At 51.9% G+C, this 274,638-nt stretch overlaps 8 protein-coding genes and 3 long non-coding RNA genes across 32 annotated transcripts; 6 read left to right on the top strand and 5 right to left on the bottom strand.

The window, feature by feature from the left end:
- Positions 1-604: 604 nt before the first annotated feature.
- UBE2F (ubiquitin conjugating enzyme E2 F (putative)) lies at positions 605-55,292 on the top strand. 4 transcript variants are annotated; one of them, XM_047721520.1, is made up of 10 exons: positions 605-700; positions 5,579-5,712; positions 15,254-15,283; positions 18,951-19,016; positions 34,979-35,046; positions 41,457-41,527; positions 45,651-45,708; positions 48,381-48,413; positions 50,690-50,752; positions 54,617-55,292. In XM_047721520.1, the coding sequence occupies exons 2-10, from the start codon at positions 5,595-5,597 to the stop codon at positions 54,665-54,667; spliced, it is 558 nt and encodes a 185-aa protein (XP_047577476.1). In that variant the 5' UTR covers positions 605-700; positions 5,579-5,594; the 3' UTR covers positions 54,668-55,292. The 4 variants fall into 4 exon arrangements, with proteins under 4 accessions (XP_047577476.1, XP_047577475.1, XP_047577477.1 ...); XM_047721519.1 differs by lacking the exon at positions 605-700 and adding an exon at positions 972-1,128; XM_047721521.1 differs by lacking the exons at positions 605-700; positions 18,951-19,016 and adding an exon at positions 972-1,128.
- LOC125095274 (uncharacterized) lies at positions 55,291-61,081 on the bottom strand. The gene is made up of 4 exons (XR_007125835.1): positions 58,405-61,081; positions 57,021-58,373; positions 56,598-56,745; positions 55,291-56,049 (listed from the first exon to the last, which is right to left on the bottom strand). It is a non-coding gene; the product is annotated as an uncharacterized LOC125095274 (long non-coding RNA).
- Positions 61,082-64,639: 3,558 nt separating this feature from the next.
- SCLY (selenocysteine lyase) lies at positions 64,640-108,121 on the top strand. 5 transcript variants are annotated; one of them, XM_047722136.1, is made up of 13 exons: positions 64,784-64,806; positions 67,583-67,698; positions 71,641-71,738; positions 72,186-72,286; positions 76,878-77,058; positions 91,224-91,351; positions 92,018-92,182; positions 93,102-93,208; positions 101,736-101,772; positions 103,736-103,819; positions 104,331-104,433; positions 105,638-105,713; positions 107,017-108,121. In XM_047722136.1, exons 3-13 carry the CDS (start codon positions 71,690-71,692, stop codon positions 107,168-107,170), a joined length of 1,185 nt encoding a protein of 394 aa, XP_047578092.1. In that variant the 5' UTR covers positions 64,784-64,806; positions 67,583-67,698; positions 71,641-71,689; the 3' UTR covers positions 107,171-108,121. The 5 variants fall into 5 exon arrangements, with proteins under 5 accessions (XP_047578088.1, XP_047578091.1, XP_047578089.1 ...); XM_047722137.1 differs by having other exon boundaries at positions 72,190-72,286; XM_047722132.1 differs by lacking the exon at positions 71,641-71,738 and having other exon boundaries at positions 64,640-64,806.
- A 922-nt stretch (positions 108,122-109,043) lies between these two features.
- On the top strand, positions 109,044-137,174 carry ESPNL (espin like). 2 transcript variants are annotated; one of them, XM_047722419.1, is made up of 9 exons: positions 109,044-109,472; positions 110,542-110,732; positions 112,328-112,514; positions 114,728-114,910; positions 123,006-123,137; positions 129,393-129,504; positions 130,510-130,622; positions 131,336-131,530; positions 133,385-137,174. In XM_047722419.1, exons 1-9 carry the CDS (start codon positions 109,179-109,181, stop codon positions 134,972-134,974), a joined length of 2,997 nt encoding a protein of 998 aa, XP_047578375.1. In that variant the 5' UTR covers positions 109,044-109,178; the 3' UTR covers positions 134,975-137,174. The 2 variants fall into 2 exon arrangements, with proteins under 2 accessions (XP_047578375.1, XP_047578374.1); XM_047722418.1 differs by lacking the exons at positions 109,044-109,472; positions 110,542-110,732; positions 112,328-112,514; ... (2 more) ...; positions 129,393-129,504; positions 130,510-130,622 and having other exon boundaries at positions 131,183-135,014; positions 135,147-137,174.
- On the bottom strand, positions 124,459-141,421 carry LOC125095878 (uncharacterized). The gene is made up of 3 exons (XR_007125981.1): positions 140,674-141,421; positions 134,375-134,931; positions 124,459-128,663 (listed from the first exon to the last, which is right to left on the bottom strand). It is a non-coding gene; the product is annotated as an uncharacterized LOC125095878 (long non-coding RNA).
- Positions 141,422-141,511: 90 nt separating this feature from the next.
- KLHL30 (kelch like family member 30) lies at positions 141,512-153,333 on the top strand. 3 transcript variants are annotated; one of them, XM_047722677.1, is made up of 9 exons: positions 141,513-141,607; positions 142,858-143,099; positions 143,473-144,291; positions 145,545-145,680; positions 147,513-147,599; positions 148,149-148,304; positions 149,331-149,519; positions 150,027-150,172; positions 151,627-153,333. In XM_047722677.1, the coding sequence occupies exons 3-9, from the start codon at positions 143,518-143,520 to the stop codon at positions 151,876-151,878; spliced, it is 1,740 nt and encodes a 579-aa protein (XP_047578633.1). In that variant the 5' UTR covers positions 141,513-141,607; positions 142,858-143,099; positions 143,473-143,517; the 3' UTR covers positions 151,879-153,333. The 3 variants fall into 3 exon arrangements, with proteins under 3 accessions (XP_047578634.1, XP_047578633.1, XP_047578635.1); XM_047722678.1 differs by lacking the exon at positions 142,858-143,099 and having other exon boundaries at positions 141,512-141,607; XM_047722679.1 differs by lacking the exons at positions 141,513-141,607; positions 142,858-143,099 and adding an exon at positions 142,437-142,549.
- A 5,622-nt stretch (positions 153,334-158,955) lies between these two features.
- On the top strand, positions 158,956-168,282 carry ERFE (erythroferrone). The gene is made up of 8 exons (XM_047721528.1): positions 158,956-159,206; positions 161,483-161,605; positions 162,834-162,936; positions 164,068-164,309; positions 164,393-164,501; positions 164,585-164,675; positions 165,418-165,496; positions 166,608-168,282. The coding sequence occupies exons 1-8, from the start codon at positions 159,012-159,014 to the stop codon at positions 166,704-166,706; spliced, it is 1,041 nt and encodes a 346-aa protein (XP_047577484.1). The 5' UTR covers positions 158,956-159,011; the 3' UTR covers positions 166,707-168,282.
- Positions 168,283-169,704: 1,422 nt separating this feature from the next.
- On the bottom strand, positions 169,705-193,016 carry ILKAP (ILK associated serine/threonine phosphatase). Of its 4 annotated transcripts, XM_047721523.1 has the most exons (12): positions 192,861-193,016; positions 184,511-184,576; positions 183,982-184,038; positions 180,885-181,004; positions 179,452-179,578; positions 177,279-177,385; positions 176,824-176,917; positions 176,448-176,535; positions 175,025-175,146; positions 172,065-172,184; positions 170,210-170,291; positions 169,705-169,991 (listed from the first exon to the last, which is right to left on the bottom strand). In XM_047721523.1, the coding sequence occupies exons 1-12, from the start codon at positions 192,913-192,915 to the stop codon at positions 169,848-169,850; spliced, it is 1,182 nt and encodes a 393-aa protein (XP_047577479.1). In that variant the 5' UTR covers positions 192,916-193,016; the 3' UTR covers positions 169,705-169,847. The 4 variants fall into 4 exon arrangements, with proteins under 4 accessions (XP_047577479.1, XP_047577480.1, XP_047577482.1 ...); XM_047721524.1 differs by lacking the exon at positions 184,511-184,576 and having other exon boundaries at positions 192,861-193,012; XM_047721526.1 differs by lacking the exon at positions 192,861-193,016 and having other exon boundaries at positions 184,488-184,574.
- A 19,835-nt stretch (positions 193,017-212,851) lies between these two features.
- HES6 (hes family bHLH transcription factor 6) lies at positions 212,852-216,295 on the bottom strand. Of its 5 annotated transcripts, none has more exons than XM_047722787.1 (5): positions 216,223-216,295; positions 214,906-215,027; positions 214,282-214,368; positions 214,089-214,170; positions 212,852-213,866 (listed from the first exon to the last, which is right to left on the bottom strand). In XM_047722787.1, exons 2-5 carry the CDS (start codon positions 214,948-214,950, stop codon positions 213,439-213,441), a joined length of 642 nt encoding a protein of 213 aa, XP_047578743.1. In that variant the 5' UTR covers positions 214,951-215,027; positions 216,223-216,295; the 3' UTR covers positions 212,852-213,438. The 5 variants fall into 5 exon arrangements, with proteins under 5 accessions (XP_047578743.1, XP_047578742.1, XP_047578741.1 ...); XM_047722786.1 differs by lacking the exon at positions 216,223-216,295 and adding an exon at positions 215,688-215,864; XM_047722785.1 differs by lacking the exon at positions 216,223-216,295 and having other exon boundaries at positions 214,906-215,208.
- Positions 216,296-218,968: 2,673 nt separating this feature from the next.
- Positions 218,969-258,852, bottom strand: PER2 (period circadian regulator 2). Of its 4 annotated transcripts, none has more exons than XM_047721789.1 (23): positions 258,729-258,852; positions 248,264-248,493; positions 247,731-247,793; positions 246,390-246,541; positions 243,838-243,959; positions 242,815-243,016; positions 241,093-241,144; positions 240,061-240,203; positions 238,391-238,469; positions 236,218-236,324; positions 235,487-235,640; positions 235,123-235,231; positions 234,284-234,409; positions 233,863-233,944; positions 232,518-232,677; positions 232,297-232,421; positions 231,276-231,440; positions 230,215-230,454; positions 227,518-228,356; positions 225,219-225,405; positions 223,953-224,145; positions 222,902-223,052; positions 218,969-221,132 (listed from the first exon to the last, which is right to left on the bottom strand). In XM_047721789.1, exons 1-23 carry the CDS (start codon positions 258,732-258,734, stop codon positions 220,983-220,985), a joined length of 3,837 nt encoding a protein of 1,278 aa, XP_047577745.1. In that variant the 5' UTR covers positions 258,735-258,852; the 3' UTR covers positions 218,969-220,982. The 4 variants fall into 4 exon arrangements, with proteins under 4 accessions (XP_047577745.1, XP_047577747.1, XP_047577743.1 ...); XM_047721791.1 differs by lacking the exon at positions 258,729-258,852 and adding an exon at positions 258,114-258,267; XM_047721787.1 differs by lacking the exon at positions 258,729-258,852 and adding an exon at positions 250,579-250,597.
- A 6,442-nt stretch (positions 258,853-265,294) lies between these two features.
- Positions 265,295-268,540, top strand: LOC125095780 (uncharacterized). Of its 2 annotated transcripts, XR_007125950.1 has the most exons (4): positions 265,295-266,140; positions 266,709-266,896; positions 267,123-267,211; positions 268,273-268,540. It is a non-coding gene; the product is annotated as an uncharacterized LOC125095780 (long non-coding RNA). The 2 variants fall into 2 exon arrangements; XR_007125949.1 differs by lacking the exon at positions 267,123-267,211 and having other exon boundaries at positions 265,302-266,140.
- Positions 268,541-274,638: the final 6,098 nt, after the last annotated feature.

A 274,638-nucleotide genomic window follows, 5' to 3' on the forward strand; every position in this document is an offset into this window, starting at 1 on the left:
GCCTCTCTGAGCAAGCAGTGTCTAAGTTTAGGAAAACAAACGTTAGCCAGGCAAAGAAGGCAGGAAGTGTTCCAGAACAGAAGGAATACCATGGGTTGGTTCTTCACTGGTCTTCCTGACTCCTTGCCTGGCTCACCTCCCACGAGCTCAATGAGAGCCAGAAGCTTCTTTTAGAAAGAAAACTTAGTCACTCCACTGTTTAAAACCATTCAATGGGGCTTCTGGAAATAAAATTCTAACTCCTTGGCTCTTTCTTCCCGGTCCACGTGGTGAACCTCATCTTTTAGACGACCCATTCCTTCAGGAGCCCTCTTGTCTGACTCCTCCACCCCAGCGCCTATTTCAATCACAGGGGTACAATTGGACATGAGAATTTGTATTCAACAAGCTAGAAATAGATAAAGCAGGTATTTTACACACGTGTAGGAGGAGAAAGACAAGATCAGGAAAGGGTCCAGGCACTCCTGCAGGCTGCCCCGAAGCACACCTCGGGGTTGATGGGTGGCTGTTGCACACCTGACCGCCCCGCCCCTCACCCCTGACGCCTGGTCCTCCGCCCCCAGGGCACTGTGCCGCGCACAGAGCGGGCACCCCATCCACCGAGGCGGGCAGCTCAGGTCCAGCCGCTCCTGCATCGCAGGCTGCGCCCACCACCTCTGAGGGGCAGGTCCAGACGCCACACACCACGAAATGAATGGAGGTAAGAACGCTGCTCGGAGCCCCAGGCACCGGGGTGCGCAGACTCCAGAACTGAGGGGAGGACCCCGCCCCCGGTCGCTACTCGCCAATCAGCAGGGGCGGCGAGTTTCACGCCCGCCCCCCCCGACCGCGCCTTCTGCCAATGAGCGAGGCCCGGGAGGCCAGCTGCCGGGCCCAGCCCCGGCCGGCGCACGCCGCTGTTCGCGTGTCAGGCTCCAAATAAAGTTCGTCCGGGCTTTGAATTTTTTTTTTAAAGCGCCCGCTGCCTTCGCGGCCGCCGCAGGCGAGAGCCGCCGAGTCCCCGCCCCGCTACTTCCGGTCCCGCCGCCCGGAGCCGGTGCGGCTGTGAGGGGCTGTGTGTCGCCGCCGCCGGCCGGCCGGGCATGGTGTTGGGTGCCGGGCCCGCCTCGCCTGTCTCGGGGTGCCCAGGTGAGCAGCGCGCGGCCCCGCGGCGGGAGAGGGGCGGCCGCGGGCCTCCGGGCGGCACTGGTACCGCGGGCGGGCCGGAGGGCGGGCGGCGCCGGGGCCGCCTCAGGCCGCGCGCTTCTCACGGCCAGGCGCCGGCGGCGCGGGGCCGGACTGCCTGACTGGGAAAGGGCCGGGGCGCCGGCCGCCGCCGGGCTCGAGGGGCATCCCGCAGCCAGCGCCTGCTTGTGCCGGCGCCTACACGGCCTCGCTCGCGCCCGCCGTCGCGGGGGAGCCGCGGGCCGCATTGTCCAGAAGGAAACGGAGCCCAAGGTCACCAGCCCGCCGAGGCGGGGGGCAGCGGGACTCGGACGCGGGCCGTCCGACTCCTCCGCCCCGGGAGTCCGGCTAGGCCCGGAGAGCGGCGGGGGTGAGGAGGGGGACTCCCGGCTCGCCAACCCGCCGGGAGCTGCCCGGCGGCTGGGGGCGGCCTCGGCTCCTTCGGAGGATTTTACCCGCACGGGGGGCGGGGTGGGGGGAGGGTATCTTGGAATGATCTGAACAACAGGTCTTGGATTCTAGACCCGGTTCCGCTGGTGTGTAATCTTGGGTGTGGCCCTGCCCTTCCAGGGCTCAGTTTCCTCATTTGTCACATGAGGGGACGGGCCCTCCCCTGTCTGCAGTCCCTCAGGCCCTGGAGTGGACGCAGGATGGATTGGAGTGGCCCGAGAAGGTTTCTTGTAGGAGATACTGGACCCTGGATAGGAATCTGGTGTCCTGAGGAAGGAATAGGAGTACGCGGTGAAGGGAAGGAGGGCACTCCAGACCTGGATATCATCAGATTAAACAGAAGATTCCAGAAATGGGAAAGCTGATGTTGAGGAGCAGGGAGGAAGGCGGCTTGCAAAGGATTTCTGGCTGGGTGTGGGGATGAGGGTGGGTGGTGAGGGTCAGAAGGGTGGGAGAGACCTTCAGAGACAAATCATCACTGGGCTGGCTGGTGTGTGGCTTGAGGACCTCCGCCCAGATTTGCCTGCACTTCAGGTAGTAGATAGTGCAAGAGGGGGCATGTTTATTGATGAAAATAAAGGGTTGGGCTCCAAAGGTCGGTCTGCCAACCAAGGTGACTCTCCTGCCAGGTGGGAGGTTTCTGGGCCTTGGCATTCTGAAGGAGGAGGGTACAGTGTGGACATTTTTATGTCCTGATAAGGGCCTCTTTGGCTAGAGAAGTTGGTTGTCCCCTAGTGACCCATCTCTTACTCTTTAAGATTGGGACTTTTCCGCATCAGGAAGATTTGCAAATTTGGAGTTCCTCACTCAGGAGCTGACTGGCTCCTGGTATCATCCCTCCCTGCACAGGTGACCTGGCCCGATGTTGCCACTACAGGCAGGAATGCCAAGTAAATATGACTTGATGATGAGACCAGTAAATTGCATGCATGAATCTTTGAACAGCCCGAGTGCAAGTCCCACCCAGAGGAGGAACTAAATGGACTAAACCGGCCGACTGGGACTTGCGGGATAAAGAAACTGAGCATGCTGTTCTGTGCAGCTCATCTTGTCAGCAGAAATGCTGCCCTAACACTGTGTACTCCACAGTCAAGGGGCAGCTCTGGGGCCTTCTATGGGTGAAGCACTGCACGGAAGGAAAGGAGAATCCTGAAGCAACTGCAGGTGTTTGGCAAACTTCTTGACAGTTTGAATAAATCTCTTTGTTCAGATCTCTTTATAGAGAATTAATTTAACAGCTAAGGAAACATTTCCAAATTAGGCCTTAGGTTTATCCCTGCAGTGGCATGCAGTAGTAATACAGATGGTGGACAAATAGGTGGTCAGTATACACTTAGATCTTAGAATGCTGGGGGAGTGGCTTTAGTGTTCTCTTTGATAGACAACAACACATGAGTATCCTTGTCTTTTATACCTTTCAGTCAGTGCCCCGTCTATTTATTAAGGGCCACAAACTTGAAGATTGCAAGCCAGGAATCCAGCTCTTAGTGGAGTTGAGTATGAGGCATATTATGCCCACAGAGTAGGCTTCAGTGTGGAGTAGTAGGGGTAGAAAAGAATAAGCAGTGGGAAGCCTGGGTGGCTCAGTCAATTGAGCATCTGATCTGTGGCTTCAGCTCAGGTCTTTATCTCAGGGTCTGGGATCCAGCCCCAAGTTGGGCTCCTCACTCAACAGGGAGTCTGCTTGGGATTGTCTCTCCCTCTCAACACTCTACCCCAACCCCCCACCCCTGTGCGTGCACTCACTCCCCCCCCCCCAAAAAAAAGGCAGAGTTCTCAGACTGCAGTGACACAGAAGAGTGTCTTGGTGTGAGCCTTTGTAAACAAGTCTTGCCTTGGACCCTCCAAGTGGTTCCTTCAGGGCAGGCCCTCAGGGAGCTGGGTGGAGACCAGGCATGTGCCCTGGCACTTGCTTCTCCATGGGGCTCTTTGTTAGGACTTTCCTAGAGTTCTGCCTATGGAACTCTCTTTACTCATGCTGGGCTTTTTTATTTTTTGCCATATTTGTATTGCCAAGGTCAGCTAGAGGATAAAAACCAATTGGACCTTGTGAAGGATGCTTGTCTTGGTCCATCTTTAGGCAACCCTAACCAGGTGGCAGGACTGATGTGCTCAAGTCTGGGTGTGTGGTGGTAGACTTGGCTGGGGTGACAAACTCCCTATTGTGATCCCAGTCTGTTTAAGGGATTCCTGACAAGATTATTCCAGGTCGGGGCTGAGCAAAAGAACCTGGCTCTGGATGGTGCTTCTGTTTCTGGTAGGTATAGGCTGGAGCCCCTATGGCTGTTTGACTGTGCCCATCCCAAGCCCCACCCCCTCGTGAAGTACCAAACCAATACCTCCCTGCCCTGGGTAAAGCTGAGATGCGTGTTGGTTATGGTCCAGGCCGCTGTGTACGTTCATCTGGGGAGATGGCATGGTCAAGTGATAATGAAGAAACTAATGTTGGTTTGTTTTCACATTTGTGTCCACGTTGTTGAGGTATGATTGAAGTACATGAAACTGTACATATTCAAAGTATGCAGTTAGATCAGTTGATGTGTATCTCTATACCCTTAAAACCATCATCACACTCAAAATGTTTGCGAAAACATTTTGAAAATGTTTTTTTCTGATGTTTCACAGAAACTGATGTTTCTGTGGTTACTGCTTCTGGCAACTGAGTGGCCTCATCCAAGCCAGTTCCCGGGCTCCCATCGTCACAGGATCTATATCAGTTTAAAAAAAAAAAAAAAAAAGAGTGTGACTTGGGGGTTGAAGGGGGAAGTCCTTCCCAGATTTGAAATTTTAGGAGCTTGGAAGGCTAATGTGCAATAGAACCATCTTTTGAAGCATTTAGACCAATGATTCTAAAAGGGATTAGTTGAGTGTTTGTGTGTGGGTCATATACAATATAGAAGATCGTATTCAGTAGGTTTCTTTTTTATGGCATACATAATAGAAAATAAAATCTGAAAGTCTTTGGAGGAGGAAAGATACACAGAATAAGATGATATGAGAAGTAAAAAACCTGGGTGGAAAAAAAAAAAAAACCTGGGTGAAAAATGGTTAAAAATACCAGTGTGGGAAGCGTATTCTTATTTTAGCTTTCAGTATTTTGGCCTCAAACTAAAAGTTTTGTGTTTGGGTCAAGTTTCTAATTTGGAAGTTTTAGATCATTTTTCTTTTGAAAACAATCAGAATGGTATTGAAAGGAAATAATATGAAAGCAACAAAGGATATTATGGGAATATTGGGCTGGTGACCAGTTTTTGTGGTTTTTTTTGTCCTTTATTGTCCTTCACAGTGAGCTTTCAGTGAGTTTTAGGGGATGCCTGAAGCATAGATGGGTTCGAAGCAGCCACTGAAGAGAATTTAGTTTGGGGCATTAATTATGACTTAATACTGATCTTTATACTGTCTAAAAAATGTAAATAAGACACAACATAAATAAATGCAAAGATGCTTCTTAAGGTTCCAGCCATACCTTGGTTAGAGGAAGAAGAAAAAGAAAGCATTGCTTTGCTTCTTCCTTCCCAGGGCTGATGATCCCTTCAGTCTGCAGTGGGCCAGGCACAGGGCACACCACACACACAGGTGCATGGTCCCTGCAGCAGAGAGGGGCACACTTAGCTAGAGCACAGGGGTGGGCCAACATGGAACCCGTTGGTGGAGACTCTCCTAGACCACGAGCTCATGGGAGCTTTGTCACCACCGTGTCCCGGGGCTTGGTGCCCAATGAGTGTTAAATGCATGGCTCTCCCTTCTTAAAATTTTTGTGTACTTTAAAAAATTAGACTTACAGAGGATGGCATGGAGATTTCCCAAATTAATTATAAAGGAAAGCAGTCTTATGAATGCGCCTTATCTGCTGAATTTTTCTGTGACTTAATTATAGGAAAAAGTTAACCACCTATGGCCTTGTCTTCAATTTCCAGTCATTGTCTAGAGACGTGTCCATAACCCTGCCTTTGGTCTGTCTCAGGGTAAAGGCAGCAGTAATGCTGACGCTGGCAAGCAAACTGAAGCGGGAGGACGGTCTCAAAGGGTCCCGGACGTCAGCCACGGCCTCCGACTCCACTCGGAGAGTGTCTGTGAGAGACAGGCTGCTTGTTAAAGGTAATGTAATCCTTGTGAGCTGGTGTCTCTCCTGTAACAAAATGAACTCTGACTGGAGGCTGTTTGGAGATATGAAGCACCCATTTGCTGAGTGGGAATACCTATTTGAAAATATCTAAAAATATAATTGCCTATCACTTTCAAAGACTTTGCACTATGGGAATACTGAGGACAAGAAAATGTGGTACGTCTTACACACTTGGAATATGCTCTATAGAGGCTGCCAGAATGCCTGTGGGAGGACTCTGGTACTCTGGTCTCAGTGCTGTCAATGTCTGGCTGGTTGTGGGCTGGGAGTGGGGAGGGGAGGTGTATCTTCCTTTCTTGTGCTTGGTCCCAAGGAGTTCCAGACCCCCTCTCTTAATACCTCAGCACCAGTTTCTGGTCTGTAAAGGGAGGGAGTGGAATTCAGTAATCTCTAGGATCCTTCCGTACCTTATTTAAGTCATAGCCTGAAGAGAGCCTTGTGCAAAATTAGTTCCCTTCACAGAATTAATAACTGAGTGTCCTAGAGCTGTAGTCTTTGGAGAAGGGTTTTTATAGTGTGTGTGTGAATATGCATGCGTTTGGCATTTTTGCATTCATTCATTAATCAAACTTGTAACTGTAAAGTGCAAAGACAGTTTCCTGGGGTCATGAGGACTACAGAAGAAGAGGAAGACAGAGTTCCTGCCTTAAGGAGCTTAGAATTTGCAGCACTTTTTACTTTATGGCATGTGTCTGCATTTCTTAAGTGTAAAGGAGCTAGGAAGCAATGAGCTATACAGTTGGTTAGGACTGCCTGTTTTCATGTTGTATCAGGTAGACACCATGAGTTGGCTGGCATCTGTGTGTCCTGAAACAGACATAACGGCAGGAGAGCTGGTGTGGGTGGATGCACTGTTTGTCCTCGGGAACAAGGCACTGCTGAGCTTGGCAGGAGTGGCACTAGGAAGGCATCAGTTTTAGGGAGTCTTACGTGGTGCGCTCTTCCTTATTCTTTCTGCCCCTGAATTTGGCCTTGGCGCTGGTTTATCCAGCCTGATGGATGATTGGCTAATGATGGAGTAAGAATCATTTCTTAGGTTTTGACATTACCCACTATGTCAGACTGAATTCATAATTTGTGATGTCACTGCAGCGATCAAGAGGGTGGAACGTGAGCTACCGCTCCTCGCTTGGATGGTCCCAGATGCTGGCTCAAGGGTTCCATCTGCGGAGGAAGCCAGGATCCAAGCAAGCTGGGGAAGGGGTTTGATGTGATGTCACGGTCCTTAAATGGAGGGTGTTTAGTGCCCCGGAGCTACAGTGAGGAAGGCCCAGATAGTAGCTACGGAGGAGCAGGTGGAAGCAGCGAGTAGGCTGTCCTCTGTCTTCTTCACTATGTCCTTGTCGTGGTTAATAGCTTTTGTACACAGGGCACTTGGAACCAGGCCCTCCGTTGGACACTTTATAGGGCACTTCTTGTTTGACTTTTGCTCAGCCTTGCCAGGTGGGTGGTTCATTCTGGAGCTAAAGGACTGAGACTCAGAGAGGTTAAGAAATGTGCCCAGATTACAACTTTTTTGTAGCAGCACAGCCAAACCCACATTCTGGGGGTGGGGTAGGCTCTAAGGGAGCAGACTGAACAAGCAGAAACTGAATGAACAGAAGGGCACATACACTGAAGAGAGCATTCAAGGAGGTTCGAGGGCTTCTGCACATGTCCACCCTGCTCAGGGATTCACCTGGCAGCTCTCAAAGAGCTCTAGGGCCTCTTTCCTCAGGGGACTGTTGGACCAGGCTGGGCTGGCTGAGTGGTGAGCAGTTTGGGCATTTGGGGAGTGTGGGTAGAGAGCAAGGGTGGCCCTGGCCTGAGAGAGGGGGCTGTGAAGAGCAGATGTATAATGAAGGATGCTCTGATGGTCCCTGATTGCCCGATCTGCACCTAGAGCACTCCTTTGCTTGGCTGGATTTGGGGGATGTCTTCATTCTGGGGATTTCGGATGGCAGAAGTGGTGTGTGGAGTCCAGGAGTCCATGGCCTTGTGGGGCACTTGAGGGGTGATTATGGTGAAGTTCTTTCTAGGGAATGTCCCCTTTGGGAACTTGGAGAGAAGTTGGATGTCTGAGTTCAACAAGATTGCTATAGTCAGCATTGTCCTCCTGGTCTGTGGCTTTGGCTTATGTGGGAGTGTTACTCAGGACGATCATTAGTTTGTAGAAAAGTGTGTTAATACGTCTTGGGATTCAGCGCCATAGGCTGGATTCCTAGGATTGGGGAATTTGGTATCAGGATAGTTAAAAATGAGTATCCCTGGGACTGATACCCATGGAGGGAGGTGAAGGACTCAGGAAGAGGCAGAGCAAGAAATCAAGCTCTGGGGAAGGCCCCAGACAGCTTCTGCTTTGGGCAAGCATAGCCTTCAGAGCAGTCCCCAGTCAAGTGAGATGGTCAGGTTTTCCTGCTCTGCATGGATCAGTTGCCAGAGGGGCTGCCCTGAGAGGAGTGAGGAGCCTGGGGTGAGGGGGTCTGTGCAATCTACACAGTCCTGGAAGGACTGAGAGCTGAAGGCCATCTGCTGAGAGCCCTTTGGAGGTCTGAGGAGGCAGGGAGGGCTATGTATCCCATGGCCCCAAGGTACAGGATCTGGCTTGGTGCAGATGGCAATAGGGTTGAGCTGATAGATGGGGGAGATTGGAGGTTGGCAGAACAGTTGGTGCTAACGGTAAGGGCTGGTAGTGGCTGCAGAGCTGTAGCTCCTGTTCCTTTTCTTGCCTTTGGAAGGCTGGAATCCACTGTCCATGGAAAAACCGTAGCCTACCTTGGAGCAGCTGGCTGGGGGAGGCCTCTGCTTTGCCGGGACCTTGGTCACAACAGCTTTTCATTTGCACCCCTTAGGTAACTCAGGGACATCCTCCAGACTGGAACTGAAAGGATGCTTGTAGCAGCAGTCCCTGGAGGGTGTGGAATAATCGAGTCCCTCAGTCCTAGCCCAGAAAGCTCCTGTCTGCCCTGAATCCTAGGAGCTGGGGACACTGGAGAGTGTCAGATCTGTGCAGGTCTGGTCCTAACTGGGGAGCTATCACCGGTGTTTTTAGTCACAGGGCAGATCATGCTGAGTTCCTGGTGGACCTTTGTGGGGCCACTGAGTCCATAAAAGTTCTAAGTCTGACAGTGCACCCTACCTGCCAGAAAAGCCTAGCAGGGTCTTAGCTAACCCAGACTTGGCACTTTTTGTATAATGGGATTGTGTGTGTCTTCTTCGATTTCTTCGTTCAGCAGGCATTTGGATCCCTGCTGTGTGCCAGCCTATTGTTAGTGATCCCTAAAGACCCCAGAGGGCTCCAGGCACCCTGGCAGGAACCTTTCACCTCTATTGTCTTTGTTAAATGTGGAGACTTGGATTGAGCTGAGTTCAGGGTCAGTTCTGGAATTAGGGGAGTAAGAGGGAATGAATCTGTGTGTGCCTTTATCCATCCCAGTCCTCACATCTCAGGTGGTTCCTGGCATCTGGGGGTGTGGTATGTGGCCCTCCATGCTCCAGGCCTGGCTGCCCACCTACATGTGCTTCCCGGTGTCCAGGGTGCAGGTGCCTCCTTGAGTCAGCTGCTGTGTCCACATGAGCAGTCATGGGATGGGATAGGAAGGGCCCTATTCCGATGGAGTTCCTGGAAGAGTGGGGGAAAGAGAATCATTTATTGTTCTCCAGAGCTGCTTTCTCTGTGCCGGGCCCTGCCCAGGACTCAGAGGGTGGGCTCAGGGGCTTGCCATGCTGGCAGAATATTCAGAGCACTTAGCAGCACTATAGTATGTATTTTAAAAACCTGAAGAGTGGGGCACCTAGGTGGCTCAGTGGGTTAAAGCCTCTGCCTTCGGCTCAGGTCATGATCTCGGGGTCCTGGGATTGAGACCCACATTGGGCTCTCTGCTCAGTGGGGAGCCTGCTTCCCTCTCTCTGCCTGCCTACTTGTGATCTCTCTTTCTGTCAAATAAATAAATAAAATCTTAAAAAAAAAAAAACAAAACCCTGAAGGGTGCCTGGCTGGCTCAGTTGGTAGAACTCATGACTCTTGATCTCGGGGTTGTGAGTTTGAGCCCCATGTTGGGTGTAGAGCTTACTGAAACATAAAATCTTAAAAGATAGTAAAAATAAAAATAAAAAATAATAGCTGGAGCAGTGGCCCAGAGAAGAAGAATCCTGGTAAATGGAGCTAAGGCAGCTGGATCCAAGGTTAACCTTTAAAAAAGGCTTTGTTGAAGGGTTAACTACCAGTCAGATTGCCCAGGAAGCTTGGTGGCCCCACTTAGGGGTACCTTGTAGCCCAGCAGGGCAAGGAGGATTGCGGAAGACAGACGAGGTTTCAAGTTGACCTCGTCAGATCCTGTTGAAAGTAGGGGTGGCATGAGGCCTTGAGTTCCATTCACATTGGTACCCTGTCTCTGCTGTAGCAGCTGTGCTGGTTTTCAGGGTTACAGCCTTGCTCCCTCAGAGTGTGGAGGGCGCTGTGAGTGCTCTGGGCCTAGCCTGAGTAGGAGGGCTGATGTGAGGCTCCATGAGGTCCTCAGTCCTCGGCTCTGTGGAGGGGCTATTGCCCTAGTTCATGTGTCTCCCAGATAAGGGTACTGTGCATGGATGCTGAAACTGCAGAAGGGGTGCTTAATGTATGAAGACAGGCGGGAAGCTAAGAGAGAAAGTTCCAGTCAAAGAAGTCTGAGAGAGAGTGTTCAGGTGGAAGGAGGTAATCGAGTCTTCTGGAAAGTAGCTGCATCTCTCCCTGGGTGGAATGGCACAGCTGTCCTGTCCCACGGGGCTTGGAGCTGGCTCTTGCCAAGAGCCATCTGTGTCTCTGATTGGCCCTTTGTCTTAGCTCAGATTCCCATAGGCAAATACTATAGATTGGGCGGCTCCAGCAACACAGGTTTATTCTCATGGTCCTAAAGGCTGGGGACTCCAAGATCAGGACATCAGCAGATTTAGTTCCTGGTGAGGACCGCTTCCTGGCCGGCAAGCACCGGGGATCTCTTACAAGGGTACTTATCCCGTCGTGAAAGCCCATCCTCATGACTTCTTCTAATTGCTGACCACCTCCCAAAGGCCCCACCTCCTAATACCATCACATGGGGGCGGGGCAGGGGCAGGGCTTCAACATAGGAACTTTGAGGGAACACACTTCCAGAGCAGCTTTGGAATGCATTGGGCCAGCTACACAAGGGGAAAGGCTTCTCACATCTCAGGACAGGCACACCAGAAGCTTGGGCAGCTTGCTGGCAAGAGTATTTATTTGTTAAGTGTTTCCTGAGCACCCTGTGTGTGCCAAGCCCAGGGTCAAGTACCGGGGTTGTGGGGCTGGGTCAGACTATACAGCCCTTGCCATGAAGAACGCGATTTGAGGGGCAGCCAGTGGAGAAACAAGAGCACTGTGTTGTGAGGAGCCTGTGGCAGAAAACGGAGAAGATGTGCCGTGTGGGGGCCACTGTGGTCATTGGGTGGATTTTGTAATCTGATATCTAAGGGCAGTCGTGCTTCAAGTGGGCTCTGTGGTTTGCTCTTTAGTTAGAAAGGAAAAGAGTCTAATTTCTCAGAAGGAAGTTGTGCAGCCTCGGAATTGTGCAAGGTGCCCCCCAGAAAGGCTGGGCTGCTGAGGGGTAGAGGTGTTAGTATCTTAGAGCAGGCGAGACTTTAGCAGGTTAAAAATACCCGAACTTCTTGCTATTTTACAGGGAGGAGTTGTGTCCTGCAGTCAGTAAGGTCACACAGGGAAGGGCTGCTGCTTTGCAAAGAGGCCTCTCAGGCATGTGAAGCAATTCGCTTGTTTCTTTGGCCATATAGACTTCTTGTACCTAGATTCTAAGGCGATAGCTACTGATATTAATGAATTCTTATTTGCCATCATTTGAAGTGTAGAGAACCTATGTGTCATTTGTGACAATGCCATGAGGGTATGTGGCTCTTTGATCTTCTGCACTGGATTGAAGTGCTGAGTATCTTTACTGGAAGTCTTGTGCTCCCAAGATTGTATGTCTTGCCTGCTCTTGGACCCGAAGCCTGTGGAGGCCCTGACTGTGGTGGGGCTCTGCTAGCCCTTGTCCACTCCCCTTGACTAGCACTGTACCTGGAAATGCAAGCATAAGCTCATCTTTGGACTTGAATTCTAGACGACAAAGTGAAGTTATTAAATCCATCTATGTAAATAGCTGTGTGGGGATATTTTAACACGGCCAAATATCTTGTAGCAGTTTCTGAAACCTGGGGAGAGAAAGAACTTCAGAGGCCTAGGTCCCCCATCAGACTTCTGGTGGGATGGATCTGTGTAGGACGAGCAGTGTGAAAAGCTTAGCAGGTACTGAATTAAGGGGATGAATGCACAACTGCAGGTTTTACTAAAAATTACTGAATCGTACACTAAAAGTGGGTCTATTTTATAGAAAATGGTACCTTACCACATCTATTTTTTTTTTAATTTTTTTATTTATTTGACAGACAGAGATCACAAGTAGGCAGAGAGGCAGACAGAGAGAGAGGGGGAAGCAGCTCCCCGCTGAGCAGAGAGCCCGATGCAGGGCTCGATCCCAGGATGCTGTGATCATGACCTGAGCCGAAGGCAGAGGCTTTAACCCACTGAGCCACCCAGGTGCCCCACCACAGCTATTTTTTAAAGAGGGGGTGCAGCAAAAAACTCTGAACGTGAGTGATGTGCAGCTAGGGCAGAGATTCCGTGCACAACAGTCAGGCTTCCTGGGGACATAAGCCTCTTGCCCCCTGTCCCATCCCTTTGGTGCAGGGGTCTTTTCGGTTGCTTGGTTACCACCACACGCTTGGTCAGTGCTTTGCTGTCCTCTTATGTCCTGACCTCCCTCTTCCCCATCTTTTGGCAGCAGATGGTCTTCTCAAACATTCTGCTTCTGTTTTGTGGCCCCCTCCTCCTCAAATCCTCTGAGCATGTTTTCATTTCACTGGGTGTTCTTTAAAGCTGGACTCCCAGAGTTCTCCCAATTGTAGACGGGACAGACTTGCCAGGAAAGCCAGTTCTAACGTCAGTCTCTCAAAACAGGGGCCCCCAAGGACAGTTTTTTCTAAGTTCTTACCAGCAAGCTAAATAATGCTATAATAAAAGACACAAATGCATATAGTTGAAAAACATACAGTTTATATAGGGAACATTTATTTTAAAGTGATTAATGAATGAGTCATTTGATAAAATACGGGTTTTTTTTTGATAAAACTAATGCTTGTGTGAGCGGCTGGAGCAGAGCGTGGCTCTGGGCTGCATCAGAGCGCTAGCACTGTGGTCTCGGCCCCCCTTGGCCGCACGTGGTTGTCTTTAGTGAGTGCCCTGTCCTGCTCCAAGGAAGGGTGAGAACGCACGTGCCAGTCAGAAAGACAAAACTAAAGATCACTGTGGTCATTAGAAGAATAATAATCAGTTCATAGGATTCTTAATTATGTTTGGTTTTGTTAAGTGACTGTATTTTAAATGTACCACAACACAAAGCAGCCAAGAAAACAGGCTTCCCAGGCTTGCACATCATCACAAACTTGTTCCTTTGCCAGTCACGCAGCAAGAGGATAACTGTCACTCCTCTCCCGGTGCCCTGCTCCACTGAAGAGACCTGCTCTTTGTCTCTCCCAGGCAGGAGCATCGGGTAGAGCCCTGTAGCCCACACGGCACTGTTGCATTCCCCAGCTCCTCCCTCCTCTGCCCCACTGCACCTTTCTGAGCACCCATTCTAAATACCTGGAACCCAGAGCCAACACAGTTAGTGGGCCCCCTGTCTATACCCAGATTCTCAAATGGCTGCTATTAAAGGTCTGGGATCTCTCAAACCCTTGGCCCCGCAGTAGAGCTATCTGCCAGTCTTCCCACTAATGTGTTAAGTGTTCAGCTGTGCCACATGATGACACAGCTTCCCCTCTCCTGCCCACCGCTCCGTACTTGATGTGAAGGAATTGTCGTATCTACTGCTTGTATATTTTGTATATTTCGTATATATACTGCTTGTATATTTTGACCACCCATTTGCTTCTTAGTTTTTTGTAATCTGGTTTCCATCCTGTCACCTGCCTTCCTGCTGTTTGTAGTGCCCTCAGAAGTGTCTGATCCACATGGGATGGCCTTGACTGAGTCCTCATTTCCCTTGGATCAGTCTGTCCCGAGTCACTGTGTTCCCCCACGTATCTCCTATTTTTCCACCTTTTGTCATGAGGGACTCCCTTGCTTTTGTCTTCTACTCTGCCACACTTCATTCTTTTCACTAGTCTCCCCTCTCTCAGTCTCATGTCCGCGGGGACACCTCGGCCCTAGCCATGCACCCAGATTTCAGCTTCCTCCTCCCAGGACTTCCCAGCATGTCAGCCCTCTGCCATCTCTGACTCTCCTGCCCCTCACAGCTGGCAGATCCTTTTGTCCTCCATGCGCTCAGGCACCACAACCCTCCCTGCCTTTGCTAGGCCTTTGCTGTCTTGCAGAGTCCCCATCTCACAGGTCACTGGTCTCTGCTTTGCCCTTTCTAAAGTTGTCCTCTTGAGGAAAGTTTGGAAGCTTGTTCAGAAGTGTCCCTCTGCTCCCTACTGCTGCAGATTTAAGTTGAGAATCCTAAGCTGGGCACTGAGGGCCCTCTGAGATCCTGGCCCTGTTTTTCCTCCTTGTTTCCTGTTGCTCTCTTGCTTTGTACCCATTGCTCTGGCTGCATTGTGTGCCTTCTGGTTTCTGTGCTTGTCTGTGTTCTGTGCTTTTGCACATCACTAATTTAGCTTCGAGGAATGCATTCTTCCTCTTCTGCTGGCCTTCATACTATTTATTCTTTAAAGCCTGGCCCATAGACCTCCTTTTTCTAGTCTCCACAGCTGGGGGCAGTCTTTGTGCTCCCAGAACCCCAGAGCACATTCTGTTATGTCTGAGACACCACTGACTTGCCTGCCCACTTATTTCTGGGTGCCCCCAGACCTCAGCTCTTAATAGTCATAGTCGGGGCGGGAGGGTTGCAGCTTTGTCCTGGCCAAGGGGTGCGGGGCTTAAACACTGAATGAGTGATGACTCAAAGGGCCAAGGCTCTAAGCCCCCCTTCCTGGAGACGTAAGCAAGATGTTAACAGATAGCTGAATAACAGCACAGCCTGGCGCCCCGGCAGGAGGCAGAGTTTTCTCTCACTGGAGAAGTTCAAGCTCTCACCTGGGTGAGCCGCAGGGGAAGACAGGTCTGGAAGAACTGTAAGAGACACGAGGTATATATGTAAGTCACATTCCAAGGGCAGCAGTTCTGCTACGTGGGGGAAGAAGACTTTCAAAAATACTTTAGTGACCGGTTTATTTGTGGTTGATTTCTTTGTGAATTTTGAATGATTTTCGTTTATACTAAGTACATTTCAAGGGCCTGTGACTGTACTTCCTGGCATCCTACAAGTACCTTTGTGTCTTTGAAACAATTCAATGGCTTGATGTCTAAACATCAGACCCAGGGTAGGTGTTAGTTACTTTGGTCCCCTTCGTTCCTCAGCATTGGGGAAGAAGTTGCCAGTTTAGAGCTGGTGCTTTTATGTGGAGGCGTGACTGATATTAACAATAGTCTTTTTGTTTCCACAGAGGTTGCGGAGCTTGAAGCTAATTTACCGTGTAAGTATAGCATCCCACCCAGACAGTAAGTGCTGCAAAGTCATTGCATGGAGAAGCTTTTTTTTTTTTTTCATGTTTTAATAACCTTGCATAGCCCAAAGCCTGGTTTTCATGTGTGTTGGGAGTAAGTTTTAATTTTGTGCTGACAGGTAGCAGAATTTTGTTGAGGTTCAGGTGAGAGCGAGATATTTACCAGGAGAGGGGATGGGGTTGGGTTTCGTATTTCTTGCATAGTGTTCTGTCCTGTGTCCTCTTTGAGCGAAAAGATCTATAAATCAGTGACAGATGGTCCTGTTTTCATGAGTGTCAGTACCACCTTTTTGGTCCAGAAAGTGCTTGCCTGTAATGCATCTCCGTGCATGAGCTGGGGTGACTACACCCGTTATGTCACCAGGTGTCCTCACTTTGGTCCTTCCCCCTTGGACGCACAGACCCACTGTGCAGTTCTCACTCATGAGCAAGTTCGCTTACTGGGCAGTTAGCTTGTGTGAGGTGTCAGAGGGTTGCTTTTCTTTTCCTATTATTAATCCCTTGCCAAATTTTAGTAATACCATTAAAGCCTGAAAGTTTTGGCCATTTTAGTATTTTTTTAAAATTAGGACTTTTTATCATCATGTTTGGTTAAAAATAGTTCTGAGGCTGAGGATGTTTATCACTGTGAGTGAGATGTTTTATACGTGGGTCTCCTGGTCTGGATGAATGCTCTAGAGAGCTTGGTCTCTCCGGCGCACCTGACCCAGAGAAGAGAGGGCCCGTTCCTGCCACCAACTACAGTTAGACGGGTGGTAGTGGGTGTGACCTTAAGTGGTTATAAAATCATTTGTTAAGGGTACACATATTTTTTGGAAAATTATTTTTAATGTGTGCTATTTATGGGAATGGTGAGTTGTGATATTAAATAGGTTTCTTAGTGTGGGTCTCAGTCAAAATGTCTTAAATGTCTTAATGTCTTAAAAATCCCTGAATTGCTTGATCACAAAGTTTTCTTCTAGTCAGAACTGGAAGGAAGTGTTTTGGGGTTCTCATAAAGGGTTTATATGTACATATATATATATACACACATACATATATTTAATCAAGACCACAAAAACTTACTACTTACACACAGTTCATTTTGTCCTCAAATAGGAGTCTTACTGAAATTGTTGGTTTTTAACCCATAGAGAATATTTTTAACCTTCTCTGAAATTTTGGTTTAAAAACAGTTAAATTTTGGGGGGACACCTCGCTGGCTCAATCAGGGGAGCATACACTCTTGAGCACAAGATCATGAGTGCAAGCCCCATGTTAGGCAGGGAGCCTACTTTAAAAAAAAAAAAAAATTGCAAAACAAACTGTGTAATTGGTTTTCAAACCAGGATTTTAACTAAACACCTTAGGTTCGAAAGACATCTCCCTAGCATTTCTGGCTAAAGTATCTGATTAAAGAGACCACATGCTATCTGTTTCTTCTCACTTTGTCCCTGCCCTCTGTGCTATCAGAGTGGGAGAAGTCTAAATTAGTTTATACAAGGAAGCCATGCTTTCCAAAAGTACGCAACTCATTATTCTAAAGAGGAAACAAGAAGCCACCAAAGAAGAACTCTCTAGTATCTTATCTAGTATTAATAATATCTCTAAAACATTAACAAGAAAAACAAAATAACCTTGCTATGTAGCAGTGCTACTTAACAGTCATTCAGAACTTGTTTGGAGCTGTGTATATGCAAGTTCAGAGACGTTTCTCTGTTGGCAAAAAATACCTCTTTCAGATAGATGGAATTATAAGATGTTAGCCCATGACTGCAGACAGAGGAAAAGCTTTGAACTAAAACAAAACCGGTCTCTTAATTTTTTGTTGTTGTTGTTAAGACTTTTTTGAGCTTTAAAATGTTTGATTCTTTTCAGTACTCGTATTGATTGTTAATCTCCCTTGGTAACTTCTTTATTATTGGGGGGCCAATCTGTTCTAGAAGGATAGATTTCTATGTTTATCCTTCTCCTGAAATGGAGGAAAATGCCGGGTATGAAAACAAAGGAATGCTGCTGACTTCCACCAATCAGTGAGACATTCTCTAAGCCCTTGTCCTGCATTTCTGTTGCATGGATCTCACTGGAAAGACAGCATTTCTCATTTCAAGTCAAGATTAAGAGAAATGGGGGTGCCTGGGTGGCTAATTGGGTTAAGCCTCTGCCTGTGGCTCAGGTCATGATCTCAGGGACCTGGGATCGAGCCCCACATTGGGCTCTCTGCACAGCAGGGAGCCTGCTTCCCACCCACCCCCCACCTGCCTCTCTGCGTAGTCATGATCTCTGTCTGTTGAATAAATAAATAAAAATCTTAAAAAAAAAAAAAAGATTAAGAGAAATGAAACCCATATACTGTTCACATATGTGGTTCGGGCAAAAGTTTTGAACTTCATGGCTTCCGGCTTCATTATTTATTAAAATAAAAAATGTGACAATGTAATCTCTAAGACCCCTTCTCACTCTTCTAGATTAAGTTACCTTTTATTCTACAATGATTTTCTGAGGGATTAGCAAAAAAAAAAGAAAAGCCCTATTAACAGTTCTGTGTGGTTTTTATGCCTCACGCCTGGCATGTTCATGAAGTAATGAAATGAGGTGTGGTATAAGGAGAAGAGCCATAAACTCGTCTTTAATTTGGGAACAAAACTTCTGTTGATAACCTGTGTGATCCTGGGCTGGTCGCTGAACCTCTCTGGATCTTTGTGTTACTTCATGCTTAAGGACATTGAACTAGATGATCTCTAAGGGCCGTATCTAAGTCTAATTTGAATCGTCCTATTTTGATGAAATTTCATACCATTGTAAAACTAGACAAATATTTTCAGTGGTGGGACTTGTAAAGAATAAAGTCAGAAAGTGACCCAAGGAGTTTAGCATATTTCCTGAGTTTATAAAATAATAGACAATTTCTACATATATTCATCCCCAATTTAGTGGCTATTTATTCCTTGTATATTTACCATTCTTCGGTATCATTTGTTTGAAGGAAGCAGATTTAGCCAGTTGCTCTGTCTGTGCCACTAGCCCTTAGCTCTTTTCCCAGTGAGAATGCCTTGTCCTGATTCCCCAGTCCCCTTCGGATGTGGTGCATCGGACGTAGGGTGTTGTCCTCTGAGCAGAGCATTATTTCACCAGCAAAGCAAACTTAGCTACCAGTTGGTCTGTGAAGACATTTTTCCCCTCCTTTTTAATGCCATGGTAAACTCTAGGTGTGAGTTAACTTCATGGGCACCCTTCTTTTGAACTTCAGTTTACTATGGTGGGTATGAGTAAGGATGGTAGTGGGCGAACAGTCCAGGGTTCTTCTGGTTTTGCCGTGTTTAGTTTGCCTTACCCACATGTGTTCATCTCCTTGAGATGTGTTTTTCTCTTTTCAAAGTAAACTAGCATAATTCTTGAAGTTAATGGAAAGACCTCAATTTTTAGTGACTGTTTAAAAGTTGAAAGAAACCATCTCAATTTGGAATTGGCAAGTAAAAGACTATATGGCAAAATCACTGGTTTGCAGTTTTAGCGCAGTGGCACGAATATTTGTCAAACCAAGAGCAAGGCGGCGTCTACAAACTCCTTCAACTCCATGTGTGTGTTTCAAGGTCAGCCTCCGCATAAGGACTGCTGCCAGCTCTCAGACCTTCCTGATGTGCTGTTTCTTTTGCAGGTACATGTAAGGTGCATTTTCCTGATCCAAACAAGCTACATTGCTTTCAGCTAACTGTAACCCCAGGTAATATTCTTACATACTTAAGTGTTAAAGTGATTTTCAGACAGCAAAGCTGAAAGACTGCCCAAATCTAGAACCTTTGGCTTGATTTATCCTCTCACTTTTGAAAATGATGACAGTTACAACTATTCCACACGAAGACAAAATAAGTGCTTTGCAGTCAAGAAAGCTGAATACAGGGAATCTGTGGCATTCGGTGAATACTTGGAAATGAAGTATCGCTTTAATTACTGGAGTGAAGGGCCACAGAAGCTGTTAGTACAGTGAAGAGTGTGGGCTTTGAAATCATAACTGGGTTCTGATCCTGCTCTGCCATTTCATGGCAGTGTGGTCATGGTTCATTTGCCTCTTTGCACAGCCCACCCAGCTAGAAAGTGGGGACCAAATAGAACCTATCTCACGGGACACTTATGATGATTAAATAGATAATGGGTGTGAAGCATTTCAGTCCAGGGTCTGGCACAGGGAGGTAAGCAGATTACCAGCTGCCCTCATTAGGACTGGTAAGTCTCCAAGCTCCGGGTTCTCCGGGGCAGTAACCTGTCCCTCCTTGGTCGGACCAGGCAGCAAGATGGAGGACTTGGGTTTTTTCTTGCCGCCGTTCAGCTTTGAATGTTAGCAGAGTGTAGCCTGGCATGGACCACCGGTGTTTATGTTGGGCAGAGGGTGCTATGCTATGGGCAGCCGGTACTGCTGTGGGGTAGGTGGGGAAGGGTAGGTGGGGTAGGTTGTGGAGGAAATGGAGGGTGTTATTTTATTTGGGGGATGAAACGGGAATGAGCCACTGAGAATAATGAATCACTAGCTAATTAGAAAGTGCAAGAGAATACAGAATTTCAGTAGGCGATAATGAACCCACAAATAAGACCTGATGATTATCTCCCTGCAGGTAGGATGGATTATTTTCTGTGGAAGATGTTTTATAACAACAGGAGAAATCCCATTTTCAAAATGTGCTTGAAAACTTAAAAACTCATTTGGTCTGTGTAGTTAGGTTCTACAGACATATCCAGACATGTCCATAAACCCAATCTGGTACCATTTACACTAGGAAGGCACCAGGAGGGAGTTAATATCAGAGCACAGCTGGTAGAGGTGGGGCGTTGCACGAGCCTGACGTCGAGAGATAACCGTAGCTCAGGACTTGAAGCTAGGAAGTGATGAGAATTGTAACCATTCTTTGGCCACCTTCATAAAACATGGTGCATGTGCTGTTTTTAGCAAGGGATATTGAGCACTTTAATATTTCTTGGTAACTCAGGGTCACCATTCCGAACATCATTTACTATTACTGCTGAGTAATGCAGAGTATTTTCAGAAATTATTGTGGTGGTTGAGATTGGTTCTGTGTGTACTAAGTGGTCTTAGACTGTGTGTTTGTAGTAAACGTGTTTACTCCCCTCTGCGTTTCTAGGGCATTTTCAGTGGCTGGTAGAGATTCTGTTGCTCTGTTCCCTGCCCAGGTGTGGGCTCCGTGGTCCTTCCCGGCCACTCAGAAACCTTTTTTGAGTTTGCCGGGCTTGTTAACATCTTACATGGGTTTGTGTCAAGTCCAGCCTCTGAATAAGAGTTTCTCCTTTTGCTTTTGCTTTTTTTACAGAATTACATGGATGTTATGATTACTGAGATTATGACACCATCTTCTATGTTCTTATTGTTCTTGAAAGTGGACCACAGTTGCTGTTGTTTTGATATTCACTGTTCCATCAAATTAAAAAGTAACTTGTGTTTTGGTGTCTGTAACTATTTAGTACTTTAGCATTTATATTTGTAATTTGTAATATTTGTAGAATCGTGTACATCACGGACACAATTATCACACTGAGCTGTGTGCTCAGCCTGCACTTCCAATGCCGTGTGTATGCCCATTGTTTGTGGTGTTAGTGTGTTAGAAAGCTGCTGTGGTTCCTGCCCTTTGTTATTAAGAGAAACATGGCAGAGATCTGCCAACCCTAAAAACTTGCCAACCCTAAAAACTTGTCTTAAAACAGCTTTTTGGAATCCTACTCCTCTTAGAATTGGGAAGAAACTGTAGAGACCTGCCCGACTGATAGAAGTTTTAACCAGGTGTGAAGCGGAGGGTTTGGAAAGTGGCACACTAGCAGCCGCCAGTAGTGGGCACGCTCAGCATTAGGAAGTTCTAGATGTTTGGATGGTCAGAGTGAGAGATCTGTATCAGTAGTTGAAGCTCAAAACTCTTTTTCACATGGCTCCTGGCAAGTTAGTTCCTATTAATACTCGGTAACATTGTTATAGTTTTGTTTTCAGACTGTTTTTGTGCTTAGGAATAAATGTACTCTTCGGAGAAAAGATGGACATGTATTTTGGTGGTAGAGGAAAAGAAAAGAACTGAATTTAAGAGGGGAAAAAGTCTCCACATCACTTCACAAAGTAAGAAAAAATACTAGTAAGTGAAACGAATTGAGAAAAAGCAAACACTTAGAGACTTGCTGAGATACTCCTGGGAGTCTTGGTGAAGTTGGAAGGACCCTGTGAAAACCTGTTGCTTAGCTAACTTGGCGGGGGGTGGGGGGGGTCCCCTCAGCCTGCCCCACTGTGACTTGGAGCTTTTAGGCAGAGAGGAACAGGGACTTAAATAACAATATTTTTAATTTTAGTTTTTACTTTTTAAGTAGATTTTTACTGAGGTATAAGATAATAAACAATAAAATGTACTAATTTGGACTGTGTCTTAATTTGAAAAAGTGTGTACACCTATGTAACCACAACCCTAGTAAAGATATTTCCAACATTTCCAAAATTCCCTTCTGCCTCTGCAGGCAATTCCTTACCCCTGGCTACCCACCCAAAATTCCTTTCTGATTTGTTAGCATAAATGACTTTTGTCAGTTCTTGAATTTCATATGAATGGAATCTTATATATGTACTCTTTTCTCTGACCTCTCTCATATAAGTTGTTTTAAAATTCATATGTGTTGTATCAGTGGCTTCTTTTTATTTTATGAGTATGCCATAATTGCTCATTTTCCAATTCGTGGACATTTGAATTCTTTCCAGCTTTTTGCTATTAGGAATATAACTGCTATTAGCATTTTCATACCATCCTTTTTATACTCCTATATTCACTCGTTCATTCATTTTCTCTTTAATTCCACTTACAAGTGAAATTTCTGAGTCACAGGAAGATCTATGTTTAGCTTTTTAAGAACTTTCTGAAGGGGTTGTACTATACATTGACCAGCAATGTATGAGAAATTCCAGTTGTTCTACATATTTCTCAGTATTTGGATATGAATAGTATTTCGATGTGGTTTTAATTTGCATTTCTCCAATGCTGGGATTTTGACTGAGATGGTGTTGACTTTATAGATCAGTTCTGTGGGAAATGGCATCTTCACAGTGAGTCTTGCCATGCATTAGCACGTGAATGTCTCTACTTACTTAGAGTTTCCTTACTGTCTCTTAGCAGTGTTTTTGTACTTTCCAGTGTATAGGTCTTACAAATATAACACCAAGTATTTCTTGTTCTTTTTAAGCTGTTGTAAATGGTATTTTTTAAATTTCCATTTTACTTGTTACTAATTATATAAAAGTACAATTGATTGTTTAATATATTGATTACATGTCCTGTCATCTTGCTAGTAGTTTCTTTTTTTTTTTTTAAGATTTTATTTATTTATTTGACAGAGCGAGATCACAAGCGGGCAGAGAGGAAGGCAGAGAAAGAAGAAGCAGGCTCCCTGCTGAGCAGAGAGCCCGATGCGGGGCTCAGTCCCAGGACCCCGGGACCATGACCTGAGCCGAAAGCAGAGGCTTTTAACCCACTGAGCCACCCAGGTGCCCCTAAGTTCTGGTAGCTTCTTAACATATTCTTGGGATTTTTATATCTGTGATCCTTGCATCTGGGGGTGCCTGGGTGGCTTAGTCATTAGGTGTCTGCCTTTGGCTCGGGTTCTGGGATCAAGCCCCACATTAGGCTCCCTGCTTAGCGGGAGGCCTGCTTCTCTCCCACCCCCCCTGCTTGTTTTCCTTTTGTCGCTGTCTCTCTGCCAAATAAATAAAATCTTAAAAAAAAAAAAAAAAAGATCATTGCATCTGTAATAAAGACGTTTTTACTTCTTTCTTACCAGTATGTATGCCTTTAATTTCTTTTTCTTACTGCACTGGCTGTGACCTCCAGTATGGTGTTGAATAGGTGAGAGCACGTCTTTGCCTTGTTCCTAATCCTGGGGGAGAAGCGCTTATTACTAACTGAACATGATGTTATCTCTGGGTTTTTTTTTAAAATATGTCCTTTTCAGGTTGAAGAGTTACCTTTTTTATCTCATTTGCTGAGAGTTTGTATCATTTGTGTTCAGTTCTTTCTAATACTTTTTTCTGCACCAATTGATATGATCATATGATTTTTTTCTCCTTTATTTTATATGGTAAAATACATTTAAGTTATGAATGGTAAACCAACCTTATATTCCTGCCATAAGCCCCAGTTGGCCGTGATACATTATCCATTTTCTTTCTATTGCTGGATTAAATTTGTTAATATTTTGATATAGAATTTTATATCCATATTAATGAGGAATGTTGGTTTGTATTTTTCTTGTGATTATTTTGTCTGGTTTTGGCATCAGCAATGCTAGCTTGGTAGAATAAATGAAGTGTTTCCTCTTGTTTGCTGAGAGTTTGTTTAGGATTGGTATTATTTCTTCCTTAAATATCTGGTAGAATTCACCAGTTAAATAGTCTGGACCTAGAGTTTTCTTTCTGGAAAGTTTTTACTTTAAAATAGATACAGGGTTATTCATCTGTGTTTAAGTCAGCTTTGGTAATTTTTTTCTTCCAAGGAATTTGTCTGTTTCACCTAAATTGTAGAATTTATTGATATAGAAGTTGTCCAGAATATTCTCTTACTCCACTACTGTATATAAGATCTGTACTGATGTCCCCTTTTTCATTCCTGATATTGGTAATTTGGATCTTCTTTTTCTTGATCATGTTAGCTCGAGGTTTAGCCAGTTGATCTTTGCAAAGAATTCACTTTTGTTTTTCTCAGTTATTTGTGCATATCATTGATTTCTGTTCTTTATTATTTCATCCCTTATATTTTGGGTTTAATTTGCTTTTTTTTTTTCTACACCCACCCTTTTTTTTTAAAGATTTTGTTTATTAGAGACCACACAGGCATATGTGCGAGTAGGGGAGGGGCAGAAGGGGAAAGAATCTCAAACAGACTCTGTGCTGAGCACAGAGCCTGATGCAGGACTCGATCTCACCACCCTGAGATATGACCTGTGCTGAAATCAAGAGTCTGTCGCTTAACTTACTGAGCCACCCAGGCGCCCCCTTTTTTACTTTCTTAAGGTGGAAACATAGATCATTGATTTAAAAAAACTTTTCAACGCAATATTGGTTGAGGTGTAAGTTACATTTTTAATGCATAATGCTTTTGAGTTTCACCTGTGTTGTAGCATTAATCAGTATTTTGTATCTCTCTCTCTCTCTCTCTCTTTTTTTTTTTTTTTTTTGATGAACTGTATTCTATCCTATATGTATATACCAGTTTATCAGTTCACCGGTTGATAAACCTTTGTGTTGTTTCCACTTTGGAACCACTGTGTGTAAAGCTGCTATAAAAACCTTTGTGTGCAGGTCTTTGCCATTATGTCTTTGTTTCCCCGGGCAATGGAATTACTGGGTCAGGTGATAAGAGCAAGTTTAACTTCATAAGACACTGCTATCTAGTTTTCCAGAGTATAAGTACTGTTTTGCAGTCCTGCTAGCAGTGAATGAGAATTCCATTTACCTCGCGTTCTTGCCAACAACTGGTATTGTCATTCTTTTCAATTTTAGCCATTTTGGTGGATATATATCTCATTATGACCTTTATTTGCATTTCTCTAGTGACTAACAGTGCTGAACATCTTTTCCTGTGCTTGTTTGCTATTTGTGTATCTTCTTTGTTCAAGTGTCTGTTCAGATATTTTTCCCATTTAAATTAGGTTGCTTCTCCTGTTGTTACTGAATTGTAAGGTTTATGCAACTGGATATAACTTCTTTATTAAATAACATTCTTTTTAATAATGTTACGTATATAAAAATTCTGATTAGGGAATTCTGTAGCTGCATTGTAGATCTTGTGTATTTGTGTGTTCACCTAAATTGGTTTCTAAATGTGTTAGGTTATTTGTGTTTTTTTAATTTGAACATTTAATTTATAAAAACTCCCTAATTGGTACATGACAAAGTGTAGCATACATTAAGTCATAAAATTCTAATTGATTTATCTATTACCCCTATTAATTTGATTAATGCCCCTTTTTAGCTTTGTTTCAGAGTTTTGGACTTACAGAAACTTTCTAAATGTGAAATATAGTAAGATTCTAATTTCTGAACAAAGAAATAATGTTGATAAGCCTGAAATATGGGTTTCTTTTCACCCTTGAACATTTGGAACAACATTTAAATAATCGTGGAGATTTTAAAAGCTATTGAGTTGGAGCAGAATACTGAAGCAGGCCCTTTGCCTTGACCTACACTGCAGTCATTCATGGTTAGCACATCAAGTTTCAGACCCAGAAGGCATACTCTCCCTGGTTCTTTCTAGGTTGACTTTTAATTTTAAGATGTAGATAACCATCATGAAGGGATAATTTTGAAGAGAAACAGACTTTTTTCTGGTGAGGTCTTTTATTTCAGTTAAACCCTAGAAATATAGGTGGCAGTTCTTCTCTTTTTGTATGTAATAGAAGTGCAACGTGAGCTTTTAAGACTGTCTGTTACCTGCCTTTGCATTGGCTAACCTTTGTTGGGAAAACATCCACTGCTCTTTTCTTGGCTCATTCCAGACGCTACAGGTAAGCTTCTTGACACCATCCCACGTGTCTGATGCACACTGTTCTTGCGCCAATTTCTTCCCCTCACTTCTCATGTAACTCCAAGGCACATTCTTCCTTGGGACACTCAAGTTTCCTCCAGTGACAGAAAGATGAAATGTCTGACTTAATCTTTTTAAAGCTGTTCATTACCATGCCTAATGTATATTCTTACTGTCACCAGTAAACACCCGTGTAATGTGTATAAAGCTGTTTAAATGCTGAGCTTTCTGGCATATTGTAAAAATTGCCAGCACTCTTGATTTCTTGTCCCATCTGTTAGTCCCTTTTAAGTATCATGGGCTTTTTTTTTTTTTTTTTTAATCTTTTTCAGAAATCGTGTAGCAGAGATCTGATTGACAGTTCATGGGCTGGGGTGTTTTCTGCATTTTGACAAATGCAGTGTGTAACCACCAGGACAGTCTAGGTACAGGATGTTTCTGTCAGCTCAGAAAGGTTCCCTGGCCCCTAGCAGCCATCGTCCCCATCATTGTGCCTTTTCCAGAATGCCGTATAAATGGTGTGAAAGTATGTAGCTTTTGTATCTGGCTTCTTTCACTTAGCACAGGGCTCTCGAGATTCCGCCGTGTGTTGCCGTGTGTCGTCATTCCCATTGGCCATCACTGAATTTGAAGGTGGAGGAAGAAGAGCCTCTTGAAGCTGAAAACTGAAGGAAACAGAATTTCCCTGGAGCTCCCTGAAAGGAACGCAGCCTTGCCCACTCCCTGATTTTAGCCGCATGCCACCTATTTAGGACTTGTGACCAACAAAAGTTAGTAAATTCGTGTTGTTTAAGCCACCGAGTTTGTGGTGAAGTAATTCACCTACAGCAACCATATAAGCAAATACAGAGCACTGTGCTTTCTGTGCCCTAAGAGCTCTAAGAAATAAGACCTCCTCCTATTTTTTTAAAGTAGTTTTTTAGCTTTAGATATTACAGTTTGGTCTGTGATCCATTTTTAGTTCGTTTTCCGTATGGTGCTGGACAAGGGTCTTGTTTCTCCCCTTCTGTTGCTCTCTCCCTGAATGAAGGACATGCTTCCTTCTCTTTCCAGGAGAGTGTATGAAGAGTTAGTATCGGTTCTGTACTCATCATCGGTAGAATTCACCAGGGAGGCCCCCTAGCTCTGGAATGTTGTCTTTTATTTTTGTGGTAACATTTTAAGCATGAATACAGTTTCTTTAGTAGGTGGAGAGCTATTTTGGTTATTCATTCTCAAGTGAGCTTTGGTAATTTATGTCTTTCATGTCTTCCACATTTTCACATTTGTTGATGTAAGGTTGTTCTTAATATCTTGCCCTATAAAATTCTGTGGAGTCTGTGTGATAATCACACTTTAATTCCTATTGAAAATGTTTTCTTTTTTCTTGATCAGGTTAGCTAGAGGATTATTGGTTTTAGTCTCTGCAGAGAACCAGCTTTTGGTTGCTCTGATTTTCCCCTAACGTATTTTTTTTTTTCCTGCTCATATCTTTATTACCTTCCTTCGGCTTGTTTTCAGTTTAATTCTTTTTTTTTCCGGTTCTGAAGGTGGAAGCTTGGACAGATAACAAGATATTTCCATTTTCCCACCCCAGCCTTCATTTTCTAGTTTTCATGTCTCCTTTACGTATCTTGTAACCCAGCTTTAGACAGTCTGCTTTCTTTCTGTGTTTACCAACATACTGACTCCCAGTGACGTTCACTCCTTGTGGGAGGTCTGAGTTTCCGCCTGTTAACTTTCCTTCTGCCTGAAGAACACCCTTGGATTCGTCTGTAGCACAGCCTGCTGGTGACGGTTTCAGCATCACTTTCCTGCTGCCTTCTGAGTTAGTGCTGATTCTTTGTTCAACATTATGTGATGTGCCTTTTATTCTCTGGTTGCTTTTAAGAGTCTCTTTACCACATTTTTAGCAGTTTGACTGTTATGTGCTTTGATGTGATTGTTGACCTCACCTGGGCTTGTTGAGCTTGCTGGATCTGTGAGTTTGGTTTTCATGAAACTTAGAAATAATTTGATCAACATTTCTTTAAATATTTTTTCTGAAACCCCTTCTTGGGACTCTGGCATATATATTACCTCTGCATGGAAACTATACCTTCATTGGGTCACAAATTTTTAGCTTTGCTCACTTTTTTCTCTGCTTCATGGTGGGTAATTCTTATTTCTGCAGGGTCTGATTTACTATGGACCACATCCAGTGAAATTTTCATTTCAGATACTATTTTTTTTACCTGTTGATGTTTTATTTGCTTCTTTTTCATTGTTACTGTTTCTTTCCTTGTGTTATGCCCATGGTTTTCTCTAAATCTCAGCCTCTTTTCATGACAGCTGACTCAGTGTCTATCTGCAGCTCCTTGCTGGTTCCTAACCCCATGTCACCACCAAGCACCTGCCCACCTCCCTGGCTGGCTTCAGGCTGCACATCTGCCATAGCTGGCTCATGCCAGTCCTGTCTGCGACTCTGCTCCCAGTCCGCCTTCTAATGGATACTGTCTCTTTGTCTTCCCCTCCTCTGCCCTGCTCATCCTCAATCCCATTGAGACAGGCTGATTAGCAATGGCTGTGCCCCTCCTAGCCATGGGGCTGCAGCCAGTTACTTACTGCACATGCCCCACTTTCTTCTTTGAAGCAGTGTTGTTGTGCCCGTCCCACTGCACTGTGGTGACTGGGTCAGTGACTGTGTGGTCCATGCTCCCTGTGTCTGTGTGCTTAATATTGTAATGGTTGTCATCATGATTTCAGGTTGTACCTAACAGTGTATCCCCCAGGTTTCCCCTGAGTAATCCAAGCCACAGCAGCTTCTTCCCCTCTGCAGTGAGCCAGCTTCATGTGCATTGTGTCACACAGGTCAGCTCCACAGTTTCTTTGTGTATTTTTTCTTTTTAAGATTTTATTTTTATTGCGATGCCAGGGGGGCTCAGTCCCTTAAGCACCTGCCTTAGCTCAGGCCTCTGGGGTTGAGTCCCACGTCAGGCTCCCTGCTCAGCAAGGAGACTGTTTCTCCCTCTGTCTGCTGCTCCCCCTGACTGTGCTCTGTCTCTGTCTCTGTCTCTGTCTCTGTCTCTCTGACAAATACCTAACAAATCTTAAAAAAAAAAAAAAAAAGATATTATTTTTAATTATTTGAAAGAGAGAGAGTGCATGAGCAGGGGGAGGGGGATCAGCAGAGGGAAAGGGAGAGGCAGACTTCCCCACTGAACAGGGAGCCCAGTGTGGTGCTTGATCAGCCAGGACCCCGTCATGACCCGAACCAAAGGGAGACTCTTTTTTTTTTTTTTTAAAAGATTTTATTTGTTTATTTGATAGAGATCACAAGTAGGTGAAGAAGCAGGGAGAGAGAGTGAGAGGGAAGCAGACTCCCTGCTGAGCAGAGAGCCCTACTCGGGACTCGATCCCAGGACCCTGGAATCATGACCTGAGCCGAAGGCAGTGGCATAACCCGCTGAGCCACCCAGGTGCCCGCCAAAGGCAGACTCTTAACTAACTGAGCCCCCCCCCCCCCCGCCACCCTGGCGCCCCTTGTCTTTGTGCATTTTCATGTTGGGGTCTGCGCATTAGACTCCATCCCAAAGGTGAGCCAAAACTTGCCCAGGGCCAGTTTTTATGTGTCCCTCAAGCTGAGAATGACTTTTACATTTTTAAAGAGCTATGAAAAAACAAACAAGAGAAGATGCGTGACAGAGACTTATGGCCCGAATCCTAAGTGCTTGCTGTCTGCCTCTTTACAGAACAAGTCTGCTGGCCCCAGCCTGTAAGCTCATCTTGGCAGGGACGGTGCTGTGCTCTTCCTTTTAGGTTTAAAATGTGCATACAGTATAATTTACAGTGTGCTGTAAATACTGACATTTATAGATAAAAGTATTATATTGCTCTTTAAAATGTTTCCAGTAGAATCTAAATGGATACACCCACTATCGTGCATTTTTGGAGAAACATGAGCAAGCTCTACTGCAGTGATTGGAAAGTGGTCGATGCTGCCTTTTCTCCTGGCACTCTTTGTTTTATTCCACATGTCCTACAGAATTTTATCTCAGTGTAAACATTTTTCTACTAAGTATTTTGTCACCCTGTCCTGCTATTCTATAAAAATACAGATATTTATTTATACATACACATGTATATGTATATTTAAAAATTATTTTGAAAGTTTCTTTAAGACTCTTAGGCCTTAAGCATTTTCTTTTGAATGGTTTTTAGTCATTGTTTGCACCAGTCCTGGCTCCTGGTCTTCCTCTAATGGTGCCAGCTGCTCCTCCTGGCTCCTCTCCTCACCCTTCCAGGTGGGGGCCCTTCAGACTCTGTCCTGTCCTTGGACCTCCATAGTCCACTCATGAAATCTGAGTGCTTCTGTCTACTGACCAGCTCCCAAACGACCTCAATCAGCCCCAACCTCCCACATACTCCAGAATGATGTTTCTGCTGCCGATGGACACCTCCGCTTGAGTGTTGACATGAAACCTCAGATTCACATGTCTGACGTGGAACTTGGTGCAGGGTGCCCCTCATAGCCTTTTTATCTTCTGGTGGCAACCCTGCCCTTGGCATTGCAAGGTCAGAGAGCTCAGCTCTTCTGTGGCTCCTTGTTCCTCACCCCTCACCTAATCTGTCAGCAAACAGATTAGGTGTGTCTACCATCAGAGTATTCCCATTTCACTGCTTCCACCCTGGTCCTAACAGCTTATTGTCTCACCAGGGTCACGGTAGCAAATAGCCTCACAGGGCCTCCAGCCTGTCCCTCCTCTGCTCAGACCTCTCCCATGGCTCCCTGTCTCCCTCTGCATAAAAGCCAGCACTCTCACAGTGGCCTCTTGAGCCTCAGCTCCCCGCCCACCCGCAACCCCCCCGCCTGGAATGTTCTTCACCCCAGTGGCCTTCTTTCTTTAGGCCTTTGCGCTCTCTGACCGCCCTATTTAAAATCACAGCTCCTACTCCCTTAGCTCTTTCGCCTTCTATTATATGATTTCCTTATTTATTTTGTCTCTTCCACTAGAATGTAAGCTTTGTAAGGGCATGTCACCAGTGTCTGGCACATCATAAGCACTCATCAAATAATTGTTGAATGAATAATGACTTTAAATAATATGTTGCAAGCTTTGATGGTTATTAAACATAAAATAGCATTTCATGTATCTGGGAATGATGGAGTTATTAGCATGTTTCTCTGGTTTAGTTGATGTATTTGTGAATGAATGACTTTATGCTAGAAAAAAGGGTTCAGTATCGGTTTTCTTTGTTTTGTTTCTAGTAGATGTAGACACTGAGGACTGCTTGTTCAGACAGGCCTGGAAGGTGTTTTGTTATAGCTATGACATTCCGTCCTTGGAATTCAAAGTTAGAGGCCAAAAATATCATAAAAGATATTTTGTTGATCTTTTTGCTGATTACTGAGGAGGGTCCTTACATTTTGTTGAAAGCAGAGAATTGGAACCCACCTGACTTGGAGAAGGCTTTCCAAGCACAGTCGTCAGAGTCCCGTAGCATCACAGTTTCTGAGGCATTTACCAAAACCACTTTCCCAAGACCTGTCAACTGACCATTAGACCTGTCTTCACTTAGAAACATCTGTCATTTTACCTGAAATTCTCAGCAATAGTTGAGAATTTTGTGATACTGATTTTGTCATACCTTTATCAATATAAGAATGTATGCTTTATATTTTCTCAAAAGCTTGAAACTGCAGATTAGCTCATTCAGTTTATCAGAATTATCTCCAGTGCATAAATGGGCAGAACCAGTTCTAATCGTCAGCCCAGTCATCAGTCAGACTCACTCGCAGAAGAAGTCTTACCTTTACCTTTACTTTACTTAGTCTTACTAAGATGTACCATCAGCCACCTCTTTTCTGAGTTTAAATCCTAGCAGTTAGGTGAGGCATGGAGCCAGTCACCGGGGTGGAAGAAGATGCTGTGCCTGTGGCTTGTTGGCTCCCTGTTTGCTTGCTTCTCGTGAGGATAATGTGTTCTTTGATAGTAGTCTAGGGATTGAAGGTGCCAAGTGAAATTCTAATCATCCCTGCCATCAAACTCTACCATGTGTCTGAATTTAAGGCATTCCAGTATGAACTGGGATATTTTATTTATAACGCCCTATTTTGCCCTTAACAGTACTGGGTGTAGGATAAGTACAGCCCTGCCATGTGCCTCCATTCAAAGGGCTTTCCTGTGACCTTTGTCCTCTGGGACGTTTGGACCTTGAGGGCAGTACGTCCTGGTAAGAGAAGAGCTGAGACATTAGCCTTCTGCTCTAAGTGGGAGCAGCTGTGAGAAGGGAAAGGGAAGGGGAGGCCTGCAGGACTTCTGCCCTCTTGAGACTATCAGGCAGCGTCATTTTAGGAGAGAATGCACTTGGACGCTGACCATCTAGAAGTGGACTATCCTGAGACTTTACCCACCTATGCCTTGGATAGTCTTCTCCCAGGAATACCCCTCGCCTGGCTCAGAGATAGTGTATATGATTTTTGGAAGGCAGGAGGGAGTGGGTTGGGCTCCAGGATACAAGAGGAGGGAAAGAGGATTCCTGTCATTGTAACCCTGGGTGGCAGGGATAGGCCAGCCCAGTGAGAGCTGGATGCCAGGACTTTCCTACTGCATTTCATTGTTGTACCTGAAGGTCCAGTTATCTGAGAAGAAGGACATTTTCAGCCGCAGCAGCCATGGATAGTCCTGGCCGTAGTGGGCCGGTCCCAGACTTGGATGTGGTCCACACTGGGTTGCGGATGCTTTCAATGACCCCTCTGCCCGCTGGCTCCAGAGCCATGTAGCCCATTCTCAGCCTCCGCCCTGCAAAGTGCCAGCTTGGGAGCCAGACCCGGAAGGTGGATCTGCAGGAACTCTTCCCTGGGGCCTTTTGTCGAGAAAAATCACAGGAAACAAGAGATGCTCTTGAGTCTCCTCTCAGTCTGGTCTGTTCCTCAGCATAAGTGAGAGTATGGCATTTCTAGGCAAATTCATAACCAGAGTGGATTGGGAAAGCTACATACCTTAGAAGAGGAAAAACGAAGTACTGACTCAGGAGTTGATAATCTTTCCTGAAAGCGTAGTTCATGAAATAGAACAAAAATTAGAACTAACTGTCTGCTCTCGATTTTCAGTGCATTCGGAGATTATATAATTCTAATAATTACTAATCAAGAGCTTGACTAGGACAGAGGAATATGGTAAAACCAAAACCCCATCAGACCAAATAATACTTTCTTTGAAACTGGTAGATAGAGTTGAAACTATATAATCGTGGCACGGAAAGCCAGCTAGAGAAAAACCACAGTGGTATGGCAGGATGGGAGTGGCTGGGGCACAGCCTTGGGGAGCAAAAGAGAGGAGAGCAGATGGAGCTCTGCACCTGAAGCTGGGGTTCTGGTGTCATTTACAGAGCCCAGCGCTAGGCCACTCTGCAGTGACCGCTGTGCAACACGGAACCTCTGGTGAACAAGGGTGTCCTCTGATTATTTTATATCTGAGATGCCACTTGTTAGGAAAGTTCTTGTATCTGGAGGTAAAAATTTTCCCCAGAGTCTTTTCCAAAGACTTGGTAGTGTCAGTCACGAATCCAGGTACACTTGGAAACACTAGAAGTAGATGCATCAGGTCAGTGGGGAGGGTAGAACAATAAATGCTGTGTGATAGATTAGGCAGGCAAAGAGAAAAAACACACCACCTTGTTCTACATGAGTGGATGAGCTGATGGAACATGTGAAACCACAGGATCACTAAAAGAAAACAGAGATCAAGTGTTTCTGTGATCTTGGTTGGGAAAGATCTTTTTTAAGGGTAATACCAAAGACAGAAACCACAGAAAGAATAGCTTCTCAAAAGTGAAAACTAGTTGAACCACAAAACCAAAAGACAAGCAGCAGACTAAGAAACATTAAAACAAATATAAAAGGCAAAGGTTAATCTTCTTCAGAGCTTTTTTATATTGTAATTGAAACATGGGTACCTCAGTAATACAAGGCTACTTATGGAACATCAGTCATTCCATTCTTATGAAAAAAGGACTCAATATGAAATAAATTTCAGCCTCGCCACATTTCTTCAGATGAATGTAAAATGAAACAGTCTTTCTCTTCTGTCATACTGGCAAAGAATGAAAATGTTGGGGTCCAGGTAATGTTAGTTTTACCTGCTGGACAACATAAATATTGACGCATTCCCAAAAAACTTTTTAGTGATGATTTATTGGGAAACTAACAACTTCCTATTAAATGTTCGTTTTACATAAATAGCTGAGGGAAGCAATGAAATGTACTATTGCTGATTTGTTCACAGTGATAAATATTTGGGGGGAAGTTGAACTTTCATTTTAAAGATGGTATGAATTTTATCAAGTTGTGGAGCTCAGAGTAATTTGCCCCAGTGGGGCAGCGGGGAGGGGGCAGTTTTTTCAGGCTCGAGCACCTTCGTGGTGGAGCGCCCTCTTCTAGCAGCCACCCCAGCAGCATTTACAATGCACGCGCAGGCCCGGCTCACCCCGGGGTGGACCCTACAGGAGACTGGGAGGTGGCTGACACCATTGTGGGAGTTGAGACTGTATCCTGGGGTCTGACCCAGTGCTGCACTGATTCCAGACATCCCCCTGCATGCCCATTAGCCCCCTTCCAGAGGGTGTGCTCTGTTCAGAAACCTGCAGCCAGCCCTCAGCCAGCCAGCCCGGAAGTGTCGCCAGTGCACTCTCTCTCAGGCAGGGATTCTGTCCATATGCCTCGCTGCTTGTCCCCCAGCCCTGGGGTAACCTTGGAACTGACATTCTCATAGGGCGACCAGCAGCAAACAGACGACCCTGCAGCTCATACAGGATGGTTACCTGTCATGACGTGAGCCCATGGGTTCTGGAATGTAGAGTTGGGTGGACCGAGGTGAGAACAGGGTTCCTTGGATGGGTCCTGGGAGACTGAGGAAGAGGAACCAGTCCCCGGGGGAGGGGGGTGCCTGTGCCTCCTCTGAGGGGGCACAGCTAGTGGGTGACAGAGATCAGGGCACTGATTGGGGCTCGTCTTTAGAGCAGGGGCAGGATTTGGTGAAGTAACAAGGAACCCCGCAGTCCTGTTGTTTAACTCTTAATTCTCTGTATTTGCCATATCCTAACACGGTGTTTGCTTTTTGTTTCCTTTTTTTTAATTTAAAGGATTTTTTGTTTTGTTTTGTGTTTTCGATAGATGAGGGTTACTACCAGGGTGGAAAATTTCAGTTTGAAACTGAAGTTCCTGATGCATACAACATGGTGGTGAGTAGCCTGCGTCTGAGCTGTCCTTCCCCCTTGGCGTGGTCTGGTGGTCCTCAGGGGCCCCACCCCACTCCACCCCCAGCATTGGGTCCCTGACCCCCCACCCTCCCCTTCCCCAGTCCCAGAGCTGAGTACAAAACAGCTGATATTTCTGTGACTAATGTTGCTCATCAGCAGCATTCAGAGCCCTAGGAGAGAGATTCGTTTTTCGATTAGCACTTGTGAGTGCTGTGTCAGGCGGGGCACACCGGGGCCACAGCGCAGCCGAGACTGTCCTGAGACTGGCACCTTCACTGTGAGCTGCCTGTGTGGTTCACACCAGTCTTACTTGTTAAATTCTGGCACTGAAAAAGCATTTTATTTAAAACTGGAGTTTTGTTTATGGTATAATACCAAAATTCCCAGGGTGTAGGAAACATGTATTTTAGAATTTTGGAAAAGAGAAATGACTCATAGTTTTAAACCATAAGTAGTTTATGCCCAGAGCTATATTTTTTTTAAAGATTTTATTATTTATTTGACTGACAGAGATCACAAGTAGGCAGAGAAGCAGGCAGAGAGGGAGGAAGGGAAGCAGGTTCCCTGCTGAGCAGAGAGCCCGATGCAGAACTTGATCCCAGAACCCTGGGATCATGACCTGAGCCAAAGGCAGAGGCTTAACCCACTGAGCCACCCATGCGCCCCCAGAGCTATATGTTAATCTCTCAAAGACCCCACCTAGGTAATAATTACACCAAGTATTGTCACATTCTGTCCTTGCTCTTAAGGAACTTAACAATTAGGAAGGTGAGAAAAAGTGTAGAAAGTGACCATAAAATGATAAAAGCCATAAGTAGCAGATAACAGAGCTGGAGCAGAGCCAGGAAACACATGCATGGGAATTCTGAGAAGGAAAGGAGAGGATCACTTTGGCAAAGTTGTCTGGCCAGTTGAGTTTTTCAGGCAAAATAGGACTGGAGTTGTCCTGACTTGGGTTGACCTTTAACCCAGGGGAGGGTGGTCTGTGTGATGTCAAAATCTCTGGAGCCGTGTTAGGTACAGAAGTGAGAACGAGCAGCTGTGTGTGGTGGATTGACGAGGTCAACTTGAAGGAAGAATCGGGTTTGGGGAGAAGTGAGGACAAACGAGAATCTCAGTTTTGAGGATTTGGGGGCATTTTCACTTTGGCAGTGAGAAACCAGTGACAGTTCTGAACAGCTCCACAGTTGTGTGTGTGTGTGTGTGTGTGTGTGTATAGGTATATGTATATGTAAACATCCCCCTAATGTTTCCTAGACCTCTCCAGGTGTATCAAATAGGGAAAAAAAATTTGATGGTGAAATTATGTCTCTTGTTAATTTGAGCCTGTGGGTACGGGGGACCCCATGTGCCCTGTTAGTTTGCCAGCAGTGATTGTCCTACTACCTCACATGTGGGATTTAGGCCTCCTACCCCAGGCCCTGGCCCTACCACCGAGGTACAGTTCAGTGGCTGGCACACTTTTTTATTTGAAGCCAAACCTTTATCTAAGGAATTGGTCTTTACTAAGCTACTACATTAAAAGTTCTTTCTGAATGTAGTTTACGAGGATGGGAAAGAGTTGGCAATGCAAGAAGAAAAAAATTAATTTTTAATCAAAGACAGGAAAATGTGCATCTCAGGGTCTTTGTCCATCCATCTCCCTGCTGACTTCCTCTGTTTTCCTCATCACACACTGAGGAGTCTGGCTTGACAGGACACTGGACTCCCCCCAGGTGAGATGCAGTTGGAGAAGTTTGGTTGAAGTACAGATGTTTAGAATTCCAGAGGCTAGTGATGTTTTCTGGAAATAGCCAGGCATATGGCACCTAAATCTGGACCTTTTAGTTGTCTGGACATTTGTCATTTCTAAGGACTCCTTGTCGGGGGAATGCTAAAGGGTGGTATGTGACACTGTCTTTTCTTCAGAGAGGCACTGAGTGTTTGAGGAGGAGGATGGCGTGGGGAGGGGCTTAGCATGAGCTGGCGGACTTTTCAGACAAGGCCTGCCAGTCTAAGGATCACTGTTTCAGGAATATCAGGTTTCATTTAGTAGCTGAGCTTCTCAGTCCCAGTGTCATAAGAGAGCAGAGCATGAGAAGACACAAGAGAACCGATTTTTGTTGAGCTTTTATGTACCAGGTGCCCCCATTCACTTCCCCTGTGGGGCCCAGAGAGGTAGAGTTAAGGATATACCTCGTTAGCTTTGCCAGAATAAAAGGCTCCATTGCTAAAGCAGATTCTTGTCCAAGGCTGCCCAGCCACAGGATGTGTGCCCTTCCCACAAACCCAGTGGCCACTCGGTGTGAGAAAATGTTTGTCATCTTGTCCTGTCCCTATGTGGCCTCTTCAAGAAACAGAGATGTAGGATACGGAATACACAGGATAGAAAACCACTGAGCCTCAAGGACATGTCTCTTACATTAATTGGTGACTTATGATGGTTTTACATAATATTTAGTTTCTTTCTCCTTTGAGAAATTTCTGAATAATGGACTGGTTTGATATCATCAGGAATGAAACCCATGTTCTCTAGCCAAGGGCCCTGAGAGGCCAGCCCCTCAGGGTGGACCCAGACCCTGCCCTGCTTCCAGCAGGGCCTCTTCTGCTGTACACTCCCTCGGCCCCTGCATGTCCTCTCTGCCTCCATGTCCAGGCTCAGGCTACAGCCTTACCAACAGGCCGGCGACTGTCACTAGCTCAGGGCAGGGAGTGGGGGTGACACCATCCCCAGGAGACCCTGTGATGCAGTGCCCAACTGAGACAAGTATTTGGGATTACTTGTTTTGTAGTTAATCTTTGCTTATATCACTCCGTAGTGTCTCTGCCCACTAGAATGGGAGTGGCTTACGCTGTATCTCCAGGGCTCTGCGAGAGCACACGGTTCACATTTATCCAGCGGTTGGTGCTCTCTGCCCCTACAGACATACTGTGTGGAAGACGAAAGCAGCATCTGAGGATACACGGGTTACAGGCATTTGGGGCAGAGTTTGTGAGAGTAAATGTCAGGCACCTGTGTTTTATTTGGATGAGGACACAGCCAGTTTAAAAACCTGTGACACTTACAGCTTCTTCAGTTGAAGTCACTTATTAAGATTGTCATTCTGAAAAACTTCTAGTCAGTTAAACAGGTCATTATTTCAGAGTAAACTTTTAAAAGAAAGAAAATTCTATTTGGTTTCCCTACCCCCTAAATTCCCGCACACCCCAGCAGCTAAGTTCATAGTTTCCTTTGGTTCTTTGTCCTTTTGTCCCTGAACTTTATCTCACAGTCTCAAGCCCTCCTTGTGATCTCTCTATATTGGCTGAAAGTATTTAGTGACATGAAATAAGCTTTTAAAATGTGCAAGGTTCTTTGTCAGACACTAGCTTTTTAAGAAGCCTGGTCTCCTGGGAGACAGCACAGATGGTCATGAGCCAGTGTGGTGTCACAGTCCCCACCCACGTCCTACGGTGCCCCCGTGGCATGTCAATCATGGTTGGATCGTGGTCATTCTCGGAGACTATGCACTGAAGCAGGAAAAGGGGACACGACTTTTCATTCTTTGCCTCCAGTTTCCTCTAGAAGGGACACATGCTAAGTCCCACACACTTTTTTTTTTTTTTTTTTTTTGAGATTCTATTTGTTTATGAGAGAAAGAGAATGAGAGAGAGCAGGGGGAGGAGCAGAGGGAGAAGGGACAAGCAGACTCCATACTGAGTGTGGAGCCTGATGTGGGGCTTTGATCTCAGGACCCCGAGGTCACGACCTGAGCCGAAACCAAGAGTCTGACGCTCAGCCTACTGAGCCACCCAGGTGCCCCCCCATACGCATATTTGATAACATAACCAAATCAAGAGACATGGCCATGACCAGCCCCAGAGAGGGTAAGGGGGATCCAGAGATAGTGAAAGTGAACTAAACTTCCATTCTCCTCTTGTAGGTAATGTGTACTTTGTAGGAAATTAAGAAACCGTGGCCACAGGTGTTTCCTTACAAGATTTCTCAGCTAGAGTTTTATTTTTTTGTTAACACATAATGTGTTATTTGCTTCAGGGGTACAGGTCTGTGAGTCATCAGCCTTACACAATTCACAGCGCTCACCGTGGCACATGCTAAACCTAGTTTGCTTAGTTGTACTGTAAAGATTTTTCTGTTTTTCCCTTGTTTTTTATTGCTTTTATTCTGTAAAACTTCGGGGGTTTTTTGTGGGGAGAGAATTGTTTTGTTTTGCTTCACCACTGTATTAAAATCTGCTTTTTTTTTTTTTTTTTTTCACGAGTTTTTCCATGCCAGAGCCCAGGGTAACTCAGCTGCATTCTCTTCAGTGCTCTTATGGTTCTGTACCAGGTGTGTTCACTGGATCTAGAGTACAGCTCTTCAGTGGGGTTCTAGATATGTTTTTGCAGATGGCTAGCTGGTCTTGCCCTGAAGAATCCCTTTTCCCCGCTGGTCTGCAGTGCAGTGGCTGTCACATATTAAGCTCTCAGCCTGTGATGGGGCAGGTGGCAATGCCAAGTAGGAGGTGGAACTGGGTATTTCCTATTTGTCTGGCTTTAGGGATGGGGTCCGGTCTAGAAGATCTGTTGGGAAAGTGTGTGTCAGAATGTGGGTCCACAGTTCTGATCTGATCTCTTGTCTGGGGACCGCAGTTAGGAGGACCGCTGGCAGGGGAGGTGTCTGTGCTAACATTTAACTATGGACGATGTGAAGGGACAAGGAGCGGAGGGGCAAATACAGCCAGACACTTGGAGATTTAGTGAACAACACTAGGCAGGGTAACAGATATGTCATGGACTCTCTAGAAGGGAGGGAGATAGAGCCTGTAGGTTCCCTCCAATGCCAAGTTGGTGATTCAGTCTATCCAGTATGGAAACTGTATTATCACTTAGATTCATACAGCCCTACAATGCCGGCCTTCCCTCAGCCTGAAGGCCTTTCTGGAAGTGGCACGACGACTAGCATACTTTCTGTCAAATGCTCTCACATTTACTTGCAGGAAACCAAGTTAGAGCATATTAAATTGATTAAACTCACTCTGAATCTAAATCCTAACCTTGGACACCTACATTTACATACTTGGATTAATTATCTGGGGGAGTTTCTTGACGTCATGCTGTTTTAAAGTCAGTAGGAAAACTTACAGGAGTGCCGGAAAAGTATGTCTGTTTTGTACAAATAAGATGATGGAACAATTCAAGTACTAGAAGAAGTACCGAGAGTATTTGGGTGGTCAGTAACAAAGGCAAAAATCTGATTACAAAGACTTTACAAAAGAGTAGCATCCCAAATGCAAATTAATACCAAATGATAAACATGGAAAGCATGCCCCCCCCTCCGTGACAAAGGGCTGACACATAAATGTCTACAAGATGACGTGTCTGTGAGACTCGACCAGACGACACTTTGTGCTCTGACCAGCAGTCCCTCTACCTGGGCTTCCTCCCGGGCAGACCTTTCCTACAGACGTGAACAGAGATGAGCACAGTGATTTAGCACAGTCCGTGGTAGAGGTGGGAGGCAGCCTAAATGTCCAGTAATAGGAACTGGCTTGTGAAATGCTAGAACTAGTACCATGGAGGGCGAGAAAGCCCAATGCCATCTGAAATGGTGACAGAAAGGAATGTGAAAAGATAGAGAGCCCATGTCCCCCCTTCTGTAAAGAAAAATGAACGTGCACACACGCATCTCTGTGCGGCGCCTAGAAAAGAGGCTCACAGGTGTATACCGGGTGTTAGATTATTTCTGGGTGGCATTATCATACATAACAAAAGGAAAGACAGAGAGAGATCTTGCCTTTTGTTTTCATTATCTTTTTGTCTTACATGAGTATGGATTGCTTGTATCATAGAGTCACTTTAAAAGAACACCTTTATTCAAATATGCCTGGTCATCAGTGATGTCAATGTGCCTCATTCCCACGTGCTTGCTTTCGTTCTCTCTCCCTCCTATAAGCATAGAGCAGACTTAGACTTGGAGGTAGGATAATGTACATGGCAGTCGCATCTTCAGAAACACATGCGCAGGGACCCAGCTACCACCATGAGGAGCAGTAACTTCAGCCACAGCTCAGCAGCATAGTGCACAACATCGCATCTGCGGGCTCTCAGTGGGGATAGGGCCTGGAGTGCACCGCGGGCTCCTCTGCAGCCCTGGCAGAGAGGGTCAGAGGAGACCGAGGCCCCGCCACCAGCACCACGCACCTTCCAGCCCTGGGACTTGTAGAAGGGTCATGTTAGGGGTATGGGCAGAGTAGCACATGTGGTTGCAGTGTGAGAACACTAGTGCACTGGGGGGCAGGAGGCTAGAATTGAGTGCTGGTTGGGACCAGTCTAGCTGAGTGCCAAGTAAGCCGTGGAATGAGGGGCTAGATGGGTCTGTGGCAGCAGGCATGATTTGGAGAGCCTGTTATCTCTTTCTCTCTGTGTTGCAGCCTCCCAAAGTGAAATGCCTGACCAGGATCTGGCACCCCAACATCACAGAGACAGGCGAAATATGTCTAAGGTGGGTTTCTCTTCTTTCCCATCTTCTGTGTTTGTGAGCACTAGTGTGTGAGCATTGGGCTTTCTAACACATAGTCTCACTGAGAGGAAATTTTGAGGCTGGGCCCCGATTAGGGTTTCCCAAACCGTCCTCAGGTTTTGGGCTGCACTCCAGTGACTGGAAGATCTCCCATTCCCACCCTACCCCCCAGCCTGCCGCCACCTCCAGACCCACATCCTCCTGGGCCCTCCGGTGGCCAAGACCCCTGCTGGTGCTCCCCCTAGGGCTCCTTATCCTTTTCCCCTCCTGTTGTAATGAGACACTGCAATTTCCCCACATGGCTGATTTTAGCTAAGAAGGAAAAGTAGGATTTATAAAATCCGGGGATAGGGGATGTAGATGGCAAGTTTAAGACCTGGGTGTTTGTATTTAAGATGGCCTCTCCTTACCGAAATTGTCTTGAAGTGCGTAAAGCAGGAAAGCTCTCCCAGAGCTTCATGTCGGTTGTGGCCTCTGTGTTCCCCCCACCCCCACTGCAGTGGCAGATGATCAGGGATCTGCGACTCCTGCTTCTCGAGGCTGCTGGTCACTAATGTAGGGAACTGGGAAGGTGTGTGGTTTGTCATTCTTAAGTAAACTTAGCCCTTGGGCTTTATTTTCCTGTGTCTCGTCACTTTATCTAGTAAGACGGCAGTGGGGCTGTGAGGCTGTGGTGCCAGATGGCCTGGGCTGGAACCGGTGCCTCTGCCAGCAGCAGCCGCGCCAGCAGCGGGGGACTTGGGCAGGTTATATAACCTTCAGCCCCACGCAGAGTCGACATTCGCATTAGCGCCTTGTTCTACTTTCCTCCCGTGACGAAGTCGGTGCCCTGTCATGTCCATCCCCACCCCAGGAACACCAGCCCTACCTGCGATGGGGGGCTACACACTGCCCGTAGTGCCGGCAAAGCTGGACCCCTCTTTTTCCTCCTCTTTCTCCTCCCCCTCCTCTTTTTTCTTTTTTTAAGGGTTATGTATTTATTTGAGAGAGAACACGCAAGCTGGGAGAGGAGCAGAGGGAGAGCAACAAGCAACCTACCTGCCAGCGTCAAGCCCCACGTGGGGCTTGATCCCAGGACTGAGATCACGACCGGATCCAAAATCAAGAGTCAGATGCTAAACAGACTGTACCACCCAGGCGCCCCCCCTTCTCCTTCTTAAAAGCAGTTAGCACCCGGCTCCCCATGCAGCTTGTGTGCAGTGCCCCTGTTCTCCTGTCTGCCTCTTTTTCCATAGACAGTTACAAATGCACGTTCAAGAGGCCACCTTTTCCCCTTCTGTCCCTGAAGTATCACACTTACAAAATCTGACTCCTCCAGCTTCAGGCCATAGATGGCATCCTCTCCAGCCTCCTCCCGCGAGGCCATCGCTGGTGCTTGCTCTCCCGAGAGCCCACTACACACCACCTCCCTGTCACACCCTGCCTTCCACCAGAGTTAATACCAGAGCAGGAATTTCTCTTGTCACTTTTGCTCTCTCTGAGAAATCAGGTTGTTAGGGAAGTAGGAGGAGAACTCAGTGGGCAGTAGCCAGCAGCAAAGGCCAGAAACCTTAAAGGAAGATCACTGATAGATTTAGCCACATTAAAATTCAAAACACAAAACACAAAAGACCAGCTGGGTTACATCCTTCATGTGTAAAGGTCTTTGCCAATTAGGATAAAAAAGACAGACACAGCCACTGGGAAAAGCAAGCACCCGCTACAAGTAGCGACTCACAGGAGAGTTTTGGGTGGGTGGTAAGCACCTGAGGGGTGTTCGGTCTCAGCAATAGCCAGAGAGAGGCTTGTGGAAACAAGACGCCGCTCACCACTCCTCACATTGCCCTGGCAAAAGCAAATACCCGGACCAGGGGAGTGGGGAGCTGTGAGAGAAGAGAAAGGGGAAGAATGGGCTCTCTCTCATCACAGGAGATATACCTCTGTTGGTCCTTCAGCTTTAAGGTCTACATTTAACTTGTATTTACCCTTGGATTTGTCAGCTACACTTGTAGGGGTTTATTTGTGGGAAAGAATGTGTCAGATTAAAATGCAAAGACCTTGTCATTATTTATGGAAAAACTAGACAGTGTCCAGCAGGGGCTTAACGTAACACTGACTCGTGGCATCTCCTGAACAAAGAGAAAGACGAGCCTGGGCCAGCCCCTCCTGGTCCACAGTGACGCCCAGTGGCATCTACCTGGATTTCTCACTTAGCGGCTCTGACCAGTGCCTAGCGCTCTGTGGAGACTTGTCTAGTACACGGGCCAATTAGCTCTCTTTGTGAGGCTTGCCCTGCCACCAGGGGCCCTTGCCTGCTTTGGGCTCCGGGACAGATGTGTCTATGGGATTCGAGGGCCCTGAGCCAGGACCCTGGTGGTTGCACTTGAGACTTTTTCTCCTGGGCTCCGTGCTTCCAGGGTAGCCCCTGAGGCACTGTCTGATCCCCTGCCTGGTGCCCTCTCTGAGGGCCTGTTACCTGAGCTCCCGCAGGATTCCTGCCTGCTGAGGCTGGGCTGGAACTTGCACAGTGATGGTGTGTTCCCTCCACAGTGTCACTCTGCCCAGACCTGTGGCCTGTAGACTTGAGCACAGCCTGCCTGATTACGGGCATCTTATCTGCCCCTTACCTGCTATCGCCCTGGGTAGGCACAGCTGGCTTCCAGGTTCAGAGCCCTCCTGCTCTGGCTATGCTGTTGACAGAGGTCAGAGGATACTGCCTGCTCAGCCAGTGAAGCTGTCCCCCCCCACCCCACCATCAGCTAATGGTGGTCACGCCCAGACACAGTGGGGGCAGTTGGTATTCTTTGCTTTGTGGGGCTTGCCGGCTGCTGGGGAGACAAGCATTGAACGAGTGAGCCAGTAGATGGCTAAGGATTGTGACAAGGTATGTCAAAAGGACAAAGACAATCAGAACTGATTCCTGTCCCTGCCTCAGTGAGGAGACCTCTCACTGGGTCATATGGACCGCTAGACCTGGCACGTGGCTCCTGAACAGTTACTCAGAAGCTACAGAGCTTTCGTGGCAACAAGGCCTGCCCCTTGGCAGGGGGGGATGTCTGTAAGTAAGTGATAGTGGTCAACTTAAGATTTTATTTATTCTAACTGAACTTCACTGGCAATCAAGATTATAGCACAGTTATATTTTCTCCTGATTTTAGCTGACTTATGTGAACTTGAACGCACTCTGGTCCAGAATGTCTCTAAGGCACAGAGGGCCTGATACTGCCGTGTGAGCTTAGGAACGGTTCCACACACATTAAAGCAGCAGCAAGATACAGCTCGACAGTGCCAAACTAATTTTTTCCCAGAAGGAAACTGGGCAGTAAATTGTAGTTTTTCAAAATGTGGAATAATCATTTCTGTGAGAGTACATAATGTGCACATACAGCTGATGGAACAGTGATGGAAATGACCCTCGGGTCCAGCTTAGGAAACAGGACCTCACAGTACCTCCAAAACTCATGTGCACCTTCCCTGAACACGGTCCTCCCACCCACTGGGGAAGAACAACCAGAATTTTTTGCTAATCTACCTTTATCCTTCATTTTTCCCTTTTGAACTTTTTTAAAAAAACAAAAACAGAGCATTAGAACATGTGCTAGGAGCTGTCATTCTTGTTCACCCGCAGCTCTAGGGAAGCTGCCTGAGTTTGAAGGACTGTCCCCCAGGCCTCTGCCCTTGCTGCTTTGTGCCTTGTTTGCTTTCCTCCATTAGAGAGATGGCAGCACCACCCTCATGGGTCGTTGAGGCATTAGGTGAGGTTAGGATCGTGCTGAAACACATAAGAAGCTCTAAGCATCAGTTGTCATTTTCTGAATATCAAGTTGACAAGTGCTCTTTTACATTATTTTAAGCATCCTTACTTCCAGCTTAAAACTTCATGTGCATGCAGGATTAAAGACCTGGGTGTATGAGCAATAAACATGGCACAAGAGATTAGACTTGGGGGTAGAGGTGGCCTTGTACAGGGAGATGGGCACCGGAAGAGAGGTGGGGCCCTGGGAAAGCAGATGTCCTGAAGAGGAGACGCGGGCCCACGGCTTGGCAGCAGCGGCTTGACACACCTGCAGTCGTGCGACTGGAGGCTGACTGACCTGCTGACTGCTGTGATTTCTGTCTGTTTCAGTTTACTGAGAGAACATTCGATTGACGGCACTGGCTGGGCTCCCACAAGGACATTAAAGGTAGAGTGCAGTGCGCTTGAGCACAGCCCGGCCTGGAGGCCTCTCCCTCCAGGAACCAGTCTCATCCCTGTCCCATCCACCCAGATGGCCGGGCACACCCTGCTCCCACCTGCCCACCTGGGGCTGGTTGGCCGAGCCCTTGCCTTGGTCAGTTCTCTGCCCCCAGTTCGTCTCGGGACATTGGGGGGTTCAAGTTACCATCTCTCCCCTCTGCCCTTTACTGTGTGTGTTTCTGTTCTTCCCTTCTCTGTTCCCCAGTCTTGTGTGGTGCCTCACTCTCAGAGGAGACGAGAGCTGCCAGGGTGGGGCGAGGGGGAGGAGGGAAAGGGCAGGTGTGGCCTCCATCTGCTCTGAGTTCCCCTGAGCTAGCCTGGACAGATGGGTGGCAACCCAGAGGCCAGGAGTGCCCTGAGGGAGGACCCCACCCAGGGGAGGGTGATGGAGAGGGTCGCTGCTGGGCCTGAACAAGTGGCCCCAGCTGCTTCTGCGGTGTAGGCTCTGGTTGGTTCTGGGGATGCACTCTGTGGGTGCTCCATGAGGCCACCGACTGTGGCTTCAGCTTAGGGCTTCTCTGCCGTGGTATCTGTAGGAAACCTACAGTTTCCTCCTGTTGCCTGAGCTTCTCGTCAGAGGCAACCAGGGCTTCTGGCTGGTGTTCACTTTGTAGTGAACAGTGCCTGACTCTGGCCATGGTTTCTGCTGGCCAATGAAGCCATCCATGCAGTCATCATAACCTTGGCCCTTCTCGTGCCGGATCCATGCTGCCCAAAAGAGTGCCCTCCTGCTCCTGGGCTCAGAGGGCAACTGGGTTCCCAGCCTGTGCGTCTCTTTAGCCCGGGACTCAGCACGAAGGCATTGTCATCCACACCCGGCCTGTATTCCCTGGTGACTGTGTCCTCCTCCTCTGCGGCTGACAGTTGTGCCAGGTCAACCTGAAAGGGTTATGGGTGTCAGAGTAGCATGTTTTGGCACTCACAGACTGCTTGACACATCGCACGATGCCATCTTCCTCTCTGTCTCCCCCCTCCCCATCTCTATCTTTCAAGAGCAGCATTGTTGCGCATGTATTAACTTAGGCCCAGTCACGTATGGATTACGAAAGTCGTCCCAGCTAAAACTATTTGTAAGGCAAACTCTGCGCCAAACACACACAACATAAGCGTGGCTGGCACTTCAGATGCTGCATTGGTTACTGTCCTTTGGGCCCCCAGGGGAGCCTGATCAGAACTAGACAGGCCTGAGCCCTGCCCTGCACACAGGTGCTGGGCTTTCTCTCCCCAGCGTCCTTCATACTTTAACTCTGTAGGCCCTGCCTTTGAACAGAGCTGCTGCGGATACACTGACCTCATTCCGTATATGCCAGCTTCCTGGTTCACCACTTAGAGACCATCTTCATTCCCACCCCTGCTCCCAGGCAGCTCCACTGCTCTTAGAGGAGGACACTGAGGCCCGGAGAGGTATGCATGGGTCACAGTGGCCCACCAGTGACTGCCTCAGTCCTGGGCCAGGTCTCTTTCTGTCCATGACCACACCTCGTGGGTGACAGCTGCCAACTCTGGTGTGTAGGCAGTATTATTGTGTATTGCCAAGTAGGCGCTTTGGGGGAAGAACACAGGGAAGGAGTTTGGGGCCTGCCCTCAGAGGACACTGCACACTTCCTACAGGCCTGACTCTGGGTCCTCCCCAGGTGTGGTCTCTACTGCCACAGGGCCTGGCCTGTCTTCTCGCCGTACCCCGGACATGTCCTGCCTACTTGGGACTTAGCTTTGGCACAGGGGTCCCTCCACCTGGAAGGTGTTCCCTCCTGCCATTTTTCTACCCGGCAGGCCCCGCTTCCTCTGGGAAGTGTCTCCTTCCTGCTGGCTCCTCTGTGGGAACACATCTGTGGGAGTTCTGCTGACACGCCTGTCTGTCCAACCTCTCCACCAGACAGAGAATGTGTGCTCACCCCCCGTTCCAGCCCCAGGTTCAGCTCACCCCAAAAAGACACGGTTGGATGGCTGAGCCAAAGCAGAGGCGGCAATTAAAATTGCCAACTAGCAGAGTATCAGCTGGGGCTGAGAATTGGCCTGATTTAGAAGACAAGACTGAGCTGGTGACAGGGAAGGCTGAGAGGGAATTTGCAGTTGAATCACAGATGACAAGTCAGTCCAGAGAGAGCACATTGGTTTTCCACCTTATTTTAATGAGAATTTCTGACCTTTGAATGTTAGGAAGTGTTTATCACTTTTTTTTTTAAGGTAATTAGAGCAAAATGGTTAGAGGCCTGTGGGGCTGTGGGTAATTAGCTTATCTCTAGTCCCCAAGAGGGCACAAAAACAACAGATTTTGTTGTAAAGATGACTCTTCAGAAGTCCCACACTGTACTGGAAGGTGAGGAGGAGGAGGTGATGGAAGCGGGGGGTTCTCCTGAGCAGACACAGCTTGTGGGCTCCCTGGGCTGGGTCTCGAGGGTACTTTGATTCAGTAATTACTTCCTGTGACTGCCCCCTCCAGATTTCCCAAGTCTGTTGTCATATTGGAGAGAAGTTATTTTAAATTTCTGTCTTTAGGAAAAACAGCACACTAAAGATAAATTCTGACCTACCACAGTCTATATTTCTCGGTCAAGGGTTTGAAACACTAAGTGCACAGGAGCCTGAAACTTGTTTTCTTCTTTCTTCTCATTCCAGGATGTTGTTTGGGGATTAAACTCTTTGTTTACTGTAAGTATATTGACCAGAATCCCAAGTTTTTCTTGAGTCCTCTGACTACTGCTTTTAAACATCACAGTAAGGATAACCTGGAGAGATTAAAAACAGCACCGTGTAGACACTGAACTCCTTCTTTCTGTAGGATTTATAGGAGACAGAGGAACAGTGAGATGGGATTCAAGGGGGCTTTGGGGTGGCACCTGGGGAGGTCATCAGGGAGGGAAGGGCCGGGGCCACGGCCTCCTTCACGGGGGCGGCTCTTCCTCTGTGGGCGCTGGGCCCACCCCGCTCCATGTCTGCCTTCGCCATCAGCCCTCTTCCCTCCCAGGTGTCCTGGTTTGGGTGAAGAAGTGTGGTCACCTGACCTCTAGGCTTTTCACAAACCCAGAACCTTAGAACCATTGTCTCCTCAGTGATGAGCTGCTGAAGTTTGCTATCTGCAGAAAACAGCCCGTCACAGGCAGGGACTGGAGGGCAGGAGGGGGTCAGGGAGAAGCTAAAAGCTGCTCTTTGGATTTTTTTTAATATAGTATTATTCTTTTGAGTTATTGCTCTTTGATCATAAAAGAGCTTTAGAAGAAATGAGCCTCAGGGATCTGTCTGTGGGGTGGGGCGAGAAGCTGTGCTGCTTTTGATAAAACTTGACCCTCCATGAAAACGAGCCCACCCCGTCCAGCCCTCAGAACGGGCGGGTCATTGGAGGGGCAGCTTCCTGGCCCGGGGCAGCTTCCTGGCCCACGGCAGGTGTGCTGACACGACACCGGCATCTGGGGCCAGGCTGCTGTCCTAGGTCACAGAGCTCTTCTCTTACCAGCAGCAAAGTAAAAAGCAGCAGAGCCTCAAAATTAGACCCCCAGGGCCCTGCCTCCCTCTGCCTTCTCATCTGTTGTCCCAGGTGATCCCTGTAGCAGAAGCAGCAAGCCCAGCACTTCTGTCTTCTGCCCTCCCTTCACCCCCGGGGAAGGTAGTGCTATCATTCTGTTGTGGTCCTGGTTTGGCTTTTTCATGGATGTGCACAGTTTTACTTCTAGAGCCATGAAGGCTGCAGGAGGATTTAAAATCTTCCCAGCAGGTCACACTGCTTTTTCATTGATTGAGCCTTTAATCTGACGCAGTCCCTGTCTCTCCAGTGCTCCACATTCTAGAGGGCCAACCGAAATTGCTGATTAAGCCTGTAGTGGTTGTTCCAGCCAATATGTTCATCTTAGGTCAGATACATGGTAAGGAAGATGGAGAGTTTGGTGTGTCTGGTGGTTTTCATATGCCCTGGGCATCTCATCTATGTGCTTTATATTTTTCCCTGTTTCTAGGACTTGAAGTCTAATTGTTCAACTTTACAAGTGATCATAGAGACTTAAGAGTTTTCCTTGCTATATTTGTAACATATTGGTCATACCTCATATTTATTTCCAAATCAGAAATATAGCCCCCAAATTAAACATTTCTCCTGAGGGAGAAGTACAGTTGTCTTACAGACGACTCTGGAAAGCAGTGACTTCTCATAAGAACAAATCTCACTACCTTGGTTTTTAAGAAGGGGAGTAGGCAGTATAAAGATAAGACATGGCCTCCAATTTGAAATCCATGTTGTTTCTCATGGGGAGAGGGGAGTAGCCATTCCAGGGTTTTCTTCTTAAGATTTTTTTTTTTTTTAAGTACTTTCTATACCCAACATGGGGCTCAAACTCATAACCCCGAGATCAAGAGTCTCATGCTCCAAACCCTACCTCAGGGTTTTCTAACGTAGAAATGCCTGGGGACAGGGTCCTGGCACTATCGTGCCTTCAGGCTCCACACCCCATCTCTGTTGGGTATGAGTGTCATGCTGTGAAGGGGAATAAAAAGATAAAAGGAAGATCTGGTTAAGGTCAGTGTAGAAGCCACAAACTCAGAGAAGCAAAGATGTTTGTCACAAATTAAAAGAAGAGATGAATTTTGGAGGAAAAAATGGGACTTTTATTTGGAAATGCTCATAATGAGAGTGGTTCTTTACATCAAAAAGAGCCTTAGAACTTAATGTGATCACTATCCTTCATTTTCACCAAACTTTGGACAGTTGTATATAACCATCATGATCTTTCAGTCAGCGGTTCACCAATGTTCAGAAAGCACCTCGTAGACCATGGGCGTCCATCACAGGACCTGGGATCCATAATGGGATCGCTCTACTCTCCAGCTTCTCCTGTTTGCTGAGTAGACTTCTGTCATCTGGCTCAGAAAATGAAGACTTGTGACAGCAGAAAAACAGATTCTTTCCGTTGTTTACTTTGGGTTTCTCTCTTTTTAAGGATCTTTTGAATTTTGATGATCCACTGAATATTGAGGCTGCAGAACATCATTTGAGGGACAAGGTAAGCTAGTGGTAGTGATCGAGGTTGATGGATTTGCCAAAAAGATGATTAGCGGCTCTTGCTCAAATAAGTAGGAGGCTGAGAATGGTAGGTCCATGCCTGAAATTGAAAGCAGTTGATTGATAAGTAATGTGTTGTGATAAATGTGAGTAAAGTGCTTGACCCAAGGTCAGACAGAGGTCCATGCCTGAAATTGAAAGCAGTTGATTGATAAGTAATGTGTTGTGATAAATGTGAGTAAAGTGCTTGACCCAAGGTCAGACAGAAGTGTTCCTATTAGATGTGATTTCCTAGTAGAATTCAGTCTGAGGGATTTAAAACAGGCCACTGTTACTTCACTGGATTGACAGTATGGGGATACAGCGTTTACACTGTCGGGTCCTCTAGCGTGCCTATGCACTGCGGTGCCCAATGCGTTTCCGTCCAAAACAATGAGGTCCTGTTAATTATTACTAATCATCAGTTCCTTTTTTTTTTTAAACTTTTTTCTTCCAAATCAGTGCATAAACCCTTACCCATTCTAGGAGCTAATAGTCCATAAAGTGGCTCTACCATACATTTTTCAACCATTCTCTGAGTGGTGGGCACTCAGGTTTTCCCCCAACTACAGATGATAATGCAGTCAGTATCCCTCTTGTGCACATCCTTAGAAGTGCATGGACGAGGAGTTGGGAGCAGGAGTAGGAGTCTGGGAATGGCTGTGGGATCGGAACAAGGCTGTTTGAGGTTGTGCAGCTTCACTTGGGGCCAGGCTCTTTAGCCAGTAAGGCCTCAGCAGACAGTCCTGCAGGGCTAACCTGGTTTAGTCCTAGAGCCTCAAATTTTTCTGAATTTGAATTTTCTGAACCGGCTTCCCTGTGAATCCTTGCCACCCTAGAATCAGCCACCCGAGGCTGTTACCCAACACCTGCCTGGAGTCTAGAAAGTTCTAAATGCCATCAGCTTCGTTCTAAATACTGTGCTGAAGAGCAGGGGCCTCTGTCTCTGGGAGACCTGTGACGGGCCAGAGCAGGGGGCATTTTAAATGTGCCATGTGTGATGTTTGCTACTACGGAAGAGCGGGCACCGCCAGAGCCGCACTGCTGGGCACGTACCCTGGCAGGGGCTCACCAAACCAGCAGGCACAGCAGGGAAACCGTGAGCCGTGCAGGGTCAGTGGGTGCTTCTGCTCAGGCAGAGGAGGCTGGGAACAGCAGAGGCCTTCAGCAGGTGTGCCATGGCATCAGGCGGCCCTGGGCATGGGCGTCCCCTCCGGCCATTCTCATGGCCTCGCCCACCCACAGCAGTCAGTGCTGGCTTTCACTGCCTGGCAAAGCCTTGGTTTGTCCACTGCGATGACAAGCCCTTGCAGGTGTGCTCCTGCCCGCTACCCCCCCGCACCCCTGCACCTTTTCAGGTGGCTCCATTCACATTGGAGCTCTACCTGTCACTGTCCCTGACATGGACTTCCCAGCTGAGCACTGTCTTACAGGCCGAGTCAGGAAGAGAAATCGATAATCATGGGAACACTTACAGGGCCAGGTGGAGAAAGACCAGTTATAAATGGTCTATCATTTTATTTTCTTCAAAGGTTGCTTCCTGCTCTTTGTGTGAAATAAGGGGAAGACTTGTATTTATGAACTGTTAGCCCCAGTATGGTGGACCTAAAATCCTCCAGACAGTGATGCCTCCACATAAGTCCCCAGACCCCAGCCCCATCCTCATGCTGAGTCATGACGACAGCTATTGAACTTGCTGCTTTATTTTGTGCTCATTGTGCACCCCAAGTTGGATTGGTGGCCACTGAAGTGCCAGGGGAGGGGCTGATGCTCAGGATCAACTCATGAACGGACAGTCCCTGTCCCCACAGACCGGACATGCTAGCAGAGGCAGAGCATAGATGAGGAAACATAAGCATGTGGTGGATGGAGGCCTGGGGGCGGGGGACAGTGGTGGGTCTTGCTGTTTTATGTAGCGTGCTCAGAGAAGGCCTTTCTGACAAGATGTGAGTAGAGGTCAGATGTGAACCAAATGGGTATCAGGAAAGAGTATTCTGGAGAATGTTACAGTAGTGTAAGGGCCCTAAGGTAGGAATGTGCTAGGGGTGTTGAGGGAGGAGGACACAGACTGGCGTGACTAGAGCTGGGGGGCAGGACGGCGGTGATTTGACAGCAGCAGCTTCCTCGGGTGGCCCTCCCAAGCCCTATCCCACCCACATCCCAGAGAGCATTTATTCTCCTGACATCTCCACAGGGGAGGGACTCTTGTTATCCCTGATCTGCTGAGGAATCAGAGCCACCATGGAGGTAACAGACTTGCCAGGAAGGGGCAGAACCCAAGATGTGAATGCAGGCAGTCTGGCTTCAGAGTCTATAGTCTTCCTGTGGTCTCTGCTCTGTGGGCCCTCAGGCAGAGGAAGGAGAGGAAAGCAGCAAAGGCTGAGCACAGAGGGCTTCTGGAGGCCATGAGCTCTGGGCTTTGTCTGGGACCAGGAGAGAGCAGAGGGGATGAGACTGAGCACCTGAGGGCAGGACGGTGGGGGAGCAGTGCCTGTGCGGTAGCAGTGCCTGTGCGGTCTACACATCCCATGAGCTGTGACTGTGGCTCCCTAGCGGCTGACGGTGCTGTTGGCTTCTGGGTCCTGTGGGAATGGCCAAGTCAGGGCTCGTGGAGTCCTTTCCACAAGTGCAGGCTCAGCAGCTCTCCATTTCCTCACCTGAGATGGCAGACAAGCCACCAAACCATTTTCAGACCTTAAAACCAGCAACCCACCCTGACTTTGAAAGGGTCACCATGTGAATTAAGTGTGGCAGAAGAGGAGGCCTCCTCCTTGTTCTGCCCCCTTCTAGACACCACTCCAGGCAAGGACTGGCCACAAGAGGGTGCAGCCAGCACAGCGCCTACCAGGGGCTCTGTGGCCTGTGGCCTTATCTGTCATGTGATGCAACTGAAGCAGTGTGACCCCATGGCCATCCTACAACACCTAGTAGCCGTGTTGTGGGAGTAAGAGGGTTGAGTTCCACCTGTCAGATCACAGTGTCTTGAATACTGAAGGCATGTGTTCTGGGGTGGGCAAGCTCCAAGTCCCTCATGGCGCATGTGGCCCCAGGGGCCCCTTGGTCAGTCCTACAAGGCCAAGGAACTCTGGTCTTAACATTAGACCTGAGGGGCACACCTTGGGCACTTTCCTGCCCATACTGGCCTGGGGACACCAAGGGCCACACTGTCCTCTCCTCACCAGGGAATCAGGCCAGGCGCCCAGGTGGCCTCTGCTTGATGCCTGGCGGGGGGGGGGGGGGGGGGTTGCTCTTCTGGGCACAGTAGTCACTCCGATGGTGGGCTTCACTCACGCCATGAAAAGTGGGCACGTTTTAAATAGGCAACAGGGTCTGGGGGGTGGTTCTAGGAAGACAGATCTGGGCACGCGTCCTAGGAGAACAGCAACTCTGACTCATCTGCATTTGAGGTCAAGAGCCTTGTCTTGACCTACACTGCCACCTTGACCATACTCTGGCCCTCACTTTCCCCATTTGCAAAACAAAGGGTCTTAGACTGCCTTCCACTCAGAGCTTCTGTGTTTGGGTCCCCACCCACAGCCCTCCCAGCACAGTGGCCCCCATGGTGTGCACCCCGCCTCCTGTGCATAGCAGGCCCCTGGAGTCATAGGGAGAGGGCATCCTGCTCCTTGGGCTTCTGATTATCCTGCAGCCTTGGTGGCTGGGGGGCGGGAGGTGGGGTGGGGGTTGGAGGCCAAGTCCTTCCTGTGCTCTGGAGAGCTCACAGTGGCTTCTTGACTTGGGCGGGTCCCACTTGTTCTGTTCTCTGTTTCCCTCGCTAACTCGCTCTCCCTTCTTCCTTTTCTCTCTGATCCCTCTTGCTCCACAGGAGGACTTCCGGAATAAAGTGGAAGACTACATGAAGCGTTATGCCAGATGATAGGAGGAGGAGACGGTGGGGCTGTGGACTGTGTGTTGTAGGCTTGTCTCCAACCTCAACCAAGAGGGAGCTCCCCCTCCCCAGTCCTCGTGCTCCCCTCAGACCCACAGGGTCATCCACATCCTGTGACCATGCTGTCCCGAGGAAGAACCTCTTCACGACTGCCCATTGTAGATGGAGAGTCCCACATAAATACATCAAGAAAATGTGTTTGGGGTTCTAAAGAGTTGTCTGCTTCCCTTAACATGTTTACTTTTTGGAAACTGTACTGTATAGGCTATTGATGAGATTCCTGAAAAGTTGTAACGAACTCAGAATTGAGGCTAGCGCTTGCTTCTCCCCCTTTTCCCAAAGTCCTTCCCTGCACAAGTGATGCTGATGATGTGCTCAGTGTAGCTCGCAGAGGGGCAATAAGAAACCCGCTACATACTGTGATTGGATGCACATTCTCTTAGCTCCTCCCACGGATGTTGGCCCTGCCTAGATGTTGTGAAGCTTCCCAGAATGCATAGTCATTCACTGTAGATCTCTTACTGAAATGCGTATTTTATTTAATGTAAGTATATTTTGGAACAGATTTGTAATTTGTACAATTTAATGCTTTAATTATTTTTTTCTATTCTCATTTAGTTTGTATTTTCATTGTATAGAGCAGACAGAAAGATGTTGGGTCAAGCAACTATTGAAGAGAAATACAAAGAAAATATGAAAGACACATTATTCCTTCTGTCCAAATGAAACAAGAATTTGGCTTTTAAAATCAGCTCTTGCTTTTGGGTCCAGATGGGATGAGGAAGTCTTGGAACCCTTGGAAGCTAGATCTGGATGATAACTGAAAAAGAGAAAGGAAAGGAAAAAGGCAGGGAGCCCTTTCTCACATGCTGCCCAGAGGAAACTGGTGGGAGCCCAGACCGGCCAGGGACTTGGTGTTTGCACAGCAGGCTTGTGGTTGTGAGCCAGTGGGCAATGCCAGAGAGTCAGAGCCTCATGTACTGAGGGACAGGAGGGGTACCTCAGCAATCAGCCACCAGTGTGTGAAGTCACTGAGACAGTACCTGTGGCTTTCTGAGACTGCTGTGCTTCCGGGCGGTCTGGGGGCCAGGAATCAGATGCAGCAGCAGCACGTAGCCGTCCGTATTCCAGCAGGCCCATGCTGGGTAAGAACACTAAGGAGGCAGATGGATTACTCCAGCATTTAGACATCTCAACGAGTGAAATCAAATGCAAAATAAATGTTTGTATGGTTTTCACCTGCTGCCTGCCTGGCACACTCAAGTTCACGGACAGCCTCCTTTGACCTCTGGATTCCCCTGTCTTCCATCTGCCCAGTCTGGATTGTTGTTCTTAATTTATAATACAGTCTGATTATGAGGTCAGTCTTCCTGGAGATCGGCAGGGAAGGAATATATGCTGTGCTTCCCATTTGTAATCAGGAATTGTACCCATTAGATTGGGGTGGGGGTGGGGGCTGATTGATGGGCCACACTGGTGCACGGAGCAGGAAGAGTGGGGCTGCATCGAGGGCACACTGGCCTCTTGGAGGCTCAGGGCCTGTGAGAAGACAACAGTAATCTCCCCTCCTAAAGCCTGTGAGAGGCACTGTAACTTAACACACTTTTTTTTTTCTTTTAAAGATTTTATTTATTTATTTGACAGAGACAGATCACAAGTAGTCAGAGAGGCAAGCAGAGAGAGAGGAGGAAGCAGGCCCCCTGCTGAGCAGAGAGCCCGATGCGGGGCTCGATTCCAGGACCCTGAGATCATGACCTGAGCTGAAGGCAGAGGCTTTAACCCACTGAGCCACCCAGGTGCCCCAACTAACACACTTTTAATTGGAGCTCTGGCCCATGTCCCAGGAACCTGGTCAGCTGGACCCAGGGCTGGCCTTTGCTCGGTAGGTCTGCAGCCAGCAGCTGGCCTGCCCACACACCTGAGTCCTGACGCCCCTCACAGCTGTTGGGGCAGCTCCCAGGCTGCACAGCTGGGGGTGCAGATGGAGGTGAAGAAGGGACATCAGCGCCCACAGGTGAATGGAAATAACGGGTGTTGTAGGTAAAGGAATGGAAGGGACAGCTGTTCTGGATCAGAGATCCAGTAATTCTTCAAAAATGACCTTTCTGCATGACAGAATCATCTCTCTCTGTCCAGTGGAAATCCCTCAGGGCCCTGCCCTTTACCCCATCTTGTTAAGAACACCACCCAGCCTGGCCCATCGAAGCAGAGAACTGATACTGTGCTGCCTACTTGGCCAGGGGCGGGGGGCAGCATGGCATCTTTTAGTGGCTGTAGAACCCTGACTTCCAGGCCTTTTTGGTTTCTTGAGATCTCCTCCCCACTCAGACCAAAGGAACACTTCAGGTTCTGGATCATGTGTTCCACCAGCCCGGTGATAATAGATTTCTTGTCTTCCCAGGGTGGGTGTACTGAGCCAGATGGGAGTGGAGCAGGCCCTTGGGACGTGAAGCTCCAAGATTTCTCCAATGTCCACTTGTGTCCCCATAACTCTGCTGCTTAGAATTTGATGGGTTGGCAGCATGTTTTTCGGGCGCACTCAGGAGGAAGCAGTTCCCGGATAGACTTGTCAGAAGGAAAGGCTCACATCTCCCCTTCCCTCAAGCACACCACCTGCAAATTACCTCCCTTCAAAGTCATAAGGAGCTGGGGCGAGTGTATGGCTCCAGTGTCAAGTGCTAACGCGTCTGCGTCCTTTGCTCCTCATCTGTGTTTTCATTCACTGTATTTGGAGTGTTGGCAGAGCTCTGGCTCAGGGCAGTGCCTTGGGTTCTGCTTAACAAGACCCCCTGATTCATCTCCTATCATTTACAAGCACTGACAGGCTCAGAGGGCTGTTTGTGATTTCTGCCATTGCAGATGAAGCTGGGTTTGGCACCTGCTAGAGCAGTCATGTGACCGAAGCTCATGAGAAAGCTTTGTAGAGAGCTGGTTCAGCGCATTTGCGGGATCTAAAATAGTTTGAACATACAGTCTTTAAAAGGAATATATACCTTGGTATTTACTAGTTTAAACATTTCATTTTTCCTGTGCCCTTAGTCTGCCAAACTTCCACACCGTCTTGGGTACGGGAGGCAAAAGCATGCTAGTCATGACCTGGCTGCCCCCAGACCAGTCCACAGAGTCCGGGCCACCTGGGAGCAGAGCCAGCATGTCTTCCTCCGATGGCATCGGAAACAGATGGAACAGCCCTTCTGCTGGGCTCTGGAGTTGAACAACAACAACAACAAAATCCCAGAGGGTGAACAAACTCCAGGCAGTGGCCATCTGTAAGATCTGTTAAACTTGTTCAAAGGACACACCCGCTGTTCTCTAGGGTTGCTCTGTTACCTCTCACAGCCTTTTAAAAAGTTGATGTGAAAAAAAAAAAAATCGCAAAATCCTACAAAATCAGACTTCTTGCAGATTTATCAGAATCTACCAGAATTTGTTTAATGTAAACTTCCAACCATTTGTAAAATTGGTTAGCCACCAATTGCAGCCTTTAACGAAACTCTTCCAGCAAGTACGGTCTATTCCAGGAGCGTTTTCACTTCATCCACTTAAAAAATGTTTCTCCTTGGAAAATCAGGTTTGTCATAAGTTCATTATTCTTCATGAAAGTGTGTCTAGCAAAATGCTAATAGTCTTAGCAAAATAACGTTTTTTCCTTTCCCTTTGCCAAAGAACCTGTAAAATGAGAGCACTCCCTTTCCTCCCTCCTTACTCCCTTTCCTCCTCCTTACTCCCCTTTCCTCCCTCAAAGTAACAGCAGGTAATTCACAGGCTTCTGTGGTGCCCAGTGAAGGCCCCACTCATGCCCTGGGTTTCCGTGGGTTACCAAAACTGATGAAAGAATTGTGGTTTGAAAAAAGTTCTTCAAAAAGCCCAGTGATAAACAAAAAAAAAACCAGTGATGAAGGCATTTGGGGACCTCACTTGTTAATGTCTATTTATTCATGTTAAGCTGTATAAAGGACTGAATTATAATCTTTTTTTTAATCCACCTTAGGGCTCATTCATTTTCATTGCCAAGTTCACTGAGCCAGAGTTCTTCAGTAAGTTCACTTTTTGGCTTACGTCAGGGCCCTCTGGAAGAAGAGCTTGCCCAAGTGTTCCCAGTGCTCGAGGAGAGACTGGGTTCCGGGCCCCAGCACGGTAGGGCGGGTGCGGTAATTGTCAGGGGCCATTGGCCAGGAAAACTACCCATGGATGGCATAGCACCTTGTGTGGCCTCCCCGTCGAGCCACTGGTCCATAGTTCACACCCAGCAGTGTTTCCTCCCCGCGCAGAGGGAGTCTGCTCAGTCTCTGGCCTCACAGGATTGACTTGTCTTGTGCAGTTTCCGGTGTTGGGTTTTTATCCTCTTGGGGTCAGACCGCATTGACCTGGCTCCCCACTCCGCTCCCATGCACACCACGTGGTACTCGTCAGTTGTTCTTCCCAAACATCTCTTTAAAAATTCATTCCAACCTCAAGAGCCCTGTTCACCTGTGTCCTTCCCTCCACCCCCCACTCCCAACCAGGGTAAGGCTGAGGAGCCGTAAGGTGGGGGCAGTCCCGGGGTGAAGAGCCAGTATCCTGTTCCTGAGGCGTTTCAGCCTCAAGTGAGTCTGAGAAGAGACAACCTGTCTCCCTGGGCTGTTTCTTGATGGATCGGGAGCAGGTGGAGTCCAGTGAGCATGGATCCCACTGTGGTTGCTGTGCGCCTTGCCAGACCAGTGAGGTGTGTAAAACACCACAGTTGATGCAGGAGAGCAGCACGACGGAGGGAGACCTGGCCGACATGCCAGTGAGACCAGAACAAACTGGTGGGATGGCCTCCACGTCCTCCCCACTTTGCCGCCAGAGGGCTTTCACCAAGCCTTTCACCAAGCCACATCTTCCCATTACCTCCAAAATAAGCCCCCAGGGCTTAGCGTAGGAGCACACTGTCACTGGTCACCTGTCCACTCTGCCAGCCCTGCCCTGATGACCCTGCCTGGCCTCAGAGTGCTTCCATGCCTTGTGATGAGCTCCACAGCTGTCTTGCGTGTCCTTTCAAGATCATTCAGGTCATGTGGTGCCGCCACTGGGAAGCCTACCTTACAGGCAGATGGGCAGTTCCCAGGGCATCCTCGTCCTGCCCAGGCTTCCATATGCAGTACTGCCTGTCCCAGGTGTCAGGTGGCATGAGGAGCACAGGACCTTAGCCATCCCACAGTAACTGAAGAGCTTAGTACAATGCCATCACTCACATGGAGTACATCCTCCAGGAGCTTTGGGGCACAAGTACACTAGCGAGTCTGCTCAAGACAGTCCTGTCACCAGGAGCTGGGCATGCCATTCAGCAAGGCAAGAGCTGTGGGGGGCACCTGCTACCACACAGGAGAGCAAACCTCTGTCCATCAGCTTGCACATGCCAAATCCGAACAGTCTGAGGAAGCTGGAAAGATTCTGTGGATTCTGTAGAGAAGAAATAATATCAAGCAGGATGAACAGGACATTGGAAGTGGGAGTGTGTAGGATTGGAAGAGACTTCAGGGAAGAAAACCACATATTTAGGAAAATGCAGTGAATTGCACCTTTCAGTTGGAATCAGAAAGTCTTAAGGGGACAACAGGCTAAAATGAAAGGACAACAGGATGAAACCATAGCCATTGCAACATCTCCACCGCAGGGCAGGGCAGATGCTGGAAAAAGAGATGATGGTGTGGGTACAAATTTGATGGCTTCTTCCAGTGTGCAGAAGAGAATGACAAAGAGGAGCCATCAGAAGGAAGAGAACAGAAAGGACACTTATACTAGCCTAAGATGGGGTGACAGGGCTGGGGAACCCTCCCATTTCAAAAAGCAAAAAAAAAAAAAGAGACAGAACTACAGTTTTCTGACGTCAGACACAGGCAAAACAGGACAGCGATCTCTGAGTGAGACCTGGAGTGAGACCCGCCTGGCTCGGACCAGGGAAGGGGAGGCCCAGGTGGACCCCAGCAGGCACTGACCTTGAGATGGAACTAATAATGTAGGAAGGCCAGAGGAGTTAGAGTTCCCAGCAGAGAGGGCCGCACAGAGAGCCAGCTCTGGAGACCTGCTGTGGGGTCCTCCCAGAGCATCCCTTGGAGACTGACCAGCATGTGTCCCTGAGGAAACTGCCTGCGGGTGGGGAAGAGCATCACCCAGCAGGAGAAGAGAAAATGACCCCTGGAGTTCACAGAAGGCCAGGAATTGTCCACGTTCCCATGAGCCGCAATGGATTTGTGATCTGCGGTGCGCTGGAGAGGGATGAGCTTGGTAATGAGAAAATAGATGCTCATGGCTGCACTAGTCCCACCCAAGTGTCTGGAAAGAAAGCCTTAAAAGGATCAAGTTATTTCAAAATGAACTGTGTCCCAGAACAAAGACAAACAGGAATTTTTTAAATCCAGATCCTGGATCACCTGAGTAGCTCAGTTGGTTAGGCATCCAACTCTTGATTTTAGCTAAGGTCACAGTCACAGGGTCCTGGGACAGGGCCCTGTGTCTGGATCTGCACTTAGCATGGAGTCTGCTTAAGATTCTCTCCCTTTGGGGGCGCCTGGGTGGCTCAGTGGGTTAGGCCGCTGCCTTCGGCTCGGGTCATGATCTCAGGGTCCTGGGATCGAGTCCCACATCGGGCTCTCTGCTCAGCGGGAGGCCTGCTTCCCTCTCTCTCTCTCTCTGCCTTCCTCTCCGTCTACTTGTGATCTCTCTCTGTCAAATAAATAAATAAAATCTTTAAAAAAAAAAAAAAAAAAAAAAAGATTCTCTCCCTTTCCCTCTGCCCCTTCCCCTGCTCACACACGTGTGCAAGCTCTCTCAAATAAATAAATCTTTAGAAAATAAAAATACAAAAAAATAAAAATCCAGAACTTGCCACAAGCAGCCCAGCCCAGAAGCCTCTATCTCAGTAAGTCTGAGACTCCCATCCCCTGCCCAGAGGCACCAGGGCAGCCAGACAGCACCTGCCAAAGGAATTCCACACTGAGCCCCTGGCCCCAAAAACCTCTGGCCACCAAACCTCTGCCTGCTAAAATGAAAAATTTACACAGAACTTACATTACAGTCTCCTAACATGAAAGACGAAATGTCTGGGAGACAGATGGAACCCACTCTTCATACCAAATCACACCCTAAATTGCTTAAATCAGAGCAGAACTATGAAAATCAGGCCAGAAATAAAGACACATGATGCTCAGAGGCACAAAGAGAAAGGTTAACAGCTGATTTCTCATTGGAAACAATGCAAGTGAGAAAACGGAGAAACACCTTTACTAAAAGAAAAAATGCATGATATCCTAAACCCTCTGGTGTCTCTTCAACGGTCTTCACAGCATCGTCACCAGGACTAGATTCCGTCTTAGGAAACCACTTTCTTTGCTCGGCCCCAGGAAGCGACACCTCCTCCCTCAGGTTCAATCACAGGATTGCCTTGATTCGGTCCCATCTGCAGGATCCACTTGGAATTCCAGTTCTCCTGCTGTTTGCAGCCCCTCTGCAGTGATGTCCTCCATGGAAATCTTAAACCTTCGATTTGTTAAAAACCCATTATCTGAGTAGCACAATAAATCTAAGAACAATGAAACAAGTATGCCTCTATGATTCAAAATAGTTTCACAGCCTAAAAACCCTGTGTTCTATTCCTTCTTCCCTACCCCCAACCCCCAGCAACTCAACTGAGTTTATAAAACTTGATTATAGTTTTTGTCCAACATGTTTTTTAAATTTGTTTTTTACTAACTACCTTAACAAAACCAGCCATTTACCTCCTTATGGAGTTCCCGCTATTAAAGATTTACTCTGAGGGTGCTACTGTCTTTGCCCTCAGGCCTGATTTCTGTTGGTTGTACTATCTTGTTTCCAGGGAGATAGCATTCCTCAAATGTTTGGTCTTTATTGGTCTTTATTTGGTTTGGTCTTTATTGAGCACTTATCTCCACAATTAAGACATCCTTCCGGTCCTCTGTTGCACCTGCTTGACCAGTCCACCTGGAATAGTGGTGGTGGCTGTTGCCTGTTGCACCAGATGCTGCTTTTAGTCAGAGTGAGGAGGACAGTTGTTGCCTCCGCAGCCAGTCCTCTGTTTGCAGGCGCTCTGTTCTTTCCAGGTGTCTCACCAGCCACGTGGGCACTATCTGTCTCTCTGACTCCACTACTACTATCTCCACCCTGAAACACAAACCCTCTAACTACTGCCCCATTGGTCCAAGGGCTTGAAATGAATCACTTTGTCGGCTGTCCCTGGGGACCCTCCAGCTCCCATCCCCTGCAGATTCAGAGAATGAAACCTGCCCCCTACTTTCAAATTTCCCCACCCACTTTTGCTCTTTTTTTTTTTTAAGATTTTATTTATTTATTTGACAGAAATTACAAGTAGGCAGAGAGGCAGGCAGAGAGAGAAGGGGAAGCAGGCTCCCTGCTGAGCAGAGAGCCCGATGTGGGGCTTGATCCCAGGACTCTGGGATCACGACCTGAGCCGAAGGCAGAGGCTCTAACCCACTGAGCCACCCAGGTGCCCCCCGCTTTTGCTCTTAATCTCATGCCTTCTCAGTGCTTCCAGGGCTTTGGCTCTTACCTCCAGTGTCCTTGTCAGCTACCTCCCTTCAGCATATAAACACATTCAGGCCCTCAAATATTTCCCTTAATCTTGTACCCCCCTTTTTGGCTCCTTCCCTTCTCAGCCTTTGGGAAAGTGCTAAGCATATTCTTCATTCTTTCATGTTCCATTCATCCCTCAACTCACTGCACACTCTTCTGCCCTCTCCCCACTGCCATACTAAAATTTCTTGAAAAAATCCATCAGTGCCTCCTAATCCTGGTATAAGGTAGACACTTGCCACATGTCCTCTCAGCTGCACTTTACACTCCCATCTGTTCTTGGACATTCTTTCTTAATTCCCTTCCCTTTCCTCCTCTTTTGGATTGTCCTTGAGCTCCGTGTACCTCTTTGTTTCTTAAATTTTGGTGTGTCCTTGGGGCCCTGGGTGGCCTGGTGGGTTAAGTGTGGACTCTTAGTTTTGGTTCAGGTCGTGATCGCAGGGCGGTGGGATGGAGCCCCACCTTGGACTCTGCACGCAGCACCGGGTCTGCTTGAGATTCTCTCCCTCTGCCCCTCCTCCTGCTCTCTTGCAAATAAATCTTAAAAAAAAAAAAAAAAAAAAAAAAGTGTGTCCTTTGCTCTGGCTACATTTGACATGAGCTCATTTTGCAAGCAAGAATGAAAAGAAATAAGGAGCCCAGAAATGTAGAGACTTGCAGAGCTGGAAGAGACAACTTCTGGACCCCAGCAGGGGATCAAACTGAGAAAGTCTTCGAAAAGCCGAATAAAACTCAACTTCTTGGCAAAGCAGTCCTGAATTCAAATTCCGACTCCTTCACTACCGTGTGAACTCGGGCAAGACGCTCAACTTTTGTGCCCCTCGATGTCCTCCTAACAGCACGCACTCGATGTTCCCGGGATTAAATTAGGGAAGAGTGAACGTGCGCACCACGGTGCACGTGCTCAGGGCTCCGTTAGGGCAAGCCCGTGCACAGCTGACTTCGCAGCTGTCGGCTGCGTGCAGCAGCACCCCACGTGCCCGCCGCCCGGGTCACGGAACCCCCTTCCCGCTCCTCTGCCTGCCCCAGGCCCCGACACCCCTTCTTCAGCTCCCGCGCGCCTTCCGCCAACTACGCGTCCCCCACGCCCCGAACTCTGCAGACCCGCCTCCCGGCGCCGCAAGCACGCCGCGGCAGGGCCGACCCCGGATGGCCCGGGCGTTAGCTCTCGGGACCTGGGCTCCGGGGAGAGTCCGGGCTCCCGGGCGAGTCCGCGCTCCGCGCCGCAGCCCGCCTCCCTGCCTCTGTGATTCGCCCCCAGTGACGCGCCCCCGTCACCTGACCGCGCGCAGCCAATCGCCATCCGCCGGGGCCGGACCCCGGCATTGGCCAGAGTGCACAGCGCAGCCAATCCGGACGCGGCCCGGACCTCGCGGCCCCGCCCCCCTCCGGGCCTCGGGGAGGCGCACTCCGAGGAGACCCGCGCGTTCGGTGGGTCAGCACGGCACTGGACGCGGGCTGGTCGGGATGGAGGCGGCGGCGGCGCCCGGCAGGGACGCGCGGGAGCGGGCGGCGAGTCATCCCCGCGGCCGTGGAGAGAAGAGCCCGCCAGACAGGTGTGCTCCGTGAGGGGGAGGCGGCCGGCGCCCTCCTCTGGGAAGCTCTCCAGGCGCCGCGGGGCGAGGGGTGCCCGGCTCGGGGAGGCCGGGGGCGGGGGGCCGGTGGGGCCCGGTGGTCTGTCCGGGGGAGGGGTCCCGCCTGGAGGGGTCGCCAGCTGGCGGTCACCGCAGGCCTGAGCGTCCCGCGCGGGGATGCGGCGCGGGTCGGCGGGTGGGAGCCGGGGCGCGGCCGAGGCAGGGGTCCCGCCGAGGTGGCGTCCGGGGAAGCGCGTCCGGGGCAGGGGAACAGTCGCTGCGCAGGCCCCTGGGCTTGAACCCAGCCTGCGGACGTGGGCGGCCGGGCTTGGCTGGGCTGCGGTCAGGGAGCAGAGCCCCGGAGCTCGGGACGGACTTCGGGGTGTGTTCTAGGGGCGGGTGGGTGCGGGACAGGTGAGGAAGTAGGGGGACGCCGGAAATCTTTGTAAAATCTAGGAGGGCGGTGGTGTGGCCCGGCGTGTGGCCGGAGCAGTGCGGGTACCGGGACGCAAGCCGCAGGTCTGGCTGGTGCACTGGTGTGGGGAAAGGGGGGACCGAGGCCGATGCCCCCAGGCTCCTGCCTGAGCCGCGGGGACAGTGGGAAGGTCGGCAGGGAGGCCTTCCAGTGCACACTGTGTCTTCAACCCGCTGCAGCTGTGCATTTTCTGGTTGCTGAGACGTTGCTTCCTCTATTTTGGCAATCCCGTCTGCCTGAACGTGAGCGATGAGTGTGTCTTTAAAATTCGGGTCCAGGCCGAAACCTGAACATTTCTTAGATGAGGCAGTCAGCTTTGGTTGAGCCTGAGCAAAGGGAGCTGAGCAAAAGCCCCTGAGGGAGACTGGAGTGGAGAGGAAATTCACCATACCTCTTTATGATATTTTGGTTTTGAGCATAGTAGAGTTGAGCTTTCCCATGCAATACTGAGAGCATTTTAAGGAGGAAACAAGTCATGGAGCAGAGTTATCTATAAAACGTTAATCTGAAATTCAAGCCATAAATGTGTCAGTCTGCCAGCAGATTGACAAACTGCAGTCACTGAGCAGACCCGAGTAGTTTGAGGAAATGTGGGGTGCTATAGGAAGTGAAAGCAAGATTAAGGGCGCATGCAGTGTTAAGTCACAACGGGACCAGGAGATTCCCAATGCCAGAGTGGCCAACCGTGGCCAGTCTAACTTCCCAAAGCCTTAAACCTATCAGGTGACTTTGGACAGCTATGAACAAGGTGTTGCATAAAAACACTCTGTGGTTTGGAGGCTCTGGGCGGCTCAGTCAGTGAGGCATCTGCCTTAGGCTCAGGTGATGATCCCAGGGTCCTGGAATCGAGCCCCGCATTGGGCTCCCTGCTCAGTGGGTAGCCTGCATCTGCCTCTCCCTCTGCCTGCTGCTTTGCCTGCTTGTGCTTCTGCTCTCTCTCTGTCAAATGAATAAGTAAAATATTTAAAAATAAATAAAACACTCTGTGGTAGGGGAAAAAAAAAAAACTTTTAACAGCCATGGTTGGTAATTGTTTTTGAATTTTCATGTGGATCTGTTTAAACATTGTTACTGATTTTAAAATCAGGTAAATTAATAGTATTAGGCAGGATTTCCATATATATATATATATATGTTTCTGAAGGTTTTTGATATTGGTAAAAATCTTTCAGGAGCTGTGCTTTTCTGTGACACTTTGTTCTTTTGTAAATCCTGCCCCTGCTGTGTGCCAGCCCTTGTCCCCAGTGTAAGTGACAGAGCAGTGAGGGAAACAAAGGCTGTGAGCTTCTGGAGCTGATGTATGACTTTCTGTTAAGGCCAGCAGTGGTAAACAGGGCCAGAGTCTAGTGTGTCACACACTGAGGAGTACCATGGAGAGACAGAGGAAGGAGGAAGGGGACTGGGGGCTGTAATTTTATTTAGAGCTACAGGGAGCTTCACAAGAAATTGAAGATGCAACAAAGACCTAAGAAGGAAAGTGGAGTGGGGGGCACGGTCATGCCAGGTGCTGGAAACTGAAAGTAGGAGGGGAGAAGTAGGCCTGCCCAGGGTCAGGGAGCAAAGAGGAGGGTGTGGGCAGGAATGAGTGCCTAGGTCACCTGAGCCTTCCGCCAGCCCAGAGGTTACAGAGAAATAAAGAAAAGCTACCGATGAAGTTAGGAAGCCCTCGGGAAGGTGCAGCTCCCTCGGTGCTCATGTTTCCCCCTCCTTCCATCTGGAGGCAAGGAGCCGATCTGTCCTTTAGAACCCTTGGGTAGACTTTGAGGCTCAGGGGCCATTGATCCTACCAAGGGGTGGAAAGGACTTTTGAAAATCTAAATGGAGGGGCGCCTGGGCGGCTCAGTGGGTCAAAGCCTCTGCCTTTGGCTCAGGTCATGATCTCTGGGTCCTGGAATAGAGCCCCGCATTGGGCTTTCTGCTCAGCAGGGAGCCTGCTTCCCACTCTCTCTCTGCCTGCCTCTCTGCCTACTTGTGATCTCCTTCTCTCTGTCAAATAAATAAATAAAATCTTAAAAAAAAAAAAAAGAAAATCTAAGTGGATGGTCTAGCGATTATATAAAGGAAACTAGCAAATACTAGATTATTGGAAATTACGCATATTTTTTCCATAATTCATGAAGATTTGGAGATGTCCAAGTGCAGTTTGTGGAAGGCTGCGTGGTGTTTCTGCAGAGAGGTATCTTGACCTTGATGGCGTTTGCTCTCTTGAACTGACAGAGTGCAGCTGTGCTCCCATACTCCATCTCCTTGTCCTTAACAGGCACATCTGTGTTTTCTTTCCAGCAGGAAAGTTTATATGGACTATAATGCAACCACCCCCCTTGAGCCAGAAGTCATCCAGGCCATGACCGAGGCCATGAGGGAAGCCTGGGGAAATCCCAGCAGTCCTTACCCAGCAGGTAATCCTAGAAGGTGCTCACAGATCTGGAGATATGGGGGAGGTGGGCAGAGACAGTCTTAGAGAAATTGTACACCACCTGTGATCATTTGCTTTTGAATAGATTTTCTGTAAATACAAACCTTAGGTAGAAATTTTTGTGGGTTAGTTTTCAGAGAAGTCCAAATTTGAACATGGAGCCTGTTGATAGCATAACCTTTCATTTTTAATACACTGCCCCATCCTCCTTGCCCGGATGAAAAAGATGTCTTATTAAGAGCTATTTGTAATAACAGTACCCATTAAAACCCTTTCATGTATCTGTCTCAGTGGTTCCTTGAAAAATTTGCAAAATAGATCTTTGAAATCATCAGGATTGCATATAATCCTGGCCTTTTTTTTTTTTTTAAGTGAAAATTAGTTTAAAATTCTTTATTTTCATTATAATAAATTCTTATTTCCCATTTATTCTTGTTTTAATACAGATCATTAAATTGGCAGTTTTGGAAAATAATTTACTTTAAATCAGTAGTTTATGTCACCATTTACGTTATGTTTTTCAGATGGCCAGCTGGCTGTCCCTTTCTTACTTAATGCTTATCAGAGATAATTAAGATAAACTGTCGTAACTGTGGATTATGAGGAACTAAAAGAGCTTTCAGACACTGCCGCAAAGCCCTAGGATTTAATAGTACTTATATACAACTTTACAGACATACATGGGTTTTTGTATCTGTTTAGTATGAATTTCACAACTTCATAACTAAAAGCTTTTTCGAAATCAGGTTCTAGTCATTCATTAACTTATTTCTTGGTTTATTTGGTATGTATGTTGTGGCCATTCTTCTGGACATTGCCTCATATCTAATTTTTCCTCTAGGAAAATTGTACTTCCTGATGCGTTAAACTTGAGAATACAGAGGGCAAGTAAATGCTAATAGAAAGCATTTCTTATAAAGAACTTTAGGAATAATGCTGAAGGAACAATTCCCCTTCCTGACCTGATGAAACCTTTCAGTGGCTTTCTGGTTGTCCTGACGGCCTTCATTTCTTTAAGAACCATAACTAAAGTATGCACTGCAATTCACTTGTTGATACTCAGGTAGAAGTGGGGGGAGGGGAGGGAAAAAAGAGAAAAGAAAGAAAATCACCTTTATGATAGGTTGATTTAATTATTTTCACAATACTGTGATTTAATGATGATAATAATTCCTTTGGGAGAATTTAGTTAGGGAAAAATGTTAAGGACATATGGAAAGAGTTTAGATACCCAAGATGTTTACCACAGCCTTGCTTGTGAGAGTAAAAATCTGGAAATAACATCAGGGTCCGTGAGTCAAGGACTGACCACATTGAGTAGGCTGAAGCCGGGAGTGGAGTTCCAGGTCCTGTCAGAGCCATGCTGCGGACTACAGCAACGACCGAGACACACAGTAGCAGCATCTGGGTCAAGGGGGAAAGCCATATTATGAAACCTGATTCGCAGTATGGTTTCTTTGGTTCTTATACCCACCTCTCAAGAAAAATTGTGTATGAGCAAATCTGGAAAATATATTGTTTTGCTATGAGATGCAGAAACCTCCATGTAACAGTAGCTGAAGCACAAGGACCCAAGCAGGTTGAAGGCTTCTGCATCCAATCTGTTGTGATACTCACATCAGGGAGCCTCTGGAAGGCTTCACTCTATACTTTCAAGAAAATGAGAATAAAAAGACAAATGATGTTTTCGTGTTATTATGAAACTAGATTTGACTTGATGGACCCCTAAAAGTGCCTTGCCCCCACCCCAAGGGCTCCCCAGATGGCATTTTGAGAACAGCTGATTCAACTGATATTGGTTGAGTATTTCCTGCATGCCAAGCACTGTTCTGATGAGGGATAAGGCACAGGGTACAAAGTGTATGGTGTTTTCAGGGCATTCCTTGGGCCACTGCCTGGAGAATGGACCACGATGGGGTCAGTGGAGTTGGGAGCCTGCTAGAATATTTCAGCGGTGGCCCTGACTCAGCAGGTGGCTGGGCATTGCAGAGGTGGGGCAAGCTTCTGAGTATTTTTGACGACAGAGCCTTATAGGATTTACTGTGGGGTTGGATAACAGGATATGAGAAAGGCAAGAGCCAAAGCTTTTGGCCCCGGGCCCCTGGAAGGTCTGAGTCGCCATTTACTGAGATAGGAAAGGGTAAGAGGAACAAGTTTGGGGGAGAAATCATGTATTTAACTTGGAGCAAGTGTAGTTTCAGATGTCTGTCGGAGATAATATGTATATAATCTACTGGGTTCCAGGTGGAATGAGTAGAGTCTGCAGCACCAAGCTGGTTATCAGTCTTGAGTTGCTGAGGGGGAGAGGATTCGAGGACCTGGCCAGGGCAGGGGCCATCCGCCATCTGGATCTGGAGCCCTGCCCAGCAAGGGATGCATAGAAGAGGAGGGAGAGCTGCTGGCAGGGGAGGAGGCGTGGACCTGGATTTGGCACACGGGGACCTTGGTCAGAGTGGGTTTGGGAATCCAGGGACCAGAATACCTGATTGCCAGTGAGTTCAAGAGGGAACGGAATAGGGTGGAGATGGGAAAGGAGAAACGGGCCATTGCTGGGAGGTAGTAGAGGGGCTCTGGTATGAGAACAGCCGAGTGAAGGAGGGTTGGTTTAATGGATCATGGGACCCACACATGCCCCTTACTCTCCCTCTTATGTCCTGAAAGGCCGATTTCAGAGTCTTCTCTTATGTCAGTTACAATTACCAACCACCCTTTACATTTACTATCACTAACAACTTCAAACATTCCGGAAATTTAAGAGTAAGAAAATAGACACCCGTGTGTCTCCTACCTAGATCCAATGGTGTTGCCATATTACCTCGATCTCTGTTTTTCTAAATTTACTGCTTTTTCATGAACCCTGGCGAATGAGTTGTGGGCAGGGGCATACTTCCCATTACAAGGAAGCACCTGTGTATGTGTAAGAGAAGGAACTTTCTCCCATGACAGTGCCATCAGCAAACCTGAGAACATGACAGGAAGGTCCTGCTCTGACATTCAGGCCATATCCTAATTTCCTCAACTGAGGACATTACTTGCTAAAAAGATAAAGACTGAATTAGTATCTGGGGTGGGGGAGAGAGCCATTGGTAGCAAACATCCCATGGCTGGTTTATTTTTTTTAACTCCTAGGGCCAAAGTTTTATTTTAGAATGTAACCTCTGCAGAAAAGCTCAAATCATAGTATAGCGAACACCTGCACTTATTTCCTTTACCTGGATCTATCATTTCTTTGAATCATTTGAAAGTAAGTTGCAAACAGGAAGCTTCACTCCTAAACACCTAAGAACAAGGCCTCTGTCCTGACTCACAGATGGAAAGTTAGTCCAATGACAGCATCTCATTAGCATTCTAATGAGATGTCCTAATCTCCTTGAGTATGCACTTTTGTTTCCAGGGGCCTTAGATCTAAGTGAAAATGTAAATTGTAAGTAAATGAAAAGAGCAACCAGAGGGTCATTTCTGGCAGTTCTCTGACCTGTCCCCAGTGGACGTGATCCTGTGTGTTCCAGTAGCTTATGTTCCCGGGACTCGTTGGTCCACACCCTTTATGTCCTTCCCCTCCAACAGCTTTAGTGGGGTGTGATTCACATGCACGGAACCACAGAGAGAAAGTGTGTAGTTTGGTGCCTTTCTTTTCTTCCAAGTAGGGTTGAATAGTAACGCACTTCAAAGACTGTTGATCTATAGACCAAGTAAGAATGGAGTTATTGTCATAGATCCCATCCTGGCGCCTTCCTTTCTCTGCCACATACAGTTTGGTCCCTTCATCCATGCCAGATGGTGGAACTAGCTCACAGCTGGGCTGCGTGGCCCCGATGGGAGGGGCCTCTCCTGTGCCCCCCAGGGGCCTGCGCTGAGATGCAGCACTGTGCCTTGTGTTGAGGAGTCACGAGCATTCTTTTTGCTTATTTTTGTTGTTTTGCAGCGTGATCTTAAGCAAATTATTTCATCCCTTCACCCTCCTGTCTTGATGAATGGGAAGCAAGGCAGATGGCCACAGCTTCCCCTCTCCTGTAGCATCCGGTAAGAGGAAGCCCATGACTTTGGGGATTTTAGGGTTCCCGCGCGTCCCCCCGTATCTGTTTCCACTTCTTACTAAGTCTCCGTAGGTGTCACTGTCACTGAGTTGCTCCTATCTTGCTGCTGCCCCTTCTCCGGCTTATTCCTAGGTTGTGGCCTATTGTGTTCACATTAACGGGACAGTGGGTCATCTTAGAATTGCCCACTTAGAGTTGTTCCTGCGTGTCTGGTTCTTTTTTTTTTTTTTTTTTTTTTTTTTTTTTTTAGATTTTATTTTTAAGTCATCTACACCCAGTATGAGGCTCGAAGTCTCCACCCTGAGATCAAGAGTCACACACTCCACTAACCAAGCCAGCCAGGTGCCCCATGTCTGTCTGGTTGTTCTTTTAAACATGTGTTTACTGGGCTTGGTAAAGTGACGCTAATGAGTTCTCATTCTGGTTTCTCAAGGTAGGAAGGCCAAGGACATTATTGACACAGCTCGGGAGAACGTCGCGAAGATGATAGGTGGGAAACCTCAGGACATAATCTTCACTTCCGGGGGCACCGAGGTAAAGTTTCTAAATAGGCTCTCAGTCTTTTAACTGTCAATTATATGTAAGGATATATACACGGTTCCTATTTGGTATTATTTTTTTAAAAGAAGAGGTATGCTTGGTGTTGGTCTTTCTCTTTTGCAAATTAGCTTCATATAATTAGCCAGTATTTATCCTAAAAGTAAATTCCAGGTGGCTGGTAGGATATTTGTAACATAATGTGTAAATTAACTTCAACAGAGAGTTTCCCCTTCTTTTTGCCCTGGAATTATCCCTTTAAATTCCTACTAAATTGTTTGCCTTATGAAGAGTTTGAGGGGCGCCTGGGTGGGGGGCTCAGTTGTTAAACATCTGCCTTTGGCTCAGGTTATGATCCCTGGGTCCTAGATCGAGCCTTTGGCTCAGGTTATGATCCCAGGTCCTAGATCGAGCCCCACGTCAGGCCCCCTGCTCAGCGGGAAGCCTGCTACTCCCTCTCCCACTTCCTCTGCTTGTGTTCCCTCTCTTGCTTTCTCTCTCTGTCAAATAAATAAATAAAATTTTCTAAAAAGAAGTTTGAGGTTTATGACCCATTGCAGATGTACTTTTAGACTGATAGAAATACAGGCTTCTGCTCAAACAGTAATTTCTGTCTCCCTTTCTGGGAAGGAGGGCATGACTGTCACCCACAGGCGATGTGACTGTCCACATGGAAGACCCCAGAGAATCTGCAGCCAGATTATTAGAGTTAATAAGAAAATTTAGCAGTTATTAGATTCAAAAGTCAATCGTGTTTTTTATACCAGCGACAAGCAGGTGTGTTGTCAAAAATCGATCTCTGCTCTGGAGCCAAAATATGACACGAAGACGGAGTTTGGGGATAAAGAGGAACAATAGTTTATTAGCTCGCCAGGCAAATGACGCTGTAGCAGGCTAATGCCTTCAGAATGGCAGACCCACATTGGGGAAAAGTCTGAGGGCTTTTGTAGAAAAATACAGGGCCCGGGCAGCCTCGATAGAAGTCTGGTGCATCCTGCCAGCCGGGTTCCTCAAGTCTCCATAGTGGTCTCATGACCAGCGTCGGCGCTGGCCATCCGAGTCTCATTACTGAGTATCGATTCCAAGTTCCTAGAACAAAGGATTCTACAGAAAAGCAAGAGAAGGGGGTGGGTGGTTTCAAGAATGAGGAGGAGAAAAATGTGTTCCATTTAAAGTCAGACCTTGCTGGAGCATTAGTGTGATCCTCTCAGTTGCCAACCATCTCTGCGTTTCTGTAGCAGTTTCTGGTTTTTACAAGAGCACGAAAAATAACAAATACTTAAGTATTACAAAAAAGAATTTGTAAGACCGTTTTCATCGACTTGGCCGCACCAGGAAAGTAATAGGAATATTAGTGCACACCACCTTCAAAGAAGCTCTGATAAATGGAGCAATTCCCCGTGCTCCCAAATCCCGGGACCCAGTGTTCTAACCACCTCACTAGATCTGTAGATCCGGTGTGCAACCTCAGTCTAAATCCTGAGGCTTTTTTGGTGGAATCTCACAAGCTAATTTATATGGCCAAGAACTGTCAAGACTTCTGGAAGATTAAGAACATAGTGAAATGACTTGCTCCACCAGACATCCAGCCGTCGGTAAAGCTCTACTAATTAAGGCAGGTGGCCTTCAGGCAGGGACAGACAGTAGACCAGAAACAGCACCGTGCACGTGTCAGTATTTGTCATATGACTGGGTAGCCACACATCCTGGTTTGCTCAGGACAGTCCCAGGATGCACCTATTGTCCTGACATAATTGAATAGTACCCTCTTATTCTTAACTTTTTCTGGCTCAGACGCTAGATTTTATGATCACCATATATGACTGAGGCAGTCTAAGAGAGCAGGAGGAATGAATGGTCTCCAGTAAATGGTGCTGGGACAACTGTATATTCACAAAGAAAAAGGAAATTGGGTTTCTGCTTCATAACAAAATAATAATCATAACTTTGGGCATAATAAATACCTACTTATGAAGAATAAAATTTAGAAAGCTTTCAGGTGATAAGCTTATATCTTTGTGATGATTAAGAACGATGAATTTCTTCTATACAATACAGAAAACATTAATCACAAAGGAGAAGGCTGATAAATTGTGCCACCACTACGGCCACAAAACAGAGTTTACTTCATCAAAGAGTACGATGAAGAAAACAAAAGACAAGCGAGACGATGGCAGAAGACATTCACAACATTTAACTGACAAAACACTAGCATCTAGGATATAAAGGCAGGTAACCCCATGGAAATATGGGCAAGAAACTTGAGTATGCGCTTCACCAAGCAGAAGCCCAAACAGTTTCTATAGGTGAAAATACTTGGTGTCGTCATCAGAGTAAAAAACATCAAGACACCTCTGCACGCCCATCAGAATGATAGAAGTTAAGCATTGCAGTGGTAGTAAGTGTGGACAGAGGACGTAGAGCTGGAAGCACTCACAGATGGCAGAGCACAGGCTGGAATGACGTTTGGGGAAAGGGGTTGGCACTATCTGGTCAAGTTGAGGACGAGAGCCTGCTCTGGGGGCTAGCAGTCCCACCCCCAGGGTGGAGCCTAGGCAAGTGAGGCTCATCTGCACCAGGGCCAAGTGGAGACTATTCATGACAGCCCAAAACAGCAGTCCGAGTGTCCCTCAAAATTAGCACGGCCCAATGTTAATATGTTGTCACACGGCCACCTGCAGCAGTGCACAGGGATCTTGAGTGACGGGTCAGGAAGCTGCCACCACACCCCTGGGCCCCATGCCCACCCCTGGGGCCAGGCTCTTGGTGGCCCACAAGGAGCTACCTCAGCCCCAGCTGCCTGGTAGGGCCATCCTGGTCTCATCTGGTGCTAAGGACATTCGTGGTCTTCGAGCAACGGTTCATTTTCAGATGGGACCTACTGTTTCCCACCAAGGCCCCTGCACTCCCACTGTGGCCCAGGGCAGGGCAGCCGTTTCCAGGTTTCAGCAGCAACCGACGGACACGTGTGGCACATGAGAGGATCTTGGGCATCTCCATCCTATCCACAGTCATTGGGTAACCTTTTACACTGCCATCCATGGTGGCCTCAGATGGGGTTGTGTGGACTCTCCAGCCGTGGGACCCCCCCAGGGAACCTGTCTTCTGGATAGAATGGCTGTATGGGGCAGCAGTGTTTCCCACAAGGATGTGCCCTGGGACCTCTCCTGAAGCTGCCACTGGGTGGAGGAACCCATCTGAGTTGTGGGTCCCTGACCACCTCCTCCCTGTTACCTGATCCCACATGTCACCCATCAGTGAGCCACAGCATGGGCTGCCTTGGTGCCCCCCCCAAGCTGGATACTGTCTTAAGTACTCTGCATGCAGAATAGCAGCACATGGGCGCTTCAGCCCAGTGCAGGTTCTGTCCCCCTCATTGCGGAGGACCCCCAAATGCTCCAAGGGATTGGATCTTTACCAAGAAAAAGTTCCTTCAGTTCTACTCATGCCAAGGTCAAAAAGAGACAAAATAAACAATACTGTTTACAGGTGTTTGCTTAGGAAGTCAGAGTATCCAGAAAAGCAGGGGAATGATTACCATACATATCAGTGTGGGAGACAGCTCTGTGGGGGTGGAGGGGGGACAGTGACTGCAGGGACCCCCCCGGGTGCTTCTGTGTGGGGCAATGTCTACTGTCTTGATCAGGTAACAGTCTTTCAGTCTTCGCTGTCTCATTTCTCTGTTAAACTTAAGTTTATATTTTATATACTTTCCTGTATATATGTTATAATTTAAAATAAGAGAAAAGTTTTTGTTTTGTTTTGTTTTTTTTAAAGTCTTCTCCTACCCTGTACCCTTATGTTATCCACTCTGGCTATAGGAAACCAATATTGTTAGCTTCTTGGTGTCTTCCAGAGAGTCTCTGCGTTAAAAGCAAATAACTATGTAGATTTATATATTCTAATCTCCTTCCCTGTGTACCCTTTCCAGGATATTTTTGCATATATGAGCAAATGCATGTATATTTCCCCCTTTATATACAAATTGGGTAGAATACTGTATATAATGTCTGCTACCTTTTTTTGTATTATTATTTAGGAAGTATATTTCTATTTGAGATCTTTGGGTCTCTACACATAAAGCTTTTCCTTGATGTTTATTCCTTGGTGTCCATTGGGCACTTACAAATCCCTTTATTGGTGGACACTGAAGGGCTTTCCAAGGTTATTACAAACAGTGCTATACCTAATAAGGACCTTTCTGTATCTCATTTTGCTTCTGTGCAAGTGTAGTGATAGGATCAAGTCCAAGACACTGACATGCTGGGTCAGAGGGCTTATTTGACAGATACACCAAATGGCCCTTCATATGCTAGATTATACTCCTATCAGCAGTGGGTACCTGCTTTTTCAATTTATAAAATTGAAAAATTCATAACATTGCTTAATAAGACAGGCATTAATTGACTGGAAATGAATTCTGACCTTTTGGGAAGGTTTTGTCATTGGCCATTCAGAAGCTGTATGACTTTGAGACCATTTTTCCCTTTTTTAAACATTAGCCACGAGGAAAATGAAGGCCGAGAAAGTGTCGCCGTGGCCCTCCCCTTAGCACAGATCTCGTAAATGCTCTTTCTGCTCTCTGCAGTCCAACAACTTAGTAATCCATTCCATGGTGAAACATTTCCACCAAACCCGCCCCTCTGCGGGGAGCCCGGCCGAGCTGTGCAGCCCGCTGGACGGGGCCGCGCCCCATCTTATCACCTGCACCGTGGAACACGACTCCATCCGCCTGCCCCTGGAGCACCTGCTCAAAGAACGAGCAGCCGGTGAGTGACCAGCTTCGCCTACCACCACACACTGATTCCGGGACCTGGTGAATCATTTACCCTCCACTCGCAGCCTCCCTGGAGGTCAGCAGGTGCAAGGGTTACACAGCCTGTCCGGACACGGGAGCTGGGAATGCTGCCAGAGTGTTCCCTAGGGAAGAAATGGGTCATCACTGTGGAGCTCTAGTCTAGTATGGATCTAGCAACTGAATGATACTTCAGATTCTTGTGTATAATGAATATATACATGTGAAATAATAAGCCTATAAATGCTAAACAGTGCTTTTCACTCAGATTTTAAGGATTAAATCTTGGCTCCCACTTCCTTGGGTAGGAAGAACAAGGGTCAGATAGACATCAGCAGCAGGGGTGGACATCAGCATCAGGGGGCGAACACCAGAATAAATGTGCTCTTGCTGTACGACTTCAGTTCTGCACAGGAGGGGGTTCTCGCCAATGGGCCCAGGGGCAGACAGCCCACAGGCAGCCTGAGGGGTCAGCTGAGCTTGGTGGGCAAGAGCAGTGGCTCTGACCTTTCACTTTTCCCATGCGAGGAAGCCTTGAGACACCGGGCACAGACCACGGACTTTTGAAAACTAAGAGCCCTTTCCCCCGGCCCAGGATAGCCGAGGTGAATACTTTCCTTGAAGCAAATTGACTTTCCCCTCAGCTTCTCTGATCTGCCTGGAAACCTAAAAGTGAATCGAGGGAAAGTACTTCTATCACCCAGATTAAAGCACCATAGTGCTCCATTTGACTGTGAAGCCTTTCTGTGGGTTTTCCTGTTCGACTACTATAAGAGTTTTTCTCTTTCTGGTCTTACCTAGATGTACTACATTAACTAAAAAAAAAAAGGAGAGAGAGAGAGAGATTGAGTCTGACGTTCTTATTTCAGCTCTTTTTTTTTTTTTAAAGATTTTATTTATTTATTTGTCATAGAGAGAGAAGCGAGAGTGAGCACAGGCAGACAGAGTGGCAGGCAGAGGCAGAGGGAGAAGCAGGCTCCCTGCCAAGCAAGGAGCCCGATGTGGGACTCGATCCCAGGACGCCGGGATCATGACCTGAGCCGAAGGCAGCTGCTTAACCAACTGAGCCACCCAGGCGTCCCCTTATTTCAGCTCTTGTTCCTTTCAATCCCTGCTGCCTTTTTATCCCCCTGTCTTTCTTACTTTTCCATACTTACAGGGAAGAGCAACGAATCATTCTTATTTGCTGTTGCATTTAACCTCCTGCTTAAATTACACAGATTTTGGGGTCCCTGGGTGGCCCAATCGGTTGAGCAGCTGCCGTCAGCTCAGGTCATGATCCCAGGGTCTTGGGATTGAGTCCTGCATGGGGTTCCCTGCTCACTGGGGATTCTGCTTCTCCCTCTCTCATTCAGTGGTTCTTAGTGAATTCACCCACTTGTGTAACCATCATCATAATCAGTTACAGAACATTTCATGACCCCCCAAAACTTTGTGCCCACCCACTGTAATTCTCCATTTGCCTCACCCCCAGGCAACCGCTAATCCATGTCCATCTCTAAAGATTGCCCTATTTCATAGGACTTTCGTGAGAATGGAATCAGAGAACATAAGGTCTTTTTGACTGATTTCTTTCAATTAGCATGTTTTCAAGGTTCATTCATGATGGAGCATGTATGAGTACTTAATTTCTTTTTATGGATTTATAATATTCCATTTTATGTGAATTCCAGTCTATAAATAATACATTATTTACCCATTCATCAGTGGATGAACCTTTGACGATCATTTGGCATGATGACTAATGCCGTTATGAACCTTTGTGTTCTTGTGTGGATGTATGTTTTCATTTCTCTTGGACTTACACCCAGGAGAGGCACAGCTGGGTCACAGATTAACTCTGTGTTTAACCTTTTGCGCTAACTTTTGTATTCCCAAGTAGCTGCACCCTTTGATGTTTTTCCAGCAGGACCCGAGGATTCCTATTTCTCCGTATCCTTGACAACATTTGCGATTGTCATTATCTTTTATTGCCGCTATCCTGGAGATGTGCAGTGGTATCTCCTGGTTTTGATTTGCATTACCCTGATGGTTGGTGATGTTGAGCATCCTTTCATGTGCTTAATAAGAAGATGAGTAATACTTTTTTTTTAAAAAGTATTTTTTTATTTGCAAGAGAGAGCATGAGCAGGGGGAGGGGCAGAAGGAGAGGGAGAAGAAGACTCCCCACTGTGCGGGGAGCCCAACCTGGGGCTCAATCCCAGGACCCTGGGATCATGACCTGAGCCGAAGGCAGACACTTACCCTACTGAGCCACCCAGGCATCCCCATGACGAGTAATCCTGGCCAGAGGGGCCCTTCTTTTGGTCTCTTTGGATTCTTGTAATGGATACATGAGCTCCACCCTTCTCTTGCTGGTCTCTGCCCTATCCCTGGAGCCCGCCTTGGCCTGCTGGTCCTCTCTTGGGCACGTGTGCTCTTTCTCAGTCACTGCCAGTGCTTCCGCTGCCCACCTGTGAGGTAGCTGTAAGGGTGCTAGGTCATGACACCCAGCCTCTGCCTGCCACGCAGTTCTCCCTCCCAACACTCCACGCTGTGCACCCAGCACTTGGATGATCACTAGATCTGGTCATGGTTTTTGCTTATTACTGTTCTGAGTGTTTTTTTCCTATTCTTATTAATCTAATGCTATCATCTTTCTGTATTCTGGGAATTCCTCAAAATTCCTTGCCCACAGAGGATACCCCTAATTTAGAAAATATTTGTTCTCTCATTTTGGACCTTGAGGGGAGAGTGGATACATTTATCTTATATCATTTTGAACCAAAATCTTGATTCAATCACCTTCATTTATTCGTCTGAGGTGATGAGATTATAAGAGCTTGGAGCAGTGCCTAGAACCTAGTAGGTGATTAATGAATGTTTGCTAAGTGTCAAGTGAGTGAAGGTTAAGTACTTTGGTCCATTAAGGTGTTCTCATAAAGATAGTGGACTAGGAAGATCCTAGGATCACCTCGTCCCATGGATCCACCTAGATAACATCCCCATCAGTGTAGATACCCCCCAAAGTGACCTGAAGACTGGCAGAACAAATTCTCCACAGCTAAACATAGAGAAGAGGCTATGTCAAAGAGGGTAGGAAAGGTGAAGACATGGTTGGAAGCCAGATGGACCCGTGGAACTGCATGGTGGGGAGGGACAGCATGGGCTCAGCGAGGGGAGAGGAGCAGACCCCATCCAGGCACCCCAGGTGTGAAGAACCTGCCCTGGGAAGATGGATCTCCATAACATTGGCTTTGAAAACTAGAGGGGCCTCACTTCATGAGTTCTTACAATCAGTGGGGCTTAACACCTAGAACTGTAAAAATCAACAGGCTTGGCTCTGGAAGAGCTGGGAGACCCAAGAGGAAACTGAGGCCCTGCCCCTACAGAGATAGTAGAGCTAACACCCCCCTGGAGATACAGTATAGAAACAGCAGTTTGATCAACTCCTTGGGTGTATGGGAAGAAGATTTATTTACTAATCTCAGAGTGTGTGCTGGAGGGGTAGTGTCTTTTGGGAGACTTCTCCAAGAACAAAGGAGCTGGTGGGAGCCATTTCCCTCCTCCATTCCCCAGTTTGGATACATGGACACTTGTGGGAACCAGTATAGTATAACACTCTCCACCTAGCTTGCTAACAGTGTACCCCACCCCCACACTCTTCTGTGGACCTACATCCTCCATCCTGGCCTGGATAGTTTTCTTGGGCAGCAGCAGTTCCCTTCCTGCAGGGGACTGGTGCAGACCTTTCTGGCACTGCATGTCCCACCGCCATGTCTTCCTGCATACCCATGCATTAACAACACAGGGACCAAACCCTGTCTACAATAGGGAAAGACAGCCATTGCAGACAGTTGGGACTGAAGGCAAATGCTACAATAGCAGGGTGCACATAGGAGACACTCCTGAAGCTCTAGGTTCTAATGAATAGGGAACACCGCATAGGAGGGCACTTCAGGACTTGTCCTTCATAAGGCCACTAATTTCAAGAGCAGGAGACATAGCTGACTTTCCTGACACACAGAAATGGAGAAACAGACAGAGTTAGACAAAATCGGGAGACAGAAGAATCTGTCCCAAAGGAAAGAACGGGACACAATCACAGCAAGAGAGCTAAATCAAATGGAGATAAATAATATGCCTGATAGAGAATTTAAAGTAATGGTCATTAGGTATTCACTGGACTTGAGAAGAATGTGGAGGACCTCAGGGAAACCCTCAATAAAGAGAAAACATTAAAAAGAACCAAGAGGAGATGAAAAACTCAGTAACTTAAAAATACACTAGAGGAGAGGGAGGAGTCAAGATGGCGGAGAAGTAACAGGCTGAGACTACTTCGGGTAGCGGGAGATCAGCTAAATAGCTTATCTAAAGATTGCAAACACCTACAAATCCAACGGGAGATTGAAGAGAAGAAGAACAGCAATTCCAGAAACAGAAAATCAACCACTTTCTGCAAGGTAGGACTGGCGGAGAAGTGAATCCAAAGCAACGGGAAGATAGACCTCGGGGGGAGGGGCCGGCTCCCGGCTCCCGGCGGAGCAACGGAGCACAAAATCGGGACTTTTAAAAGTCTGTTCCGCTGAGGGACATCGCTCCAGAGGCTTAACTGGGGTGAAGCCCAGGCAGGGTCAGCGCGGCCTCAGCTCCCGCAGGGTCGCAGAAGGATCGGGGATGTCTGAGCGTCGCAGAGCTTACCGGTATTAGAACGGGGAAGCCGGCTGCAGAGACAGAGCCGAGGAGTGACTCTCAGCTCGGGGTTGCCTTGAACCGGTCGCAGGCTCGGTCAGCTCGGAGCGCGGCCGGAGGCCAGGGTGACGGGAGTCATTGGGCGCTGTTCTCTGAGGGCGCACTGAGGAGTGGGGCCCCGGGCTCTTGGCTCCTCCGGGCCAGAGACCGGGAGGCCGCCATCTTTATTCCCGTCCTCCTGGACTCTACGGAAAGCGCTCAGGGAACAAAAGCTCCCGAAAGCAAACCCAGCAAACCCGAGCGGATTACTCAGCGTGGCCCCGGGTAAGGGCGGTGCAACTCCGCCTGGGGCAAAGACACTTGAGAATCACTACAACAGGCCACTCCCCCAGAAGATCAACGGGAAACCCAGCCAGGACCAAGTTCACCTACCAAGGAGAGCCGCGGAATTCCAGAGGAGAAGAAAGCAAAGCACAGAACTCATGGCTTTCTCGCCATGACTTTTTAGCCTTGCAGTTAATTTAATTTTTTTTTCTTTTTCAATTTTTTTTTCTTGTTCTCTACTTCTGCTAAATTTTTTTTAACTTTTACCGTTTTCTTTTTTTAACGTTTTTTAAATAGTTTATCTAATATATATATATTTTTTTTCCTCTTTTTATATTTTTTCTTTATCGGCTTTCTTTTTTTTAATAGTTTCTTTTTTTTTTCTTTCTTTCTGAACCCCTTTTTATCCCCTTTCTCCCCCCTCACAATTCGGGATCTCTTCTGATTTGGCTAAAGCATATTTTCCTGGGGTTGTTGCCACCCTTTTAGTATTTTACTTGCTCCTTCATAAACTCTTATCTGGACAAAATGACAAGGCGGAAAAATTCACAACAAAAAAAAGAACAAGAGGCAGTACCAAAGGCTAGGGACCTAATCAATACAGACATTGGTAATATGTCAGATATAGAGTTCAGAATGACATTTCTCAAGGTTCTAGCCGGGCTTGAAAAAGGCATGGAAGATATTAAAGCAACCCTCTCGGGAGATATAAAAGCCCTTTCTGGAGAAATAAAAGAACTAAAATCTAACCAAGTTGAAATCAAAAAAGCTATTAATGAGGTGCAATCAAAAATGGAGGCTCTCACTGCTAGGATAAATGAGGCAGAAGAAAGAATTAGCGATATAGAAGACCAAATGACAGAGAATAAAGAAGCTGAGCAAAAGAGGGACAAACAGCTACTGGACCACGAGGGGAGAATTCGAGAGATAAGTGACACCATAAGACGAAACAACATTAGAATAATTGGGATTCCAGAAGAAGAGGAAACAGAGAGGGGAGCAGAAGGTATATTGGAGAGAATTATTGGAGAGAATTTCCCCAATATGGCAAAGGGAACAAGCATCAAAATTCAGGAGGTTCAGAGAACCCCCTTCAAAATCAATAAGAATAGGTCCACACCCCGTCACCTAATAGTAAAATTTACAAGTCTTAGTGACAAAGAAAAGATCCTGAAGGCAGCCCGGGAAAAGAAGTCTGTAACATACAATGGTAAAAATATTAGATTGGCAGCAGACTTATCCACAGAGACCTGGCAGGCCAGAAAGAGCTGGCATGATATATTCAGAGTACTAAATGAGAAAAACATGCAGCCAAGAATACTATATCCAGCTAGGCTATCATTGAAAATAGAAGGAGAGATTAAAAGCTTCCAGGACAAACAAAAACTGAAAGAATTTGCAAATACCAAACCAGCTCTACAGGAAATATTGAAAGGGGTCCTCTAAGCAAAGAGAGACCCTAAAAGTAGTAGATCAGAAAGAAACAGAGACAATATACAATAACAGTCACCTTACAGGCAATACAATGGCACTAAATTCATATCTCTCAATACTTACCCTGAATGTTAATGGGCTAAATGCCCCCATCAAAAGACACAGGGTATCAGAATGGATAAAAAAACAAAACCCATCTATATGTTGCCTACAAGAAACTCATCTTAAACCCGAAGACACCTCCAGGTTTAAAGTGAGGGGGTGGAAAAGAATTTACCATGCTAATGGACATCAGAAGAAAGCAGGAGTGGCAATCCTTATATCAGATCAATTAGATTTTAAGCCAAAGACTATAATAAGAGATGAGGAAGGACACTATATCATACTCAAAGGAACTGTCCAACAAGAAGATCTAACAATTTTAAATATCTATGCCCCTAACGTGGGAGCAGCCAACTATATAAACCAATTAATAACAAAATCAAAGAAACACATCGACAAGAATACAATAATAGTAGGGGATTTTAACACTCCCCTCACTGAAATGGACAGATCATCCAAGCAAAAGATCAACAAGGAAATCAAGACCTTAAATGAAACACTGGACCAGATGGACATCACAGATATATTCAGAACATTTCATCCCAAAGCAACAGAATACACATTCTTCTCTAGTGCACATGGAACATTCTCCAGAATAGATCACATTCTTGGTCCTAAATCAAGTCTCAACCGGTATCAAAAGATTGGGATCATTCCCTGCATATTTTCAGACCACAATGCTCTAAAGCTAGAACTCAATAATAAGAAGAAATTTGGAAAGAACCCAAATACATGGAGACTAAACAGCATCCTTCTAAAGAATGAATGGGTCAACCAGGAAATTAAAGAAGAATTGAAAAAATTTATGGAAACAAATGATAATGAAAACACAACGGTTCAGAATCTGTGGGACACAACAAAGGCAGTCCTGAGAGGAAAATATATAGCGGTACAAGCCTTTCTCAAGAAACAAGAAAGGTCTCAGGTACACAACCTAACCCTACACCTAAAGGAGCTGGAGAAAGAACAAGAAAGAAACCCTAAACCCAGCAGGAGAAGAGAAATCATAAAGATCAGAGCAGAAATCAATGAAATAGAAACCAAAAAAAACAATAGAACAAATCAACGAAACTAGGAGCTGGTTCTTTGAAAGAATTAATAAGATTGATAAACCCCTGGCCAGATTTATCAAAAAGAAAAGAGAAAGGACCCAAATAAATAAAATCATGAATGAAAGAGGAGAGATCACAACGAACACCAAAGAAATACAGACAATTATAAGAACATACTATGAGCAACTCTACGCCAACAAATTTGACAATCTGGAAGAAATGGATGCATTCCTAGAGACATATAAACTACCACAACTGAACCAGGAAGAAATAGAAAGCCTCAACAGACCCATAACCAGTAAGGAGATTGAAACAGTCATCAAAAATCTCCAAACAAACAAAAGCCCAGGGCCAGACGGCTTCCCGGGGGAATTCTACCAAACATTTAAAGAAGAACTAATTCCTATTCTCCTGAAACTGTTCCAAAAAATAGAAATAGAAGGAAAACTTCCAAACTCATTTTATGAGGCCAGCATCACCTTGATCCCAAAACCAGACAAGGATCCCATCAAAAAAGAGAACTACAGACCAATATCCTTGATGAACACAGATGCAAAAATTCTCGCCAAAATACTAGCCAATAGGATTCAACAGTACATTAAAAGGATTATTCCCCACGACCAAGTGGGATTTATTCCAGGGCTGCAAGGCCGGTTCAACATCCGCAAATCAATCAATGTGATACAACACATTAATAAAAGAAAGAACAAGAACCATATGATACTCTCCATAGATGCTGGAAAAGCATTTGACAAAGTACAGCATCCCTTCCTGATCAAAACTCTTCAAAGTGTAGGGACAGACGGCACATACCTCAATATTATCAAAGCCATCTATGAAAAACCCACCGCAAATATCATTCTCAATGGAGAAAAACTGAAAGCTTTTCCGCTAAGGTGAGGAACACGGCAGGGATGTCCGTAATCACCACTGCTATTCAACATAGTACTAGAAGTCCTAGCCTCAGCAATCAGACAACAAAAGGAAATTAAAGGCATCCAAATCGGCAAAGAAGAAGTCAAACTATCACTCTTTGCAGATGATATGATACTTTATGTGGAAAACCCAAAAGACTCCACTCCAAAACTGCTACAACTTGTACAGGAATTCAGTGTCAGGATATAAAATCAATGCACAGAAATCAGTTGCATTTCTCTACACCAACAACAAGACAGAAGAAAGAGAAATTAAAGAGTCCATCCCATTTACAATTGCACCCAAAACTATAAGATACCTAGGAATAAACCTAACCAAAGAGACTAAGAATCTATACTCAGAAAACTATAAAGTACTCATGAAAGAAATTGAGGAAGACACAAAGAAATGGAAAAATGTTCCATGCTCCTGGATTGGAAGATAAATATTGTGAAAATGTCTATGCTACCCAAAGCAATCTACACATTTAATGCAATTCCTATCAAAGTACCATCCATTTTTTTTTTCAAAGAAATGGAACAAATAATCCTAAAATTTATATGGAACCAGAAAAGACCTCGAATAGCCAAAGGAATATTGAAAAAGAAAGCCAAAGTTGGTGGCATCACAATTCCGGACTTCAAACTCTATTACAAAGCTGTCATCATCAAGACAGCATGGTACTGGCACAAAAACAGACACATAGATCAATGGAACAGAATAGAGAGCCCAGAAATGGACCCTCAACTCTATGGTCAACTCATCTTCGACAAAGCAGGAAAGAATGTCCAATGGAAAAAAGACAGCCTCTTCAATAAATGGTGTTGGGAAAATTGGACAGCCACATGCAGAAAAATGAATTTGGATCATTTCCTTACACCACACACGAAAATAGACTCAAAATGGATGAAGGATCTCAAGGTGAGGAAGGAATCCATCAAAATCCTTGAGGAGAACACAGGCAGCAACCTCTTCGACCTCAGCCGCAGCAACATCTTCCTAGGAACATCACCAAAGGCAAGGGAAGCAAGGGCTAAAATGAACTTTTGGGATTTTATCAAGATCAAAAGCTTTTGCACAGCAAAGGAAACAGTGAACAAAACCAAAAGACAACTGACAGAATGGGAGAAGATATTTGCAAATGACATATCAGATAAAGGGCTAGTGTCCAAAATCTATAAAGAACTTAGCAAACTCAACACCCAAAGAACAAATAATCCAATCAAGAAATGGGCAGAGGACATGAACAGACATTTCTGCAAAGAATTCATCCAGATGGCCAACAGACACATGAAAAAGTGCTCCATATCACTCGGCATCAGGGAAATACAAATCAAAACCACCATGAGATATCACCTCACACCAGTCAGAATGGCTAAAATGAACAAGTCAGGAAATGACAGATGCTGGCGAGGATGCGGAGAAAGGGGAACCCTCCTACACTGTTGGTGGGAATGCAAGCTGGTGCAACCACTCTGGAAAACAGCATGGAGGTTCCTCAAAATGTTGAAAATAGAACTACCCTATGACCCAGCAATTGCACTGCTGGGTATTTACCCTAAAGATACAAACGTAGTGATCTGAAGGGGCACGTGCACCCGAATGTTTATAGCAGCATTGTCTACAATAGCCAAACTATGGAAAGAACCTAGATGTCCATCTACAGACGAATGGATAAAGAAGAAGTGGTATATATACACAATGGAATACTATGCATCCATCAAAAGAAATGAAATCTTGCCATTTGCGACGACGTGGATGGAGCTAGAGGGTATCATGCTTAGCGAAATAAGTCAATCGGAGAAAGACAACTATCATATGATCTCCCTGATATGAGGGAGAGGAGATGCAACATGGGGGGTTGAGGGGGTAGGAGAAGAGTAAATGACACAAGATGGGATTGGGAGGGAGACAAACCATAAGTGACTCTTAATCTCACAAAACAAACTGAGGGTTGATGGGGGGAGGGGGTTGAGAGAGGGGGTGGGGTTATGGATATTGGGGAGGGTATGTGCTATGGTGAGTGTTGTGAAGTGTGTAAACCTGGCGATTCGCAGACCTGCACCCCTGGGGATAAAAATATATGTTTATAAAGCTGTAAAAAAAAAAAAAGAAAAGAAAAGAAAAAAGAAAGGATGAATACCCAAGTTTTGTAGCAACATGGACGGGACTGGAAGAGATTATGCTGAGTGAAATAAGTCAAGCAGAGAGAGTCAATTATCATATGGTTTCACTTATTTGTGGAGCATAACAAATAGCATGGAGGACAAGGGGAGATGGAGAGGAGAAGGGAGTTGAGGGAAATTGGAAGGGGAGGTGAACCATGAGAGACTATGGACTCTGAAAAACGATCTGAGAATTTTGAAGGGGTGGGGGGTTGGAGGTTGGGGGCACCAGGTGGTGGGTATTGTAGAGGGCACAGATTGCATGGAGCACTGGGTGTGGTGCAAAAATAATGAATATTGTTATGCTGAAAAAATAAAAAAAATTTAAAAAAAAATACACTAGAGGGGATAAATAGCAGACTAGGGGAAGTAGAAGAATGGGTCAGTGACCTGGAGGACAGAGTAATGGGAAGCATTCAAACTGAACATAAGTGAGAAAAAAGAATAATAAAAAATGAACATAGATTAAGGGAACTCAGCAACACCATCAGGAGTAATAACATTGGCATTGTAGGGAATCCCAGAAGAACAAGAGAGAGAAAAGGGGACAGAAAATGTATTTGAAGAAATAATAGCTAAAAACTTCCCAAATTTGGGAAAGGAAACAGAAATCCAGATCCAGGAGACAGACAGCTCCCACCAAATCAACGCAAGTAGGTCCACACCAAGATACATAGAAATTAAAATGGCAAAAAAGTAGTGATAAAGAGGTAATTGGAAAAGCAGCAGGATGAAACAGTTACATACCAGGAAAACCCAATCGGGCTGTGAGCTGATGTTCCTGCAGAAATTTTGCAGGCCAGAAGAGAGTGGCATGATACCTTCAAAGTGCTGAAAGAAAAAAACCCTGCAGCCAAACATACTCTATCCAACAAGCCTATCATTCAGAATAAAAAGAGAGATAGGGTTTCACAGGCAAACAAAAGTTAAAAGAATTCACTAGCACCTAACCAGTCCTATAAGAAATTTTAAAGGGGGGGGGGGACTCTCTTTGTAGAAAAGAAAAACCATAAATACGAATAAGAAAAGTAGGAAGCACAAAAGCAGTAAATTAAGTATATATAAAAACCAGTCAAAGGATTCATAAAATAAAAGGATGTAAAATATGACGCCACATACCCAAAATGTGTGGGGGAGAGGAGGAAAAATTTAGTGATTTAAGAATGAGTTCAACCATCAACTTATTACAAACTACTATTATGCATAAGATGTTATATTTAAACCTAATTGTAACCACAAATCAAAAACCAGTAGTAGGTATGCAAAAAATAAACAGTAGTAAAAGTCCTAGCTGCAGCAATCAGACAAAAAAAAAAAAAAAAAGGAAAGAAAAGTCATCTAAGTTGGTAAGGAAGAAGTAAAATTTTCACTATTTGCGGTCGACATCATACTCTATATACACTAACAACTCCACCAAAAAACTACTAGAACTGATGAACAAATTCAGTAAAGTCGTGGAATACAAAATACAGAATCCCATAGCATTTCTATACACTAATAATGAAGCAGCAGGAGGAGAAATGAAGAAAACAGTTTCATTTACAATTGCACCAAAAATGGTAAGATACCTAGGAATAAACCTGACCAAAGAGGTAAAAGACCTGTACTCTGAAAACTAAAGTTGATGAAAGAAATTAAAAATGACACAAATGGAAAGGCAGTCCATGCTCCTGAATTGGGAAAACAAATTTGTTAAAATGTCCATACTGCCCAAAGCAATCTACAGATTTAATGCAATCTCTATCAAAATACCAATAGCATTTTTCACAGAACTAGAAAAGACAATCATAAAATTTGTATGGAACCACAAAAGACCCAAATAGCCAAAGGAATCTTGAAAAAGAAGAACAAAACCAGAGGTGTAACACAATCCCAGATTTCAAGATACACTACAAAGTTGAAGTAATCAAAACAGTATGGTACTGGCACAAAAATACACACATAGATCAATGGAACAGAATAGAAACCCCAGAAATAAACCCACAACTATATGGTCAATTAATCTTCAACAAAGCAGAAAAGAATATGCAATGGGAAAAAGACAGTCTCTTCAACAAATGGTGTTGGGGAAACTGGACAGCTACATGCAAAAAAATGACACTGGTCCACTTTCTTACACCCTATGCAAAAATAAACTCAAAATGGATTAAAGACCTAAACGTGAGCCCCAAACATACAAATCCTAGAAGAGAGAGCAGTCAGTAATTTCTTTGACATTGGCATAGCAGCGTCTTTCAAGATACATCTCTTTAGGCAAGAAAAACAAAAGCAAAAATAAACTGTTGGGACTACACCAAAATAAAAAGCTTTTGCACAGCAAAGGAAACAATCAACAAAACAAAAAGACAACCTACTGAATGGGAGGAGGTATTTGCAAATCACATCTGATAAAATGTTAATATCCAAAATATACAAAGAGCTCATACAATTCAACACCAAAAAAAACAATCCAATTAAAACAATGAACAGACATTTTTCTAAAAAAGACATCCAGATGGCCAACAGACACATGAAAATATACTCAATGTCACTCATCATCAGGGAAATGCAAATCAAAACTACATGAGCTATCACCTCACACCTTTCAGAATAGCTAATATCAAAGACACAAGAAACAAGGTTGGCAAGAATGTGGAGCAAAAAGAACACTTGTGTATTGTTGGTGGGAATGCAAATTGAATGCAGCCACTGTGGAAAACAGTATGGAGGTTCCTTAAAAAATTAGAAGTGGAATTATCATATGATCCAGTGATCACACTTCTTGGTATTACCCAAAGAATACGAAAACACTAATTTGAAAAAAAATATATGCACCCCTATGTTTATTGCAGCATTGTTTACAATAGCAAAGACATGGAAGCACCCCAAGTCTCCATTGATAGATGGAAGAAGATGTGGTATATATAATGGACTATTACTCAGCCATAAAAAAGAAGGAAATCTTGCCATTTGCAACAACATGGATAGATCTAGAGAGTATAGTACTAAGTGAAATAAGTCAGAGAAAGACAAATACTATATAGTTTCATTCATATGTGAAATTTAATTAAGAAAACAAGCAAATTAAAAAAGAGACAAACCCAAAAATCAGACTTAAATATAGAGAACACAGTGATGATTACCAGAGGGCATGTGGGTGGAGGGATGAGGGAAATAGGTGATGGGGATTAGGAGTCCAAATACCGTGAAGAGCAGTGAGTAATGGATAGGTGTGTTGAATCACTATATTGTAGACCCAGAACTAATATAACACTGTATGTCAATTATACTGGAATTAAATTTAAAAAAAAATTTTAAATAGATGCTCTCATGAACTAAAAGTGTATTACTTCCTTGTGGGCCCTTATAATTTCCTGAACTTTTTCAATAAATTACTTTTAAAATGTGGAGAATGCTTTCCCTAGGCTGTATCTAAATGAACTTCCCAAACAGGTTATTTTATAAGATTAACCTTGGTTTATGTGTTTTTCCCTCAGCGGTCACCTTTGTGCCAGTGTCCAAGGTGAATGGTCAGGTGGAGGTTGAGGACATCCTGGCAGCTGTCCGCCCGGCCACGTGCCTCGTGACTGTCATGCTGGCCAATAACGAGACGGGTGTCATCATGGTGAGTTAGTTATCCTTTTTTTTTTTTTCCCCAAAGATTTCATGTATTTACTTGTCAGAGAGAGAGAGAACAAGCAGGGGCTGTGACAGGCAGAGAGAGATGCAGTCTCGGTACTGGATCCCAGGACCCCGGGATCATGACCTGAGCCGAAAACAGACACTTAACCAACTGATCTACCCCAGGCGCCCTGAGTTAGTTATCCTTCTAAGAAAATCTAGTGAGGGGGGGAAAAAAAGTCTAGTGAGGAATGAAGGGGTCCCAGGCTCTACTTGATATTCTCATGCATCTCTCCTGAGGCCTCTTCTTCTTCTTCTTCTTCTTTATCTTCGTTGTCTTCATTGTATTTGTCGTCTTCATCTTTGTCATCTTCATCTTTGTCATTGTCTTCATCTTCTTTCTTCATCCTTCTTCCTTCCTTCTTCTTCCTTCCTCCTTCATTGTTTCTCCTTCCTCCTTCCTTCCTTCTTCCTTCTTCTTTCTTACTTCCTCCTTCCTTCTTCCTTCTTCCTTCCTTCCTTCTCCCTTCCTTTCCCTCCTTTTCCCCCCTCCTTTCTCCTCCTCTTCCCTCTTCTTCCTCCTCTCCTCATTGATGACTCCTGATTTCTTTCATTCAGTTTTCATGAAATCAAAACAACATATTCAACTCTTTATTTTTCCCTACTTCAGCCCATCTCTGAAATCAGTCAGCGAATTAAAGCCCTGAACCAAAAACGGGCAACTTCCGGGCTGCCTGTCATTCTGCTACACACAGACGCGGCACAGGCCCTGGGGAAACAGCGCGTGGATGTGGAGGACCTGGGCGTGGACTTCCTGACCATCGTGGGGCACAAGGTGCATCCACAGAAACCTCCTTCCCTCCATGACCTCAAGGCTCATCTTAGAGCAGAACCACAGCACCAGCAATCATCCATTTGTTGTCCAGTGCTCTCATGGGATGAGATGACAAAACTTGCAGCCCCCCTCCCCTTACGAGCTGCAGGAGAGACCAGCAGTAACCCAACCTGGGACGAGAGGGGGGTGGCCAGGCAGAGCTGTGGAGGGGTGTGGAGGCCTCAGGTGAGACAGGAGGCAGGTGACTTCAGCCAGATACTGAGCATTCTCTGCATTGGGCAGAGAGTGCCTGTAGACCTCTCATCAGCCCACTCATAGGCCCCACCCCCAGGACAGAAGATGAGAGACTCAAGATGTTGCTTTCTCTAACTTGATTTAAAGTGCAGCTTCTGAATGCAAAGGTTTGGTTCTAGCAGCTCTCGTCTTCAAGGTGGTAGTGAAAACAGTAAACAAGAGTGAAGACCCTTCTGAGACTTTGCTCATCTTTCTGGCAGCTGACTAGGACCTGAAATATTTTTAGTTCTCTGTGTTGAGGCATGGTGCTCAGCTAGTTTCCGAAGGAGTTTGTGTGCTGACCTGACACTGTGGCACTTAATGATTTTTGTAAAGTGTCAGTTTGAAAACATGGAGTCATACCCAGGAAAAGCCCTCGACAGTCTCAAGTTCCAGCCCATCTCCTTTTACAAATTCTGTTCTGTGATGTACAGTCAACTCTCTCGGGCTAGGAACAAGAGTCCAGGCTCTGCCCTGCACCCTCAAGGTTTGTGACTCTGATGTGTCTGGAGTGGTGACGGGTAGCACAGCTGTGGGGCCCATACAGTACAGGGTCTTTCTCTGTGTACTTCTAAGCACTCAGAGTGCATACAAAGTGGGAACTCAGAAGGTTCTTGTTGAATAAATGGCTGATTTTTCCTTTCAGTTCTACGGTCCCAGGATTGGAGCACTTTATGTCCGAGGGCTTGGTGAACTTACACCTCTGTACCCTATGCTGTTTGGAGGTGGACAAGAACGGAATTTCAGGCCAGGGTAAGATAGAAGTTTAATGAAGTCTCGGACCTACTGGCCCAACTGTTGGCTTGGAGGGCGGTAGCTTTTCCTTGTCTCTTGGAAGAACTGTAATAGCACTTTCTACATCACTGCTGAGTCCGAATTTGCTCCATTGATGGGTTCTGCACATTTACAGATCTTCAGTCTCTGTCGGGATGATTCAAAGCTGGAGGCCTCCTGGCCGAGATGTGCTGCTGTTCTCATGATGATGGGATGAGCAGAGTTGCACAGGAGCACCTAGCTTCCTTTCTGACAGCTCCTGTGTCCCTGTGATATAAGCTGACATTGTACCCAGGGAATGAGGTGGTGTCAGGGCCACACCCTTTATCAGACATTCCAACAAGGAGAAACAGGAACAACATGGTAGTAGGTTCCCTGGGTGTTCATTCACCTCCTTTATCCCTGACTAAGAGCTGAGGAAGCCTGTAACTCAGATACACTGAGGACAGAAAAAAATGTCAAACCAAAACCAACTCTCTCTGGACAGTGGACCAGGAGCAGGACAGCTTAGCCAGACAGAAACCTTTTTTTAAATTAACATATAATGTATTATTAGCCCCAGGGATACAGGCCTGTGGATTGTCAGGCTGACACATTTCCCAGCACTCAAACAGAGAACTTTTAGACAATACCCACTTTCCACTGGCCAGTCACCACATGGTAAACTGTTCCCATCCCCACCCATGCCAGCAAAGGCAGAATAGGGAGCCCAGACTTTCACCTGCAGCCTGTGACAAGATGTTTCCATACCCACACCAGGTGTTTCAGAGAGGGCCAGGCAGGGAGCCAGGACTTTCACCCTTGCCAGCCAGTAACGAGGTATCCCCACTGTGGGGTCAGTGGAGACCACAAGGGCTTCCACCCACAGCTTTACTGCCAAGGTGTGTCCTCCCCTTGTGTGTTGACACAGGCTGAGTAGGGAACCTCCACCTGGAAGCAATGAACTGGCATATTCCTCCCCCTGCCACAGCAGTGTCAAAAGAAGCCAGCTAAAACAGAAGGGTTAAGTAACATCCAGACTCTCATAACATGATATGAAAATGTCCAGGTTTCAATTGAAAACCACTCAACATATCAAGAAAAAAAAGATCTTAAATTGAATTTTAAAAAGAGAGAGAGAATAGATTCCAGTACTGACACTGAGATGACAAACACGTCAGAATTATCTGACAAAGATTTTCAAGCAGACACAGGAAAAATTCTTCAATGAGCAATTATAAACATACTTGAAATGCATGAACGTGTCAACAAAGACAAAGAAAATGTAAAGAAGAACTAAGTGCAAATTTTAGAACTAAAAACTACAGCAACTAAAATAAGCACAGTGGATGTTCTACAGTGCAGCTCAAGGAAAGAACCCTTGAACTGGAAGAGAACAATAGAATTATGCAATCTAAGCAACAGGGAGGAACTAGACTGGGGGGGTGATAAACAACTCACCTCAGGAAACTTGGGACAGTAGCAGAAAATCTAACAATCATCCTATGAAGAGAGGAGAAAAGGTGGGATGAAAAAGAACTTGAAAAAATAATGGCTACAAACGTCCCAAATTTGGCAAGAGACATAAACCTACGGACTCAAGAAACTGAACAAATCTCAAGCAGGAGAAACCACTAGAAATCCATGCCAAGGCACATAGTTTCTGAAAATGGAAGGCAAAGAAAAAAATCTTGAAAGCAGACAGAAGAAAAAAATGACACCTTTCCTACAGGGTAAAAATAATTCAAATAGCAGTGTATTTCTCATCAGAAACCTTGGAGGCCAGAAGGAAGTGACACAATATTTTGTAAGTGTTGAAAGCTTTGTCAAGCCAGAATCCTATACACAGCAGAAATATCCTTCAGGAATAAAGGGAAAAATCAAAACAGTCTCAAATAAAGGAAAACTAACAGAATTTTCCACCAGAAGACCTATGCTGAAAATGATTATAAGAAGTTCTTTAAACCGAAAAGAAGTAGTGAAAAAAGGGAAACTTGAACATCAGAAGAAAGAAAGAGCAGGGTAAGCAAAGTATGGGTAAGTAAAACAGGCTTTTGTCTTAAGTTTTCTAAATTATGTTTGATGGTGTAAGCAAAAATTATAGCACTGTCTGAGGTGGTTCAAAAAATATGTAGAAGAAATATTTAAGATAATTTTAAATGGAGGAGGACTAAAATTATGTAAAAGGAGATAAGATTTTTGTTCACTTCACCTTCTGAAAAATGTTCAAATGACTCACAGAGAGGTGGGAAGAAGAAAACAGAGAAATAAAAAACAGAACAAACAGGAAAAAAAATTTTTTAATGGGAGGTCTAAGCCCTAAAATTAATTACATTAAATGTAAATGGTCTAAATACAGCAATTAAAAGACAGAGATTGACAGAGTGTTTTTTTTTTTTCTTAATTGACCCAACTGGGGCACTTGGGTGGCTCAGTCAGTTATGCGTGTGACCCTTGGTTTCAGCTCAGGTTGTGGTCTCATGGGTCATGAGGTTGAGCCCTGCATCAGGCTTCATGCTCAGCAGGGAGTCTGCTTAAGAATCTCTCCCTCTGCCCCTCCCTTCACTTGTGCTTGTGTGTGCATGCTCTTGTTCTCTCTCAAATAAATGTTAAAAAACTAAAAAAGCCCCAACTGCAGTTGACCCTTGAACAACACAGGGATTGGTGGGTCAAACCCCTGCACAGTTGAAAATTTCTGTGTAACTTTTAACCTCATAAAACTTAACTGCTAATAGCCCACTGTTGACAGGAAGCCTTACTGACAACATAAGTTATCAGCTAACACATTATTTTGTGTGTTATATTTATTATATATTATATCCTCACGACAAAGTATGCTAGGAAAAAGAAAATGTTAAGGCAATTGTAAGGAGAAGAAAATACATTTACAGTACTGTAAAAAATCTGCATGCAAGTGGACCCATGCAGTTCAAACCTGGGTTGTTCAGGGGTCAACTATATGTGATACCTATAAGAAACTCACCTCAAATATATTGATAGAGGGAGGTTGAAAATTTAAACTGGAAAAGTGTGTGTCAAAAAAACATCAATCAAAGGAAAGTGGGAATGGCTGTATAATAGATAAAGGAGACTCTAGAGCAGAGCATTTTACCAGAGACACAAAGGGGACATTATATACTGATAAGAGTCAGTCCACCAAGAAGGCCTAGCAATCCTAAATGGTGATGGGATACACAACAGAACTGCAGAGTATATGGGGCAAAAACATTGAGCTGAAAAGAGAAACAGACAAATCCACAATTACAGATAGAGACTTCCCTACCCTTCCCTCCACAATGAATACAACAACTAGATAAAATCAGCCAGGATATGGAAGAACTCACTAACAGCCAACAACCAACAGGACCTAACTGAGGTGTTTAGAACATTTCACCCTACAACAGATTCAAGCAACAGCAAAATATGTATTCTTTTTTTTTTTTTTTAAGATTTTATTTGTTTCCAGGGAGAGAGTGAGAGAGACAGAGAGAAAGTACAAGCAGGGGGAGCAGCAGGCTGAGGGGAAAGCAGGATCCCCACTGAGCAAGGAGCCTGATGCAGGACTGGATCCCAAGATGCTGGGATCATGACCTGAGCCGAAGGCAGATGATCAACAGACTGAGCCACCAAGGTGTCCCCAAAATACATATTCTTTACAAGAGTCACAGAAGATACACTAAGATAGACCTTGTCCTGTGTCATTAAACAAACTATTACATTTGAAGAACTGGAATCGTACAGAGCGTTTTTCATCACAGTGAAATCAAACCAGAAATCAATAACTGGAAGGTACTAGGAAAATCTCCAAAAACTTAGAAACAAACAACACCCTCTACATAAACCATGGGTCAAACAAGAAGGCTCAAAAGAATTAAATACATCGAAATGAATGAAAATGAAAATACTCCTTATCAAAATTTGTGAGACAGCTAAAGCCTGGCTGAGAGGGAAATTTATAGCACTGAATGTATGTGTTAAAAAAAGATGATGACTCTTGGGGCACCTGGGTGGCTCAGTCAGTTTAGCATCTGACTCTTGATTTCAGCCCAGGTCATGATCTCAGGGTCATGAGGTCAAGCCCCATGTTGGGCTCTGAGCTCAGTGGGGAGTCTGCTTGAGTTCTCTCTCTCCCTCTCCCTTTGCTCCCTCTCCCCTACTGACAAGCACTCCCTAAATAAATAAATAAATAAATCTTAATTTAAATCTTAATTAAAAAAATTTTTTTAAAAATATTTTTAAAAGAAGATCACTCTGAAGTCAATAAGCTTTCACCTGAAAAACTTAGAGAAAGTAGAGCAAAATAACTCCAAAGCAAACATAAGGAAATACTAGAGAACAGAAATTAATGAAATTGAAAACAAGAATAATTTTTAAAATATTGTATTTATTTCTTTTTAGTGAGAGAGAATGAGAACAGTGGGAGGGGCAGAGGGTGAGATTCTCTGCTTAGTGCAGAGTCTTTTGGAACGCTTGATCCCATGACCCTGTGATCATGACCCAAGCCAAAATCAAAAAGTCAGGAGCTGAACCAATTGAGTCACCCAGACACCCTGAACACAAAAATAATATTTAAAAAATAATTGAAATGAAGAAATAGCCTTTTAGAAATATTGAGAAAACTGACAAATCCCTCACTATATTGTACACTTAAAACTAGCATAACAATGTATTTTAATTACACTGGAATGAAAAGAAAAACTTAATAATAATTTTTAAAAACCTGATAAACTTCTAGTAGGACTGACAAAAAAAGGAAAGAAGAAATAAATTGCCAATATCAAATTTGACAATTTAGATGAAGTGGAATACTTCATCAAAAAATAAATTACCACAACTTACCTAATAGGACACTTGATCATTTAAATAGCTTTATAATTATTAGGAAAAGGAAATTAATTTTGTAATTTTAAAACTCCCCAAAAAGAAATCTCTAGGTCCAGATAGTTTTACAGGAAAATCCTGCCAAACATTTAAAGAACTAACACCATTTCTATGCAGTCTCATCCAGAAAAATAGGAGGAGGAAACATTTCCCTGGTTCATTTTATTAATTTATACTAAAACCAGATAAAGATGGTACAAAAAAGTAAAACTATGAACCACATATCTCTCGTGAACTTAGAATCAGAAGTCTTTAACAAAATATTAGCAAGTGGAATTCAGCAATATATAAAAAATAATATATGCATCATGATGGAGTTTGTTCCAAGGATGCATGGCTGTTTCAGTATTTCAAAATCAGCCAATGTAATGTAGCATATTAAAGAAGAAAAATTGGGGTGCCTGGGTTGCTCCGTTGGTTAAGCATCTGATCCTTGATCTCAGCTCAGGTCTTGATCTCAGGATTGTGAGTTCAGGCCCAGTGCTAGGCTCCACACTGGGCATGAAGCCTACTTTAAAAAAGAAGAAAAATAACATAATTCAATGCAGAAAAAGCATTAATAAGATTTAACATTCATTCATTCATTCATTAAAAACCCTCACAGTATGACTAGAGGAGAACTTCAGCTTGGAAAGAGCATTTACAAAAAAAGCCTACAATCAATATCACACTCAACAGCAAAGGCCTGAATGTTCTACTGCTATGACCAGGAGCAAGATGAGGATGTCCATTCTCACTTCTTTTTCAGCAGGGCTGGGAGTTCTAGTCAGTGCAGAAGTCAAGAAAAGGAAATATAAGGAATACAGATTGGAAAGGAAGAGGTAAAACTGCCCCTTTTTGTAGATCACATGATGGTCTCTGTCCCAAGGAACAGATAAGAAAACTCCTAGGACTGATGAGTGAATTCAGCAAGATCACAGTTTATAAGAGAAACATACAAAAATTGATTGTATTTCTGTATACTGGTAATGAACATCTGAACAACAAAATTAAAAATACAGTATGATTTATAATCACTCAGAAATATTCAGATATAGGACTTGTAAACTGACAACTACTAATGTGGCTAAAAGAAAGCAAAGATTGAAATACATGGAGAGACATACTATGTTCATGGATCAAAAGACTCAATACTGTAAAGGTCAGTTCTCCCCAAATTGATAAATCAGTTTAGCCCAATTTCTATCAAAGCCCAGCAAGCAGACCAGTGGAACAGAATAGATACAACCAGAAATATGTCCACGTGATTTTTTGACAAAGATACAAAAGCAATTTGGTGGAGGAAAGACTCTTACCAGATGGCACTGAAGCAATTAGACATCCTTAGGCAGAAGACGATCCTCAACCCAAGTCTCACACCTTGTAAAATATTAACTCAGGATACATGTGAACTTAAATGTGAAGCAAAAAACTTTAAACTTTTAGGGGGAAAAAAAAAACGGGAAAACATCCTCAGGCTCTAGGCCTTAGCAAAGAGATCTCAGACTTGATACCAAAAACATCCATAAAAGGGAAAATTGGTACTTGAACTTCATCAAAATTTAAACCTTTCACCCTGCAAAAGAATTTGTTAAGAGGAGACAAGCTGTGCACTAGAATATATTCTCAAGGGACTAGTATCTAGAGTACATAAAGGAAACTCAAAATTCAACAGCCAACACCCCCAAACAATTCAGTCACATAATAGGCAAAAGACAGTCACAGACATTTCACCAAAGAAGATAGACATATAGCAAATAAGCATGTGAAAAGATCTGGAACATTTTTAGCTGTTAGGGAAATGCAAACTAAAACCACAGTGAGACATCACACCTACCACAACAGCTAAAATAAAAATCAGAGACAATGCGGAGTGCGTTGATGACACAGATATTTCACTCAAACGTGGCCGATGGGAATGGCAATGGGACAGCAGCTCTGGAAGACAGCTTGGCATTTTCTCTTAAAACTAGATATGCACCCACCATCCCATCTAGGAATTTCACTCCTGGACACTTGAGACATGCAGACTTGCGTTCACACAAGAGCCTGCGCACAAGTGTGTCTAGCACCTTTATTGGCAATGGCCGCCAACTGCAAGGAGCCCAGATGTCCTTTAATGAGACTTAACAGGCTGTGGCACAGTTTGTGTGGACACTGCTCAGTAATGGAAAGGGATTAGCTGCTGATGCGCATAACAGCCTGGAAGGAGTGTCCACAGAATGATGGAGAATGGAGCAAGCCTGTTCCCCCAAATGATAACTAGGGTTCCATCTATATGACATTCTTAAAATGATGGAATTAGAGATGGAGAACAGATTAACAGTTGCCCATGGCTAAGGAAGGTGTGGGGCTGAAGGCAAGCGGGTCTAGGTATAAAAGGCCAACAGGAGGGACCTTCGAGTTGGTGGAAATGTTCTATATCTCATCTGTATCCTGGTTGTGATCTTGTACCACAGTGTTACTGGGGAGAAGCTCAGTAATGGGTACACAGGATGTCTCTGTATTATTTCTTTTAATCACATATGAATATATATCATCCTTAATTAAAAAAAAAAAAAGTAGAACACCATGTGTTCAGGAGACCCTAATAGGGTAGCTCAGTATGGGGACTAGGAGTGGGAAGCAGGGTTTGCACAACTCCAGATGGAGGCAGAGGTGGCTGACTGAATGCTTGGGGAAGGGAGGATGGGACAGGTGCCCGGTTCTACACAGGGTCCCTGCTCTTCCACCTGGGCAGCCCCTCAAGGCACTCACAGGGCAGAGACCTTGAGAGATGCTGTTGGTCTGGCTGTGCTATCCCGCAGATGAGGGGTGTGAGATGCGGAGAGGGTATGACATTAGGACTCCATGTGTAGGACAAGCTCAGACATCTGGATTCTCCACGCAGAGCTCCTTGCTCTTCGCCAGACCACCCCAGGTGCCAGAACCTGTCTCCAGGAACAGAACTGACCAATTAACTTGTCAAAGGGAGATCAGCAGGATCACGTTACCTGTAATGCCCTGTGTTCCTGTTCACTTATCTTGTTATCTGCTGGTCAGCGAGCAGCAGCCAGCTCCAAAGGTTTAAGCAAACTTCAGCCCAAACTGAAAATTCAGAAAATTATGATGTTAGCGATTTATTTTGTTTTTCTTGAAAATAGAGTGAAGAGTTGTGTTTTCAGCTTGTTAGGTCGGAGTGTGAGCCTCTGGTCTACAGGGGTCCCCCAGCCCCTTCCTGCACATGCACAGTGTCTAGTAACCCATGACTCATCCCACGTGACAGTCAAGAGCACAACTGATTGGCCAGCTGATGGGAATAGCGTGGAACTGGGCTCTCTGACCCCTGCCTGGTTCAACAGGGGGACCCTGGGCTCTGCAGCTGGAGGAGGGGTTTCTCCTGCACAGGAGAAGGGTCCAGACAGAATCATCCCTGAGGACACCCAGGGGTTGTTCCAGGGTTGCCCCAGGTGGGCCATGACGATGGTACCTGGACCAGGAAGCTTGGCATCGGAGGGTTGGGGGGCCACTGCCACCACAGAGGTGAGCACGTGGCCCGTGCCTGGGAAAGATGCATGTGTGATTCTGGTTCCGGCTGAACTCATGACTTTAACAGACCAGACTCCATCTTGGGACATTGGTTTGTTGCTCTGCGTGGAAACAGGACTAACTCCCTTGTCTCTTTCAGGACAGAGAACACGCCGATGATTGCCGGCCTCGGGAAGGTAAGCCTCGGTGAGCCGGGGCTCATGGAGCAGGCGCTTTGTCTCGGGTGCGGGAGAATTGGAGTCTTCCCCCGGCCCAGTCTCCTTTATTCCCACTTGCCCGCCTGGCGCACAGGGCTCCCGACTCCAGACATAGGGTAGGGGGCAGGTTCCCCCACAGGGCAGGTCTGCGGCACCAGCCAGGCATCCCACTCTTGAACTCAATTCTGACATTGGCTACCTGGAGATGGCGTCAGAGCCCACAGGTCAGGGCTCAGGCCCATGCACTGGCCTGCCCAGACCCCCTCAGACTCCAGGCCTAAGTACCAGCTTTCACCATGCGCCTCACTCCGGCTAGTTTCTCCTCTGCCCTGGCCAGACATTGGCCTCCTCACCTGCCAAGGGCCTCCCAGCACCGTCTGGGCCTCCTGGCCATAGCTGCTCCCTCATGGCACTCACCCTGTCCTGCAGCTTCACTAGCCTGTGTTCAGGGCTTTGAACTTGGCATCTCGGGGCAGGTCCTGACCTTTCTTCTGAGAGACCAAGGTCCCTGCCTGCTTATTAGACATTCCCTCTGGGCCCATGGGTGTGTGTGTGTCTCCTCCCTGGTTCCCTTCCCTCCCCATGCTGCCTCCTGCCATCCTGGACCTCACTGTGGAAGTCTAGGCAGTGCCTCAGTCCCACCTGGTCCTTGGCTCCCTCACTGATGAGCAGGCAGTCTGTCTGGGACAATCTGTCGTGTCTCCACAAGATGTCAAGGTCTGTGTCTTCTGTGTCTCTGTGGCCCCTGACTCTGGACCCGGTCGTCCCCATCTGCAATCTGGATGCCTGCTGTGGTCCCTTCCACACTCTGCGCAGCATCCAGAGTGATCATTACATGTGCAAGTCAGGGCATCTCACCTCTTTCTTAAACCCATGTGCATCTGTGCTGCTGCACTTCGTACCTGACCCCACCTGTTGTGGGGTGCCGGGGCCCTGTCCCCCTGAGTCACTCCGTCCCAGGAGCGCACTTGCCTGTCCCTCTGCCATGGCCATGAGCACCCTAGCTCATGCATTGTCAGCTTCATGCCCGCCCCGCGTGCCCCGTGCACCCGCCAGAGCGCTCTCCTCATTCAGTATGATGCTGTTCCCTCTTCCCTTCCGCCCTTGGTCTCTAGGCTGGTTGTGCCTTGAGAACTGGGAGTGCTCTTTGCTATCACAGGCAGTATCTCTGGTGCCTGGAGGTAGCAGGAAGCACCTGGTAAAGCAAATTCCTGCTGAACGAGGGAAGATAACCCTTCTCAGGCTCTTTTTTTTTTTTTTTTAATTTTTTTATTTTTTCAGCATAACAATATTCATTATTTTTGCACCACACCCAGTGCTCCATGCAATCCGTGCCCTCTACAATACCCACCACCTGGTGCCCCCAACCTCCCACCCCCCACCCCTTCAAAATTCTCAGATCGTTTTTCAGAGTCCATAGTCTCTCATGGTTCACCTCCCCTTCCAATTTCCCTCAACTCCCTTCTCCTCTCCATCTCCCCTTGTCCTCCATGCTATTTGTTATGCTCCACAAATAAGTGAAACCATATGATAATTGACTCTCTCTGCTTGACTTATTTCACTCAGCATAATGTTTTTGTTTTGTATTAAAGATTTTATTTATTTATTTGACAGACAGAGATCACAAGTAGACAGAGAGGCAGGCAGAGAGAGAGAGGGAAGCAGGCTCCCTGCTGAGCAGAGAGCCCGATGCGGGACTCGATCCCAGGACCCCGAGATCATGACCTGAGCCGAAGGCAGCGGCTTAACCCACTGAGCCACCCAGGCGCCCCTCCCTTCTCAGGCTCTTATCAAGGCTCCCGTCTCCTGGCCGCACTCAGTAAATACCACTGAATTGTCACTTCTCTATCAGGAAATCTCACCTCTGCACTGGAAGGCTGTTTTATTCTCCTTGCTTTATGACAGTCGAACATGCTCACATTGCCGCCGTCCCTGTCCCCAGGCCGCTGAGCTGGTGACCAGGAACTGCGAGGCTTACGAGGCCCACATGAGAGATGTTCGAGACTACCTGGAGGAGCGACTGGTGGTGAGCCTGGGGCCTGCGGGAGTGGGGTGGCCTGAAGTCTGGGGGCCCCATGCTTCCTCCGCGAGCTGAGGGTCAGGGTTGGTACTGCCCCGGGCAGCAGGCAGGATGAGGGTGGGGGTTGTTTGGAACTCGGTCCGGGGACCTTGGGGACAGTCAGGGTAGAGGCTAGAGGACAGAAGCCTGAGTCAGGAGAACCCCCCCCCCCCAGAGCCCCCAAAGTGGCTGATCTTCGAAGAGGCATGTTAGGAATACACCGGAACTTGGGTGTTCGGTGGTTGTATGGTAGAGGGTCACACGTATTTGGAATTTTTTCTCCTAATAATTTTGCTTTCTAGGGAGTCCCTGTAATTATTATAGGTAGATGCTTATGGATGAACTAATTAATTTATGTGTCAAGGTTGAGATTTTCTTTTCCAGAAAAGGCTCAAGCTCAGACATTAGTTGGGGGTGGGGAGTGGGGAAGCTGGTGTGTGCTTTGAAACTATCTCTGAAGTCTTCATTGCCTTTTCAGGCTGAATTTGATAAGCAGAGAATCCATCTGAACAGCCAATTTCCAGGGACCGAGCGACTCCCCAACACATGCAACTTTTCCATCCAGGGACCCCAACTTCAAGGTGACAAGGGTCTCCTGGTCCCCATGTAGGGTGGTGGGCACCAGAGGTAGCTGAGCGGCCCCCTAGGGTGGGTGTCCCCAGAAGGCGGGGCTGATCTGGCCATTTCCTGCTCCCCCTGCCCGGGGTTTTCACGTGGGTGCCGGGGGGCTTGCCATTGTGCCCCGCACTCGTGGGCACTGAAGCAGAGAGGGAAGATGAGACTGAATTCTGGGCTCCTTCATCCATTTCCGTCAGCAAGTTTGACAGAATGTGATGAGGACCAGGGAGAGGAGAGGCAGTCAACTTTAAAATCTGGCTCAGAGTCAGGATGACGTGCACGCCTGTGGGGCTCTCAGTTCCCGTGCTAACTGCCTCCAGGCTGGGGACCAGCAGGATCGCTGGAATCCAGAAGACAAAACACAGCTCACCCAGGGCACTGACCAGCAGTGTTCCACCAAGAGGAGATTCTGTGCCCTGAGCAGGAGGGAAGCATGTCTGTAGAGCACAGAGCGGTTTGGGGAAGTTCCTAGGGGAGAGGGGGTTGCTCCCTCTGTCTCCCTGGATGGCGCGGGGAGCACTGTGTGTCTGCACCACAGACTGGCCCTGGGCAGGTGTCACTGTGCTAGGGGATGGGACCCTGCACTGGGGAGCCGCCTCACTGCTGGCCGCTGCTCCGGCTCTTCTTGCTGTGGGAAGAAGAGCACATCAAGTCCTCATCCCTGTTTTTGTGGGGATAGATGTATCATTTTCGGTGAGGCCTATGTCCATTTAAATGAGACAGATTCTTTTAATTAGGCCAATAGCTTTATTACTCTAATATCTCTGCTTGTGAAAGTAGAGGGATGTGCCTTCCGGCTTAACCAAAACAGCACTCCAATGTCTCCACCTCTAGAAAACACAGATGTTAAGTTTCAGTGTCATGAGTGGGACAACAAAGTAGGAAGTAATGCAGCCGATGAGAATTCTGGGGTCTTCTTCGGCCATTGACTGGAAATAACATGTTCGAGGCCAGATTTTAGGACAGAATAGTGTCTGGGAGGAAGCATCTTGTCTGGATCCTGCTGCACTGTCACAGGGGATGAGACGGCCTGGGCCCTGAGCCACCCCCCAACCCCAGGGGGCCCAAGGGAGGGAACCTCCAAACTTGCAGCAGGGCAGAGGGGAGGCGGACAGGTGGGGCCCCACTGGCACACTCCGCCCACAGCTACATGCCATGTCTCCACAGGGCGTGCAGTGCTGGCCCAGTGCAGGACGCTGCTGGCCAGCGTGGGGGCCGCGTGCCACTCGGACCACATGGACCGGTAAGTGCCGCGCGCCTGAGCCGCAGTATCTGGTGCCTGTCTGCCAGGTGGCCAGAGGAGGCTGCTGGGCCTGGGGCTTCCAAGGGGAGGAGGGGAAGCTGCAGCCTCAGTGGGGGTCAGCTGGGAGGGGCTAGGCAGGCTGCAGGAGCTCCCTCTATCCTGGGAAAGTGAGAGGCTCTGGGAAGGTTGTGACAGGCCAGGTTGGTTCCGGGTGGCCCTGCCGGGTGCAGGGCGATCCCAGGAGAGCAGCCCCATTGAGTGGTTGTGGCCAGGGCAGGAGGAGAGGATGTGAAGCCTGGGCACCTGAGACTGGCCTGACCCCGGTGGAGGAAGAGCAGGGCTGCGGTTTCTCACTCACCATGAGCAGGGGGCCCACAGAGCTGGGTGTGGTGCTGGGTGAGGCCTCCAGAACCCCAGAAGGAGCCGGGCCATGGTCAGCAGTGGGCTGTCCGGGAGTCTGGCTGGCGTGGTACGTGAGCCCCTCAGGCCAGGGGGCTCCCAGAGTCCGAGGGCTGGGCTGGGATGACCAGGCCCAGTCATGGCTCAGAGCTCTGTCAGAGAGGGCTGCATGAGGGTGGGGGAGGCCAGGAGCCGGCAGGTGGCAGCCTGAGTGGCCAAGTGGCTGTCAGGGGCAGTGAGGCGGGGCTAGCGTGGACTACAGAAGGACGCTCATAGAATGCTCCCCCGGCCCTCCAGAAGGGATCTGTGTGGCTCGTTTCCTAGACAGTGTTGCTGAGGCAGGTGTAGTCTGTGGTCTCACCAGCCACAAGGTGAAGAGGAGGGGACGAGGGGCAGGAGGGAGGGGCTGGGGGCGTAGCTGGGTGGGGGCGGGTGTCTGATGTGGCCCCTGCGAGGGTGGGAGGGGGGTGCCCCCTGGAATAGGAATGAGACCACCCACCCAGGGGAGGGCAGGGGGCCAGGAGCTGTGGGCCCTGTCCTTTCTCTCCCCTGCTCTGTGGGGGCCTCTGGCCCGGACCCTCAGGAACTGCAGCGATGAAAGTCCCTGCTCCCACCTAGCCCTGTGCATAGGGAGCGGGGCGTTTGTGTAGATGGCTTTCAGGAGCTCTGTAATGTGACAGAGACCTTGGCTACACTGCTTCTGCCCAGGGCCTGTGTGTGTGGGCACCTTGGGTGCCTGCTGGCCCTTGATCTGAGCACCTGCTAGGGTTGGCGGCAGTGGGAAGGGAGGGGAAGGGGGGTGCCAGAGCTGCTGGGAACACTGGCAGCGCTCTGGGTTGTGCCTCCATCTCCTCTGAGACCCGGGGAGCACAGAGAGCTGACACAGGCTCTCACCACCCCCCAGGCCATCCCCAGTGCTGCTGAGCTGTGGTATCCCCTTTGACGTGGCCAGGAACGCGCTCCGGCTCAGTGTGGGCCGCAGCACCACCAGGGCCGAGGTGGACCTCATCGTGCAGGACCTGAAACAGGCCGTGGCCCGGCTGGAGTGCCAGGCCTAACGCCAAGGACCCCCCATAGGAAGCCCTTCCAAGTGCTGGCCCAGGATGGCTCTCCTCCTAATTTGTCCCAGAGTGTCTGACATGGTCCCTTGCGGTGGGTGCGCTCATTCGCCGTCCCTGTCTCCCTGTTCCCTGTCCCCCATCCCCGGATCAGCAGAGAGCCCGTCTGTCGGGCAGGCAGACCCCACGGGCCGCACACACCTGTATGGGACTGTCCCCGCTGCCCGGTGGTGCAGGTTGAAGCAGAAGCATCCCCTGTGGGGAGCTGGGAGCGCCACCCTCTTGGAAGGGAGCGTTTCCCCTGGAAGATAAAATCCTAGTATTGTAGACCATTGTCACTTGCTACCATGAACATAGGAAACCCAATTTTTGCTGCAGTCATGGCCTCCCCTGCCTGTTGGCATGAGGTCCGTCTACCCCTGGGCCCTCTGATCTCACTCTGCCCTTCCTAAGCCCTTCCTCCACAGGGGGGCCACCAAGGTCAGCCCCCTGCTCCGTATCCCCCAACTTGCCCACCCTACCTGACCTCCTCACTCAGCCTGGTGGCAACCCAGAGCCCCCAAAGCCCCCAAGCCCCCCTGCCTTTTTCCTGTGGTCATTCACTCAGGGTTCCAGCTCCGGTGTGGGAGTCAGGAGGCAACCAGGCTTACGTGACCCCGGGTGGCTCCTGTGGTGGGAAATCCTCCCATTCCCTGCTCCGCTCCATCATAATATTGTTCCCAGACGGGTTCTTCTGTCTTCACCAAGGCTCTGTGACGTCCCGATGTGATGTCCTCTGTGACATCCCCATGCACCTCAGAGGGCGTGACTCTCAGAGACCCTTTGCATAGGATCGATTTCTTAGCCGAACACTTTTAACGTGTGGTTTTAAGGTGCCAAGAACTTCACGATGACTCTGAGGAAACCACTGTCAGAAATTCAGTGAACTAATAAAATATTCCAATGCTGGTATTAGACGTTGACAGTCTCTCTAGTGGGTGCTTCTCCAGGGCTCACTGGTGTGTCTGAGCTGGTGTGGGAAGGGCACGTAGTGGCCCCAGTTTATCACTGGACGATCAGGCTTCAGCTGAAGAAGTTCGCTTGAGACTGTGTCTCTGCCAAGTCCCTAGAAAACAGGTCACTAAAGTCAGCATCCTGCTGCCTCCAGGCAGAGGCCACGCTGATCCCAGTGGGCCCGGGAAAAAGCTGTGGGCACCCAGCACCACCAAAGGAAAGAGTCTGGGAAAAGAGGTGTGGCTGCCCTCAAGAAGCTCCTTGACCTTCAGCCACAGCCTCAGAGACCCTCACTCGCCTCGGAAGCCTTCCTGTCCCATGTTAGGGCCCTGGGCCCACAGCTGGCTCCGGCGAGCCGCTGTTCCTCAGACATTCGTGGAGCTCCTGGGCCCTAGGCCAGCCGAGGGCCAGGATCCCACAATGCGCTGTCAGCAGGCAGGCGGGCCCTGGGATCCTGGGGTGAAGACCTCATGGAACTCCAGCACACGTGGTCGTCACTTCCCCAGAGAGGGCCCCCCAGGGGACGGGTGTCTCCCCTCCATGAGAAGAGGCTCTTGGGGCTGCTGCCTAGACGAGAGGAAGTGTGTGCTGGGGAGCCTACTGCCTTCCTGGAAGGATCCTGGGAACTATAAACACCCACTAGACACAGGAAGTCCTTCTCAGGCTGAGAGACACGGCTCATCTCCCCAGTGCTTGCTCGGAAAGAGGATGAGGCCCAGCCCAGTCACAGTAAGCATCTGCTGGCCAGCACCCACCCCTGACCTGACCCCAGGGCGGACCCTGCCCCCAGACTCCGAGCCCTCTGCCCACCACAGCCCTGGGCACTGGGGAGTGGCTGGGGTAGAGCTGCGAGGCCCAGGCCCCAAGGCCCGCCACCCCCACCTCCCCCCGTCTCCCATCTGCCCTGTGCACTGCTTATCGGGTAACAGGAGCTGGAAGCTCCGTCCACGCCTGAAACAAGAAGCCCGGGCCTGTGCGTAAGCCGCCAAGAGCCACCGGCGGACTGGGCTGGAGGATGGAGGAGCAGCGGGCGCTCACGGCCGCCAAGGACGGGGACCTGGCCACCCTGAAGCGGCTGTTGGAGGCTGGGGCCTTGGGCCCAGGCATCATTGACGCCCTGGGGGCCGGCCTGGTGCATCATGCTAGCCGGGCTGGCCGCCTGGCCTGTGTCAAGTTCCTGGTGCAGCAGGCCAAGCTGCCCGGCAACCAGCGGGCCCACAACGGGGCCACCCCGGCACATGACGCCGCGGCCACAGGCAGCCTGGCCGAGCTCTGCTGGCTGGTGCGTGACGGAGGCTGCGGGCTGCAGGTGAGTGCGGCGAGCCTGTGAGAGGGGCTGATGTCCATGTGGACTGAGGGAGTGGAAGCCGGGAAGTCCTAGGGACTCTTTGTGCATGGCATGTGCACGCCCGCCTGCCCCCAAACCAGCACCAACTCCTGGGCTGGCACAGAGCAGCTCTCCCCTTGCCCTCCCCCAGGTCGGAGCACCTGGCCTCACCTGGCCAGTGGGGCCTGCCAGGGTTCCCATCAGCCCGGATCTGGGGGCCTGTTTCCCAAAGGGTCCACACAGGAGTGTGTAGAGGAGCGTGGCGAGCACACAGGCTCAGGAGCTAGGGGCCCGGCTTGTACAGCTGGAGGCCTCGGTGCCTGACAGCCCAGGCCCTGCTGTGGGGGGCAGTGGGAAGAAGGAGGGTCTCCAGGCTCAGGAATCATCTAGGCAATGGCATTTCCAGCAGCGCCCACCCTCTCCCTTTTCCTGCCCACCTGGGGTCACTTTGTGCAGTTGGAGGACGTGGGACAGTGGGCGAGCTCCAATGGGGCATGTAAGGGCACTCTCTGAGAAGGGGTGCTGGGTCCCAGACAGGGAGGACTCATGGGTCCCATCGGCTCTTCCCACAACCCGGGAAGCGGGGTGCAGGGAGTGGTGCCTATTTCTGTGCCTAGGGGCATGCCCAGGCCTGCCAGCTGCTTGCCGTGGGAATGCTTCAGTGCGAGGACTCGTGGCTGGCAGGCGGGTGCTCAGCAGCGGTCAGAGACAGAGGCCCAGAGGTAGGGCCCTGGGACAGGCAGCAGACCACAGAGCCCGACATGGACAAGGCTGGGCCCATGGAAGCCCTTCCCACTGCGAGCCGAGGGCAGAAAGGGCTGTGACTGCCCTTGAGAGAGGGGCCCGGGAGTAGTGGGATCATGGGTTTGGACTCAGAAGACCTGGACTTGTGTCCCTGCCATGCCTTTCCCTCTGAGCAGGCCACCCAGCTCAGCCGGCAGGGAGGGAAGAGCATGCGGGCAGGGTGGCGGGCTCCTGGGCTCTGGGACTGCCCTGCCGGGATGGGTCCTGGCCGGCCACAGAAGGCCACCTGCCCTTCTTTGCCCAGTAGGACCAAGACAACTCAGGCGTCTCCCCGCTGCACCTGGCCGCCCGCTTCGGGCATCCTCTGCTGGTGCAGTGGCTGCTTCGGGAGGGCCATGCGGCCACCCTGGAGACCCTGGAGGGGGCCCTGCCCCTGCACCACGCCGCCGTCAGCGGGGACCTGACCTGCCTGAAGCTCCTGGCCGCAGCCCACGGCAGGTGAGCTGCCAGAGCACCGCCTGCTGGCCGTCCCCCAGAGTGCGCCCCGGGAAGGCTGGGGGAGCAGGGAGGGCCCAGTGTGGGGCCAGTGCAGGGGGACAGGGCCCATGAGACTCAGGACCAGGGGGAAGGACCTTGATCCTATAGGCCGAGGGCAGTGTCTAGCTGCACAGAGCGGGGCAATGGGGGGCCAGGAAGCCCCCCCCCCCTCAGGCTTCTCCCGGTCTGCCTGGGGCCATGTCAGGACCCACGCTACCCCAGCTGGGAAGGTGCGCTCTCTCCAGTCATGAGCAGAGGCCTACAGTGCCCTCAGGTGGTCCTGAGGCCCTAGTCAGGGGACCCCGGATGGTCCTGCCACTTTGTTCCCTCCACGGCACTGGGAACCCCTCCAGGGCAGCCAGTCTCATGCCTGTGGCCCTATGCCTGCTGCCCAGAATGGGTGTGGGCACACGGGGTGTGGCAGGGGTGGGATGGGGCCAGCTGGGGAAGGGGGCAGCCCGGCTTCCATTCCTCATCCTGAGAGCCTATCTAGTCCTTGGCCCACGCAGAGGATGCTGTGGGCACCGAGATGGGCCATCTGGGGACGTCGTGCTCATGGCCTCCCTACCCCCATTCCCAGGACTGCTGGCCTGGCTGGGTGTTGGACTTAGTGTCCACCCCTCACCTGATGTAGCCTTTCCCCCTGATGACCCATGGGCCTCCAGTCATGCCTCTTCTCCTGGGGGGGGCCTCCTGTTTGGCTGGGGGGCTGGCTCTTCCGGCTGCCCCACACTTGCTCCCTGACAAGGCCTAACAGCTCAGCTTTGGAATAGCGCTCTCTCCCTTGGCGTTCTCAGCCCACCCCCTTGGTCTTTGGGACTTGCTTCTGCAGACACTGGGGGTGCCCTGGGCCGGGCCAGTCACAGAGGGTCTGTTAGACTCCATTTTTAAAGTCTTTCTTTACCATTTAAAACCTGGAGACTTCACATGAAAACACACAAGTGTGTGGCATCTCGTGCCCAGCACCCTGACTTCCACCTGGACCGACCATGGGGCCACAGGTGAAGTCTGCATCACCAGGGGCTGGGGTCAGCCTGGGTCAGAGACTGTCCCTCCCTGCAGAACTCCACTGGGGACCAAGAACTCACCTGGCCCCGTGGCAGCTCAGAGACACAGTGGGATCAGGGAGTCCTGTGACCCTCCTCCAGTCCGTCTATGCTGGAGCTTGGAGTGTGGATGCCAGGCCCAGGCACTGCTCACAATGCCCCTTTCCTGCAGAGCAGGCCTTGGGCTCTGGAGGCTCAATGACCTGCCCACCACCCACCCCACTAGGCTGTTCACCCACCAGCAAGCCCCAGTCCTGGGAATAGCTGGTTGACTCAAAAGGGAGTGTGCAGAGCTGGATTCCAGGGTCCCAGCGGTTGGGGGCAGTGGGGTCAGGGGTAAGAAGGCTGTGTACAACCTGTACACCCATGCAGGTGACCTGCTAGGGGGCCCTTCAGCCAGTAAGGGGGGCTGCGTCTCTCCGCCCCTTGATCTGGGCCTTGGGGGGCTGGAGGAGTTCTGCCTCCTACAAGAACCCCCAAACGCTCTCTGATCCTCCCCTTCCCCCACAGTGGTGTGAACCGGCAGACGCGCACTGGGGCCTCCCCACTCTACCTGGCCTGCCAGGAGGGCCACCTACACCTGGCCCAGTTTCTGGTGAAGGACTGTGGAGCTGATGTGCACCTGCGAGCCCTCGATGGCATGAGTGCGCTCCACGCTGCAGCTGCCTGTGGCCACTACTCACTGGTTGTCTGGCTGGTAAGGGGGTGCTAAGGGTGCTGGGGGCATGGGAGGTCAGAGGCGGCTGGCACCTGCTCCCTCCTTGGTCCCAGAGCCCCCTCCAAGCTAGCAGGGCCTGGCTGGGGTGGGGGATCTCCATCTGCCTGCAGGACCCCTGGGGACCCCTGAGGCTGTGGGGGATCAGATGTTCCCGGGGCATCACCGTGAGCACCCATGTGTATAGGCCCAGGCTGGGCCCGGGAGTGCAGCCTTGATGGGCAGTGTCCCCTGCAGGACAGTAAGGACTTTCGTGACCCTCTCCCAGGAGTCCTGGGGTGTTTCCTGGAGCCCTCAGGAAGGGTGGTCCCCAGCAGATGCTGACTGTTCCTGGCCCCGCATTCAGCCACTTCCTGCTCTGATGTCTCAGAGCCCCAAGCAACGCCCAGTCTCTTCCCTTCTGGCCCCGGGAAAGGGACATTCAGGCCTCTTTCTGGAAGGAAGCCCTGAGACCCCAGAACACATAGTGGTCTGGGCGGGGGGATGCATTTTCCCAGCATGGGCTGGGGACTTCCTGCTTCCACCACAGAAAACCAGACCAGGCCAGGTCTCTGGGACCCTGGAGAGTTCGTTACGGAGGCCCAGGGGAGATCTCAGAGTCAGGGGGGTCTCCCTGAGGAGACGCAGGAAGTGGTTGGGCAAGGGGGGGTTGCCCAGATGAGGAGGGCTCAGCTTTTAATCCAAGTTGGAGAGAGCCTGGTTTGAGGGGTGGAGGGAGTGGGGACAGGCAGAGGCCCCGAGAGGACCAGGGTTCTTTCCTGAGGGGCTGGGAGCTCCTGCCAGGCCCTGAGCCAAGAAAGGCAGGATGTGACTGGCATCTCTGAAGGCACACTGGCCACTGTGGGGGACGAGAAAACCCTTCCTTGCTCAGAACCTCCCATACTTCCTGAGGGGCCTTCTCCCCGGCAGAGTCCCCAGGGCGCAGAGCCCCTCCTCCACTGCCCTCCCTGCCCATCCGTTTAGGATAGCGCCACTCCAGCCAGCCCTCTGTCCCACTGTCCTCTGTCTTCCCTCCATGGCACCAGCACCTGATAGACTATAAATTTTCCTCTGGGAGGCAAGGACCACGTCCATGGGCCTGGCGCGGAGCACGGGCTCTGGAGACACTGACCCAGCAAGTTGATGAACCAAGGAACAAATGATGAAATCGAGCCGCCTGCCTTGGTCTTGAGCCACCAGCATTGGTCTCCAGGCTCCCTTGGCCGCTCTCCCACCCAGGCTGGCCCTTTGCCCCTGAGACCCCACCAGAGGCAAACACACATTGTGAGGCTTGGTCCCCCCTACCCCGGCCACCTTCCCACGGGTGCTCCTGCTGAGAGCGGCTCCACTCCCAGGAGAAAGCCCAGCATCCCCACCCTGGCCTTCCCATGGAACTGTCCTCACGTTCTCTCTCCTGTCGTTCTGACCCCGTCCAGTTCAGACTGCGGGCCCCCCAGAAAGGTACCTGTCTCCGCACCTGGATTCTTGGTCCCTGGGGTGGGGAGTGCCGGGCGTCTCTGGCCATGGCACTGAGCCACGGGGGTGTGCTGGGAGAGAAGCAGGTCAGAGCTTTGGGGGAGTCAAGGGGACAGGGAGGGTTGCAGGAGGGAGCACTGTGGGGGCTCATCCCAGGGAAAAGGAAGGAGCAGCCAGGGCCACGGGCTCTCAGGGCCAGAAAGGCCTTTCCAACGTGACTCCCACTGCAGACTCCCAGCTGGGTCCCTGACTCCGGAGAGGGGTGTCCTCCCTCCTCAGGGGGGCCAGCTGACAGGAGGGCCTCTGTTCCCGGCTCACTGGTCTTTTCCCAGCAGACACAGTTGACTATCAGATCAGCCAGCATGCTTTGGGCTGCAGGTGACAATGGAACTTGAACCTCCAGTGTCCCTCCCACATGGGAGTGTAGGAGCAGCAGGAGGCTTTGCTGTCTTTGGGTCAGACACCCAGCCCCATTTGGCTGCATCTCTGCATTCTCCCAGCCTCTCCCTTATGGTGAAAGTTGGCCACATCAAGGTAGGAGGAAGGAGAAACAGGGTGACAACACAGCCATCAGCCCCTTCCATTAGGAAGGCAGAATTTTCCTAGAAGTGGCCCCTGGAGTTTCACTGGCTTCTGGGGAGGATCGCCTTCCGCTTCTGTGCCGAGCTTGCTGCCCGCCCCTTCTACCTCCCTACGAGGGGTCACCTCCTCAGCGGGTCCTCCTCCTCCACCTTCCCCAGGTCACCTTCACCGACATTGGCCTGACAGCACGGGATAATGAGGGGGCCACAGCCCTCCACTTTGCAGCTCAAGGCGGCCACACACCCATTCTAGACCGGCTCCTGCTGATGGGCGCCCCTGTCACGACAGACTCCTGGGGAGGGACCCCCCTCCATGATGCAGCTGAGAACGGGCACATGGAGGTAAGGCCAGCAAGGTGGAATGTAGAGACTGGGAGCTCCCAGAAGCTGGAGGCCTGGGAGCTCTCCCTTCCTGCACTTCCTGCAGAAATAATTCAACCCGCTCAGCAGCCCAGTGGGAGAGGAGTCACGGTTCCCCTTATACTGGTGGGTAAAGTGTGGCTGAGACAGCAGTCACTGCCCAGGGCCCAGACTCTGAGTTACCTGGGGGCCAAATTCAGGCTCTCCCTCCGTGCACACCTCTTCCTTTGCACAGAGACCCCCAGGGTGTGTCGTCTGTCCCAGGAGAACCCTTGGCTGCTGCGCTCAGAGGTGTGAGGGTAGCCCTGTTGATATCATCCAAGAAATCTCAGGGACTCGCGTGACCCAGCCCCTAGGAGACAACATGAGGAACCCGGAGTCAACAGGGGTGACATTTAAATATTCAGGGTCCAACACTGAGAATAGACCCAGCCCTCGGCCGGGCCCCTGCCCCGCATACCCCTGCACACTGACCTCACAGAAAGGCAAGGCCAGTCTGAGAGCAAAACACAGTTTTCCTCCTCCGCCTCCCCAACCCAGCCCCACGGAGCACTGTCCCCAATGGGGATCTGCTTCCCCCAGCCCCACCCGCAGCTCAGTCCAGAGGGAGGATGTTGTTGAGATCGCAGCTGAGTGCCCCAGTGAGGCTCTCTGCTTCCGGACAGCTGTTCACAGCTGGAACCCAAAGTGGGGCTGGGGCCCCACGTGGCCCAGTGTCAGCCGAGTCAGGTAAAATGAACTGCAGCAAGCACAGTCACAGGAAGGCACTGTTCCTTTGGAAGAAGGCAAAGGAGGCAGGACCCCAGCTCACTGCAGCTGTGAAATGGTCTTTCTCTGACTCTTCACTCCCCCGACTCCCCACCCCAGCTACACTCCCTCTCTCCTTCTCAGACACCACTCAACCCTGCAGGCTCACTTCCCCAGCTCTGTCTCCCCAGCTTCCACCCATTCCTAGCCAGGGAGGGGGGCAGCGGGCCCGAGGGCAGGGACAACAGAAGATTTGGAGGTGGTGAGGGCACCCCAAGTCCCAAGGGACCCTCTCAGGAAGGCGGCTGGAGCCGTGGCTTTCTGCAAATGAAATCCTCATTATGAGCCCAAGGAGTTGAACAGATAAGCCCAGAGCCTGTGGGTCCTCACCCGCTCTGCATATGGAAACAGAATAACTCAGGCCACACAGCCCAGAACAGATCTGCTTTCAGTCTTCTTCTGACGGAAATCCTGAATCCACGGGAGAGCCTGAGATCAGCAAGGCCTGGCTGGCGCCCCGCCCTCCGCCACCCCCTTGGCTGCTGTATTATTCAAGAGTGAACAAGAGACTTCACAGTATTTTATCCAGAAATAGTTCAGCCCACATCTCCAAGAGATGAGGACCCCCTTTGTTTTTTAACACAGTTTCAAACCAGTATCACACCTAACAATAATTCATAGTGAGGTCCTACTATCATCTCTGAGCCAGCCTGCCCAGAGCGTCCAGTATCCATTTCCCTGATTGCTCCAGACTCGGAGGCCAAACAGGAACCGCACACTACTAGTTTGTCCGCTGCATCCACTAATCTATTCGCAGTTCCAGAAATCTGCTTTGTCCCGGAAGTCTAGGATAATGCTTGATCTCCCCTGCAACTTTAAAATACATTCTTATTTTAGAGTAGTTCAGGATGATTTTAGATTGTAGAACAATCGAGACACTAGTACAGGCAGAGGAACCCAAAGACCCACATCCATTTCTGCCTGCATTAACCACTTAATCAGCATAGTGCATTTGTCACAATTAGTGGACCAAAACTGATACAGTATTACCAACCAAAGTCCATACTTTATTCTGATTCCCTTAGATTTTTTTTTAAGACTTATATATTCATTTATTTATTTAGAGAGAGGGCATGTGCTCAAGAGTGAGCATGAGCAGGGGAGGGAAGGGGAAGGACAAGCAGACTCCGGGCTGAGTGTAGAGCCCAACTTGGGGCTCGATCTCATGACTCCAAGACCATGACCTGAGCCAAAACTGAGTTGGACGCTTAACCAACAAAGCCACCCAGACAACCCCCAGACTTCCTTAGTTTTTACCGTATGTCTTTTTTTCTGCTCCAGAATTCCCTCCAGGATACCACACTACATGTAGTCTTCAGGTCTCCATAGGCTCCTTAGCTGGGACAGATTCCCTTCATTTTTAGGAATAAAACTTAAGAATAAGAGCTGGTGTCCCAGCAGCCTCCAAAGGGAGCAATGATTGTTTAACATGTTTTGTTTTACTATATCAACAGTCTTTATTCTTTGAATGGTGTGAATTATACCGATTGCTTACTTTTAAAATTGAAGTTTAAAAATACGTTACATAAAACTTACCCTCCTGGGACAACTGGGTGGCTCAGTCGGTTAGGTGTCTGCCTTCAGCTCAGGTTATGATCCTGGAGTCCCAGGATCGAGCCCCACATCAGGCTCCCCCTCAGCAAGGAGTCTGCTTCTCCCTCTGCCCCTCCTGCCTCATGCGCTAGTTCTCTCTCTCTCTCTCTCAAATAAATAAAATCTTTTAAAACGCCAACTTCTCCTACTGTTTCTAAGTGTATGGTGCAGTGATGTTCACTATATGCCTTGTTATACAGCAGACCTCCCAGCTTTCATCTCTCAAAACCAGAATTCTGTCCCTATGAAACATTTCCCTGCTCCCCATCCCCCAGCCCTGGGAACCCACCTTTCTACTTTCTGTCCCTATGAGTCTGACAATGCGAGGAACATCACAAGGGCAGAATCAGATAGCAGTTACCTTTTTGTGACTGGCTTATTTCACTCAACGTTATATCCTCAAGGTTAAACCATGGTGTAGCAGGACACAGGATTTCCTTCCTTTTTAAGGCTGAGTCGCATTCCCTTGTGTGGACGGGCCCACATTGCCTCTCTTCTTTCATCCATCAGGGAACACTTGGATTGCCTTTCGCACTTGGCTGTTGTGGACAGTGCCACAGTGAACATAGGCGGGCAAACATCTCAAGACCTTTCTTTCTACTCTGATTACTTTTTAAAATGTTAAACTACCCTTGCATTCCTGGAGTAAATGCAAACCGACCATGATAAATTGTCTCTTCTACATAGCTGAATTTAATAGCTAACTTTTTGTTTGGGATTTTAGATGCAGTGTATAGTGCTATGTGGTGGTTCTTAAGGTTGTCTGTGCACTGGGAATGTCCAGGACAGGTTTAAAGTATCCAAACACCGGGGCTCCAACTGCCCAGAGATCCTGATTTGATTGGTTCTGGGTGGGACCCCCAGGTATCCGGACTTTTAAAACGCCCCAGGGGTTTATGATATACAATTTCAAGAACTACCTGTGTGAATAGCATTGGTTCAGTAAATCTAGAAAGAATTCATAGAGACAGTGGATCTTACAGTGGTGTGTGAACAGGAGAAGGAGCCGGACTTCTGGCAAGGGAGAGACGACTAGACAGCTGCTAGAACAGAACAGAGAGCAGGAGCCAGGGTTGGCCGTAAGGGGTCGCTGGTGACAGCATGGAACTAAGTTTAATGCCGAGCTAAGAGACGCTGGGAAATCTCGAGAGGAGGGCGTGAGATGCCATGGCTGTTTGGAAAAGGAAGTTGCCATTTGATGGGGTGTCGTCTGGGGCTTTGCTGATGAGGTTGAAAAGGAAACGACAGAAGACAGGTGTAAATAAGACTCTCTCAGGGTTCAGATGAGTGGTTTTAACTCAGTTTTAACTCTAACTTACTGTGGCCACTAATTCAAGAAGTGAACTTACTACTGAGTATTCTAAGAGTTCCTAGAGGTAATGGGAGCATGACTGCCTCAGTGGGATTTCTGCTCCTATGAGAGGTGCGGTGAAGGCCTGTTTAATCGTCAGAGCCTCTGACATCCGCTCATTCACTCTCCTCCATTCAGATACTCACTCTTCTGACACATAGTTATTGAACACACTTGCTTAGGACATGACTGAGGATTCAAGAACCACAAGAGCATTTGGTTCTCAACGGGGCAGGACCCTCTGCAGTGGGTGTCGGAAATTTCAGGACTGTTTTTGGTTTTCCAGTGATTGAGGCACCTGTGGTGGAGGGGACACAAGGGGACCTGCTATTCCCAAGTGTATATAATTAAGCTTAGAACCTAAATTCAATTGTGTGTATACACACACCCCAGTATTTTTCATAGTGTCAATATATGTAAGGCTTTTCCAAGAATGATCCTATTGTACATGGTGAGGGAAGATAGTATTTTGCCTTATTTGCACTTTACCACGAACCACTTGCTGAGAAAAATGGCATCACCAATGGCAACACCCATCTTGTGCATTACTGTCAGATCTGTAGTGATTCGACGTGTAGGTACTTTCAGCGATAACTTTTTTTTTTTTTTTTTTTTTTGACAGAGAGAGATCACAAGTAGGCAGAGAGGCAGGCAGAAAGAGAGGAGGAAGCAGGCTCCCTGTGGAACAGAGAGCCCGATGTGGGGCTCGATCCCAGGACCCTGAGATCATGACCTGAGCTGAAGTCAGAGGCTTTAACCCACTGAGCCACCCAGGCGCCCCTTTCAGTGATAATTTTTGAAAGTGCTCATAATCATGATGCTCATTCAACTATAAAATGAGCCTGTGTCAAAGATTTTGATTTACCTCATTAATTAAGAAGAAAGCAAGTAATTCATATAACCAGGAGTAAAATAAAACAAATATTTCACCAGAAAGGAATAATGACGTGAATTCCCAAATAGATGCAAAACCAGTCAGTACTGACAAGGGAGATCATTGACTGCATTCCATGTACACATTTTGCATTTAGGCTTTCCCTGGACAAAAGTCATTTATCATATGAACATATTTATTTATTTGAGATTGAGAGAGAGAGCATGTGTACACGAGACTACAAACATGGGGAGGGCAGAGGGAGAAGCAGATTCTCCACGGAGCAGGAAGCCTGCTGTGGGGCTTGATCCCAAGACCCTGGGATCACGACCTGAGCTGAAGGCAGACACCCAACTGACTGAGCCCCCTCAACATTTTTTTAAAAGGATTTTATTTATTTGGGAGAGATGGAGCAAGAGCATAAGCAGGGAGAGCAGTAGGCAGAGGGAGAGGGAGAAGCAGACTCCTCTCAGAGTAGGGAGCCTGGTGTAGGGCTGGATCCCAGGACCCTGAGATCATGACCTGAGCTGAAGGAGGAGGCTTAACCCACTGAGCCACCTGGAGCCCTTATAACATGAACAGTTTTATACACTTTGCAGAGTAGTTGGCTTTAAGGTAGTGAAGGAAAGGGACAATAACTGGAAGTGTAAGCAGGACACTCAGTAATCTGCTTTGTCTGTTGGAGTGCCTTCCTTCGTTTTTCATGGTACGGACAGCAGACTTGGTCTTTGGTGCAGCCATGCCCAAATACTCACATAGTAACATGCCTGTTTTTTAAATTATAAAAACTATTTTTTCCTCCTTTACATTAGAGCATAATATTTTAAATTTATGTGTGCAGGCAACTTGTATTATCAATTGTGTTCATGCCAGAAGAGCAAAAGGAGTGTCGGGAAACTTTTGCAAAAAAAAAAAAAAAAAAAAAGAGGGCATTGGGACTGATGGCAAGGAGGATCCTGGACCAGCTCATCCTCGAGGTGCCTTCAGGCCCTGCGCTGTCCTGGGATGCTCCTCTGTCTCGGGTGTGATGAAGACCACGGACTCCTAGAGCCACAGCTGAATCCAGGCTGCCCCACTTCCTAGCAGGATGACCTTGGGGAGGCTTACCGTCCTTTTCTGTGCCTCTTGTCATTTTGTGTAGCGCAGGCACAGTAATAAACATCACAGGGTGACATTGGGGCTGAACGAGTGGTCCATGTGTCACTCCAGAATGGTATCAGAAGGACTCGCTTCCCCATCTCTTCGACAAGCCTCCAGGGTGTGAGCGCAATGGTCCCCAGCAGCCCCCAGCTTCCTGTGATGGGCTTAAGCTTTTCAAGGCACAGCCTAGAGGCTAGTGGCAAGGAAGAAGGGAGCAGGAAAGCTTGCAGGGTGGGGATGAGGCTGATGGGGTCGCACCATTTTTAATGTGTTTTATTTCTGCAGTTAAAAAAAAAATCTGACATTATTGTTTTTTATTCAGTCAAAAAATAAAGGCTTATTTGAATTTATCCACAAATTTACTACTTTGTCATCTTCATTCCTCCTGGCATCTCTGGCCTCCTCTGTGGAATCTCTTCCCCTCAGTGTGAAGCCAATGCCTCAGATGTTCCCTTAGTGTGAGAGTGTTGCTGGCAAATTCTTTGTTTCATTTTGTTTTGTTTACCTTTATCTCATGATCGCTATTGAAGGGTATTTTTGCTGGGCATAGAATCGTTTCTTGGAAATTTCCACGTATTTTCCTTTGGTGCTGGGAAAATGTCATTCTTTCATTGCCTGGTGGCTTCTACAAAGAAGTCAGCTGAGAGGAGCCACTGTTTTGAAGATAATCATTCTTTTTCTTGTCACTTCTAAGGTTTTTCATTTTGTCTTTGCTTTCCTACAATTTTACTATGGGGATGACGTGAGGCAGATTGCTCTTTATTTCTCCCACTGGGGATTGCATGAGCATCTTGAATTTGTGCTTTGGTGCTTCCCTAAGTTCTGTGAAATTCCCAGCCATTATCCCTGCAGATGTGACTTCTGCATCCATTCTGTTTCTCCTCTTTCTGGGTTTACTGCCACAAACGGTATCACAGACAGGTTCTGCTTTCAGCTTTTTGTCTCTCTGTGCTGCATCTGGATGGCTGCTTCTGACTGATTTTCTGCTCACTTTTCCTACAGCTTCAGTTTTTCACGTGGTCATTATTTCTATGTTCCTGACCTACTAACCATCATCATTTAAATGCACCATGTCTCTTTTCATGGTTGATAATTCCACGCATAAATTTTTAAGCTTGATTTTTATTCCCTTGAAAATAATAAGCCCAGTTGTGTTCTGTTAGCTCTTGGGTTCTTGTGGGTCTATTTCCTGGTGAGTTGGGTCTTCTGGCTCTTGTTCTGGTATCTTATTTCTTTGGGCTCCTGGCTTTGTCTGACTCTATGCTGGAACTTATATTTGAAAAACAATTTGTAGGAGTCATGTGAGGCCTTGGGTGAAACCTTATTTGCCTCTGGTTGTCAGGCATCCATGGGAATTGTGAGCCCAGGACCTTCCCACTCCACATTCCAGGCTCAAGGTTCCCTGGGCCACTGGGTGAAAGGAAGTAGAGGCTGGCTGGCTTCTGGTTTACCTTTACTCTGAGGGTAGATCTTTCAGCCTACAGTGCTAGGTGATAAATTGGAGCCCTCACCTTTGGAGGACCCTGGGCTTTTCCTGGTCTCCCTAGTCCTGTGAGGCTGTGCTTTCAGTGCAGAAACACTTCTGAGTGATAGGTTTATCCCTCCAGATTTTCCCTGACTCCTGAGCTTGGCTTGGAAATTCCTCACTTCCTTTTTGCCTCTTTGATGCTTTAGGAAGGTGACTTTACATTTAATGGATATTTTATGTTGTCCTTGGGGACCTGTTTCTCTAGTCCCTGATGGGACTCATCCGCCCACCTGCTTTGCTTCTGGTACAGTCACCTCGAAGATCTTGGTCATCTGTAATCACTCACCCCCTGCTCACAAATCCTGCAGTGATCAGCCTATGGTTCCATCTTCCCATTTCTTCCTGTGAAAATGACACACATACCTCCCAGCATTGCTGTACGGACACTGGTTCTGCCTTTAGAGCCTGCGGCATGGACTACAAGGGCAAGGTCAGGATCAGGCTGCCCAGCCAGGGTATCAGCTGTACCATCTACTAGCAGCTGAGCGTCTGGCAGTTCCTGACTGCGGGTGCCTTGGTTCCCATCTGGGACTGTGTGCTGGTGCCTGTGGAGCTTGGCGCTGCTGCTGCCTGGATGGGGCAGTGGTAGGTGGGCCTTGGGGATTCGAGCCCTGGCCCTGCAGTGAACAATAGCAGGGTCTTGGGTCAAGTTCCTTACTATTGGTGGCCTCAGTTGCCCACCTGTGTGATGGGGCAGCATAGTGCCTGCCCTCCATCACACCTGGTGAATGCTGTGGGCACAAGCAGGTGATGAAGTGGTCACACGTGTGTCCCCTCCCTGCAGTGTTGCCAGACGCTGGTCTCCCACCATGTGGACCCCTCCTTACGAGATGAAGATGGTTACACGGCGGCAGACCTGGCAGAGTACCATGGACACCAGGACTGTGCCCAGTTCCTGCGGGAGACAGCCGGGCCGGTAAGCTTCACGGTGCCCACCCCTCAGCCCCGGAGGCTGGGGTGACAGGGTCCCTGGCTCCCCTGACAGCACGTTATGGAGAAAGCTCATTATGGACACCAGGTTGGTGTCCCAGGGAAATGGTCTTGGGCCAGGACAGAGCCAGTACCACAAGTCAGCTGGCCCAGTTCTGGGACTGGGCTGCGGCAGGGGCTGTGACAAGGATCATGACAGAGACATGATGGGGCTGCAGCAGGAGCTGTGATGGGCCATGGCAGGGTTTGTGACAGAGGCTGGGACAGGGGCTGTGACAGAGGCTAGGACAGGGGGCATGATAGGGGTGTGACAGGGGCCTTGACTGGGGATGTGACAGGGGTTGTAACAGAGGATGTGACAGGGCTATGACTGGGGCTGTGACAGGGGCTATGACTGGGACCGTGACAGGGACCATGACTGGGACTGTGACAGGGGCTGGGACAGGGGACATGATAGGGGTGTGACAGGGGCCCTGACTGTGGACGTGACAGGGTTGTGACAGGGGCTGTCACAGGGGCCTTGACTGGGGATGTGACAGGGGCTGTGACAGAGAATGTGACAGGGGCTGTGACAGGGGCTATGACTGGGGCTGTCACGAGGACCGTGGCAGGGGCTGTGACAGAGGCTGTGACAGGGGCCATGACTGGGGCTCCCACAGCGGCAGTGGCAGGGGTCAAGACAAGGGCCATGGTCATGACTAGGCCAGGCTATGGCAGGGAGCAGGGCTGGCCTGTGGCTGGACCATGGCTGGGGCGCCTGTGGGGTGACACTGTCAGATTGAGGGTACCCCGGGGGTGGGAGCAGGGCTCTGAGTCACATGGCCGTCCAGAAGGCAGCAAGTTCTGGTCCCATACTCCCATCTGGGTGTGGCCCTCGTGGCTTACCCCTCACTGAGATATTTCCCATCCACAAGGACAAGAATCCCATCCGTCCTGCTGTCCCCAGCCCCCTGTGCACGACAGGCCACAGCGTGCGCTGAATGGAGAGGACCCATGGGCATGTGAGCAAGTAAACAAACACAGACATGTGGGCAGGTGGACGGGTGTTCTCGTGGGTGATGTCTGCGTCGAACCAGGACCCCCAGCATCCTCCCACCCATCCCTGTCCCCATTCCAGGTCCGAGGCAATTGCTATGACAAATTAGTCCCAACCGGCCATAGCTTTTGCCAATTTAGTGGCCACCCTTTTGGAAAGTGTCCCTGGGATCATGTGGCCCCATTTCCAGGTGAGAGCACCAAGGTCCAGAGATGTGACACGCCCCCCCCCCCCATGCCAGGTCTCACCAAGGGGTTTCTGCGCCTTGTTTTCCCTCAGGAGCATCCCAGGCCAACTGAGGCAGAGCTGCAGTCCTCCCTGGTCCTGGGCCTGTGGGACGATCCTTCCCCCGGCCCTGCCTCCCAGCCTGCTGCGGCCTGGGGCGGCACAGGGGTGTGCTGATGTCGCAGTCTAAGAACTGAGGACTGCCCTGACTGCTGGAAGTCATTTCTTTATGACATGATTTATGTACGAGACGTTCCATTGGTTACTGTTTGGTAAAAGGTTGTCTTTTGGGCTCGGGTGTGAGGAGTTTGTGGGACTGGACAGGTTCCTGGTGTAGCGGGCAGAGCTCCAGAGTCTATAGGCTGGGAATGTCCTGGCCACCTGGGTCCCTCCTGGCCCCTTGGTGGTCCCTGTGGCCGACCTGGAAGCTGAGATCAGGAGGGGGGTGGGTGTGGCCCTGCTGCCAGTGGGTAGGTCCTGGCCAGTCCCCAGCCTAGCCACTTCTGGGCCTCCTGTCTGGGCAGCGTCTCTGACCTCAGCCCTCCATCCCCAGGCCCCGGCACATCTGTCAGAACCTTTTGGCCACTTGGCCCAGCTCGAGCGGCCAGGGGTGGGGTTCTGGGTGTTCTCCCGACGGCCCTGGGGCCGTGGAGAAGCGGCCCATCTCGGGTTGTCCTCGCTGTGTCCCTGGTGTCGCCATAGGATCTGAGGCAGAATTCTTTTCTCTCAGGACTCCCCAGCTCCCCAGCCTGTGACCAGCAGCCCGCCCGTCCACAAAGCCCTGGTTTTTGAGGCATGTTGCTGTGTCGGCAGAGAGCTTGGGGAGCCCAAGTGAGCGCTCAGGGCAGTGGGGGGTGTGGGTCCCCCCCTAGGCCACCTGCCTCACATGCAGACTTGGCTTGGCAGGAGGACGGGGTGTCGGTTGTGGGCCCTGGCGCTGGGGAGGGGGGTGCCGGGCGCCTTATGCAATATTGATGGAAATGTAATATCCAGAGGTCGCCGCGCCGGCTTCTTCCCACGCCAGGCTCAGAGGAGGTGGTGGAAGACGTACAGGGCGGCCGCACCTGCCCCCGGGAGCTGTGGGTCTCAGGAGAGGTGGCCTGGGGAGCCAGGCTGTGCCTGTGGGAGGCGCCCCCTCGGCCACTGGGTTGCAGGACCTGGGTCCACGCTGCCCAGCACCCAGGCCTACCCTCGGCTCGGGGAGGCCAGGCCCTGCCTTAGTCCAGCTGCCGGGTCTTCCTACTACCTGGCCCTCGGGCCCCCTCTGCACAACGAAGGGTTGGGCGAAGGGTTGGGCCTGTCTGAGGGGGTGGGCTTCTGGCTGCAGGGCCCCAGGCTTGAGTGAGGTCCCCGCCAGGTGGTGGCATTTGGGAACAGCAGCCCTGGCTGGCAAGCCCGACCCTCCAAACAGGTGTGAGGGGGGGGCAGCCCCTCATCCCCCACCATAGCACCGGCCCGTCCTATTGGCCCTGGCCCTGTACTTGCACCCACCAGGGCTGGAGAGGCTCTTCCTGGCTGGTGAGGTCGTGGCATCTCCAAGCCTCAGTTTCTCATCTGTGAAACAGGAGGGACGAGTGGTGGCGGGAGATGCTCCTGAGGCCTCCAGCGGGTGCTCATTCCCTCCCCGAGGTCACAAGGGCTCCAGCACCCTTTCGTCTTTGCTGCGGAACTGAGGCCCAGAGAGGGCAAGAGACTCCCCAGGGGCAGCATCCTCTCCGGTGAGGGGTGGGGCCTGGCGGTGCCGCCAGTAATTGAATCTCAGCCGTGGTGACCGGTGTCCGGCGCCCATCTGTGGGTCATGATTTTCTCAGCCCGGGTGGCATTACAGGCCTGTAACCCAGCTCGCCACAGCTGTCCTCAATGTATAATGCATGGCAGACCCAGCATTGCTCAAATCTCACCAAAACACAGGAAAGGAGATGGCAGGCCCCGGAAAGGGCCGAGCCAACCACTGACCTCAGAGCAATTGCCCAATTTGGGGGTGGGGCATGTGCCCAGCCATCAGGACCCAGAGGTCGGAGCCCCACATCTGAGCCCCTTCAACTCCTTGCAGACTTGGTTAGTGTCAGGATGTGGCTTCTCCCGGCGCCAAAGAAACAGCACAGCAGACAGGGCCCGGGTAAGCTCAGAGGTGAGAACACGCCGATGAGGTGTGAGCCCCCTACGCTGGCCCGTCAGGCACCTCCCGTAATTCGTCATCTTCCTGACTTACAGGAGGGGAAACCAAAGCCCCAGGTGTGACTTCCCCTCATTTCTCCTTGGAGGTGGGGGAGGGTGCAGCTGGGGCCAGGAGAGTGACATGAGTTCCCCCAGGCTGCGGGTGCAGCAATGGGGCCCAAGTCCATTCCCCTGAGGCCCAAACCAACATCCTGCGCTCTGGCGGGGGAGGGGAGCTTCTTGCCCCTAACCCCAAGAGCCGACTCCTTTAGGGAGAGGGGTAGGAGATAGCAGGGGGAGGCCCCAGGCTTCAGGGTCTGACTTGGTCCTGCTTAAAGCTCGTAAGCCAGCCAAGGTCTGTGTCATGGACGCTGGAAGAAGACACTATTGTCCAAGACCACTGCAGAGAGCAAGTGTTATGTTTGCTTGGATCCCCTTGCCCCCCCAGGTCCCTGCATAACGTGATATGGATACAGATGGCTACTGTGCCCACAGGAGTTTGGTGTCACAGCTGAGAACCCCTGAGCTTGGGGAACCCCCATTTTACAGTGAGCAGTGAGATCCCTCTGGGTCCCTCCTTCCAGATGCAGCCCTGAGAAATGGCCACATAAAGAGTAGCCAGGGTTTTGCATCCTCAATAGGAGTGCAAGAAACCCAACCAGTGTCAGGGCTTTCCCAGCCCCCAGAGGCACCCCCCATCAGCATTCTCCTCCACTGCTGATGCCCCTGACCCAGGGAGCAGTGATTCAAGGGGTTCCTGGAGCAAGGACTGGGGGTCTCAAATAAGATTCTGATCCCAGCTCTCCCCACATCCCAGCGAGCCTTGGTTTCCCTGTCGTGCCCTGGGAGCTACTCTGGGGCTGGAGGTCCAATACTGGGGCTTTCCTCTGGCTAGCTTCTCCCTCTCCCATGACCTAGGGGTCTCAAGCCTCGCCCGCATCCCAAGGGTCTGCTCCTCTGGCCCCTGCCCCATGGAGGGTTAAGGTACCATGGTAAGGGATCCGGCACCCAGCCTCAAGCCCGCCTGGCCACCTGATACCTCAGTCTTCAAATATTAATGCGACGCCTCCCGCTCCTGGGGGCGGCAGTTGGTACAGCCCTGACAGCCCAGTACTGTGGCAGCTCCCTGTGCTCAACCCAGCCCCTGCCTCTGTGGGTCTCCCCCAGGCTGGGGGCCGGCAGACACTCCCCCACCCATGGAGCACCGGGACTCCTGGGCTCTCCACCGGATTCCTGGAAAGACTGACGTGTGAGGTGCGTGGTGGCTGGCAGACGGGGCTTCAGGCTGTGTTCCTTTCCAGTGGCCATGGTGGGCAGAGGGTCCTGGGTAGGGGAGCAATTGAGGGGCTGGAGGCAGCGGGTGCAGGTCAGGGGTTCTCCTGAGGGTGCCCCCAAGCTCCAGTAGCTCCCTAAGATCTGTGCCTCCTTGCTGGGAGGTGGGACTGAGTGCGGGGACACTCAGGGTGGCCAAGCGGTTTGCCCCAGCAGGACTGGCCACAGCAACGCTGGGCTTCTTATTGCAAAATGTTGAAGCACTTTAATGCAGAGAGAGCAGAGCAGGAAACTGAGTGACAGCGTGGTCCCAGCCCCAGGCCAGGCAGCCGTGTCCTGCTCAGGGCTCTTTCCAGCACCAGCCTGGAGGCCTATCCCCCCTCTGCCGCCCACAGCAAGGAGGGGTGAGGAGCTGCCCTCTGACAGCCAGGCTGGGGTGCTCCAACGGCCGGCAGCTGTGGCCCTGTGAGCTGGAGAGGCACGTGGGGACAGCCCCACGGGAGAAGGGCATCACGGTGACACCAGGGGAGCAGGGAGCATGGGAGTCTGCCCTCCGAGATGGGCTTGGCCCGACTTCAACTTTCAGCGTTCAGCCAAAAAGTGACAAGCCTGTCTCTGGTGTCGTCCTGGAGAATTTCTCTGCTACATGCGGTGGGACACGAAGAGACGAGTGCGGTCCTGTGGCTCACAGCCCCTACTTGCTAGGTCAGCCGGGCCAGAGGTCTTGGCTGCGGGTGGTCACTCCCCAGAGCTGAGGCTGCTCAGGGTGAGCTGGGGACATGCGTCCAGGTCCAGGGCTCCTCCTGGCTGCAACCAGTGTCCCTGGGGAGGCAGGAGAGGTGGCCACAGTCAGGTCTGTGCCTTGCCCTGGGTGTGGGGCAGGGTGCAGGGGTGAGTTCTGGGGGTCTCTGCAGTGCCGGGGGTCCGATCTTGGTGATCTCTGTTTCCCAGTGGCCTTGAGGAGGGGGCTGGCCTGGACACTGCCTGGTGGGTCCTGGCACAGCACCCCGCTCTGAGGTGTGGCCACAGCCACACGGCCCCTGCTGGTGTGTCTGAGAAGTGTTCCGGATGCCTCAAGATGCTCCCTCCCCGCTCCTCTCCAGGCGGGCTGTCTCAGCACAGAAGTCCGGGACAGCGAGGGATGGCTGTGGACGTGCACGAGTGTGTATGTGTGTGCGTGCGTGTGTATGTGTATGTATGTGTGTGTGCACATGCACAAGTGTGTTGTATCCATTACACGTGTGTATACATGCATGCATGGGTGTGTGTGTGATGGGTGCGCACGTGTCTCATAAGGCCAGAGAGAGGTCAGCCAAGCTGACACCAGCACCGGCCCAGCACCTCCAAAGGCCGGGAGCCAGGCCCTTAGATAAAGGGTGTGGTTCCCCTGGCAGTGGTGTTGATGGCAGCTTTCCACTCCCCACCCCACCCCTGGGAGACTGGGCCAGGGCTAGCCTGCTCTGTGCCCTCCTCACCACCCCAGCGGGATCGCTGGTGGCCCATGTCAAGGCCCACCTGAGCCTCCTGCTGACCGGGTCCCTCTGCCCCCAGGTGCCACTCCTGATGACACCACCGCCGCCTCCATTCCCCCCTCCTCCGCTGTCCGCTGCAAGGCACTCCCAAGAGGAAGGAACAAGGGGCTCAGGTCTCAGGAGCCCCACCTGTGAGTACACATCTCCAGGGAGGACTGTCCTGGACCACGGAGGGCAGGAGTGGGTGCTGCTGCCCTCAGCTCAGAGGTCCCTCAAGGGGGTGGGTTGCAGGAACAGCTGACTCCAGGCGCTGGGCGTGCCACACGGTGAGGACAGATTTGGAGCCATCCTTCCTGTCTCCCAGCCCCAGCTGCTTCCACATTTCCCTCATTGCCCTGGTTACTTTTTTAAAGTGAGGATCAACATTTTCCATGACACATGCTTGTAATTACAAATCAGTGGTCCCCTGCTCCCCCCTCCAGGGTCCCTGTGTGAGCTCCCAGCCCCCAGGGCCTGGCTGTCCTGCCTGTGTGATCCTTGGCAGCCTGGTCCCCTCTCCGGGGGCTTCAGCTTGTCCAGAGGTAAATCTCGAAGGTCAGGTCTCTGGGGCCTGGGGCTCTTCTGGGTCTGCTGCTGCTGGCCGGAGAGCCCAGTAGATGGAGCATCCGCGGGCTAGCCGAGGCGGGCACGGACTCTTAAGGATTTGGGACCATTTTAGCAAAATGAAATAGAACAGCATGAAAAATTTCAGCAGTCCCCATATTCGTGAGAGTAAGCCCCGCTTCGTGGCACAGGTCTCCATAGTCATATGAAGGAGTGCGTGTGTGTGCATGTGTGTGTATGGTGCAGGGTGTGTTTCTTGGTTGGGGTGTGGTCCTGGGGAAGGCCAGGAAGAGGAGAGTTCTGATCTTTTGCAGTCTGATAGGACTGCAGTAAGTCCCCAGCCGGCCCAACCCTCTGCCCTTGCCAGCTCAACGGGGGAGGGGTTAAACCGCAGGTGCCCAGAGATGCTGGGTGATAAATCAGTGTCCCGAGTCCTGGGCCATTTGTTGGGGGACTGGCTGGGTCTTCGGCTCCAAGTCTAGTGGTCCTTCCAGAAGGCCAGTTCTGCCCCAGGTCCAGGGTTTTCTCCTTTCATTCCCCTGCCTTCTCAGAGTCTGGGAAGCCCCCTGACTCTGCTTCCCTTCCCCCAGCAGTGGTGATTCCCAGCCCAGCCTGGTCTGGCCAGCCTGACCAGCCTCTTCTGAGGGAGCAGACAATCTGGGCAGCTCCCCCACGGGTCACCACCAGCACCATGGCCGTCCCCACGGTATGCCTCCCACCTCCATACCCCTGTGTCCCCGTCTCCCCAACCAACCTGCAAAGCCCAGCTGGCCTCTCATCAGAGTCCTATGTGTTCCCAGGCCAGGTCACTTCTGGGGCAGAGATGCAGTTGTCCATGGGTGGGTGGGCCTGGGGTCTGCTGCCCTCCTTCCTCAGGGTCTCCCACCCAGCCTAGGACCCACTGGAGGAGGCTAGCTCCTCTTTCTCCTTTTCTTTCTGGGCGTGAGGCCATTATAAATCCAACCCACCCACCCTTTCCTTGAATGGGTCCCGGGAACTCACAGAGAGGTTCTGTGCAAGTTTGGGAAGTGCTGCATGGTGCTGCCTCTCTTGGAGAGTTACAGAGCACACGTTAGGCTCTGACAAGTCCTGCGGTTCAGAACTGGCCACCAGACTTTCTCTATGTAACTAACTGTACCCAAAGCGAGTTTGTGCATCCACGTGGCAACCTCCTCTCTGCCATGTACAGAAGAGGGGAGGAATCTCTGGTTGCCTCTTCCAGGCAGCGATCCCCCCATGCACATACCTGGATCCCACAGCGGACACGGGGATCCCTGTCTTCAGAGGCCAACGCTTACCAGGCTGGGGCTCCCTGTCCCTCCCTGGCCCACCCCCCACCCCTCCTCCCGTGAGGCCCTCCCCACCGATGCCGGGCGGGATCCCCTCCGGGCCCTGAGTGACCACCCCCAGTCTGCACAGGGAGAGGAGATGGTGGCGGAAGACGCCCCGAACTGCCTGGTGGCGCGGCAGCTGGACAGGCTGCCCTCGGGCGACCTCGACGGCCTGGTGCCCACGCAGGACGAGCACGGCCGGCCCATCCCCGAGTGGAAGCGGCAAGTGATGGTGCGGAAGCTGCAGGCGCGCCTGGGCGAGGATCCGGCGCTCCCGGTCCAGGTGGGGCCGGACAGGGCACTCCGGGGCGCGAGAGGGGCGGGGCCCTGCGGGAGAGGGGCGGGGCCCGGTGGGGCAGGGCAGGGTGGGGCTAGGTGGGAATGGGGCGGAGTGGGGCCACTGGGTAGAGCGGAGGCTGGGCGGGGGGCTTTGTCCTGGCAAGTAGACGTGGAAGGTGGGGTACCTGGGCCCACACCTCGAGTCTGGACACCCGGGCACCCCATCGCATGCCCCTCTGTGGCCTCAGCTTCCTCCTCTGGGAGACCATGAAGGGGAACCAGATCTGGAAGCTGGGCGCCTCCTCACCCACCCCCTCCATCCCCCCCCACCCACGTCAGAGGTGGTCTATCCACATGCTCTTTTGTCTTAACTATTTTCATCCCACCTCACCTCGTGCCAGGCCCCGTGCTAGGCAGTGAAGGGGACCGGCCCTGCCCTCCCAGCCCTTACATTCTATCAGGAAAGACAGGGGGACTTGGCAACTGCACTGGGTGTGTGCGGGCGGGCCAGGTGATTCCAGGCGCCAGGGAGAGAAGCAGAGAGAGCAAAGGGGAGCAGGGATTCCATGTGGGTGCTGGGGGCAGCTTCTCTGGGGAGGGGACCCTGAGCAGGGGCCAGAAAGTAATGAGAGAGGAACGCTGTGAGAATCTGGGACAAGTGATTCTAGTCAGAGAAAACAAGTTCAAAGGTCCTAAGGCATGCATAGGCTGGTACCTTAGAGCGGAGTGAATGAGGTATGATGGGCAGAGATGAGGTCAGAGAGGGAAGGACTGCTCACCATCAGGTCCCTGGGGAGCTTTTGGGAATCTGAAGCAGAGAAGCTATGATTTGACGTGGGTGGTTGCAGGCTCCCTCTAGTTGCTGCGGGATGTAGAGGGATAGGATTTTGTCTGAATGGTGAGTGTTCTACAGCCCTGGGTCCCAGCTGCCCTGTCCCACACAATCATGCCAGCCACCTGTGACCATTTAAGTTAATTAAAATGAAACAAAAGTCAAACTCCTGCTCCTCAGTTACACAAGCCACATTCTGTTTCTGTAGCCACGGGTGGCTGATGGCTACGTGTCATTCACCATCCAGCGTTCTGGGCAGTGCTGGCCCCAGCTAGAGGGAAGTGGCATCTCAGCCTGGCCAAAGGCTTTGTCCCTGTGCAGCAACACTCCATGCCCTCGGTCTGCTGGGCCAAGGAATCAGAACTTACTAGGGCAGAGCAAGGCCTCTGAGCGAGCATGTGGAGGCTTGGGTCCCGCTGTGGTGAACTGGGGCCCCTCCCTCAGGGGGCTCTGAGCTATAATAAATCAGGCTGGCACAGAGCCTCAGCCCAGAGGGAGCCCAGCGCAGGGTTCCTCTTTGTCTGTCCCAGAGTCCGTGGGCACGGGGGGGCAGGCCTGGATCCTGGTGCCAGGCCAGCCACCAGGAGAACCCAGAGCAGAGTGGGAGAAGCCGCCCTGTTTTGTCTCAGCTACCCAAACACAGAAGGCTCTGGAGCTTGGTGGGAGGACCTGGGAGGGCCTGGGAGGGTCTGGGAGGGCTCTGAGGACAGAGACCCTCTGGGCTGAACAGTGATGAGCTGAGATTAGGAGAATGTGGGGGTGACAGAACAGGGGCACTGTCTTCTGGGCCCCCACAGGGCAGAGTGGCTGCCCTGAGCCTCAGACACGGGACTGGTGCTGGCCAACCTCCTTGTTTATGCTCTAAGTCCCAGTGAGGGCCCACTGGTGTGTAGGAGCCTGGGTCTCCCAGGGGGCACCTAGGTCCAGGCCATTCTCCAGGGGCTTGTGTCTGGCCAGAACACGGCTTCTCCCAGCTGCGATGCACCCTGGGCCTCGGCCCTGCTGACCCGGCCTCCCTGTGCCCAGGGTGACAGCGGGAGCATGGGCCCCGCGGGGCAGGCGGCCTGGCGGTACTCACAGACCCACCAGGCTATCCTGGGCCCCTTCGGGGAGCTGCTAACGGAGGACGACCTGGTGTACCTGGAGAAGCAGATCGCAGACCTTCAGCTGCGCCGCCGCTGCCAGGAGTACGAGAGCGAGCTGGGTCGGCTGGCGGCCGAGCTGCAGGCCCTGCTGCCCGCGCCCCTGGTCCGCATCACGGTCAACAGCCACTTCCTAACCCAGGGGCCTGCGCCAGAGGGGGAGGAGGCGCCCGTACCCGCGGCTGAGCCCCAGGGCCCCGCGGAGGCCGCGTCCCGGGAGCAGCCCCTGCCCTTGTGGTGCGGCCACATCGCCCGGCTGGTGCGCAGCATGTCCCTGCTGCTGAAGGGCATGAACGGGCTGGTGCAGGGCGAGGAGAAGCCCGCGGTCCAGCCCCCACAGGAGGCCCGCGGGGAGGCCCCTGCCAGCGTCCCCGGGAGCGCGGCGCAGCGTGAGATCCAGGAGTGCGGGGTGTCCGTGCGGACGCTTCGCGGCAATTTCGAGTCCACCCCTGGCCCGCCCTGCGCCCCAGACCCCGGTCCCTGCGAGCCGGGGACCCGGCCCGGGCAGTGCGGGGGAGGCGTCGGGCCCACAGCCTTGCAGCCCCGCGCCGGAGGGGCCCCCGGGCCGAGCGATGCGGAAGAAGCCAGCGACTCGGGCATCAGCTGCGAGGAGGCCCCCTCGGAGGTGGGGGTGGCGCAGAGCCCGGACCTGGCCAACCTGCGCAAGGAGCGCATCGTCATGCTCTTCCTCAGCCACTGGAAGAAGTCGGCCTACACGCCGGCGCTCAAGACGGCCGCCTGCAGGACCCTGGAGGCCCGCCGGGGGGCGCCGCGGACGCAGGAGCCCGCCGGGGGCCCTGCGCCGCCCTCCCCGCCGCCCGGCGCGGGCCCCCGGCTCGGCCACCTGTGGCAGCAGCGAAGCATCATTGCCCACCTGCTGGGCACCTGGAAGGCCATCCTGGCGCACGTGCCGGCCCGGCAGCTGCGGCGGCTGAGCCGGCGGCCCCGCGGGCCCCTGTCTCCGGAGCAGTTCCTGCCGCACGTGGGTGGGGCGCCCGTGCCCTACGGCAGCCTGACGCTGGACCTCTTCATGCTGGGCTACTTCCAGCTGCTGGAGTGCGACCTGCCTGCCGAGGAGCGTAAAATGCGCCACCTGCTCTGCTTCGAGGTCTTCGAGCACCTGGGCGCCCACGGCTGGGAGACTGCTCGGGCCTTCCATAAGGCGGTGACTGACGAGGTGGCCGCCGGCCGCCGGGCCTGGACCGACGGCTTCGAGGACATCAAAGCCCGCTTCTTCGGCTCCAGCCGGAGCCCCGCCTGGGACCCAGAGCCTGGCCGCAAGTCAGGCCTGACGCCCCTTGGGCCCCTGCCCCATGCTGCCACCGCTAGCGGCAGCCCGGAGGCTGCAGCACAAGGGCTGGGTCCTGGCCACCAGCGGGGCAGCTTCAACAGTGAGGACATCTGCGGCTACATCGACCGGAGCTTCGCCTTCTGGAAGGAGAAAGAAGCGGAGATGTTCAGCTTTGGAGAGTGAGACAGGCAGGCTGCCTGCTTTTGGGAATGCAGTGTCTGGGGTGATTTCATGTTTTCTGCTCTCTTTTCCCCTTTGTCACTCACCTGGCGGTCAGCTGAGCCAGAAGGCCAGGCTGGCAGAGGCTGGCAGACACTCTGTGTGCTAACGCCCACCTTCGGTCCCATATCAACAGGCTCATCCTCGGCTGTGCGGCTCAGTTTCGGAAACCTCACCCAGAACCCCATCAGCCCTGGAGTTAGAGGACTTGATCTCCCAGCCCTGGACCCTCCACCCAGTTGCTCTGCAGGCACCTGGGCTGCTAGCCCGTTTCCCGTGGGCCCTCCTTCCAGTGCCCAAGTCACCTGCTGTCCCTCTCCTCTGTTCCTCCAGCACCGGTGGCCCCAGCCAAGGCTAGAGCCTCTGTCTTCCTCCTTCCGGTGACCCTAGGCCATGCTCTTTCCCCTCCCCCGGCCTTTGTCCCCATCAGTGAAATGGGAGAGCTGTGGTCAGAGCTGCCTGTCAGGCCCTCCCAAATTCTCTAGGTCAGAGAGCTGGCCCACACGGGGGTGTCTGCTGGCCAGAGAAGCCGGCCACTGTCAGACACGAGCTCTCTTGCTGTGCCCTGTTCCCACCCCAAGGACTGCAGAGGCTCTGGTCCCTGAAGGGAAGGCTCTGTGTGGGCCTCCTGTCCCGTCATCCAGCTGACCAGCCCCACGGGCCACAGGGCTCAAAGCAGTGCCAGGGCCCCGCTGCAGGCTCAGGAGAGCAGGGACATAAAGAATTTTTCCCAGAGAAGCAGTGGTTGCAGGGGCTCCAAGCACAGGGCGCTGGACCCATCCCCCTGCCCTGACTCATGGCAGGGCGGAGACACCCGAGAGGAAAGGTAAGGAAATAAAGGCCACAGACCCTTTCTGTGGCCCTGAATGTCGTCCACACCCTTCTCCGAGGGGGACCAAGGGAAAGAGCTGGATCTTCTCAGAGAGCTTCGCAGGTGCCTTGAGTGAACAGGGTGCTAGGAGCACTAGGGGCAAAGCCCTGTGTGGCTGGCCGTGGGATGTGGCTTGTTTCCAGCTCCCATGATAGCCAAGAGGATGGGTCCCCACCCAGGCCATGAGTGCCAAGGATGGCTGGCCCGAAAGCAGGGGGCTTCAGAGGAGAAGCATGGCTCAGCTGTGCAGTAGCCCCAACAGGCGGTGCGTGGACAGGAGTTCTCAGGATCTTCCTCTGGGAACCCCCTCCCGGCAGCCCCGCATCCTCGGGACAGAAGCCTGCAGAGCTTGGAGGGTGGTGGGCAGGCTGCGGGAGGGGGCACAGAGCCCTTGTAGCCAGCCTGCCGGGACCCTCCGGAGGGGGTGAAGCTGGGGTTGCCTGTGCTGGGAAGGGAGGGCGCACTGGCTCGGGCTCCCCGCGGTCCTTTGACACCAGCGGCACCTGTTCCTGGCCAGCCTTCAAGACTGTGCTTGTTGCCCATGTGCCTGCAGCAAGGGAAAGCCACCTGTGCCCCAGGGAGTCCCACACTGGGAGGGCACCGAGCCCCAGTCCTGATCTGAGCTCCACCGCAGGCGGCGACATCCTTAGCCCCACAGGGCCTCCCGTTCCTCATCTGCAGAATGGGGAGTGGTGCTGACCTTCCCACCCCTGGTGTCTGGAGGGGGTGTGCCAGTCCCCTGTGGGAGGGAGGGATGGAGCAGGGGAAAGGAGTATGGTGCCACCTCCAGGCTCTTGGTCCCCAGATGGAACTGACGGAGCTAGACAGGGGGCTGGTCTGCAGGACACTGTCACTGCCTGGACCTGGGGGGAGGGGCAGGTCTGAGGGTGGGGCTGGGGGAGCTGGGGTGTCAGAAGGTGCCAGATACTCTGATGTCTCCCTCGCTCCTCCTGTGCCATCTGCAGGACCTTGTTGTTCCAAGGGCTGGGCCACAGAAGAAGGGGTGTTGCGGGGGGTGGGCAGTAGACACAGACCTGGCCTCAGAGGTGGTCCAGCCCAGGGTGGTCAGGAGAGCACCAGACAGGGGGCCAGCACACCTGACTTGAGGGGCTGGTCTGTGAGCATTCCCTGGGGCCTTGGGCAAGTCCCTCCCAGGCCTCAGGACTTTCTCAGCAGTGGGGCGAGACCAAGGCCAGCAGGGGGCGCCCCACAACCATCCTGGGTTCCAGGAAGCCCTGGGGTGAGGCCGTGGCTCAGATCCAGGTTTGAGGCTGGAGGTGGTGGGGGAGGGGGAAGGGGGGGAGGCACCTCTGCTGGGCACTCAGGGGTGACTCCCCAGATGCCTTCTGCGGACTCTGTTTCCCAGGGGTCTGGGCAGCAGCCCTAGGAATTCAGAGCCCCTGCCCCACGGCTGATGCTAGGAAAGCTGTGTTTTCCTGAGATGTCCTGGGTGATTCTGATGCTCAGCGGCCTGGAAACCCCCAGCCCACTAGCAGCCCCCAGTGGGGAGCAGACGTTCCTTGTCGGAGTCTGAGGCTGACCCCAGCAAGGCCACACTCCCAGCTCTGAGGCCTGTTTGGTGCCTGTAAGCCTGTCATCCAGTTGGTAAAACCCCAGAGCCCCATAAGGCATCTGGGGCTGCAGACTTCAGTGAGGGGACCAGATGCAGTGAGATGACCTTGTCCCCAGTGCCAGCCCAGGAGCTCCCCAACGAGCCAGCAAAATACTGGACAGAGGGCACCCCATCTCTCTCCCAGGCCCATAAATGTGTGCAGGACAAACACGAAGCAAAATGAGGGTGTACCAAAGGTGCTGAAAGAACAAGGCTTTTTCCTCACGACTAAATAAATACGGCTAATAACACAACTCTTCTCGTCTCAAGGCACCGGTTAAATGCAGAGACAGTCTCTTCCTTATTTTTTTAAACTAACTCTGAGGTTCATTTGAAAGGAACGGTGAACAAGGACAGCTGTGAAGCCGGCCTCCAAGAAGGCCCCCAGCGTCCCCGTCCCAATAGCGCCTCCTGTGTGCCCCTCTGTGTTGTTTGGCAGAATATGGCAGAAGAGAGAGCTCTTGCTTCAAGTAGGTAATAACGGCTCCCATCTTTGCGGCTCCCTTACCTCTGAGGAGAGCCCTGGGCCGTGCTGGGAGCAGGCCCGTAAGAGAGGTCCGTGCAGGGAGAAGCAAGGCCTCCCGCCCCAGTCGGGCCCTCAGATGACTGTGGCCTGGCTGACCCATGGTGCCAGCTAAGGACAAATCCGAAGGCAGAAGCCCCACTACGGTGCTCCCAGAGCCAGGAAACCACGCGAGATCACAGATAAGTTTGTTGTTTTAAGAAACTAGATTTGGGGGACACCTGGGTGGCTCAGTCAGTTAGGTCTCTGCCTCAACTCAGGTCATGATCCCAGGGTCCTGGGATCAAGCCCCACATTGGGCTCCCTGTTCAGCAGGGAGCCTGCTTCTCCCTCTCCCTCTGCTATTCCCCTGCTTGTGCTCTCTCTCTCTCTCAAATAAAATCCTAAAAAAAAAAGACACTCGATTGTGGGGTCATTTGTTATGCAGCAACAGATAACAAATCCAGTAAACAAAAAGATTAAAGAGAAAGAGGCATTTCAGACATGAAGACATCACGTAATTGTAGAGCGGTAGTCCCTCAGACTAGGTGGTTCTGACCCCAAAGTATATTTCGTTCCGATCAACAGATCAGAGCAGAGAAATCTGAGATGTTTCACACGGAAAACATTGCCCTAAGACAAAGACACCACAGCTAATCCATGGGAGAAAGAAGGAATGGTCGATAGCAGTCTCCAGAGTGCTGGTAAACTATTTGCAGGTAGGGGGAATAGGACCCCAGGGCAGCCCTGCCCCACATAAATCCCAGATGGAACAAGAGATACCATAAGCAGGTAAAGCTATAAAACCCCCGAGGAGGGGCTGGGCAGGTCAGGTGTGACAGGGGCCTCACCACCCATGGGTGCCGGGCCAGGCATAGGGACCAGCGTCCCCTCCCGCTGGAGGAAAAGCCTCAGTCACCCACGCCGGCCCCCAGGCCCACCAGCCAGGAGGTGCTTTGGGCTGCACACAGTCTAATGCGTGACTTCACTTTCTGACTCTGAATCACGGAGGTGGTGCCGTGGTTATTTGTCTTAGCCCAAAATGACACGACCCACATGTCCATTAATAGAAGTAACTGGATGTCCCTTCGAATTCTTAAAGTGTGATATAGTCACAGTATGATGAAATCCAAGATGATACGTTCAAAGACTGATGGCATCAGAAATGCTGGGGCGGTGACATAAACTGATAAAACAGGACCCGCACAGATCCCGCATCCTTTGGCGCGGGGTAGACTGGAGGGGAGAGGCCCCTGTGTTCATGGGGATCGTCTTTTACGGGTCGAAGTGTTCTGCTTCGGATTTTCCTGTGTTTTCCAAACACTCCAGGATGAACATGTGTTATTTTTATCATCATGAAAAGAAACAAGCAACGTGTTTTTAAAAACTGCCCCGCTCTGTAGCAATCTGAGATAAAGATCTGTTTCGAGCACTTGGTGTCGAGTTTCCCAAACAGACCAGTGACATGAGCCGTGAGGTGGTATGTCTTCCCTCCCCACATTGGGGGGTGCAGCTCCCTGTGTCAGGGGCCCCGTCATTAGAATACCCTGTTCTCTTTCCTCCAGCCTGGGCTGGGTGCACATTAACCCTTTGTGTTCTGGCTACAAGCAAGGGGACAAGAGTAACACCTCTGTTCCCCCTGCAGTGGTGTCCCCAGGATGGTCCTGGGTAAGAGAGCTGGAGACGCCCATGAGCATTTCCCTCTGAGACCACAGGATGCTGATGCTGAAGGCCAGGGTGCAGACCCTGGGACCATCTGAAGCAGGGGCTGGGCTGGGTTGGGCTGGACAGGACTGGGTTAGGCTGAACTGGGCTGGGCAGGGCTGAACTGGGCTGGGCTAGACTGGGCTAAGCTAGGCTGAGCTAGACTGAGTTGGGCTGAACTGGGCTGAACTGGCCTGGGATGGGCTGAACTGGGCTGGGCTGGGCTGAACTGGGTTGAACTGGGCTAAGCTGGGCTGGAGTGGGCTGAACTGGGCTGGGCTGGGCTGGGCTGGGCTGAGCTGGGCTGAGCAGTACTGGGCTGAACTGGGCTGAGCTGGGCTGGGCTAAGAGTGGGCTGGGCTGGACTGGGCAGGCTTGGCTGGACTGGGTTAGGCTGAACTGGGCTGAGCTGGGCTGGGCTGGACTGGGCTGGGCTAGGATGAACTGGGCTGAATTGAGCAGACTGGGAAGGTTGAGCTGGGCTGTGACTCAGCTGGGCAGGGCTGGGGAGGGCAGCATGGAATCAGAAAGCACGAGTGAGCAGAGTTTGGAGGCACCTTGAAAACTTGTAATTACCTAGTCAGCCGTGGCAGTAATTTGTGTAAGGACTGAATTCTAACCAGACAGAGTCCACAGAGGGACCAGGACTGTGGTTCCTAGCCCACAACCATCCCCTAAGCAGGGAGCAGGACCAGCGGCTACACTGGCAGGACAGGGGTCACCTGTCTAGGACCCAAGCTGTCATGATACCCTAATACCCTTGAGAAATCACCTAACTTCGCCAGGAGTGGGGGCTATCACCCCCAGAGCTTCCCTGTACTGGAGCCGTGTCAGGCCAGTCCCTGGGGAGCATCCGGGTGCCTCCATCAGACTCGGCCCTCCCCGACCCTCCACATCCCACATGCCTGGAGAATGGTGGTATTAACAAGGGCCACACGGGTGAAGGAAGGAGGGGCGACAGGTGGAGCACTCACCCCGCCTCCCCGGCTGCTGGCTTCTCTCCCATGTACTTGCACGTCCTCGGCTAGGAAGCTTTGCTCTGACCGTTGGCAGAAGAGATATCCGCAGACCCCCTCTCAGTGGCCCGGGTCCAGGGCACCGCTGCATTCCTGTTGTGAGGGGTTCCTCTGTGGCCACTGTGAACCAAGGCTGCGGGGGAGGCTGCATGCCCCCACGGCTGTATTTTTAGATGATCTCATTTCTTCACCACCTCTGGCTCTCACAAGGAAGGAGGACGCCAGGGCTGCCCCAGGGCTGAAGCCACGCCATGACCTGGGGCCTCAAGTTCCAGTGTCCCCGTCGCCAGCCCAGGGGAGCTCTCAGGGAGGCCTCCTTACCTCTCTGGGCACCGCTTTAACCACCAAAGGCTTCCCGGCCACCACCGCAGATCCCAAATTCTGAAAGCCTTTGCTCACCCACTGGCATGTCTTAGAGATAGTCACTTTTCCCTGGTTGACAGATGAACACAAGGCCACTTGGGGACCTGTCAATGACCATTAGAGAAGTGAGTACCGTCAGGTCCTGCTCACACCCAGGCCCTGAGCTGGGGTCTCTATGCGCCCCCTGAGTCTCCAGCCCAGCCTCCACTGTCCCCCTGGAGTGCTTTCTGCTGTCTGTCCTGGTCCCTGGGGTCCGGGAGACCTCAGCCCTCCTGACGTGTCCAGTGTGGGCCTCCAGATCTGAAGCCTGGGAGGGGCATCACCTCTCTCCCTCCCCCACCAGGCCCTCCCTCCCCCGCTCCCTCCCAAAGCAGACAGCGCTAAAAATACCCTTCTGTCCATCCCCACGTGGTGCCCAGCCCAGCCCAGCCCAGCCCAGCCCAGCCCAGCAGGCCATCCATACCCCTGGCTGGCTGGGAAGTCCTATTCTCCAGCCTGAGTTCTCGGAGAACCAAGGGCCAACTGAGAGGTAGGGTCCCATAGACTCTGGAATGTGGACATCGGGGAATGGGAGGTGGGATTTAGGGCAGAGAGCAGCAGGGGAGAGCGGGATAGCCTGTCGGTGCATAGAGATCACAGTGCTGGGTGTTTGGACACAGACCCCTAATCCCAGTCAAGCTGGGCCCCCTGCGGTACGGTGAGGGCTCAGCCGGCACACTCCCCTCAGTGTCCTGGCTGGAGAGGTGGACAACGGGGAGGCTGGACCACCTCCTCCAGCTGCAGCCAGGACCCCAGTGTCCAGTCCCTAGGGGCAGCTGTCTTTAGGCCTTTTGTGTCCCGCCTGCTGAAGCCCTCCTCACTCCGCCCGCTGAAGCCCTCCTCACTCCTGGCCTGGACAGGCACCAGGCTGAGGCTCTGAGGCTCTCCAGAAGCCCCCACCCCTTTCGTTCGGGACCACAGGGTGGCAGGTGTCAGTAAACGCAGCTGAGGCCCTGGGAGAAGGCGGGTGGGAACTCTGCCCACTGCCCCTGAGGCCATAGCGGCTGGCCATAGGGGACACAGGAATGACGGGAATGTGAGGCTGGGGGGCAGTGGCCAAGGGCTCGTCTTCTGTCCTCACTCAGCCAGAGGGCCTCCCTGGGAGGGGTCAGGCAGGACGGATGCCCCGACCTGTCCCGTCCTCGCTGGGCGCCCTGGGTACTGTCGGCGCGCTGGGAGAGCGGTGTAGGGAAGGGCCTCAGCTCCTGCCACCGACCCTGGCACCGGCACTGAAGTCAGCAGGGCCCTCCTTGCCCCTTGGCACCCACAGGTCACGGTTCTCTTCACGGGCCTTTGTTGTTCTCATCTTATTTCACCAAGGGTTTTGGTTCCTGCGCGGGGCGGGCGCCTGTTTCCCTTCCCTTTGCTGGCTCTGCAAGGCGCCCCCTGGTGGACAGATGATGTCCCGGGGGCAGCTTTTTGAACATTGTAGGTAGGTAGCTCCAGGGGAAATCTGGGGCAACTTTCTTGGGGTAAAATGTCAGGAGTACATAAAAGAATATGCACGTAATTAAATAAGCCAGAAGTACACTTGCTGAATCCGATGATATGCACACGGATTCGAAATCACTGCCCAGACGGTTCTCCTTAGTCGTATTTGTCTTTACCAACATACACCCAGGGTCCTGTAACCTGGGGCTCAGCACGTGGGACCCGAGCCTGGCTCCCCCATTTCCTAGCTGTGTGATCTTGGACAGGGGATGTGAGTCTCTCATGCTGTGTTTCCCCACGTTTACACAGACCCTGGGTGTCATGCAGCCCACGTGAGGAGGGCACGCCACCCTTGAGAGGCAGCCTGGCCCCTGGGGAGCACTGTGACCACAGAGTCCTTTCCCCGCCAGTCTCTGGATCTGCAGTTGAGAAAACTGTCACTAAGGTCACCCAGCAAGGTCACGGCAGCCCGAGGCTCCATGTAACTGTGGACAGTGAGGACCGGTGGGGCAGGAAAACTTCCAAAGACCCTCATCACCCTCCCCAGCAAGGTCAGATTTAGAAACAGAGGAAGCCACTTGGGGTTGGGGGGGCCCCAGGGATCCCCAGGCTCCAGACGGTCTGCTCTGCATAGCCCAGAACTGTGGAGGGGGCCGGGTATGGTTTCTGTGCTGGTGTCACCCTGCTCTGCTTACTTGGCTGGGGGTAGGTCTCTGGCCCTCTCTGAGCCTCAACCTTCTCACCATAAAATGGGTCTAACACTAAGCCAACTGTGCAGGGCGACGGGGCTGAACAAGGCACTTGGCACATCTGTGCTGCTCAGCCAGTGCTGGTGGAAGATGGAAAGGGCGGCAGGCTGGACGGGTGACTCGGGCAAAAGAGCCGTGCCCTGCCCTGGCTGACCCTGCCCTCTTCTGTCCCCAGGATCACAGGCGGGGCCCAGCTCTTCTCTCCGTGGTGCGGGTGGCCATGGTGCGGAACGTGGATGACCTGGATTTCCACGTGCCGTCGCATGCGCAGGACATGCTGGACGGCCTGCGGCGGCTGCGCTCACAGCCCAAGCTGGCCGATGTCACGCTTCTGGTGGGTGGCCGGGAGCTGCCCTGCCACCGCGGCCTCCTGGCACTCAGCAGCCCCTACTTCCATGCCATGTTTGCGGGCGACTTTGCTGAGAGTTTCTCGGCGCGCGTGGAGCTGCGGGACGTGGAGCCCGGCGTGGTGGGGCAGCTGGTGGACTTTGTGTACACGGGCCAGCTGACGGTCACGCAGGGCAATGTGGAGGCGCTGACCCGCACGGCCGCCCGCCTGCACTTCCCCGCCGTGCAGAAGGTGTGCGGCCGCTACCTGCAGCAGCAGCTGGACGCCACCAACTGCCTGGGCATCTGTGAGTTCGGGGAGCAGCAGGGGCTGCTGGGCGTGGCCGCCAAGGCCTGGGCCTTCCTGCGGGAGAACTTTGAGGCTGTGACCCGGGAGGATGAGTTCCTGCAGCTGCCCCAGGACCGGCTGGCTGCCTGTCTGGCCGGGGAGCTGCTGCAGGTGCAGCCGGAGCAGAGCCGGTTGGAGGCCCTGCTGCGCTGGGTACGCCATGACCCACAAGCCCGGGCTGTCCACCTCCCCGAGCTGCTCCGCTTGGTGCGCCTGGATGCCGTGCCCAGACCCTGTGTGCAGCAGCTGCTGGCCACCGAGCCGCTGATCCGGGAGTCGGAGGTGTGCCGCGTGGCCCTGTTGCAGGGCCACGATGAGGTGAGCAAGGGGCAAGGAGGGGAGCCCCGGAGACCCCGACCTGCATGGGGCTGGGGAGTACAGGGCACCTGTTCCCCCGTGCCCCAAACCTCGCAGCTCTCCCTGCCTTGGGCTGGTTACCTGTGAGGGCGTCCCTGTTCATCCCCAAGGCTCCTGTTATATCTCACACCCCGGATGTGAGGTGGAGGGGAGCCCAGAAGTGACTGTCTGCTCCCTGGTCAAAGCCCACAGCTTGGTCCAGACAAACCTGGAAACAGACTTAAGGCCGTGTGAGAAAGGCCAAAGCTGGGCTGGGGGCATCCTGGGCAAGCTGGCCAGTCCAGGAGATCTCTCTGGAGGAGGTGGCACCTTGGCTGGGCCTTAGAGCACGGCGAGGAGCTTGGCAGGAAGACGGCATGGGCCGAAAGTGCAGCAGGCCCCTTCCTGCCCCTTGCGGACAGGGTCGAGTGTTCACGGGCTGCAGTTTCCTGTTGGTGCTGCAATGAGAGGGACAGGCAGGGCAGCTCCGGACACAGTGACAAACAGCCAAGGAGTCTGTCTGTGGCTAGACAGCCGGCTCGGGGCCCTGCTCTGGAGGAGCCCCTAGGAGCCAGGCCCGGGGACACAGCTGTAGCTCGGGCCAGGGTCATGCTGTGAGGGGACCAAGTGCAAGCTACACTGCTGTCTGGTGCCACCGGGCACAGCAGGCTGTCCTGGTGCTGGCAGCAGCCTGCGGCCCTGTCCCGCCAGGCAATCACCTTGGAACTGCCGGAGTGGGAGGTGCAGGCCTGCTGCAGGAGGGGCCAGAGACGTGGGGAGCCCCAGGGGCCTGGGAGCTTGGAGCAGTTGGCCACTTACCAGCCAGGGTGGAACCCTGCTGGGATTTCCCGCCCAGCCAGGGTCATCCAAGTTCAGCACCCGCATGCTGGCGCAGGGGAGGAACTGGGGACAGAGTCAGGGTTGGCCCCAAAGATGGGTGCGGGGACTGCGGGGAGGGAGCAGCGCTCAGGTTTGAAACACAAATGCACCTGCTGTCCCATCTCTCCCCGCCCTGAGAGTCTACCACATGTCTGGCCCCACACAACCATGGTGCACACACACACACGTGCTGACACACACATGTGCTCACACACATGCTCACAGCCCCCATGCATGTGCACCAACACAGCTGCCCCACCAAAGTCCAGCCCCAGAAAACGCCTGCTAGCCCCCAGGGCCCCTTGCATGGGGAATAGAGCCACCGGCTCCTCTAACCCAGCCTTCCTCCCCCACAGGCACAGCTTGCCCTCCCACAGAAGCTGGAGGAGGTTCTGGTGGTGGTGGGTGGGCGGGCCTTGGAGGAGGATGAGGAGGGTGCCCAGGAGCCTGCCCCTCACCCCAGGAACTTCGCCTTCTACAACATCAAGGCCCGTGAGTAGCCCTCACGCCGTCCCTGCGGCCCACGAGTCCCTCGTGTCCGCCGTGCAGGTGGAGGGACTGAGGGGCTCCAGGGAAGGGGCTGCAGGAGAGCCTTGAGGTCAGCACAGGCAGAGGGGAGGCTGACAGCGGGGGCACAGTGGCCTCCTCACCCTCCAGCCACAGCCCCCAACTTTGGCCTTTTTGGGGTCCGGAGTCCAGGGTAAAGGGTGTTGCTGCCCAACCCACCCCGTGTGGGGAGACAGTCACTGGCTTGCATGCCCCGTGGAACCTTGGCCCCAGGGGGAGAATGAGGAGCTGGGGAGCAGTGGCCCAGAGGGTAGGAACCCAAGGACTAGGTCAGCTCAAACAGGGTTCTAATTCCAGCCTTTTAGCAGCTCACTTCACTGCCCTAAGCCGATCCTCATCTGTGGAAAGGACTCCTCACGTAGTGAGGGCACGGACCCGATGGGCACAGAAGGGGCCTCTCCTGCCCAGGGCCCCATTACAGGGTTGCCCAGAAAATGGGGAGGAGTAGGAGGACAGCAGGATCTCTGGAGGGCCACACTGGCCCTGGAAAGCTCTTCTGAAAGCTCTAAGGAGCGTTGGCCGATGTCCCAGGCCCCCTGGGCCAGTCACCAGCCACCCCCATGGCGTCAGTGGCTGGCGGGCTCCAGGAAGCATGAGACCGGCTGTCCCAGGTCAGGGGCTGACGAGGGGATTTGAGGGCTGACGTCAGGAAATGAGCTCTGCTGGCTCCACCCGGGAACAGCTGTCCCTCCAACCCCAAGGGGAGGACAGCGGGGGGCACAGTGGCAGGCCAAGGCCTGGTGACCGCTGGGCCATCCCCACCCTGGGGTGACACAGACATGAGTCAGGGGGACATGCAGTCCCTGCCCAGAGGGCAGGTGCCCAGCAAGACCGGAGTTCTGCGTGTCCTAAAGCCGGTTGTCAACAGTACACAGAATCTTCCCAGGGGACCTCCCAGAGGCCTGGGTCTTCCTCACAGCTTTCCACGAGCACCCAAAATGTGTCTGTTTGCTCACACACTCCCACATTGACTCTCATTTTTAACTTTTCAAGCATTTTTTCATCTTTTGTCTCAGTTTACCCTCATGTAGCTCCTTGAAGGTGGGCCCGAAGTGGGTGTACGGCTCTGTCCCTCCCTGCTGTGGCGACAATCCCCAGGTCCGCTAACAGAGTAGCAGCCCCTTGACAGATACGGGTCGTCCATGCTCCCCTTGCCTCCGAGTGAGGTGAACTAGCCCCCTTGACAGAGGACAAGCTGAGGCTATGCGTCCCCAGGGCCCACAGTGGTGCATGAGAGCGGGGGTCTGGACTCACCCCAGCTGCTGCAAGGCCCACGTCTCCCCATGTCCCCTGCACGCCCGTGGCGGCTCATGGCCCACAGGGTGCTCAGGGAGAAGAAAGGAATGATGAATGAGGAACAAGTGAATGAATGTTCATGTTCTAACCCACCAAGGACCAGAGGTCAGGCCCGTTCACATATTACCCTGTGTCAGAGGTGGGACCCAACCCAGGGGCCCAGAACACGGGCCACCTCCCTGCACACCCTGGGTGCAGTCCTGTGTCTCGTCTGCGTGCCGGGCTCCGGGGGGCGGCGTGGGGAGGTGGGAGCCCTGGGGAACCAGACCCGGCAGGGGCACGTGGAGCAGCTGAGGTGTCCCCAACTGCCACCTCACCCCACGGTAGCCAGCCGAATCCTGCCCCATGCTCCTCCCCAGGGAGGGAATACCCCTGCTTGTGGGAAGAGGTGCTGGGGAGAGGGCAGGCGGCAGCAGCGAGCTCAGCCACCCTGACCCTCTGCCCCTCTTTCTCCCGGCCAGAGAGGTGGATGGCGCTCCCGGACTTCCCCGACTACCACAAATGGGGCTTCTCCCTCGCCGCGCTCAACAACACAGTCTACGTCACAGGTGGGTTCCCAGCAGCGCCTTCCAGGGAGCTGATGACCGTGAAGCCACTGAGAATCGGCTGTCCCCTCCAGCTTAGGCGGGACTCTTCTAGACGTTTCCATGAGGTGGGAACAAGGACATTTAAAATCCATAGGTCCACGTGTGGGTACAGGGAACCATCCCGTGTTCTGTCCAACATGGAAAGCCAGGGGGGACTTGTTAGGCTCTCGCAGCCAGGGTCTCCCCTAAAGGAACTGTGTGGCGGGTGGGAGGGTCACCCTGCTCATTTACATCCAGGAACTTGGGGGCTCGTACACAATTTGGTTGAGGAAAACAGCTGTGCCACGGGTGAAGATCTAAAACCACAGAAATTGTCCTCCTTGTTTACGGTGTAGGGAGGGACCGTCCAAGTCACACAGCTAGGCTGTGCCACCTACAGTCTCCCCCACCACCCAGCCCAGCATCTGGCACCATGGGGGCCTGGCATGGGGAGAAGGAGACAGGACCCTTGGTACCCAGCCGCCACTGGTCTGGAGACCCCAGGCTGAGGGGACAGGACCTTTCCTGCAGGTGGCTCCCGGGGCACGAAGACAGACACCTGGTCAACCACCCAGGCCTGGAGCTTCCCTCTGAAGGAGGCCACCTGGAAGCCAGTGGCCCCCATGCTGAAGGCCCGCACCAACCACGCCAGCGCCGCACTCAATGGGGAGATCTATGCCATCGGCGGTAAGGCCTCCCCCTCCCTCTGCCCCAAGCGGCCTCCTACTCATGGCAGCCCCTCATCACCTCCTACTCATGGCAGCCCCTCACCACCTCAGTCCCGCAACAGTGGCTCCCCATCCCCATTCCTCACCAGGGACCAGAGAGCCCCCCGGCCTCAGGGACCACAGAGACATGCTCCCCCGTTCCTGCCCTCAGGAGCTCGCCATCTGGAGTAAACCAGCCCCACACCAGGGTGCCTGGATGTCCAGGAGTGAGGCTCAGGCATGAGCCTCCATAGCAAGCTCCAGCAAGGATTCTGAAAACAGAATGATGACAGGGCGTGCTGGAGCCTCGAGCTTCCAGCAGAGATGAACACTCCCATCCCCCAAACAGGGAGCTCAGTCCTCTGCTCAAGGTCACGCCCTCTGTGGAGTCCCTGGGTTGAGGGGACCCACAGTGGTTTCTCTTTTGCTGTCCCCTTTACTCCCGCTATGCCCCCAGCCTGAGCACAGAGGCCCACCTTACCCCCATTATGCCCCAGAGCTGTGGCAAGGAGTCACCCCTGGGACCCCTATGGTCAGTCAGATACTGAAAAACAAAATGACCGTGGCTGACCAAGAGTTCCCCAAAACCTCTGTGGGTGACAGATGGGCCTCGAGGCCACTGCTGAGTACCCCAGCTGTCTCGGCCAGCCCCTGTGCCCCCAATGGCTGCCAAGCCCAAGGCCAAGAGCAGAGAGCACACACAAGGTCCTGAGCCCCAGGCAGGTGGGGGCCCCGGCATGCAGCCTGGACTCGAGTGTTCCCGGGTCCAGGTGCCCACACCCACACCACCTGATGCTGTGGCCTTGGGCAAGCGGCCTTGCCTCCGCTCCCCGGCTGTGGAAGGGGATAATTCACAAGCCTTGCAAGGCCATGCCTTCCTTCCCTCGCCTTCCTCTCCCCTCCAAGGAAGCCCTCTGCTGCCCCTGCAAAGCCCCCAGTCCTGCGTTTCCGGGGCCCTTCCCTCGTCCCTGGCCCCCGGCAGCCCTGACCACCCCCACTCCGACAGGCACCACCCTGGACATGGTGGAGGTGGAGAGCTATGACCCCTACACGGACGTCTGGACCCCTGTCCGCCCCGCCCTCAAGTATGTCAGCAACTTCTCGGCGGCTGGCTGCGGGGGCCGGCTGTACCTGGTGGGCTCCAGCGCCTGCAAGTACAACGCCCTGGCTCTCCAGTGTTACAACCCTGTCACAGGTGGGCGGCGCAGGGCCCGGGGGTGGGGTGTCGGGACAGGGGGCAGGCAGCCACAGGTCTCTTACAAAGGGCCATGGCCCTGTTGGAGGTGGATGAGGCAGTGTTGGGGGGGCCCAGGGGGATGGGGACTAGGGGCTGGGTGGCAGGTGACAGGGAGCCCACCTCCGGGTCCCAAAGCTGCCGGCTGCAGCGTCTGCCTAGAACCTGCCCCACGGGCCAGGAGCGGGGCCCGGACCTGCAAACCTTGGTGGGAGCTGGCTTAGGCTCCCGACCCCAGGCCAGGGTTGGGCTCCAGGGGGTCTCCCGTGTCTCCCCCCTCTCCCCTCTCATCCTCTGGACAGTGCAGGTGATCACAGAACCCATTTTTTCAGGGTGGGTGTGAGAGTCCCATGGGAGACTGACAGTACCCAGGGTCAGGTGGGTCCCCTAGTCACCCGACCCGGCCAGTGGGCGGGGAAGAGGCAGAGGCCCCCAGGTGAAGGTGGGCCCGGCGTGTTGTCCCCGCAGACGTGTGGAGCGTGATCGCCTCGCCCTTCCTCCCCAAATACCTGTCCTCTCCGCGCTGTGCTGCACTGCAGGGAGCCCTCTACCTGGTCGGCGACAACACCAAGAAGGTCTACGTGTACGACCCCGGGGCCAACCTGTGGCAGAAGGTGAGCCTCGGTCTCCCCCAACCCGGGACCCCTGACAGTGCGGAAAGCCAGCCTGGGGACGGTGGGGCCTGGGGCTGTTACCGCAGTGAAAGGATTAATGAGGCCCAGAGCCCCTGTGGAGACAGGAGAGCCAAGGACCGGGGGCTCCAGGTCACCATGGGTGCTCTGTCCCTGGCCCAGGGTGGTGTGTTCTTCTCTGGGGCAAAACCAGGCTCAGCCTAGGGAGCTTTCAGGGACAGCCTGGTGCGGGCCAGGCCCCGGAGGGAGGGCACCTCCTACCCGAGGGCGTGGCCGAGCAGGGGAGAGGAGCCCTTGGCTGTGGGTGGTGGGAGCGGCCCACATCTTGGTGCTCCATTTCTCTCCTGGCTACCCCCTCCTCTTCTGCCACTGAGAGAGCAGATGCTGGGCACCTCAGGCCCGAGCCTTTCTGTGTGTTTCTTCTGGAGAAAGAGGAGGGATGGTGCCCAGTGCCCATGGCAGTGGCCTCAGCACTAGCCAGACACCCCGGGCCTGCCCCACCTGTCCAAAGATTCTCAATTCCTGGAGGCCCGAGGAGGCAGCCTGCTTCCTGCACTCACCCTGGCCCAGGGCGGCCGGCCCACAGTGGGGCCTCGCCATCCTGCCGCCTGCAGCTGTCCCGCGTGTCAGCGCCCAGCTGACGGGAGGCCCCATTTACCCTGCAGTGAGACAGGTGCTGCGTGGGTCCTGCCAGGACGCCACTTTCTCTCGGGGCCTCCCAGCTGGGCCACAGCCAGGCCTCTGCCAGGACCATGCCACTGATCGGGGGGCCTCCTGGCCACGAAGGCCACTCCAGGCCTCCTGGGGGCTGGCTGCCCCTGACCGTGCCACATGTAGGCCACAGATAGGCCTTTTCCTTCCCACGCACTCTGGGCTCTTCCAGAAGGGTCCACCTCTCCTCTGGCCTCTGGCTCCCACCTCACAGCCCCAACCCAGGCCATGGGCCGAGGCAGGAGGTACAGGGGCAAAGTGAGGTTCCTCATGGCACGAGCAGCTTCTGGTGTGTGTGTGTGTGTGTGTGTGTGTGTGTGTCTGTCTGTCAGAGCGAGGTCACAACTGTCCCCTCCAAGAGAACAACCGTGAATCAGAGGCCCAGCCCAGAACTTTCCCCGGGGAGCAGCTCCAGGCTTGGGTTTCCATGCCCCCAGCCCCATCTGACACCCCAACTCCACATATGGCCAAATTGGGGCCCAGGAGAGCAAGGAGCCTGGACACATCATCCTGGGAGATGTGAGCTGGAGAGGAGAGCACTAAAGGAACAGTCTGAAGGGCCTGGGGGGAGAGGGTCACAGGGAGCCTGGGCGAGGTCCCAGGGAGCGGGACCAGGTGCTGGCTGTCCTCTCTGCATGTCCCCCATGCCCCGCCCCACCCTGAGGGTTCCCTTGGCCATTGCCACTACCCCCCACACAGGCCCCTGACCACTGCCCCCCCCACAGGTGCAGTCCCTGCACAGTCTGCATGAGAATGGCGCGCTGGTGCCACTAGGTGACGCACTGTATGTGACTGGCGGCCGCTGGCAGGGCATGGATGGTGACTACCTCGTGGAGATGGAGGCCTACGACCGTGGGCGTGATGCCTGGACCCGCCACGGCTCCCTGCCCCGCCTCTGGCTCTACCATGGGGCCTCGACCGTCTTTCTGGACGTGTCCAAGTGGACCCAGCCCTTCAGCCCAGCCCAGGAGCACTGAGTAGCTCCTCATCCCATGGGGCCGGGCCCGGCTGCACCCTGACCCCGAGGGATGCCTCCCTCTGGGGTTGGGCTTCCTTGTCCACTCAGTGCTGGTCTCGGGCCACCGGGGACATCAGAGGACATAGCTCAGTCCCCGCAGCCACCGCACTAACTCTGCACTGAGCAGCAGCGAGGGCTTGGACTCCCGCCACCTGCATGGCAGGGAGAAGCCGCTCTCCTGCCCTTGGCGGGTCTGAGGCCTGAGAAACAGGAGCCGAGGGGCCCAGGAGACACAGTGCTGGCCGTCCCCAGCCGTGTGTCCCACCTGTGGCTTTGGGAGGTGTTGCACAAGGTCCAGGAAACTGCAACCCAGAGAAAAGGTCCTGGGGTGGCTTGGCCCCAGGCTACTGTGAGCCCGCTTCTGCCTGGCCCACAGCTGTGTGCCCACATCTGGCAGCTGTCCCTCTCTGGCCCCATGTACATCACACACCCGGAAGAGAGGAGCAGGGTGTGGGGTCAGGAGAGAGGGTCTGCTGCCCATGTGGGGGTTGAGGGGAGAGAGGGTGAGCGAAGTCTTCCCAGGGAGGTGAGCAGGAAGGCGTGCTCTCTGGCCAGAATCACCCCTGTTTCTCGGGGTGATTTGCTCCAATGCAAGAATGAGAGTCCCAGCAGCAAGCCCATGAAGGGAGAGGTGGGGGTCCTACAGGGATTTCTGACAACACCTCTTGGGCGGGTTGATGCCTCGCACCCAGGTGGCCTCCTAAGCGAGGGTAGCTGTGCCCCCATGGGCTCCCCCATGAGCACACAGTGTGACTCAGGGTACTTCAGGGCTGCCCTTGCACCCCCAGATTCTGCTTTGGGTCCCATGGAGAACTGGTGCCAACACTCCCCACCCCGGTCCTTCTCACTGGTCTTTGATGAGGTATCCCACTGAAGGACTTGCACTGGTGCTAAGGGGTCCTCCCCTTTTTCTGTGAGCTTCATGGAGGCACACAGGGCTGTAAGTTGGGGGGTCCTGGGTCCAGCCTGGTTCCAGCTCTGGCACTGACCATCTGATGCCTCAGGAGCTCCTACCTCCCTCTGGACTGAGTTTCTTCTCCTTGAAGCCTCTTCCTTGAAACACCCCGGGGACTCGGCCTCTGGCATCCCTGGGCTCCGAGGAAGGAATCCTGGGGTCCCTCCACGTCCACCTTGCTCCCAGACCTGCAGCCTCATGCCCATTTCCCGTGGGAGAATTGAATTTGCACCCCAAGGCTTAGACAGAGCAGGGCGTCCTGGGGGTCTGCTTCCAAAGAAGCACGAGCCCCAGATCTGAGGCCGTCTAGTCAGCTGGGGGAGTGGATGGACGTGAAGATGACGGTTTCTGGGATCCCTGAATCTTTCCATATGACAATCTCCTGCAGTGTTTTCCAGTTATTGAAGCTACTCAGCCAAACACTGTTTCAAAACAAAGACTCAACGTGTCCCTGGACTTCTTTTTATCACGAATGGGTTGGAAGGGTGGTATTCTAAAATAAGGCCAGCTTCTGCTCCTGCACAGCATGGGGGGCATTGGTGGGGGGCTAGTGTCTGGGGTGGGGGAAGCTCAGCCCACTCCAGGGCCTGGTCCTCATCATTTGGGTGCCAGATCCCCTCATCGGATCCGCTGAGCCGCCCCCATTCATTGGCTCAGGCCCACTGCGTCCTTCAGTGTCCCGGGAGGAAACAGATGACCCCTGAAATAGAATAACAGAAGGCAGTGTAACAAAGGGCTACTTCCGAGGTGTGGGCAGGTGGGGGGAGTCCAGCGAGGGCTGAAGAGGCCTCCAGGGGGGCATGTAGCAACAGTGGGGAGCTGTCACCAGCCCTCAGCCCCTCTGCATGGGAAGGAGTGGATGCAGCCTCCAGACAGAGAGCTGGAGGGAGAGGGTGCCAAGGATCTGGGGCCTTTGCTGAAGGAACACAGCCTGGGCCACTATCACCAAAATCTACCCTCTTACATTAAAACTGATAGGCGAGCTAGTCTGGTTTTTTTGTTTTTGTTTTTGTTTTTAGATTTATTTATTTATTTATTTGACAGAGAGAGAGAGAGAGATATCACAAGTAGGCAGAGAGTCAGGCAGAGAGAGAAGGGGAAGCAGGCTCCCCGCTGAGCAGAGAGCGTGATGCGGGGCTAGATCCCAGGACCCTGAGATCATGACCCGAGCTGAAGACAGAGGCTTAACCCACTGAGCCACCCAGGTGCCCCTAGTCTGTTTTTTTAAGTGAATTAATTGAAAGCATGGAAACAATGAGCAGAGAATAAGGCAAGAGACGCTCTGGGTAGAAGTGAGAAAGGACCCTCCCCCACCGGGAGCTGAGGTTGCCCACAGACCGCTCCAGGATGCACGTGACTTATTCTCAGCTCCTGCCCCATGCCTGGTATGCAGCAGGAATGAGTCACTCTTCACTGCATGAACTACTGACCCCAAGCTTCAAAGGCCTGACCAGTGACCTTGGGCCAGTCCCAAGATCTCAGGCTCAGTTTCCTCATCTGTGCAATGGGGATAATCACAGGATTTGAGATTTAGATGATGTCATGTGTTTGGAAGGTTCCAGTAAGCAGCAAAGATCGCCTGCCTGGACATGGAGAGGCCACACAACAGGCTGACTCCAGGCTCCCACTGTTTTCGGGGGCAAAGGGAGCTTTTATTCCCATGACTTCATCAGCAGAGGTTCTTCCTCTGGAGGAAAAGAGAAGAGTGGGAACGGCTCAAGTGCAGCAGGCTGATGGGAAGCCAGGGCTGAAGCCGTGACATGACGGCCCAAGAATGAGGATTAAGTTTCATCCGGGCATGAGGGCACATGGGGGAGGACACCTCGGGGTTTGTCAGGTCCCCTCCTGAGGCCACTCATTCAGTACTTCCACCCTGGGATCCAGGACCTCAGCCCCAGATGCGGCCCCTGCTCTGACCCCGGGGCTGCTGCCGCAGGGGGACAAGCTGTTGGGTGCCACCGGACCCTGGTTTCTGCTGGTCCTTGACCTGTGTGATTCTTGCCTAAGCCCCTCCCTCCTCTGAGTGGATTTCATTTTTGAAATGGGACCCCAGAAACACGCAAGGCCCTGGCCCTCTGTGCTCTCTGGCCCCGGAGCCAGGCTGTGTCATCACCTCGGGACCGTGTGACGGGAGCCTGTACCAGCACCAGAACCGATTTGATTTGGGTCCGCCAGCAGGGCCCATGACATCACTAGGATTGCCCACTGTTTGGGAAAATAACCATTTTTCACATGGCAACAGCTCCTGTCCTCAAAGCTGGTGTCCTGCGGGCTGGGGCCCCCCACTGTGAGATGGAAATGAAGTCACACAAACATCTGAGGATCGCATGCCCCAAACTGGATCCTTCTGTTCCCAGAAGGTCGAAAGGTGACAGCGTGGCCAAAGGGGACAGAGCCCAAGCTTCACCTCTCCACAGCGTAAGTTGGGCTGAATGGCATCAGGGCCTGAGAGCAGTACGTACCACGTCCCTGCAGACAGAGTCCAGGCCAGCCGCCCAGAAGTGGGGCATCCAAGCAGCCCGGCCTCCATGCCGAGGCTCTTGGCTTTGCCTGCTCACACCTCACTTATGAGTGGGATCCTAGACCGAGCCTCAGAGCCGACAACCATCACACCCACTCTACAGACCAGCAAACTGAGTCTCGGAGAGATGAACACCTCCTCCAAAGCCAAATGTGACCTTTGCTCCAGATGGCCAAGCCAGAGCTAGGTTTGCTGAGCAGACCCACGGCTGGGTCAGTCTGTCCTGTGTTCCAGTCACGCTCTGCCTAGAGCCTCTGTCTTCACATCAGTCTGAGGGCAGCCCCAGGTGACATGGGGCTGATGGCCTAAGTCAGGGACCTTCGCCACTTAGGCAGCCTAGAAGGCAAGCCAGCCTCACTCATAGCCCCACACAGCGCCCACCGTGACCTCAGCTCGCCCTAGAGCAGGCCTGGAGCCACATGTGCATCGATTTCAGCTCTCAGGCAAGGAAACCAGAAGAAAACTCTGTGGAGCTCTGACACAAACTGGCCACCATCAGCTGGGAGGCAGAGTCAGGGCCTGCGAGTGGCCCCCAAGTGAAGTCTGTCCTCCCCCCTGCAGGGCTGCCCCTGGGACGGTCCACCTACCAACCAAGGTTGGACTGCTCTGTGGGTGAGCCTGCTGGGTTTGAGAGTGGCCCGGCCACATGCATTTCCCTGGCCCCCCTCCCAGCCAGACCCCCACGGGAAATCCCATGCCTATGGCTACCGGCATGTTTAAGGGAAAGGACAGGGCCACATTTTCAAGAACTTTCAAGATCATCATGTAGCTCATATTTCTCATCATCTAGAATAGGAAGGACCATAATGGGCAAGACATGTGGTTGGGAAGATGGGACCATGCCCAGTGGGCGAGAAGGCCTGGCCCTGGCCCCAAACCCGGGCCGGGTGTCCCTGTGTAAGCCACCTGCCTTGTGGGACTAATCCATGTGGTCTCAGTGTGGTTAGTGGAAAGCAGATGAGGGGCTGGGTGTGGACGTGCGTTTTCAGAAACATGAAATGACTGATCTCAAGTTGCGTCTCCCCGGGCCAGGAGCCTCTCTCTACCAGCAGATTGGGAGACAGAACACACCCCACACTTGGCCTCCTACGGTCCCAGATAAAGTCTTCCTGAAAAAATGAAACTGAACAAAACTGTAGTAGTTCACACTGAGGCCCATGTCCCAGCACAAACATATCACTACAAAGTTCCACACACCCAGCTTCCCAACAGACTTTCCTTGGGGTACAAGAAATGAGAACCCACCCAAGAAATCCTTAATTCTTTGATGGCTTTAAAACAGCCTCAACCGATTCGATTCTATATTAGTGACAAAACGGTTGAATGTTTGCAGATGGAAGAAGTTCATGTATTTTGTTGAGTGCACTCAACAAAAACACTTGGTAAACCAGTGTTTACCAAATATCTTCTTGGGGATCTGCTGTTTCTCTAGAAATTTCAAAGTTTTCATTCTACCGATAATTTAAAAAATTTTTTTTCAAAATACAGACAGAACTACTTTGTTCCAGTCTTAATTTGTCTCTGAAGGATACCCCACAGAGCACACAGACCCCTTGGGGGACAGACTCTCAAGGTAGGCCCGGTATTTTGTTTGTTTAAACACCCCCCCAAAAAAACCCCAATTTGATCACCATATTCACCTCCTACAGGAAAAGAGGCAGAGTCACAGAACAAGGAACACCTAATACCAGGTTTTTTCTAAAGCATGAAATATTTCCTCTGAACCCCCCACCTCCCCACCTCCCAGCCAGACCCTGCTGAAACAGGGCAGGAGTGGGGGCGGGTGCTCCTGGCTAGGGATTACCCACAAACCTTCCCCCTGGCTAGGGAGGGCACCACCTACTTTCAGTTCCCAACAGTCGCGAAATAGGCCTGGGTGAGGCCTCCCCTCTTCTGAAGAGGAGGAAGTCATCTCCTGATGTGCGTGGCGGGCCCTCGGAAGGTGCGTCCCTGAGCTGTGCCTTCTCCCACTCTTGAACAAAGTACGCAGTGTGCCCACCAGGTGTGGGCACCTTGATGCTACCCTCACGCCTTCTGCCAGAGTCAGAGAGGCCGTGGGCAGGGAATAGAACAAAGCAGCCCAGAGTCGAGGGGTGGTCTGGCTCTTTTCAGAGAGGAGCCTGGGTCCATGCCTGCAGGGTCTGTTCCCCCTTCTCTAGCTGGGCACTGGGCTGGACCTTAGGTTCTAGTCCCCCACCTGGCCAGGTCACCACAGGGCTCAGTCCTCCAAGCCTTGGCCTTGGTTCAACCACTTCGGTGCAGGGTGACTGTCCCAGAGTGTGGATTCTTCCGGTGCACAGGGATGGGGAAGGACAGCCCACTCTGAGTTGTGGGCACCCGAACCATGGAGAGAAGGCAACCCCGGAAGGGAGGGGCCCCCACATGGGTAAGAGGCACTGGGGAGGGGCTTTGAGTGTCTTCCTGCTCCCACGTACTAAACCTGTGTTGGCAAGGCCTGGACCTCACAGGGTGCCACCACGATAAACCTCCTGGTCCCTACAGGCCTCAGAGCGAAACGGATGGAGGAAGGGCTGCCCCCAGGTTCAGAGGAGGGAGGAGACCCGGCTCCCTGGAGAGAAAAGGGTGTCAGGAGGGCAGAGGGTCCAGGACCAGGTGAATGGGCACCCTGGCTCTCCTGAGAACTGGACAATGCAAAGGGAGGGGACCTGGGGCCTGGAGATGGAGCCCAGACCTGCTGAACAGGACTGGGCCCTCTAGCCAATGTGACAGAGTACCGCCCTGGCCTGGTAGTCCCCATCTCGTACCCCCATCCTATCACATGTCCCCCTTTCCTACTCCACAACCCATCCTGCAGGCCTCACTAGCTCCACACACCCTCTGCTGCAGCGCCCCCTCCCTCCCCACTTTCCGCCTCTGCACACCCCCACAGCCAGACACACACACACACATGCACGCATACATATATGTACACACACAGGCAGACATATGCACACACGTGTGAACACACACAGGCAGACACACGCGTGCATGCGTACACGTACACACACAGGCAGACATATGCATGAGTGTGTGATCACACACACAGAGGCAGACACATGTGCACACACGTATACATACACACAGGCAGACATACACATACGTGCGTGCACACACAGACACACGCACATATGTACACGTACACACAGGCAAAATACACTCACACACACAGAGGCAGACACGCACCCGTGCATGTGTACACGTACACACAGGCAGACAGACACATACGTGCACACACACACAGAGGCAGACACACGCACGTGTGTACACGTACACAGGCAGACATATGCATGAGCATGTGATCACACACAGGCAGACACGCGCGCATATGTATACGTACACAGGCAGACATACGCACACGTGCGTGCACACACAGACACGCGCGCATATGTACATGTACACCCACAGGCAGGCATACACACGCGTGCGCGTGCACACACACACACACACGCACGAGCACGCGCCCTGGCAGCCGCTGCATTTCGCGCCGACGCCAGCAGAGGGCGCAGAGTTGTGACGCGCGGCGGGCGAGGCGGGGGATTCAAGCGCGTTATAAGGCGCGGAGCGGGAGAGAGATCCCGAGACGCCGAGCTCGAGCCCAGAGGGACCCGCCGCCCGCATGGCTCCCGACCGCCGCCACGCCGGGACGCGCCTGCTGCTCTTCTGTGCGGGCCTGCTGGTCGCCGCCGCCGGCCTCCGCGCCCCGGAGCCCGGCGAGCCCGTGGACGACGGCAACCGCCCGGAGCCGGGCCTCGGAAACGAGCTGCCCGCGGGCCCCGGGGAGAGCCGCACAGGACCGCCCGCCCGCACGCTGGTAAGAACGCCCCGGACGCCTCGGGCCTCAGTTTCCCCAGCCCGAGCCCGCGCCTCCCTGGGGTCCGGGTGCCCTAAGGGCAGAGGGAGGCGCGGCGTCGCGGGCAGGCACCTGGGCTGACCCGGGGGCCTTCCCTTCCGAAGCGGGGACAGAAGCACTTGTCTTGGGGGCTGGGGAAGACTCAGGGCGCTGCCACTCTGCGCAGCCAGTCGGCCTTGCCCTGGCGCTCTGGGGGTGGCTCCGGGGCATGAGAGCACCAGTGGCCAGGCCAGGGGCAGGGGGAGGGGGGCGGCGCAGAAGGAAGTTGGAAGTGAGTAAAATGTGAATAACTTGATTCTCATGAAATTGGAAGGAACTTGTTTGTCGGGCCACCCTCCCCCCTAGCCTATTAGGCGAAGTTCTGTCCCAGAAACAAACCCAAAAAAGTGCCTCGCTTCGGGTATGGGGAGCAAGGGGTCCTGTGACGTGTGACCATGAAGGGGTGATTTTTCGTTCTGCTCCGTACCCTCCCGTGAGGGTGGTGCAGAGTCAGGCTGGGGGAAGAGGGGGTCCAGGGGCTTCGAAGAAGGCTCAGTGCCCGCGGGGCCCTTCAGACAGGGAGGGGAGAGGGCTGTCACAGGAGATGCTCAGGGGCACTGTGGGCACAGCTGGGCTTCAGCGGACACTTGGAGCCATGAAGACCAAGGACACCTCCTTTGAAGAGGGGGAAGGTAGCCGCCAGCCCTGTGGGCTCCCTGGGAGGAGCCCGTCCCAAGTCCTCCTCCCCACCCCAGGAGTCGGGGAAGGCAAACCCCACCCAGGCAACTGGCCACACCTTCCAGAGGAGGGAGATGTTAGGAGAGTCCCGAGGAGGCAAGGGGCCTTCCGTGCTTCTAGAAAGGGTTCTGGCCTTGGACTGTCTTTGGGGGACAGTGTGGTAGCAGAGGTTCCCCACCTCCTTTCTGAGAGCCCCTCAAGGCTGGGGATTTCGGTGGGGCCAGGGCTGCTGCCCAGCACCCACCCACACTGTCACAGGCTTGTCTGCTGGGGTCCCCTGGCTGACATGGCTCCAGCCTGTTTCTGCTCCCCCCAGACCAAACTGGGGTCCGAGTCCAGCTGGGGGGGCCGTCAGCTTGGCACGCCCATCCAGCCCACGTGGAATACTGCTGGCATATGTCCCCGCTGAAGGCAGAGTGAGGCCATCAAGTGGACTCTAGTCCTGTGTCCACAGTGAGCAACCGGCAAGACAGCACATGGCAGGGCCCAGCAGCCAGCAGGTCGTGGGGTGGCCCTGGGCACTCTGAGGCTTTTCTCTGTCCAACCCCAGGCTCCTCTGATGTGGAGGGCCCTGTCCTCCCCCCGCCTCCCGTAGCACACTGGCTCCCGAGGGCAGGCGCCTGGCCCTGCAGAGCAGCCAGGAGACCCCTGGCTCTGTCTCCGACGGAAGGTCCCAGTCAGCTGGAAAACCCTGGGTCCTTCTATCAGCTGCCTGCGTGGTGCTTGTAACCTCATCTACGCCCTCCAGCTGATTTCCTTCCCAGCTGGAGGCCTTTTCTGGGGCCCAGACTGCCCAAGGCCCACTAACTAATGGGCCAAAGGCCTCTGCTTGGAAGAGACCTCCTGGAATTTTCCATGTCGGGACTGGTCAGAATGCAGCGTGGGGGAGAATGGATTCGGGAACCCTCGCCGCCCTTGTCTAGGAGGTCCCAAGGAAGCTGACTGACTCAATGCAGGGCCCTTGAGTCATAACATAGCAGAGGTAGTCCACCAGCCCCCCGACTGTCTCGTAGGGTAAGCTGTGGCTACCCTGAGGGACGAAATGGGCATCCCTCGAACATCAGAGGGGGCCACACAGGGGGCCCCAATGATCACAGTCGTCTCTTCCCTGGCACTTGTGAGTCTGGTGGTCCCTTCCTGCTGCTGAGTCTCCCAAGGAGGTGTGTTCACTGCAGCTCCTACAGACGGAGACCGCCAGAGGCCTGGTGGCCCACGTGCCACGGTTCTGGCTTCTCAGGGGCTCCAGAGCTCTGCACTCCATCTTCCTGCACTCACAAAGTCGTCTTCTCGCACAACGCCCAGGCAGTGGTGTGGCCTGGCCGTCCTCCACATGTCAGAAGGGAGGGAAGCATGGAGGGAGAGCTGTGCTGACTTGGAGGGCACCGCTGTTGACAAGGACAGGGCCCTGAGTGACACCGTTGACAAGGACCAGGGGCTCGGTGATGTCCAGACAAATTCCATGTGTTTGGCGGGCACCCACTGGGGAAGGCGAACCAACCTGGGGGCTGACTGTGTTCCAGGAGCCCACCGCTGAGGGGGCACGTAGCTTCGACCCCAGGGACGCCTGGATGCTCTTTATCAGGCAGAGTGACAAAGGCGTCAACGGCAAGAGGGGAAGCAGAGGCAAGGCCAGGAAGCTGAAGGTGAGTACAAGAGCCCCAGCTGTGTATGTGTGTGTGGGGGGTGTATTTCCAGGGCGGGGGGTGGTGAGCAAGGGGCCTCCCCCTGCAGGGCTTCCCTGTCCCCCCAGCCCACCACCATCACCCCCTTGCACCCCTTACCAGCCCCACTGGTGTACCCTGGGCCTTGCCAGTGAGGACAGACCTTCCCCTTTGGCCCGGGGTCAAAGAGTGTAGGAAGTGCCAAGCTGGGGGGGCCCAGGCGACCCTGAGTTTGAGGTCTGTTCTGATCAGTTTTCTTGTACTAGGCAGGCCCATCAGTTACCTTCCCCCCCCACCCCGCCCCCGCTTCTCCTCCCTCTGCATCCTAGCAAGGGAGGCCCAGGCTGGCCTGGCAGGGCAGTAGGGACTGAGCTGGAGGAGCTGCAGTCGGGCTGGAGTGACAGACATACCAGCTGGTTCCCAGGAGATGGGGAGCCCGGGGGCCCTGGCTGTTTTAGGGTTCCCACTGTCATTCAACCTAGCCAGAAGCCTGACACCTGGTCCTCATGGCTCCCTGTTCCCTGGGGTGGGGAGCTCTGGGCCACGGCTCTGTTGCTCACAAACTGGGCTTGGGCTTTTTGCTTCCCTCTCCCAACAAGGGCGGGTCTCACCCTGTCCCAGGTCAGCCCCAACACTGGAGCGCCAGGCTCTGAGCCTGACACAGGCAGGCCGCTGGGCTGTCACCATGACCTCGCCTCACTGCCACCCTTGGAGCCACTGGCCCCACCCCCGGCTAGGCTGGGGCTCCCCTGTGCCCTTCCTTGCAGGGGACTGACTTGCTCCTGTGTTGGGGTTCCATCCCAGCCGAGGGTGGGCTCCCTGAGGGTCCCAGGCCCCGACACGGGGCCAGGCACAGAGAACCCACTGAGGTTGGCTAACCTCCCTCTTGCCCTCCATCCAGGGACCCCTCTGTGTCCCCATGTGGTGCTCTTGCCTGCTGGGAGCCCCACCCCCCAGAGGCCTCACCGCCCCAGTCAGCCCTGGGCTTCCAGCACAACGCAGTCCTCACACTCAGGGCCAGTGGCTTTCAAAGCGGAACCTTGCTGCCTTCTTGGGGAGTCTGAGGCCCAGGAGCTGACCTCAACCCCACAGGTCAAAGCAGGATCCCTGTTTGCCTGCTTCTTAGTGGCAAGAGCTTGCAGACGGTGCCCACCGTCCCCCACCTCCCTGCTAGATAGCCTCATTGATGAAGTTCCTTATTCCTTTTCAGCTTGGCCTGCCGGGACCCCCAGGTCCCCCCGGTCCCCAGGGCCCCCCTGGCCCCGTCATCCCACTTGAGGTGCTGCTGAAGGAGTTCCAGCTGCTGCTGAGAGGTAGGGGCAGTGCCCCTGTGCGGGTGGCTGGAGGAGGGGTTCCTGGAGGAGCCGAGACAGCTAGATGTCCCCATGTCAGCCAGGATTCAAGGAGGCCCCTGCTCCGTGCTGGGCTCAGGAGCCCACAGCGGATGCGGGTTAGGCCAAGGGGCAGGGGCAGGGGCAGGTGTTGGCAGGAGTGTGGTAAGGTTGGGGCTTCACAGAGAAGGTGGACTGGCCATTGGGTGTTCAGTGGGTGCTTGCGGACCAGGACCCACTGTTCCTCTGGGAGTCAGGTGAGCCCAGCCAAGGCCGGGACACCTGTACCCAACCTCCACCAAGTGAGGATGTCAGGGAGGGATCAGAGGTCCTTAACCTTGCAAAGTGCTTCTCAGATCACAAAGAAACCATGGGGATTTCAGACTCACCCCAGGTGGCATGGGCCCCACAACTGAGACCCCAGCTTCTTCCCCTGGATCCCCTGTGTCCCTGCCTGTGTCCGTGGCAGTCTCAGTGGTCTCAAGAGCCCCCACGGGGTGGGGGTGGGGTGGGAGGCAGGAAGGATGGTGTAGTGGGCAGCGCAGGTGCAGCCCAGGCTGTAGCCGCTGAGCTGGAAGCAGCAGAGGGAGGCCAAGCACAGCTGAAGTGTCCTGTCCAGGAGATGACCCTGTTCGAGGCCAGCTGCCCAGCCATGGCTCATTATATTTACTAGAGTTCGCTTTATCATGGGAACTATTAGAGCCTTTCCCCCCTTCCACGAACTGTTTATTTAAATACACGAGCTTTGGAGGCTGAAGGATCTCCATGTTATTTCCAGCAACACGGCCATACTTACTTACACCCAGCTTCCTTGCAAAAGTGAACGGGGCTGCTTATAGGACCGCATTCTGGGTACAGTAATACTGTAAGCAGAGAAAACAGCAGTGTGAGGGGGACACGTGGGTGGGATTGCAAGGGGAGGCAGGAGAACCAGGGCACTGGGCCGCGAGCTCCCTGGTAGCCAAAGCTTGAAGGGAAGCAGGAGCAGCCGCAGGCTCAGGAAGCCCCAGTTGGTCGGGTGTCGGCCAGCGGGATCCCAGGGTTCCAGAAGGCGGGTTCCGATCCAGAGGAGGGGTGGGCAGGTGGGCGCAGCCACTGCTCGCTCTGTGCCAGGTGCGGTGCGGCAGCGTGAGCGCATGGAGCCCGAGCCCTGCACGCATGGCCCCCCCGAGGGCACAGCCACCATCCGGGAGGACGAGGAGGCGGCGGGAGACGCGAGCGTGCTGGCGCTGGTGGCCGCACCCCTGGCCTCGGGCCCGCGGGCGCCGCGAGTCGAGGCCGCCTTCCACGGCCGCCTGCGCCGGGACGCATCGGTGGAGCGGCGCGCACTGCACGAACTTGGCGGGTACTACTTGGTGAGTGTGGGCAGGAGGGCAGGGGGTGGGGCGCGGGCAGGGGGCGGCGGGTGGGCCCTGGCTGACCTCTGTGGGTCCTGCAGCCCGACGCCCAGGGCGCCTTCCGCCGCGGCCCCGGCCTGAACCTGACCAGCGGCCAGTACACAGCGCCCGTTGCCGGCTTCTACGCGCTCGCAGCCACTCTGCACGCTGGTGAGGTCCGGGGCGGTGGGGGGTCTGCCCCAGAGTGCTTGGGCCCCCGCCAGCCGTGACCACCCGCCTTCCTCCCCCTGCAGCGATCCCGGAGCAGCCCAGGCGGGGGCCGCCACGCCCCCGGGACCGCCTGCGCCTCCTCATCTGCATCCAGTCCCGGTGCCAACACAACGCGTGAGTGGGCGCTGGGGCGGAGTGGGAACCCCGGCGCCAGACCCGCCCCCACGTGGCCCCCTCCCGCGCCGGGTCAGGCTTGGACACGCCCCGTCCTCCATCACCTCCTCCCTGGCTTCCCAGTCAGTGCTTGGGTACCCAGCGGACCTTCCCTTTCCAGCAAGGGGGAGGGGGGAGGTGTTCCTGTTCTTAACCCAACCTTTCCCAGCCTCCGGCTCCCCTCACCCCTGCAGGGGGCTGACTCTGTCGCTGGGAGGCCCACAGGCTCCTCCTCAGAGAGGCCTTTCCTGACCACTGCAGCCATGCACCCCCCTCCTGGTGGTGGGCTCCCTGAAAATTCCCAGTACCCCCAGCAGAGCCCAGGCACAGAGCAGGCACCCCACAACAGCTGTAGGAGGGAATGAAGTTCAAACTTTGTACTCTGCATTCGGAAGGAAGCCTTCACAGATTGGCCTGAACCCACCTTTGAGTGCCAGCTGCTGCCCACCCGGCCCTGCTCCAGCGCCTGGCCTGGGCCCCAGCTTGCCTTTCCTGGCACCTGTAGACCCCCTTTGGCCCTGTGGGCACTCTCCTGACTCCTCTTGAGGACCCCGTTCAGATACTACCCTCCACCAGAAGACCTGGCCAAGACAGCTGTAGCACTGCCCTCAGCTGGGCTCATGTTGGTTGCTGGGGGTGATCAGTGGGTGAGGTTGGTGGGGCCTGGGGGGTGAGGGCTGATCCTCTTTCTGTTCCACCACAGCTCCCTGGAGGCCGTCATGGGCCTGGAGAGCAGCAGTGAGCTCTTCACCATCTCAGTCAATGGTGTTCTGTACCTGCAGGTGCGTGGGGCAGGCTTGGGTGCAACTGGGGGGTGACCAGGAAGAGAGGGGGTGTTGGTGGGGGCTCCAGGTCTCTGGGAGCAGTGCCGGCAGACTCCAGGCCTGGGAGAGGGTGCCTCCCCCAGGTTCAGATGAAGTGCGGCCACCTCCAGGTCCCCTTCCCCAGGGGAAGGACCCTGGCTGGTCCTCCATAGCCCATGCTCAGCTGCTCGGGATGTAGCTCTCAGACCTGCCCATCATCCCGCACCGAGGGCGGGCAAGTGCTCTGTGTAGGCAGGAGGGAGCGGATGTGGGCTCCACGCCCTCAGGCTGCCATCCCATCACCCTGGGCCTGTGGAGACTGTGAGAGGCAGGAGGCCTACTTTCTACACAGAACCATACCTGACCGTCTCTTTCTGGCATGGTGGGGGGGGGGGGGCTTTGGCGAGTGATTGAGAAACAGATGTAAAGGAGGGATTTATTAAACAAGAAAACACCTAAGTGCAGACGTACGGAATCTCACCTGGCCCTTCACTGGCACCCTGCCAGGCCCCATTCTAAGCTCTTTGCAAAAATTATCTAATTTATCAGTGCTTTGAGGTTTCTTTTTAAAGAAAACGTTACTGAAGTGTAGCTTACGTGCAGTGTTTTCACTGTTTCAAAAGAAGGGAGCTAAGGCACAGAGAGGTTAAGTCACGTGCTCAAGCTCAAGCGGAATCGAGTCCCGCTGCCTGAGCCCGCCGGCTATGCTTACTAGAAGGCATTCGAGGGTCTGGTCCCCGGTCCTGCTGGGGCCACGTGGCCCACCTAGGGTCCTAAGAGGCAGCAGGTGGGCGGGTCCCCCGATTCAGCCCTTCTGGGGAATGCGTGCCCGTGGCTGTGCGGGCCACCCCCGGAAAAGGCAGGCCGGAGTACCGGGCCCGGGTAGGCTCTGCTAAGTGGCTTTAGGCCAGGCCGAGGGGAAGGGCCCCCTCACCCCAGTCTGGAGAAGCACGTGCCACAGATAAACCTGTTTTGCGTCTGGAACATCTTGCTGTCAGGGGGGCCAAGTGGGCACGGGCGGTGGCATGCTCACCTGAGGGGCGCACCTGCAGGCCAGCAGAGCCCAGGCTGACCCTGCCCTTCCCCGCAGACGGGGCAGTACACCTCGGTCTTCCTGGACAACGCCAGCGGCTCCTCCCTCACCGTGCGCAGCGGCTCCCACTTCAGCGCTGTCCTCCTTGGCGTGTGAGCGGACACACCAGGCCCTTCCTCTTGCCCAGTGAGCGGAAGCGGGGTCCAGTCTCTGGGCAGTGTTTGGTGGCAAGGCCACAGGCAGGACGAGGCTCCCTGGAGCCGCCTGCACTGCCCCTGTAGGTCAGCCCAGAAGTGGCCAACTGCCGGCAGCCTAGGGAGGGGACATGCAGACGGAGAGCCACAGAACCAGGAGCGATCTCAGGATGCGGTCTTTCAAAAGGAGAAGAACCCTGTTGGGCTGTTGCTTAGCCAATGTTTCTAGTGGGGCTCAGTGCCCAGGAGGACTTGCTCTGTTCCTCGCTACAGACTGGTTCCCCTTCTGGCCTACAAGGCAGCTTGCCCAGACAGCCTCAGCCTCTTCACCTTGGCCCGGCCCCCACCTTTTCCATCTTTCCAGTGTTCTTGTGGACTGCCGGATGCCAGCAGGGAGGGGAAAGGCTGGTCACCTGCCTGGGTGCCCTGCACGGGGTCCGAAGGCCTCCCAGGGACAGCGTGCCGGCCAGCGCAGCAGCCTCCGCATCGCTCCCCTCGTCTCTACCTGGGGCTTCCTGGTCCCCACCTGCCCCTCCCCAATGGTACCTTTGGCCTGGACTTCCTGCAGTGACCACAGGACTCAAGAGTCTCACAGCCCCTTGGCACAGAAGCCCCGGAAGCCACAGCGACACTGGAAAGAGGCTAATGGGGGACAGTAAGAGTGTGCCATGCTTAAGTTCACCTTGCAGATGGCCTTTGCAGAGTGCCCTGCACCGCTCCTCCTAGACAGGTGCCTCTTCCCAGCCCCTATGAGGTTGACTCACTGCTGGGATCCACCCACCAAATGAAAGACCTAGAACATCTCTGCAGATTAGAGACGAGCAGGCCCTGCCCATTCATCTGAACAAAGCAGAGGCCTCCCATGAGCCAACGGCTCCTGCTGCCCACCTGTGGCCCCGTGAGCTCTAGCCGGCTTTGAGGTTCTTCCAAGCATCTTCCCCACCTGGGGACACATGCGGCCCTGAGCTCAGGTGGAGAACAAAGAGACCGAGAGAGGATGCCCAGAAAGCTGGCCTTGGTTCCCTAAGACCTGGGTCCCAAGTCCACCGTGATGCTGAAGCAGTGATAGGACCTGTGGAGGGACATGGGCATCTGCGTGCAGGTTTCTTCCAAGGTGTAGGGGTCCCCACTCAACCCCCATGTGGCTGCAGGGATCTGGTACCACAGGGTGTGGTCAGGCCTGAAGAGAAGACGGCAGTGGCTGGAGTCACCTGGACTATCCAGATGGCCTCAGAAGCAGGTGACCACGCCCAGGTCTGATGGACCCCCAGGGCCCTCAGTTTCCATCTCCAATAAGAACCCACTCCCTGCTCCCTCCTGGCTGTGGGGGAGCCCAGTCACCCCACACGCAGAGCAGCCCCACATGGTACCCTTGGCAGGCCCGGCAGGATTCTCAGTAGGGACGGTACCCGCCCTACCGGGAAGTGCTGGCCCAAGTCCTGCCTCCCCTCGCAGTCTGATAAGAGCTGGGGGCCGCACCCTTCCCTGGATTTCCTTCTGCACCCAGCAGGCACAGATCCTTCAGACATTTTTTCCTTGAAAAAACCACAGATCTTCCCTTTTCTAACCTAAGTGTATTATACCACAATTTGTTGAAATATTTATTGTGTAATATTACCAGATGGAATGTATTTATATATATAACTGACTGGATGAGATGTTCTTCAGAATTCTCGTGCTATGTGACTATCCAGAGTTATAAAGACAAAGGGCAGACCTTAAAATAAGACCTTCATCACTTCGCCCAAGTCTACTGGGGATGGAGACCAGGGGACTCAGGGAGGGGAGGTGGAAGGTGACCCCCCCCCCCCCCAGCACAGGGGGCTGGGGCTAGACCACGTGAAGACAGTGGTGGGGGCTTGTCAGGGAAGCCTCCGCTAAAGCTGCCCCCAGCTCTGGGACAGTGGCGTTTGGGGAGTTAGTGGTGCCTGGTTTGCAGTGGGGAGATGCAGACTGAATCAGCTGTCCTATTTTCCAGCTCTGGGATGCTGGGGGCCTGCCTTCAGCGGTGCACCCTGCTCCCCCATACGACGTCAGGGATGGAACCCGTGCCCTACTCTCCGGGGAAGGGTGTGCTGGCAGCGGGGACCGGGCTCTGGAGCTGAAGGGGTGATAAGGCGTGCTCTGGGATGGGTGGGGGCACAAGCAATTGCCTGGAAGCGTCCAGGCAAGATCTGAGAAACTTACATCATCCTGAGGCAAACCCTACAGAGGCCTCAGGGCCACCTTACTGAAATACAAATGACAGCAACTGGAGTGACCTGTTTCACACAAGGACTTGAGAAGCACTTTATTCTTATGAATGGGCTAGTTAATAAGCATTTGTTAACATTTTTACCGTAAGGATCCCTTTCAAGTGTCTCCGCGAAGCCCAACCTCAGCCCAGCGCGGGGCCCAATGGAGGAACATACCTTCCTCAAAGCGGAAGCTGGACTTCAGGGGCCAATCCAAACGGCAGCCTGACCACTCAAGGCAGGACACTGCCCACTCCCCACCCCGGGTGTCCAGACGCACGTCCCAGGAAACCGGCGCTCCACGGTGTTGGGGCCCCTCTGCATCTATTACCAATGGAATCAAAAAGAAGCCAAACTCCATGCCATTCTGGGAGGGCCTGTGAGGCACACCACTCTGGAAAGCAGTAACTTCCCACCCGATCTTCCCCGCAGCAAAGCCTTGCATCCTGCCCCGTGAGGTTTACAGCCTGTAAACCTCTGACAGCTTGTCTAGGTGGGTTCCTACCTCCCTCTCCTCCTGTAAATGTCACTTCCCCAACCAGGATCATTTCAAGGGCAAGAGAGCACAGGGAAGGTGCTAGGAACTATGAAACGTGGCACACTGAGCAGCTAGTGGGTCACTATCATGGGCCAATCCAAGAAGCCGACGACAGTTTAATAAGGAAAGACCCAGAGTGTATCCAAAAGCAAACACAACACTTGAAGGGTCAAGAATTGCTCAAAATGTAATAAAATAAAACACTAAAAAAAAAAAAAACCTTTATTTACAACCACGGGAGTCCCACAGGAGTACACGAGACACACGGAATGTGCACACACACACGATGAACCTGCGAGGTCACCGCCATGCCGCCCAGCCCCGCCAGCCCTCACGGGGACCCTATCCGCACCACCATCACGGTGACGTTGTCCGCCGAGCCCCGCTGCACTGCTTTGCTGGCCAGCCGGTTGCAGGCGGCTTCGTAGCGGGCGTCCATGGTGGGCTTCCCTTCCCGGCTCTGGATCTTCTCATCCTAGTGGGCAGGAGAGGGGGCACCACTGAACGGGGATCCCTGTCACCCCCCCCAGGGCCTCTCCATGAGGAAGCGCTGCTCCCCAGCTGCCATCGGGGCACTGGGGCACTGGGTCCCTGCAGGGGAGCTCACGGTGGCCAAGTGCCCCAGGGGACACCTTCGTCTCCACACCCCCAGTGCAGCTCCCACAGCTCCCACTCGATGGGGAGCTCTCTCACCTCCAAGCAGGACAGGATGAAGTTCACCGCTTCTTCTGGCGTGAAGACCTTGAAGAGGCCATCACAGGCCAACAGAATGAACCTAAAACATGGAGGAAGCAGAAATGTGCTGTGGCAGCAAACTACAAAATAGCTTGATAGTGGAGGTAAAATAAATATGTGTCCAGCTACTCAAAGGCTAAGGCATTTGCTTTTTTGAGTGAGCGAGCGAGAGTGACGTGCGAGTGGGAGCAGGAGTGGGAGAGGGGGAGACTCTCAGCAGACTCCCTGCTCAGCAGAGCCCCATGTAGGGCTCAATCCCATGACCCGAGATCACGACCTGAGCTACAATCATGCCAGTGACCAAGCCAGGAATTTAAAAAAAAAAATTTAACTTTTATGACACGGAAGTTGAAACCACTTAAAAATATTTACAGCTAGGGAAAAAACAAAAACCAAAAAACCACAAAACAGGTGCCTGAGTGGCTCAGTCAATTGAGCGTCCGACTCTATCTCAGCTCAGGTCTTGATTTCAGGGTCGTTGAGTTCAAGTCCCATGTTGGGCTCCATGTTAGGAGAGGAACCTACTTAAGAAAAAAAATACAACTGGGGTATTATCCATCAGAATTGAGACTACCCTCCTGATCACCAATAATATGATTATGGATTAACCCAAACACCAGGTGTTGCACTTTCTTAAATGAATTTAAGGAAAATCGTGGAGTAAAAAACATCATGTGTTATGGCAAATACACGCTGACTTTCTATCACCACACGACAGTGTAGACCTACACAGAAGGGCGTCGTGAATGCTCTGTGAGAGTCCAGGACCCCAGTGAGAACACTCAGCTATCTCCACTGTCTGAACCAGGATGAGCTCCCTTCAGAGCCCCTCCCTGGGACTCCCACAGGAGCTCCTTGAACAACGGAGGAATGATGTGAGCTTCCCCACAGCGCAGAAGCAGAATCCTCATTCTTTGCGCATCTAACCCAGGTCCTGGTCTTCCTCCTCTGATGGGGTACACATCCCAAAGAACTTACAGATCACACGGGTGTGCCTGGAGCCCAGCAGGCACGCTCCCGCCCCCTCCAGTTCGCTGACAGACGCTGAGCGACCTGTCCCACAAACCCAGGACTATAACCCAGAGCAACGGTGCTAGCACATTGCATACAACAGGGGGCCTGGGGCACAGTTCAGAGAATCAGAGGGGCTGGTGGAAGTGGCCCTAAGGTTGGGCCCTAAGGTTGATAAGAGCACAGCAGCCACCACACAGGTGGAGACAAGAGTAGAAACCAGGAGAGGCCAGGTAGGCAGGGCCATGGGGAGGCCCCCTCACATGGCACAGGGAGCAGGGCCAGCAGGGCTCCTCGCTGAGGGCTTCCCCTGGCTGTGGATGGCAGGATACCATCTCCGCAGGCAGCTGGGCACGGCCCCCTCATTCTCCACATAGCCCAGCTCTGCTTCAGTACCACCCCTGGTTCTCCAGCAAGCACACACGGGACTCGGGACCCTTCCCAACCCATTCCCAGAGCACCTTGCTATAGTTCCTCCATCACTCTCCATGACTGGCATCTGCCCGGCCATGTGTCCCACTGTCCTCCTGTAAGGGCTCTGCGGGTGTTCCCTCTGCCGGAGAGCCCTTCTACTTCCTCCAACTGGGATGTGCCCCACATCTCCCATAGCACCCCACACTCCCCAGACACGCAGTGCCGGAATCACTCACTCGCATGTATGCTTGCAGACCAGACTGGGGGGCCCACAAGAGCAGAAATGACAGTCTGTCCACCCTCACCTGCCAGGCCCACCTGCTCCAAGTTCAAGAAGAGACCCAAGAGCCCATGCCCAGGCCCCGTGCCTTTGCTGTGCTACTGTTACCTGTCATTGGGGGTCAGCTGGCAGCGTCTGATGTCCGGCACAGAAGTGACCCCGCAGCGCTTGTACTGTCCATCCCCGATGGAGCGGGACACCTCCAGCACACCCAGGACACGACCGTCCCTGAGAGGAGGGAAACACAAAGACTCCATCTGACAGATCACGGGTGCATGGACTTTCCAGCGCATCGTCTAAGCAGAAGGAAAGATGGAGCCTGCGGGGTCCGCGTTATTAATCAGCACTGCGTCTCTCAGCCTCCATACAGATGTATCTACACGGTCCGTGCCGAATCTCCGCGGGTCTGGCGCCTCAGCCTGGCGGCACCCTGATGGAACAGCCCACCAACCTGTCCTGCCCGCAGCCCAGCTGGACTTGATGGCACTGGGTTGGGACCTGGCTTTGTTTTTCTGTTGTGTTTTTATCCCAAAGCTCCTTCAGGTAATTTGAGCACGCAGCCAGAACTAAGAGCAGCTGGAATAGGAGGATTTTTGTGCATTTACACCTAATCGGACTTGGAAAACACCTGAAAGTGACGAGTTCCAGGTTCTGACGAAGGTTTTCTTCACATGAGCTACGTACAGAATTTAAACTGGATTAACTGTAGCATTCTGCACAATGTTCCACTTTCACCCATTCTATTTCTAAATAAGGCATCCAGAGATTGGAGGGCGCCCTCTAAACGGGGTGCCTGTCATCAGAGTTCTAGGACCAGGGCAAAGAGCCCGGCTCGGGGGCCCCAGGAACCATTCTGGTGGGGCCTCCGGCAGCAGCAAGCTCGCAGGCCCCCAGACCATCGTGTGCACCCGGAGGAGAAGGCAAACAGTGAGGCACGGGAGCTCCCAGTAAACCCCAGCGCTGTACGTGGAGGTCTGTGGGGGTTCTCCCACGGACAAGAGCTCTGGAAGGCGAGGCAGATGAGTGCACACGGCCAGGAACGCCCCACTGGCCTGGGCTGCCGTGTACCTGCTGGCACATCACTGCAGCTACAAAGTCCCTGTGGGCCCAGCTGTCACCACAGACCTGCTGGCACCTATGGGCAGCTGAGCACTCTTCTCGAGCACGATCCCTGAACAGTGAGAGTGGCCAAAGGTACAGCAGCAGGGCAGAAGCAGCACTGGGCACAAGCACCGTGAGAATCCCACGGAGGGCTTCTTCAGTGACCAAGTGATAAGGCACCAGTTGTGGAACCCCCACGCGAGTCACCAAGCTGGCTTGTTTTACCAAGACTAAGTGGCAGGTCCCAAGGACCTGTTCATGCCGCCAAGCCCAGAGAGAAAACACAGAGCAATCCTGAGCCACACTACAGAAGCTGCTGCTTGCCTTCCTGCTTCCCGGGCAGAGTCCCATCCGAGCGGGCCTCATGCTCCCCACCCTGCTGGAGGGACAGGGGAGAGTGGGAGCCCAGGGAACCGTGGACCCAGAAACCAGCCGTCTGTACTTCAGAGCACGACTGCACCAGCTGACCGCGCTGAGTCCTTCAGGCCTGGCTCTCAGCAGAAAGGAAATGCAACACAAGTCACTTCAATGACCCATGAAAGAATGCAGGCAAATGGGACACCGGTGACCCCGCATGACTGCCACCTCCCCAGCCGGCCCACCATGCCACAAGGAAGTGGGAGGCTGAAGTAAGCTGAGCGCAGATCAGATGACGCTGGGTTCAAACTAGGGAACAGGGATCTAGACAAGGCAGGAGAGAAGCCAGCCACCACAGTCCCTCTTTCCTGCGGGGTGGTGTCCAACCTTCACATGGGCTGGCCTCACATACGCACACAAAGCATATAGGGCAGAACGTTAACTAGTGATTCTAGGCAGTTGATAATGAACTGTTCTATTATTTTAAATTTTTTTCCAAAAAACTTTCAAATGAATGTTTTAAAAATACAAGTGGGAGGGTGTGGTGGAAAAGACCCAGCTGGCCAGTCTTGGCCTCTGGGGAGGGATGAACCAGAGCTCAACACTGCTGCTCAGAACCTCCCTCCCCTCCTGGCCATGAGGGGCCCACCTGAAGCCATGCTGTCTAAGCACATCTCTAAAGCACCCAAACCTGCTTTTGATTCTGTACAGACCGGGAGACAAAGTAACTGCCAGCCATAGGACTGTCAATGTCAAAATCTCTCCACGGAGGTCAGGCGAAAGCAGAATTTTAAGGTTCTAAGAAACTTCTGGACAAAGTCTAAGAGCTCTGGCTGCCCCCCAGAGAGCCCTGAACCAGCCAGCACCAGGCTTGGGCAGTCACAACGGACAACAGGGGAAGAACTGCCCTTCCAAAGACAAGCAACTACTGTCTTACCGGGGTGCCTTACTGGTCTCTTGTCCCAACAGAACAGAACATCCTCATGGTCAAACTGTAAAATGAACCAGGGGACGTTCTGGCCAGACTCCTAGCACAGTGTCCTTGAAGTGGAATTTTCCCGTGGTTCAGGGAAGACACCAACCTCCGCCAGCTACCTCGGAGACACAGATCTAAGCCAGGGCAAGCATGCGGTGGTCAGAGACGGGGAGAGGTGAAATGGAGCTGTGGACAGAGCCGGCCGGTTGGGGCCGTCCATCCGGGAAGCCCGGAGATGCTCAACACGTGCTACAAATACCCACTGTCCTCACCCCTTCAGATTGCCTCTCTGGAGAATTCCCCTAAAACTGTAGCTTATTCAGGTGTGACAAATGATACCATTTATGAAAGTCCCTAGGCACAGAGAAAACACTACAGATGGAGAATTTGAATTTGAGGCAGGCCTCCTCTTCTGTGAACACAGGGAGCCATGTTTCTGGTACCCTCTTTTGCTCCCAGTTGGACATAATGTGAAATCATGCAACATCCATTCACCTGCTTCCCCAGGTTAGACCTCGGACAGCCTCATCTCACCGTAGACAATGTCACAGGGAAGGTTCTACCCTTGGAAGTCCCTGGCCACTCCCACAGGGTACAGCCCTCCCCCCCGGGACCACCCGCCAGTGCCCGTCACCTGACGTTTCCTCCAGCCTTCTGTATTCTCATTCGTTCTTCGTACTGTGTGGGATTATGCTCCTTGCTGAGGCTTAAGGCTGCATGCTTTTGACTCTCCTCATTAAAACGACACAGGATTGCCTGGAAACGTAGAGATGATGACAGTCAGGAAACTTAAAGTTACCAGGGAAAGACAAAGCTTAAGAGCCGAGTTTCAGAGTCCATCTCCTACTGACAAACAGGACTTCAGAGGCTCAAGCAGCCAAGGAGCATCCCAGCAGCCAGGGAGAGAAGCCCTGACCAGTATCTCAAGTCGGGTCCCAGCCCAGCCAGCCGAGCACCACACCCCCTCCATGGGCTGTCTTCTCGCCTGTGACACAGAAGGGAGGCACCTGCCAAGGATCAAAGCCTCTCCAGGTGGAATTGGTCCGTGAATCCACGGGAGGCAGAGCTGGGGAGGGGGTGACCACATGTGCCTCCGTGTGCTCCACGGCCACGTCTGCCCCACTTGGTGACTTCTGGGAAAACCCTAGTCCTATAGAGGAGGACAATGAGGCCGAGAGAATAGGTATCATGCCTATAGTCACGGAGCAGAGGCAGGAACACAGCCAGCACAGCAATGTGGATCTGACTCCAAAGTCTTTTTTTTTTTTTTTTTTTTTTTGCTGATTTTACATGTTACTTGTTGTTTAGCCTAAATACAACATACGCACTGGGACCGTTTACTAGAAAATCACCAGAATATAAGCCCAGCTCGCACAGGGACTGCCTGTGAGGTTTGCTGCTGCACCCCCAGTGCCTGGCATTTATGTACCAGTCATTCCAGGGGGCGGGGTGGGTCAGGTCAGCAGCCGCCGCCGGAGTGGGAAGGGTCACTCTGTCCCCAACACTCTGATGGAGTACCAGGCTTGCCACAAAGGGCCAAGGAAATGACTGTCAGGTTCTGAAGGGGGGCCAGGCAGTGGGAGCCTGGCCGCAGGGTGTTGCCCTCCAGCCTCAAGTCACTCCCCACAACTGGGGCTGACATACGGGTGTCACAGTGGGAAACAACTGAGTTTTCTTTTCTTCCGAGTGGCCAAGGCTCTGGACAAATGGCATATCACCTAGCACTTATCTAACTAATTTTGACTTTTCCTGAAATCACAATGATTTGGGGAGGCAAGGGTTACTATCTGAGGTCAGAGAAACACAGCTGGGAAATATTTAAGGGACTGGCACGCCGCTGGCCCACAGCACCACAGAGACAGAGTGCAAGCATGCTGTGCGGGGCGTGTGCCTAAAGCGTGGCTGCTGCTCCCCACCCCACCACTGTGGAGTCTGCAAGGGCCCCGGCAGCAGCCCCACAGCAGGACAGACTTCTCTCCAGCCAGCACATCCATCCCGCCACAGACGCGCTGGCCAAGGGGCTGCCCATGGCAAAGGACACCCGGCTAGCCACGTACCCGGCTATCTCCAAGGTTGGCGATGTACAGAATGTTGTCTACGGCCAGAACGCACGTGGCAGTGGAGCCGTCCTTCCAGGCAGGCTTCCTGTAGGGACACACGTCACAGGTACGGCCACCTCCAACAGACTGGCAGCTTGAAGATGCACTTCAGAGCTGACTGGTCTGTGTCTTTTACACTTCAACATGGAAGCTGCTGGATAACTTTCTTTTTTACTGTTTCAGGGTCAGTCAGGAGTTACAAGAGCTTACTCAGTGTGAGGGATTTTTCAGACAGTGAGCACCAATACTTAGCTATCAGAAGACCTAAACCGTGTTTAAGGAAAACCACACACAAGCATACCCCAATCACACATCTTTACGTGGTCACACTTACTGGCTTGAAGCTTGTTTAAGGAACTCTTCATCAGTATGCTTAAAAGTGTCCAAAAGGCATCTCTTCACGGTTTTCTCTACACTGATTACATCTCCTATTACAGAACGAACAAGATGACAAACTCTCAGGAAGAAGAAATTCTCCTCCTGCTGCCGTTTTGCTTTTGTACTGTGACCAAGAACATCTCTGCTTCCCCACCTCTGAGACAGGGTCATTTGAGTTTGGTCTACCATCTCCTGAGTGTGAAGGCAAGATATACACCCACACACAAACTCTCCGTGCAAGGTGCCATCAGTCAGACACCCTCTGCGGCCACCACCTGCTCACCTCAGAGCCCACACGCCCCTGGCCCCGCCTTCAAAGAGCCACTAAGAACTCTCCAACGCCCCCAATCTTCCTGATTTACACAAACACACACCAAGAGGGACCCAAACCGATCCAGTTTTCACTCCCACCTTTAGGAAACTTCCGGATTAAGTTCTGATGCAAATTCTGTGCAGCAAATTTTGAGGCTCGAATTCCTCCATGTCCATCAAAAACAGCAAAATATGAAACCCGGGTACTGGAAGAACGAACTGATGGTTACCGAGATTTTCACAAAGACTGCTCCTCACCACTAAGGCGCTAAATGTTTTTTTTTGTTTTTAACATTTTATTTATTTATAAGAGAAGAGTGCATGTGTGCAGGAGCAGGGGAAGGGGCAGAGGCAGAGGGAGAAGCAGGCTCCCTGCTGAGCAGGAAGCCCGACATGGGGCTCGATCCCAGGACCCTGAGATCACAACCTGAGCTGAAGGCAGATGTTTAATGACTGAGCCACCCAAGTGCCCCAAGCCCTCTAAATCTTATCTCAGTCCGCATTCACAAGACAGAGGATGTCCCCTGGTAAGACACCACACTGTTCCAAGTGACTAAAAAGGACACAGCACTAATGGAGACAAATGTTGAAATAATTTTGATGGTATTTTCTTTTTTTTTTTAGTTTAAAAACTAAACAACCTCACAACCCTGAGACCCAGAGTCGCACACTCCACCGAATGAGCCAGCCAGGAGCCCCAAGTTTTCAACTTTTAATTTAAAACACCATGAAAATTAGGGTGCCTGGCTGGCTCAGTCCGAAGAGTGTACGACTCTTTGATCTCACAGTTGTGGGCTTGAGCCTGACACTGGGGACAGTAATTACTTAAAAATAATAAAAAAAAGAGTTGGAAGACTCACATTTTTTTTTTTTTAAATATCAAGCTCTCTTAACCGATCTTTCACTGAAGAATAAACTTTTTTCTATTTAAATCAGATTTAGTTTGAAACGCTAACACACTCGATAAAACAGTTTCTAATCCAAGACAATGAGAAACACCTAAGAGAACAGAGGGTGGGTAATTCCAGAATTACTGCTCAGACTGATCCAACATCTAATTCTTGAGGCCCATCTTACCGCTCTTATCCTATCCCTATTCCTCTTCCAAATTTTGCCAGAAAACATGCATATATGGAACAAATGCCATTAGTGACCTGAACTGTTTTGAGAAGGAAGAATGAAAACACCTATGAGAAATGGCATTTACCGTGCAAAACTGCCTTTTTAAACATGTTCCGAGTTCCTTTTCAATGGAGGCATCCTGGGCCATGAAAACACAACTTCATCGGCTTCTTAACCCTGAACCCTTCTCTTAGGCATGCTACTTGCTCGATAATGTTTGGTGATCCCAGTGAGGTCCACTCCCCTGGGGCTCTCCAAGTCCCTTTCCTAGCTGCAGAAGTTAACTCCAAGCACACTCCAGGTGAGCAAGGGCGGCTGGACAACTGTGAGCGGATGTACACATACGGTCACCTTGGCCCATGAGCGGATGCCTTGCAGGGACCTCACTTCCTTGCCCAGACAAAAGCCACCAGCAGCCATGGCTCTGGCACACTGCCCGTTAAGGACCAACTGGTGTCAGTAAATATAACACACAAATGATATGATGATGGAAACCTGGTGGGGCGTAGACTATGTAACCAATTGTATCATGCATATTCATTTAACTTGATAGGACACACCCTGATGTCCCACCTTCTGATGGTTTTCCTCCATGCCTAAGAACTTATCCAAAGGAGCAGGAAAATGCTCCCTGTTTTTCTTCTCCCTGATGCCATTTCTGTTTTTTGTTCTCTTTTTGGGCCCCATTGTTAGCTCTCCTTGGCTCCCGTATGCGCTGTGATTAGCAGCTTCCCACTCTGCCCCCTGGCTCAGAGAGTCAGAGTCTCTCTGTTGGAAGCTCTTTAGATACTGAGGAAGAGGCCACACCCCAAAAACTCACAACATGGAGGCTCCTTTCCCTTTCACTTCTGCAGGAATAATACTTGGGGCTGGACGATTCTCTGCTGCAGGGCTGTCCTGTGCACTCTGGGCTGTTCGGCAGCATCCCACTGCCCCCCTGCCACCAGATACCGGTCACACAGCCCTCCATGTGACACCCAAAAATGTCAGTACTGTGCGAAACCAACCCCAGCTGAGAACCACTGACCCCAAACCAAGCAGTCCCGGTGACAAGCCATTCTTTCCAGTAAATAGAAATTGAGCACAGTCCAAACCCCCATCAGACAGAGACCTCTGTGCCCCCCAGGCCTATTGGAGCACGGACACTCACATGAGGGATGACGGGGGCCTACATTCCTCTGTGATGTCGTTCAGGATGACATGGGCGTCCTGCATCTCCTCCCGCTCGCCCTTCCGCTCGGCCACATAGCCTTTCAAACTGAATATCACTGAGGAGGCTGAGGAAGGGAGAACAAAAAGCCAATACAAAACTGTGCTCTTCCCTCCAGAAGCCCTAGTCCCAGAGCAAGTGAGAGGGAACTCTGGCTGTTTTACTCAGTGACATCCTAGCTGTACACACAGAGCAGCTATACTCTCAAGCCATCTGTGTCCCCAGCTGCACGCCTGTAACTGCAACCAGACCAAACCAACGCAGGACAAGGACAGTCTTGCAAGGGCTCTGCTGTGAACAGCAGGCAGACGATGGCACGTTAGTATCGACGGCTCCAGCTAAGGGCGTCAGACCTTAGTACCAGAGCAAGGAAGGTGTGGTCATCCTGAACTGCAGCAAGGAATTACGTAGAAATCTAGTCATGTCAGGAATTAATGAGGGCAGAAAATTCCGAGTTTAGGGAAATGCCAGTAAGCAGAGTTTATCCCAAATGCCCTGTGGGATATCTGAAAATACCGATTTCCATGCCTGAGACTGGTGAAGAACTTGCCCAAATGCTAAGACAGCTGCTTCTCCTCTACCTGAGGACGAGGAGGAGGAAAGAGCCCAGCGGAGGCACGGCAGCCCATCTATATTTGATGGCGAGGCTGGGAGAAGCCCGTTTGCGGACACTGTAGGGCCCCGTAAATATTAAAGTGAACACTTTTTGCAGAGCCGTTGCTGGCAGGCACCGTGCCTTTGCGGCTAAGGCAGCCACAAGCTCGCTCAAGGCCCTGTCCTTACGCACACTAGACAGTCTCTCGCACAGCTGCCAGGCCCTTGTGCCGGCGGCTTCCGCCCGGCATCTCCAGGGCAGGGGATGAACTGTGCTGCTACCGGGCTGGAGCACCCACAGCTACCTCTCTCTGATGGAACCTCTCACTTCTCTACTCTGACAAGTCACAAAGCTGAGCATGAATTCCAATTGCTTTCTCCAGCCTCAGGCTCTCTCCTGGGATGCTGCCTACTAAGCTCATCACCGACCTCGGGGCACTCATCAGCAGGCTGGGAGCAAAGACAGGGGTCAGGGAGAAGGCGGTGGTCAGTAAGCCAACTGTTCACTAGAGAAGGTAAAGTCAAGTCCACCTGGTGTTTCCACCCTTGAACAAATGAGGGTTTCATGTCTGACCAAAGGGAGGGTCACACACAAACGGGGAAAGCAGCAGAGGCAAAAGTAAACGTGGGAGGTCTGTCTGCAAAGAGGGAATCCTACTGGCTTCTTAAGTATAGACACAAAAAGGAAGCACCATAAATGGGAAAGCGGAACTCGGTTTTGCTCTGGGTTGTTTTAAAATAGGAAGGCTAATACATTTGTTTTCAAGCTGTGTGAAAACCTTTACAAACTTTCTTTTCCACAAGCTCTTCACTGCCATTCCTCTCTCCTTCGGGGGCTTTTCTCTTTGCTCCTTTCTCTTCGCTCTTTACCATCTGGGACATTGCAGTGTCGAGAGGACCTGGACACAAGGAAAAGCCAGAGAGAGACATAGCTATAGGTGGGCAGGAAAGTCCCCAGCAGCCAGGCCACAACCCCCCCTTCCCCACCCCCTGAGAGACAACATGACACAGTGACACAGTGTAGGAGCCTGGGCAGAGAGGCAGGCGCAGGGCTCCTGGCTGCTACCTTGGGGGCGGGGCAGCGTACCTGGAGCACCAACGGGGGAAGCACAGGTCAAGACCCAGGTCTTGCTGAGACCCACTGTGAGCGGACTGGTCATGGAGGGTTCTCAGTGGTAAACCCAGAGCCCATGGCCTGGGGCTATGGCACCCACATGTCTTAGATGTCTTAGACCTCAGGCTCTTACTTATCAAGAGGGAAGTTCCCAAAATCTGCCAAGTGACACACCCTCAGCAAGTCAAAAGAGTAGTAAGTACCAGAAGGGGGTTAACAGGAGGCAAACGTCGGGCTTCAGGAATTGCTAGTATCATGAAAGGCAAAACAGGACTGCGGAGGCCTTCATCGGTGTGGAGGGATGAACCGTGCTCAAAGCCAACGCTGAGGGCGCCCGCAGTGCGAGCCCGTTTTGGGAGGAGAAAAGTTTCAAGTCCCAGTCCTGCCACTCACGGAGGTGTGCCTCCGGGCAAGCTACTCCAACTTCCAGCCTCAGTTTCTTCATCTGTGACCCAGGGAGAATACTGTCATCTTGGAAGGTGGCTTTAAAACCGATGGGGACGAGGTATGTAAAGCATTTATCACGGAGCCTGGTTCGCCACGTATCCCATGAATGGCAGCCATGGTCCTAATAAGGGCTCTCTATATTCTCTGCATCTCAGTATGAAAGTAGGCAACTGTTACTCAACTACCATGTGCTAGACATTTTGGGGCACTTTAGAAAAAGGGAAGAAAATGTCCCTGCCCTCAAGAAGAGTCAATTACTTGCAAAACGATGGACGTCTGCAACAGCAGAACCTAAGAACCTAACACATGCGTCCTGTCCCACATAATGAGGCATACTGATGGAGAAGATTTCCCGAATGTTTCCAACACACTTGCCCCAGAGGTCTGTCTGGTAGCCTGCTGTCACTCACTGCTTGCTCCAGCCTTCCCCGTGTGGACGGACAACAATCTTCCTCTCTTTTAACTTGCAAAACGGAGACATTTTTACAGTTTTGCTGTTGACTCCTGACTGAATCACAGTGAAGTCAGAGAATATGGTCTGTATATGAAATCAGTTCTTTATTGGGGCTTACTTTATGGCTAAAATGTAGCTGATTTTTGTAAATGTGACAATGTCTTCTCAAAAAACCCAATACATTGGATGCAAGGTTAGATTCTATATCCGAAAAAATCAAGCTTGTTACTAATGGTGCTAAAATCTTCTAAACTGTTACTAGTTGACTGTCTTTTGCCCTATGAAGAACTAAGACATAGGTACAGTAAATTTCTTTCTTTTATTAAATCTGTTAAGAACCCTGTTGGCACATATTAACTTTCATTATAAGAATACTGGTTAGGGCATCTGGGTGGCTCAGTCATTTAAGTGCCTGCCTTTGGCTCAGGTCGTGATCCCAGCATCCTGGGATTGAGCCCTGCCTGCTTCTCCCCTCTGCTCCTCCCTCTGCTCCTGTATGCTCTGTCTCCCAAATAAATAGAATCTTAAGAAAAAAGAATACTGGGGTGCCTGGGTGGCTCAGTGGGTTAAGGCCTCTGCCTTCGGTTCAGGCCATGATCTCAGGGTTCTGGGATATAGCCCCAAATTGGGATCTCTGCTCAGCGGGAAGCCTGTTTCCCCCACCTCTCTCTGCCTGCCTCTCTGCCTGCTTGTAATCTCTGTCAAATAAATAAATAAAAATCTTAAAAAAAAACAAAAACAAAAACAAAAAGAAAAAAGAATACTGTCTTTATTGGGAAGGTCTTGGGCTTGTGTGAGACTGCTGTACAATTTTAGCATGGGCTCACAGGCCTGAAAACCTGAGAATTCTTGTGTAAGATGATTATAATAACTTTTTCTAAATATAGGAACTATACTAATTTAATCCATACATTCTAGATTAATCCTGATTTTTATGTAATGAATTAATAACGCAAAAAAGTCTACTTAAAAAGCAGCAAGTGTTCCACTTGATGACATAAGGAAGGTTCTTACACCAGAAGATAACTGCATATGAAACCAGACAGCCTGCATCCCCCACTGCAGGGCCTGTGCCCCCGGCCCTGCCCCCACCTGGGGGAATTCCCTGTGAGAAGAGCTCAGTGAGTACACGGAATAACAGATTCATCATGGTGACAAGCAACAGGAATCTGCTCTGTTCTTCCCTCTCCCTAACTGGGACGTAAAGAGGAAAACGTATTTATGGAGCGGGTGCAACCAATGTTAACAGGCTTGACAAAAATGAACTCAGCTCAATAAAGAGATTCTTGAGAACTGTAAAGACTGACTGAAAATAATCAACTAAGGTCTTGAATTTCAAGAAATTCCTGCATGTGGTCTGTACCAGTCACTAAACCAGTGTCATTCAGATTTCATTTTCTTAAGATCAGAGTCTTTTTAATACAAGTACCATAAAAGAGAAGACCGTCTGTATTTACAGGTTCAGGGATATTGAAAGTTTTTAACTCTTTCATATGTCAGATACTTCTGCTGAATATATGAGAGTCTGTCAGGAACAGACAAGAGGCAGAGGCAAACTCTTGAGATAATTGTTTTTTGTTAATAACAAAGTTCAAAGTAAATGACTAAATTCTTAATTCTTAAAGTTATTTGCAAGAGGTTGAACCCCAAGTAAAAAATAATCACCAAAAAGTGATGCAGTATATAATCTTTTTGCTTCCACCTGATGCTGCCTAAGTATTTTTTATTTTAATAAATCTTATGCTATACTTAATATAATCCTAAACCCTGTTAAAACCTATTAATAAGTACATTTTACATAAGAATAATTTTCTTGTGTATTACTCCCATTGACACATCAAACTTCTTCCCAACCACTTACCTGAATCGCCACTGCTGGCTGGTGGGAGATCATCAAAAAGCAAAGGTCCCCCGGACCCTGAAACACAGCAGAACACTCAGTGAGCCCACAGAACCCCGGTGAGGCTCAAGTTTCAGAACCCATCCCACCAGGACACCTATGCAGGTCATTGAAATAAACTCAAAACCTCTCGTGTCAGTCCAGTGGCAACTCATACTTCGGTAAGTAATGTCTCGAACCTATTTTATTTTAAGGTCCTCTCAATTCAAAGGAAACAAAGATCTGCCGGAAAGAGTTAAGCCGTATTTCAGCTAGTAAAATAAACACTCAAATGAACCAGAGAAAACTGCTCAACATTTTTACGCAGTTCCTCAGGGCCAGCAACTAGCGGATTTTTCTGCCTTACCTGATGCCATGGATTCAAAACTTAAGACAGTCCAACACCTAAAACATCTGTGTGTTGAAAATGGGGGAAAGGGACAAAGATTCAGACAACTACAACCCCAGGATGACACGTTGACACACACCTGGGAGAGCCTGAAGACTGTACCTGAGTCAGTACTGCTGGCCGGAGGGAGGTCATCAAAAAGCAGAGGTCCCCTCTGAGCTTCTTTGCCTACAACACAGAGCGCCTGCTTAGACAGCATCCAGTCATCGGCCAGGACGAGGGGTTCAGAGGGGGAGACCTTCTGAGAGGTCTGCTATTAAACTCAAACCTTCTCCTCCTCACTGGACTAAATTCTACAGAGTATTTTCTCAGCAGCTATTTAACAAAGACATTTGCTTCCAACAGTTACAGTCAACATAAAGGCAATGAAAGATGACCCAACAGGCATCTGAAGGGCCACTGGGTATCCTGAGGAAAACAAGTATTTTTCTCAATAATTTCATTCCTGTAAGCACCAAACATTGAAAAACCTTTTTAAAAAAATGAATCCTGGGAAGAAAAATACTGGTTCTAGAGCAAGAAGACAATTACATGGTCCTTCCAGATAAAAGGTCAAAGACAGGGGCACCTGGGGGGCTCAGTGGGTTAACGCCTCTGTCTTCAGCTCAGGTCATGATCTCGGGGTCCTGGGATTGAGCCCCTCATTGGACTTTCTGCTCAGCGGGGTGCCTGCCCCCCACCACTCTGCCTGCCTCTCTGCCTACTTGTGATCTCTGCCTGTCAAATAAATAAATAAAATCTTTTTAAAAAAAGAAAAAGGTCAAAGACGGAGGGATTGCTGTCTGACCAAAGATCTATGGTCTTAGAAAGTCTGATTTCAACAGCATTCTGAAGCACCCACCCACTAGAATCTCAAACAATGAGCTCAGAGGTGAAAGGCTGATGGAAGCAAATCTGTGTGAACTTGGCATCCCCACACAGTGCCCACTTAATTACTACCTATAGAGAAAATAAGGAATTTTGGACACTCCAACCTAAACTCAGAAGCAAGCCAGGGAAATTGTTTAAATCTAAAAACCTGAAGATTTATACACCAAGAGGACTGGTCTTAAATGTTTTTTACTCAATTATCCCTTTCCACATAAAATTTAACCATTCCTTATTCTCCAGCTTTCCCCAAAATTTCTGTTTAAGCTGTTAAATACAGGAACTGGTACACAGGAAATGGGAGAAACAAAGGGCTGAAGATTTAGGCGTGCACACTCCGATCCTATGAAGTTTGTCCCACCTCATGTTCCTCTGAGTTCAAGTACAGAAACATCCTCATTTAAAAACCAGCTCTACTGTATGCTCCAAAAGCTCCAGCTACATCAACCCTCTGCCTCTAAGCAGAAATGAGCTGGATAGCAATTCTACTTTTTAAAAAAAAAGATTTTATTTGTTTACTTACTCATGTGAGAGCGAGAGAAAGCGCACAAGCACAGAGCAGTGGGAGGAACAGAGGGAGAAGGACAAGCAGACAGTGCTGAGCGTAGAGCCCCACATAGGCCAATCTCACGACCCTGAGACCATGACCTGAGAGGCGAAATCAAGAGTCAGACATTTAACCGATTGAGCCACCCAGGTGCCCCAAAGTCTGCTCTTTTAAAAACAAAAATTTAGGGGCACCTGTGAGGCTCAGTCAGTTAAGCATCCGACTCCTGATCTCAGCTCAGGTTTTGATCTCAGGGTCCTGAGTTCAAGCCCTATGCTGGGCTTCACACTGGGCGTGCAGCCTACTTAAAAAAATAAACAAATAATAAAAACAAAGTAAAAGCAAAAATTTAATTTAAAATTTAGAAACTCCAAGGAAAGAAATTTCTTCAGGAGTTATTAGGTCAAAAGTATCTTAAATACCTTACAAATTCCTGATTTAACAAAAAGCAACTCTTCTGCTTTACACCCTAATCAAATGGGAAATGTCTACTCCATTAACTTACACTGTTTTCCCTCAGGATTCCAAACAGACTAAGTAACTGCAAATATTTTCATTTTTCTCACAAGTGACATAAACACTCTATAGGAGGTATTCAAACAGCAGCATCACAAGGACATTAAATGGCATTTAGAACAACCATTCACTCACTCTGTAATCCTCCTACGAGAAGCCCTAATATTCTAGCAGGGCACTTCCAAGAGGAATCCAAGCCAAGCTGGGTCTAACCATCAAATGCCCATTCTCCGCACAGACTCAGAACCCTACAGGACGATGAAGAGCAAGGACGCTATTTCAGTGGGGCCCGAGAGTCGGGCATCTTGGGGAGAGAGAACATTACAGGGAGGAGGCCAACCTGAACAGCCACCAACCCTTGGGTCAGGTCAGATTTAATTTCCAAATTAAACCACCCACCTCAATCAAGTCTTTCCACTGCCAGTGTCCAGTGGGGAAGTCGTCCTTCCCAGGGAAGACATTTTCAGATGCTGCACGCATTCATCACCATAGGGCTTCCGGCCTGGCCTCTGTCCTTTGGCTACACTCAGAATAGTGCCCCAATCTGAGCACTGTCCCCAGATAGGGGCCCACCTCCTCATGCTAAATGAATGAACCTCCCCATTCCTTCTTTCTCACTCTGGAATACTGTAAGTGCTATTTCAATTAAACACAACGGGATCGTCTCATTTTCGTTGGTCACAACTGAGAACGGCTCTTAGAAATAATGAACATTGACTGCCTGCCGGGCATGATTCCGGTGGTCTCTACATGTTTCCAAAGCACTCATTCCTTCCAATGGCTTCATGAGGTGAGTACTGTTACTGTACTTCCGTACTGATGAGGAGACTGAGGCCATCCGGTGACACTGAGGGAGGGCCGTGAGGAGTGGGCAGTCAAATCCAGGCTTCCTGGTTTCCATCCATGCCCCTACAAGGTGCCAGCCAGCCTCCACATACCATCTCATTGAACCCTGACAATCCTACAACGATAATCCCAAGGTTCTTGGATCTCTGGAATACTTTTTGCATCACTGAAAGGATCTCTTAGAAATGCTTGTATTTGGATTCTTAAAAAATAAATAAATAAATAAAAATCTGTGGGGCACCTGGTTGGTTTGGTCAGTAGAGCATGCAACTCTTGATCTCGGGATTGTGAGTTCTAGCCCCACGTTGTGTGTACAGATTACTTAAAAATCTTTTTTTTTTTTTTTTTAAGATTTTATCTATTTATTTGACAGAGATCAAAAGTAGGCAGAGAGGCAGGTGGGGCGGGGGTGGGGGAAGCAGGCTCCCTGCTGAGCAGAGAGCCCGATGCGGGGCTCGATCCCAGAACCCTGATATGATGATGTGAGCCAAAGACAGAGACTATAACCCACTGAGCCACTCAGGCGCCCCTAAAAATAAAATCTTAAAAAATATATATCTGTAGATGATAGACACTATAATGGAAATGTCTGAATGGCCAGAACCTAACATTCTATTTTGGATAAACAGTAATCCAAAGTGTTTGGGTCAGCAATAATTAGACGAAGTGTAACTAGGACCCAAAACTTTGGAGGAAGGCCCCCTGAATTCTAAATATAAGACCCGAATAAAGAATAAAACAAGACTGAAGACCATTTTTCATTACAGTTAATGTCATCTCGGTTTGTTTTGTTCTGTTTTGAGTTCTCCATATTCTGAAGCTAAGTCTACTGAAAGTTATACACTATGCTGAGAAAAATACTCTTGGGTTGATTATATTCACTTTGGCTAAAGGCTGCTATGTACAAGATCACATATTTTGCCTAAATAGTTCTTTATACCTGAATGTTCCAACTACAAAAGCAATGTACCTCCTTCAAATACCACAGAGGCTTTAGAAAAAGCTCCCCTTCCCCACCACAGTTGAGTGGGTATGTTCTACCTTCTAAACTGATGCACTTGTGTACATGCATTTTACTCTTTAAGACGCAGAAGCGTACTATACACAACATTCTCCGTATACCCTTATTCATGTGAGCCCTCCGGGAACATTCCAGGTCAGCACATCTGGGTCTAATTACTCCTCCCAACAGCTATGTTCTGATCTGCGTGGGAGGCACTGCCACACACTCGTCCAGTCCCCTTACTGATGAGCGTGCAGGCTGATTCCAGTTAGCGTGCAGGCTGATTCCAGTTTCTCACATGACAATAATGACACGGTAAACAACTTTAGATATATATCCCTACTTATCTGCTAGACTGCTAGGTCAAAGCATATAAATGGTTCAAATCTAACAGATGTCCAAAACTATTTCCAAAAAGTGGTGGGAATGTCTACCCCCAACATACTTTATGAGAATGTCCACTTCTCTCCATCCTCACCACAATGATGCCAATTTTTAATCTGCTGGGTGAAAATATGGTGCATCACTGATTTGCTATTCCTTTCCTCAGTGACTTAGGAAGCTAAGCACTGGTTTTAACTGACTGGTCATTTGCATTTCTTCTTCCATAAACTTCCAGGATACATATAGCCTTTGACAATTTCAAATGGTCTATCTGTCTTTTTCTTACTGATGTGTTTGAGCCTTTCATTTATTAGGGATCATTTGTATGTGTACGAAATTATTTTTTTTTTAAGACTTTACCTGGGTGGCTCAGTCAGCTAAGCAGCTGCCTTCGTCTCAGGTCATGATATCAGGGTCCTGGGATTGAGCCCGTTGGGGATTCCTGCTCAGCAGGGTGTCTGCTTCTCCCTCTGCTCCTCCCCCCTGTTCATTCTCTTTCTCAAAAAAGAAGAAGAGGGTTCACATCCCTCAGAGCTACTAAAAAATTACAGATGATTTAAAAAATTATTTACTTATTTGAGAGAAAAAGAAGGATAAATAGACTCCTGCTGAGCAGAGAGCCCGATGTGGGGCTCTATCCCTGGACGGGATCTCGACCTGAGCTGAAGGCAGATACTTAACCTACTGAGCCACTCAGATGCCCCTACGAAATTATTTTGTCTTTTGCTTTGTGGTATTTTGTCCTGCAGAAACTTTAATTTTTACATAGTTAAATCCATTTTAATTTCTTATGAGTTTTTTCTTGCTTAGTCCTGAAATTTTACAATTAGTGTTTTTTTCTAGTATCTCAAACTTTTCTATTTAGATCTCCAGGGTTTTTTTGGATAGAACTATTTTGAAGATGGCCTACCCTGCAGTAATTGCTTAGTTCTGAGAGCTGAAGAGCAGTTTTAAAGTACGGTGGTATAGCAACCAAGTAAGTGAAAGAACCACCCTATAAAACTGAAACCAACTTACTGTCAAAGTAACCTTAAAGGACACCTTCAACTTATCAAGCATAAGCTGTTGATCTTAAAGACATTAAGGCAGCACTTTTAGGGAGTGTGATAGAGCAGAGAGTTTTCATTCCTGTCTGAAATGGGCATACTTCCTCGTTTAGGTCAACTCCTCTCAACATACAAAAACTTGATTCCCTCAGCAATCAAATCTATAAATGCTGGCGTGAAAACTACTCATTTAGCACAAAATCTGAAAACATTTAATGCATTCCTTTTACATTTTTGTTCAGACCATGAAAATCCAGAGGCTTGGAGGCAGGAACATTAGATGGAATGTTTAAAACAAAAATCAAAGAACAAAATACACTTGATGTAATCTGAGCAGTATGAAAGTTCCTCCCTTTAGACACTCACAAAATCCAGTTAAGAGTGCATTTTTTCCTTTTATTTTTTTTATTTATTTTTTAAAGATTTTATTTATTTGTGAGAGAGAGCGAGAGAGCGAAAGAGTGAGCACAGGCAGGCGGAATGGCAGGCAGAGGGAGAAGCAGGCTTCCCCGCCAAGCAAGGAGCCCAATGTGGGACTCGATCCCAAGACGCTGGAATCATGACCTGAGCCGAAGGCAGCCGCTTAACCAACTGAGCCACCCAGGCGTCCCCATTTTTTCCTTTTAAATAGCTGTTAAAGTTAACAGCTCATATACTAACATCTAAGCACTAGCATCTACTAAGCATTGACCATGTGTAGCACGTACGCTAAGCACCGAGCATGTAGTATTGTGTAGCACCGAGCATGCAGTACTATGTGGCACCGAGCTTGTAGAACTCTGTAGCACTGAGCATGTAATACTCTGTAGCACCGAGCATGGAGTACTCTAGCACCAAGCATGCAGTACTCTGTAGCAACAAGTATGCAGTACTCTGTAGCACCGAGCATGTAGTACTGTGCAGCAACGAGCATGCAGTACTCTGTAGCACCAAGCATGTGGTACTCTATAACACATGTGCTAACAGTAGGAACAGTCACAGAAGGCAGTTAGTGGATCTCAAGGCAGTTTGATTACATGTCCAAAACCACTCCTCTCTGAGACTGTGAAAATGACAAGGTCTTCAGTACTCCCTACATGAGCACCTGTACATCATGTGTGAGGGTCAAGATGGTGCAGTTTTGCTCATCTTTCCAACCACTTTATGAAACCAACCTTATTTTCCTTTCATTTGTTCCATTTTTAATTTTATCAACCAGTATCATCAACTTTCTGAAACAAAGTACGGCATTTAAACTAGTTTTTCAAAAATCAGTTTTTTTTTTTCACAAGATCATGAAATCAGATTCTGTTCTTCAAATGATTTTTTACCCTGTTAAATCTCATCTTGTTGGTATTAACTAACTGTCCGTCAAAATAACCTGGGATCCCAGCTCTGTCACTCACTCTAGTACTTATCCCGCTCAGCTTCCTATCATCTACTAATTCAGAAAGCACGCCTTCTTTGTTTTTAAAGCTATTTTTAAAAATACGTTCAGCAAGGCAGGGCCTGTGATGGCATCAGTGCCTGCCCCAGGAGCAGTTCACTAATCCACTTTCCAGGGAATGGGGTTTTAAACACTGTGCAGTCCCTCTGCTGCCCTGACATCTCAGGCAGGGCGAGACGCCCTCCCCACTCACTGTGTTCAGTGACAAGTTGCCAAGTACCAACTTATAAGAGTTAGGAGCTGTCAGATTTTGTATCATATAAAGGGTGCCTTCTCCTAAGCAGACAAATTAATTTCTGGTAAAAAGTTATGGAGATCTTTCTTCTTTAAATGACAGACTTACAGGCACATCTGCAAATCCAAACTCTGCCCCAAACATATTCAGAGAAAGAAGGTATACTCCATCAACATGGTTAAAAAAAAGATGGTGTTCACAAAGCCAGAGTTTCCACCTACAGGCAAAACAATTTTAGCCACAACTAGAACAATTTAGAAAGTGAATGGCTCACAGATAATTATTCAAATGTTTCTGTACCATCAGAGGGGTGAGCGGGGATAGAGTAACTACCATTACTGGGAATAATGGCCCCCAAAGCCTGGCCAGGCTGTTCACACCTGACAAGCAGAATCCAGGCCCCGTGCAATGCTCCTGCAATCCAGAGGGCTTAACAACCCCACCACACGGTTCCTGGGCCTAGAATCTCTGCACAGCACAAGTCTACCCATCGTCGGAGGCCCAATTCCAGCACCGCCTCCTTCCCCACTCTTCCTGGACAGACTGCAAACACTCCTCCAGGCGCTCGGTGTTTCCCACAGTCCTTAACTTTTGCCAGTTTTAATTATAACCACTTGCATTTAGACGTCAGCTCTTTGAAAGCAAAGGCCGGATCTTGTTCCCCTTCTGGTTCCGTCCAACACTGGCTTCCAAACCCACGGTCTCCAGGCTCCTAAGGAGCGGGAGGGTCGAGATCCCCCGGGGACTGAACAACACACATCCAGGACCCTACCTTGGAGGCTTTCCGATCTCGTGGGCGGAGGGGAGCCTAGAAACCTGAACTTGCTCTTAAACTTTTCCAGGTCGTCTGCCGCCGAGATGGGCTCAGAACTGCGGGCCTGCGGGGCAGCGTCCTCTGGAAGTCGAGCGTGGGCAAGTGCCAGGAAGTCCCGCACGGTGAAACCCGCAGCGAGCGCAGTGCACTGGGCACACCGCGCTAACAAAGGCCTGGTCCCAGGCTGCTCGCGCGTGGGCTCCACGCACCCGCCCAGGCCCGGCGCCCAGCGGACCCGCGCACCTGCGCTAGAACTCCTGCTCTGGGGGCCGCGGACGCGAGAGAGAACTACTGCGAAAAGTAAAATGTTAAGACCGCAGAGGACGAGCCCTCCCCTCGGGCCTCAGACACGAAGGATGACGCCGGCGGGGGCCGCGGCGCGGCGCCGGGGTAAGCACAAAGCCACCTGCAGCCCCGCCGCCGTCCCGCCCGCGGGGACCGCGGCGGGGGCGACCGGAAGGCCACGGGGCGCGGAGCCAAACCGCGCGCGAGGGCGCCGGGGCTCAGGAGCGGGACTGGGCCCCGCCGGCCGCCCTCCGCCGCCGCACGTGAGGGCCGCACACAAAAGGACGCGGCGGCCTGCGGCCCGCGGCCCGCTCCCAAGCCCGGCCTCCTCCGTGCGCGGCGGACATGACGGAGGCCCGCCAGCCGGGCCCCGGGCAGGCCGCGCTCGCCCCCGCTCCGCCCCGCCGCTCGCCTCAGGCGCCGCGGGCCTCCAGGCCGCCGCCGCCTGTCCTCCCCTCCCTGGCCGGGCGGCCACCCGCTTACCGACAGCCGGGCGCGGCGAGCGCTCGGGCTCCGGCAGGTCCCCGAACAAGTCCATGGCCAAGGCTGGGCGGCAGCGGCGGCGGTGGCAGTCGCGCAGCCCGCGGGCGGCGGCAGCGGCTGCGGCGACGGCGGCGGCGGCGGCAGCGGGGCGGTGGCGGCCCGGGCGCCGTCAATCACCCGAAGGCGGGCCCGACACCCCACCAATCGGCGCGCGGCGTGGCCCGGCCGCCCCAGAGTCCTGCGCGCGAGCGGGCAGGGCGGTGCGCGTGCGCGCAGGGTGTCTTCGCCTGGGTGGGCGGAGACGATGCAGCGGCCGCCACGTTCCCTGCAGGCGGATGGGCCGGCCCTTATTGCCCTTGCTTGGCCGCGCGTCCTGTCTCCGGAAGGCGGGTGGGAAAGAACTGTCGGAGCTCAGTGGCAGTGTAGCGGGCCCTGATGTCCCGGAAGGCTTACGGTCCCTTCGTCCTCACACCGGCTAGGCAGGCCCGCATCTTGGCCCGCTGTGGACGCAGAGAAGCGGAGGCGGCCCCGGGAAACACACGGTGCAGAGTGCTTCCCTCGACCCGTACACACCCGTGCGGGCTGGTGGCGGGCGGGAAAGAGGGCGCTTCCCCGAGGTGTCCCGAGGAAGCAGCGGGTGACCCTGCCGGCTGGGCACACAGCGAGGCCTTGGGGTCCTCCTGCTGAATGGACGCAGTTCGAGGTAACGTGGACATCAGCCTTCGACAGATGAAGAAAAGGAGGCCGTGCTCATCGTGTCTGAACACACACAAAATGTTGGAGCGCAGTCCAAGCCACGAGTGACCGGACCTCCCTCAGTCCTGCCCAGTACGAGTGAGCTTTGTCCGGGTCTCCCGCCTTTTAGATAAGTTTGACGAAGTCATCCCTACCGGGAATTGCTGACACTCAATCCACAGCAAAGCTCTGCATCCTTAGTGTTCCGCAAAACTGCCGACCACAAACCCCGTCTCCTGAGGACTTTCCGGAATCCCCCTAGCTAGGTGCCCCAGGGCAGTGGTCTCCCTCAGTGCTGCCCTGAGTAAGAAACCCAGCTTGTTTCCCCTGCAGATGTGTTTCTGGTTAGGTCTGCTCTGGGGACTCTGCAGGCCCCAGCAAGCCTCCATGCCTCTCTTCGGTGCCACAGGTCACTCACCAGTGTGTGAAACCTCACTGCTCTCTTCTTACCCTTCAGAGAGGACCTGCCTCCTCCTCCCTCACAGCAGAAATACTCTGACAATACTCACAGTCTCCTGTTCCCTTGCCACCCCTGCACAGAGCAGCTGACCCCAACCCAGCTTGACCTCACCACATCTCCAGAACAGCTCCCACTAAGACCTCCCTTGACTTCCTACTCTGTTGCTAAATGGAACTGACCTTTGCAGTCATCTTCCATGACTCCCAGTGGTACTGACACTGGTGGCCTCTTTTCCTTTGGCTTGTGAGACACCTCACTCTCCTGGTCTTATTCCTGTTCTCTGGTTGCTCTGTCTCTGCTTCCTTCGCAGGCCCAACACCTTCTGCCTGGCTACGGGGGATGGAATTCTTTAAGACTAGATCCTGGGTCCTCTTCATTCTGTACTTCCTCCCTGGACAATTTCATCCACACTTGGCCTTGAATTACTGTTCATCTGAACATGGATTGTTAATTTATATTTCCTACCAGCTCTAGATCATGAGTTCAAATGAGTACCAGAGAATGGTTCAGTAAGTAGCAGAGAATGGTTCCAGTTGGGACATGTTGAATTTGAGGCACTTTTGCCTTTTGGTTCAAATAAGTACAAGAGAATGGTTCCAGTTGGGACATGTTGAATTTGAGGCACTTTTGCCTTTTGGTTCAAGTAAGTACGAGAGAATGATTCCATCTGGGACATGTTGAATTTGAGGCACTTTTGCCTTTTGGTTCAAATAAGTACAAGAGAATGATACCTCTTGGATGTCTCAAAAATGCCTCAAATTCAGCGTGTCCCAGCTGGAACCATTCTCTCCCTGCTCCCACCCCCTTCAATCTGTTCTCCTTCCTTGGTTGACACAGACCTGTGCTCTTATCCCAGAACCCCTCTATGGAAGATAGCCTCTGAGTGGCCCCCATGATCTCCCATCTCCTAGGATTCAACACTTGTGTGGTCCCCTTCCCTTGAGTGTGACCCAACACCATGACTTGCTCTGGCCAACAAGTGTCAAGACGCATGTGATTATGTGGATGTGATTCTTTGACACAGGTCTATGACACCCAATCTGCTTGGGGATCCTCCCTCCCTTGCTGGCTCTGAAGAAGCAAGCTACCATGTTGTGGAGAGAACCACAGTGAGGAACTGAGGATGACTTCCAGGTGATAGTCAGCAAGAAGCTGAGGCCTTCATCCCAAGACCCCACAAGGAGACTAATGCCACCAACAGCCATCTGAGCTTAGAAACCGACTTAGAAGCCTTCCTAGTTGAACCTCAGATGAAGCCCAGCCCTGGCCAACACCTGACTGTAGCCTTGCAGAGGACCCAGACTCCCAGCCCGTGGAAACGGGGGACAAGATGGGTGTGGCTTTAAGCTGCTTAGTTTGCAGTAATTTGTTAGGCAGCACTAGCTACCTGATACAATCGCCATCCCCAAGCCCCTTCATTCCTCAGATTTCAGCTGAGTCCTCCATTCCTCAGGAAAACCTTTCCAGAGTGCCCTAAGCATGATCCCGCTTTGCACCTCTCCGTCAGAGGATTTGTCCGCATCACATTCTTACAGGTATTTATGTAAGTGTTTCATTCATGAGCTGTATCTCCCATCAGATTGTAAGCCATTGGAGGTCAGGAACCACGTCTTGGTTTTACACATAACTGCACTCCCAGCACCTGGCGCTTAATAGGTGCTCACATATATTGGTTGGATGAATAAATGAAGGAATATGTCCATTTTTGAAGCTCAGAGTGGGTGACACAAGCCTTCCTACTTCAGGATTGTCAAGAAGGTTGGAACCGAGAGTGGTGCCTCCTGCAAGCTTGCTCAGGACTGCCCAAACTAAATCATTTTCCTCTTTAAAAAAAAAATCCCAATTTCTGATTTTAAGAATGTAAACTGTCTAGAGACAAGGGAAATATCTGTTGTTCCAGGACATTATCAGCAGCCTGCATGGCAGACGGTATTTTCCAAAGTTTGCTGCAACAGTATCCCCCATCCCTCATGCTCTTCCTAAAATGTATCCTGCCCCCTTCCATACAGGGGTAGGCTCTGAGTCTTCTCCCCTTAAAGCTGCATGAACTGTAACTGCTTGGCTGTCAGAGAAGGAAAGAGATGCCATTATCTGATCTCCAAGGCTAGGTCATAAAAGGCCATGCAGCTTCTGCCCGCTTCTCTGGAGACACTTGCTGGGGAGTTGGTCACAACTAAGGGGTCCAGCTGTTCTGAGGCTGCCGTGCTGGAGAAGCCCCGTGTAGGCACAGCCCTCCGTAACGCGGGCCGAGCTCCCAGCCCACAGCCAGTGCTGGCTGCCAGCCTTGTTGGGTGAGTCATCAAGGATATCCATCCCAGTGGAACCCTCAGATGACTCCTGCCCTAGCCGACATCTGACCAACCTCGTGAGAGACCTCAAGCAAGGACTGCCCAGCTGAGCCCTTCAAGAATTCCTGACCCCCAGAATGACAAGCAAAAAATGATTCTTAAGCTGCTAAGTTTGGGGGTAGTTTGTTACAGAACAATAATAACTGGAAGAGCTTGTGGTCCAGAGTGGAATACTGACACCTCAAACACCCAGCACATAAGATCCTGTCCGTGGGCCAAGGCAGCAGGCAATTGGAGTGCAGGAGGAGAATGAGGAAAATGACAACTGTACTGTTTTCCAGGCAGCGGGAAGGATTTTGTTACAACTCTGGTGTGGGGAAGTGTGCATAAATGTCGAAAAGGCTTCACCCTGTGCAAAAGTAATTCCCTTTGCTATATTTATTATGAAGAAGGAGCAGAAAACTGAGAACACTGGGGGCCTGTTTGGGGCCAGGTGCTAGTTAGGCACTTGGTATGTGTTAATTAGATATAATCTCTTAATAGCCTCTGGAGGAAAGTACTATAGCCTGTTGGATAGGTCTGCGGGGGTGGAGGGGTAGTCTCCTTATGTCTTCAGGTGAGAAAGATGAGCACTTGATACAATAACCACCTAAGGCTGGGGGAAGAAGAGTCAGGAGGGAACAGGACTGGTAATTCTCAAACTTCATACAGGACCAGGAATGTTCTGGCATCCACTGACCAGACTGGACAATCCTCAAAATACAAGAGACGCGTGTTACTTGCGCCCAAGTGCATGTGTGGAGTGCACAGCAATGGTGAAAGGGCTGTGAGGGGGGCTGGACTGGAGAGCTTCTCTCTGGGGCTTTTAAAGTCAGGTGTGAATGTTAGGTTCATCTTGGGTAGAGGGCAGCGCACAATGGCATGCATGTGGGGCCGCCACATCTCTATAATGGATGGAGAGGGGTCGGGTAGGTGGGTAGGACTTAAGGTCCCAACCTAACTTAGGGTCATTTCACAAGGGTTCCTAAATGCTAAATGGGTGAGTTTAACTAGTGGGAGAGCTGTAGACCCTTTCATGGTTAGAAAAATTTCAGTGTCCTGAAAAGGCAATGGATGGATTCATGCTCTACTTGACCCTCTGATCGCAATCTGTAGCTGTTTCCTGGGTTGATAGAGCCAGCTACTGTCATGGCGGAAAGAAACCCTCTGGGGGTTGTAATCCCTACATCCTGGAGTCCCACCCACCTCACATTAGAAGGGAAATGTGGCCCACTCTGAGCCCCCTTTTCATTGGATTGGCTTCCCTTTATCTAAACACTGACACCCCCAGGGTATGGTCCTAGACCCTCTTTTGTCTTTAATTTATTTGCTTCCAAAATCATCTTTTTTAGTTCTCTGGCTTTAAATACACCTGCATTCTGAAGACACATCTGTACATAACTCTGGTCTTGACCTCCTCTCAGAACTGTTCCTACATATATCCCCACCTACCTTCTTGGCATCCCCACTTGGATATCCAGTCAGCATCTCAAGTTATGCCATTTATAGTATATGCCAAATACAACTCCTGTCCTCTCCCCAAAACCTGTTCACCCTCATCTTTGTCAGATCATCATTTACCCAATGCCTCCTGCCAAAACTTGGGCATCAGCCTTGATTCCTACCTTCCCTCATCCCATACATACAATTCAGGAATAGATCTTGCCTGTTCTACTTCCAAAACTCTTCCACATCCCATTTCTGTCACTGTGATCCCAGAGCAAGCCCCATTACAGGCAGACCTCATTTTACTGTACTTGGCTCTACAGACACTGGGCTTCACAGACACTGCAGTTGTTACAAATGGAAGGTTTGTGGCAATCCAGTGTCGAACAAGTCTATTGGCACCATTTTCCCAATAGCTTTTGCTCACTTTGGGTCTCTGTGTCGCATTTTGGCAATTCTCGTAATATTTCAAACTTGTTCATTGTATTCGTTATGGTGATCTGTGATCAGTGATCTTTGATGTTACTACTGTAATTGTTTTGGGACCCCACAAACGGTCTCATATAAGACAACAGACAACCAATCAATGTTGTGTGTGTCCTGACTGCCCCACCTTTCCGTCTCTCTCCTGGGGCCTCCGTGTTCTGTGAGACACAACAATATGGAAATTAGGTCAGTTAATAACCCTACAATGGCCTCTAAGTGCGCAAGTGAAAGGAAGAGTCACGTGTCTGTCACTTTCGATCAATAGCTAGAAATGATGACAATGAGGAAGGCACTTCGAAACTGAGACAGGTCAAAGGCTAGGCCTTTTGTACCAAATGGTTGTGAATGCAAAAGATGAGTTCTTGGGGAAATTAAAAGGGCCACTCCAGTGAACACACGATGAGAAGAAAGCAAAACAGCCTTATTGCTGATGTGGAGACAGTTTTCCTGGTCCGGATAGAAGATCCACACTTCCTCAAACCGAAGCCCCACCCAGAGCAAGGCCCTGACTCTCTTCCATTCTGTGAAGGCTGAGAGAGGAGGCGGAGCTGCAGGAGAGAAGCCGGAACCTGGCAGAGGCTGGTGCAGGAGGTTTAAGGAAAGAAGTCAGTCTCCATAACATACCAGTGCAAGGTGAAGCAGCAGGTTGTCCAGACCTAGTGAGATAAGGAGTGAACGTAGCTACACTAAACAACAGATTTTCCCTGTAGTCGCAGCAGCCTTATGGTGGAAGAAGAAGTTATCTAGGACTTTGGCAGCTAGAGAGAGATCAGTGCTGGCTTCAAAGCTTCAAGGGACAGACTACCTCTCTCATGAGGGGCTCACGCAGCTGCTGACTTTAAGTTCAAGCCAGTGCTCATCGAACATTCTGAAAATCCTGGGGCCCTTCACAATTGAGGGAAATTTAGTCTGCTTGTGCTCTATAAATATGAAAGCACATCTGTGTACAACACGGTTTGCTGAGTATTTTAAGCCACTTTTGAGACCTACCACTCATAAAAAAAAGACTCCTTTCAAAATGTGACTGCTCACTGACCCTGTCCTGGGTCACGGAAGAGCTCTGATGGAGATGGACGAGATGAGTGTTGTTTTCACACCTGCTGACACAACATCCCTCCTGCAGCCCGTGGATTCAAGGAGTCATTTTGACTTTCAAGTCTTATTATTTAAGAAGTACATTTCATGAGGCTCAGCTGTCAAAGTGATTCCTCCAGTGGATCTGGGTAAACTGAAAACCATCTGGAAAGGATCCACCATCCTAGAAACCATTAAGAACAGCTGTGACTCATGAGAAGAGGTCAAAATAGCAACATTAATAAGAGTCTGGACGATTCCAGCCCTGGTGGATGACGTGGAGGATTCAAGCCTTCTGTGGTGGATGTCAACTGCAGACGTCCTGCAAACAGCAAGAGAACTGGATTCCAAGTGGATCCTGCAGATGGGACCGAATTGCAGCAATCTTGTGATTGAACCTGAGGGAGGAGGCGTCGCTTCCTGGGGCCGAGCAAAGAAAGTGGTTTCCCGAGTCGGAATCTAGTCCTGGTGACGATGCTGTGAAGACCATTGAAGAGATACCAGAGGGTTTAGGATACCACTTCCGCTCAGGTGCTAAAGCGGCAGCAGGAAGTTCTCCTGGGGGTGAAATGCCATCAAACAGCATCATGTTCAACAGAGAAATTGAGAAAGGAAGTCAATCGATGGGCAAATCATTGTCTTACTTTAGCAACCTGCCACAGACACCCCCGCCATCAGCAGCCACCCACCCTTATCCATCAGCAGCCACGGACATCATGGTGAGCCCCTCCTCCAGTGAAAGGACTACAACTCACTGAGAACTCAGATGACGGGTAGCGTTTTTTAGCAGGAAAACACATTTTAAGTATGTATATTTTTTAGACATAATACTATTGCCCATCTGACAGACTACAGTGCCATGTAAACATAACTTTTAAATGCACTGTAAACCAGTAAGTTCACTTGACTCACTTTACCACAATATCGGATTTATTGTCGTGTTCTGGAACTGAACCCCCATATTTCTGAGGCATGTTGACATTTCTTTCTAGACAAATGAGACTGCCTCCTCCCTGTTAGACTCTTGCCCTCCTACAGCTGATTTTTCCACAAAGGGAAAGAGATCATTTTAAACATAACTTGGCCTATTGCCTCCCCTGCTTTAAGTCTCTCAATTGTTTCTCATTTGCTTGGAACGAATCCAGAGTCCCTGCTATGCTTATGGGGCCCTCCATCAACTTCCCACCTCTCTCCTCCACCCTCATGAGTCCCATCCCTTGACTGTGGAGCTGCCTCTGGGCTCCTTTCTTTCTCCAGGACACAGCAGGCTTGTTGGACCTCAAGCCTGGGTCCTTGCCATTCCGTTTGATTAGAACAACTTCCTCCCACTCTGGAAGTGGCTGCTCAGCCCCCAAAGTCAGCTCAAAGGTCACTTCCTCAAAAGGCTCTTCTGGGCCCCATCTCAGACACTGAGGTAAGCAATCCATATCTTATTTATGAATATATTTGTCTTTTCACTAATGAGATTTGCCCTAACATTTTCTGAGAATTTTTAACCAGGGAAGTAAACTTACTAGGAAGCTTTTATACTTTATTCACGTAAGACAGTGATAAATATTATTCACTTTTTATATAAAAAATATTTTTACTACTTTATTTCCATGGGGTATAAAATTTTCTGCAGCTTATAATGATTGATTTCTTTGATTTTTTTAAGTAAACTTTTTTTATTGAAATAAAACCATATTTACAAGCAAGTACACAAATCCTAAGTGTATAGCTTGAAGAATTTTCACAAAGGACATACTTCCACTAACTAGGGCCCAGATCACAAAGCAGCATATTTCATGCATCCCAGAAGCCACTTCCTGTCACCAGCCCCCAGAGTCAACACTGTGCTCCAGATTCATGTCCCCTGGATTTGAACGTCACTTAAATGGAATCATACAGTATGTGCTCTTCCAATGCTGCCTCTTTCACTCAGCACCATGTTGGTGAGACTCCTCTGAACTGTTAGCGGTCACACCTGACCTCGTCCCTGCAGAGTGAGACCGTTTGGTGCAGCGCCGCTTACAAAAGCGGTTTCGCCTTTAGGAACGGCTGAGCCATGTCCATGAAAACGATGTACCGTGATCCCCTGGTCTGTGTTTTCTAGGGCAGGTTCATAGCGCTGAGGGTGATCCTCTCCACTCTGGAAGTGACTTTGAGAAGGCTTGTCACACTGCCTGACACAGTGGCATCCTGTGAGATGATGTCTCGGAGCCTGCAGTTCATGACAGCGGAACATTGAAGATCATCACGTGGGCAAAAGAAATCAACCTGGCCATTCTCTCCACTGAAAACAAGTAATACACTACTGAAATATGATTGTGTTTCCATTAAAACTGGTTAAGTAAAATCATCAATTGGTTTTGTATAAATATTTAAACCTAAGAAATATTTTGAATTTTAGTATACCTACTTTTTAAATTTTCAATGGGTTTTCAGTGGCTCTAGTGCTCTAGAAATTCCTTTTGCTTTGTGCTTTAGGATTGCCAGGCAGGGTACTGGGCAGTTGCCTCTGAGAGGGAGTGGGGACCGAGTGAGGAGCATGAAGGAACTTTCTGGGGTGACGGGGATGCTCAGGATCTTGATAAGGGTCTGAGTTACAAAGCTGTAGGGATTTGTCCCCACTCAGCAAGTGTTCACTTACGAGCAGGGCGTTTCACTGTAACTTTTGGACCAAAAGGAAAAGACTGTGGACAATGAATTCTTGTTAATGTGTGCATGCTGAGACACCTGGGGCAAAGCGTCCTGAAGTCTCTAATTCGCCCTGAATGCATCAAGAATAAAATGGACTCATGAATGGTTGCCCAGACGCGAGAAAGTCTAGGAAAATGTGAGCGGTACAGCTGCAGATTTCCATAATTCAGTGATGGGGAAGAGAGAAGGCATCTCTAGTCCTTTATACTTCGCTGGTCCACCCGAGCAGCCCCTCCAGGCTGCGTGTCTCCAGACGGAACCACCGGCGAGGGCCTGGGTCTGATATCCTGAGGGAGAAGTGGGCAAATCTCCAGGGGGCTCCATCGAGCCTCCGAGGAAATGGGGAAAAAGAATTTGCACCAGGCAAGAGAAGGTTGGGGAAGGGGCCAGGGATCCATCTCCTCCCTTTATTTTCCTTGCATTCCATCAAGGCTGAAACCTTGAACCCTTTCTAGACTCAGTTTATTACTTACACAGACAATGAAAGGAAGAGTAGCCGAAGTGCTAACTCCCCAGGGGCTCATGCAGGGTGAAGGGAAAGTGTCCAGATGACCACGATGTGGACGACGAGGCCCCTCCTGCTGAGGGCCACTGCCCTCCCTGGCTAAGCTCCTGTATGGCATCAGGCCTCATCAGAGCCCGTATCAGGACAGCCCAGAGGACAGGGAGCCAGCTCCTCCCTCACTGTCCTGTTCTGGGGACATCACAACCATTCTGTCAAGACTTGGATCCATCTGTGTTTCAGGCCAGGGGTGCCAGTGTCCCTATACTTCCTTCCCAGATCCTCCTTCCTGTTCCTCCACTCCCAAGACCGGACCATCAGGGCCTCTGAAAGTGCAAAGAGATTGGGGGCCCACCATGGCTCTGAGGAAAACACAAATTACTCATAAGGTTTTTCTTTTTTTTTTTTTTTTAAGATTTTATTTATTTGAGAGAGAGAGAGAGCATGAGCAGATGGAGAAGCAGAGGGAGAGGGAGAGGGAGAGGGAGAAGCAGACCCCCCCCCCCCCCCCGAGCAGGGAGCCCGATGCAGGACTCGATCCCAGGACCCTGGGATCACAACCCGAGCCGAAGGCAGACACTTCACTGGCTGAGCCACCCAGGTGCCCCTAAATAACTCATAAGCTTAAGAAAAGATGCCCCAGGTCCCTCAGGAAATGGGAACAAACAGTAATCAGATGCCTTGGAAAGAAAGGCTTATGCAGCAAATGATGTAGACAGAATGCTTTTTAAAGGAGGCCACCTCTTGCCACCGCACTGGCTACAACTCTCTCATAATGGAACAATTCAGGTTACAGTTTGAAAACTGAATATACCAGAATAACAATATACAGGATGTAGTATTGCGATGTCTGGAGGCCCGGGGGCCGCTGGAGGAGCAGAGACGAGCGGCAGGTGGTAGGTTGTGGCCCTCGATGACCCCACTCTCCGGGTCCCCATGTCCTGTGTGATCCCCTCCCCCAGGGCGCAGACTGCTCCTGACAGACAGATGCCACTCCTGAAATGAGGCTACAGAAAATGTTGCCTTCTCCTCATCCACCCTCTCTGGCTGCCTCAGAGGGAAGCGGCCTGCGGCCTGCCACCTGCCAGGCATGGAGAGCTGAGGGAGGCCTCCAGCCAGAAAGCAGGACAGGATGAGGCCCTCGGTTGGACAGCCCAGGAGGAGCTGAACCCTGCCACCCACCATGAAGGAAGCCTGTGTGTGGATCTGGTCTGTGTGGAGCCTCTGACAAGGCCACGGTCCCGGATGACACCCTGACAGTGGCCTCGGACATACCCCAAGGTGGAAGCCCCAGATGACTCCGCACCTAGGTCCTGACACCCACACGCCAGGGCGTAGCATGTGCTGGTTTTAGGCTGCTGACCTGTGGGGTGACTTGTTACATGGCAACAGGTAACTCTCTGCTCATCCACTTCTGTGGTTTTCCTTCTACGGGGTACAGAGTCTCTTTCCGGCTCCCACTACCCCTGGCTCAGCCTACCCTCCCTGCTCGGGCTCTGGCCCCTAGAGCTCAGGGAGGGTGAGCAGCATGGCTGGACTGCAGGGCCGCCGACCATCCCAGTCCCCACTGACCGCCAAGAAGCTTCTCCCTGGGAAGCCGCTGGAGAGGGAGCTCAAGTGGGCATGAAGCCAGCGTAGAGAAGAGGGGAGAAGCAGAATGAAGCCCCAGCGGGAGCACTCCCTCTCCAGGATACCCTCCCAGGGGAGGCCCATGTGCTTCAACTTCCTGGTTCCTGCCCTCCTCCCCCTTCTCCCTTCTTAACCCTCCGGTGTCATTTCAGGGACCAGAGATGGCCACAGGAAATTCTCAAATCAAATTCAGGACCATGGTGACCTCTGGGGTCTAAAGGTAATTTGTCCTCCTCTGCTTAACCTCCTACCTCCCCCTGTCAAGAACTTGCCTGTCCTACAGGGCTCACATGCCACCTTCTCCAGGAAGCCTTCCTTCAGGATCCTGCCGGTGGAAGGTCATGTCACATTTTCCTCCACAATCCAACCCTATTTATTGTTCTTCTCTCATGGCCTTTGTTTCTTATACATTAATGATCAGGAAATATCTGTCTCCCCTGAAATTATATTGTCCTTAACACAGAGGCCCTGCTGCTCTGGGCGGTGGGACTTCCAGCTGGAACTCTTCCTGGTTTCAAGGGCACAGGCTGTCCCCCGGGATGTGTTCTCAGCTTCTCTAGAGTTGTGCCTGCTCCCTGCCTGCCCCCACCCAGCCCGTGCCAGGGAGGTCAGTTCAGGGCCCAGCAGAGGACAGGTGCAATGGGGGAAGGCAGAGATGAGGGGAGCAAAGCAAGAAGAAGAAAACAAAGTAGAGACAAAGAGGGAATTCTAACCAAGACCCGTGCATGTTTTGCACCCACAAAATTCAATATCCTTCCCTTAAAAAAACTTTTCTTCACAGTTGTAAACTGGTGAAATAGGGACATCTACTATTAATGAGAGTGCAGGAAACGGCCCCCTCCTCCACTGAAGGTGGGAGTGTAAGGCGAAACAGGTTTTCAGGGCATTGATCTGACACATACACGTTTTCAATGACATGCCATCTTAATTCTAGAAATGTATGGCACATGCTGCAAACTACACAGGCTGTTCACTGAGTATCGGTCTTGGAAAAGCGTGGAAACCCTCTCTACACCCTGGGTGAGGCCATTGTGCATGGGGAGCCTCTGTGGGCAGCAACGTGATGGGTCCGGTGGGCCCCATGAGGGAGGGGCTTGTCCTCACCACGGTGTCCCTGGTGCTGAGGACAGAGCATGGCACATCGCAGGTGCACGGGCCACACTGCTGAATCGATGGTCCCATTGGGTTCAAAAAGTTGCAGAATAGTACGTATAGAATGGTCCTATTTGCAGAAAAATAAATTTATCCTAGATATCTATGCTTGAGATGCATGGAAAGCATCAAAAAGGCCACCCAGGAAGTGGTTAACTGTGGAGACTCCTGGAGAGGGGGACGAAGGAATGGGGTGAGAAGACAGAGCAAAACCCAGGTTTTCCATGGCCAGCCTTCCATAAGGCTTGAGTTTTCCTGGGAGTGTGTCTGGTTTTTTAAATTAAAATCTAGTTTAAGAGGGGCGCCTCAGTGGCTCAGTGAGTTAAAGCCTCTGCCTCCGGCTCAGGTCATGATCCCAGGGTCCCAGGATCAAGCCCCACATAGAGCTCTCTGCTCAGCAGGGAGCCTGCTTCCTCCTCTCTCTCTCTGCCTGCCTCTCGACTGCTTGTGATCTCTATCTGTCAAATAAATAAATAAAATCTTTAAAAAAAAAAAACATCTAGTTTAAGAAAAGTTACTGAACCTATCTGAGCTTCAGGTCCTCCCTCAGGGGTCACTGTGACATCTGAGGAATGGATAAGACCACGTACCCTGAGGGCCGTGGCACCTGATGTCAATGAAGGGATGACACTGCTGTCCTCACGGAAAGAGATGCAGACACACAACAATTGTGAGGAAACTATGTGGACCCAGCTGCCCAGGCCCCAGAACCCGCCCCATTTGCTATTTATTCCCCAGGGTACATCCCTTCCCGGGTGAGCTGCTTGCTTCTTCCTCCACATCATCACTTCTCTGCTCAAATAAAGCCTACCAGACACGTTGTCTCTAACCAACCTACCACGCCTGCACCCTGCTTCCACACCATTCCCCCCTGTCCTCTTGACCTACTCTATTTTCTTCTTGGCACAGAAACGCTGCCGGCCACATCATCTGTGTTTTGTCTGGTTCCCTGCTAACAGTGTGACCTCGAGAAGACACTTTATCTCCAGCAACTGGAATCATGCCTGACAAAGAGTAGGCATCCAGGAAATACCATGAGAGAATAAATAAACATTGTCTGAACTATGCCATCAGGAAAACGAAAGAGAGAAACTAGAAAACTGCCTAAAACTGGGTGACCAGGAAATCCTTCCCAACCCTGAAGCCTTGAAGCAACTACAGAGAAGAGCAGCAGGGGTGGTGTGTGTGTGTGTACGTGCTTGCAGCAGCCACACATCTGGCAAGCAGATGGAGACATGGACGGTAATAGGGGAGAGGTGCTCAGAGGTGGAGCTCTGAAGGTCTGAGTGGACCCAGGGCCATTGTGGGACTCCTGAGCTCTGCTCATCTGTACAGTGTTGGGCTTCTGAAGGACTGCAGTTCAGGAGGTAATAGTAGGTGTAGTTTTCCTAGGGATCTCTGCCATCTTCCAGCTGGGGGTTGAGAACCTGACCTTAAGAACGTGGCAGCAGGGACCGAGGGAGAGGGACAAGAAAGGAGATGCCAACTCATTCATTCGTTACAGTGACTAAAGAGGCAGCACTGACAGTTACTGGACGTTGCTCACAAGGTCGGCTGAAGGACAAGGAGGTGTCTCCTTGACTGTCAGGCATCTGTCCTGGGTGGCTGAGGATGGCCATGTTGCTCTCAGGGATCCAGAACACAACAGGAGGTGTGGGTCCTGCAGAAGAGCTGGGTTCACATGGAATTTGCTCAGTTTGAAGAACCTGGGGGAGACGTACAAGCCAATAACCCTGGGCAGCTGGATAAATGCCCCAAGAGCCCCAGAGAGCCCGGCTGGGCTGGAAGTCATTTTGGAGTCAGTGACACAGGAGGGAAAGCCATGGATATCATACAGACTGTTGTCTAGAGGCAAGAGGACTAAGGAAGGAGACACGGGACAGCAATAAAACAAGGGCTGAGAAGAGCCCTGTCGAGGTTCTGAGAAGGAACGGTTGAAGAGGAAGCAGGATGACTAGACCGAGAACAGGCTGTTAAGAAGCATGAGGTTACCAATGGTGCCAAATACTGCAACATTTATGTAAGAAGAAATCTGGAGAGTCTGCTTGGCAATAAGGACTCCATTGGAGACTTCCAGAAGTTTTCAGTAGAGTAAACAAAAATGTGGGCCAGAGTGAAATTTTATGATGAGTGAACAGGTGAACAAATGCAGAAAATGAGAACAGAAGTAATTTTCAAGAAGCATGACTGTGAAGGAAATACGGGGAGAAGACTAAGAGATCTCCGTGAGATCTGATTTGTCAGATCTCAGTCTGACAAATTTCTCAGGAGAGAGTGATTAAGACAGAAGGCAAGCACAGGCTGGGAGCTAGCCTAACTGTGAGGGGTGACAAGGTCCACAGTATGGTTGTTGACTGAGATGTCGAAAGGCACAGACTAGATTTTTCCAGCTTAAGGAAATCCTCTGATGGTCGAGGTAACCACAAAGCAGAACAGTTCTAGCCAGAGTAAGATGCCTGGGCGCTCCCACGAGAAGCTGATAGGCTCCGATCTGGATCCCCAGTTAAAAACCTTATCCCTTCTCCTTCTAGATCCACCTAAACCCAAGGATCGACAAGAATAATCTGATAAACTAGGGGCTTCCCTGGCTGCTATCAAAGCGATGCCTCTGTTGACCTCTGGGCGGTTTGCGATGGCTTGTGGCTCTCTGCGGGCTCTGGGCCATCTTCAGGGAATGAAAAGTCCACGACAGCAGGGGTCTGTACGGTCAGTCTGTCTCGGCCGCAGCCCGCAGAAGGTGCTCGGCACAGGTGGAGAGTGAACACAGCGCAGAGCTTGGGGCTTGGTCTCGGGTCCCGTCCGTAAGGCTCGTGCTCCACCTCAACAAGCCCGCCTCGGTTCCGCAGCCTGAGACGACCCCCGCCATCCTCGGCACCTGCCGCTGGTGGCTTTGGCTGCGCGGTCAATACTCCTGCCCTCCCGAGACCCCGGGAGGCTGTCTGCGCGGAGACCAGCCGGGGAGCCCTTGCCTGCGCGCCCTCTCGCGGATGCGCGGCTCGAGCCACGAGGCACCTTCCTCTCTTCCTCTCCCGGTCGCAGGGCTGCTGGAGAGACCGCAGCCCAGCCTCGGCCGGCCGCAAAGTCCCTTACCTACAACAAGAGCCTCCCGACCGCAGCTGGACGCAGCCCGGCCGAGGATCCGGCTCTGGGCTCTCGAGGCAGGGGGCGTGGCCTCCGCACCCGGAGGCCTCTGGGAGTCGCGGTCCCGGCTCCCCCTGAAGCGGCCTCGCGGAAGTGAAGTGGAAGGAGAAGAACTACATCTCCCAGGAGGCTCCGCGGTTCGCCTCGGACGGGGCGAGACGAGGGCGTGGCTAGTGCCTGGGGGGCACACCTCTACCCCTCCACCCCTACCCCCCGAAACACAGAAAGCCTTCGGACTGTCACCAGCTTGCCCCCAAGCAGCCTTCTAGCAGCTCCGCGAGCTGGAAGCCACGGGAGTCCAGCCGAGAACCCCTGAAGCTCCGCTCCCTTGTTCCCAAATCCCTCCGGCTCCCCAGCGCCGGTTCCGGGCCGACCAGGAATGGCACTGAACGAGACCGGCCAGATCTCCAATCCAGGTCGCTCGCCAAGGCCCGCGCCCATTACAGAGCTATAGGAGGGAGGGACCCCGGAGGCGGCCGGGCTGGCTCGGTAGAGCCTTGAAGGCCGCTGCCAGGAGCCCCACGAGGAAGTGGGGAAGCGACTTAGCCCTGGTGCCCAAGTCCAGGTCCAAGATGAGATGAGGATCCCAGCACTCTGTCAGTGCAAAGGTGACAACTGGAGACTGGATTTAGAAGTAGAGCTCACGGGGTGCCTGGGAGGCGCTGTCGGTTGGGTGCCAGACTCTTGGTTTAGACTCAGGTCGTGATCTCATGTTGTGGTCTCAGATGGTCGGATCAATCCCTTTGTGGAACTCTCAGTGGAGAATCAGCTTGGGACTTTCCCTCTTCCTCTGCCCCTCCCACTTGTGCTCTCTCAAATAAATACATAAATCTTTTTTAAAAAAGAAAAGTATAGCTCATGCACTGCATTGACTGGAGGTGAGATGACAGACAAAGAAAGAGTGTGGCTTCTATAGATTTTTGTGTCTAATCAGTGGGGAGCCATGAATGGGCAGCAAGTGGGCAGTGACCGTGCATGGGAAGGGTGAGTCTGTGGCGCTTGGGCTGGGGTTTGTGATGCCCAGCAGATGTCAGAGTAGAGATTCTAAGCAGACAGGAGGACTCCACTAAGACAGAGAGGGGCTTTGGACCAAGGGCACATGATGGGACAAACCAAATGGACCAGGTGGAGTCTGGACAGGGGTGATGGGGAAGGACATAGAGTCTCAAGTGTGCATCTAGGAGAGGAGCATCTAGCAAAGGAGATTGGGAATGGCCTGTGACAACCCAGGATACTGGGTGTTTTTGACGTCAAGAGAAGAGAGAGTTTCAGGAAGGAGGGAGTGATAACCTATGAGGAGTGCTTTACTGGAAGAAGGGTAAGCCAAGGGGCTCAGGTCATGATCCCAGGTCCTGGGTTCGAGCCCCACATTGGGCTTTCTGCTCAGCAGGGAGCCTGCTTCCTCCTCTCTCTCTGCCTGCCTCTCTGCTTACTTGTGATTTCTCTCTGTCAAATAAATAAATAAAATCTTTAAAAAAAAAAAAAAAAAAAAGAAGGGTAAGCCAGAAACTTAAGACAGGCCAGCTGGACTTTGAAACATGGCAGCCCCTGGAGATCTTTACCAGGGCCGGGTCAGTGGAGGGGAGGGAACAATGGCTTGACTGGAGAGGTGTGAAGGGGGGCGAGAGGTGTGCAAATGGAGACAGCTAGTGTAAACTGTGCTCATGAGGAATGTTGCTTTGGAACAGAGCAATGAAGCAGAGGCTAATGGGGTATGGCAAGTCTAGGGAGGTTTTATGTCCTCTTTCTCTAGATGGAGATGTTTCAGCTTCTTTGTAGAATGATGCAGAGGGGGATGCCTGGAGGGCTCAGTGGGTTAAGCCTCTGCCTTCGGCTCAGGTCACGATCTCGGGGTCCTGGGATTGAGCCCCACATCGGATTCTCTGCTCAGCGGGGAGCCTGCTTCCCCCCCCCCTCTACTTGTGATCTCTCTGTCAAATAAATAAATAAAATCTTAAAAAAAAAAAAAAAAGAATGATGCAGAGGGAGAGGAGATTAGTGATGCAGCAAAGTCACAGAGAGGTCAGAGGGGACCGAGTCCAATGCCTGCGTGGAAAGCCCACACCATACTGCACCATGATGGGAGGCAGGGTGCCCGGGCAGAGGCCCACATGGGTATGCTTGGCAGAATAATGGTCCCCCAAAGGTGTCCACATCGTCATTCCCAGAACCTGTGAGTGTTCTGGGCAAGAGAGGTTTTGCAAATCTGATTGAGGATTAAGAACCTGGAAATAAGGAGATTATCTTGGGTTATCCCAGTGGGCCCAGTATCATTATGAGGGTCCTTAAAAGTAGAAGGAAGAGGGAGGCACAGGGGTCAGAAGGAGACGTGACTATGGGAGGAGGGTGCAACAGATGCATTGTTGCTGGCTTTAAAGGTGGAGGAAGGGGGCCACCTGCCAAAGGATATGGGTGGCCTTGGAAACAGGGAAAGGAAAGGAAACAGATTCACTCTCAAGCCTCCAGGAGGGAGTGTAGCTGTTCTGAAAGCACTAGGCTCTCCTTTAGCCTTGTGAATCCTGTGTCAGACTTCTAACCTACGGAAATGCAAGATGATCGGTTAGTGTTATTTCCAGCCACCAAGTTTGCAGCGATGTATGGTAACCACAGAAGACTAATACAGTGGACCAGGGGCCCGAAGTGGGAAGGAGGCACATCTCAGGGAAGGACGAAGCAAGGCTACCAAAGTCAAGAGCAAGGCCTGTGAGGGAGAGTTGGGGGTTTCAGAGAGAGGAGGTGGTAGGAAATAGTTGTGTGACGGAGTGGGAAATTTGCAAAGAGCTTCAGAAGGAATGGTCTAGGGTGGTCTAGGTTGCAAAGAGGCAAGAGGGGCTGTCAGCCCGCAGAGGCTGATAGTGGTTACTGCTCTGGGAAGCACTTACGTGTCTGAGAAAAGAGGCTGCTCTTGAGGCTCGCAGTAGGAGCTGACTCAGTCATAGGTGGGGGGAGCGCAGGACCAGAGCTCTGGGTTAGGGGCTTCTGACCTCAGGAGGGTCCTGGTCCCAGCGACATCTTTCCCCCCAGGTCAGCCTCCTGCACCTTGCATCCCAAGTCCTGGGTCCCCTTGGCCCTCTTCCAGGGTCTCTGGGAGAATGTGACAAGTGTGGGCATGAGAGGAAGGCACTGATGCTTCAGAACAGTTCCTGGAGGATGTCCCCTCCCCCACATGGCATCAGAAGGCATCACAGTTGCCTTTGGGTGCTGCTGGAAGCCACAGGCAACAGAGGTCTTACATGGGCACCTATGCTCCATCTATGTCCTTGTGGACACACCCGACATCAGTCTGTCTGGGGCAGCTAAAAGCACCCCAGGAATAACATTTCCAATCCCTCTTGAACCCCACCTTATGGAGCTGCCTCCCCCAGCCCATCCCAAACTCTCCCCAGTTGCTAAAAATAAGTTCCATCTGGTTATACCCTAGTGGCTGAAGTCCGAGACTGAACCACAGAGAAGCCAAGTTGAAACACCCCTGGTGACCAGGACTCGTGGTAGTGGTGGTAGTGGGGGTGTTGTCAAAGGGTTGCTGGGAAAGATGTTCTTGAAGCAAAGGTGCCCAACCAGAGAGGAGGCCCAGGTGTCAATCCTGAGTTGTCACATCACTGCCCTGGTCTGGGCACTGGCAACCCAAGCTGCTTTGGGGTCCTGGAGCAGGAGTGACCAGGCTGGGCTCTCTCTGGCAGTGGCTGCTGTCAGCTGACCCATGCTGTCTGTGGTTCCTGGCCCACCCCAGGAGGGAACTTCCCTCCACTCTTGCTGCCCATCCCATCCCCTCCTCTCAAGGTTCTGACCTCTTGGGCCCACTTTGACCTCTAGTCCAAGCTGAGTAGAACCATGACAATTTCATTTCAAGCCATGAATGGGGCAGGTCTCCATGTCCCCGAACTCACTGGTACTGGGGAAAGATCCCTCTTTTGTCAGGAAGAGTGACCACCTCACATAAGTAGAACGCCATCTGCATCACACTCATGGATCCTAAAACAGGTCTTCGAAGGAAACTGCCAAACCACATGGCTAGGAAGTAGGCATTCATTTTATTCCTAGAAGCTCCTGAACTGGAGAATGGTGGGGGACAGGCTGTTCCCCTGCTACCTCATTGCTCTGGAGACAAACCCCATGACAATGGTGTCCCTGTCCAGGATGCACAGTTCCCAGGGAGGTGGGAGCGCTGTCCACTGTGAGACATGCCGCAGGTGTCTGCTCTCCACCACCACTGTGCTCATCATGGTGCTGACAAAGGGTAGGAGATTTTAGAAACATTTGCCAGCATCAAGTACAAGAAAAACACCCCTCCCTAGTTTAGTATCTACCCATTAGACCCATCAAGGAGATCACATCATTCAGTCTTACTCCAAAAGGGTAACTAACTCTCCAAAATGCTTTATTTCATAAAACTGGAACATTTGATGGTAACCCAATACACAGACTCAAGTGGTCTAGGGAGTTCTGCTTCTCTCTGGCAGGTGGAGGAAATGCCACAGAAAGCCTCTGCCTCCCCTGTGTCCTGACTCAAGTGGCAAGTTCAAGCTTCCGCTCAGGCCAGGGCTGTCAGGGTCTGAGGTATCCCTCTGTCCCGTCACCAGTGCCCAGCACCAAGAAGGGCTTCAGCACCATTCCATTCACCTCTGCCCCCAGATCCACACAGTACCTGAGAAGGCTGGGACAGTGAAACCCTGGAGAACCCTAGTAGTTCGGTGAGATTCCTCCTTCTGCCTGCAGCTCCCGCCCTCCACCCACTCCTGGGGGGCTGTGGGGTCCATAAGAAATACTTTCTTAAGAAACAGGGCTAGGGCTGGTCACCCGGACTGCCCTGCATCCCAGCCACTGAAGGAAGAGAGCCGGCAGTCCTAGGAGCCAGCTGGGGGTGGGGGGGGCGCAGCCCCACCACCTGTGGACCGCAGGGAGGAGGGAACAGAGCAAGGGAAGGCCACACCCATCCCGGCTTAGTCACCAAGGCCTCCAAACGCTCTGGGCTATGCGGGCAGCGGTGAGGCTGCCCAGGGTTGCTGGCACCAACTCTGGCCCTTCAGCAGGAGCTCTGGTCAGTTCAGCCTCGGGGGCCTCCTCCAAGTCGGAGCACAGGTCGTCCCCGGGGCCTGGGGAACTGGGCATAGGGGATCCAAGGACCCCTCCTCCCGTGGGCCAGCCACTGCGCCCAGGGGCTCCCGGAGGCCCTGCCAGGGCGTCCCCCAGCAGATCCCGGAAGCTGCTGCCCTCGCGCAGAGGCATAGATTCAAGCAGGTGGTTCAGGAGTTCTGCGGCGACAGTGGCATCGATGGCCTGGCACGTGGACACGAACGTGTGCACCTCGTGCATGCACTGGATGTAGCCAGCCGCGAAGCGCTCGCTTGCTTCCGCCTGCAGCTGCTCGCGCTCTGCGCCCAGGAGTGGGAGGGAGAGAGCGGCGTCGGGTCCAGTGAGCCACCACTGCGGTGTCCAGGCCCGCCCAGCCCGCGGGGACAGGGCTCACCCAGGGGACCCGGAGGTCGCCCTCTCCGACATTACAGGGGCACCGGGAGGGAGGTCCCCAGTCCGCGACCCGGGCCGGCTGGGCGAACGCGCCCCGCGCCCCGCCCGCGCGCCCCACCGCCACTCACCGCGCGCACGGCCCCGCAGCGTGCCCTGCACACGCCGCACCGTCAGCTCCAGCACCTCGGCGTTCTCCAGCTTGGCCTGCACCTGCGCCGGCGGGAGAGCCGGGGGGCGTGTGGGGGGTCGGTGAGGCCAGGCCGCGCCGCGAACCCCGCTCTCCGGCCCAGCGGCCCCTGGGCACCCGCCTGCCCGCCTCACCTCGGCGCCCGCCAGCAGCAGTCGCAGCTCCTGGAGGCTCTCGTTGATCCGCGCGCGCCGCTTCTTCTCCACCAGGGGCTTCCGGGCCTGCGGGAAGCGGGTGGCTGAGCCCCGGTCCCGGGTCTCCCGCCCGCTCGCCCCCTGCTCCCCTGCCCCCCTAAGGCCCCGGCCAGCACCTTGCGGTCCCCCCGGGTCTCCCAGCCATCCTCATTCTTCCGGCTCGGACGGTCCCGGCCGGGCGCCAGGGCCTGAGCCATGGTCCGCACCGCCCAGAGCGCGGCGAGCGCCCACGCCCCTCGCAGCGCCTGGCTAAGGCCGCGGCAACCCTTGCTCTTCCGCGTCTTCCGCCCGCCGCGGCCCCGCCCCTTTTATAGCATCTCATTTGCATTTCAATGCACGGATTGGCCGCGCGGGCCAGAGCCGCCGGCTTGGAGGCGTACCGCGGCCAATGGGAGCGGCGCGCATTGTCGGGCTCCGCCGCCGAGGTCGGCAAGCAGCTGGTGGGGCGTGGTTGGCGGCCGCGGCCCCCATCCCGGCCCCCCTACAACCCCAGAGGCTTGAGGCACCCGAGGGGGCGGTGACCGGCAGGGCGGCGGTCAGGGCTGCTTCTGCCGCCCTCCCTACCTGAGCGAGGCCTCCAGGTCTGCTGTGCGTGGGATCAGCATTCATGCAGTCACACTTGTCTTAGTTCCTGCAAGGTGCATCCCGAGAGGCGCGCTCCTGCGCGAGTGTCGGGGTGCTGGATTCTGTAGGACAGAGCCACAGACAAGGCCGCGGTCTGTGGACCTGGAAAGGTCTATGGGTCCGGCCCGGGATAGCTACGGAGTCCCGGCGAGTTGGGGGCCCATGGGGTAGCGGGGGTGGGAGCGGCCCCATAGCTCCCTTGAGTTTCTTGCGCATTTGTGGGTCCAGACACCGGACTCGATCCTCGACACCGCCCTCCTCCCTCGCGGAGATCCTACCGGGGCGGGGCCCGCCGGCCCGCCGGCGCCGCCCCTCCTCCAGGCGCTCCTTCTCGGGTCACCCTTCCTCCGCCCGCCCCTTCTTCCCTAGTACCACCCCCGCCACCCCCAGCAGCCGTCCATTCTCTTCTAATCATCATCGCTCTCTACCCAGCTCCCTATGTCCCCCTAATCCCCTTCTCTCCCTTGCCCTCCTTTGATCTCCCTTTCCCTCCTGGCCACAAACACCCCCACCCCCCGGCCGCCGCTGTACATCCCTGAACTCCCCACCCTTCTCTGGTCCTCCTCCCCGCCCACTCTTCCCTGTTCTCCCAGCTCCCTGGCCGACCGTCCTTCCGTGGTCCCCACTCCTGTTCATTCACCCAGGCCAGTCTCCTTCGTCCCCCGTCCCCCGCCCCGTTCCCCCTCAGCTCCCTTTCCCTCCCAGCCCTCCCCTCAACAGACCGGCGTAGGCCGCCTTCTGGTCCCCGTAACTTGATGCCCATGACAGTTGGCAGCTGCAGCCGCTTCGGTGGAGAAAAGCGGGGCCGCGCCAAGAGCGACAGGTGTTGGCCGCGCCTTTGTCTAGGCCTGCTTTGTCCCGCGGGTGGCGGGTGAGCTTGTGTCCGCCAGACGACCGCCACCCCCACCGAGGGCCGCCCATCTGCCAGACTGGCCTCCCTGCGGGTGGGGTGGGTGGGCCGTGGGGCCGCGCCCTTGGGCAGCACCCTGGGGACTGCCACCTGTTCCCTGCTCCACTGACTTATGTACACTTCCCAGTGCAGCAAAGCTGGAATGGCAAGATGGGCTCTGGCCACCAGCCCTTTGCACAGACTGAGCCTTCCACCTGGAACATTCTTCAACACTCCTCCAAATATCTATTTCCTCACTGTTTAGGCCTCAGCTTCGCTATTCCTTTTTCTCTTTGCGGGGGGGGGGGGGGGGGGGAGCACCTTCCCCACAGTCACACTGCACCCTTTCCCAGTCGCGTACTACTTACCAGAGACTGGATTGTCAGGGTCTGGTCTGCAGCCCTTGAGACTGTAAGCATCCCTTGTCAAGGGTACCCGGGACCTCCTATCTACAACCAGCACAGAGCCTGGCCTCAGCAGAAGCCTGGGTGGGTAGGGAAGGGGAGGGGTTGTCCTGAGCCTGGCTGGAGAGCAGTAGGGGAAGGAAACATCCAGGGACTACAGTGCAGTGGGTGGTAGGTATGGCCACAGATAGGCCCTACCCTAGTCACCTGAAGATGGATCTTACTCCCTGTGACTATTTCACTTTGAGCTCCCCACCAGAAGGACCTTTACAGACAGGGTGGGTTTGGTAAGAGGTTTGACATTTCCCAAAGTCTATCTAAAGATAGATAGACCTCTATCTATAACTAGCTGAGAGTTTCTTCTGCTGATTTTCACCTCCCATCACCTCTTACCACTCAGCCTCTTATTTGCTTCTCTGTGAGCAGGCTTCTAAGACCTCCCCAGCCTAGCACTGCTCATCCAGGTAGAGAAACCTATTCCTTTACTTCAGTCATCCCCTGCTGTTCTCAATCTCCCCTGCATGCCAGAAAGCTCAGGTCTCTTCCTTACCCCTCACCTGGCTGCTCAGAGACCCACCTGCTCTCCTCCCCTTACTCCTAGTGGTGGGTCTGACAGGGGAGGGAGCTCACTGTGGACCTCATGAGAGCCCATAACTGGCCTGTGACTTTATTATTCTTTACCACTTCGACATCACTCCAGGAAAGGAGACCCTTAGGTAAGTACAATTAAGTTTCCACTACTTTGAGAATCTGAAATGTGAAAAACAAAACAAAACAAAATAAAACCTCAGTGATACTTCTTGTAGTCTGATGCATATGTCTCCCATTACCCATTATATTATTTGAACAAAGCCAAAGAGGTATTTTAGAATGCTCTCCATGAAAGGCAGTCCCTGTTGGAACAGGATGGTCAACACCCTGGGGGAGGCCTCTGGGAAAAGACCAATAGAGCACTTGATTGGATGGGGCATGGGTGTGGGGAGGAAGGCCTGATAAATGTGAATAGTACAAGCAAAAAATGAGAGGCAACTAGGAACTCCAGGAAAAACAAAAAGCTCCCCCAAAGAGAAATGTAAGAAGGTAAGGAAGACTTATAATTATGGTTACGGAACATGATATAAAGTTGACTATGTAAAAACAAAAGAATAGATGACAGTTGTCAGGAGAAGGGAGGAGTCTGAAGCGAGAGAGAGGGACCTCAAGAGTCTTACATGGGAAGGTGGGGTTTGAGGAATGCTTTCTATAGAGTTGAAGGAAGGAGAAATTAAGTGCTGGGATATGCCTCATCGTGACCAAGAATCCTGAGGAAAGAAAAAGCATAAGGATAGAGCAAGGTATTAGGGGTCAATAAGATGTTTGGCTGGACCAGAAGTTCCCCAATGACCCATCTTTGAAGTTCACCTCAATTTCCCTTAGTGGGTCCATTGGCTGGCTGGGTTGGCCCTCCTAGAAGCCTGGTTGTTCCATCTCAGGGCCACCAAGCCCTCTCTCCCTGCTTTGCATGGCTTCCCCTAGTGGACCCATTTCCTGCCATTTGTCCCTTGGACTGATCCTACCTTCAAAGGTTGCTTGAGCACAGACTTCCTGAGCATTTGGGCCCTTTGATCCCCCCAGATCCAGGAACAGAGGCCAGCAGAGTCGGCAGGGCTGTGGTGGCCACAGGGGGACCAGTTAGCGGCAGGGGTGGCAGGCCATAAATCCCCAGGGAACAAAGGCAGCAGCCAGCCTATGGACGTCCAGGCCCCTTGTAGGCAATCAGCCCAGAAAGCTTGGAGAAGCTCCTTTTGGTCTGGAAATAAACCAGGGGGTGACTTTGGGGTTATATGGTAAATAAAAATGTAATTAAGAGTCCCCAGTGGCACTCAGTTCGGTGAAATGGCCATATCTGGCCATTTAAGGCCAGTTTGCCGAGGCTTCCATACCTACTTGGAGGACTTTGCCTTTGTTCCCCTACCCCCACCCCATCCCCCCATCACCACCAGGCTATGAGGCAGGGAGTCAAGCCTTCCCTCCTACTCAGGGAGCTTCTGGGAGGCTGGGCACTGGGTCCAGGATCCATTCCTCTCCTTGCTCCGTTTCCCATGGTATGGGTATGAAAAGTGGGAGGAAGTTGGAAGCAGCACTCCCCTGTTTTGACCAGGCCCGGCAAGGCTCCGTCACTATGGCAAGAACCGGATGCATGGGGGGAGGGGATTTTGCAGTGCTGCCTCTATGGTCTCTGATGGAGCTCGAGGCCTTTCTGGCTGGCATCCTTCTGACCTCTGCCTTCAGCCCCGTGGCTAGCACACTGCCAGCTAGCCCAGGAGGAACACAGGGCACAAAGGGAAGAGAGTGGGTGCCTGGGGCCATCTCAGAGTGGACTGGAGCTGGGGGCTCAGCGAGGAAGCCCCACCTCTGTGTCTGCAAGTGAAAAGCCCGTGGCAGCACTGGGTCACAGGATTAGATTTACATTCTGTGATGTTCCATCCTAAGAATTCACTGGGCAGCTGGGGCAGCGAGCGGTGCGGGTACCGGGAAGAGAGATGCCCACAGGCATGCGCAGGAAGGGACCAGCTGTGCCATGGAAGAGATGCGGCAGGTCTTTGTGCCTGACGTGACTCCTCACACAGCATCTCTGAAGTTCTTTTTCTTCCTTTCTTTCTTGTTTCATCTTTTGGTAATCTTTGATCTCTATGGTTTTGGCCCCGTGCTACATTAAAAGTACATACAATTAACAACAAAAATATACTTGCTTTATTTAGCAATTTTCTAAAAAGCAAAAACAGTCATAAAAAGACACAAGCAGTAAACAAACATATTGCACTGGGTGAAGAAATTTTGGTCTGTGTGTGAACAAACCACGTGAACGGCAAGGCTGACCAAGTCATTACACAGACTCTGAGAGCTTATTTACACGTCTTTTCAGGAATAGATTAAAAAGAAGGCTCAGTTTAAAATCGAGAAAAAGGTTTTATAACCCCTGTGTAAGCACACATACTAAGGGAAACACGTCTTGATACGTGGCACCATGTAAACAATTTCACAAAATGCTCCTATTGTCAACTGCCCAGCACGCGTTAAGCTATGCACTTAACAATCAATGAGCATAGATCATATAATAAAATAACGCTGATGGTAAACATTCATAACCGTGAACAATGTTTTGACAGTTGTGTGTTCAGGTAACATACATATAACCTTGACTAGCATCTAATCCCTTGATGACTGGACCTCAGCGGCAGGGGGCAGGTTTGGAGGCGTCTATCCTCCAACAAATACACAGGCTACCATCTCATTTTGGGCATCTGAAGGTGCTGTTACTTTATAAATAATTTAAAAAACCCACCAGTATTCTTACATTTGAGTTTAAGAAAAATCGGATTACTATCCCAACGTGAGACTGAAAACCAGCCGATTACAAGGAGGCTGCACTGGCTCTTGCAACCGCTTCTCCATCAGAGGATGGGAGGAAGCCTGCTTGCTTTTCTGTTTTTACAAACTCAACCCGATTTTAAGTCAGCTCTTTCTCCTGGGGTAACCTTCACTCCAGGGACCAATATAGCTTTCCCCCAAACAATCCTTGGGATCCATGATGCAACATGAGGTTTCGTAAGGAAATGGGCAGACTGGCCTCACTCCTCCACAGGTATCCCAGTGACCAGACAGTGCTGGTGACGCGAGGACTGTCACTGCTGGGACCGGAAGCTTCCCCAAGTGAGGTCAGGCTCATGGAAAGAACAAGGGTTGGCATATCAGCCCAGGGTGCGGGGAGAGGCGAGCTCACGGCACTCAGGAAAGCGCAGATGGGGTCACCAGCTCACAGTGTCAGAGCTCGTGTCTGGGAGGCTCCAGCTGAAGGACAGACACCAACGGGTTCCAAATGTGGCTATCCGAGACTGGTCTGCAAAGGGAAGTCGCCATAGAGACAGTCAACACCTTATTTTATCTACATATGGGTCATGATCTGAAAGGGACCCAAGGATGATGTAGAAATACACAGAAGGTTCTAGGTGTGTGCCAGTCTGATGGAGCTGGTCAGACAAACCACGGGGCTTCTTCTTTCCAGAGTGAGCATCTCTCCTCAGCTTGGGCCAAACACAAGCTACATCAGATTGAAAGGTTTGCCAACATAGTAGCCAAAGCGGAAGCTGCTGGTTTGCCGAAGTACACTTCACAGCAACGCACGTGAAACACTTTGACAGAAAGTTAGGAGAGGCTGTGATCTCCATTTGGTACATTCCAAAAACATCTAGTTTGTCTAGATGATGTCTAGGTGATCTAGATACAGAGCAGACCCCAGAGGACAGAATCTGATCTGATCCAAACACACCCAGGGGCAGCTCCGGAAGGACCGGGAGCATCCCAGCTGTTTGCCACAGGCTGGAAGATGCCTCTGGACACCCCCAGGTCAGCAAGAAGCCTCCTCGGGGCACAGACCTCTGAGAGCCCTAGGGCAACCTCCCTGCTGTGTGCTGAGAGCATTCCAGCTTTCTCAAGTTAAGGAATAACGAAATCTGTCCCAAACTCTGTATTTATGTTTTAAATACCAAAGTGTATTTCCTCCCCGACCCTTCCCACTCTCCACAGTTTTAAATCATTCCTTCAGAAAACTATGTTTTTTTCTAAAACAAAAAAAGCGATAAGTTTATCTGTCCATTTCATTACAAACAGATATGAAAAATCTTTCATTGCTTCTGAGCACCATCTAACATAGATCACGAGCTGTCGGGGCACGGGGAGGAGAGCTAGGTCCGCTCTTCACTTCTGTGACTCAAGGGGACTCCATTTTCCTCCTCTTTGGCATCTGTGGCTTCACTGAGACCCAGAGGAGGAGTATCTTCCTCGTAGGTTGGGCAGATGTTGTCTTGTCCCTTGTTCCCACAGTAAACACATTCCTTAAAGGGAAAGATGTAAAGTCAGTAACAAAAATGACCTCTTCATTACCAAACAGTGGTTTGACCTGAGGGAGGTGCAGGTGACCTGGGGTCAGCCGTGGTGAGCGGGGAGGTGGGAAGCCACTGAGGGGCTGCTGGGACCCTGCCTGCTCTTGAGGGAGGTCAGAGCTGCTCCCCAGGGGCCCCACTCCCCACTTCCCCAAGACCAGGGGAGCATCCAGGCCCTTATCTGAGAGGTAGCTCTCCATGGTGACAGGATAGTGGAACCAGTAGTCTCAAGGTTCTGTCCCAGCTCCTCCCCTTCCTGCCTGTGGGACCACAGTCAAGGTCCAGTTTAACTGCCTTCTCCAACCTCAGTTTTCTTGTGCAGAAAGTGGGCACGACAGAATACTGTCTCATTCCCTATCTGTTGATCACCTGTAATGCTCCAGGCAGGTCCCAAGGACTGGGATTCCCCAGCAAACAAAGATGAAAATCTCTGCCCAGGAGAAGAGGGGAGGGGAGATCCTGGGAGGAGAGAGGGACAACAGCCCAAGTGACAGGTGTCCCCAGCATATTCAAGATGAAAGCCTAGAGGAACATGGCACATGGACGAGACCTACAATCTTATTCTGGGCCTTCAGAACAAGAGAAGGCCCCTGATTTGGGGGGGGGGGGTGTCTGTGACACCCTCCCCTCACAGGGTAGAGTCTCGCTCCTTGGGAAGTGTGGCTTCTAGCCTTTAGGTGACGAAAGATGCCCCCGCTGACATCTTGCCCTCACCTTCATGAGAACTCTGAGCCCAAACTACCCAGGCAAGCTGTTCCTTAATTCCCAGCCCAAAGAGACACTGGGACAGTGTAAGTGTTCACGGCTTTAGGCCACTAAGGCTTGGGGTTTTTGCTAGGAGGCGACAGACAGCCAATTCTGCGGTGTATGACGAAAACCCCTGAAAGAAGCCAGGAAGAGCCATGTGACTGACAGAAGGGCCTCCCAGCAGAGGGAAGGGCAGGTGCAAAGGCCAGGCGGCAGGAGGGACAGGCGAGACGCCCACGTGGTTGCAGAGAGTGAGGGAAGAGAAATGGCAGATGGCAGATGGGGGCGACGTATCAGATTTTTATGGCTTTGCAGCACTTTACTCCAACTGGCTGGGGCATGGCTGCCAGGGACACAACCGTAGGGACAAGGGGGAAGGACACGCAGTGAGGAGGCCACTATGAAGATCCAGCTGAAAGAGCACTGTGGCTTGAAGCAGCAGGCAGTGCTGGAGGGGAGGGGGGTGTCAGGGTCCTGTCCTGAAGCTGGCGGACTGAGAGGGCAGCGCGTTCAGAGGCTGAAGGACACGGAGACCCTGAAGTGAACAGCTTCCAGGGTGTGGGGCTCAGGGTGGGCAGGGCATGCGGATGGGCACAGACATGACTCCGCAAGTCCTGTGGAGGAGGAGGGTGCGGCTGCAGGTTCCTGAGGCCTGGAAGGAGAGGTGTTCCCACCGTTATCTAATGGTCTATGCAGACACTGAGGGCTCGTGGTAGGAGAGCTGCTTCCTAGTTTGTTTTTTAAATTGAAAACAAGTGAAAGAAAGAAACAACATTCAAATTTCAGTATGCCACTGAGAGGGAATATTCAGAAGATCTTTTCGGGAACAAGGTCGCAAAGTTCCTTAAAGTAGACTCAGTAGCATCCTTAGGATCATTTGTCTTCGTGAATAGACTCTTTCTAGCTTTGGAAGTTTGAGGGGTACTGAGAGTGCTAAGGGCTGTGGGGAGTGCGGACAGGCGTGCTGAGCTCACCGTGAGGTCCAGGGCGGCAGGCAGGCGGCCGCCCCTCAGCCATGGATGCACGTCCAGCAGCTCCTGCCTCTGGCCCTCAGTGAAGTGGGGCTGGGACTTCTGCATGGCTCTCAGCTTCTCCCGGTCTTCCTTCAACACTGTTTCCAGATTCCTTCACAAAACAGTTAGAAACAGGTAAGCTGTACAGTGCCTGAAGGGGGTTCTGTGGTTTAAAAAAAAAAACAAACCCTCTTTTTCTAGCAACTCTTTCAGGATTAATTAATTTTAGATGATTTTGTTTAATGCTAATTTCCTTTTTCTTTAAAATAAATTACCCTACTTAAGGCACCTTAACCTCCCTAGTCTATCATCTGTAGTTTTTCTATTAAAATAACCCAAGTTACGATCTAGGTTTTATTTGAAATTAGGGGGCCTGGGCACCCACAGACGCTTGGTTCTGCACAGGCCAGTTAGCTGGAGACTCTGACCATCGAGGCAGCAGGTGGGGTAACCGTCCTGGCTCCCCAGCAGACACTGGGCTGGCTGGAAGGAAACCCAGGAGCCCCTCCCACCTGCCCCCAGAGGCCTGGCAGTCCTGAGCCTCTGCGGTAATCCCTCCTTCCTTCCCTGGCTCCTCCCACCATGGGGCTCCGAGGCACAGGGACCATAGCGATCCCTAGACCAGACTGACGTGGGGTCACAGTGGCAGAAGCACAGACCTGCTCACCACAGAGCAGCTGGTAGTCCAGGCTGCTCACCTCCCTGAGCTCCTGTATCTCCAGGACGGACACAGCCCATTTCGCCCACAGGGGAACAGGCAACTGAGCCAAAGGGAGACGTTGGCACAAACGCTTCGTGAGCCCAGCAACACGACGGGGGTTGAAAGGGAGCCCGTCCTCCTCCCAGCCTACAGCAGGTCACCTGCAGTTCTCCGCGGGACCACGGAGCCATCCAGAGTGACCCTCCTTCTCTGTCCATACAATCAGAGGCGAGGCTCTCAGTGGGCAGTCCCCCCGACTGGGTGGCCTTGTTGCTTGGTGAGCCCATGTCCCTAGGAGAAGTCGGGGGTTACCGGGAAGGCATCTGGTAGGTCATCATGACGCTGTCGTCCGTGTCGGCCATCAGCAGCCAGACGGGGTCCTGCAGGACATACTTGATGAACTGCTCACTTTCTTCCATATCTGCCTTCGCTTTCGCTGTGTGGTTCTTCTCCGAAGAGTCAACGCTTCCAAAATACTTGCTGGTGTGACCTGTGTCACTGCTGCCTTTAAAAACACAACACATGGCAAGTGAAAACCTTTCATGTGAAGTTAAACCTCATAAAACGGCAGTTTTAGGGAGCCAAAGGGTTTGACGTGGTAACAAGTGCCTAGACAGGTAGGTTTTGCCTCCTCTTTCCAGTTTTCAAATTATCTGGATAATACCAGCCAGCACCATGGGGACGACTCTCTCCCGGGTCAGCCCTGAGAAGTCCAGATGGGGCTGCGTCTTAGAAATCATGCTCCTTTGGGGTGTCTGGGGGCTCCGTCAGTTAAGCGTCCAACTCCTAATTTCAGCTCAGGTCATGACCTCGGGGTCGTGGGATGGAGCCCCACATCAGGTTCTGCATGCTGGGCATGTAGCCTGCTTCAGATTCTCTCTCTCCCTCTTCCCCTGTATGCCTCCTCCCCCCGCTCCCCCGCCAAAAGAAATCATGCTCCTGCTCCTTGACTAGGTCAGGCCACAAAAAAGCTGGTTTTGTCAGCGGGGGACAGCTGGCCTGGCACACTCTGCCATTACCCTCTGTGGGGAGCGAGACCAGAGAACAGGTGAAGACGGGTGCTCAGTCAGTGGGGAGCGGATGTGGCTGTTCCAGATCACACCTGAGTGATCCTCCCTGGTAAAGCAGACCCCCACGCCCTAGCTTCACACGAGGGGAGCTAACTCAGGGGGGCACTACTGGCCCTCCTGGCAGGCCCAGAGACTCTGAGGGATGGTCCAAGATGGTCCAAAAGGGCTGGTGGTGTGGAGGCCTGTGATAACAGCAATGTCCATAGCAAATGGGCAGAGGGGATGCACATCGGCAGGGCGAGGCAGGAGGACAGAGCCCGAACCTGCTGGCAGCCATGGCTGCAGGCCCTGGGGAGGCACTTGGGAGCACCAGCTGGATGCCCGTGGGGACCTGGTCTGCACCGGATACCAGGCCCTGAGCACACACAGGCCTGTGGCCTGGGGTGCGGGAAAAGCTATGGACGCCCAGGAACATTAGGTGGCCATCATCTAAACAAACCTGAAATCCAGCAACTGAAACACACCCAACACCCACAGGATTTGGGTGCTCCCAGTGCCAATAACATACCTGCTCCACTTCTGGATGTAGCACAGCCCAGTGAGCCTGAGCCCAGGGAGTCGGATGTAGCAGAGGCTCCACTCCCAGATAGGGCTGACCCTGTGGCCGAGCACAGGTCCTCGTGCAGCAAGAGGTCGAGCAGGCCACTGGATGTGGAGAGGGCATCACTGTTCCGGGCATCTGCAGGTTCCTCACGCTTTAGAAACAGGGAGAAGACAGCACAGTCAGGGCTCTGTGCACAGAATGGGGCTCGGCACACAGAATGGGGCTCTGCACATTGTCAGGGCTCTGTATACACAGAGGGGCTCAGCATACAGTCAAGGCTCTGCATAAAGAGAGAGGCCTTGTGCACAGTTAGGGCATGATTGCACAGAACAGGGCTCTGCACACAGCCAGGGCTCTGCATACAGAGAGAGGCTCTTTGCACAGTCAGGGTACAGGACACAGAATTGGGCTCTGTGCATAGTCAGGGCTCTGCATACAGAAAGAAGCTCAGCACACAGTCAGGGTGCAGTGCACAGAGAGGGCTCAGTGCACAGTCAGGGCTCTGTGTATAGAGAGGGAGTTGGTGCACAGTCAGGGCTCTGCACACAGTCAAAGGCTTGGTGTACAGAGAGAACCTCTGCTCATTGTCAGAGCTCTATGTATAGAGTGGGGCTTGGTGCACAGTCAGGGCTCTACACAGAGTCAGGAGCTTTGTGCACAGAGAGGGCCTGTGCACAGTCAGGCCTCTGCATATAGAGAGAGGATCTGCACACAGTCAGGGCTCTGCCCAGAGAGAGAGAGGCTCTGTACACCGTCAGGGCTCTGCATACAGAGAGAGGGTCTGTGCATAGTCAGGGCTCAGCACACAGAACAGGGCTCGGGGGAGCTGTACAGTGCTGTCTGCACAGAGCTGCTCAGAGACAGAGCAAAGTGCCATCCTCCTTAGGTCGCTGGTCCTCTCTTCATCACCAACAAAGAAGACAAAACGAACATGCCCCCTGGTTATTAAGTCTACAGCAACACCCTTGCTAGTGGTCTATGAGTGTCATCTAATAACTTTAATTTTGGGAAGGTCACATCAAAGACAGTGGGTCTTGGGTCCCTGAGAGAAAGGCCTTCTGCTCGTTCCCACACCCTGGCAGACAGGGAAGAGGGGAAGCGCGTCAGCAGCACCCCAGTGACTGCTGCTCTGTGGAATGGGGGAGGGGAATCTGGCTTCCCAGTGGGCATGGCCTTGACCTGGCAGCATCCTGACCCTCTGACCCTCAGAACCAGCATGATAGGCCCAGGACCCCAGACACAGGAGTCGGGGGCCCCCGGCACATGGAGGTGTTTATTTGAGACTTCGAGATTGTGCTTCCCCTCCCGGGAGCAAGGGCAGGGGCGCCAGTGGCTGCACTGCCGCACTAGTGTGACTACATCCCTCAGTGCGGTTACCACAGCCCTCAGCATGGTCACTCAGAGCAGTCACTACACAGCTCAGCATGGCCACTACACCCCTCAGAGTGGTCACTCAATGCGGTCACCATACCCCTTAGCGTGGACACTCGGCGCAGTCACTACACCCCTCAGCACAGTGACTCAGCCCAGTCACTCAGTGTCGTCACTACACCTCTTAGCGTGGTCACTCAGTGCGGTCACCATACCCCTTAGCGTGGTCACTCGGTACAGTCACTACACCCCTCAGCACAGTGACTCAGCCTGGTCACTCAGCGTGGTCACTACACCCCTCAGTGCGGTCACCACACCCCTCAGCCCGGTCACTCAGCGCGGTCATTACACCCCTCAGTGTGGTCACCACGTACCAGTGGTTCACCGGAAGCAGCTCACGACTTCATTAACTGAACAAGAACAGCACAGCAGCATCCCGGGGGACTTGGGAGGAGGGGCGCACGTGGCCTGGTTTCAGAGCTCAGGCCTCTGCCTCCCTGCCCCCCAGGGTGCCTCTGCGGCTGGCTCCCCCTCCCCCCACTGCCCTCCAAGGGGTCTGAATTCTGGCATTCAACCTGACTGTGCTTTATCCACAGAGTTTTACTGAAAATATTGGGGCCCAGAGCGAGTCATGAAGTCACATGTGCGTATCTGGACCCGTGTCCCCCATCAGACAATCCAGTGGCTTCCTTCCTCTGGACCCCCAGACAATAAGAAGCTGCCAGGGGTCTACTCTGACAGGGTCGCTGAGCCGGAAAACATTCCGGTCCAGCCCATGTATTTAGGTCACAACTGGAACCGTGTGGCAGGAGGGGAGACAGGAGCGCACGTGCTCACCCTGTCCCTGCACCCCCGCTGCCTGCTTTAGGGGAGGAAGGCAGGAAATGCTTACGATTGGCAAGGCCTTCGGCTGCCGGTCCCAGGATGTGGAAGGTCTGCAGTCGGGCCCCGCACCCGCTGTCCCCGCTGTCCCTGCGGGTCCTGCCGTTCCTGAGGCCACGGTGCTGCCCTCAGGGACCTCCTCCAGCTGCAGCAAGTTGAGCTGCAGAGGCGAGCTCCCTCGGGACTGGAAGAGCGGAGGGGAGGCTCTGCCTGGGGGCCCAGAGGCAGACGGTGGGGACATGGGGGTGGCTGCACGAGAAGCTGCCAGCCCACGCTCTGCCAGAGGACATGTGCATGGCGCTTTGTGGGGTGAGGTCCGGCCGGGGAGCTCAGGCTGCGAGGCAGGGATCATCTCGGACAGAAAGTTAGGCTGGCCTGGGAAGAAGGCCTGGGGCAGGCTGGGGGTCACTGAAGGGAAGGAATAGTTGGGTAACACCAATGCCATGACTGGGGTCAAGGGGACAGCGAACGGCGGGTGCTGGATGGCAAACTCATGCTGGGTGTCCATGGGCACGGCGGGCACCGCGAAGCTGGCCTGGGGAGCCAGGGGTGCTGACGCCACCATCCCTGGTGTGGGCATGATTCCTGGGGCTGGAAACACAGGCAGGGGATAAGCAGGCACCGAGGCAGGGAAGGGCGTCGTGGGGCAGCTGGACTGGGACGTGTCCCACGGTGACCAGGCTGTGGCATTCAGGCCCATCAGTGGGGGCCGGTGGGGTGCAGGGCCCCCAGACCCAGTGCTCTCAGAAGAGTCTCGAGGCTTGGCCCGTTTGGACTTCAGTTTTCTGTTCTTCCCAGTTTTTTTCCAAGATGAATCTATTCCAGAAGCATTTCTTAGTCCTGGTGCAGCTAAAATAATGGGAAAACACCAGAGTTAAGATGCACACATTTATGTGTTTGCCAGTTTTCAGACTCCTAGGCACCTGGAAACACGAGGACACATCCTAGTTCAGCAGTCCCGTGTTTCCAAATGTAAGCCTGTGGCTACTCAGGCCTCCATCAGGTGCTGCCCGGCCCTCAGTGAAGTGAGAACAATCAGGGCAAAATGTTCATAAAACCAGAGTCACCCAATTTTAAGGACAGCCATTAATTGCAAGAGCACATGCCCAGTTTTTCATCGGGTGTTAAAATACCCTTTCCCTGACAAAGTAATAGTGATGAAATTGTATTTAGAAGATTTCATTTGCTCAAAAAAGTAAAAAGGCTGGTAAGTGTCAGCTGTTCCCCAGTACTGGTTTGTGAAATGTGAAGGGTAACACCCCTGATCATCTAACCTATTTTTCAATTTTATGAGCTTCATCACTACTGTTCCTTAAAATGAGCTGCTTCCTGCTTTGCCTGTCAGAGGGAGCCTGGACTGCAGCCCAAGGGGAGGTCAGAGGATGGAAAGGAGCACATGCTCTAGGAACTACCTTCCTTCTCTCTGATGAGCAATGCTTTTTTCTTCAGAAGGCTGGAGGTCTCCAAGAGTAGCAGAAGGGACTCTGGACTTGTCCCCACACTCCACCCCCGGGCCTGGGCTAGCAGGGGAAGTATGTTGGTTGAGCTGGGGGGTCATGCCATGCCTGGATGGTCCCAGGAACCTGTTTCTCCTCTCCTGTCACATAGGATAACTCTGGGCTTCTGCAGCAGGTGTGTGGGGACACCTTCTGTCAGCAATGCCAACAGGTGCTCCCTTAGTCTTTACTCCATGCTGAAGACAAATGGACCAATTCAAGGCAAAGTGCTAAGTGGGTAGAGGCTTTGTCACTCAGACTATGTCTGGTGTTTTTTCTATAGGAAATCTGTCCCCTGGTGGGACTACTGGCTAAAGCACTGGGCTCCTGGGATTGCACATCAGGGTCTAGACAGGGTTGCGGTGGACGGCTGCACGGTCTGTGCACTGCAAAAACTGCTGGGCCAAGTGGGGCAAGAGGGAGCTGGAACTCCATACTAAATCAGGCCCACAGAGTGGGTCTGCCCAAGGTGGGGGGGATGACACTTTCTCCTAATTTCCAAAGAAATTAGGCCCAACAGTCACCCTAAGTCTGGGGAAGAAGGAGAAAAGGAAAAGACTAGAAAAGACATAATCCTTGGCAGCATCAGTCTCTTTCACTTCTTATATTTTCACTTTGTGGCGTGTCTGCCTAGAGATCCAGGGGAAGCTGGGTTCTCGTGATGCACGTGTCTCCTGGGCTCACTAGCTCTGATCCCTGTGTCTGGCCTGGGGAGCCCTGGGAAGAGGTGGGGTCTCTGATCAGTCCAGCCCTGTCTATCTTCACCCCATGCCCTTCGACCCCCCTGCTGGGGGGCAGCCTGGAAGGTAGCTTTCTGCACTCCCAGGGTCTGTCCTCCAGCCTTAAGGCCCCCCAGCTAGGAAGGCATCTGGGGAGAAGGCGGTCACTCCCTCCTACAGTGTCCTCAGGAGTCTGACGCCATGTGCCCCGTCAGTCCTATGGGGCGGGTAGGGTCCCCTGCCCCTCACAGTCACCCAGTGAGATACATCTGAGGTGGCAGCTCTGCGTTCCATGGGAGCCAGCCTGGTACTGTCGCTGCTCTTGCTAGCACTGTTGCCTTGGGGACACAGGACACCTGTTTCTACTGAAACGGACTGCATCACTGTGAAGTTCCAGCCCATATCTAACTGGGGCCATTCCACACGTCGACAGGAGCCCTGGACTCTGTTCTACCAAGAAGAACATCTTTAAAATGTGGTTTTGCCACTTACTTCTCTCACTTAGCTGCCCCTTGGACTTTTCCTGTAAGTAATAATGGCAGCGAGACTGGAAGATAGTGAGTTTCCGCATCTCCTTGAACTTGAGCAGGAAGCTCTGTTCCTCCTTCTGGGTGTGGGCGGCCAGCACTTCCTTGGTGAGGCCCAGTGTCCTGAGGGGCTCCTTCTCCGCGCCCAGGATGCATGGCCGTCCGTCCAGAGACTCAGGTCCGCTCATGGCATCTTCCACCAGCTCTGGAACAGAAGATGGGCACCGGGGCTTAAAACAACGGAAAAACGCACCTGGCGTCTCTGAAGAAGGCAGCCCCTAGCACACACGTGCGATGCCTCATGCCTCCAGAGCTCGGGGCTGAAACCTATGATATGTTCAGGCAGCTCTCTGAGAAAAGTTCACCATCAAAAGCACAAGACAAGGATAGAAAGCCCCACTGCCTGGGCAGCTCCAGGATTGGTCTTCGAAGCAAACTGAAATGTGGGGTACCTGGGGTTTCAGCCCCACGTTGAAGATGCTGCTCCTGGTCTGTCCTTGGCTCCGAGAGCACAACACCCTGAGCCGGCGTGGGGCCCCTGTCCTTCTTCAGGACCCGCTGGCTCCCTCCCATGCACTCTCCCCTCAATGTCCCTGTCTTCCCAGCACAGAACAAATCTGGGTTTCCATTCCCTTGTGGGTGTTGTGAAGAACAGGGTAACTCAGGGATGGTACCCGGCATGTAGGACCTGTCCTGGCTCCTGTCCTCCAACAGGGGAGGGGGCGGGGACCCTCAGCCCCACAAAAGGGGGAGGCCCGGGACCCTCACTCATTCCCCAGGAGGCCAGGGCTCAGCACCACCACGGCCTCTGCCTGGTAGGCGCCAGAGTGGACAACTGCCGCCAGGTGGACCTGGAGTGCAGTGGGGGCTAGGACAGGGGCCCTGGGACCAGGAGGGACTGGGACAGGGGTGGCTGGGACCAGGACAGGGGTAGCTATACCCCGCCCTGCTTCTGCACCTGAATTTCTAATTTTCATCATTAAAATCAGACCGCTCCCGACATCGTTGGTGAACCAACAAGCATACCGAGCTCAGGCTGCAGCTTCTTGTCGCCCACGTGCACGATGGTGCTGCTGTAGCTGCACTGGCTGGTGAGGGACACAATGCTCTCCGCCTTGCTGGGCAGCGTCAGCGATGGCAGGTGTGCGCTGACCCCTGCGTGGCTGTTCACCTTGGAGGATGACGCTGTCTCTTTGTAAGAGGAAATGGACACAGACACAGAAATGCAACAAAAGCAAACCGCTCGGACAAGACACCCCACTGTCTATGTGGTGCGCCAATACCCCGGGGACCCGCAGAGCCTGCATAGACCCGTGCACATGACGGCTGTCCCCAGCTCTTTATTCACAGGGGAAAGCAGGAGAAGAGGGAAGTCTGAACTTCCCTCTTCCCTCTTGAACACAGCCTGAGTGCTCTAATAGGAGGTAGACGGTTGGGAAGCTGCAGGTACTCTGGGTCTGGGCCTCTGACCAGGGCCCGGGGCCCTTCCAACAGGCCCACAGATGGCCAGGAACCCACCATCCGCAGGGTGCTGGCCAGGGGCTGGCTCTGTGTCCCCAAGGACTATGGCAGGGACTGTCCATCACAGTGGGACTGCCCAACATGAGAGCTCCATCAACAGGGGGCTACCCGGTGTTTGGTCCTGGTAAGGCCCAGCAGTAACACTCAGAACGCTCGAGAGGCCTGTGGGGTGAAATCCGACTCAGGTGTGCTAACATTCGGAGGCCTGTACTCTTCCGAGAGACCACAGAAACAAGACCCGCCTAAGAACGGCAGGGTGAGGTGCCCCCAGGTCTCCAGCAGCCCCAGCAAGAGCCAAGTCTCAAAGTCCCAAATCACCTTTACCTCCAGCTTGTAAGAAGATCCTAAGTTTTGAGCTACTCTGGTCATGGAAAAACCAGCCTACACCCACACTGTGTCCTTGAAGCTGCTCAGACTTCCTGCGGGAGGGGCGGGGCTCCGGGCCTTCAGTGACACCTGACCCCACCCCCACCCCCACGGAGGACCCCAGTCAGCGCATGGGGCACAGCTCAAAGCAACAAGACACCTGCGGAAGGCAGCCCGGGGCTGGCCACTGCCTGTCGCTTATCGCTGGCCTTCTGCGTCGCCACGTTCACTGGGAACTCACACTTCCTCTTGAGGGTGGCCGCCTCACTGCAGCTCTCCAGGTATCTGCACGGAGAGTTGGAAAGGGCCTCGTGGGACACGGGAGCCCCAGGGGCACGTGGAGGAGCCGGGAAGGCGGGGGAAGGGGGGAGGTGACCGCACCTGATGACGCCGTCCAGGCAGCTGATCTGCTGGTAGGAGCCAGCGGGCGGGTTCCTGCAGCCCAGCTCCTCGGGAGAGCCGCCCGTGGGCAGGCTAGTACCAGAGCTGTCCTGTTCCACGGGGACAGCTTTCATCTGAGCAGAGGAACTACTCGGAGTCTCTGAAAGGACAAAACAGTTCTCTCAGGTAAAACTTGTGTCCCCCAAAGAGGATTCTCTAGTCAGAAAGCGTTTCCATGCAACCTAAAAGTCAGGCTGTGATTCTCAAACACAGAAATCCAGGGACAGCCTGCTCTTCAGGCAGCCTGGTGGGGGCGAGCGTCCCTGTGACACCCCCAGAGGGAAGCTGGAGGGCGCTGTCACCAGGTGGGGGCCGCCTCCCCCTAGGGCTATCCCCAGGCTCAAGGACTTAGCAGTGGAAAAGGCCAGGTCTTCCTGGAACTCCTGAAATGTGCAGGGCCAGTAAGATGGCAGATGCTTTAGGGTTGATGGATAGATGGTTCCTGTCTCAGAGAGGAGAGACCCCCCAGAAATGTGAGCCGGTGTCGCTAATGATTTTGTGTCCCCAGGGCAGACTGCTGTGGATGCTTCTCTTCCTGCCCTCTCTGCACACACCCCTGTGCTGTTCCCTGAGGGGTCCCCAGGGGCAGAGCCATGTCCTGCTCCACGTGGCATCCCCGCAAACCCACACAGACTATAGCATGGCCACTGAGGGCAGCGTGCACCCCCACTTGTCCCGGATGCCAAAATTCCTGGTGAAGAAGAGATATGCGGCAGCCACCAGAGGCTTCCTGGAGGAGGTGAGCCCTGAGTGCAGGGGATGAGCAGGAGCTCCGCAGGGACTGAGGCCACAGGTAGCCCAGGTACAAGGGTGCCAAGTCGAAACATGGTGAGGTGGGCTCAGGGAGTGTGGGGTGGTGGACAGCCCCCTGTGCCTCTGGCTCCCCGGGGTTGGGGGACCCATGAACAAAGAAGGTGCTGTCCCCCTGGGACACTTCATTTACACGGACAATTGCTTGTGGGTTGGCTGGGCAGCCCCCCCAACTTGGGTGAGTGTGTGCACGTGCTCACGTGAGTGTAAGCACCCACACTCTGGCCACTATACCCAGCGACAGCAGGGGCCACGGGCAGGCCTCGGCCCACCTCAGCAGGTGTCAAGGGCGCCCGGCGACAAGGGTCAGCAAGCCTGATGGAGCAAGGGCCCAGGCTGCCCGGCGCCATCACAGAGCCAGCTGCCCAGCAGGGGAGGGGAGACAGCTCGCTGAGGAGGTCAGTTCCCTGCCATCCAGGGTGAAACTCAAAGCCACACTAACGTTTCGTCAAGGAAATGGAGAGAAAGTTCTTACCTGTGGCAGATTTTTCCTTTTGTTCCCCAGATTCCCCAGGATGACTTTTGTTTTTGATGTTGCCATTATTTTTACAAATTTCCTGGAGGAGAAACAAAGGGACATGTTATTCCCTCTAGGACACCCTATCATGGTTCAGCCTGTCCTCATGGTGAGGACAGAGGAGAGCCACAGAAATTGGAGCGAGGCAGGGCCGGAGAAAACGTGTTTGGCCATCTCAGGAATGCAGAACGATGTGGCATTTCTGTGACGTCCTCACTCTTGCCAGATTGCCTGCTTTAAGTCATTTTCACCCAAACTGTAGTCACAGCTTTTGGCTGTCCCCACCCCTCTCTTGGAGAGTAGAGCAGGGAGCAGGGTTCCGAGAGTGGGCGGCCAGGTCTCCCCAGGACAAGGACAGACAGGGGCAGAAGGGACTTACGGTCCTCCTGTGGCAGGAGTCCTCGTGACCATTGCTGTCACTGGATGAGGTCTGGCTCATGAGATGTTCGTGGGACCCGTTGCTGCCCAGGCTCCCATAGCCGCTGGAGCCGCTATGGGGGACCGGCTGGGGACACAGCAGATAGGAAGGTATTGGACGCGGTTCAGGGGGTGTGTGCGGCTGACACTGTGGGGTTAGTGCCCCCCCCCCACCCCGGCACACCTATCTCACAGAGGGTGCTGTGTGAGGACAGGTGGGGCTGGGCTGGCTGGCAGGGTCAGGCTGTGCGGTGCCTCTGAGAGAGGATTCATTCAACCCTCTCCCTTGGCTCACACGGCATGGGCCAGTCCAGGCTCTATCCAGGGGTTTTAGAGACAAGGCGCACTGCGGTTTTGCTGCAGTCTCGGGAGACAGAGGAGCAGAGCTGCCCAGTCGGAGGACTGGTGCTCACACTGTCTTCTTGAGAACTACGTCCCCAGGAAGAGGGAAAAGGTATCCTCATGCCCCCCAGGTCCTGGTACGGTGACCCCCTCCCACCCATTGCGCCCGTGGGGGGCCATGAGCGGGCTGGCAGCAGGGCCTCAGGGGTGGACTCAGGGGCTGGGTGTGTCTTTCAGTCACTTGCTCAGGGCTACAGTTCAGACACAGGCACCCCAAATATGCAAGGGGTGCCACCCCCAACTCTGCAAGCCACAGGTGTGCCCGACTGTCCAGGCCTAGACCACAGATGCCAGTGGCGCAGAGTGGGGCTGGATGGAGTGAGATGGCCAGCCCAGGTCTCTGGGCACCTCCCGGCCACTGGCACAGGGGACAGGAAGGCATGTAGGCAGCATACCCACCTGGAGCAGCAGCCGGTGGATCTGCTCTGTGAGCCCCTGAATGCGGGGGGGTGGGTCCTTCTCCTCCACTGGAGACTGAGCTGAGAACACGTCCTCATTCAAAGGGCCCCTGTGCAGTTTTAACTGGTCTGTCAGCTGGGCCCCCTGCTGCACAGCCCGGCTGGCCTCCTCCCTGCACACCCCTGGGCTGCTACCCACCCCTCCCTCCTGCTCGCTGCTCTGCTGTAGGAGATCCTGCCCACCTGGAGTCACAGGCACATGACAGGAGGTGGCTTGGGTCCTGGCCACCCAGTCCTGCCCTCTGCCACCTGCTCGTGGGGGAAATGAGGGTCCCCGGGCTGCCCCAGGCCCTGGGAGCACTCACACCCTGACTCTGTGTCTGCCGATGATGAAGGAGATCTTCCTGCTCCACGGGTTGATGAAGCTGGACCAGCTGGTGTCCAGAGTGACGTACTCGCCGTTCCGGGCACGGAACCGAATGGGAGAATAGTCGAAGGGCTGCCCACCGGATTGTACAACTGTGAGAGTGGGAGCCATGTGAGCATGAGGACAGGTGTCTGGTGCTCTTGGGAAGAGGAGAGCTGAGGGGCACTCCACTCTGGAGTCAGCTCAGAACTTTCTAAGAGGCCAACCTCCTCGACCCTATGGCTTTCAAACACCCCCCTCCACACACAACTTGGCTTTAAATTGCAACAGCAGGCTGTCTCTAGAAGTTTCCAGAAGTGCCACCAGAGATCTCAGGACATGCACCTATGCTACCCTTGACTGGTCTTCTTCAGGATGCTCAGTGTTCCCTGTGTCTGCAAGACCTGGGCTTGGTGGGGACATGGCTCACCCACTCCCTTGGCCTGGTCAGCGCCTCTGTCACCACCGCTGAATCTGCCCCCCCTCCCCCACCTGCCAGGGAAGCCAACAGTAAAAGCAGGTGCCAAAGATTCAGGTCCCACAAAGGGACGCACGGGAGGTGATTACTCTCAACTGACAGAGAGAGGGAGTGAGCACAGAGCCACAGCATCTGTCCCCACATGCAGGAAACTGATGTGACCCATCTACACAGGGCACTGATCCCAGGCTTTCCCAGGAAATGGGACCTACTCTTTTTATGGATGGTGAGCATCAAAGGCCGGTCACTCGGGTGAAGTTGCAGGAGCATGGGGGTCTCAATCAGGTCCTGAGGTAGGTAGCCCAGGAGGGGAACCGCCCTGCAAGGCAAGCACAGGCATCATGCTCAGGGGCAGCCCCCGCTGGGCCTCAGTGCCCCCGCTGCCCTCTGGGGACCCCCTCCAGAACACCGCCTCCAGGCAGAGCAGCAGACCGGCTCTGGGAACCCTCCTGCTCCTTGGGAAAAAGTCACAGACTCCCAATTCCCCAAAGATCAAGGTTTGGGAATGAGGCTGACAGAGAACAGTGTTTCAATTAATTAGCAAACAGAAGCCTCCCCCCAGGTCTGGGATAGAAAACTTGGCCCTATGAAGCCCGGCCCAGTACAGGCTCAGGCCTGTAGCCGTGTGGCTTAGCTGCTGAAAGAATAAATCATGATCATGTTTTTGCTGTTCCTCTTTTAAGATCTTTTCTTTCTTCGTGCCATTAGCAAGTTCGACCAGATGGGGCTGGCATGGCCCTTTTTAAAAAAAAAAAAGTGTTGCCTAGACTCTGGAAAACTCTATGTGCCTCCTCTCCAGCTCCAGAGGGTTCCCTTGTCCTATTACTCTGGCCACTGTGTCTGTCTAGTCCCGCAGAGTAGCCATAGGCTGGGCGCCTTTGCTCTTCTCCTGCCATTGCTATTCTACCTTCTGGGAGAAGGTTTGGGGGTGAACTTCCTGGTGCCCCTTTGCCTCTGTGTTGGGCGTCCTCTGCCCACTCAGCTACTGTTCCCTCTCCCGGACGTGAGTCTCAGCCTTCCCCCTGGAGGCCAGTCTTCTTGCCTCTGAGCTGATGTTTCCTCCAACTCCTCAGCTCCAGTGGAAGAACATTCTCCAAGCCTTTAGAGCAAATCTTGCTCGTTTCCCAGTAGAATGGAACTTTCTTGTGGGCCCAGTGTTATTATTTGATTTTCTCCTCCTGGTCCAAAACACTCTCTCTTCAGGCCTATGTTTTCCTTTGACAGGATATACAAAATGTTCCTGGCACCCTTCCAGGTCAAGGCTTGGCAAGGTGAGGGGGAGGAGGGGGGAGAGGAGAAGTGGAAGAGGAAGGAGAGGAAGAGGAGGAGAAAGAGGTGGAAGAGGGGACAGGAGAAGAAAGAAAGGGGGAAGGAGGACGGGGGGAAGGGGGAGGAGGAAGAAAGGAAGGGCAGAAGGGAAGGCAGGAGGAAGGGGGAGTGTGGGGAGGAGTCCTGGTCACCTGCCCAGCTGTCCTGCGCTCTGTGGCCTGTCCAGGATGGGTGCCTGGTGCCTCTGTGCCAGGTGTAGGCAGTGGGGTGGCCTGGGTCCTTGTTAGCACCTGTGGAGGCCCCCTTGGCCCATTTGAGAAAGCCCAGAGTGCCGGTACACCCAGGTCCACTCCTCCCAGGGCTTCTGAGGAAAGCTCTTCCCCATCCCTGCCAGCAGCCAGTGGTATTTTCGGTGTCATGCAGGGGGAGCTGGGGGAAAGCGCTCCACGGGCCTCACCCAAAGCCAGCCAACTCAGAACACTCTCACAGCAGTGCTCCCGCTCCAGCTAGAGCGCCTTGGGCGGGAGACGGAGCAGACTCTCCAGACTGAAACGGAGGTGATCCAGCGCCCCTCCACCCTCCACACCGGGAGCAGTCTGTGGCACACAGGCCGGCATGTGCAGCTCTGCTGGGATCCTGCCAATGGTGTCTCCAGCTTCAACCCTAACCCTGTCCCAAGTCTACCACCGTGGCTGTGCCATCTTTCACTCAAGTGCGATTCTAAAATGATTTTCAACAGGATAATAAAAATATACTTAATGAGAACAATGCCCAGCTCCCAGACACCCCCTTTACATAATATTCATATCGCAGGAGATTTTTAGTGCAATTCCAGAATGATTTCATTGCCTATAGTTCAACATTTTTGTGGATTCTCACCTCCGTAAAACCAACACAGCCTTCATTTTAGCTACACAGCTTCAATGTCAAACAGGAACGTTCACTGAGCTTTACTTAATTGCCATGAGGGAACCACCAAGATAATGGTGAAACGCTAACCAGCATGTGACCGAGTCAGCTGCTGTGAAGGGTACGGTCCTGACTTCAAGACGAGCCCAGTGCAGGGGGAGGTGGGGGTGAGGGGCGGCAGACGGGTCAGTGTCACGGCACACTTACCTTTCGTCCACATCCTGGAACAGACAATTTGGTGTATGTGTGGTCGTAAAAATTCTCTTTTCAGGAGGAATTCTAGGGGCTGAAAGAATAGAATTTTATATAGGTTTCTGATTCTAACAAATACGCACTTAGCACAGTTCTACTATGGCTACTAGAAAATACCACATAGATTCGGATGGATGGGCAGTGAAGGAAGAAGATTCACAGTTGGACCCAGGAGAGAGCCCACTGCACGGGGAACGGACCCTACACTTGATGACCGCCAGCCAGCCTTCTTAACCTCCTTGTGGAGGGTTTAGTCTAGAAAGTGAAGAATCACCACATTCACAGAACTGTGTCGTGACCCATAGGCATCTCTTAACGAAATCATGGGGGAAGGCCAAATTCATGATTTTTAAGATCCAAGAGGGAGCTGAACAAATTGTTTTTAAGAAATGAGTTAAGTCTTTAGATTCAAAATTCTCAGCAAATGTCCTTGTCTTGGGGACTTCGGAGTTTCTAGGGAGGGCAAAGGTGGTGGAATAATTTGCATAAAGGAAATCATCTATCCAGAATTTCCCTCAAACGCCAAGTTCATGGACAAAACACTCAAAATCCAAAGCTTCCTTCTTGAAGGAGACTCAGATCATATCAGGGAATAACTTGTTGAAATCTAAGTAACCCTCTAAATCTTTATAGACCGTGTGGAAGAGAATGTTCTCTGCAGACAATCTCACCAAACATTTCCCTCAGTTTTAAGAAACACCTTTTTAAAAGATGACCTCATCAACCCCTGGGACAAGGTTCTGAGTACCAGGAAACATTGACTGGACTGGGTCCCTGTGGTCAGTAGTTACAGACGGCGCCTACCCTCTGAGAATTCTGAAGCCATGTGGCTGAGTTGCCAGGATGAGGAAGGTTCCAGGCCAGGTATGGGGGCTGGTACCACATGAGGACCACGTCATGATGCTGTTCAGTGGGAGGAGGTGGCCAGAAGGACAGAATCAGGGTGGCCAAACACCTTGGGGCCATTTGGGCTTCAAGGGCAAGCCCAGATCTGGGGAGGGGATGGCCTGAGAAGTGAGCAGGACCACGGATGGACAGGTGGGATTATCCTGCTGTGATGACTGGCTTTCTAGATGTAGAAGAAGGGAGGAGAGAGCAGGAGCACCGACTGGGAGTCAGTGGGCCAGCCTGCCTAGAGAAGCCACTGCAAGTGGAGAGGGTGGAGAATGCAGGGGACAGTAGATGGGCCCAGGTCGGGGGTGGGGGTGGGGGGCATGGTTTGGGTTCTGAGCAGGCAGTGGTGTCCCGGCACTCTTCCGGGTGTGGGGGTGCATAAGGGTGGGAGGGGCTTGGGGACTTGGAGCTGAGGGCCATTCTCACTACACAGATAGAAGACAGTGGCTGGGGAAGGGGGGGGGGCACTTTGGTTGTGGAACAGGCTAGTCATGGGTGGGATATGCCAGCACCCGGACCCCTGTAACAGACATGGGGAGGTGGTTGGGCCCCGGGTATGGGGAAGGCCAGGGGGCAAATGTGGGTGTGCATCTAGAGGGAGATGGAGGCGTTGCCCAAGGCTGGGAGGCAAGGCCAGGGCTGGCGGTCAGCCTTACCTACATTAGGTGTGAACCAGGACCATCAACAAGGGACCAGACAGAGCCGCCTCCCACCCCTGGCCAGGCGGTTACCTTCGTAGCCCGAGTGTACTCTCTCAGCCAGCAGCACGCAGCACAGCTGGCCCCCGGTGCCCTGCGGGTCCCGCACCTTGACCAGGTAAGGCGTCATGCGGAACGGGTGGTAGTCAATCTCGTTCTCATGGGTTTTCCCAACGCTGTGGAGGAGGCCCAGTTAAAGGTTTGCAATTAGGATGGAAGGAATTGTCCTTTCTTGCTAGTCACCGCTCCCCCAGTAGTGGCTCTTCCCAGAGCAGTCCTTTCATATGCTGTCTAGAAGCCTGACACACAGAGCCAGGCCCCTTGCCTGGTAACCTGGGCCAAGCTTGGCACTCTGGCCTGGGCCTGTGGTGTGTGCTTTGGCCCCACATGCTCAGATGCCCATGACATCAAGGGCAGACAGGACAGTGAACAGCCCTGGGCGGTGGGAGGTCTCCCAGGAGCCCTGCTCCAGAGCACTTCCATCGGGGGGATGGACATTGCTTCAATGGTGAGGCCCCAACCCCAGCTTCTGAGAGTGCCCAGACCTGGCCAGGGGTTGCTCCTGACCCTGCAACTGGACACTCAAGCAGTCACCTTGTTTTGGGCCAAAAGCCTGCTGTTGGGAGAGCTGGAGAGCTGTGGGCTCTCCCTGGGAAAACACACATTTGAACTAAAGGCTGCATGTGTGTTTTGCGTCCTCCCTGGGGGACATGCCTTCCCAGTGAGGGGTCCTCAGGCAGCTTGCCAGGTGACAGACACCAAGTCCAGGCTCCCCAGGCTCTTTTTGTGGGGCACTGAAATCACCCCACTGTTGACCAGGCTGTCTCAACGCTTTGTTATGGAAATGATGTTCTCACATAGACTTTTTAGGAATACGCGCACACGTGGCAGGGGCATGTCCCACAAAGCTTCTACCCTAAAGAACAGGGGTGTGGAGGGACACAGGGGTCATAGCACAGCAGGAACTGGTAGGGGGCAGTCCTACATCTCCTCAACCCCATAAGAGATGCTCAGGAGAGAAGGTTTGTGCCATTCCCAGTTGGGGAACACCTGTCACAGGCTTACCTGACGCGGCAGAAGAATGATTTCTCCTCCATGCATTCTTGAGTAAACGAATCTGAGAGAGAGAGTACAAAGTCAGCCATCCAAGAGCACAGCACAGTACAGACAGGGCTCTGTTTCCCCCAAGCTATGGAGTCAGGGCGTGAATGCGTATTTACATGAGCAGAAAGTGAAGCCCTTAGAGATCATTCTTCACAGTACTGACTAAAGTCAAACATATTTCATGAATATAACACATACCAAATTATGGAATGCTAAAAGCTTACCACCAGCTGTTTACCAGTTTTGAAACAGTTCACAGGCTCCCACAAACACACCAACTAACAATTTAACTCCGGGAGACAGTTTGATGGGCAGAATTTTTGCACATAAAGCCCTAAACGTTTCAACCCACATATTTTGGGGGGGATATTCAGTTCTAACAGAAGCAACTCAGGTCACTTCAAAGCTTATATCAATCTTTCTGTTAAAATGTTAACCTACTTCAAAATCTGAAACGCCTAGCAAAAACATGATGTCACTCCAGCAGCATCATCAAAGATGAGGAAATGGTGTTTTCACAATATAGGATTTTTTAAAAAGGAAATCTTAGACATTGATCTTTCACATAAAGTTTCCTCTATTCAAAAGAAAGAGAAGTAGGAAATCACTAGTAGGGGAAAATGGTGTAAAATTTCCAGCCTGGAAAGGCCCTAGAGAAGTCACCTGGTCCTTCTTTTTTGTTCAGACACAAACTCGGAGGCAATCATCCCAGGGAGCCGGTGCCGGCCCGTTTGTGCCATAAACCCACATGTGGAGTGATGTCCCTTCCACACAGTCACCTACAGGTTCTCATGACACACACTGCAAGCTTTAGGGACCTGACTGGGCAGTCCTCGGGGGGAATTCTGGAGAAGGTGGGTGGCTTTATATCCCAAACCAAAAGTGACCATCTCTTTTTGTGAGTCAATCCTAATGCCCAGGTGGCCCACTGTCAGGAAGGTACAGTGGTGGTGGCGCTGGGCGGTGGTAGAATGGCAGCCTGGCCGGCCGGCTGACTACAAACAGGAGGAGGTGGGGTGTGTGTGGCGGAGAGGGACCTGTGGTCCAGGAGATCACGAATGAGGTCACTCCTGTCTGAGTGACTCCCAGGCCCACTGTTTCCCGTCACCTGTCCTGGCTGCTTAGTGTTTCTGCCCATGTGTTTACCTTCAGCTCCGAGGGACCAGGGCCCAGCGAGGGGCAGGCAGACAGATGCTGCCAGACTCACAGGTCAAGAGTGGGCTTCTGCTGGCCACTCTGCTCACTGAAAGTGTTGGTGGGGTTGGGGGATGGGAGTAGCTGCAGGGAAGGCCTGAGCTGATCTGGTACCTTCTGCCAGGATCCCATGATAGGTTTCTGCTGAGACTTTTCTGGTCAACTATCCTGTCCCATGCCTACGTATGGGCAAGGCCTGCGCTGGCCATGGTAAGAGCGTCCAGGCTTCTGGACCCCAAATCCTCCCGGTCATGTGGGAGGAGGAGGACAAGGACAGGCCATGGAGCATGGCCTGCAGCCACACAGCAGGGCTGTCCATCCTGGTTGGGAAGCCTGACTCGAGGCATGGCCGGCAGGGGGCGCATGGCTCAGCTTACAGTGCCCGCAAACCACCCCCCCACCCCCCGCCCCGGAAGGAGCAGCCCCCACGTTCTACACGCCACAGATGCAGAAGCCCAGGCAGCTGGGCCATCGCCCTGGGGACCTCACCTGCTCCGCTACACATGCTCCAGGGCGGGAGCTTGTAAGGCGTGGTGGAGGCATGGAACACGCTCACGTCATGAGGCGCCAGGAACTCCACGAACCTGGCGCCATAGAAGGTGTCCCTTTTACAGTGGAAGATGGAGGCAACTTGGTCAGAGATGTACAGGATCTTCCCAGTGACCAGGGACACGGCCGCAGCAAACATACCCTGGAAGGAAGCAGCAGCTGCATGAGGACAGGCTGCCCCTCCCCAAGGGGCACAGATCTGGGAGGTCAGGAGAGGCCTCTGGGCTCCCCCCTCCAGCCCCTTCCCTCTCGCTGGGACCCACAACCACAAACCTCTGCCAGCCCCTCTCTCTCCCAGGGTGCGGGGGTGGGGGGGGAGGTGGTGCCGCCTGGGCAGCTAGAGGCTCCCGCCTGGGCTTGCTCCCAGCTGGCTAGTGGCCTGAGCCCTGGCCCAGAGCCCCCAGGGGGTTCCGCCACAGTGGGGTACTGGAAGGAGGAGATGGGAGGGATTGGGAGCCCCACTCTCCAGACCAGTTTTGCCATGATGCCAGTAGGTCTGGATCCCCACCTGCCTTTATGTCTGCTCTCGGAGAAGCAGGAGCACAGGGGAAGGGACAACTCTCTTCCCTTCCCCTAGACCTCCAAGGCTGCCCTGCCCTTACGGGGTGCTTAGAAAGGCACAGGCTTTGGAGTCTCACCAGCTGAGTTCAAATCCCAGCCCCCCCCACCTCCACAAAGGGAGTCTAAGGTCACCTGGTTACTGCTCAGTCAAGGTGGGGCTTGCTCTTACACACACAAGGTTTGGGGGTGGATCAGCCGTGACAGAAGGACTAACTCACAGAAAATAGCGGTAGCTACGTCTGAGTCACAGACTTTACATTGTTATTTAAGGTATTAGCTGACTTCCCGAAATTCCAGACTCTGTTGTCCTAAAGCCCCTGACTGCCTGTGCTCAGCCTCAACCAACTCACCGGGGGAAGCTCCGCTTTCTGGGTTAAGACGTCACTCATGGCTGACACTTACCACGTTCTTCACAATGAACTCGGAGGTGACACACTCAATCTCTTCTATGGTGTAGGAGGGCACGTTGGCACTGCAGGGGTGGTTCTCACTGGACATGAGCAGCTGGTAATACTCCTCATTGGCTGCAGAGGAGACCAAGGGGGGCTGAAAATGGCCCCACCTCCCTGTGCTGGGGGCTCTACTCTTTTCATGAGAAAGGGGGCTACGCACACTATCTTCCTGGGACGCCAAGAGAACGGAGCGGAGAAATGTGAAGGCAAAGCAAACAGAAGTCTGTTTTAGTTTGAAAAATCTGAAGACCTTTGATTACAGAACTTTTTAGATGGTAAGTACACATTATTTTACATAACATGGGCACAGAGCTCCTCCTAACCCTCACTTTGCCGGCAAGGTCCTCAATCACGACACAAGGCTGACATTTCCTCTTGGGCCGGCTGTGGCAGTTTTTGCACCTGCTCCTTGGGGCCGGGGCAGACACCCCCATCCAGACAGAGTCCCTCACTCAAAAACACGAGATGCGAGAAATGACGCTGCAGGAGACTGGTCCCAACAGAGCCCAGGGCCAGCGCCACTCACCCCACAACATATATGGCTCTTGGGGGCAGACTATCACGGGGCTGCCCACCCAGCACCTGAGGCTGGGGACAGTCCTCAGGGAGGGGTGCTGGCAGACCTGCCCTTCAGAGAACCTCCCCCCTCCCCCGCAGTTTATGAGCACCCTTGGGTGGGCTGGCTGAACACGGTGTCTGCTTTCACGGTATTAACCCTCACCAAACAGACACAGCCTTGGATAGGAGCTGGCAGAGAAACTTAGGGCTGCAGAGGGCACCCAGGAGGCCAGCACATGCTAGCACACAGCAGAGCCCAGGCCCCCATGCCTGGTGCAAGCCCTCCCCACCAGACCTTATACAGGACAGGCAATGACGCCCTTCCGACGAACGTTGTCCAAACGTTAGAAGACACAAAGACTATTTGAAATAGGACTTCATATCCATCGTTATCTGTGAGAAGCCTTGCCCTGCCTGTAAACTGATCACAGAATAAAGCCCACTGACCTTGAACTCAGCCTTCATGACTTCTCTGCTTTCATGCATTTCCAATGCGCAGAGTCCCCTGGGACCTCAGCGTGTGTGTGTCGCATACGTGAAGGTAAAGTGGAGCAGGAGAGGGGCTCCCACATCTGCTAGGAAAGGACACCTCCCTCACCTGCCCTGAGATGCTGGCCTGGCTTCTGTCCCTGCTTACTGGTCATAAGGTAATGAAACAGTGAAGAAATTCCTCAAAGCACAGGTGGTTTCCTGTGTAACAAGAAAGGGCTCACCCCAGTGTTTGCTGCTATAAAATCAGGATGCCCATGTGGATCCCTTCTCCAGGCTTCCTGCTGCTTTCTCTAACACACTGGAGGAAACTTAGAAATTCTCAATGCTCCCATCCCCACTCCCACCGACAGACAGAGAGGCAAGGCTGCATGGACCTTTCTGACCGCCTAGAGCTAAAGCATCCTGAGATGACCCTGAATGCAGGGGTTCCGGCCCAAACCTCCAGGAATGGGTGTCTGCAGGAGTTCGATGAGCAGTCAAGTTCATGAGTCAGTCGCTAGAAATGCTGGCACCTCCCCCACAGCGGTGTGTTCTACTATCCTGGAGACAGACCCAAGAGATGGGGTGGGGGGAGTGGGGCAGCAGGGCACCGGCTCAGCGGGAGTCCAGCTGCAGCAGCAAGGGAAGGAAGACTCAGGGCTCTTGAAAGTTATATAAGGGGCTTGGAGTTTATTGAATGTCAAGGTTCTGAGCTGATGATGTAAATATTTTGGCAACTGCAGTGTTCGTTCATGGATTCCTGCACTGCATCTACGAAGACTTCCGCACACGTGTTCTCAGGTGAAAGCCTTGGTCTAGACCGCGGACCAGTCCTAAAAGCTCTTACAGTTTCTGTCACCTAATAAAAGGGTCCAAGCATGTCCACAACAGGAGCAGAATGTGGACCGTGGAGGGCTTACCACTGTGTGCTGGGGATGGAAGGAGGCGCTCAGTCCTGGTTTCCTGGTTGAATAAAAGACAACCTGGATGGAAATTCACGCCTTTCTAGACGAACAAGAAATGGACTGTCCAAGGTCTTAGGTGCAGGAGCTCTAAAGTACTGTCTTGTGAGGATAAGATCTGGGAAGATCTTGTTATTTTTCAAAGGAACAACCAGCCCTCAGCTCAACACTGTAGGTGTTACTCTGAAATTGCACTCGGAGCTGCTCATCCATTTCAGTGAACTCCAGCTCAACTCCGGCCAGAGCCTGGAGGATGCTGGGCTCTCCTGACCTGACCCCATCCCACAGCAGAAAACCTTCACATCATAAATACATTCCTTTTTATCAGCTGGTTTTCTACCTGTTTTGTTTTGTTTTGTTTTTTTCCTCTAAAAGTCAACTACAGTAGAAACGTTGTAAAGACTTCAGACTTCTAGAATTTCCTACTGCAATTTCAGGGTTGGGTTTTAGAAAGTCAACACAATCCACATTATTTCAACAAGTTGGGAACAAATACACGAGCCGGACGTACCTTTCACCTGCTTCACGCTCCTTAGTGCGTACTTCAAGGTGGCCAGCGTGCTGGCTTTCCCCTTGGCCTTCTTGTCTACCGGCAGGTGGACCTTCAGCTCATTTAATGTTTTTATCAGCTCCTTGTGCGCGTCTGCTTTGGCGGACTGCTCGCTGTTACGGCAATAAAGAAAGAGGCAATCACATGTTAGCTTCCCGATTCCTCCTTCCTGCACTTCTAGTCCCATTTCTCATCCTGATGACTAAGACATTCAGTCTATGTGGTTCTCTGTGGAGCACTGCAGGATACACAGCACCCTTGGCCTTCTCCCTACCAGAGGCCAGAAGTCTCCTTGCCAACTGTGACCACCAAAGATGTCTCCTGATGCTGCCACCCATGTCCTGTGGAGACGGAAAGCCCTAGCCTAGAACCACTACACTCACCTAAGTGGGGACTGCAGAAGCCCACCCAATCTCGGGCTCTTTACCCCACCTCCCAGGCTGGAGCTGGGCTTTGCCCCTCAAAGCTGTGCCTTCCTGCCCTGTGTCAGACAGAAAAGGATAGAGCAATGGAAATGACAGAGGACAGCCAACTGGTGTCCTGTGGCAGAAACGTGAATGAGGAACACAGGAAGACCATAGGGAGGAAAGAATTGTATGAAAGAGCTCTAAACATAAGGCTACAGAGATGGGAAGAAGACAAAACAGGTGGGCCCTTCCCTGTTTAGAGCAGAGAGTACAGAAAGAAAGCAGGAGTCAGGTCTCAGGAGAAGATGGCCAGATGCCCACACACCCAGGCCCGAGAGCCGGAGTTTGCTCCAGTGGTGATCCGAAAATGTCTGTGGGGGCCATCTGGGTGGCTCAGGCGGCTAAGCGCCTGCCTTTGGCTCAGGTCATGATCCCAGGGTCCTAGGATCAAGTCCTGTGTCAGGCTCCCTGCTCAGTGGGGGGTCTGCTTCTCCCTCCCTCCCCACCCCCGCTCGTGCTCTCTCTCTCTCTCTCTCTCTCTCTCTCAGATAAATAAAATCTTAAAAAGAAAAGAAAATGTCTGTGGATGTGAAATTAAGGATACCGTTGTTACCAACACCTAGAAAGGGGGAGGAATGTTCCGGATGAACATGTCTACAGTGCAGACAAGGCCTGTGAAGTCGGAGCTGTAGGGGCTCCAGACCCAGAGCATCATAAGGGGCCCTGAGCAGCGGGGGTCTGAGAGGGCGAGGCCAGCTCCCAGCCCAGATAGCTGCACAGACCGACAGGTTCTAGCAGAGGCTTGCAAAATACCACATTACCCCCAAACTCACCTCCAATTACAAATCTCCAGTCCTCTGAGACCGTAAAGCAAGGGACTTGTGACTGGCCTTACCTGCAGCCACTTGCAGACGTGCTGTGTTCGGACTTTGCCATCATGAGGTCGAAGGTATTGGGACTGTGAGCACGAGAAATAAAGGCCAGTCTCAGAGGACTGCAGGCTCTGTCCACCCCCTCATCCAACCAGTGATGACAATCCAGATTATCCCACACAGAGTAAGACAATTACAAGAAACACAGGGTTAAGATAAAGCCGGAGCGTAAGACCTTCAAGTCTCATGTACTGGGAGGAGTGACAGAGCAAGGTCATGTTGTACAGACACCTGCTGCTGGTAGAGCCACCAGTCCCCCCGCTCCTGAGATCTCGCTATGCTCACTCGGCATCTATCCATCCATAGTCAGGGGGTCAACATCTACAGCAGCATCATTATAGTAAATTTTAGTTATTCTCAATTAATAAGATTTTCTTTAAATGTTGAAAAACATGGGATCATGATTTAAAGACCACAAAAGCCATCAGACAGTGGGACGAGATGCTGAAAAAACAGACAAGTGGCCTGGCCTCCGTGGTCTGAAGGCTCCACCTACCCTGGGGGGGCGCTGGGCGGCCCCACCAGCATCCCCAGCTCCTGGCTGCCCTGGCAGTCCTGCCCCAGGGAACAGTTCTCCTCAGTTTCATTCCCGCTGGAGCCACTGCGCATGTGCACATCTTCCTGGAGCTGGGCTCCGCGGGGCTCAGGGTCCTCTGGCTCCCGGGCAGAGGGACCGGGGCTTGGGGGGTACTCGGCATATCCGTTCATGTTGGCTCTGCAGTGAAGCTGGGGAGAGAGAAATGTCATCAGGCCCTGGGGAGTGCGGGCCGTCACACGGCCATCATGGGCAGTGCTCCCCGGAATCTGTTTCCGCATTTCACTGCAGATGCCAGGAGCAGTCAGGGTCAATAACGGGTACTCTTTGTTCCTAGCCACTGGGCTCTTAGCTCCTCTCTCCTACCAGCCGGGAATCAGGAAGGCAGATGAATCCTGCGGCCACAGCCCCCAGTCATCAAACTGCTGGTGGATTAGCTGGGAGGCCACAAGAGGATGAAAGAGCATCAGTGGGCACCACCCAGCACGTGGGGAGCCTTGGAGAAATCTCCCCAGGTGATGGTGGGGAGCAGCACAGTTCGGAAGTATTGGCTATCACAAGCTACAGGAAAGCCCAAGCCCAGGCTGTATGTAGGGGGAACCCCAGATGAGGCTGCAGAAGTAGGGAGACTTCAGGGAGAGAGGAGGTTGTGAAGCAGGTGTTGCTCTGTGAAGGGGGCCGAGAAGGTGGGAGCCCCTACAGCAGCATGGGGGTGCACGTGGCTGTGGGGGGGCATCACCAGGCCACAAAAGGGTTGGAGGTACTAGATAAATGATCTTTGTTGCATTTGGAAGGTCCTCACCACTGTGCTACATAAAAACTTGAACTTCCGTGTTTGGGGTAAGAGGGTAGAGAGGGGCTGAAAGAGACAGACCAGCCCTAAGGCTTTTGCAATAATTCTGGAAGACAACCCCGGGGATGAGCAGAAGCAGGGAGTATGCAAGGTGGGAGAGGTTCAACCAGGAGCCTAAGGATGGGGAGAGAGACGTCTTTGGGAGAGAAGGATCCAGGATGGTATCTCCTCAGGGTTCTGGCAAGAAGCAAAAGATGTTTGGGCCTGGAAGCTAGGCAGGCATGAGGAGGGGGAAGCTGTTACTACCCTGGGCCTGGAGGGCAGGAATTAAGGGTTACTGAAACCAGAGGAACTCAGACAACCTATAATTTGGGGGAACAGAGCTGGGGGTGTAAACCCTTGGCTTCTCTCTCCTCCTGACCTTTGTGGTCAGGAACCCAGATAGTAAGGGGACCCACTAGCACAGTCCCGGAAGGCCTCACCCTGAGTGGGGGAGGGAAGATCCCAAGGGCCCTGACTGAGCAGAGTCTCCAGGCGCAGGCAGTGTGCACCACACAGCTTCCAAGTGCTCCAAGGAACAGGCCAGACACCTGGTTGTTAGAGACAACTACACACACACACTGCTCCATATAACCCTTGTGATCATTGACCACCAGATACCAAATAACAGAGACCATTCTCCATTGTCTAGGGATGAGAAAACAGGCCAGTGACTTGATTGAGGCCACACAAGGCAGGTGACAATGCTGGATCCCAGGCCTGCCTGCTCCTGAAGATGAGGACCCATGGAGAATCCAACCACACCATTCTCTGGAAAACAGTGTGTCTCATCAGACCTTGTCTTGTATAGGAAGCAACAAATGGGAAAAAGCTACTGTGAGTCTTCCAAAAAGATGTGCAGCAAAGGGGGCGCCTGGGTGGCTCAGTGGGTTAAGCCGCTGCCTTTGGCTCAGGTCATGATCTCAGGGTCCTGGGATCGAGCCCCGCATCGGGCTCTCTGCTCAGCAGGGAGCCTGCTTCCTCCTCTCTCTCTGCCTGCCTCTCTGTCTGCTTGTGATCTCTCTCTGTCAAATAAATAAATAAAATCTTTAAAAAAAAAAAAAGATGTGCAGCAAAGAGCAGATGAACACAACCTGCATGGCATGGGGAGACCAGCAGACTCAGAATGGCACCAACTCTGTAGCATAAAGAAAAATCGAGAAATGGTGGATTTAAGAAAACAAGTAATGAAGGATGAGCTGAAGCCACAGAGTGAGAGGAAAATGCCACCGTAGAACAGAGAATCATAAAGACCAAGTCCAGAGTAGATAACGAAGAAGATGGCCCCAGAAATGTGGAGGATGAGTGCGAGGAACTTTGAAAAGCACCAACCAAGGAAAAGAGCAGCTACATCAGAGCTGTGTTTTTACCTGCAGGTAAAAATAGCTCTTTCTGAAAGAGATGTCACAACAGTGAAACAGAGACTCTAATGAAAGATACATACCAAGAGAACCATTCTGGCTGAAGACAGACTTGGAACTGCCAGTCTAAGGACTCCTTGAACACCACGCAAAGTTACATGAAGAGTCCAAGCTTAGAGCTGTCCCAATGTAAAACGATGTTTTCAAGAGAAAAAAAAAAATTCTACTCACATGCAAACAGGAAAAACAAACAGGTTACCTACAACGGATGGAAAGTCACTGAGTCTTGGGCAGAAGATAACAGGCTCCAGAGTTGATACATGGAAGATGGTCTCCAAGGTTGTGGTCAAAGGGAGGAAAACCCAATGAAGCAAGCCTGTTTGTTGTGGCTTCAGCAGCAGCAGGTGGCCAAGATCCTGACTCACAGAGAACCCAAAGCCCCAGACCAGTGAAATACCTGACCGAAGTTAGAAACAAAACAAGCAAGTCTACTCCTCAGTCTTTGTTTGGTCTGCTTGCTTTTTAACATTTCAGAGATGCCTTAGCTGACTCAAAGAGAACACGGAAAGTGCTCACTTTTGGAAAGACAGAGACCAGAGAATAAGGATGGGCTATCCCCACAAAGGGAAACACTGAAGATCCACAAACCTGGAGAGAAGTTCAACCTCATTAGTTGTGAGGAAGACACAAAGAATGAGGTCACCAAGAATCGACAGGACAGATGGCATCTAGTGTCCATCTGTGCAAGGTGGGGGACTTTGTGTGTTGTGGTCACTAATGGTCTTTCTGGACGGGACTCTGGGCGTGCCCAGGACATTTTTATAACCCTCGCCCTTCCCCCTGCTAGGAGGCCTCTCCACTTCCCAGGAATGCCTGTATGTGTGCACAAAGACCCAGGAGTGTGCTGTATATAGAGAGAAAACTATCCAAGGACCAACCACAGGGAGGCTACTGGCATCCCAACTCAGGCATCTTGTCCACTATCCAGTGGCCAGTGGATCCAGTCCCTGGCCAGTCCCAGCCTCAATTTCCAAATGGGATCTGTGCCTCCCTGGCCCCACCCCAGTCCTCTGCTCCCCCTGGCTCAGAGCACAGCCCCAGTCTGCATGGGTGTCTGCAGCTCTGTGTGGCCTCCCTGGCTGCCTCCTGAGCATCTCCCATTGTGGCCCACCTCCTCGGCCCTGACCCTGAGCTCTGACCCCAGGGACTTTGCACTTGCTGCTCCCTGGTGCCCACAGGACCCTGCCAAGAGCCTGTCCATCCTGCACAAACAGCACTGACTCCTCCCCCACCTGCCCCACACCCCCTGCCTGGCTTCCGGTCCTCCAGTTCACTGCTGGACTCCACCCCGATGTGCAGGAGCTTCAGTTGTCCTCTGCTGTATTCCCAGAGCCCACACATACAGTTAGCGACATCAAGCCTGGGACATCTGTGCTAGGGAATACTAGGTACCTACTAAAGATAGGGAAACAAGACACATTGACAGAGGAAGATTCTAGGACACCAAGGAACAAGTTATAGAACAATAAAGAACAACAGTGGGACAGACGGCATTTAGGCAGGGCTAGATGCCGTCTTCCACTGATTAACTCGCTCCGGACAACACACGGTGCTTCTGGACATCAGAGAATGGGATGGATGTCCTCCCTGCCCTCATGTCACTAACATCCCAGTGGGAACAAGGATGATCCACAAGGGAATGGCATGTAATGGCTTAGAATGCTAAGCGGTCCTAGAAACAGCAACAGAGCAGATGAGGGGTGCGGCATGGGAGAGGCTGGGAGTGCCTCCAGAGAAGGCAAGTGCACTTTACCTTGTACCTGAACCCCCTGTGTGTGGTGTTGATTCACAGCCTCTTGACCGCTCTCTCCCCCAACCTGTGGCTGCGTCTAAGGAGACGCTCCCCTGATCCTCATGGCTTCACACCTAAGGCAGCCCGGAGTCTCTGGCCAGGCTGGCCATGCATGGCCTTAGACGAAGCAGCCCACGATGTGGGTGGGCCCTTGCCTCCCCAGCTGCTGCGGAAGGGGCCAGGGAAGCAACTGGCCCAGAGGGACAGCACACCCCCTGGGGTGAACTTTGGCTGTGGGGGATGGGAGATAGGACAGGTCAGCAGGTAACCCCCCCATTCCCCCCTTGAATGGAGTTCGGAAGCTCTTCTTTCTATCCTTTCTTCTTCGTTGTCTTCTTTTCTGATGAGCCTTTCTGATGAGGCCCCCGCGGGCTGACAGACCAGCCTGTGTCCCAGCCTCTCTGCTCCCCTGTTTGCTCACTCTCGCTGCCTAGGACTGCACCCCCCCCCAACCAGGGAAATGCTAGCATCAGGTGTTCTGCTTTTAAGAGAACCCAAATGAAGACAGACTGAAGAAAGTGAGAGAGTGGGCTGGGAAGGTGCTGGAGAAAGAACATTCTAGGCTTGGGATGGAGGGGCAACTGCAAAGGTCCTGAGGCAGGACATTTGAGGAAGGTGGCGTAGTCTGGAGCAGAGTGGGCAAGGAGGTGCTACGGGGTCAGAACTGGATCACAGGGCACCTCACAAGGGCAGAGCAAGGACTCTGCTTTATTCTGAGTGAGATGGGAAACTGAGTTCTGTGCAACAGGATCTGACTTAAATTCTAATGGACTTACGGGCTGGAGGCAAGGAGACGTCTACAGAGGCTCTCACTACAGTTCAGTAGAGTGGCCAATGGGCTGCCCCAGGGGCAGGGGCAATAGTATTCCCTCTCTCCTACCCGCCCACCCCCTCCCCAGTACCGTGTGCTTCATCCGTCCCATCCCACGGCCCTCCCCAGACAAGCAGCCGTATCCCTTCTGTGAGTGAGGTGTAAAGGTTGAGGGGTAAAGCGAGCTGCCCTGGATGGTAAGGGCGTCAGTGGGTTCCACTGCTTCCTGACCCCGTGATCTTGGGCAAGTTCCTGAGCCTCCCATGCCTTGCCTCCTCATCTGTAAGAGGGCTGACAGCGGCTCCTGCCTCTCATGGCTTGCTGGGAGGGTTCAATGTCACAGCTTGTGTGTGCCAAGTGTCTGGGACACAGCTGCAGCCAAGAGGCTAGCTTCTATCATCACTGCCAATCACTGCAGGAAAACAGATGGGGTAACAAAATAATTTTTTAAAAGGAGGTATTTTGGGGCACCTGGGTGGCTCAGTGGGTTAAAGCCTCTGCCTTCGGCTCAGGTCATGATCCCAGGATCTTGAGATCGAGCCCTGAATTGGGCTCTCTGCTCAGCAGGGAGCCTGCTTCCCCCTCTCTCTCTGCCTGCCTCTCTGCCTACTTGTGATCTCTGTCACATAAATAAATAAATTCTTAAAAAAAAATAAAATAAAAGCAGGTATTTCATTGCCACCAGAGTGGTCTCTGGCTTGTATTTAAAAAGACAAGGGCTCAGCCGGCCATCCCCAGCTCAGGCAATGAAGACATATCTTGGAAGGAGGCGTCACATGCTTTGCTTCCATGTGTGTCCCAGGGGCTTGTCTCTCCACTCCTCAGAGAACTCCTGGCTTTGCTGCCCTACCAGACCCTACGCAAAAGTCTGAGTAAGATTCGTTGAATAGGAGTCACAAGACGACCTTAGGTGAGATAAATCTTCGCAAAGAGGGGAAGACAAGCATGGCAGAAATGTGAAGCAATAAGCCAACCAAATCACCTGAAAATTCACCGTTCCAGAAAACGCAGTGCTCAGCACCACTGGCTCTAATGAACAGACCTCATGTTGCCAAGTTGGCAAAACCAACTTGCTCATCAAAGCATACTTCGCCTCCTGCCTTCCACAAGCATTTACAGAGCACCAGCACGTGCCAGCCCTGCTGGGACCCTGGGCATCCCGGGGCAAACCTGGTTCCACCCCTGAGGAGAGGTGCTCATAGTCTGGGGCCCCAGGGGGCCCCAGAAAGGAAAGGACAGCCAGGCTGAAAAGGGGCTGCTGGGGAGGCTGGGGTGGACCTGTCCCTAGAGTCTCCTTGCTGCCCCCCTTTGCAGATGTCCGCCCATTAGCTCTGCCGCAGAGAATGGGCAGACTGAAGGCAAAGAGCTGAGCCTGGACCCTGATGCTGGTCACATGACCACGCCTTAAGCGCGAGAGCTGCCTTGACTGGACAGAGAAACATTTATAAAGTACAGTCTGCAGTGAGATCATAGTCTGGGACGGGCCTCACAATAATACCGGAGTGGGAGGAAGTGGGTGGGGGCAGGGAAGGAGAGGGGGCTCAAGCCAGCTGGTTAAAGCCAGCTGATGAATTCACGAGGGTTCATTACGCCATCCTCTCTACTTTCACATGTATTCATAGTTTCCGTGATCAATGGGGAAAAACACTGGGAATGAAAGCACAGCCTGGGCCTTGGGTCCACCCTCCACTGCCACCGCCAGGACTCCGGGACAGGTGAAAGCTTCTCACACTCAGAGCCCATGAGCCTAAGGGGATGGTACTGCATTTCTTTGTGAAAATTAGAAGTCAGTGTCTTTAATCCATGTACGTCCACAAAACGAGTGCACCCGTGCAGCTAGCACCCAGCTCCAGAGGTAGAACCCTACCAGTCCCCCCCTGAGGCTGCTGGTGGCCCTCCCAGCCATCATGCACCCCCAGGATCACCACCAGCCTGACTTGTGACAGGAGGGTGAATTCTGTCTGTTTTCACACTTTACAGAACAGGGCTCTCGCAGTCTGGACTTTGTGTCCCAGAGCCCATGGTAGTTTATAGCCGCAAATATTGTAACATGTTTGCTCCTTCCTGGTAGGAGCCAATTCCCTGAGGCCAGCCTGCTGTAATCTGGAGAAAATGTTTGTCCTGCTAAATAAACACCCGCGCTCTCCATGGCAACAGCTGGGTAACCGAGGAAAACGCAGTCCAAATATGGAAGGGAGGAAGGCAGGAGAGACGCATGTCTCGGCCTCACTAAGACTCCTTTGGATTCTCTCAACTCTGTTTCCAAAGCCTTAAATACGCAGAAGCATGAGACTTAAAACAGTGACAAGGCAAAAACATCAGCTTCCTGGCCTCAGCGTCCACGGAAGGAGTTACTCCGGGTGCCTGCGAACACCTGAGCTGTTCCCACTGGTCCCTTGTCGCCTGCAGGTGCACGGGGAGCCTGCAGGGCCGCTCAGGGCCGGAGTCCCCTCCACCACCGTTCCCTGCTGATAATGCCCGTGACCATGACCGCCTGCCCTCCCTACTCACCTACTGCTTCTGATTTGCTCTGGACGAGGAAACACAGTAACAAGCTTGTCATAGACGTGAGGCTTAGAGAGTTGGAACCAAACAGTAGCTCAGGGAGAGTACCTATCAGAGGCTCCTGTCCAGAACCCCCTGGGTCTCTGCTGGGTCTGCAAGTGGACCAGCTTCCCAGGGGGTAGAGGGTGGGAGGGGCGTGGAGCAGGTGCACAGAGGGGTTATGTGTCTCGTCTTAGTTTTGCCCATGAGGGCAGTTTTCAGCATCCCTCTCCTTTTGACTAAATGCCGAGAGGTCCTGACAGCCACTCAGTAACCCGGCCAAGCCTGGGTTGCTGAGGCCCGGTGAAGTTACATCACCATTTAAAAACAGAGCCGTGCCCACCAGTATTTTTCTAAAAGTTGAGTGTGTGCACAAGAAACAGTGCCAACGAAGAGAACCTTTCCTACTTCCTTCGAAGCATGACAGACGTGGCTCATGGGGGAATGTTACGGGATCTGAAGTCACATCAGGCCCCTCTGTCCCCTGTGTAGGGGCCTGAGGAAATCATCCACAGAGTAACCAGAACCCAAAAACCTAGGAGTGGACACAGGCCTGATCTGAGCCCCTCTGTGCAGATGAGAAAACGGAGTCCCAGAACGGTAGCTGAGTCACCCCTCTCTGCCCAGCACCCCAGCCCCCACAGAAAGCCAGGCTGTCCTTGTTCTGTACCAGTGAATCACACCAAGATGCTGGTGACAGATCACGGAGGACACCCACAGTGCCATCTCTGAGCTGGCAGATCACGTAGCTTCCGCTTCAAAAAAGAGGAGCCCTTTCCCTCATTTTACTCCTACACCTTACAAAAAGTGATTGTATGTAAGAGCTCAATTTCCAATTAAAGCCTTCAGAGAGAGCCCTATTCATTCTCAGTCAAACCCAGCCCCAGACAAGAATGGGGGTGGAGGGTGGGGTGTATCTCCTTTGCAGCCAGGGGGAAGGCAGTGGCCCCTGGTATCAGAAACAGGAGGTGAGCTGTATTCATAGAGGAGCTTCTGACGTGGTGCTGGTGTTCTTGACATTTGGGGGACCTGGGGCTCCTCCCCTCAAATTCCAGCCCACTCAGCATTCAGCACCCAATTGCAGGCCTTCGTAGAATGTCTGAAGCTCATCCCAACCCAGATCAAGACCCTCAGAATATGGAAAGACTCTGGAGTCTTGGAGACAGCCCAAGCCCGAGCGCAGCAGGCATCAGGGCCTCAGTTTCCCAATCTGTCAAGCCAAGGTGTTGCCCTGAATGATTTCGAGGGTTTTTTCTAGCTCTATTGTATGAATCAGCTTTCCATACTGCTCTCTTTTGTGGAGGTTACAGAAACCCTGGCAACAGGGTTCTCATCCCTTACCTGGCCTTCCTGGAGTGCTTAAGCAGGCCACTACCCACCCCCTGGTCCATGTCTGCGCTTTGGCAGCCAAGGTGACCCACAAGAGATGGTGTGATTGGGGTGCCTGGGTGGCTCAGTGGGTTGAGTCTCTGCCTTTGACTCAGGTCATGATCTCAGGGTCCTGGGATGGAGCCCTGCATCAGGCTCTCTGCTCAGTGTAGAGCCTGCTTCCTCATCTCTCTGCCTGCCTCTCTGCCTACTTGTGATCTCTCTGTCAAATAAATCAATTCTTTTTAAAAATTACTAAAAAAAAGATGGTGTGATTGCTGCATCAGAAAGTGGGACCCTCTTCTACTTAGTCTGAGGAGAGGGAATAAATACAGGGAGGTCCAGGGGAGGTAAAGGGGGTGGATTGTGGCTGTGGCCTCCCTGCCCCCAGGGTTCTAGGCCTAGCTTGGCCCTGGAACTTTCTTGTCTCTCTGCTCACCCAGTCCACAGGATCCATGGGCTGACCAGGTAATGCTCCTAGACCAGTGTCCATCAGTGGCCCTTCCCCAGCCTGAGACTTCCTGAGGAGGAAACCAGCTCCCTAAGGGGCCCTGCATGTTCCCAAGGACCGGTGGACTAAACCTCAGTTTCCTTAGCCTTTCCCACCCTCTCTCCATGGAACGCAGGGAGAAGTGAGTGCGTCCTTAAAAGAAAATCATCTGCAGAACGACAGTCCCATGTGGCAGTCACTCAGTAGCTCCATGACCCTACACAAGTTGCCTAACCTCTCTAGATCTCACTTTCTCCATCTGTAAAATGGGGATAACAGTACTCGCCCCCCCTCACCGCCCTGCAGGCCGGTTTTAAGCAGAGAAGAAGTCAAATAGCCCAGAAAATCCTGTGATCACGCCTCCGTGAGCTGCAGGAACCGCCGCCGCCCGCCCAGAGCCTGTCCACGGACCCCAGACCGCCGGGCCCAAGGCCCATCCTGGCGGTTACGTAACCAGCTCGGCTGCGGGACCGTGATCGGCTCCCCAGCCTGGCGCCGCCGGCCGGTCCGCCCGCCGCGCCCGCCGCGCCCGTCGCGCCCGCCGAGCCCTCACCGAGCCGCGTCCCCGCCGGTCCGCGCGTCCGTCCGCGCGTCCGTCCGTCCACCCCACAGCCGCCGCGGACAGCAGCCCGTACCCCGCAGCGCAGCCGCCGCTGTCACATAGTGGAAAACGTGACTGCTCGCGCCGCGCCCGCCCCCGGCTCCCGCCATTGGCCGAAGCGCAGCCTTATCTGCATAGTGGGGGGGCGGAGCCTGCGAGCACCTCGCGTCCGTTGGCTGCAGCGCCCGTCGCTCTCTTTACATAAGACGCACATGGAACTCCACGTTCACCGCGTCGGTTCCTCAATGGAGAAGCGACGCGCTTGTCCCCCCTCCTCATCCGAGTGGTCCCTTCCACTTCCGGCCTCGGCGCCTTCCATTCAAGACCGCCGGCGTCTGCGGGCTCGGGAAGCATTGAGTGGTGCGTACCACCGCGGCCGGGGGGAGCCCGGCGCGGGACCGGACCGGCTCCGGGGCACCTCGGTCGGGCCGGGTGGACACCCAACGCTCGCTGAAGCTCAGGCCTTGGAAGGCCGCCACCTTCCCCAACGGGCCCGGGGCGCGCCCCCGCGAGAAGCTGCCTGCGGACCTCTTTCATTCACTCCTTCCCATTCATTCATTTACTCACTCCCATTCATTCTCCGCCAGGCGCTGGAGCTGCCCGGGGGGCGGGAGCTCCCGGTGCATGGCCACCGGGCCTCCGAGGTCCACCCTCGTTCGGCATCGGCCAGGACGGCCAGCTTCCAGGCGGTCTTGCTGCTTTTTGAGATCACGTGTCGCAATATTTGATTCAGCAAATAGGGTCATTTTAACTAGGAGGAGGTACAAAAGAAATAAATGACGTGTTCCCAACCACGTCATCAGGGAAGAAGGACCGTCTCATTCCTGAAGAGGGACCTTAGTCATTTGGGCGGTGTGGATCGTAGATTAACCAAGGCCAGAGTTACCTGCAGAGGGCCCACGGAGCGAGCAGCGCCTGAAGCCGGGCAAGGAAAGGCTTTGGGGAAAGGAAGGTTTTCAGAAGGCGCAAGCTCCAAAGGCAACATGGGCTGGGGGCAGAGGGCTCTGGGAGAGCCTGGACCACCATGGCTGTGGCCATTTTTCTTTCAGTAAGCATTGTCTGGGGCCCGTGAAGCCAGGAGAGAGTGGAACTTCCTCTCAGACGGCTAGAGGCCTGAGACCTGCTCCTAGGACATGAAAGAGCACACAGCCTCCAAGGCAGACTCTGAAAATGCAGGGTCCTTGCAGGGAGAGTGGGCTGGCTGGGCTCAGAAGGGCTGAAGGGGCTTCTGGTCTGTCCCTGCACTGGTCCTGTTCTTCCGGCAGGCAAACCCACACTCGGGAATTCCTGGGATGGAGTCACTTCTTTCCTTCTCCTTGGCAAGACGTGTATGCAACTTTGTCAGTCCCAGATGCAAACTCGGGCAAATAAAGTTCATCAGGATAGCCCTTCCCATGGAAGCCCTGGGGGGCCTGCTATGCACGGCTCACACTCCAAGAGGATAGTGGCCCTCCTCTTGCTTCTCTGACACTGACTTCTAGACACTGTCCTCACCCCTCCCTAACACACACACACACACACACACACACACCAAGCAAATCCAGGTCCAGCTGCACCCTGCACACACCCAAAAGCCTTTTGTTTCTTCACGCACATTGACGTCAGTGGTGAGCTCCATTGTTCTGGAAACAAGAGTAAACAGACAGCTCATCCAACATCACACACAGATTTCTTCTCCTCCTGCTCAGCTTTTCCTTAGTCCTGCTCCATATTCAACCTGTAGCCTAATGTCACATTCCTCTAGAACTCTTCAGAGCCTAACCAATTTACAGGGTCTTACAGCTAGTTTTTTTTTTTTTTTTTTAAATTCTTGTTTTTGGGAACTTTCATTCACTCCACAAATATTTGTGGAGACCTGAGTGTTGGGGGGCATGCAAAATGTATCTCATTGGCTCCTTTGTTTGTGATGTAGAAGAGGGGATCGCCTAGGACCAGGCTAATCCACAGGGAACACTCTGACTGAACCGAGAATCTTGAGTGTGTGTGTGTGTGTGTGTGTGTGTGCATATGTGTGCGTGTTGGAGCACTAAAGTGGTGGTGGGGAATGAATCCTTTCCTGGGCGTCCTACACGGGCCTAGAAATGTGTTGGGTTGGCTGTCACCTCTCACACAAAACCACTGGGAAAGCAAATTATGTTAGCACTAAGGAAGGCAGCCTGGGGGCAGGGGTGGTAAGCCAGTTTCCCCAGCTGCCTGGGGAATGCTGTCAGTGGAAGGAGCTGGCCTCTGGTGTCAGCCTTCACCCTGCCTCCCAGCCAAAGTCTGCTCTGTCCCTGCCCCTAGTCCAGATATACAAACCTGTTTCCTCCAGTGGGCCCGGCTCAAGTCAGCCCTGCCCCTCCGTGCCCAGGCCCTGCTTAGAGGGCCCCTTTGTACCTGGGGTTCATGTCCTTATAGAGCCCCTCTGCAGTCCTCTCCTCCCCTCCTGCACTCAGTCAGCCAGCCATGTCCTGTCCAGGACTAGTATGTGACAGACACGGTGTCGGCCAGACACACCTGCTGGTCAGAGCAGACCATTCCTGCCCTGTCCCCATCTGAGGGAGAAAGCGCTCAACGTTTCACCGTGAAGTATGATATTAGCCTTAGGTGTTTATCTGTTTTACTGATGGCCTTCGCCAGAGACACAAGGTTTCCTTCTTGTATAGTTTGCCGAGAGGTTTGTGGTGGTGGTTTTAAATTGTACGCAGGTAGAATGGGGTTTTAATCCGTGGCAATGATTATCATTTTATAGTAACTCCTCCAAGTTAACCTATTTTTGTGGATCTGCAAATAATTTAAATCACTGCAACTTTGTCTACTACATAATAACCTGTATAGACTTGTTTACTTCGTTATTGTAATTAAAATTCAAAGATAGAAATGAATGAAAATATTAGTGGCCAAGATTCTGCTTTTTTAATGTTGTGTCTCCTTTATGTCTGTAGGATTCCGGATTAAAATGTGTACCCAACTGACTCCTCTTATTATCAGCTTTCTAAATAAAGACATGGTTTTAACTGAAACCAAAACACTGTTTGTTAGCCTGTCACTTGAGACTAAAACTTCAGACTTCCTGGATGTGAGACCACTAAAAGAAAACCCAAGGACCTAAGTGAGAAGAAAAGTGTCCCCTTTGGGGGGAAGTGGTGGCGGCAGTGGGCAGGGTGAGCTGGGGCCGGATCTTTGCCTTGGGACCCTGAGGGCTGACTTACAGATCAGCTGGTCCCTGGCAGCTGGAGTACTCCCTGCCCAACCCCTGCCCTGAAGGTTCTGGGCTGCCAATATGCCTCAGTCTCCTGGTGCGGCCCAAGGAAAGACAGCATGCTGACAGGCCACCTGTGTACAAGGTGACTCCATGTCCCCTGTGGTTGTGTCTTCAGAGGGCGGAAGTCTCTCTACTCAGTTGGCAGACCCGCCGAGTGTTCCTGAAGCTTTCATCTCAGTTTGGTTCTGCCACTAGTGCTGGGGCTGGCTCTCGGGGGTTCCCCAACCACAGAGATCCTGGGACAGTTTTGGGAATTGGGGGACAAATGAAGCCCCTTCCCATCAGGGCATCGGTTCCCTCAGGAAGCTGAGGTCTGGGCTGCATGCTCATGGGTGGGCACGGGGCTCTGAGTGCCCCTCGCCTATGACAAGCTGTGATTCCACACATGCTTACCCTGTCAGGCACCGTGATAAGCGCTTCATGTGTGAGTTCTTCTTTAACCCTCACAACTCCATAGGACCTGTGTCCAGGTCCCCACTGTCCCTTTGCAAAAGACACCCTTGGTGTCACCATGCACAAGGACTCATGTGGAGCCATGTCTTACTTCACCAAGGAGAGACAACCTTTGTCCATGGAATGATCTCATGGCCACCCTCACTGCCCCACCCCTGCAGAGTCTGGGAACCAGGTGATCTGAGTCCAAACTCCAATGTCCCTCCCATCCCCTGCACATCCCCGCCACCCATGGAAACTCTCCTTCTATGACGTGGCCAGCCAGGTGCTGCCTGAACCCTCTGAACTGCTTTTCAAATAGCTAAAGGGCTCACAGGTGTGGACAGCTAGGATGCGCGTCTTTCATGTGTTCCTGACACCCACCACGTGTCTGTGTAGCCATGCTAGTCCACGCGACCTGTCCTAGGACAGCAGGGCCCTGTGAAATCTGCCTCAGTCCCTGCCTGCAGTTTTCCCCACTATATCTGCCCTGTGCCTCACAGTGTGTTACCCACCATGTTTGCTCTTCCTCGCTGGCTTCTTCTCTCCATTGCCCAACATGGAAAAGATACCACTTGTCCCCAGACCAAAGCTTTTGGGAAGAAACAAAGGGGTTTGACTGGCTCACTCTCAGGGTGGGACCCATCCCCTCTAGGTGGGGTGGTGGGTCACCTGATTCAGCTGCAAAGGCTGGAGCTCAAGTGACTGTGGGTCTGAGCCCGGGTGTGAAGGCAGGAGCCCAGCAGCCTTGGGGCACATAGTGGTCCTGCTGTAAAAGAAAGCTTGGGGAGAGGGCTACCGTGTAGCCTCTCTCTGCTCCTCAACAAGTCAGGTCCTATGAGGGAGGAGGATGGAAAAACAGGAGACCCCCACCCCCATGGCACTATGGAAATTGCTATGGTCCCACGCTACAGGGGGACACTGTATTGGTGGGAGCACGCAGCTGCTGCGGGGGGTGAGGTAAGATGGACTCCCCCCGGCATTGCCACTACCAGCACTTTTTGATGAGAGGCCCTATCACTGCTGCTGAGCAGAACGAATCGCAGGTGGTGGGAACCAACCCAGGGCCCGTGCCATTGAGTCAGTGGTCTGGACCCACTGGCCTCTCAGAACAAGTGCTTGAGGGAATTTGGCATACCTGTCCCAGGGGAGTTCCCTCATACTGTGAGCAGAATTGAGGACACCCCACGGAGGCCATTAGACCCTGAAAGAACTGGTGGTGGTCCAGAGAGACCCCCTGACAACACGCTCTGAACTCAGAAAGCAATGGATGATTGCACAATGGGCTCTGGTCCTCAGGAGGTGGGCTAGGGATGGGACAGTCCTCCCGGATCTCTGCCTCAGATAGGAAAGGGGAGCAGAGCAGGGAGGTCCTGTGCCTCTCCCAAGCTGTGTATCTATGGCTTGGGAACAAAGTGCGTCAAGAAGGGGAAGGATGGCCTGCCAAGCCTTGGACCCCGAGGGGTTCGCCGACCAAGGGGGTGGGTCTATGGCGGCAAGAGGTTAGGGGCTGCGGAGGGAGGGGGATGGTGAAGATTAGGGGGAGGGGACACATGGAAGACTGGGAGTCCCTACGAGATTAGAGCTTGTCCTTCTCACCTGGGAGGCCTACCCTGCAAAGCTTCTAGCCCCTCTGAAGGATTCAGCAGTTGAAGCCAAAAAGACTAGCACCCCACAGTCTGACAGTATCAAACTGGGATTCTGGCAGGGGATGCCTGCGGCTTTGGGCCCACCCTGTGAGACTAGTCCTCTCCCGGCCTCTTTGCACCCTGTATGAGTCCTAGGAACCGAACCAAGAATGAATAATGAGGCCCTGTCCCCTGGCTCCCTTCCGGGAGGTCGCAGACTGCATGCTCCACTCCACACATGTCAGAAAAAGGAAGGGTCCCAGACGGTCTGGGGCTCGCTAGACCTCAGAGCCCAGGGAGCTGTCACTGTCACCCAGAAGTGTCACTGTCATAAACGCCATTGGGTTCTTTCCCTCTCTCCTCCATGGGCACTGCGAGACTGACCTTATGCTTAGCCCGTGAGAGGCAGGAGGCCACCAGCCAATCCATTCCTCGCCCTTTGCCCTGTGGTGGGCAGAGATCCTGGGCATGGTTTTTCCCCGAAGCCAGGCCAGAGAAGTCCCATAGGCCCAGCAGGTGAACCTGCTGAAAGTCCCACGTGGCCCTCAGCAAGCAGAAACTGCATGAAAATGCCTCCTCTTGCATTTTCCTCCCTTGTCCCTCACTCTTGCTACCCTGGGATTGTAGCTCCAGATGAAAGCATTCGTTCTTAAGGCTCTCTTGGGGCTGTGCTTCTAGGGAAAATCTACACAAACAAGCTGGATACTGAAAATGGTTCTAGAAAGCAGACTCTTAGAGGTTCATTTTGGACTTGAACTGTCTGCCCGTCTCCAAGCCTTAGGGACCCCATTCCTAGTGCTCAGTGGGTCGGCAGCAACCAGGGTTCAGCCTTGGCCTGTTTTTCCACTGCCATTGAGCTAAGAATGGTTTTTACAATATTTAAAGGTAAAGGGGAAAAAAGAAGGCCAAAGAATATGCCGCAGTGACAATACAAGGCCCACAAAACCTAAACTATTTACTGTCTAACCCTCAGTCGCATTGCAATTATGTAAGTTTTCACTAGTCGTCAGTTACGATGGGGACACAGCAGAGAGCCGGGCTCCGAGGGACCAGGAAGTTGCAGGACTTCAGCGGGCCACAACAGTAATGAGGCTGATCCCCGAGAAGGGCTGCTCCCTGTGTGCGTTCCAGAGACCCTGAAAAGCAAAACCTAGGCTTACTAGTCTGCCAAACTCAGACAAAGTCTGCAAGCCGGAGGCCTTGAGGGCAGCTCAGCAAATTCCCATCTTCTGCAGCCACTGGGTAGACCGTTGGAACTCAGGATAGACTCTGACTGCAAGGCTCATGGAGCCTCCATGGAGACCCAAGCCACAGTCTTGAGAGGTCCCCTGGACAAGGTTAACAGTCGGACAGGGAATGATCCTGGGCCGTGGATGTGGGCCACTGGAGAGATGAGCCGAGAATTTCAAAGCCCCGAGTTCCCAGGAGCCTGCTAGTTGGCAGAAGCTAGGCCTCCTTCCTTGCTGGAGAACAGTTGGTCCTGGGTAGAGACCCCACCTGGAGGAGGCTCCTTGCTAAATGCTTGTTCTCAAGACCTGCCCTCTGCTCCCTCCCCACCTCCCACCTACCCGCCTTGCCTTAGATTCCAGGCCTCTAAAGAAGGTCACATGACAGCAGACTGGAGAAGGACTCACTGGCCGAGGAGCACTCGTCTGTGATTCAGCAGCCAGTGGTTCGGCCAGGACACCAGGAACTGGTTCTCATCGTTTCTCGGGATGACTCCAGCAAGTGTGCTAGTAAAAGTTTAACAGTTGGCCCTCTGAAGGGGAAAAGTTCTGTCGCATTTGCCAATTTTTACGGTGTCAATACCCACCCTGTGGCCAATTTCAATCTACCAGCGTGACTGTTATGAAAGAGACCCTGCCTACAAGGACCAAACGTGAAGAGAAGAGGCCTACCTCGCCTCACCCTGGGCCCGGCCTGACGTGGCCAACACAGGCTTGCTTTGAAGAGCAGTTCGGGTGTGCTCAGTCACAAGGAGAGGGGGAGCTCCCAAAGTTCCGTACCTATGAGACTGTTGTTCCAGACTATTCAGGTGACCTCAAAAGGGGCTCTTGTTACCAAGTAATCTCATTAAAGTTTTCATTGGAAGAGTATTTCTGAGTCACTGAGACCTCGGCTTCCTGTGGGAGAAGGACTGCTGTTAAGTCAGTCCACAGTGGCTTTCTAATAGTGGCTCTCAAGATGTTGTTTGGGGCAGAGACAGACCGGTCTTCAGACAAGGTGTTCCTGTTCTCTTTGGCCTTAAAATTTTCTGTCAGCAGAAAGGAAGCCACTCAACTTTCTGTCCCCTGGGTAAGGGCCCTGCTCACCCAAGTGTTGGTACAAGTCATTAGGGTTCCACTGAGGGACTGATGGCTGCCAGGCATTTCTGCTTCATCCTTCTGGAATGATCTGTTCCTCCAGATGTTTCCTGTCAGCCTGCCTCTTGCTTCTGAGCCTGGAGAGCAGGGAGTCTGGGCAGACCATGGCTTTTCAGCCCCAAACCAGGGTCAAAAGCCAGGCAGAGGTCATGGAAAGTCTCAGTTCCCAACAGCTTGTTCTGTGGTGGCCAAGAGGGTAAGTTCTGCCAGCCCCTGCGCCAGAATCCCGCCCCGCCCGCGATGTGAAATATCGGCCCCAGAGATCCAGACCGGTAATTAAGGAGAGGAAAATGGACCTCCCTTGTAGACAAGGTACGTAACCTGACAGTCTTTGTTTTTAGGGGAGCGCGTTTTTGGGAATGTGCACAAAACAGAAAAACAAAAAGGAATATCAGAACTCTCACAGTGATTTTTCTCTGGGTTGTGGGACATGAATGACATTAGTTTTGTTCTTTCTGTTTTCCAGTGCCCTTCATATGGTCTGTAATGAGGACTTAGTACCTTACATATATTTGAATATGTGAGTTATAAGGTCTATCTAACCTGCATTCATATAAAAAGCATTTCGCTATTAGAAAATGATAGTTTCAAATTCTGTAAACTACTAAATATAAAATAAAAAATTAATTTTGAATAGGGTGTTCAGTATCTGATGAGACTGGTGTGCTCTGTGATCGGGGCTCTATTCATAGGGACGGAGAACAGGGATCTGAGCAGTGAAAAAGCAAAACGCCTAGATTTTTCTCATTGCAAAGGTATTATTTTTGTCTGGCTTCTCTTCATTTCCCAGCTTTTGTCTTCAATAATCAGGTAGATAGGAACAACCACTGCTGGGGATTTACCACGCTTATATTCTTGTTTAAATCTTTGCAAAAATAAGAACCGACATGGTCTACAGAGCGAAAGTCAGACGGCAGATCAAGCAACAAACTGCGGAAAACAATCCAGTGAGATACAGTGGACACAGCCGTGAGCTCTCGGTGGGGATGGAGACGTACCGTGGGATGGAACATACTGGATATTTGGAGGCTTTTAGGAATCACAGCAAGACACAGATGCTACAGAGAGGTAAAAAGAGAAAATGATGGGCATGGATATACCCGTGCTGGACACAGTGATATTGTCAAAGAGGAAGCAGAATTTGTGGTTTTTGGGGTACGTTATCTTACGTATACAACCATATGAAGCATACACGCCATTGGGAGGGAACACATGAAAGCGAGGTAATTCTGTCAGGGCAGGTGCAATGGAAGTGTCTTCCAAGCTCTGTTTTGCTGGAGCAAATAATCCACAGTACGGGGTTGTTAATTCCTATGTGGATTCAGACACAAACAGCCTTAGAAGGTCCTGCACATGTCATGAGTGGGATTTCAGGCCCCCGAGGTGGGTGGTGTGGTGGAGACCCTGGCTGGGGGGGTGGGCTCCTTCTGCCCCACCCGGACTGGGTCCCTTTGCAGTGGCTTTCTCCTCTGACTCCCTGCAGTGCCCCACCTCCCACTCCAGAGTTGAACCAGGGGCCGCCCTACTTTTCCACAAGTGACGATGAGGCGGGACCCTGCGTGTCATCTGGGAGAGGACAGCACCACTGGTCAGCACTGGGTGGGAGATGCTTAGTGTGAAGCTGGTCACCTGATGAGAAGTTTCTACCTCTCCTAGTGCCTGAGATGGGGACGCTGTGTACCCTGGCCTCCCACTCTGGACCCCATCTTCCATCCCTGCCTTCCTCTCTGTCCTCACTCAGGACTCCAGACTTCCCAAACTCAGAACTCATCATCCAGTGACTCCTCAGAGGCAACTTTCAGTGGCATGCATGCCAAGATAATGGAGGCTCTTTAATTCTTAGGGACCAAACTTGGGCTCTGGGTTTAGAAGTGTTCTCCAAATCTGTTTGAAACTCACTCCAAATAAGAATAATTCCCCCTTTTCCAAGGAGGAGCCTCACCTCATCCTACCCAAGGGTGGGTTTTTTCTTAACCCTTTGATCCCCACGGCTTCCTCCCCTCAATATTCAGGTTGTCAAGATTTCAGGCCACATTGCTGTAACTCTAGAGATGAGCAATCCTCAAAGATGCCCTTTGTGGGCAATGAAGGACGTGTCCCTCGTGGCTCTGGGCCTCCAGCTGCCTGGCCCGGTGTGAGCAGGTGGTGTGTGTGTGTATGTGTGCTGTGGGTGTGTGTATGTGTGAGGGTGCCTATCACTGGGGACCAACATCTTTCAACAGAATCAAAAGATTGACCCATTTCTAGTAACCGCCTTCTTAGGGACTGTGAAGCCTTTGTTCGGTTGGTACGGGAGACCTGAAATGTGTCTGGTTGTGTTTAAGAGATGTGGTGTGGGGTTAACAGGTGGGAAAGGAAGCTCAGCCCTGGCTCTCCTGTCAAAGCTCACCTCCTTTCTTTCTGGAAAATTTTGAAGACTCTGGTTTCCTTTTTCTCTGTTACAGCTTAAGCATGTCTTCAGACACAAAGTCCGCAGCGGACAGTGGAAATATCCTGAAAGCATAGTGCCTGGTTGCTAACTGGGAATCAGAGCCAGCTGCCAGCCCCCGTGCAGGCCCCGAGTCAGCTCTCACACACAGCCAAGCCCGTGTTCCCAAAGAGAGCTTCTTGCAAAGACCAGCCTGGAGCACTCAGCATTTTGTTGCGAGCCTAGGAAATTCCACAAGGCGAATTGTTTTTGGTTTGTTTGTCAAGTGTCACTGCACTTAAAATAAAAACAATTGCTTTAACCTTAAAATGTTCCGTGCCCTTCTCGCAGGTGGATGCCTGAGTCTCGGGGGTGGGGAGCTGCGTCATTTAGTGGCTTTGCTCCATGGTGCCCGCCCCTGTTTCTTCCAGACACTGGCATTATGCCTAGTATTACCTGTCTTACATTTATCCTAATTATTGGGCACATATAAAATTTATCTCTTCAGATTGAACAAAGTGAATGTTGAGAGTCCTAACGTCGAAACTGTTAGCTAAATATTGCCTTTCTGGAGAAGCACATCATGTCTGGGCTTCTGTCTCAGTAAGGACCCAGAAATGGGGATGTTCTCCCGCTTGCAGGGTCATCTAAGGGGAAATGTTCTAATCTGCTAAGAGCCAGTACCTTCAAGATAGTCCCATATAGTTGCTGAGAGTCGACCCTGGAGCAAGTCCCGTCCCAGTCCTGCTGTTGACTAGGGGCACGATGCTGGAAAATTCTTGGGCCTCAGTGTTCTCTCCTATATAGGGGGGTGAATGGTGGGACCTATCCTAAGGATTGTTATTAATTAATTAATTTATTATTATTTAATGATTTTATTTATTTATTTATTTGAGAGTGAGAGGGAGGGAGAGAGAGAGAGCATGCATGAGCGGTGGAGGGGCGAAAGGGAAAGCAGGATCCCGCTGAGCAGGGAGCCCAACCTGGAGCTGGATTCCAAGACCCTGAGATTATGATCTGAGCCGAGGGCAGACGCTTGACCAACTGAGCCACCAAGGTGTCCCTTATTGTTATTATTATCATTTAAAGATTTAATTTATTTATTCCAAGGAAAGAGAGAGAGCGCACACGAAACTATGGGTGGAGATGGGAGGGGGTGGGGGAGAGGGGCAGAGGGAGAGGGACCAGCAGGTTCCACGGCTGAGCACACAGCAGGATGCAGGGCTGGTCCCACAACCCTGAGATCATGACCTGGGCCAAAGCCAAGAGTCAGATGCTTAACTGACTGAGCCACCCAGGCGACCCCCCCTGAGGGTTTTTCTTTAAATTTTATTTTATTTAAAGTCAATTAATTAACATACAGTGTATTATTAGTTTCAGAGGTAGAGCTCTGTGATTCATCGATTGCCCACCCAGGGCTCATTCCATACCCGTCACCCAGTTACCCCATCCCCCCACCCACCTCCCCTCCAGCCACCGGAGGGGTGTTTTTTCTACAGCTCTGTAGTGTTAAGTACATTCACCTTGCTGTGCAAGCCATCTCCAGGACTGTCTCCACCATGCAAGTCCCACACCGACTCCCCGTGGCCCCAGCCCAGCAGCCACCCCTCTTCTGCCTCTGTGACTTGGCTGGCTCTGGGCACCTCACGCCTGTGGACTCCGACAGTATTTGTGTGTGGCCAACGTGTTTCATGTGGCACGATGTTCTCAGGCCTCATCCACCTTGTAGCATGCGGTGTAGCCCTCAGTCCTTCAAGTTGGCCCTTCTGGCCCACCCTCCCTCCTCTCCTTTTCCCTTCCTCCGTCCATCAGGTTGGTGTCTGATCCCCCCAAAGTTCCCCAAGTTGAGAACTGGAGCCCCAGTGCTCCCATAATTGATTTTGGGTCTTCCTCTGCTGCTTCTGACTGCAGCAGACAAGTTTCCCTGCAGGCTGGCAGGCTGCGGGGGACGGCAGGCTCATGCTCAGCATCATCCCCTGCGCTTCCCAGGATTTGTGTGCTCCCAACTCCCCCAATCCTACAACAGCCTTGTGAGCTCCTTCCCCCCACCCCGGCCTCCCAAGGGCCTGCGGTGGCGCCCCCTGCCGGAGTGCAGGCTGCCTATGAGGAGCTGGAAGTGAGGCTGGCCCCCTGGGGGTGTCCCCAGAGAGGAGCTGAGCCATGAGCCCTCGAGGATGGAGGGGGCTTTGGTCTCCAGGGCATCTGGTGGCCAGTTCCACCTGCTACAGAGCTGGAAGACTTCCTCCTGGGCACTCACATGGCCTGCATTCCAGCCTCTCACAGTGTTGGCCTCCCATAGTGGGTGTCTTCCCTCCTCCTGGAGCCCACTTCCCCGTGGGGAGGCAACACTGCACAGTCAATCACACCATTCTCATTCCATCCCATCATGGCCCAGAGGAAGCTGGACAGAGGCCCTATGAGGCACAGGTCCTTGGGGGGAGTTGCGGTGGGGGCGGGGGGCTGGGGAAGGGTCCATGGGTCGCTGGGAGTCAACTCTGCAGGGATGCAGGTCGGGATAGTTCAGGAGGGAGTCTCAGTGTTTATGTGATTCCAAGGGAAGTCGTGCTCCTGGAGTCCTCCTTGAGGTCTGGTCGGGGGTGGAGGAAGGGGCACTCGCAGGAGGGGTGGGTTCCAGGAGCCACTCTGGGCCCCCGCCCCAGGTGGGATCCCCCATTCCCTGCTCTTGTTGACTTGGCTGCTGGTGGAAAGCTCCCAGGCCATTTGTGGGCCTCGGCCCTACTTGCTTTTAGAAAGAGCAAGCAGTGACTGACATTGGATGCTAGTTAACCAGAGTTTGCTGGAAAGGGCTTGCCTGGGACTCTAACAGCAGAGGGGTCTTGGCCCCTGTTGGAGAACCAGGCTACTGTGCAAATAGGATGAGAGCCATGGTGCCTCCTCCAGGAATCTACTGTCAGGGAATCGTTCTGCTGTGTTTTCAGGGGTCTTCCTGTCAGACTCCCAGGCCCTGGGAGACCTGGCTTAAGGGAATCTGTGGATTGCGGCTCTGCCCTCATGGCCCAGGGGGGATTTTTTTCATTTAAAATTTTGATATAAACCATATTATTAAGAGCCCTTGGAAAATAGCCATTTTAATAGGAACATAGTCTATTCAACAGTCAGTAATAGTTAGTGCCTTGTTGTGTCTAACAATGTTGAAGGTACAGGGGATTCAGGGGCGAGCAAATAAACCAGGCCCCTCTGCTCATTGCATTCCCTTTCCAGGGGTGATCATGGTGGGGGAAGAGACAGAAAACGAAAGGGCAGATATGAATAAAAAAATTGCTTTCACAGAATGGTAAGTAACTTTAAAGGAAATAAGGTAAGAGGACAGCCTTAGGCTGCAGAATTCAGATGGAGTCTATTTTCATATTTCTGAGAGGTCACATGTAAGCTGAGACCCAACTAATGGCAAGGATCCAGCCATATGAAGATCTGGGTGATGAGTATTCCACTTATTCAGTTAAAGGGACCAGCAACTGCAAAGGTCCTGAGGCAGGAATGATCTTAACAAGCTTAGGAGGAAGGTCATGTCTTCTTTTTCTCCAGGCTCACTGGGAGAGGAGGGAACAAGGCCTTCCACACCACCTGACCCCTCATGCTTCACACCATGGTGCCTGTCACCTTCCAGCTTGTTGGGGGGGGAGGTGTTTGTGTGTGTGTGTGTGTGTGTGTGTGTGTGTGTGTGTGTGTGTGTGCAGCACACAGCAAGGCACTTGACCGGCCATGCAAACTGATGCTTTCCTTTCTGAGCCTGCCAGGGACTTCAGTCTTGGATCCAGGGCTGATGAGACTGTGTCCAGGCTCTGGGCCACTTCTCCCAGTCCTTCCCACAGGTTGACCCACATCCCGGGCTCTTCACCCCAACCCCCGCCCCCAGGGAGGGCTTTGTCTCTGGGAATGTTTCCCTCTTAGGGGAGGAGAGGCAGGGTCTGGAAGCCCCTTGCTTTGTGGCGCTCCCTCTCCTGGGGTGAGTCATGGCCACTGTCCTCTCTTTCATTCATTTGGAAATTGCTTATTTCAAGTGCATCTCCTACCAGCTCTTTATGTCTCAAACACATCTCTACTGTGATTTTCTATAGTTATGTAATCATTTGTGTGTTTTCACAAGTGACTCTTTTTTATGTTTTCTTTTCTGCTAATCCTTACATGACCCTGAGGTGCTCTAGGTAATTCAGCTTCAGAGGCCCCACGCCCACCAGCCCCGGAACTAGAGACTCCCCACTGGCCTCTGGGCCCCCTCCTGCTCCCCTCTCTCCTGAGGTGGTTCCACCTCTCTCTCTCAGAGTTGGGAATCGTTAGCTGGGTCTTGTTGGCCCTGCTTCCCCAGGGCCCGGCACCCTGCCCCAGTCAGTCCCTGTGCGGAGGGCGTGGACCTTCCTGGGCAGTGTGGAAGCCGCAGGAGGACACTTTATGTGGCTGGGGTATGTCCCCAAAGGCTGCCATACCCACTTTGTGGCCTGTTTCCCTCAGACAGGCTCTCACTGGGGTCTGGTGATGCTGCTTCCTTGTCCCAGATCCTCTCAGAGACCCTCTCTCATGGCCCTCAGCCTCAAAGACAGAAGAAAGCCCTGTGCCTACAAGCCTTCATAGGGCCTCCTCGGCTTAGATGGCTCCCCTGTTTCCCACACACTGTGGGAGAAACCAGAATCAGGCTTCCCCCTGGTGTGGCATAGCCTCTATCCCCACCACTCCAGGGGACTGCCCGCTCACAGACAAGCCATTACAGGTCACAGCTGTCCCAGGGCCCCAGGCCCAGAGGAGGCTTCTGTCTAGCATGAATTTTGGAGGAAGGGGGCTAGGTAGTGTCTGCTGGGAAGGCAGAACACTTGAGGTCAGAGACCAGGGTCGGTGACCTCCCTGAGATCCTCCACCACCCTTACTCAGGCCGATATAGACACTCTTCAGAGCTCAGAGGTGGTGCTCCTCACAGAAGTCTCTGGTCTCTCAGCTCTGCCATGGTGAGCAGATCAGGGATGACGTCTGGGCCGGGATGTTTCAGCTCTCACACACCACATCATCCTGTGTATCTGGTGCAGCCCCCGAAGGGCTCTTCCTGGCCATCCTGTGAGAATGACATTCTGCCGCTTCTCTCCCTAATACCCAGAAGGCAGCAAGCTGGTGCCGCTTTGTCTAAAGGCTTAATCACTTTAGAGCTCTGTGCCAGCCCTCATGGACCAAGGGCCCAGGCCTGAAGAAGGACACAGTCTCACTAAGGCCCATCTCCCATATTTAGAAGATTTCCAGGGAAGCCAGGGGTGGGGGGGGGGGGTGGGCAGCGGCAGGGGCAGGGAAGGGGAAGAAAGAAGGCTAACACTGTTCTCCATGTGAATATGAAATATTACTTTCAGCGTGGACAGAGATGTTCAGAAATGACGAAACATTTGGGATACCATTTTATTCTTCTTCTTGGAGGCTGATGAACTGTTTGAGAACATTTGTTCTTGGGAAGCAGGACGTGTGTGTGTGTGATAAAGATAAATATGTAGACAATCAGGAGAACCATGAAGATCTGGGAGCCCGGGAAGAAGCCTGAGTCACAGTGTCCCCCATGACCCTGGTCTGTTCCGAGGGATTGAACTGTCCTGCCCCTGCCTTGGGATGAGTCAGGAATGGAGCACCCTGTGCTGAAAGAGAGGGGGTAGTTGGGAAGATACATATGTAGATGGTGGGGTTTCTAGAAGGTCAGGAAGATTTGGAAAGGGAGGGGTCAGAGGATGGAGGTGCTCTGGTTAAGTGGGTCGACCTGGAAGCTGGGGAGTAGGGCTGGTAACTCAGGGCCACCCAGGAGGGAACATGCCTGAGAGTGCAATTTGCTGGGTGCTTTTTCCCCACGGAGCACAGAATAGCTCTATCCAGTGAGTGTTGCCAAATTTCTTCCCTCCTGGGTTGTCATTCCCTTAGGTGGCTCCTAACTCCTCAGTAAAGTCTTAGACAGGCAGCCTGCCTGCGTGATGAATTATGGACAGAATCCAGGTCAGCGCTGCTGGAGGGAGATGAGCTCTGGTGGCTCGCCTGGCCTCTGTCCAGGTGACCCAACTCATGCAGTCCAGGATGCAGCTAGCCCCAGGGACAGTGATATTTCCCGGAGCAGTGGACAGCAGAGGGCGGCATGGATGGATGCCACTAGAAGGAACCTGGTTCTCCATGAAGTCCCCAGCGCCTAGCCAGTCCTCTGCACCTTTAACCTTAAAAATAAAACTGTCAGGTATTCTACCAGCAAAAATGGGTTGGTTCTGGAATAGCAGAGAATTCAGGAACAAGCACACCACAGCAAAACCATAGGCAAGTCCCCAGAACAAAAGAGAGAAATTCTCTTTGATAGAGGAAAGAGGGAGTTGGGAGGGCGCTTACAAACAAAAAGTCCGTGGAAGGCAACTGAGAGCTGCAAGTGACTTCCCATGGG

This window comes from Lutra lutra, chromosome 3, assembly GCF_902655055.1.
Source record: "Lutra lutra chromosome 3, mLutLut1.2, whole genome shotgun sequence".
Classification (NCBI taxonomy): Eukaryota; Metazoa; Chordata; class Mammalia; order Carnivora; family Mustelidae; genus Lutra; species Lutra lutra.

Coding starts and splice junctions, on each gene's coding strand:
- SCLY (XM_047722132.1), top strand. CDS start 64,718: ATGGAGGCGGCGGCGGCGCCCGGCAGGGACGCGCGGGAGCGGGCGGCG. Junction 93,209..101,735: donor GAACGGAATTTCAGGCCAGG/GTAAGATAGAAG, acceptor TGTCTCTTTCAG/GACAGAGAACACGCCGATGA. Junction 103,820..104,330: donor ACCTGGAGGAGCGACTGGTG/GTGAGCCTGGGG, acceptor TTGCCTTTTCAG/GCTGAATTTGATAAGCAGAG.
- UBE2F (XM_047721520.1), top strand. CDS start 5,595: ATGCTGACGCTGGCAAGCAAACTGAAGCGGGAGGACGGTCTCAAAGGG. Junction 5,713..15,253: donor AGACAGGCTGCTTGTTAAAG/GTAATGTAATCC, acceptor TTGTTTCCACAG/AGGTTGCGGAGCTTGAAGCT. Junction 41,528..45,650: donor ACAGGCGAAATATGTCTAAG/GTGGGTTTCTCT, acceptor TGTCTGTTTCAG/TTTACTGAGAGAACATTCGA.
- ESPNL (XM_047722419.1), top strand. CDS start 109,179: ATGGAGGAGCAGCGGGCGCTCACGGCCGCCAAGGACGGGGACCTGGCC. Junction 114,911..123,005: donor CTGAGAACGGGCACATGGAG/GTAAGGCCAGCA, acceptor CCCTCCCTGCAG/TGTTGCCAGACGCTGGTCTC. Junction 123,138..129,392: donor TGCGGGAGACAGCCGGGCCG/GTAAGCTTCACG, acceptor CTCTGCCCCCAG/GTGCCACTCCTGATGACACC.
- PER2 (XM_047721787.1), bottom strand. Junction 233,945..234,283: donor ACTCCTGCCACAGGAGGACC/GTAAGTCCCTTC, acceptor TTTCTCCTCCAG/GAAATTTGTAAAAATAATGG. Junction 232,422..232,517: donor TGCCTGGACGGCGTCATCAG/GTGCGGTCACCT, acceptor CTCTCCGTGCAG/ATACCTGGAGAGCTGCAGTG.
- ILKAP (XM_047721523.1), bottom strand. CDS start 192,915: ATGGACTTGTTCGGGGACCTGCCGGAGCCCGAGCGCTCGCCGCGCCCG. Junction 176,918..177,278: donor AATCCGGAAGTTTCCTAAAG/GTGGGAGTGAAA, acceptor GTTCTGTAATAG/GAGATGTAATCAGTGTAGAG. Junction 172,185..175,024: donor AAGGCTGGAGGAAACGTCAG/GTGACGGGCACT, acceptor CCCTCCTCTCAG/GGACGGTCGTGTCCTGGGTG.
- KLHL30 (XM_047722678.1), top strand. CDS start 143,518: ATGGTGCGGAACGTGGATGACCTGGATTTCCACGTGCCGTCGCATGCG. Junction 144,292..145,544: donor TGTTGCAGGGCCACGATGAG/GTGAGCAAGGGG, acceptor CCTCCCCCACAG/GCACAGCTTGCCCTCCCACA. Junction 149,520..150,026: donor GTGTTACAACCCTGTCACAG/GTGGGCGGCGCA, acceptor TTGTCCCCGCAG/ACGTGTGGAGCGTGATCGCC.
- ERFE (XM_047721528.1), top strand. CDS start 159,012: ATGGCTCCCGACCGCCGCCACGCCGGGACGCGCCTGCTGCTCTTCTGT. Junction 159,207..161,482: donor GACCGCCCGCCCGCACGCTG/GTAAGAACGCCC, acceptor ACTGTGTTCCAG/GAGCCCACCGCTGAGGGGGC. Junction 162,937..164,067: donor GTTCCAGCTGCTGCTGAGAG/GTAGGGGCAGTG, acceptor GCTCTGTGCCAG/GTGCGGTGCGGCAGCGTGAG.
- HES6 (XM_047722783.1), bottom strand. CDS start 214,538: ATGGCTCAGGCCCTGGCGCCCGGCCGGGACCGTCCGAGCCGGAAGAAT. Junction 214,369..214,457: donor AGACCCGGGGGGACCGCAAG/GTGCTGGCCGGG, acceptor CGCTTCCCGCAG/GCCCGGAAGCCCCTGGTGGA. Junction 214,171..214,281: donor TGCTGCTGGCGGGCGCCGAG/GTGAGGCGGGCA, acceptor CCGCCGGCGCAG/GTGCAGGCCAAGCTGGAGAA.